The sequence below is a fragment of the Taudactylus pleione genome, unplaced genomic scaffold (assembly GCF_031769625.1).
Source record: "Taudactylus pleione unplaced genomic scaffold, aTauple2 ptg000274l, whole genome shotgun sequence".
In the NCBI taxonomy this organism is placed as follows: Eukaryota; Metazoa; Chordata; class Amphibia; order Anura; family Myobatrachidae; genus Taudactylus; species Taudactylus pleione.
The window spans coordinates 528,927-813,315 of record NW_028284676.1 but is presented as its reverse complement, the minus strand read 5'-3'; the positions used below and the strand labels follow the sequence as shown (position 1 = coordinate 813,315).

Genomic DNA, 284,389 nt, shown 5'->3' with positions numbered 1-284,389 from the left:
AATAGTTTATAATTCTCTACTCCACGAATCCACCTTCAGTAACGAAAATGATCCGAGTTTTGAACTTGTAATAACTAATTAAGTGACAGTTCTGATCAGGAGCAGTCGGACACCTCTGTATTTAGGACACGAGCGACACCTGGCGGCACAGCCTTGTAACAGCAGCCTGATGCAATAGAAAAAGGAACATAGAAATAACTTACTAATGATGATGATGGGGGGAGAAGTATCAAACCTTGGAGAGAGTGAAAGAACCAACCAGTCAGCTTCTAACTTCCATTTTACAGGCTGTGTTTGAAAAAGATAAAGGAAAATATAGTGGGCGCTTCAACCAAAGCAATATGTAATTCTAAAAGCCACTCACCAGGAAGGGGGTGGCTAACCTCTATACAGCCTATGGAAATTGCAAAACAGACTGGGGGGCCTATTCATCAACACTAAAATAACGTTTTTAAGGACATTTTCCTTAAATAACGTTATTTTGGTATTCATGAACAGACTTAACACAGGAGATATCACAGATCTCTCCTTGCTAAGTTCCCCTGCGTTAATTTCCACACTCCCCATACATTAGTACATTAGTATGGGGATGTGGAAATTATGGTATTCATCAAATTCCGAAAATTATCAATTTTCGGAATTTGATGCAGTTACTATTCGCCACTGTGAGGTGGCGAATAGCAGAATCCACTTACCTGTATCAGTGTGTGCAGGTCCCCCGACGAGTCCCTCCGGCGCTCTGCTCCGTCCTTAGGCTCCGGAGGCTGGTCGGACATGTGTGCTGCCCAGCAGAGCACAAGAAAGTTTAGAAAAAGAAAAAAAAAATTATTTTTCTTTTCTAGTCTGCCATGTGGTCTGCAGGGAAACCACATGACAGACCAGCAGGACGGAGCCGGAGGCTGCTGCGCGGACAGGTAAGTCGGTGGGGGGGGTACACAAACTTAACGCATCTGTAGGCAGTGCTGCGCATGCGCTGGTTTTACAGATGTAACAGCGCATGCGCAGCACTGTTTCCAGATGCGATAAGGTAGTGTAGGCAGGGAAAAGTATCTATTTCCCGAAAAGCTGTCATCGCAAAAATGACAGCTTTTTCGGAATAGATACTTATGGAGAGGTGGAATGATGAATTCCACCTATAATTAGCTAGAACTCCATGCGAGTTCTAAAGCTAATTATCTCCAGAGATTTTTTACGTTTAATGAATAGGCCCCTGGGAGCGCTTAAATATCACAAAGATGTTTAATTAATAAACACTGTACCATACATAATAAATAATAATATATATAAAAAAAGACGCACTGTGGCCACAGGAAAATGAATAAAAAAAATGAATGAAATAATAAAGCAAGCATAGAATAAAAAAAGGGGGGGTGGTCAGTAATAAATGAATAATGCTGCAGAATAAAAAACTGTTCAGTATTCTTGAAAATATATACTCAAATCCTCCAGTCCACATTAGGACATAGACTCCATGCTGTAGGAATGGTAAATACCATAATGTAGAGGACTATATATGGTGAGGTGCCAGCAGACAATTTAAACATAGTGAAAAACATATGGAAGGGACGAAGGGCAGAAGCCAAGAACACTTCCTCTCTGAGATGTATTTAGACTCAGAGTGGGAGGGACAAGGCACTCTGACTTGCCTCCTAGAAATACTGCAGGACAGGATTTCCCATTTTCTAACTTAGATGCTCATCGTTCTGATACAGCCGGCGGCTCACCCACGCCGCACCACGTCCCCTTGACTCCATACGATAGGACCCACGGCAGATATAGGGATCCCTCTCCCAAAGGACACAGGAGGAGGCCACTCCGGAGGTCCACGCTGATATCAGCATTACGGTACTTAGCATTCCTTCAGCATGGAGTCTATGGGCCTGATTCAGAGCCGCTCGTTCGCTCCGAGCGATGTTTGCCCAACTGCTCATGCGTACGGATCGTTATACGCATGCGCGAACCAGTCAGTGCGGTCGAAATTCATGTGCTCGCAAAATAGCGAATGCCTGATAATTTGAGTGACAGAATGAGGCGTATGTGGGTGGTAACAGGGGAAGGTGCTTGAAAACGGGGAGTGAAGATCCGAACGCAGGCGTGCTTGAAGGTCAAAACGGGCGTTTTATGGGTGTGCATAATTAATACAGCAGCGTCATTGACCACGTCACTGGGTTATTTTATAGCCAGAACTGCTCGCAAAATTGTGGTAGGAAAAACCAACCCCAAGAATAGCGAGCAGTTCATACCCTGGTCGATGTACTCGATTAATCTAATAAATAGCGGACATGACGTAGGATGCGAGCGGCCAGGGGGCGTATTTTTTCAAAAAACGACCGCAAGTTTGGTTCGCTCATTCAGACCTAGAGGCGTGAACAGACCGCAAAGAGCGAACGGTTGATTTGAATAGCCACCCCTTTTTTCTGGACGAGCGAGCGCTAATTGCGTCCGGCTCTGAATCAGGCCCTATGTCCTAATGTGGACTGGAGGATTTGAGTATATATTTTCAAGCTACAAAGTTTCACAGTTGTCTCAATTATAGACATTGGGCCTGATTCAGAGCCGGACGCTATTTGCGCTCGCTCGTCAAGAAAATAGGGGTGGCTATTCAAATGAACCGGTCGCTGTTTGCGGTCTGTTCACGCCTCTAGGTCTGAACAAGCGAACAAAAGTTGCGGTCGTTTTTTGGGAAACTACGCCCCCTGGCCGCTTGCATCCTACGTCATGTCCGCTATTTATTAGATTAATCGAGTACATCGAACAGGGTATGAGCTGCTCGCTATTCTTGTGGTTGGTTTTTGCTGCCACAATTTTGCGAGCAGTTCTGGCTTAAAAAAGACCCAGTGACGTTGTCAATGACGCTGATGTTTTAATTATGCACACCCATAAAACGCCCGTTTTGACCTTTAAGCACACCTGCGATCGGATCTCCACTCCCTGTTTTCAAGCACCTTCCCCTGTTACCACCCACATACGCCTCATTCTGTCACTCAAATTATCAGGCATTCGCTATTTTGCGAGCACATGAATTTCGGCCGCACTGACTGGTTCGCGCATGCGTATAACGATCCGTACGCATGCACAGTTGGGCAAACATCGCTCGGAGCGAACGAGCGGCCGCTTACGAGTGGCTCTGAATCAGGCCCTTTATTCCTGCATTATGCTGTTTACAGACGGAGTGAATAAGAAGTCTTTTTGAGGCTCCATTAACTATTTGGATAAACTAAAACGGGCATTTTTATACAGCATTATTCATTTATTACTGACCACCCCCCCTTTTTTTATTCTATGCTTGCTTTATTATTTCATTCATTTTTTTATTCATTTTCCTGTGGCCACAGTGCGTCTTTTTTATATATATTGTTATTTATTATGTTATGTATGGTACAATGTTTATTAATTAAACATCTTTGTGATATTTAAGCGCTCCCAGTCTGTTTTGCAATTTCCATGTGTTTGAAAAATTACAGAAGCATATTGGTTGGTACTTTATCTCTTTCCAAGACTTGATACATCACCCCCTGTATACCGCAGTATCCATTCTCTGGGAGCAACACTGATGATTCACAGCTACTAATAGCCAGCGGCTCCTTGTTGCCTAGAAATAGGAATATTCATTACACTACAAAGCTTCATTTTGGTTTGGTTGTTTAGTGTTAAGGATTGAAAATAATATTTAGTTGTCAATTCAATTAGATGATCACAAAACTCACATACATCACAGAAATGTGCGCACCTGTAAAATGCTAAATGTAATTAGAAATGGTGATTTGTGGGACTCGTGCGACTTATCTGGAATAGATGACTTGTCAGAAATGCATGAAAAAGTGGGTAAATCATCCTGGGCCCCCAAAAAGTGTCAACTTAGATAGCAGGACCATATAGAAGGCTGTTAGTGACCATAAAAAAAACTGTTGGAGGTTCTTATATATAAGGTGTCAAATGACTGATTTGTGCATTTTTAATTTATTTTTTTTTATTTTAGGCAAAAGTGTTTTTCAGCAAATTAAAGTCTCTACAGTATTTTGGGGAATATCCAAAAGTCTGTAAAAAATTTTTTTTTTTATCAAATAAAATATTATTGTGTTACACGTGGCGTTCTGCTGTGCATCATTTCTGCATTTATTCTGGTAGCAAGATTGCAGAAGAGAAACTAAACTGTTGGTAGAAATAGAAAATAGAATCCAATATGATGGCTAGTACACAATACAGACACCAACCATGTTATCTATCTATCTATCTATCTATCTATGACTTCCTGGCCTATATAGAAAACAGACCACAACCTAATGCATAGTAAGCAAAGCAGACTCCATTCCTCCTGATGGCAATTTTCCAATGCAGATACGCTCCTAGTGGCTACTGAACAAATTGGATCCCAATATTAGCAGCTAGTACACAATGGGGCTGATTCAGCAAGGATCGCTATTCTGCTTATACGCAGTTGCTAATATCAGCGGTAAGATGCAAATAATTGCATTCGCATTGTGAACGCAGCACACATAAGGACGCCCACTTCCCCTTGTCTCACACCTGTAATACTCAGCCAAAAAGCAAAACAATCGGTAACATCGAGTACCATCTAACCCATATACACACCCATTCCTTACACAGCAATTGCTAACTTCCAAGTACGCTACGGCAGCTCAAGCTGCGTATGGGTTAGCAGTGGCTAATTTATGCACGCCCATGCAACAGCATTAAAACGCACTGGCACGCCTATGTTCGCCCAACCCCGTCACCACCCCCGTTACCACAAACAGCACTTGTTGTCAATCACTCTGCAATGAGTCTGCACAGCCTCTGCAATCGCGGTCCTGTACGCAATTTCTAGTTCACACACGCGCACCATGATGCATATGCAGTATGCAACAATCTACCAATTGTGTGCATATAAGAAACTGCGTTCCTTGCTGAATCAGGCCCAATGTCGGCTCATACTCCTGCAGTAAACGCCATGATGTTACAGAGATCCTGAAAAGCAGTCTCATCCACTAAGGACCACACAAGTGGTTTCTGCTCTTGGCAGCGCTAATAACAGAGGTATTGTTCAGAGAAGGGATACAAATCATTAGCCTGGCGTTGAATGGTTGCTGGGCTTCCAACATCAACACATGCAATGCTACTACCTATAATATCATAACTATACGGTGGTATAACCATTGATGGTTATACTGTGCTCATGCCCAAAGCACATAAGTTTAGCTACGGACACCACTTCCAGGTGTCCGCCACTGAATTCAAACGGTGAGCCATCGGATGTGCACCTGAAACGGCATCCAATGGCGGGCAACCATCGCAAACCCGCTATTCGAAGGAAAAAATACTTCTATCAAATGGGGAACATCTATGGTTTGCTAAGCATCGGTTTCTAAAGTCCATCTCTACTTTGGGCTATTACACTGGTGAAATAAACTCTGACTTCCAGTAAATTATAACAAAATTTCCAGGGACAAAAACCAGGCACATGGGAGTCCTACCTGCTGGTAAGAGAACTGCCATGGAAATGTTTGTTCTTATAAGTGTTTTACTAGAATTTGTTTGCACCACACTTCCAAGATGAATGTGACCACAGATGATGAGGTATGTGCACAAACTCTGAAAATGCTGCAGCCCATATTTGCCTACTGTCCCAGGTACGGCCTGGAGGCTCCCGAAAACCGTCTGGCGCTCCCACCCGCCCACCTGGAAGAGTGAGCAAGTCTCCCGGCCGGCCGACAGCAGCGATGTCCAGAGACTGTAATAAACAAGTAAAAGAGGTAAGAGGTGCTCCCCATCTGCAGGAAAACAGGGGTCTGATACATGTGATCAGTGATACCAGTGTCTGCAGCACCTTCCAAGCAGACATTTTATTTATTTATTTATTTATTACCAGTTATTTATATAGCGCACACATATTCCGCAGCGCTTTTTACAGAGAATATTTGGCCATTCACATCCATCCCTGCCCCAGTGGAGCTTACAATCTATGGCCCTCATTCAGAGCAGTACGCTCTGAATGAGGGCCGGCCTCCATGAAAATGGAGCGTCCTCCTGGACGCTCGTATAGCTGTGGGTCACCACCCACAGGCTATACGAGCGTGCAGTTTGATGGCCGCGATGGTCTTGACCATCGCGACCATCGAAACTGCGAGCCGGAGCCTGCGGTTGAGGTTTTCAACCGCAAGCTCCGGAGTGATTTTGGCTCTATCAGAGCCAAAATCACTCCCACTGACATCACTAGTGATGTCAGTGGGCCGGCTTCTGACGGGAGGCGTTCCCATGGGAACGCCCCCGTCAGGGAGTCATGCCCCCGGCACGCCTACCAAAGGGGGCGTGCTGTCAATCAACATCGACAGCACGCCCCCTTTGATCGTCGCGTCTGGCGCATGCGCACGACGGAGCTCCCTCCATCGTGCGCATGCCCAGTCCAGAACATCGACCCACTTGCGAGCGGACAGCCGCTCGCGAGTGGGTCTGAATCAGGCCCTATATTCCCTACCACATGCAGGGGTAATTTTTGTTTGTGAGCAGGAATTACACGCTGTGCCTCTTTAGTTGTGATTGATATATCTTGAATTTAACTATATAATGTTATTATCATGTCAAACAAATCTTATTGACTTTTTTGACTGGGTGACTAAGGAAATAGATAAAGGGGGGGGCACAGATATAACTTATCTAGCCTTTAGTAAGGCTTTTGACACTGTTCCACATTGCAGACTGTTAAATAAACTGGAAAGCATGGGATTGGATATAAAGGGTCTGATTCAGACCCGCTCGCAAGTGCAAAGCAAGCGAGTCGATGGTCGCCCACTGCGCATGTGCATACCGGAGGCGGCCCCGGCGTGCGCATGCACGAGCCCCAGTGAGCGACGGCAGCTCCGTCGCTCCTGGGCTCGCAGCAAAACAGGGCGGCTGTCGATGTTAATCGACAGCTCGCCCCATTTTGTAGATGGGTCTGGGGGGTGGCTTGCCAAACGGAGGCATTCCCGAAGGAACGCCTGCCGTTTGGGGGCGGCCCCACTGACATCACGAGTGATGTCAGTGGTGAGCTTCCGGCTCTATTAGAGTCGGAAGCTCACTGGGGCTTGCGGAAGACGAGACCCTACCACAAGGGTCTCGTTGCAAGCCCGATGGTCGAGACCATCGCGACCATCACCTGGCCGGACGCTAAAGCGGCCAGAAGACCAGCTCAAAAAAAAAAATGCCGCCCTGATTCAGAGCGAGCGCTCTTAAAGAGTGTCCGGCTCTGAATCAGGGCCAAAGATAGTTGAATGGATAAGATCATGGTTGCAGGATAGGAAACAGAGGGCCTGATTCAGACCAGCTCGCAAGCGGGTCGATCGTCCCACACTGGGCCCGGCCAGCGACGGGCAATCCATCGCTACGGGTCTCGCACCAAAATGGGGCGGCTGTCTATTTTGATTGACAGCTCGCCCCATTTTGGAGGCAGGCAGGGGGGTGGCTGGCCAAATGGAGGTGTTCCCGAAGGAACGCCTGCCATTTGGGGGCGGCCTCAGTAGTGAGCTTCCGGCTCTATTAGAAAGAGCGTCCGGCTCTGAATCAGGCCCAGAGAGTTGTAGTAAACAGAGTGCAGTCTCAAGATGGAAATGTTACCAGTGGAGTACCTCAGGGATCTGTACTTGGACCAGTGCTTTTTAATATCAATATTTGTGACATTGCAAATGGTATTGAAGGTTGTGCCTTTTTGCAGATGACACAAAGGTATGCAACAGGGTAGACACACCAGGAGGGGTAAAACAAATGATTGATGATCTAGGTAGACTAGAGGAATGGTCAAGAATGTGGCAACTACAGTTTAATGCCCAAAAATGCAAGATCATGCACTTGGCTCGCAAAAATCCAAAGGCTAAATATAGAATTAATGGCACTATACTCAGGGGCGCCGAGAGCGGGGGGGCGGGTACAGATTACCCAGGCCCGGGCTTCCTGAGGTCCTCGGCGGAGCCCGGGTCCGGCGCCGCCTCTCCCCATCCCTCACAGCAGCCCAGCACACAGCGTGCAGCACCGCTTCGCGCCGTTGCAATAATTTTTATATTTTTTTTCCGGGTAGGGGGCGTGGCCACGCCTCCCGCGATTAGGCGCGCCCCCTATTACCAGGCCCGCCGCGGCTCTCAGCGGGCCTGACAATACTTGAAACTACTGAAGAGGAAAGGGATCTAGGAGTCACTATTTCTGGTGACTTAAAGGCAAGCAAACAGTGTAACAAAGCAATGAGGAAGGCAAGTCAGATGTTTGGTTGCATAGGGAGAGGAATCAGTCTTAGAAAGAAAGAAGTGATAATACCACTGTATAGGTCATTGGTACGTCCTCATCTCGAATACTGGACCTCATTCAGAGCCGGACGCTATTTGCGCTCGCTCGTTCAGAAAAAGGGGCTGGCTATTTAAATTGAGCGCTCGCTCTTTGCGGTCTGTTGACGCCTCTATGTCTGAGCGAGCGAACGAAACATGCGCTCGCTATTTTGTAAAGACACCCCCTGGCCATTCGCATCATACGTCATCTCCGCTATTTATTAGATTAATCGAGTACATCGAAAGGCATCTGAACTGCTCGCAGTGCTTGTGGTAGGTTTTACTTCCCGCAATCACTGCGAGCAGCTCAGGCTAAAAGACAACCAAGTGACGTGGTCGATCACACTCCTTTACTAATTATGCATTCCCATTAAACGCCCGTTTTGACCGCTTGGCACGCCTGCGTTCGGATCTCCACTCCCCGTTTTCAAGCACCTTCCCCTGTTACCATCTACAAACGCCTCATTCTGTCACTCAAATTAGCAGGCCCTCGCTGTTTTGCGAGCGCACGATTTCCGACCGCAATGACTGGTTGGCGCATGCGTATTACAACCATACGCATGCGCAGATGTGCGAACATCGCTCGGAGCGAACGAGCGGCCGCTTACGAGCGGCTCTGAATCAGGCCCACTGTGTTCAGTTCTGGAGGCGATGGGGTAAATTTACTAAAGGTCTATTTGGCATTTTGAGTGATTTGAGGTGCGATTTTCATTCGATTTGTATTCAATTTTGCTTTTGGGTATTTACTAAAGGCCAAATCGAATGTAAAATCAAACTTCAAATTGAGGGCCTGATTCAGAGCCAGACGCTCTGAACGAGCGCCCGCTCTGAATCAGGGCGTGTTTTGTTTTTTTTGCGAGGCGGCCTTGTGGACGCTCGCATAGCTGTGGGTTACCACCCACAGCTTATGCAAGCGCCCATGATGATGGTAGCGATGGTCAAGACCATCGCGACCATCGAGCTTGCGATGAGACCCTTGCGGTAGGGTCTCGGTGACCGCAAGCCCTGGAGTGATTTTGGCTCTATCAGAGCCAAAATCACTCCCACTGACATCACTAGTGATGTCAGTGGGGCCGGACCCAGACGGTAGGCGTTCCCATGGGAACGTGTCCGTCTGGGCAGCCACGCCCCCGGCACGCCCACTAAAGGGGGCGTGCTCTCACTCACCATCGACAGCACGCCCTCTTTGGTGCGAGACCCATAACGACGGCTACCCCGTCGTTATTCGGGTCTCGCGCATGCGCACGACGGAGGCGCCTCCGTCGTGTGCATGCGCATTTGGGCAACATCGACCCGCTTGCGAGCGTACAGCGCTCGCGAGCGGGTCTCAATGAGACCCTGAATTTTTTGTCAAATCGACCTCAAATCGACCATCGGAAAAACATTGGTACTTTTAGATAGCCCAACACACAAAACCCTTATTTACTATCATTCGATTTGAAATCGACCTCAATATCAGACTTCAAATCGAACTTCAAATCACCAATAGAATAGACCTGCTTCATGCTTTCGATTTGAGCATGAGCAGGTCAGATTGACACAGATACATGCAGACATCAGTGAGATGCCTGCACGTATCTGACTGTAAAAAGTAATTAAACAGTTAAAAGGTAAAAAAAAATTCACGGTAGGTCCCCCCCCAAAACAGAACCAAGAAAGACATTGTTTTTATACTTCTATTTTTACACAACACTCACACAATCAACCCGCCACCCACTGCCCAGGGGTGGCGGGGATAGCCCCGGGCTATCAGCTTAGGCTAGGGGTGCCCTGGAGAGGAACACCCCTTTTTTGGAGGCGTCTCCAACTCCCCAGGGATCCCTGGCCTGGGCTGACTAGCGGTCAGGGATGATGCTGCGGCTGGGGGGCCCGGTGATAGGGCTCCCCTGGCTATGGCATCAGTCCCCCATTAGAAAGGGTCCAGGGCTGGTTCTGTGATTTACAGGGAGACCCTACGCAAATGTTTCCCTGTAAATCCAGAAGCAGCTCTGCTTCCCATAGCCCTGTGCTGGATGTACTAAGTACAGGGAGACCCTACATCATTTTTTCCCTGTACTTAGTCAACCAGACCGGGATATGAACAGTCTGGGGCTGGTTCTGTTTTTTGGGGGGACTTCACATTTTTTTTATTTTATTTTAACTCTTTAGTCACTTTTTCCAGGCAAATACTTGCAGGCATCTCACTGATGTCTGCATGTATCTGTGTGAGAACGAACTGCTCATGCTGAAAGCGAAAGCATGAAGCAGTTCTATGGTGCCGGGGATTTGCAGTTCGTTTTGAAGTGTGATTTGCCGTTCGATTTGTACATGAACATGCCAAATCAAACAGCAAATCACTGTTCAAACCCGACTCAAATCGAATTTGTTTTTCAAATCGCAAAACAAATCGAATAATAGTAAATGCAGTAAAAAAAACAGTTTTCACAGCATTCGATTTGAGAAGAGCTAAATCACTCCTCAAATCGACCTGCAAATCGACCTTTAGTAAATTTAACCCCTATATCTCCAGAAGGATATTAATACATTATAGACTGTACAAAGAAGGGCAACTAAAATGGTGCAAGGTCTACACCACAAAACGTACCAGGAAAGACTAAAAGATCTTAATATGTATAGTTTGGAGCAGAGAAGGGAAAGGGGGGACATGATAGAAACGTTCAAATATATAAAGGGTTTTAACAAGGTAAAGGAAGGAGACATTCTTCAAAGAAAGAGAAGTGTTAGAACAAGAGGACATGTTCTGACACTGGAGGGTGCTAGGTTCAGGGAAAATTTGAGGAAAAATTACTTCACAGAAAGGGTAGTGGACAAGTGGAATAGCCTCCTATCAGAGGTGGTAGAGGCTAAGACAGTAGAGCAATATAAACATGCATGGGATAGACATAAGGATATCCTTCAGAAGAAGTAAGGATCAATAAGGGTTGAGGTAACAATATGTTTAGAAATGAGGCAGACTAGATGGGCCAAGTGGTTTCTATGTTTCTATTGCACTAGATACACAGTCAGGACTCCCCCAAACAGCCAAACTTTGCCACTCACCCTGTGTTTGGGTCCATGAATCCGCTGGTGTATTCAGATGCAAGATCTCCGGAGATAGTGAGGGAAAATAGTGCTGAGCTTCAAAGGTGAGGAGAGAGCCGGCGTGCACTTCCCAGCAGTTACTCATAGAGTCCTGTGTTATTGTACCTGAAACTTGTCAGGAGCCTGTCCTATCTCTGTGTGTAATGATAGTTTAATACAGTCTTCTGAAGTACAGAGTAAGTAATATTTTATCACTTAGTCACAAGTCAGTAGTTGTCTGACTTCAGTAACTGAGGACCATTAAATGACCCCTCCCTTCCACATGTGATGTGCACAGCCATTCTCACCCCTTATGCAACTAATCATAACTCATATTTATATTTAGTATAATTGACAGATATTGTCACTTTTTCATTAATAGATCTTGCCTGAATAGCTGCCCCAGTATAGGCAGGACTGTTGCTGCCATGAATCCACCTCAATATTTAAGGGGTGCTTAAAACACTAAGGAGCAGTTTTATCAAAGCTTGGAGTGAGTACTAACCAATCAGCTCCTAACTAGGGATGGCCATTGGTGGGCTGCCCATCGATAGTCACTATCGATTGTTCCTATCTGCTTGCCGTTGATGGCACAAAATCATCTACAATGAACCATCAATGGTGTGCACCCCTCGATGGCCACCACTGCTGGGGGGGCATGGCGGGCCGTGGGCTAATCAGAATCGGGGGCGGGGCTAAATTGTGGACTTTCGTAAAGAAGGGAAAAACATCAGTTCCCAGTCTGCCATTGATGGCGGAGAACCATTGGATCTCTTCCAAACATGGTGAAACCATCAAGCATCGGCAGTTAACCATCAGTGGTACTTGACTATCGACGGCCGATGGCCATCCCTACTTAACTGTAATTTTTCAAACACAACCTGCAAAATGACAGTTAAAAGACGGCATGACAGCACACCTAGTGGATGGGGCCGCCAGCTCTGGGAAGTAGAGCATTGCCCGGTGCATCCAAATGCAAACTAGATGATGTCTAGTGTGCCCGACATCGCCGACAACGGGACACGGCGGGGGAGCCGGCATCAGCAAGTGCATATACACGTGCCAATGCCAGGAGAGATGGACCTGCATGCAGGGCCGACGGAGGATGTCGCCAAAGCTGGTCCTAGACATAGGCAACATGGGCAAATACCTAGGGGCGTTCCAAGTCTTGGGCCTGGCGGAGGTTTGGGGCACCTGGATGGCGGCTCTGAGGACAGCAACTAAAATGGGCTCTCGTCCGGTGGAACTAGCGGTGGTACAGCCAGTGCATGGCACCAGGGCAGGGCCCGCCGCTATGAAGCACTGACTCATTATAGTACGCTGGCAGCCGCAGGCCGTAATAAAGAGGGAGAAGGAGGCGGTCCGGCTGGAGGAGGGGGCTACTCCAGTCACCTCTGGTCATTTGCTTTTTTTTTAACCGTCCCCAGCACCAAAAAAGAAAACAGAGAAGAGAAGAGAAACCCTGCCAGCCCAGCACAGCCAAACCAGCCTTGTGACCTGTATGCCTGTCCTGCCTTGCCTGCTTCTGGGAAATTATATATACAGTCAGGTGCACAAATATTCGGACATTGACAGAATTTTCATATTTTGGCCTCTATTCACCACCACAATGGCTTTGAAATGAAACAAACAAGATGTGCTTTAACTGCAGACTTTCAGATTTAATTTGAGGGTAATTACATCCAGATCAGGTGAGCGGTGTAGGAATTACAACGGTTTCTATATGTGCCTCCCACTTTTTAAGGGGCCAAAAGTAATGGGACTATCAACTCAAAAGCTATTTCATGGACAGGTGTGGGCTATTCCCTCGTTATTTCATTATCAATTAAACAGATAAAAGGTCTGAGTTAATTCTAGGTGTGACATTTGCGTTTGGAATCAGTTGCTGTCGACTCTCAATATGAGATCCAAAGAGCTGTCACTATCAGTGAAGCAAGCCATCATTAGGCTGAAAAATGAAAACAAACCCATCAGAGAGATAGCAAAAACATTAGGGGCCTCATTCAGAGGCGGTCGGAGGATGCAAGCGGTCGCTCAGAAACTGGGCGGCCGCTTGCATCCTGACCGACCGCCTCTGTTGCAGTCGTTAGGCTGTGGGTTAACACCCACAGCTCTAACGACCGCTTCGGTGATGGTCGCGATGGCCAGAGACCATCGGGGCTTACGACGAGACCCTAGGGTAGGGTCTCCCTTGTCGTAAGCCCCGGAGAGCTTCTGGCTCTCCCCCAAATGGTAGGCGTTCCCATGGGAACGCCTCCGTTTGGGCTGCCACCCCTCCCGGCCCGCCTTCCAAACGGGGCGAGCTGTCAATCAACATCGACAGCTCGCCCTCTTTGGATCGAGACCCGCTACGACCGGTGCTGTCAGTCGTAGCGGGTCTCACGCATGCGCACGACGGCGCCGTCGTGCGCATGCTCTGTGGGGGGCCATCGACCCGGTCCGAGCGCATCGGCGCTAATGACCGGGTCTGAATGACCCCCAAGGTGTGGCCAAATCAACTGTTTGGAACATTCTTAAAAAGAAAGAACGCATCGGAGAGCTCAGCAACACCAAAAGACCTGGAAGACCATGGAAAACAACTTCCCTCGTGAAGAAAAACCCCTTCACAACAGTTGACCAAATCGAGAACACACTCTAGGGGGCACCAGCTAAAATTTTGCTTAGGTCATCAAATCGGTTAGGGTCGGCACTGGATGTGGCTGACGACATGCGGGAGCGAGCATTGTCAGCGACATAGCGGGTACACATTAGACGATGTGCCTAATATTTTGCTACGATCTGCCGGATTGGACGATTTATCGTATAGCGTGTACCCAGCATAAGGATGCTTTGGGCAGATGTAATAAGACAGCTGCTTGGGGGGGAGTGGCTATTGCAACGCAGAAGTACTGTCAGCCACCAGTAATAAAGCAGGCATTGGCGACTGGCATTTCAGTGCAGCGAACGGTGCTGCAATACAGTTGGACTGTGAGGAAACATAAACAAGTCAGCCAGGGGCATTTCTAGAGAGGAGGGGACCCGTGTGCAGTCTCCGACATAGGCCCCTCCTCTCCGCCCGGAGGCCGGCAGCGCACTGAGCTGTGCGCGGCCAGCGCCTGGAGTTATAGACTCTTGGCACTAGGGTGTGCCCAGAGTCTATAGTGTATGCACAGGGCACCGGGAAAATGGCCGCCGTGGCCACATATAACTGTCCTTCTTCACTGTCTCTCCCAAGTCCCAAGTGAGCCACCGTCCTTTTTTGGTTCTAGAAAAGTCTCCCGCTTCTGTGCTGCACGCAGGGCCAGATTAACATTGGGATGGATGGCATAGGCAAACGCAGGGGGGATTCCGTCTGCCTGGAAACCCCCCTCCCCAGCCCACACCATGACCACAATATAAATAGTAATGTAATAGATTGTTACTAGTGCTGCACGTTCTTCACAGTATCACAAATGAAATAATTAGCACCACCTGTGGATCTTTTAACATGTATCAGTCAGTAATAAACAACCTGTGCACCAACTAGTAGATCTGGAAAACATGCACTATTAGGGATGTGCTGCTATAGAGCACAATATGTATATATATATATATATATATATATATATATATATGTCCAGGGCAGTGCTAAGTTCTTCTGCTGATCCCCCAGACTCCCAGACTTGCTCCCATGCTCTGGAATGGTGCCCACATCTAAAATAAAAGCATTCAGCTCAGGCAGGATGGCCCTACTGCTGCATCTAATGGCTTAATGTGATTGCTGGTCCTCTATATGCTTTAATTATGACACACAATATACTTTATATGATGTATATTAAAGCTGGTTAAGTGCTAATTCTGCCCTCTTCATGGACTGGTCACACTCACTCTAAAATCAAGCATTTGGAAACCCCCCTCTAGAAACCCTGCGTTTGCCACTGGATGGAGCTCCAGCTCCAGGCCTCCACATAAAAGAGAAACCGAAAGATTACATAAGAAAAGAGGTGTTTTAAACCTCTAGGATGGGGGTCGGCATGTATGCAAATGACTTGTTGGTGTTAGCATATGACAAGCAGGGGCGGGTTTGTAACGGGAACATTATATAAAGGACTAGAAGTGTGGGCCAAAGCCTCTTTGTTCCAGATTCTGGTCAGTAACAGAGATTGTACAGTGTATAAGTCTGATTACATTGGTGATTGTTTTCTTTTGTTTTGCTTTATTTCTTATTGTATATCTCTATCCCTGCTGTATTCTCTCTCCCTATTCTGCTGTCATTTCTTTCTTCACAGTTTATTTTTCCTCTTTCTATTTCCTTCACTGATTAAAGCCTGCCCCTGTTGCTGTCCCTGTCCCTCTTGAAGCATGCCCCGTCCTGCCCGCTCTGTTTGGCCATAATGTGAGCAGAGCTCATGCCGCAGCCGTGGAGCGGCCTCAGCGGCGGATGCTGCTCCCGGCGCCGCAGTTGATAGGATGCGGGGCCCACACCAGCGTAGGGGAACGGCCTCTGCCGCGGCGGATTCCGTTCCCGTCGCTGCTATTGCCGGGGATCGGCGTCGCGGGGTGGCCCCTGCCGCGTTTGCGGCGGGTGGTGCCCCCGGAGCCATTGCTGCTAGGCGGCGGAGTTCGCGCCGGTGCCCGGCTTTGCTGAGCCCGGGCCCGGCCATGGCACCTGCTGCGGGGGCAGATAGTTGTGGGCGGGAGCGCGCTGCGTCAGCTGCACGCGGGCACGCTCTTACGTCCCACACCCTGGATATAACCTCCGGTAAAAGGAGGAGGTCCAGGCGGGGAGGTAGGGCAGAGCCCAGTGTTCATAGAGGGTCATCCTTACCTAGGGGCCTCCCCATTCCCCGCTCACAGCGGGGCGACCACCATGTTAGTGAGCAGGGGCGGGGCTTAGTCGAGGGGGCAGCCATTTTACAGACAGTTTGTCCCCAGCTCCTGTTACGGTTAGGACTAGACCAGTGTTGGCTAACCTTGACATTCCAGCTGTTGTGGAACTATATATCCCAGCATGCCCTACCACAGTTTTAGCATGCCCTAATAGCAAAACTGTAGCAGTGCATGCTGGGTTATGTAGTTCCATAACAGCTGGAGTGTCAAGGTTAGCCAAAACTGGACTAGACTATACAGCGCAGATGGACCTGTGACGTCACACCCATGTTACCCGACCTGAAAGAGGGAGGGGCGGGGATGCTAACGGGGGACCAAAAGTGTCCCCTCGCTGCGCTCGCCACAAATATTTATTCCCCCTCTATGCCCTAGTGGATGGTAATGCAGGAGCGGTCCAGCCTCCTGCAGCGGTCACGTGGTGGATACATCACAGAGGTCCTTTCTCCAACTAGGAAATAGCAGAAACCCTCCTGTTACCGAGTCTGGGGCTCAGGGCCCTAGTGCTGGTGGGATGGCGCAGCCCCTGTAGTTTTGGGTATTGTCTCCCTCCCCCCATTGCTGCGCAGCCAGAACCCTCAGCCATTGCGTCTGCCTTAACTCTGGCTGCTGTGTTTGCCCCATTTTTAGCAGCTCCGCCAGCAGTTTCTTTGTCTAGCCAAAATGTCGCGCCTGCTAGCGTTAACCCCGCAAGGGCGCAAGGGAGGTCGGAGGTGGAGCAGTTGGCGCAAGCATTGAGAGCTATTGCCCCTAGCTTGGTCCAGCGAAGTGTAGTCACTACAGCACCCTCCCTTTCGCTGAGTCAGGGTGCTGGTCAGGGCGGTGCAGATATTAGGTGGCCTGCCGCAGAGGCGGCAGCGGGTGTCCTTTCCCCTTTTTTAGATGACGTTGTCGACGGAGGGGAGCTTGTGGACAAGGATGTCGGAGAAAGGCCGTCCGGATTTTGACATCGGAGGGTTCAGGTGGGTCTTTCTCAGACACTAGTTCTTTGACGTCTTCTTTTGCTTCCTCTATCTCTAACGCAGACAGCGCTGGCAGAGCGGGCAAGAGAGCAGCAAAATATGCAAAATTGGAAGCAAGGCGATGCTCGAGGCGTAGGCATAGCACCTCTAAGCATAAGCTGATAGAGAAGGGTTTGGAAGGTTCTGCAGGGGTTCACTGTGACAACAACGCTGTATTGCGAGGTTTAAGGGCAACTTGCCGCAGTAAGATACGCAAGGGAGTCTATGTGGATATTTTTGCTCTTACGGAGAAAACTAAGAAGGCGTTTAAAGCGGCTAGGGCAAAAGGCGGTATAGGTTTGGAAGCGTTCAAGTCTTACAATAATTGGTTGGCCGGTTTTTGCATATTTCTCAGCTTGTTATTTGGAGACGCGTCCAGAGGAGCACCTGAACGTCATTAGGTATCTGCATTTAATTCACAGCATGCAGTTATCCGCAAGGGGCATGGCTTGCAGCGCTTACGACGAAGAATTTCATCGCAAGCAAGATGGCAGACAGGTGATGGATCTAGGCTGGATGGACGTGGAGGTGTGGCTGGAGGTCACACAGCCTTTGCGTCCTGCGTATGAGGGGTACAACGTGAACAAAACTGCTAGTTCGGTTCGTCAGGGCCAACAGCAGGCGTCTGGGGGCAAATGCTTCGCTTTTAATAATTCTACCTGTACGCAGGGACGAAAATTTAGTTTTCATCACCTCTGCTTGCGATGTGGTGGCAACCACCCAGCTGCCAAGTGTTTCAAAGTGGGTGCCCAGCAGCAGCCTGCTCAGCCAGCAAAAGGCGCTAGTGCTAAGTAAAGCTCCATCCCCTGTACGTGTCACAGCGATTGCGAAATGGTTGATTTGGTACCCAGTCCTGCAGGACGCAGAAGTTTTGTTAGAAAGTTTCAGCTTTGGTTTTCGTTTACCTATTTGCAGGGCTAGGAATTTGAGGTCTGCGTTTGAGTTGCCTCACATTCTTAGGGAGAAGGTCTGTGGTGAAGTTAGCTTAGGGCGCATGGCGGGTCCTTTCGCGGAACCTCCCATTAGGGATCTTGTGATTTCCCCGGTGGGCGTGGTTCCCAAGAAGATTCCAGGAAAATACAGGCTCATTCGGCATCTGTCTTATCCACCAGGTCGTCAGTAATGATGCCATACCAGTTGAGAATTCCTCGGTGGTGTACCAGTCGTTTGACGATGCTTTGGACATGGTTAGGTGTTAGGGTCCGGGCACACTGATGGCTAGGATAGATGTTGAGTCAGCTTTTCGCCTACTTCCATTACACCCAGAGTCATTCCGATTTATGGGTTTTTGCTTGGATGACGGATATTACATAGACAAGTGCTTGCCTATGGGATGTTCTGTGTCGTGCGTTTTTGAGCGATTTAGCACTTTTCTACACTGGTGCGTGGAGTTTTCTGGCGGTGGTCATGGGATAGCCCACTATCTCGATGTCTTTCTGTGCGTCGGCCCTTCCGGTTCAGATAGATGTGGTTATTTGTTGTTTTCTTTGCAAGCGCTGTTTTTTCATTTTGGAGTTCCCGTTGCTGCGGAGAAAACTGAGGGCCCTTCCTCTTGCTTGTCATTTCTAGGTATTGAGATCGACACCTCAGCAGGCGCTTGCCACCTTCCTCTCGATAAGGTTGACAAGTTGCGCAATGCCATTGCAGAGTGCGCGGCTTCCAGTAGAATTACCCTGCGGCAGGCGCAATCCCTCCTGGGCCTGTTAAACTTCGCCTGTAAGGTCATACCAATGGACAGAGTTTTTTTGCGTAAGCTGGAAAGGGCCACGGCTGGGGTCACTAAGCCGAGACATTTGCTACATTTATCCACAGAGATTAAGCGGGACCTCTCTTTCTGGGTTTCGTTTCTTCAGGATTTTAATGGCATTCGGTTGTGGATGTCTCCAGCCACTGACAATTTGCGGCTGCAGCTATTCACCAACGCAGCAGGCGCCACGGGGTTCGGTTGCTACCTCGATGGTTCCTGGTGTGTTGGTCGTTGGCCGGAGGAATGGGTGGGAAAGGGTTTGACTAAGGACTTGCTCCTTCTCGAACTTTTTCCCATAATGGCTTCCTTTGAAATCTGGGGGGAACGGTTACGCAATCGCAGCATCATTATCAGGGGCGACAACCTGGGCGTGGTCCATGCAATCAATCGGCAACGCGCGGCTTCCCTGCTGGTTTTGCGTTTGCTAGCGCAGCTGGTGCTCACATGTTTGCGCTGTAACATCATGTTTAAGGCATGACACGTTCCTGGGGTGGAGAATGAGATAGCCTATCCGTTGTCACATTTTCAGTGGCCTAAATTCCAATCTTTGGCCCCTGGTGCTGGCGCTGATGCGGTGCTTTGCCCCTCTTATGTTTGGCAGGTGATCAAGCCGGCATGGGGGGCTTAGCAGAACAGTCTCTAGCCTTCTCCACATTGCGAGCATACCGTCAGGCATGGAATGAACGGGAAAATTATTCCCGTAGCAGCAGGCAGGTAGGTAAGAGTCAGCATCGTTCGATGCTTTCTTTTATTTGGAGTCTCCGATTGGCTGGCATATCCAGGGCTTCTGTTACGCGCTCTTTGGCAGGCATTGCATTTTATTGTAAGTTGAAGGGACAGCCTGACTTTACAAAAAGCGTTCTGATCATGAAGGCTTTGAAGGGTTGGGCACGGGTCTCCCGGCCAGTAGCTGACCGTAGGAAACCTGTGGACGGTCATTTGCTTCCAGCAGTATTAGGGGCAGTTCACGGAATTGCTCTTACCGAGTACGAGGCGGTCCTGATCCAATTGGCGTTTTCAATGGCTTTTCACGGCGCCTTGCGGGTATCAGAGCTGATGGCATCTTCCAAATGGGTTGATGCCACCTTGCTCCTCTTGGATATCTCGGTCAATGTAAGGTCCGTGCTGTGTAGGATACGGCGGTCAAAGACCGTCCAGGCTGGTAAGATTGGTGGATCTCGTCTAAGGACGAACGGATCTGCCCTGTGGCACTAGCTATGTGCTACGCATTATTACGGCCGGATGTCCCTGGTTCATGGCTCATGCATTTGGACAGGACTCCGCTTACCAAATACCAGTTTGGTTAGTTTTGAAGAGGTGTGTATCAGGTTTAGGCCTCCTGCCTCAGGATTTTGGTACACACTTGTTTTGGATCGGAGCCGCAATTTCGGCGGCAGCTGCGGGTTTCTTGGCATCAGCAATTAAGGCCCTGGGATGTTGGTAATCAGATAGTTATAAAAGTTACATTAGACCTAGGCGTTAAGGTCCTTTGTTTAAAATCATGTCACAGTGTGTTCTTGTGACGTTTATATTTTATGCTTGCCGGGTTTTTTGTCATGTCTCATGTACTGTCCTGTCTTGTCTTGTCTGTTACCCCTGTCTGTCCTACTCGGGATTAGCTACTCGCCATTGCTGGCACTGGTCTTGAGGGATTTGACAATTTTTACCTGAACTGACGGATTCAATTTGGCTATTCTCAATCATTTAATTCATAGTCCATCCCTCAGCAGGTTTTTATTTTACCTCTTGCCGAGTTCACCTGTTTTTTCTCAATTTCCCCCCCACCCATTCTTCCCCTTTGTGTCTTTTGTTTGTCTTAGCCACTTTAAATAGTAAAGTCAGCGACCAATAGCAAATTTTTCTTTTTGGCAGATACTCACTTATGTTCTATCAGATCCCACTAATACACCATAACATTTTATTGTTTTATTACAATTACTAATTTTTCTTTACTGCATTCCTCTTGACACGCAGGACATTTGGGTTATAGGCCACTCATATATTTTCTGGGTAGGAGGCAACGGCTTAGGGCGGAGGTCCACTGTTGAATTACGAGTTGATATTGTCAACGATTTGGCGAGGGTGCTATCGGCCTGGCCCTCGTGTAAATTAATTTGGTCTTGCATTATACCTCGACAGGTCTGGCGTGGAGTTAGGAGTTTTCCTGCTATTGATGATGCTAGGAGGAAACTTAACTTTGCAGTAGACAAATTTGTGATGGCCAATTATGGCCGTGTCATTTACCATAAGAACATTCAATTTCGTTTTATTGATTTATATAGGGCTAACGGAGTCCATTAAACAGAGGAGGGTTTGTCATGGTTTATTGGGGATCTTTTTGAGGAGTTGGCGTTATTGGGGTAGTCCTTGGTATGGTGGCGGTGCAACGGTTCTATAAGCAGAACCTTGCTGTGGCGGGAAAGAACGGCAGGTCACCAGTCCGGGTGCAATTATGATTTAAGGGCACTCCCTTCTGTTGACTGGTAGTTGGCTGTACCAACCTAACGGGGGGCAGTATCACCGCCTAAACGGGTGGGAAGTCAAGATAGAGGCTGAGCGTTACCTTTTGTTGATGATATGATTTACATGGTTATGTGTATGCACTCTGGGCGATCTACGCCTGCTATGCCTTTTGTTGTTTGTGTGTGGGCATAGCAGATTTGGCTGATTTCTGGCCGTCCTTTCTTTGCCACCATACATCCTTAAATAAATAAATAATAAATAAATAATAAATTATTATTGCTGTAATAAATCGCCATCAAGTTATGTGCCAAATCCACGTCTCATTGTCTTTATTTTATGTTAGTATGATAAGTGGTTTGCACACATGACACACCTCATCCGATAGAAAGTTTAATAGGCCCATCATCAGCATGATGATGACCAGGCTGCCATAGATTAGAAGAATTAAAATAGTTTTTCTAGTTTTCTAGCAAAATTATGCATTTATTCTATTTTTAAGTATATAGGGAGACATTGGGGCTGATAGTGTAGGCGGTGTACACACACACACACTTGGCACTGACCACACCCACGCAGCACTGGTTACAGCTCCTCCCCTTCTCAGTATAGACCCTTGATCATTTTCAGCTCCAGGCCCATGTGGCCCTTAATCCGGCCCTGGCTGCACGGGTACTATTGCAGGTACTATCAGCCAGTTTGTCGTAGCCACGTGCCTGGTGTGCCAAGATGGTTGTTCGGTGGCAGTTGTTGTCAACAGTGGAGATTACATACATAGAAGCAATGACAGTTGAGCTGACACTCATTGACTGACAATGGGAATAAATTATTTACATTGTTTTAGTGTTCCTTGCACTCTTCCTCCCTCATGCTGGTTGCTGCTCCACTGGGTTAATGATAGACTGATAGGGTGGCACTGACATGGAGGTGCTGTAGCTGACAGCACCACAGACTGTGGCAGCCCTCTCCTCTGCCTGCAAACACATCCAAACTTGATCCACAATAGAGAAGGGTGAGAGCATTCTGGGGGCGGGTGTGTGTATGTGTGTGTGTAGGGGGTGGATTTCAGCAGTGGGGGCATCTTGAGCACCCAGTATCCTTGCACTAATGCTGAGTATCGGTGCACACACTTGCACGTACCAACCTCAACTTACTAACATCATGACACATTCTCACCCTACTTATAAGCGTGTAATGGAATTAATGGCAAGGACATAGACAGATTCAACCATCTTTGCACATCTCTGTTCCCTTTCAGAAAGAAACTCTGGCCTGTGTCTCTCTTTAAACATAGCAGCGTACAGGTCCATAACTAGGGTAGTGCAACCAGTGCCATGGCACAGGGCACCGCAGGGCAGTGGGTGCTGTTCGGGCCTGTCACTTTTCTGTTTATTATCAGTCTCACTTGTAGCTTCCTCTTCCTTTATCCCCAGCATCTCCTGGCCTCTCCTATCTCTTCCCTGGCCGGTCCCTATGAGGCTATGGCCCTTTTTTCGGATGTGCGTCTTATGTCCCTATTTGAAAATAGGGGAGGGGGGCGGCAATGCTCTTTCTGGCACAGGGCACCAAAAAGTCTAGTTACGGCTCTGGCAGCGTAATAGCTTCATCCATGACTGGCCCGTGTTCGTACTACCTTCTCCAAAGAAACAACAGACAACCCTCAGGAGCTACAACCAACAGGGATCAAACCTCCCATCATCGAAAGTCAAAATGGCAGCTCCGTAAGCTTCAATCTATGACACACTCACTACATGGAAAGAAAAGCCTTTATGAGTTCTACATCCTTCACAATAGGAACAAATCTGCCTTACGGAATTAAGGCAGCCAGGTCTATGGTAAATCCATCTCACCTGGATTCATCTGTCTTTAGATAGACCTTCCCTCCCATATTTCCTCATCTAACACAGGTAGTTAAAGCTACCACTTTACTGGATCATACCATGTCGCAATTTAGTATAATCCCTGGATTATTGTCATTTCAGTTACTTAATGTCAATTCTTGTTAAAATTCCTACAATAATTCAAACGAATCTCAACAAACTACGCAATTTCCAATCGTGGCAACTAGCAGGGAGGAGTCAGGAAGAAGCCTCACGGGGACCATCCTAAAACATTCCATAGATATTCACTCATCAAATCTTAGACCTGACAGAGTCATTAGCATGTCATCCCTTATACAGCAGTCCTCCCAAACTCTTTACAAGATGTTAATAACAAGATGTTAGTGTCCTTTCGGAAGACAATGCACTGTTTATGGGTAAATGATCTCATCAGATATCTTTTAAAGACCACCTGTGAAGCCTCCCTGTTATTTATTAGCATTGCAAGGGTGACGTGTCCAGGACAATGATCGCTAGTGAAAAAGGTCTGAAAGAAATTTATAATGACGAAAATATTTTCACACGTTTCTATTCAAAAGTATAGTGATTTGGTGTGATGATGGGCCACGGTGTAATTAAGCACATTATAGGATCTCATATATGTCCTAAATATCTGGCTCGCTCAGCCCTGACTCCACCTGTCTCCTGTAATATCACATATTCTGTATTTTACAATTACTACCTGCTGGAATTGGTGACTGTTTCATACCTATAAACTGATAATTAAATACTTGTGTATTTCACATTTTAGTTTATATATATATTGACATCAAGACTCATGGTTTACACACACACACATATATATATATAATGTATTTATTTATTACCAGTTATTTATATAGTGCATACATATTTCGCAATGCATTACAGTGAATATTTGGCCATTCACATCAGTCCCTATCCCAGTGGAGCTTACAATCTATGGGGGCTATTTACTAAGCATTGAATGGAGATAAAGTGAACAGAGATTCAGGGATCTATTACTAAGCAGTGTAGGGAGACAGAGTGAAAAGTCAGTAGCGCACGCAGGGGGGGGGTTCTGAGTACCCAGAAACCCCCCCTGACCAAACATTTTTTTTTTTCAGAGACAGAGACAGCCTTGTTTCTGCACTATCAGTGGGCCACCCTTGGAGCTGCCCAGCCGCTGCCTGTTCAGCTGTCAGCGCTTCTGAATCAGGTGGCTTCCATACTACCTGGTGCGGAAGTGCTGACAGCTGAACCAGCAGTTGCCGGGCAGTGCGCAGCGATCACCAAAGCCTGGACGGAGGCCATCAGGGATTGACTGAAGGCCCGGACAGAGAGGGGGCCCACTCGCTCCGGCGCTGCCGCTGTCGATCCCCACGCCCACTATGCTGCAATGTCTGGGGTAGGCTGGCTATCGGGCTTGGGCTGGCTGTGTTGAGCAGGGGATGGCTATCTGGGGATAGCTGTGTGAGGCTGAGGCATGCTGGCTGGGGTGGCTACTGTGTCTGGTGCAGGGGCTGCCTGGCTGGGGCAGGGGCTGTCTAGCTGGGGATAGCTGGCTGGGCCTGGGACAGGCTTGCTGAGGTGGCTATCTGGTGCAGGGGCTGTCTGACTGGGGCAGGGTACTGTCTGGCTTGGGCAGGGTACTGTCTGGCTGGACAGGGGCTGTCTGGGACTGGTTGTTTGGGGCTGGGGTTGATGGGGCTAGATATATGGAAACCCCCCCTAAAAATTCTGCGTTTGCCCCTGAAAGTGATAAGAAAGTGATAAGGTGCCAGCCAATCAGCTCCCAACTCTCATCTCACAGGCTGTGTTTGAAAAATGACAGTTAGAAGCTGATTGGCTGGCACAATCAGCTCCCAACTCTCATCTCACAGGCTGTGTTTGAAAAATGACAGTTGGGAGCTGATTGGCTGGCACCTTATCACTTTCTTATCACTTTTCACTCTGTCTCCTAACACTGCTTAGTAAATAGACCCCTCAGTCCCAACCAATCAGCTCCTAACTGTCATTTTTCAAACACAGCCTGTGACATGGCAGTTAGGATCTGATTGGTGGGGACTTTATCTCCACCCAAGGCTTAGTAAATAGAACCGTATATTCCCTATCACATGTACACGCACACACTTACACACTAGTGTTCATATTTTTTTGGGAGCCAATCAGGGCAGGCTCCAGGGCTAGCCGCTCCCTGTGCCAGAAGGGTATGAGCCGCCCTGTAGTCGACTGAAAATGGGGTGTGGCCTAATTACCATAGGCCACGGCCCTAAGTGACGTTATTTGAGGGTCGTGCCTGCATGGTACGCCTCCCATGGAACGTCAGGCTGGGGGCGAGCCCAGCACTCCATCACTAGCTGGGCGTCCTCCAACCCTCTCCCAGCACTGAATGGATGCCACACCCATGCTCGCAGCATCCATTCAGCTACTTCGGGATCCGGCATCGCCGCATCTGGGGGTGCCCGACCTCCCGACCAGACCACCGACGGGACACTTCGACCCACGGGTGGAACAGCGGGACAGTGCTGTACCGCTGAAATCAGGATGTTGGTAGGAGTGCGCCCTCTATTTGGTGGCGTCCCTTTTCGACCGCACTGGTCGAAAACACCCCAAGAGTCGACCCTGGAGCCAATTAACCTACCAGTGTATTTTTGGATTATGGAAGGAAACTAAAGCACCCGGAGGAAACCCACACAAGCAGGGGGAGAATATTATAGCAACTCCACACAGGGCCATGGTGGGATAATGGACCTCATTCAGAGTCGGTCGTTGCGGCCGCACGGTCGTACACCACCGATGTTCGCTAAACTGCGCATGCGTAAAATTCCAATGCGCGTGCTCAAACTAGCTATTACGATCAGAAATTGCTCTCTCCTTCAACTTGGCCAGGTCGTTAGTTTGAGTGACAGGATGAGGCGTTTGTGGGTGGTAACAGGGGAAGGTGCTTGTGAACGGGGGAGTGGAGAGCCGAACGCAGGCGTGCCTGACTATGCAAACGGCGTTTTATGGGAGTGCATAAGTAACTAAGTAGAGTCATGGCACATGTGACATGGGAGGTTTTTACACTGACTTGATCGTAGTGCTTAAGAGAGGGTATGGTCAACCTTAAGGTCTACGAACAGCTCCGATGGTTCCCGATGGTCTCGATTAATCCTTATATGCCCAGAGATGACATGTAATGGGAATGAGAAGGGGGCACATTTTTAGTCTTACGGCCGCATCCTCCCCTCTCTCGTCCAGCTAACGATCCCATCTTAACGACGCAACTTCCGAGTGCTTCATTTGCATATCCTGACTCTTTTACCTTACGACCGTGCGGCCGCAATGACCGACTCTGAATGAGGTCCTATATCTCTTTACTGACAATTATCCTGTTTTGCCATCACTTGTGTATAATAATGGAAATTATACCTTTTAATTGACTTGTGTGCTGGAGGAATACAGGCTGGTAAGCGAGGGAGACTATATGAAGGCAGGTTGTATCTATAGGAGGCGCTGTATGTTGCTATAAAAATGATTCCTAATGTAAAACATCTCAGGGTCAGTATGTATTTATAGGATATTATGATTTATCTACACGATACACATAGATGAAATGCTCTCACCGTATGTAGAGGCTTCTACCTGAATCTACATTTTACTGAATACAAAACAAAATCCACTCCACAACAACATTATCAATACACCAAGCATGTATAGTGTCATTTGAGGAAAGGCTATAGTTAAATCTGTTTGTATTCTTTCTCAGATGATATCAAATATTTTGATGTACACAAAAATCTAGACTTAGATCATTAAAAATTAAATAATAATGAGACTATAATTTATATTGTATGCGAGTATATTTACATACACCCAAGTAATGTTTACTTAAGAATATCCAGAGTCTGCACAATTCAGCTTTTTTCCCTAAAGAATATTTTGTGATCTACAACAGTTAACCCCATACACTCCCCACCCCATATATCCGAGGTTCCCAAACGCGGTCCTCAAGGCTCCCCAACATTTCAGGTTTTAGAGTATCCATTCCTTGGTCGAGCACAGGTGGTTAAATTAAATTGACTGAGGTACTTATTAAGCCACCTGTGCTCAGCCATGGATAACTCTAAAACCTGAACTCTTAGGGAGCCTTGAGGACCGTGTTTGGGAACCTCTGCCATATATAATTGTCTGTACATACCTTTCCCAAGAGTTTATATACTTCATACTCTCTGTTTTTGTGTAATTCTTGGGGGAGAAAGATGAAGAAACTTCTAAAACAGATAGTTTGTAGTGAATCAGACGTCCGTCTCCGCTGAGGCTCTCACATGATGATGAGTACCTGAAGATGTAGGCTTTTCTAATGAGTGATGTGCGTGTAGATCCTTCTTAAACCTGTCATCTGCTTCCCCTATAAAATCTGTCAGTAACCATTTTGTCATGTAATAAAACTGACACTTTTTATGTACTGTAGATCCACCCAACAAATCTTATGTAATGAATCTCATACCATCTATCTATCTATCTATCTATCTATCTATCTATCTATCTATCTATCTTACTGTATATCTATCTATCATCTATCTATCATATTGTATATCTATTATCTATCTATCTATCTATCTATCTATCTATCATACTGTATATCTATTATCTATCTATCGCCGATGCGCTCGCAAGAGGTCGATGTAGAGACCCTGTGCACGCACAGCGGCCGCACTGCACGTGCGCAAGCCCCGGAGCAAGAGAGAAATTCTCTCACTCCGGGGCTTACTACAAAAGGGGCGGCTGTCGATGGTGATCGACAGCTCGCATCGTTTTGTAGATGGGGCGGGGGGGTGGCTTGCCAAATGGTGGCGTTCCCGATGGAAAGCCTGCCATTTGAGGGCGGCCCCACTGACATCACTCGTGATGTCAGTGGTGAGCTTCCGACTCTAATAGAGCTGAAAGCTCACTGGGGCTTGCGGCAGACGAGACCCTACCACAAGGGTCTCGTCGCAAGCCCCGATGGTCGGGATGGTCTTGACCATCCCGACCATCAACCTGGCCGCTCGCTAAAGCTGTGGGTGGTCACCCACAGCCTAGCGAGCGGCCAGGAGGCCGGGCCAGAAAATAGATGCGGTCGCCCTCATTCAGAGCAAGCGCTCGCATTTTGCGAGTGCCTCTGAATGAGGTCCCCAGAGTCATAAACAGTCAAGCCATGCAGGTCTGGTTGCGGTACATTATTTATATTAGGGGTGTGCAACGGCCACTTTTCGTGTTTTGTGTTTTGGTTTTGGATCTGGATCTTTCTTCTTGTTTTGGATCTGGATTGGTTTTGCCAAAACCACCCTTCCGTGTTCTGGGTTTTGTGTTTTAGATCTGTATTTTTTTTTTAAAAAGCATAAAAACAGCTAAAATCACAGAATTTGTGGGTTTTTCTGCTCCTATGCTAGTCTATTCTGAACACCTCACAATAGTGTTTTTATGTCCAAAAGGTTGCACCGAGGTAGCTGGATGACTATGCTAAGCGACACGAGTGGGCAGCACAAACACGTGGCCCATTTAGGAGTGACACTGCAGTGGCAGACAGGATGGCAGTTTGAAAAACTAGGCCCCAAACAGTACATAATGCAAAGCAAAAAAAGAGGTGCAAGATGGAATTGTCCTTGGGCCCTCCCGCCCACCCTTTTGTTGTATAAACAGTACATGCACACTTTAACAAACCAATCATTTCAGCGACAGGGTCTGCCACACGACTGAAATGATTGGTTTGTTTAGGCCCCCACAAAACAAGCTGGCAACTAATCTGTCCCTGCACAAACTGGCTCTACGGAGGCAAGATGTCATCCTCCTCATCCACCGATTCCTCACCCTCTTCAGTGTTGTGTACATCCTCTTCACCACCACAGGTCCCTCTGTACGTTCTGGAGGCTGGTCTCCCTGGAAGAGTTGATTATTCATTTTTATGACCATCATCTTCTCCACATTTTGTGGAAGCAACCTCCTACGCCTTTCGCTGACAAGGTTCCCGGCTGCACTAAACACTCTTGGAGTACACACTGGAGGGGGGGCAACTCAGGTAAAATAGAGCCAGTTTGTACAGGGGCCTCCAAATTGCCTCTTTTTCCTGCCAGTACAGGTACGGACTGTCTGACATCCCTACTTGGATGCTGTCACCAATGTAATCCTCCACCATTCTGTCAGTGGTGACAGTATCATATGCAGTGACAGTAGACATGTCAGAAATTGTTGGCACGTCCTTCAGTCCGGACCAGATGTCCAAACCGGCCCTTGACTTATGACACAGGCGCGCGCATGGTGCTGCTCCTTTGTTGATGCACGTACAGTGCACACAATTCACAAACACAGAAGAAAATGTTTTATTTTTGTTGGAGTGCACACTTTGGGGGTTACACCACCCTTTAACAGACAGACGCACGCTTGGCGCTGCTGCTTTGAGGATGCAGGTGCGGCTACAGCCCACACAATTCACAAAGACAGAAAAAAATCTTTTTTTATTTTTTGTGGAGCGCACTTTGGGGGTTACACCACCCTTTAACAGACAGACACACGCTTGGCGCTGCTACTTTGAGGATGCAGGTGCGGCTACTGCGCATACATTTCACACACAAGCACAGAAAAAAAAGAATTGTTTCTTTTTTGTGGAGCGGACTTTGGGGGTTACACCACCCTTTAACAGACTTATGGGACACAGGCGCATGCTTGGCGCTGCTCCTTTGTTGATGCACGTGCAGCCACAGTGCACACAATTCACAAACACAGAAAATAATTCTTTATTTTGTTTGGAGTGCACTTTGGGGGTTACAGCACTCTTTAACAGATGAGCCAGCTGGCCCTTTACTTATGAAACAGGCGCACGCTTGGCGCTACTTTGTTGATGCACGTGCGGCTACTGCGCACACAATTCACAAACACAGAAAATAATTTTTTATTTTGTTTGGAGTGCACTTTGGGGGCTACAGCACCCTTTAACGGTCAAGCCAGCTGGCCCTTTACTTATGACACGGGCGCACGCTTGGCGCTACTTTGTTGATGCACGTGCGGCTACTGCGCACACAATTCACAAACACAGGAAAAAAAAATTTTTTTTTGGAGTGCACTTTGGGGGAGCACCCCTGCACAGATCACCCCCTGGACAACACTACAGCATCCATCTAGGACTACAGCCTTTAAGGGACACTGCACAACACAGTCCAGCCAGCCCCTATAGACTTTGGAGTGGACACAGCCCCTATGGACAACTGACTGCACAACACAGCCCAGCCAGCCCCTATGACAGCAGCACAACACAGCCCAGCCAGCCCCTATGGACAACAGCAGCACAACACAGCCAAGCCAGCCCCTATGGACAACAGCACAACACAGCCCAGCCAGCCCTAGCTCCCACCCTCCCTCTTCACTGTCCACAGCCAGAGTGAGAAATGGCGCAGACGCGGGGACCTTTTATGTAATCCAAAACCCGCGAGATCCGGAAGGCAGGATGATGACGTTTTGCCTCGATTTCAGATCCGAGTCAGGCGGGAAAAGTCGAGCCTGACTCGGATACGACTCGGATCGGGGGGGTTCGGATTTCAGAAATCCGAACCCGCTCATCCCTAGTTGCGGCATTTGCATAAAGTCGCAGAGTATGTAGCGCCATTTGCTTCTGCATCAACACTACTGAATCAGAGCCTCTGTCTGACTCCCAACGAGACGTCATTTTTATTTATTTACTTTTTCCATGGAAACTTTTTACATCATTGTATCTACATATGGGCAGCTTTCACAGGGGGATAATATGTCTGACAGGTGGAGACTGAGGGTTAGGGTCACACTTATTATTGGGATCAGTGGTCACATGACCAGAGAACTGCATTTGTATACACTGTAATCAGGGGCGTAGAGAGCCACGCCGGGCCCCGGTAATGGGGGGGCGTGGCCTAATTTCACGAGGCGTGGCCACGCCCCCTTGAAAATAAAACAAACTTTTGCAGCGCCGGGGAGGGGGCGCTGTGAGCCCCTCAGCCCGGCGCAAAGCCAGTGGGGGGCGTGATCAGTGTGATCGCTCCCCCCTTCAGGCATAGGAGATTGCTGTGGCTGCTACTTAGCAGCCGCAAGCAATCTCCCACTGCAGTCCAGCACACGCTGTGTGCTGGGCTGCTGCAGAGGGAGGGAGGGAGGAAGTGAGGGGGGGGGCGGCGCCAGACCCGGGCCCCTGCCGGGCCCCTCTGGAAGCCCGGGCCCGGGTAAACTGTACCCGCTCCCCCCCCGTCTCGGCGCCCCTGACTGTAATCACAAGAAGCCGCAGCCTCAGGCAGCCAGCAGAGCAGGCACAGCCTCACAATGACTCACTCCCATGAGGCTGCTGGTCAGAGGATCATGTGATGAGCTCCTACAATCAAAGCTCAGCACATACTCCTCTGACCCCTCTGCAGAGTCTCATGGGAATTACCCAGTAAAGCAGTGTAGAATGGGCATCGGCGTGTCTTCCATCCATGGTTACCATTGATGGTGATGGTGGCACAAACCACCGTTGATAAGTAACTATTCTGTGAAATGCCATTGATGGTTTTACCATCGGTGATTATGAGCATGCTCAGAAGAGAGGCTGGTGCTGCAGCTTCCTTACAAGAGCCAGGGGGCGGGGCCTAGGTGTGACTGACAGCTGAGCATGTCAGGGAGGTGGGACCATCACATTCCAGGAACACAACACATAGGGGCGTATTCAATTAGCGTCAAAAAGCACTTTTGGCAAAAACGTTTTGACGGTGACATCATGTCGCCAGCAGAAACTTATCCCCGTATTCAATTGTGGTGACTTTTCGCCGATGCGGAAACTCAATGCAATGAACTCAGCTAAAAAGTTTTGCCTATGAATAGCATTCGACAAAAAGTGCAGAATTGATGTTTTGGGGTGCTAAGGGGGGGAACCACCCTACACCCTTAGGACAGGTCCCAAAAGGTAAACTGCGTCAAAAACATCCTTAAACTTAAAAGAACTTAAAAAACTTAAAAGAACACCTCAAAAAATTACTTTGAAAAAGGCGGCGAAAAAGTACAAAGTTGGGGTACAAATTTAAAAACTAGCGAAATAGACTTTGGCGAGATCTGCAAGTATGGGGGAGGGGTTTTTTGATTGCTGGTCCTTGCTAAAGGTGTGTTTTTCATGTTTTTTTAAATCCTCACTTTAGTGATTTTTAACCATGCTAGCACCCATTTTCATGTACCCCAAATTTGCTGGGACTAGTTATTTTCACCAAAAACCTGCTAAATGCTATTCTTCACGACTTGTGCAAAGATGCTAATTAGCAGCTAATGAGAGCATTTAAGTACCCCTAATAGCTTCAGCAGGGCTATTCAGGGGCATCTACCATGATCCCCAATGTTAGTGCATCTTTTGGGGGGTGTCAGGCTGATTTCCCCAAATCCGACAGTACTTTTTGCCTGTTTGCGTTTCGCCGGGTGCCGTTTTCGACGATTTCTGATTGAATATGGGGATAAGCGGGGACGAGCGCGATACTTTGTCGCATAGAAAACCAGTGATGTCAGCTAAAAGTCCGGAATGCGAAGAGTACGGGACTTTTCACGTCTAATTGAATATGCCCCTGTGGGTTATATGTAGTAAAGTACAGGTTTTCGGAAGTGGAGATGTTGCCCATAGCAACCAATCAGATTCTAGGTTTTATCTTCTCGAAGGTGCTAGATAAATAAGTAGATTGGTTGCTATGGGTAACATCTCCACTTCTAAAAACCTGCACTTTAGTAAATATACCCCTGTGTGTAAGAGCCGGGGGCTGTGCATGGCTGCTGGCTGAGAGCTCAGCAGCCCTCTGTAAATGGCAGAAAAATAAAATATCAGGCCTGCAGCTACCATCGATGGCAGGAAACCATTTGGCTCTCCAAAATCGATCGTAAAAGTATTTGACATCGGCCATAGACCGTCGATTGCTTAGAATTATAGATGGAGGCTGCCCTGCAGTTTTAATTTTGTAAAGTTATTTTGGTAATGAGAGAGGCTGATATTAAACCTTCTATCGGATGAGGTGTTGTCATGTGTGCAAACCACTTATCATACTAACATAAAATAAAGACACTGAGACGTGGATTTGGCAGATAACTTGGTGGCGATTTATTGGAGCAATAATAATTATTATTTATTTAAGGATGTATGGTGGCAAAGAAAGGACGGCCAGAAATCAGCCAGATCTGCTATGCCCACACACAAACAACAAAAGGCATAGCAGGCGTAGATCGCCCAGAGTGCATACACATAACCATGTAACTCATATCATCAACAAAAGGTAACGCTCACCCCCATCTTGACTTCCCACCCGTTTAGGTGGTGATACTGCCCCCCGTTAGGTTGGTACAGCCAACTACCAGTCAACGAAGGGAGCGCCCTTAAATCATAATTGCACCCGGACTGGCGACCTGCCGTTCTTTCCCGCCACCCAAAACCAAACCCACAACATACCAAAATTTATAGGGGAGGGAGGGTGGGGAATCTGGAACAAAGAGGCTTTGGCCCACACTTTTATCCCACTATATAATGTTCCTGTTACAAACCCGCCCCTGCTTGCCATAGGCTAACTCCCACAAGTAATTTGCATACATGCCTGCCCCCATCCTAGAGGTTTAAAACACCTCTTTTCTTATGCAATCTTTCGGTTTCTCTAAACCTTCTATCGGATGAGGTGTTGTCATGTGTGCAAACCACTTATCATACTAACATAAAATAAAGACACTGAGACGTGGATTTGGCAGATAACTTGATGGCGATTTATTGGAGCAATAATAATTATTATTTATTTAAGGATGTATGGTGGCAAAGAAAGGACGGCCAGAAATCAGCCAGATCTGCTATGCCCACACACAAACAACAAAAGGCATAGCAGGCGTAGATCGCCCAGAGTGCATACACATAACCATGTAACTCATATCATCAACAAAAGGTAACGCTCACCCCCATCTTGACTTCCCACCCGTTTAGGTGGTGATACTGCCCCCCGTTAGGTTGGTACAGCCAACTACCAGTCAACGAAGGGAGCGCCCTTAAATCATAATTGCACCCGGACTGGCGACCTGCCGTTCTTTCCCGCCACAGCAAGGTTCTGCTTATAGAACCGCCGCACCGCCACCATACCAAGTACTACCCCAATAACGCCAACTCCTCAAAAAGATCCCCAATAAACAATGACAAACCCTCCTCTGTTAAATGAACTCCATCAGGTCTATACATATAACTAAATCGAAATTGAATGTTCTTATGGTAAATGAAACGGCCATAATTGGCCATCACAAATTTGGCAACTGCGAAATTAAGTTTCTTCCTAGCTTCGTCATTAGCAGGAAAACTCCTAACCCCACTCCAGACCTGTCGAGGTACAATGCAAGACCAAATTAATTTACACAAGGGCCAGGCCGATAGCACCCTCGCCAAATCGTTGACAATATCAACTCGTAATTCTACAGTGGACCTTTGCCCTAAGTCGTTGCCTCCTAAATAAGCCACCAAAATACGTGGCCTACCAAAAAGCCTTGCATACTCTAACAGTTTAGGACAAAAGGAATGCCATCTCATACCTCTGGAACCTATCCAACGGACCCTAGCTGAATATTCAAAAATTGGAGCTTGATCTGAACTCAAACCTAGCAGCCCAGAAAATATATGAGTGGCCTATAACCCAAATGTCCTGCGTGTCAAAGAGCAATCCTAAAGGTGGAGGAAAGCAGTAAATAAAAAATTAGTAATTGTCATAAAACAATAAAATTTTATGGTGTATTAGTGGGATCTGATAGAACATAAGTGAGTATCTGCCAAAAAGAAAAATTTTCTACTGGTCGCCGACTTTACTATTTGAAGTGGCTGAGACAAACAGAAGACACAAAGGGGAAGAATGGGTGGGGAATTGGGAAAAAACAGGTGAACTCGGCAAGAGGTAAAATAAAAACCTGCTGAGGGATGGACTATGGCCTAATTAAATGATTGAGAATAGCCGAATTGAATCCGTCAGTTCAGGTAAAAATTGTAAAATCCCTCAAGACTCCCATTGCCAGCAATGGCGAGTAGCTAATCCCGAGTAGGACGGACAGGGGTAACAGACAAGACAGGACAGTACATGAGACAAGACAAAAACCAGGCAAGCATAAAATATAAACGTAACCGGAACAGACTGTGAAATGACTTTAAAACAAAGGGCCTTCACGCCTAGGTCGAATGTAGCCTTTATAACTATCCGATTTCCAACGTCCTAGGTCCTTAATTTCTGATGCCGAGAAACCCGCAGCTGCCGCCGAAGTTGCGGCTTCGATCAGAAACGAGTGTGTACCAAAATCTTGAGGCGGGAGGCCTAAAACTGATACACACCTCTTCAAAAACCAACCAAACTGGTATTTGGTAAGCGGAGTCCTGTCCATATGCATGAGTCATGAACCAGGAACATCCGGCCGCAATAACTCATACCGCATAGCTAGTGCCACGGGGCAGATCTGTTCGTACCTAGATGGACCCAACGAGATCCACCTACCCCTACCAGTCTGGTCGGTCTTTGACCGCCGAATCCTACAGAGAACAGACCTCTCACTGACCAGGATATCCGAGAGGAGCATGGTGGCATCAACCCATTTGGATGATGCCACCAGCTCCGATACCCTCAAGGTGCCGTGAAAAGCCTCTGAAAACACCACTTGAATCAGGACCGCCTCATACGCAGTAAGAGCCACTCCGAGAACCGCCCCTAATACTGCCGGAAGCAGATGAGCGTCCACAGGTCTCCTACGGTCAGCTACTGGCCGGGAGACCCGTGCCCAACCCTTTAAAGCCTTCACAATCAGAAAACTTTTAGTAAAGTCAGGTTGGCCCTTCAATTTACAATAAAATGCAATGCCCCCCAAAGAGCGCGCAACAGAAGCCCTGGATCTGCCAGCCAAATGGAGACTCCAAATAAAAGAAAGCATCGAACGATGCTGACTCTTACCTGCCTGTTTGCTGCTACGGGAATAATCTTCCCATTCATTCCATGCCTGCCGATATGCTCGTAAACGTGGAGGGGGCTAAAGACTGTTCTGCTAAGCCCTCCATGCCGGCTCGATCACCTGCCAAACATAAGAGGGGCAAAGCACAACGTCAGCACCAGGGGCCACAGATCGGGACCTAGCCCACTGGAAACGTGATAACGCATCGTCTATCTCATTCTCCACCCCAGGAACGTGTCTTGCCTTAAACATGATGTTACAGCGCAAACATGTGAGCACAGCTGCGCTAGCAAGCGCAAAACCAGCAGGGAAGCCGCATGTTGCTGATTGTATCGCATGGACCACGCCCAGGTTGTCACACCTGATAATGATGCTGCGATTGCGTAACCATTCCCCCCAGATTTCCAAGGAAACCATTATGGGAAAGAGTTTGAGAAGGAGTAAGTCCTTAGTCAAACCCTTTCCCACCCATTCTTCCAGCCAACGGCCAACGCACCAGGAGCCATCAAGGTAACATCCGAACCCTGTGGTGTCTGCTGCGTCGGTGAACAGCTGCAAATTGTCAGCGGCTGGAGACATCCACAACCGATTGCCATTAAAAACCCCAAAGAAACGAGACCCAGACAGAGAGGTCCTGCTAAATCTCTGAGGATAAACGTAGCAAATGTCTCGGTTAGTGACACCAGCCGTGGCCCTTTCCAATTTACGTGAAAAAGCTCTGCCCATTGGAATTACTTTACAGGCCCAGGAGGGATTGCGCCTGCCGCAGGGTAATTCTACTGGAAGCCGTGCATTCCGCTATGGCATTACGCAACTTGACAGGCTTATCGAGAGGAATGCGACAAGAACCCGCCGAGGTACAGATCTCGATACCCAGGAATGACAAGGGGAAGGGCCCTCCGTTTTGTCCGCAGCAACGGGAACTCCAAATGAGAAAACAGCGCTCGTAAAGAAAACAAAAGATAACTGCATCTGCCTGAACCGGAAGGGCCGACACACAGAAAGTCATCGAGATAGTGGGCTATTCCATGACTACCGCAAAAATTAAATAAATAAATTCCACGCACCAGTGTAGGAAGGTGCTAAAATGCTCGAAAAACGCACAGGACACAGAACACCCCATAGGCAAGCATTTGTCTATGCAATATCCGTTGTCCAAGCTAAAAACCCATAAACTGGAATGACTCTGGGTGCAAAGGAAGTAGACGAAAAGCTGACTCAACATCTATCTTAGCCATCAGTGCGCCCGGACCATAACACCTAATGACGTCCAAAGCATTGTCAAAAGACTGGTACACCACCGAGGAAACCTCAACTGGTATGGCATAATTTACTGACGAGCCTGGCGAATAAGACAGATGTTGCATGAGCCTGTATTTTCCTGGAATTTTCTTGGGAACCACTCCCACCGGGGAATTCACAAGATCCCTAATGGGGGTTCTGCAAAAGGCCCTGCAATGCGCCTGACGCTAACCTCGCCAGCCACTTTTTCCCTAAGAATGTGAGGCAATTCAAAGGCAGACTTCAAATTTCTAGGCGAATATGTGTCGACATCCCTGCAAATAGGTAAACGAAAACCAAAACTGAAGCCTTTTAACGAAAATTCTGCGTCCTGCAGAACCGGGTACCAACTCAACCATTTTGCTATCGCTGTGACACGGACAGGGGATGGAACTTTACTTAGCACTTGTGCCTTTTGCTGGCTGTGCAGGCTGCTGCTGGGCACCCCCCTTGAAACACTTGGCAACTGGGTGATTGCCACCACATCGCAAGCAGAGGTGACGAAAACGACATTTTCGTCCCTGCGTACAGGTGGAATTATTAAAGGCGAAGCATTTTCCCCAGACGCCTGCTGTTAGCCCTGACGAACTGAACTAGCTGCTTTGCTCGCGTTGTACCCCTCATAGGCAGGACGCGAAGGCTGCGTGACCTCCAGCAATGTATATTTGTCGAAGTAGGAGCATAGCTGAGAATGGAGCTTCCCGGTGATAGCTGCTTGGGGCAGTGATTGCAATAATAAGCTGTGCACCCTGTAGAAATTCACTGTAGCACATGTATTCTGTCTATTTTGTAAGTTAAATGCTCAGAATACAGTATATAATACAATCTCCTCTATTGACTGATAATATGATTCAAAGGAGATAAAAGCTAGATCTAAGGTGCCATACATAAATAAAGCAGTGTCAAAGCCATTACCCCTTACTGTCAGATAACGCATCACTAAAGCATTCTATTCCCCCAATGATACCTCAATGCCCAGCATAATACTGACACTGTTTGCTGCAACTGTTTTCTACCATTAAGAGGGCATAATCAGCACAGACCAGCTATAAAATACATCATACGAATGTACTGAATGATATAATTCTGGCATATACAGGACCAGCAAACACAGTAAGCAATTATATGTAGAAGTAGAGCCATCCTGTCTGAGCTGAATCTTTTTATTTCATGTGCAGGCTCCTTTACAGATCATATGAGCAAGTTGGGGAATCTGGGAGAGGGCAGAAAAAGAAACCATGCACTGTCCTGGACATAGATGCACAGATTGGTCCCCCTATGTACTGGATGGTGTATTATCCAGTATTAATAATTGATCCAATAGGTGATCCATATCAGTGCACCCCGTACAGTGCATGTTTTCCAGATCTAGTTGGTGCACAACAATATTCATTACTGGCTTTTTTACTTTTTCTACTGGCTGACACATTTAAAAGATCAACAGGGACTGTAGTGCTAGTTATTTCATTTGTGACACTGAGGGGATCCTAAAAAACATGCAACTTTAGTATTATATGCTATTTCTATTGTAGTCATCATGGTGTGGGCTGAGGGGGGGTTCAGGCAAGGCACTCATAAACCCCTCCTGCATTTGCCTATGGTGCTGGCCACTGCAGCCACAAAGATGATATTGACCAGGGGCATTAAGGACTGAAGGGAAGCACCCCTCCCCCGCACTGGCACACCTTCCACAAAGCTGCTGCAGCAGCCTGAGGGGGGATAGAACTATCAATAGGGGAACCACACCTGCAGCTCCTAATAACATGGGGACATTGTGGAGCCAGGGACCAGGGTCTGGGGAGGCTCATTACTAGGCAGGACATAGCTACACCCACCCCCAGCAGAACAAGAAATCAGAAAAGACAGTGATTGAGGACAGAAAGGAAAAGTAAAAGCAATGATATGAAGTAAATGAAAAGAGACTAAATACAATAAGGAAAAGGAGGAGAGAAGAGGAGAAGAAGGAGAAGCACTAAGAGAGTTTTATTAAGGAAAATGACAACTGACAAAATGCACTTCCCTGTCCTGGAGGAATCTGGAACAAAGAGGCTTTGGCCCACACTTTTATCCCACTATATAATGTTCCTGTTACAAACCCGCCCCTGCTTGCCATAGGCTAACTCCCACAAGTAATTTGCATACATGCCTGCCCCCATCCTAGAGGTTTAAAACACCTCTTTTCTTATGCAATCTTTCGGTTTCTCTTGTGGTGGTGGTCTTGGCAATGGTCCAGAAATGGACGGAAATGTAGACATGCATATGACATTTTATGCTGAGGTGAGAAGATTTGTTGAGCAGCCTATGAGATTGGATGCACTAAATAGGGTGGAAATAAATGTTCAATCTGCTTTTCTACATTGGATGGTGAGTGTCCATATCTCTGATTTATTATGGACTCCCAGATACTGTATGATGGGGTTTCTCAGCATGCACCCCCTGAAGTTAGATATAGTACATTACTGTAAGCTGCTTTTGAAAAAAAAAAATAATAATAATAAATGATCATTATTATTACCAAAGGTAGTTCTACCAGATAACTTTTAACTAATAAGCAACTCGTTTATTACTTTGGTGCTGTTTCCCTTTAAAAAAAAAGTCTACTGTATGTATTATGATGTCACAGTGTGTGATGTCATTAATGCTACTTAAACTCCCTCCCAGACAAAGGCCACTGATTTGCAATGGAGCAGATGCAGTGGATAGTATTATTGAGCCTTTGTGGTGAGTACTCTAACAACCTTTAGCACTAACATTATTTTATGTGTATATATAGAATATTGTGGACTTTTATTAGAATGACATGTCTTTAGTACTGTATTACTCTGTTTAGATATTTTTATTTTTATTGCATGTTTATTGTGGATTACTGGATTAATCCACCTGAGACCTTGTGAGGCTTAAGGGAAGTCTAATATCTTTTATTTTATATCTGAGGGTTTAGCACCGAAAGCAGCGTCCATTCTCCCTAGTTGGCGCACAGCTGTATTCATTACTGGCTGACACATTTTTTATATATATATATATTAGAGTGTGTGTGTAAGAATATAGGTTATACTTATATTAAATTATATATAACTTTTATTTCTTCCCTTAAAATTAAGTTTGGACTCCCTGCTTTACTATTACATGTACTTCCGCCTGTGAATGACCCAGGTACGGGGTGTAACATGCTGTCTTTGTATTTACAGTCCTTGCGAATCTTTCTCGGCTAAATTGCCAAATTCCTGTAGAAGACGAAGCTGATAGTGTAAGTATTTTCTTTATTCACTTATAACAATTAATGGTTTTATAGTGTGTGGTTCAAAATATTCATAGAATTCATGTAACAGGCTACATAGAAACTATTTTAGCCATCAGTGTTCATGTACATTATTATTATTATTATTATTATTATTATTATTATTATTATTATTACTGTATCTCAGTGATTCCCAAACTTTCCTGAATAACAGCGCCCTACAGTATCAGCATTTTATCCAGAGCACCCCTAGGCCAAAAGTTTCTTAATGAGAAACTCAGCATAAATAATAATTAAATTAAGTAAATTGTGACCCCTCAGCCTGGTGCAAATCCAGTGGGGCAGCGTGATCAGTGTGATCGCTCCCCCCCACAGGCTGAGGAGTGAGCAATCTCCCACTGCAGCCCAGCACACAGCAGCGTGATCAGTGTGATCGCTCCCCCCACAGGCTGAGGAGTGAGCAATCTCCCACTGCAGCCCAGCACACAGCAGCGTGATCAATGTGATCGCTGCCCCCCACAGGCTGAGGAGTGAGCAATCTCCCACTGCAGCCCAGCACACAGCAGCGTGATCAGTGTGATCGCTCCCCCCCACAGGCTGAGGAGTGAACAATCTCCCACTGCAGCCCAGCACACAGCAGCGTGATCAGTGTGATCGCTCCCCCCACAGGCTGAGGAGTGAGCAATCTCCCACTGCAGCCCAGCACACAGCAGCGTGATCAGTGTGATCGCTCCCCCCACAGGCTGAGGAGTGAGCAATCTCCCACTGCAGCCCAGCACACAGCAGCGTGATCAGTGTGATCGCTGCCCCCCACAGGCTGAGGAGTGAGCAATCTCCCACTGCAGCCCAGCACACAGCAGCGTGATCAGTGTGATCGCTGCCCCCCACAGGCTGAGGAGTGAGCAATCTCCCACTGCAGCCCAGCACACAGCAGCGTGATCAGTGTGATCGCTGCCCCCCACAGGCTGAGGAGTGAGCAATCTCCCACTGCAGCCCAGCACACAGCAGCGGGTGCTGGGCTGCTGACAGGTAAGGGGGGGGAGGAGGGTTGGCACCAGACCCGGGCCCCCGCCGGGCTCCTCCAGCAAGCCCGGGCCTAGGTAATTAGTACCCGCCCCTCCCCTCTCTGCGCCCCTGTTGGTTGTTCTTCCACCCTGGATAGGCACAAGCCCCAAAGTTATTATTCTGATCCCCTTCGTATCCGTTGTCACTAGTTACTGTACAGCAGGTACCAGGACTGTGGGGGAAGATGTGCCAGAGCAGACACACTGAAGTGATTGGATGGGTAAAATGTGAACCAGGGAACTGTATCATGAAGTACAATTGAGTAAAGCAGAGTTTCCCAAACTCAGCCATTGCAGTCCAGGTTTTAAGGATATCCATGCTTGAGCCAAGATGGTTAAATCAAATTGACAGCTGCTATTAAAGTCACCTGTGCTCAAGAAAACCTGGACTGTAATGGTGGAATTTGGGAAACTGTGGAGTGTGTGCAGCAGAAGACGGTTATCAGCAGTACCCAGTGCAGCATACAGTATATATACTGGAGGATGAGTATGGGGAAGTGACCATAAGGGATACATTTACTAAGTAGCGGTTTTACAAGACCAATAACTTTTGTTGGTTCTCCCTGACATTTAGTGAAACACTGATTTTATTTTCATAAATAATCTATATATCTCCGATTTCTCCCAGAATTTTCTGTAACGTGGTGGGAGAACTATAGCGCTTACCTTTTCTTCTAACTTCATCAGAGACTTCAGGCACTAAAAAAACACACACCCATATAAGCGGCACAGACTGAGCCTCTCAGCTCCCTGACACAGAATGGGTGACATTCCCAATGCGAGCCTATGTTATACATGGCCAGCCAATCACACTGCCGGTCTATAAATGGACTGTCACGTGACACTTAGGGGGTGATTCAGCACTGGACGGAATTGCAAAGCTTGCTATTATATTAATGCAGCAGGAGGCGTCTTGCCTCCTGCATGCATTAATGATCCGAGCTGCATCCACTGATGCAGCATCAGATCATCTGTGTGATCCTGGTCCGGCTGAGTGACCATGGGGTCAAGCAGGCCGGCCATCGCAGATGTCTAAAAGAGGCCAGGGCAGATGCCTCTTACCTCCCCCCACCCTAACGGTGGTGACACGCCTCCGATTAGGAAGGTGGAGACCTTCGCCACCCCAAAACGGAAGCAGACTGTCGCATGTGTTGCTTTTGTGAAAGTAACGGTGCATGCGCAGCACTGATTACAGCTGCGGTAAGTTAGTGTAGAGAGGGAAAAGAATCTATTTCCCGAAAAGCTGTCATCGCAAAAATGATATATTTTCGGAATAGATAGTTATGGAGAGAAGGAATGATGAATTCCTCCGGTAATCAGGTAGAACTCCATGCGAGCTCTAAACCTAATTACCTCCAGAGAATGTTTAGTAATTATGAATAGGCCCCTTTGTCTGAGCTGCTTAATGTGGGTTTTCTATATATATTTTTTTAGTGAATGCCCTCTGATCAAGGGCCTGATTCAGTACAGATCGCAACTGCGATTGCAATGACGATTACACACGTAGTCTCACTGAAACGGTATGCAAAATCACTGCGATTGCTATGCCGTCGCAGCACAACATAAGGACGCCCAACTTACCTTACACACATCCGTAATACTTCGCAAGACTGTGAAACCATTGGTAACATTGAGTACAATCGCAGCCTCACGCAAACTTGCACAAGCTCTGACCTTACTCAGAAACTGCGAACCTTCCGGTACTCAGTGAGTGCAGCGGCATACCTCCCCGCGGTGTCACCCAGGGCGGGGAAGGACGCTGTGCACACGGAGCAGCCACGCGTTGCTAAAAGGGGCATGGCCACACGGGTAGGGGCATGACCTCGCAGGCCAAGGGCGTGGCCTCCTGGCCCGAACACCTGTGCCAATTACTTGGGACAGAGTAGGAGGCACCTATGTGCAGTGCTGGCCAGCTCCCTCAGTGTCAGGAGCTGAGTGCTGCACTTAATGCTACAGTACAGCATCCAGCTCCTGTCAGTGAGGGATAGTCTGCACCTTGGTGTCACCCTTGGCGGGTGACACCCAGGTGCTGACCACACCCCTTTGTGACGCCACTGATTGAGCGCTCAGGCCACGTATGGCATCGCAGTGGATACCCCCCTGTCAATACCCCTAATCGGTACTTCCTGTCAATCACGCTGTGATGGGTCTGAGTAATCACTGCGATCGCAGTCGCGATTACAGTGGAGTGTTCGTGCACTGCGATGCATGCGCAGTACACAACAATTGTCCGATTGTGTGCGTAATTGCAGTTGCAATCCTTGCTGAATCAGGCACCAAGTTATATTATGTATTCTTTTCACTCATTCTGCATATATAGATATATATTTTATTTTAAGACCGCATGGGATGGGGGGTGGTTGGTTATTTACTACAATGGGAAGTAGTCAGTATCCTGGTGTGCGGGATGCAGACAGTCAAAATACCGGCACCAAAATCCTGACAGCGTTGGGATCTCGGCACCAGAATTCCAACCCGGCATCCTGAAGGTAGGTATCTGATGTTAGGAGAAAGGTTAGGCACTAAAGGGGAGGGTCAGGTTTAGGGTGCGATGAGGTGGAGATTAGGGTTAGGCACCGGGGAGGGAGGGAGGGAGGGTTAGGGTGCGATGAGGTGGAGGTTAGGGTTAGGCACCGGGGAGGGAGGCATAGGGTGCTATGAGGTGGAGGTTAGGGATAGGCACCAGGGAGGGAGGGATAGGGTGCTGGGAGGTGGAGGTTAGGGTTAGGCACCGGGGAGGGAGGGGGAGTGGTAATAGTCAAACTTACCGTTCGTCCTTATGGGTATCGAGATTCTGACTGTTGGGATGCTGCTGTTGGTATTCTGCCCAGCGACATCCCGACCGCCAGGATCTCATACCCAACCCAAACAAAACTTATCCGGCACTCCACCTGTGCAAAGGGGAAGGGGGGGGGGGGCGCAGGCAGAAGTTTTGCCTAGGCTGTAGAAGCCTTGCACCGGCCCTACCCTTTCCCATTATATCTTATATAAATAGCAGTATTTATTCACTATACACAACATTTTACTGTTACTATGAATGTATCAGTGCAAGTGATGATTATTATGCAGATTTGCCTCGTGAGTCATGACATCATGACCAATTTGTAACTATAAAGCTGTCTCATTGTTTAATACTTATGTTTTTTTATTTATGTAGCTTGACCCAATACCACCAGGAATTAAAGTTGTCAGCAACAGTGGAGAGGTCACCGACCTCAGGAGTGGAGAGGTCATCGCTCCCAGCGGCAGAATGAGAGAGGACCTCGTCCCCAGCCGCAGTAGGGTAGAGACCATCTTCCCCAATAGTAAAACAGAGGAGACCAAAACCCCCAGCACCATCAAGGGAGAGGCCATAGCCCATGGCAGCAACATGGGAGAGGTCAGGGCTCCAGGCTTTAGCATGGGAGAGGCCACCATCCCCAGCAAAAGTTTGGTAGAAGCCTACACCCTCAGTAGCAGCTTGGGTGAGGCCAACATACCCAGCACCAACTTGGGAGAGGCCAGGACCCACACTACCAACTTGGGAGAGGCGAACTCCCCCAGCACAGTAGAGGCCTATACCCCCAGTACCAGCAAGGGAGAGGCCAATGCCCCCAGCATATGGGAGAGCATACCCCGCAGCACCAGCACAGAGGAGGCCAGCACCAACATGGAAAACTCAAGAGAGGCTAGTACTCCCAACACCAATAGGGAAGACAGTGCCAGTGAAGAGGCAAGTGGAGTTGACTTCACCAGTGGAGTGACCACCATCGACAAAACAAGTAAGACCACAAGGGTAGATTTAGGTCAGATATTGGAGGGGGGAAACAGGAGATGCAGCTAAAACTGATAGACGGGAAGGTAAAAGAAAAAATTAATAAGGCAGATAATGTCCCCTGCTCCATAATTCCTCTCTTTTTCTTTTTCAGCAACCACACCTCTTCCTTCTGCCCTGTACATTTGGCTGGTGGTGCTATCTGTAGTCACCGTCTTCCATTCCATTTTAATTTGTTGTATAGTGGCATTTTATTGCACCAAAAGAAAACATCTGAAAAGCCCTGACATTGAACAGGGGGGATATAATGCCGTCATCCCCCCATAACCATCAGAGAGGCCTGGAACCCCAGCATCATCAGAACAACAAGGGCCTCCAGCAACATCAGGCCATGGCTCCCAACACCTTGGAAAAGCTAGGGCCCTCAGCACCATCAGAAAAATAAGGGCATCCAGCAACATAAGGCCGTGGCTAGGAGAGGCCAGCACCAACATGGGAGAGGCCAGCTCCCCCAGCACCAACATGGGAGAGGCCAGCTCCCCCAGCACCAACATGGGAGAGGCCAGCGCCCCCAGCACCAACATGGGAGAGGCCAGCTCCCCCAGCACCAACATGGGAGAGGCCAGCACCAACATGGGAGAGGCCAGCTCCCCCAGCACCAACAGGGGAGAGGCCAGCTCCCCCGAGCACCAACATAGGAGAGGCCAGCTCCCCCAGCACCAATATGGGAGAAGCCAGCTCCCCCAGCACCAACATGGGAGAGGCCAGCTCCCCCAGCACCAACATGGGAGAGGCCAGCTCCCCCAGCACCAACATGGGAGAGGCCACCACCAACATGGGAGAGGCCAGCTCCCCCAGCACCAACATGGGAGAGGCCAGCTCCCCCAGCACCAATATGGGAGAGGCCAGCTCCCCCAGCACCAACATGGGAGAGCCCAGCGCCCCCAGCACCAACATGGGAGAGCCCAGCGCCCCCAGCACCAACATGGGAGAGGCCAGCGCCCCCAGCACCAACATGGGAGAGGCCAGCGCCCCCAGCACCAACATGGGAGAGGCCAGCGCCCCCAGCACCAACATGGGAGAGGCCAGCGCCCCCAGCACCAACATGGGAGAGGCCAGCGCCCCCAGCACCAACATGGGAGAGGCCAGCGCCCCCAGCACCAGATGAGAGATTATACCCAGTAGATGACTGCAACAGCAGAGAGGCCAGCATAGGAAAACAACATCAACACTACAATTGCTGTAAGACTACTCTCTGATTTTTAGGGTTTGATTTATACAAACGTCCTCCATCTAGCCTTCATATGTGGGTGGCGGCGCTGTGCTCAGTAGCTCTCAGTGATGTCATTTTAATCTGTGGTTTAATTCCTTTCTGACAGAAACAACAACACACACCAGGTGACAGTCCTGATGTCACAAACCATGCTAGTGACCTCCGGCTGAGACCCTTGCATCTCCCAATGCGCTTATGTCATTGCGCATTGCTGAGTCGCCGGTCGTCCCTGTCAGTGGAATCCAGAGTGGGGCCTATGCCTGAAGGTGGTTTCCTGCATCCCTGCTGTTGCCTAGGTGTCCCAGCCACACTTCCTGCACTTCAGTGTGTCAGACCTCCGAATCATGGGTGCAGCCATCTTGGATCAAGTCAGGTGGTCCAGATACATCCAGTCAGCAGCACTCTCCAGTTGCTCCAGCCAATCATCATCTGACCAGGGGTGTAAAAGCCCTTCCCTGACTCTGTTTCATTGTACAATAGTGCTCTTTGCTACAGCAAGACCTATGTTCCTGAGCGCAACTGGTTTCCTTTCCAGTTTGCCTGCCTCAAGTTCCTGTATACTCTAGTCGGGAGTACTCCTGCTCACAGTCCAGCACACTCCATCCCGGAGTTCTATTCAAAGTGCTTCACCCAATCCAGCACACTCCATCCGGGAGCCCTATTTAAGTGCTCATCCTATCCAGCGTACTCCGTCCTGGAGTCTGACTCAAGTTCATATACCAATTCTGCATACTCCAGGAGTTATATTCAACTACCCTCCAGTATTGTTATCCTTCTTCAAGTTCTACAGTATTCAATTCTACAGTTCCTCGCCACAGTACCCCCTGAACCTCAGACACTTTTATTTTTTGTTTACAGTGACTATAATTACCATCTCACTTATAGGGCTCTATTTATTAACATTATTTTGACTAAAATAAAGTGAAAAGGGTGTTTTCACACCCTTTTCACATTGTTTTAGTATCACCTATAGTTATTACAGGGCAATTGGAGTAAAATTCGACTCCAACCCCTAAATATCACTTATTTTTAGTAAGCAGATCGCATTTCCCATAATTGTAATGGGAAATGTGATCCGACGAGAGTTACTAAAAAAAATAAATTGTGAAAAAATACCAGGGAAAGCCCTGTGATAATAACGCCACCCCGGTTACCAGACTCCTGCTCCGCTCTAATGGGGAGAGCAGAGCCAGGAGTCGGTCCCAGTAGTCAGCTGTGTGGTCTAAACAGACCGCAAGCTGATTACTGTAAAAAAAAAAAATTGACTTACCTGACTCCAGGGAATGGTGATCGGGGCTCCGGGTGATGTCCTCCCTCCGATCAGCTGGTCTCCCATAGTGCACTGCTGCCCGTCATCAGGTGATCGGGTCCCAGTGCAGATCACCTGACCAGAGGCATGGAGAACATCACCGGAGGCCCGGATCATGCAAGTAAGTGTAATTAAGGGGGAGGGGGGGTCCGCGATCGCGGGGGCAGGGCTTAGCGCCGGGGGGGTAGCAGCGGTGACCGGTCGGCGCATGCGTGGGCACTTATCACAGTATTTTTGCAAAAAATGCAGTGACTAAGACTCCGAAGGGGATTCGCAGGGACAGAGCTTTATCGCAAGCTCTGTCCCTGCAAGGGATTTGTAGTAAATCCCTGTGATATTGCCTGAATTCACAATGCGAATTCAGTCGTTAATATCACACTACAATCAATATGCAAATTGTAGTAAATAGAGCCTTTAGTCCTCATTTTACTGTATGCAAAGGAATTACATTAAACCATCTAAATTCCAACTATCTCCTGGTCCTGGTGTCTCTGCATCTCAACCCAGTTCGGGTCCACCCCTTCCAATACCTCCAGCCGTGACAGCCGATATGGAACAAGTGGAAAACCATGCCTGTGCTGCAGGTCGGATTGTGCTCTGCTCTAGGATTACCCTCACACTTTTTACCTAAATAAAGCTGATTCAGTCCAGTAAAAAAAAAAATTGTATTGGTGTGTGCTTTATCGGTAGTGTCTGGGGTCTTGTGTTAGGTTTTCTTTTATACATGTTCTTCCAGAATATACAGATGATCAAGTAATCATGTTACTAAATATTAATATTTACTAAAGCCAGAGTATTACTGAGCTAAGAAATACATTTGTCAGCTATTTTTACTGAATAACCATCATCTGACATTAGAGGTAACGTGTGTAACATCCTGTAACTGAGAGGTAATATGTGTAACGTGCTCTGTGTAACATCCTGTTACTGAGAGGTAATATGTGTAACATGCTCTGTGTGACGTCCTGTTACTGAGAGGTAATGTGTGTAACGTGCTCTGTGTGACATCCTGTTACTGAGAGGTAATGTGTGTAACATGCTCTGTGTAACGTCCTGTTACTGAGAGGTAATGTATGTAACATGCTCTGTGTGACATCCTGTTACTGAGAGGTAATATGTGTGATGTGCTCTGTGTGACATCCTGTTACTGAGAGATAATGTGTGTAACATGCTCTGTGTGACATCCTGTTACTGAGAGGTAATATGTGTGATGTGCTGTGTGTGACATCCTGTTACTGAGAGGTAATGTGTGTAACATGCTCTGTGTGACGTCCTGTTACTGAGAGGTAATGTGTGTAACATGCTCTGTGTGACATCCTGTTACTGAGAGGTAATGTATGTAACATGCTCTGTGTGACGTCCTGTTACTGAGAGGTATTGTGTGTAACGTGCTCTGTGTGACATCCTGTTACTGAGAGGTAATGTGTGTAACGTGCTCTGTGTGACATCCTGTTACTGAGAGTTAATGTGTGTAACGTGCCTGATTCAGACCCGCTCGCAAGCGGGTCGATGTTGCCCAAGTGAGCACAACGGAGGCGGCTCCATCATGCGCCTGCGCGAGACCTGAATAACGACGGCCAAGCCGTCATTATGGGCCTCGCACCAAAGGGGTGTGCTGTCGATGGTGATTGACAGCATGCCCCCTTTGTTGGGCGTGCCGGGGGCGTGACTGCCCAGACGGAGGTGTTCCCATGGGAATGCCTACCGTCTGGGGCCGGCCCCACTGACATCACTAGTGATGTCAGTGGGAGTGCTTTTGGCTCTGATAGAGCCAAAATCACTCCTGGGCTTGCGGCAGCGAGACCCTACCGCAGGGTCTCGTCGCAAGCCCGATGGTCGCGATGGTCTTGACCACCGCGACCATCTTTTTGGCCGCTCGCATAAGCTGTGGGTGGTCACCCACAGCTATGCGAGCGGCCAGGAGGCCGCTCCAATATTAGGTAGGAGGGCCCTGATTCAGAGCGAGCGCTCTTGTCAGAGCATCCGGCTCTGAATCAGGCCCTATGTGCCAGCTTTCACTGTTACTCGTCTTACACTGCTTTGTGTTATTACTATCTCTGACTATGTGCCAGCTTTCACTGTTACTTGTCTTACCCTGCTTTGTGTTATTACTATCTCTGATGACTATGTGCCAGCTGTCACTGCTACTTGTCTTACCCTGCTTTGTGTTATTACTATCTCTGATGACTATGTGCCAGCTTTCACTGTTACTCGTCTTACACTGCTTTGTGTTTTTGCTCTCAGACTACTGTAGGTGATAATGAAAAGCTAGAACCCTAAGCTGTGCCTGGTGCAAGGTTAGCAATGGTAATATCTTGCCTGCAGTGCTCCAACATACTATAACAGTAGATTGTAAAGGGGGAAACAACAAATGTATTCCCTGTACTTTATATTTGTATGTAATTACATTAGATGTGGAACTTGCAACTGTCAAATTCATTAATAGCAGTGTCTGGACAGTTATCTCTTATGTCTATGACAATGCATTACATTGTTATATTGTGCACAAATAGGGACATACGGGTCTATTTACTAAGCCTTCAGTGGAGATAAAGAAGACAGAGAAAGTACTAGCCAATCAGCTCCTAGCTGTCATTTTTCAAACACAGCCTGCGACATGGCAGTTAGGAGCTGATTGGCCGATACTTTATCTCTATTCACTTTATCTCCATCCAAGGCTTAGTAAATAGACCACATAATTAGAGTTTTCTTAATGCTCCCTGTGCCATGTCCGCTAGCATAGGAATCACCTACAGGACACTGAGCACCCGCTCTGCCCAACCTAACCCTGTGCACACCTCCATTCCCTGCGTTGGTTTATTGTAACGGGTCAAATACATTTTCAATGATTTTTCGCATTCAGAGCTGATATATTTACTGGTGATACTTTTATTTTATTATCCTATGTACATGTCTGTCAACAGAGTCTATAATTATTTTACAACACATAGTTTACTAAAATTCGCACTGGTTGGTATGGAGAGAATTTTATGGTTGAGGCAGATTTGTGCCGAAGGTCATCACAAAACCACAGATCTCAGCTGCTTCCCAACATTATTGCAACCTCTGGCACAAACCTAAATAAGGACAAAGTCATATTAATTACAGATGGGCAGATGCTACCACAATTTCCAACCATGGTGATTCTGCTTCTTCTCCAACCATTTGTGCTTCTATGAGGACCGTCTTGTCCAGAGTCAATGGCTCTTGGCCAGTGTCGGATTAGGGCATGAAGCAGAGCCATAACTAGACCTTTTGGTGCCCTGTGCAAGAGAGCATTGGCGAAGGGCCCACCGGGGAATGCAGTAGCAGAGGCTCGTGTTTAAGGATTGTGGTCAATCTCAATCAGGGGTCTGTTGGGATCAATACATTTTATCGGCAAAAGGGCGAATGTTGGTGTAGTTCCATAGAGACCAACCAAACCCCCAAGTTGATCCATGGTCCTGCTCTAGCAGATAACTGATCTCTAATAAACTAACAATGTATAATTGAAGTACATAGTCTGGAACATGACCCCAAGAGGATGTGGTGGGTCCTACCAGGGATTTCCCCTGTAATCCTGTGGTCCAGTCAGACCCTGCTCTTGGCCACAGGGCAAGGCATCAGGCAATTTAAAACAATAATCTACTAAGCAACACTGGCTCTTGGGCTGCTGTGACCGTGTGTATCATTAGCCGGTCTATCCTTTCTTCTATAGCGGTAAAACACCCACCCTACACCTACTACAACTGTGAATATGACAAAAGCGATTACTGACACTATTAATGATAACCAGTGGTTTCTTGGTTGCATCAGCATGGCGGTAGCTGGTGCCTGTAATGGGCAAAGCCAAGTTGCGTCCCTGTAGTTAGTGAGCAGTAGTACAGCTTGGGGGGTACAGCATGTGGATGTGAACTCAATGCGATCATATTCTCCATCAGGTCCATGCGAGGTTGACCCTGAACCATTGAGAATCTGGACTAATTTTATCCCATCAGCGTCTGACAGCAGGAGGAGGGCACTCCAGGGGTGATCTTGGCACAGCCCGGGCAGGAGAGACTCAGGGCAAGAGCCAGCATAAGAGGGAAGAGTGCAGACAGGAGGAGACTTGGGAGTCACCTGGGAATAAAACGTATAGAAAGACGGTAAAGGGGTCACTATAAAAAAAAGCAGTGTAAGCGGTCATCATTTTCTATTTATAATTATTTTAAATTCCAAATGGACAATAGTTGCGCTCATCATATATTCATATTTTACAGGTATTATAAGTATAACAAACCCAAACATATAAATATTATGTATTCCAGTATTTATATCAATTTTGTCTATATCCTAAAATAGATGGACTACAAGAATGTGAATGGGTGAAATAAGTTAACACTAGTATAGTTTGGTCCAATATCGCCATCTTTGGGTCAAAATCGGTACTGCAGCAGCTACGTTTTTATCTTTCTAGATAGAATTTGCTCACACAGAGCCTGGTGTGTTTTGTCGACAACCAAAATATTGACAGTCATTTCAAAGACACTAATGTCACCATGGTCAAAAGGTCAACATTTACTATGTCGACCTGGACAAAATGTTGATGTGTTCAAAATGTGGACAGTCAAAATGTTGACTGGGACATAATGTGGACGCACCAATTTTAAGACTAATACTAACCATAAAATTTCTAGTGTCGACATTTCGGCTGTGTCTATACTTCATATGTTGACATTTAACCGTTGACATTTACTGTGTTGACATCTTGGCAACATTTTGCAGGTATCGACATTTTAACCATGTGTCACAAGGCAGGAAGAAACACATCCAGTAGCGGTAAAACAGTGAACCATTTAATCACTGCAGCTCAGCAGACACTTCACAGCAAACATCAAGTCAGGTTTGCCACTCTGGCTTACAGACAGCATACACAATATCTGTGGACCATCCAGGTCCTGGCACCCTAATGCTAACCACCACTCCCGGCCTATCGCCTGGCCAGCTTGTCTGGCATTAGGAGCACTGTGCTTTGCTTCCAGCGAAGCCTTAAACCCAGCTCGCAGGTGGTGCTGATTGCTTGGTTGGGAATCCCAGCACACTGCAAAACCTGGACTGGACAACCAGCCTACACCCAGGTAATCAAGTGTTGCCTCTGTCTTGTGGCACCGTGGCCTCCCTGCCACATATAACATTATGACATTCAATATTAAAGTGTCGACATTGTAATTGTCAGCACCCTGACTGCATCTCTCCCACATAAAATGTGAACTTAGGGGGTGATTAAGCTTGGACAATATTGCTATCGCAGCTGCTAACATGGTAGCAGCTGCGATAGCACTGTTATGGTAATGTAGCAGGAGGCATCACGCCTCCTGTATGCATTACTGATCCGAGCTATGTCTGGGGATGCAGCATCTGATCATCTAAATGATCCTCTGCCGGCTAAGTGATGATGGGTCACTTAACTTGGCGATCGCAGTTGCTCAAAAGAAGCCAGAAAATCTCCATCAGCAGCCTCTTTCCTCCCCCCAGCGGTGGGAACACACCTCCATTTTGAGAAATGGAGGCCGTTGTACCCCTTCCCCTCCCAGAAACAGCAGCAGATTGGCAATCACTGACAACCTGCCACTGCTGTGCGTATGGGACCAAAGACCCACACTGCACATGCACAGTATGGGTCCTGCGCTGGCGCAAAGCAGTTACAATCGGAGATGTACGCTAACCATCAGGTTAGTGTACATCTATAAATCAATCAGGTGGACTCTCCCTTGAAATCTTCTGTGTCTACACTAATATAAATAAAGCCATGTAGTAATGTAGTAATAAGAGAGCGCAGGGCCTGATTCAAACCCGGACGCTATTTGCGGCAGCTCGTTGGCTAAAAGGGTCCGGCAATTTAAATCATGCGCTCGCACTGCGTCGCGTAAAGCCGCCCACTAAGTAATAGCGAGCGGCCGCACTATGCACTGGAACCTGTATAAAGACGCCCATTTGCAATTCGCAACACACGTCATCTCCGGCAGTTGTAGGATTAATCAGGAACATCGAGAGCCATCGGAGCGGCTCGCAGCGCTTGTGGTAGCTTTTTCCCACCAACATTGCGAGCAGTTCAGGCTAAAATACAACCCAGTCACATGTGTAATGATGCTACTTTGCTAATTATGCACTCCCATTAAACGCCGTTCTGATGGTCGGGCACGCCTGCGTTCGCACATCCACACCCCCGTTTACAAGCACCTTCCCCTGTTACCACCCACAAAGGCACTATCTGTCACTCAAAATAGCGGCCCGACTGCGGGCGACGGGCGAGCACTTTCCCATTGCACTGACTGTTTCGTGCACGCACATTGCGAATCATACGCATGCGCAGATTGCGAAAAATCACTCAATGTAAACAAGTGCAGCATAGCGTCCGGGTCTGAATCAGGCCCACAGTACATAGAGCTGCATTACCAAAAATGTGTCACGTACATCTTCTTGTGTTAGTAAGCAGTTAGGAAAATGTTACTTTATGTAACAGAATAATGGCTGTGTATAGCACAGATATGTATAAAGAAATGCTAGGACACAGGATACTATAGCTGCTATTATATAATAAAATGACTAATCACATAGAGCAGCCATTACTGACCTCTCTGCTTCCAATAACCACTAGTGAGAGGTGGCTGGAACATGGTGGAACATTATTGTCACAGTCTTCAGCCTTTACCAGAACTGTGACTATCATATTGTTCTTAGAGTGATCAGGAACCTGGATCTCCACCTTCTTTACCCGTGTCTCACCGGGGCCCATCTGTACCCTACATGGGGAGGCACAGGAGGTGTCACTGTAAGTGATGCAGTAAGTGGAGAAGGGATGTAGGTGGAGTAACAGAAACGTGGGGGGCGGTGGTAGAGGGACAAAGAGCCAGATGAATGTGATGGGAAAGATGGACATTGGGTACAGACGGGGGCAGAGGGTTCCACTGCTTTCCTGGGCACTAAAGGGAGCCGTGCAGGTCTGAGAACGGGCCCCAGACAGGTCATTATAAATAAATTGGCCCATTGCAGTGGTTCCTCCTGCTCACCTGAATGCAGTGGAGGCCTCGCTAATGTCATCACTGACGGTGACAGAATAACAGTGAGAGGCTCCAACATTTGTGATCTTCAATGAAACCGGATGCAGGGTTCCTGGTGTCAGAGGCGAATCGCTGGAGATCTGCAAAACATTAATGTAATATCACACCTACTGTAAGGGGATAAATGTGGAGACAAAAATGGAACATAAATATAGCGGAAAAGTAGCAAAGGGGTAAAATACACAGTAGATTCCTAATTTAATGTAAATATACCGTGCATTTAATAACGTTGCTGCCTTCTGTGCTTTTCTGGCATGTATTTATATTATCAGACAGATATCTCCAAAAAGTGCCCGCTGGACACAGTGTCAGATCAGAGTGGTTGTCAAAGTGACCTCGGGGTATAGGGTTATATACACAACACATTTTATTCTATGGACCTTTATCACCACTCTGTATAAGGGACACACCTACAAATAACAAATAAGACTAAACATTTGTGGGCAATATAACGACTAATGAGGAAAGATGTCCTCCGCGTCATACAGCGATATGAATGAATCTTCTGTAAGTTATATTTTCATCCTGATCTCCTCAATATGCAGCGCTGAATAATATGAATGTGTTTTTACTATATACAGCGGGTAAAATAAGTATTGAACACAACAAAATTTTTCTCAGTAAATATATATGTAATGGGGCTATTGCAATGAAATGTTCACCAACTGTCAGCAACAACCCATGCAATCCACACATGCAAATAAATCAAACCATAGATGTCCATAAAATAAGTTATGTGTAATAATGTGAAATGACACAGGGAAAAAGTATTGAACACATGAAGAAAGGGAGGTGCAAAAAGGCATGGAAAGCCAAGACACCAGCTGAAATATATCAGTAATTAGAAAGCAATCTTGCCCCTTGTCAGTGCAAATTCATATAAGCTGGTTCAGTCCCAACTGATGACCTATAAAAAGGTGTCTCATTACCAAGGTGTCACACAAGAAAGATCTCATGATGGGTAAAAGGAAAGAGCTCTCTCAAGACCTTCGCAACCTTATTGATGAAAAACATACTGATGGCATTGGTTACAGAAGGATTTCTAAGCCTCTGAGTGTTTCAGTGAGCACTGTTGGGACCATAATCTGGAAGTGGAAAGAACATCATTTCACCATAAACCGGCCACGACCAGGTGCTCTTCGCAACATTTCGTACACAGGAATTAAAATAATTATCAGAAGAGTTGTCCAAGAGCCAAGGACCACTGGTTGGAGAGCTTCAGAAAGACCTGGAATTAGCAGGTACAATTGTTTTAAAGAAAACAATAAGCAATGCACTCAACCACCATGACCTATATTCACACTCACCACGCAAGACTCCATTGCTGAAGAAAAAGCATTTTGAAGCTCATTTAAAGTTTGCTGTACAACATTTGGACAAGCCTGTGAAATACCTAGAGAATATAGGGCCTGATTCAGACCCACTCGCGAGCGGCTGTCCGCTCGCAAGTGGGTCGATGTTATGGATTGAGCATGCGCACGACGGAGGGAGCTCCGTCGTGCGCATGCGCCAGACGCGACGAGCGAAGGAAAGTCCTTCGCTCGTTGTGTCCGATCAAAGGGGGCGTGCTGTCAATGTTGATTGACAGCACGCCCCCTTTGGTGGGCGTACCGGGGGCGTGCCTCCCTGACGGGGGCGTTCCCACGGGAACGCCTCCCGTCAGAAGCCGGCCCACTGACATCACTAGTGATGTCAGTGGGAGTGATTTTGGCTCTGATAGAGCCAAAATCACTCCGGAGCTTGCGGTTGAAAACCTCAACCGCAGGCTCCGGCTCGCAAATTCGATGGTCGCGATGGTCTCGACCATCGCGACCATCACAATGCACGCTCGTATAGCCTGTGGGTGGTGACCCACAGCTATACGAGCGTCCAGGAGGACGCTCCATGAAAATGGAGGCCGGCCCTCATTCAGAGCGTGCGCTCTGCTCAGAGCGTACGGCTCTGAATGAGGGCCATAGTCTGGTAAGATGAGACCAAAATTGAACTCTTTGGATGCCATAATACACACCATAATTGGAGGAGAAATGGCACATCATCCCCAAAACACCATACCAACAGTGAAGTTTGGATGTGGGAACATCATGGTGTGGGGCTGTTTTTCAGCACACGGTACTGGCATACTTCATATTGTTGAAGGAAGGATGAATTGAAAAATGTACAGAGACATTCTTGATAAAAATCTGCTGCCATCTACCAGGATGCTGAAGATGAAACGAGGGTGGACATTTCAGCAAGACAATGATCCCAAACACACAGCCAAGGACACTCTCAATTGGTTTCAGAGAAAGAAAATAAAGCTGCTAGAATGGCCCAGCCAATCACCTGACTTGAATCCAATTGAGAATCTATGGAAAGAACTAAAGATCAGAGTCCATAGAAGAGATCCACGGAACATTCAAGATTTGGAGACTGTGTGGAAGAATGGGTCAAAATCACACCTGAGCAATGTATGTGACTAGTTTCTCTATACAGGATGCATCTTGAAGCTGTCATTACCAACAAAGGCTTTTGCACGAAGAATTAAAGAAAATTCAGTAAGCGTTTCACATTATTACACATAAATTAAGTTATGGACATATATGGTTTGATCTCTTCGCATGGGTTGTTGCTGACATTCGGTGAAAATTTCATTACAATAGTCCCATTACATATATATTTACTGAGAAAAATGTTGTTGTGTTCAATACTTATTTTACCCTCCGTACGTGTGTGTTTGTATGTGAGTGTATATATATATATATATATATATCCTCCTGACGAAAATGTTGATTCATTGAAACTTTGACCACATGAGTAAAATCCTTCTTGCATATTGAATCCTCTGAGTGCCGCCCTTTTTGTATCATATATTTTTTACAATGATAATAATAATAGGATAACCTGTGTTAAGCTGGGTACACAGTATGCAAACTGTCTTACGATATATCGTTCTGATGCAGATCAGAACGATATAACATGCAGGTCGTATAGTACTTACCCCGATCCCAGATGGGACGATGCAATGAACGATGCCATGTTACAAAATGTAGCATGGAACAAAATATTGTGCACTTGTACTTAATATCGTGTAGTGTGTACAACTGGTGTGATATATCATTCCAATGGTGTCTTGCTGTCTACTAGCGCATGCAGGGGGGGTTTCTGAGTACCCAGAAACCCCCCTGACCAACCAAATTTTTTTTTTATAGCACATGCTCTGTGAGCATCCTTATCTACAGGAAACACCTCATCGTGATCATCATCAGTGACCGTATTCTATTGCTGCAGGCAACAGGATTGCACTATTTGAGGACTTCTGTGATCAAAACCAGAAAATCACTACTTTGGTGACTGCCTAATGGAATATTAGGAAAAGATGAATAAAAAGCAGCTGGACTACAGTACACACAGGACACAAGTAGCACAAGGTGGGACAGAAGAGGACCCTAAGCTCACCTCCAACATGCATTCGGACGTTTTCAGCTGCTGTGGAGCCTTACGTTTAATCCCCTGTCCCTTCCCATCCTGACCTCTCACACCGACACTGAATTCCCCCATGGGGATATGCCCGACCTGTGCCACTAGGAGCCCCGGTCTGATTGGCTGCTTCCAGTTGCACTGTCCGCGTTTCCCCATTGGCTGTGGATAAGCTGGCATGGCTTAGGTTGGCAGATTCTGGGAGACCGATAACATCCACTACCAGGATTGCAGAGACTCCTGGGGATGACAAAGAGATAGGATGGCATCAGCGGGAGTGTATCACACACAAACTACACAACGAATGCATAACCAGGCTGTGGGCACCAGTAATAGCCCTCTTACCCTCTAAACTGCCATGGTTGAATACATGGCTTATTTTAATGCCGATGAAGGCCCCAGATCATTATGGGCATTTCATCCTTTATGACCAAAGTCTCGCCACAATATCCAGAAAAGTTGAATGCAAAAACAGGGTGTGACCATTTACGTCCTTATTAGGAAACACTGTTACAGTATTCCCGGCACTTTTAATAGTCACTGGTTACATACTGTACCTACTTCTTATAATCAGGATAAATGACACCATTGCCCCAATACACCCAACTCCTAATCAGCGAACCATCCCCAATTCTCCACAACCCATCACATTTTTGTATACAGATGCACCCAGTGGTGTCCCTACCTGATCTGACACCCGATGTGGGGATGTTGTTAGTGCGAGCTGCAAAGCTGTGCGCCTGCAAAAAAGGAGCAGGGCCTCACAAGTAGAGGGCAGGGCATCGCAGGTAGGGGGCGGGGCATCGCAGGTAGGGGGCGGGGCATCGTGGGTGAACCCTCGTCTTGTCACTCCAGGGATCCCGGAGGTCAGGAGCCGAGTGCTGCACGTAATGCTACAGTGCAGCACCCGGCTCCTGTCACTGAGGAGTTTGCAGTTTGGTGTCACCCCTCGCAGGTGACACCCGGGTGCAGCACGCACCCCCCTTGTGACGTCACTGAATGCACCAAAAATACTTAAACTTGTGTTCATGTTCCGTAAGAAGAGAAACCGAAAGATTGCATAAGAAAAGAGGTGTTTTAAACCTCTAGGATGGGGGCAGGCATGTATGCAAATTACTTGTGGGAGTTAGCCTATGGCAAGCAGGGGCGGGTTTGTAACAGGAACATTATATAGTGGGATAAAAGTGTGGGCCAAAGCCTCTTTGTTCCAGATTCCTCCAGGACAGGGAAGTGCATTTTGTCAGTTGTCATTTTCCTTAATAAAACTCTCTTAGTGCTTCTCCTTCTTCTCTTCTTCTCTCCTCCTTTTCCTTATTGTATTTAGTCTCTTTTCATTTACTTCATATCATTGCTTTTCCTTTTCCTTTCTGTCCTCAATCACTGTCTTTTCTGATTTCTTGTTCTGCTGGGGGTGGGTGTAGCTATGTCCTGCCTAGTAATGAGCCTCCCCAGACCCTGGTCCCTGGCTCCACAGTGTCCCCATGTTATTAGGAGCTGCAGGTGTGGTTCCCCTATTGATAGTTCTACCCCCCCTCAGGCTGCTGCAGCAGCTTTGTGGAAGGTGTGCCAGTGTGGGGGAGGGGTGCTTCCCTTCAGTCCTTAATGCCCCTGGTCAATATCATCTTTGTGGCTGCAGTGGCCAGCACCATAGGCAAATGCAGGAGGGGTTTATGAGTGCCTTGCCTGAACCCCCCCTCAGCACACACCATGATGACTACAATAGAAATAGCATATAATACTAAAGTTGCATGTTTTTTAGGATCCCCTCAGTGTCACAAATGAAATAACTAGCACTACAGTCCCTGTTGATCTTTTAAATGTGTCAGCCAGTAGAAAAAGTTAAAAAGCCAGTAATGAATATTGTTGTGCACCAACTAGATCTGGAAAACATGCACTGTACGGGGTGCACTGATATGGATCACCTATTGGATCAATTATTAATACTGGATAATACACCATCCAGTACATAAGGGGACCAATCTGTGCATCTATGTCCAGGACAGTGCATGGTTTCTTTTTCTGCCCTCTTCCAGATTCCCCAACTTGCTCATATGATCTGTAAAGGAGCCTGCACATGAAATAAAAAGATTCAGCTCAGACAGGATGGCTCTACTTCTACATATAATCGCTTACTGTGTTTGCTGGTCCTGTATATGCCAGAATTATATCATTCAGTACATTCGTATGATGTATTTTATAGCTGGTCTGTGCTGATTATGCCCTCTTAATGGTAGAAAACAGTTGCAGCAAACAGTGTCAGTATTATGCTGGGCATTGAGGTATCATTGGGGGAATAGAATGCTTTAGTGATGCGTTATCTGACAGTAAGGGGTAATGGCTTTGACACTGCTTTATTTATGTATGGCACCTTAGATCTAGCTTTTATCTCCTTTGAATCATATTATCAGTCAATAGAGGAGATTGTATTATATACTGTATTCTGAGCATTTAACTTACAAAATAGACAGAATACATGTGCTACAGTGAATTTCTACAGGGTGCACAGCTTATTTTTGCAATCACTGCCCCAAGCAGCTATCACCGGGAAGCTCCATTCTCAGCTATGCTCCTACTTCGACAAATATACATTGCTGGAGGTCACGCAGCCTTCGCGTCCTGCCTATGAGGGGTACAACGCGAGCAAAGCAGCTAGTTCAGTTCGTCAGGGCTAACAGCAGGCGTCTGGGGAAAATGCTTCACCTTTAATAATTCCACCTGTACGCAGGGACGAAAATGTCATTTTCGTCACCTCTGCTTGCGATGTGGTGGCAATCACCCAGTTGCCAAGTGTTTCAAGGGGGGTGCCCAGCAGCAGCCTGCACAGCCAGCAAAAGGCACAAGTGCTAAGTAAAGTTCCATCCCCTGTCCGTGTCACAGCGATAGCAAAATGGTTGAGTTGGTACCCGGTTCTGCAGGACGCAGAATTTTCGTTAAAAGGCTTCAGTTTTGGTTTTCGTTTACCTATTTGCAGGGATGTCGACACATATTCGCCTAGAAATTTGAAGTCTGCCTTTGAATTGCCTCACATTCTTAGGGAAAAAGTGGCTGGCGAGGTTAGCGTCAGGCGCATTGCAGGGCCTTTTGCAGAACCCCCATTAGGGATCTTGTGAATTCCCCGGTGGGAGTGGTTCCCAAGAAAATTCCAGGAAAATACAGGCTCATGCAACATCTGTCTTATCCGCCAGGCTCGTCAGTAAATTTTGCCATACCAGTTGAGGTTTCCTCGGTGGTGTACCAGTCTTTTGACGATGCTTTGGATGTCATTAGGTGTTATGGTCCGGGCGCACTGATGGCTAAGATAGATGTTGAGTCAGCTTTTCGTCTACTTCCTTTGCACCCAGAGTCATTCCAGTTTATGGGTTTTTAGCTTGGACAACGGATATTGCATAGACAAATGCTTGCCTATGGGGTGTTCTGTGTCCTGTGCGTTTTTCGAGCATTTTAGCACCTTCCTACACTGGTGCGCGGAATTTATTTATTTAATTTTTGCGGTAGTCATGGAATAGCCCACTATCTCGATGACTTTCTGTGTGTCGGCCCTTCCGGTTCAGGCAGATGCAGTTATCTTTTGTTTTCTTTACGAGCGCTGTTTTTTCATTTGGAGTTACCGTTGCTGCGGACAAAACGGAGGGCCCTTCCCCTTGTCATTCCTGGGTATCGAGATCTGTACCTCAGCGGGTTCTTGTCGCATTCCTCTCGATAAGCCTGTCAAGTTGCGTAATGCCATAGCGGAATGCACGGCTTCCAGTAGAATTACCCTGCGGCAGGCGCAATCCCTCCTGGGCCTGTAAAGTAATTCCAATGGGCAGAGCTTTTTCACGTAAATTGGAAAGGGCCACGGCTGGTGTCACTAACCGAGACATTTGCTACGTTTATCCTCAGAGATTAAGCAGGACCTCTCTGTCTGGGTCTCGTTTCTTCGGGATTTTAATGGCGTTCGGTTGTGGATGTCTCCAGCCGCTGACAATTTGCAGCTGCAGCTGTTCACCAACGCAGCAGGCACCACAGGGTTCGGATGTTACCTTGATGGCTCCTGGTGCGTTGGCCGTTGGCTGGAAGAATGGGTGGGAAAGGGTTTGACTAAGGACTTACTCCTTCTCAAACTCTTTCCCATAATGGTTTCCTTGGAAATCTGGGGGGAATGGTTACGCAATCGCAGCATCATTATCAGGTGTGACAACCTGGGCGTGGTCCATGCGATACAATCAGCAACATGCGGCTTCCCTGCTGGTTTTGCGCTTGCTAGCGCAGCTGTGCTCACATGTTTGCGCTGTAACATCATGTTTAAGGCAAGACATGTTCCTGGGGTGGAGAATGAGATAGACGATGCGTTATCACGTTTCCAGTGGGCTAGGTCCCGATCTGTGGCCCCTGGTGCTGACGTTGTGCTTTGCCCCTCTTATGTTTGGCAGGTGATCGAGCCGGCATGGAGGGCTTAGCAGAACAGTCTTTAGCCCCCTCCACGTTGCGAGCATATCGGCAGGCATGGAATGAATGGGAAGATTATTCCCGTAGCAGCAAACAGGCAGGTAAGAGTCAGCATCGTTCGATGCTTTCTTTTATTTGGAGTCTCCATTTGGCTGGCAGATCCAGGGCTTCTGTTGCGCGCTCTTTGGGGGGCATTGCATTTTATTGTAAATTGAAGGGCCAACCTGACTTTACTAAAAGTTTTCTGATTGTGAAGGCTTTAAAGGGTTGGGCACGGGTCTCCCGGCCAGTAGCTGACCTTAGGAGACCTGTGGACGCTCATCTGCTTCCGGCAGTATTAGGGGCGGTTCTCGGAGTGGCTCTTACTGCGTATGAGGCGGTCCTGATTCAAGTGGTGTTTTCAGAGGCTTTTCACGGCACCTTGAGGGTATCGGAGCTGGTGGCATCATCCAAATGGGTTGATGCCGCCATGCTCCTCTCGGATATCCTGGTCAGTGAGAGGTCTGTTCTCTGTAGGATTCGGTGGTCAAAGACCGACCAGACTGGTAGGGGTGGGTGGATCTCGTTGGGTCCATCTAGGTACGAACAGATCTGCCCCGTGGCACTAGCTATGCGGTATGAGTTATTGCGGCCGGATGTTCCTGGTTCATGACTCATGCATATGGGATACCAGTTTGGTTGGTTTTTGAAGAGGTGTGTATCAGTTTTAGGCCTCCCGCCTCAAGATTTTGGTACACACTCGTTTCTGATCGGAGCCGCAACTTCGGCGGCAGCTGCGGGTTTCTCGGCATCAGAAATTAAGGCCCTAGGACGTTGGAAATCGGATAGTTATAAAGGTTACATTCGACCTAGGCGTGAAGGCCCTTTGTTTTAAAGTCATTTCACAGTCTGTTCCGGTTACGTTTATATTTTATGCTTGCCTGGTTTTTGTCTTGTCTCATGTACTGCCCTGTCTTGTCTGTTACCCCTGTCCGTCCTACTCGGGATTAGCTACTCGCCATTGCTGGCAATGGGAGTCTTGAGGGATTTTACAATTTTTACCTGAACTGACGGATTCAATTCGGCTATTCTCAATCATTTAATTAGGCCATAGTCCATCCCTCAGCAGGTTTTTATTTTACCTCTTGCCGAGTTCACCTGTTTTTTCCCAATTCCCCCCCACCCATTCTTCCCCTTTGTGTCTTCTGTTTGTCTCAGCCACTTCAAATAGTAAAGTCGGCGACCAATAGAAAATTTTTCTTTTTGGCAGATACTCACTTATGTTCTATCAGATCCCACTAATACACCATAAAATTTTATTGTTTTATGACAATTACTAATTTTTTATTTACTGCTTTCCTCCACCTTTAGGATTGCTCTTTGACACGCAGGAAATTTGGGTTATAGGCCACTCATATATTTTCTGGGCTGCTAGGTTTGAGTTCAGATCAAGCTCCAATTTTTGAATATTCAGCTAGGGTCCGTTGCATAGGTTCCAGAGGTATGAGATGGCATTCCTTTTGTCCTAAACTGTTAGAGTATGCAAGGCTTTTTGGTAGGCCACGTATTTTGGTGGCTTATTTAGGAGGCAAGAGGTCCACTGTAGAATTACGAGTTGATATTGTCAACGATTTGGCGAGGGTGCTATCAGCCTGGCCCTTGTGTAAATTAATTTGGTCTTGCATTGTACCTCGACAGGTCTGGCGTGGGGTTAGGAGTTTTCCTGCTAATGACGAAGCTAGGAAGAAACTTAATTTCGCAGTTGCCAAATTTGTGATGGCCAATTATGGCCGTTTCATTTACCATAAGAACATTCAATTTCGATTTAGTTATATGTATAGACCTGATGGAGTTCATTTAACAGAGGAGGGTTGGTCATTGTTTATTGGGGATCTTTTTGAGGAGTTGGCGTTATTGGGGTAGTACTTGGTATGGTGGCGGTACAGCGGTTCTATAAGCAGAACCATGCTGTGGCGGGAAAGAACGGCAGGTCGCCAGTCCGGGTGCAATTATGATTTAAGGGCGCTCCCTTCGTTGACTGGTAGTTGGCTGTACCAACCTAACGGGGGGCAGTATCACCACCTAAACGGGTGGGAAGTCAAGATGGGGGTGAGCGTTACCTTTTGTTGATGATATGAGTTACATGGTTATGTGTATGCACTCTGGGCGATCTACGCCTGCTATGCCTTTTGTTGTTTGTGTGTGGGCATAGCAGATCTGGCTGATTTCTGGCCGTCCTTTCTTTGCCACCATACATCCTTAAATAAATAATAATTATTATTGCTCCAATAAATCGCCATCAAGTTATCTGCCAAATCCACGTCTCAGTGTCTTTATTTTATGTTAGTATGATAAGTGGTTTGCACACATGACAACACCTCATCCGATAGAAGGTTTAGAGAAACCGAAAGATTGCATAAGAAAAGAGGTGTTTTAAACCTCTAGGATGGGGGCAGGCATGTATGCAAATTACTTGTGGGAGTTAGCCTATGGCAAGCAGGGGCGGGTTTGTAACAGGAACATTATATAGTGGGATAAAAGTGTGGGCCAAAGCCTCTTTGTTCCAGATTCCCCACCCTCCCTCCCCTATAAATTTTGGTATGTTGTGGGTTTGGTTTTGGGTGGCGGGAAAGAACGGCAGGTCGCCAGTCCGGGTGCAATTATGATTTAAGGGCGCTCCCTTCGTTGACTGGTAGTTGGCTGTACCAACCTAACGGGGGGCAGTATCACCACCTAAACGGGTGGGAAGTCAAGATGGGGGTGAGCGTTACCTTTTGTTGATGATATGAGTTACATGGTTATGTGTATGCACTCTGGGCGATCTACGCCTGCTATGCCTTTTGTTGTTTGTGTGTGGGCATAGCAGATCTGGCTGATTTCTGGCCGTCCTTTCTTTGCCACCATACATCCTTAAATAAATAATAATTATTATTGCTCCAATAAATCGCCATCAAGTTATCTGCCAAATCCACGTCTCAGTGTCTTTATTTTATGTTAGTATGATAAGTGGTTTGCACACATGACAACACCTCATCCGATAGAAGGTTTAGTTTGTTTTAACTGCAGAGAGCACTGCACCTCCATTTCTCATTTCATTTGATAAGTGTTTAAGGTGCATTTGCCACCCGTGGAATGCAGCACAGGGCAATGCACAAGTAACCCCTGTGGAGGTATACAGTACCCTTATAGTAATCATACTAGTAGCAGTCAAAATATAGTAACTTTATATATATATATAAACATTTATTGACATAGAGCCAGCATATTCCATTGCACTGTACAAATAGAGCAGGGAGCAGTAAGGCAGGACTTCAGGATGGCTGGAGCAGGGTATGGGACCTAACAATCTGCCAGCATAGAATGACATGATGAAAGCTCCACCCTGTGAAGCTACAGGAACCATGTTGCACCGTCAATTGGCTGTTTTGCTGAATGTCCACAGCTGTGCTCTGTACTCTGGATAGAATTGTGTCTGTTTTCACAGCCTATGCTATTGTGTGCACACTCTCAGCACAGAGTACACTGATGACGCCATGCAGAAGAGCAAACAATGGGGGAGATGTATGAAGCTGTGGAAAGTGATAAAGTGCAGAGTGATAAACGACCAACCAATCCGCTCCCACCTGTCATTTTTCAAACACAGCCTGTAACATGACAGTTGTGAGCTGATTGGTTGGTCGTTTACCACTCTGCACTTTATCACTTTCCAGAGCTTCATACATCTGCCCCATTGACACTTGCATGTCACATATTCTCTGTACATACAATTCTTAATTCACGATCAGTGATCCTGTTCCTGGTGGCAGACCCCCCACCAAAAAAATTCTGCATACTTTTGTAAAGCAAGCTAAGTGCATTGTAATGGATATGAAAATAGAAATCACTTAATTTCTACAAAAGTAGGTGAGAATCTCCTACTTACCTTCCAGCTCGATCTGTCCCACTGTCCCCATACAGTGGCATGGGGACCTAATTAATCAAGCTTAGAAAATACTAAAGTTTCGTAGCTTGACAGCAGGATCCTTTACCACGCAACCCGCGCTCCTTTCTATGGGAAGTAGAAACGGGGTTGTGAAGAGGGATCCGATCGTATCCCTCTGACACTGTTTGGCTCCTTCAGTTGTAGGCAAGATCTTTGTGTGCATGTGTGAACCCCAGTTCAGACATACGCTCTAGCAGCACCCAATAAGTAACATGATGAATAGACCCCCTATGTGAGCATAACTTGTGTTTTGCAGTGGTTTATTCATTTGAAAATATCATATTTAGAGTAGCTTTCAGCTTGGTCCCACCAGTTTTATCTACAGGACTGTTAAAACATAAGTATCCCTACTTAAAACACTCTGGAGTCAGTTTTAGGGCTTGTAATGAAGAGAAATTTGGACAACAGGTATTCAAGGGGCTTTAAAAAAACACAACCAAATGTTGCATGGGGTGAGGTCTGCTGAAGAGGGCGGCCAAGATATCTGAAATGATCTGCTATTGAGAATGATGTTCCTCAAATGGAAACTGTTGATGAGCACAATGGAGGACACATTGAGCAATTGTAATGTTATTCAACTGATTTGTGTTTCAACAGTGCCACCTGTTGACAAAATTTGTAGTTAATATATTTGTTTATATATATACCTTGCTCCAATAGGTTGTGTATCCTGTGGAAGGGGTCACCGTACCCCGAAACGTTGATCATAATAAATACAATGTTTCTTCACTCATTTTGAAAAGTCTCCGGAGTGCCGCCATTATTGGATTTTATACATTGGGGAAGCATACTCCCGGAGGAGGGCACCCGGAGCAAGGTAAAGGTCCATAGAGACCAGTGGAGTGCCGGACTATTTTGTGTTGAGATTATATATATATATATATATATATATATAAAGAAAAACAATCCTCCGGCACTCCTCCACACTGTGTCTCCAGACACGAGGTCAATTCTTGCTCCGGTGCCCTCCTTAGGAGGACAGCACCCCCAATGCACACTGCACCAAAAACGTAGGCGGCACTCAGAGACTAGTAAACAATGTCACCCCCTCGGCAGAGGGACTTTAATAGGTCGTCGTTTCGGGGTCCTCCGCCCTGTTGTCCTGAGGAAGGGGCGGAGGACCCCGAAACGTCGACCTATTAAAGTCCCTCTGCCGAGGGGGTGACATTGTTTACTAGTCTCTGAGTGCCGCCTACGTTTTTGGTGCAGTATATATATATATATATATATATATATATATGGTTAGTGCATCTTCTGAAGTATCTGCTGTCCAAATGACTCTTCATTACATGTTTGGAGAGAGACATGGGGAGGGAGAGAGAGACACGGGAGAGAGTTATTGGGGAGGGAAAGAGAGGGACATGACGGAGGGAAAGAGAGGGACATTGGGACATGGGGGAGGGAGACAGACATGAGGAGGGAGAAAGAGATAGGGGGAGAGACACAGGAGAGGGAGAAAGAGATGGGGTAGGGAGAGAAAGATAGAGACACGGGGAGGGAGGGAGAGACACGGGGGATGGCGAAAAACACTCAAGGGAGGGAGAGAGAGAAAAAGAGAGAGATGGGGGAGATATAAAGTGAAACACAGGGAGGAATAAAGAGACACATGGAGGTAGAGAGAGAGACACCACACACACAGGGGAGGGGAAAGACAGATATGGGAGAGGGATAGAGAGAGAGATGGGGGAGATATAAAGAGACACATGGAGGTAGAGAGAGAGAGACCACACACACAGGGGAGGGGAAAGACAGATATGGGAGAGGGATAGAGAGAGAGAGAGATGGAAAGGTGGGGAGAGAGAAGAGATCAGAAAAAAATAAATCACTATAGTACCAGGAACAATAGCTAGCAACCTTGTGAGTTAAGGATCCAAAATACTAGTGTACGTATATATATATATATAAAGAAACATTTAAATTGCCTGTGTGCATGTAGAATAAAGGAGGAAAAGTACAGACTACACATAGTGACTTCAGAGATAGAAGTAATTGTGCTTTAGGGGTTAAGGAACTGACTTATGTATACTAACAAAGCGCTTATTTGTTAGGCAAAATTCTTTAGAACATTGGTGTGACCGTGACAAAGCTTTCTGCATTTCCTCTGCATACTGGGAAGAGATGTCGGATTATCTCTCTGTACTACTATTCTTTGTGCTTGGAGGTGAGTAATGCCACAAGTACAATATAAATATTCCCTTACAGCTCGGAACTTGGGACTAGTACATTCAAAGGATAATTCAATCTAAAACGGAAAATCTGCTTTTAGATAAAATATTACAAGTAAAATCCAACCCCCAATATTTACCCAGCTGGTGTCCAGCCATTATATGGTCCATGGGGTCCCCATGCCAGGTACACAGGAGCAGGGATAGTACTACAATGATTGACATGCTCTTCTGTACATGCTGCCTTTTAAATGCTGAACCCCATGTTAGTCATTTTTTGAGGATATGATATTCTATCTAGAACTGAATGTTCCATTTTGGTTGGAATTCTCCTTTAAATGCTCGATAATCAAATGTATATCATTTTCTTATTGCTTTGTCTAACAGGCAGTCTCTTATCTCAATAGGGGATAATGTGACATCATTTGGGCGGGTGGAAATGTCAGGATGGTCCGGAAATAAACTGGAACAGGGGAGACGCAGACAAGCCTAAAACTTGCTCATAGGATGATGATACTAAGTAATAAAAAAATATTATCACAAGAAGACAAGCAAATATTTTTTTTACATACATCTTAAAACACACACATATATATATATATATATATATATATACCGGTATATATATTTCTTTGTTTCTTTTCTCTGGTAGTAGCCTGGATTGGAGATACAGAAGGCAGCTGATCTGGCCGGGGCCGGATGCTTCAAGGCATTAGTCCCTGGCCCTTTGCTGCATAATGATGTAAATTGCTGGTCTAAGAAGAGGGGGAGGGGCCACAATTGTCATAGAACCGCTTCATATAGGCCGAGCACACTCAATATGGACTCATGATTCCTTCCATTATCTCCCCGCCCCCCTCCCCCTAGTTCACTATAAAGTGGGCGGAATATGGAATGCGCGCCTACCCTTCCAGACGTCCAGAGGACTACCCACAAATTTGTGAGTCTCCCAGACGTTCCTGGAGAACAGGAAAACATGATGCTGTGTGTCTGTGCTGACATGCTGAATAAACGTATTTACACTATGTTTAAGAATTACTCCTGGAGATCCATATTCCTTTTGCAATTTCTCCTTACACTATATGTATAGACTGTAGTGGAGATTTTTATATAAGTACTGTATATCAAATATTATATTTTCAACAAGTGGCCCATGTAACTGTGTTTATTTGTAACTATAATTTATTGAGTTGTAGGCAGTACTAGGATGCAGCTATATGTAATATAAAGGAATGTCGATAAATAATGTGACATGTAATGGTTTCTGGACCTGTTTAGTATGTAAAAACTTAAAAAAAAATTCAGGTTAGGATCCAAAGGTGGTAAATATATTTATAACGGTTACTGGGACAATCACGGGCCTTGTGACAGCTACTGAACAATTAAATATCTGTCACATCTGGCCGTTCCCAACATAGCTCCTGGCAATGATTGGGTACGTTATTCTTTGCCTCCAACATCACATTTCCAGTCATTAAAATGTTTGAAATGTCCATACAGTATGTATTAATGCATAAAGTGTGCATACATGTGATATGTATTTATATTTTATATTGTTTCATTTGCAGCTGTACATTATGAAGAAAGTGTGGTATCTGCAGGTAAGTAGGGATCGGTGTCATGTGTCTGTTGCTCTGTGGTGTACTGACTTTATCTGAGTCATGAAGAAACAAGAAAAATGTCCGCACAGACCACTCTATAGAAGATTATCCTTCCCTTATTCCATATGAATAATCATAAATTCAATACGTAACTATTTTGGATGGAGGTGCTCCCAGGAATATAATATAACCATAAAATGAACAAAAGAAGCAAAGTATTCCTATATCGGGGCACTCACGGATTAATCGTGATGTACTCAAGTGACCAAACAATTAATAAAACATAACTTTTATTACGTCCTTAAATAATAAAAAAACAAAAGCGAAATATATTACTGAATATATAAAATAAGTGTTCTCTAGTAATAATTATTGTGTGGTAATCTTATAAATGTGCTATGTAACCACTATGGGCATATTCATTCCACACAATATAGTTTAATGTAGAATATCTCACCAGTAAACGTCTCGTACCATGATTGAAACCTATGTGAAATGGATATTGGTGATTTACTGAAGAGACTGGTGCCAGACAGCACTCAATCAATTCACTATAATCCAATTACCTCAATATATGATTGTTCTATTATTAGAGCTCTACACTCTCACAATCTTCTGGTATAGCCACAGTCTCCTAATATACCACAGTGCTATATTGTGGCACCTAAAGGGTGTTAGAGTAATTTAAGCTGTGATACACAAGAGTAAATTGATTTAATAGCTTAACTCACAACACAGTAATATTGTCCGTTTAGATTCTCTCATGAATATTCACTGTTCTTATTACTGAGCTCTGCACCTCCGTAGTCTATTAGAACATAAACAGTGTCCTGATCAGCTGCTCTATTTGGCAGTTCTTTACTTGCAACATAGTAGCATATTACGTTCTGTCTACTTAATGAATATTCACTGCTCTCATTAGGGAGCTTTTACACCTCCGTGATCTGTTTGTATTTAAGCTGTCTCCTAACCCACCGCTCTATCTAGCGGCTAATGATTATCTAATAAATATTCACTGCTCTCATTAATGAGCTCTGCACCTCCGTAATGTATTAGAACATGAACAGTGTTTTGCTGCTTAATCTAGTAGTTCTTTACTGGCAACATAGTAACATATTACGTTCTGGTTATTGTGTCAATATTCACTGCTCTCATTAGGGAGCTCTAGATTTCCGTGATGTGTTAGTACTTAATGAATAATCACTGCTCTCATTAGGGAGCTTTTACACCTCCGTGATTTGTTAGTACTCGAGCCGTCTCCTAGCCCACCGCTCTGTCTAGCGGCTAATAATTATCTCATGAATATTCACTGCTCTCATTACTGAGCTCTATACCTCCGTAGTCTATTAGAACAGGAACAGGTGGGTAAGGAGACTGTTCGTGTACTAACATATCACGGAAGTCTTAAGCTCCCTAATGAGAGCAGTGAATATTCATATGGTGGCCAGAACGTAATATTTTACAATATTGCCAGTAAAGAACTGCTAGATTTAGTAGCAGATCAGGACACTGTTCCTGTTCTAATAGACTACGGAGGTATAGAGCTCAGTAATGAGAGCAGTGAATATTCATGAGATAATTATTAGCCGCTAGACAGAGCGGTGGGCTAGGAGACGGCTCGAGTACTAACAAATCACGGAGGTGTAAAAGCTCCCTAATGAGAGCAGTGATTATTCATTAAGTACTAACACATCACGGAAATCTAGAGCTCCCTAATGAGAGCAGTGAATATTGACACAATAACCAGAACGTAATATGTTACTATGTTGCCAGTAAAGAACTACTAGATTAAGCAGCAAAACACTGTTCATGTTCTAATACATTACGGAGGTGCAGAGCTCATTAATGAGAGCAGTGAATATTTATTAGATAATCATTAGCCGCTAGATAGAGCGGTGGGTTAGGAGACAGCTTAAATACAAACAGATCACGGAGGTGTAAAAGCTCCCTAATGAGAGCAGTGAATATTCATTAAGTAGACAGAACGTAATATGCTACTATGTTGCAAGTAAAGAACTGCCAGATAGAGCAGCTGATCAGGACACTGTTTATGTTCTAATAGACTACGGAGGTGCAGAGCTCAGTAATAAGAACAGTGAATATTCATGAGAGAATCTAAACGGACAATATTACTGTGTTGTGAGTTAAGCTATTAAATCAATTTACTCTTGTGTATCACAGCTTAAATTACTCTAACACCCTTTAGGTGCCACAATATAGCACTGTGGTATATTAGGAGACTGTGGCTATACCAGAAGATTGTGAGAGTGTAGAGCTCTAATAATAGAACAATCATATATTGAGGTAATTGGATTATAGTGAATTGATTGAGTGCTGTCTGGCACCAGTCTCTTCAGTAAATCACCAATATCCATTTCACATAGGTTTCAATCATGGTACGAGACGTTTACTGGTGAGATATTCTACATTAAACTATATTGTGTGGAATGAATATGCCCATAGTGGTTACATAGCACATTTATAAGATTACCACACAATAATTATTACTAGAGAACACTTATTTTATATATTCAGTAATATATTTCGCTTTTGTTTTTTTATTATTTAAGGACGTAATAAAAGTTATGTTTTATTAATTGTTTGGTCACTTGAGTACATCACGATTAATCCGTGAGTGCCCCGATATAGGAATACTTTGCTTCTTTTGTTCATTTTATGTTTATCTGAGTCATATCATACAGTATTTCACACATATATACATAGCATGTTCTGTATAGAAAACCCTTCTAATACACTTACCATACGGAATGACCAGTAGTATCATGAATCTTGGGTGGCTCTCCCGGACTCCTGACAGTAGGCTAGGCTCCTGCAAGCCCCACACTTCAGCCCAACTTGGCGTCTTGATGATACGCTACACACTGTGGGTGGGATGTACTAAGCATTGCATCCACAATGGCATACATACCACCCATTATAGGGTACATACCGACGATAATAGCGCCGTTATGTACCTAGAAAATCGCCAAGGGCAACTCTTCTAATAAGAACTGTCCTTTGCGAAAAGGGGTCTTCCGGGTCTATGATCCAGAAGTCCCTCTGGCTGGGAGCTGGGAGGGATACGATTGAATCCCTCTCAGGGGTGTCCCAAAAAGAAGCCCATAGGCCTCTATTGGGTAACGCCATCTAAAGATGGCATTACCCACCAGGACGAAGCCCCGTTTTCGCATTTGGGTGCTTAGTACATCAAATGCGCTTTGCGTTTGGGTGCTTAGTACATCTGAGAAATGTGGTAAAACCCCCCAAAACTGATTTTTTTTGGGGGTTTACAGACTTTCTGCCCTTTGTATATCCCGCCCTGTATCACATCATCATGGCCACCACACTCCCTGATTTACAGTGACGGGAATCTAGTCTTTGTACAGCCGAGTAGGGGTCACAATGACACGATCACAACACCACGACCCCCACATTCCACACTCCGGACTGCCCCCTCCCGGAGGGGACAGCCAGCAAGTCGGCAACTATGATGCCTTGTATTATTGAACAGTCCTGTACCATCTAAACTACTGTATATCTGTGTATGGCTGATATACATTCTTCCTTAGGAGTCTTCCAGATAGAGTCATGTCGCACAAGTGGATGAGGTTCACAGATGAGTGGTAATGGTGCTCGCTGCCTGTGGCGAAACCCTTAAAATGACTGGATAGAGATATACAGCTAATGTTATGTGAGGCCTAGAAATTACACTAAGATAATCCCCATGTCGGCTCTCTCTTGTAGCTGTGAATGTGGCCTTGAGGGGCCTTGCCTTGCAGTCCAGCTCTGTTCCAGGCCAAGGGGAAGCTCATCTAGCAATAGATGGCAACATCAACCCTGACTACTTCAGTGGGTCCTGCAGCCAAACTACTAGCGAGTACCAGCCGTGGTGGACTGTGGACCTGAGACGTGGCTATATGATTGCCATGGTTATGATTACCAGCCAGATCAACAGTCTGAGCACTCAGGTGCCCTGGGCAGAGGTCCATGTAGGAGAGAGCATGGTGGGCGGTGGAGTCTATAACCCAAGGTAAGCAGGAGCAGGGAACAACTGAATGGTATGGTTTATAGCTGAAGAGTTGAAAGGATTGAGGTGTTAAGGCTAATGGACACCTGAAGAAATAGATATTGTTTCTGGAAGATGATAGGTAGAAGCTGACTGGTTGCTATGGGTGACGTCTCTACTTGTCCACTCTTGAGGAGGTTTGATACATTTCCGTGGTCTCTAATACAGATTCCAACCTTTGTGTTTTACAGCTGTTCTATCATCCCCTCTATATTTCCGGGTACAACGGTTCCAGTTTCATGCGGGGGACTCATTGGGCGTTATGTCACCGTGGTCATACCAAACCGCATAGATACACTGACTTTGTGTGAGGTTCAGGTGACAGTCATCAACGTCCCAGGTATACGTGTACAGGGACACGACATGCATGAAGATCTGCAGTAAAATGCATATAAAGTACTTTCCCATTAGATAGAGTGTGTGATGGCTATCAGCGACAATTGCTTTCACTTCTGAAAAGAACTAAGATATATTATGCTAAATACAAGAACGATAACATAAATGATGTGGTATTTTACAATGTGCATCATGAGGCTGATCTACAGGGAACCGAGGGCAGGTTAGTTCTAAGAATTAAAAACACAGTATATAATATATATATATATATATATATACTGTATATGGTCATAGTACATACGGTACATTTTTTGCAATAGGTTGGAAAAAAAATAATTTGAATACGATGGGAAATGATCTTCTGACTGGCCTGATTCTGCCAGGTGGATCCCTTTGTACGGACGCAAACAGCACGATTTTTAATACAGCGCACACGCAGATGAAGATTTAAGCATTTTTAGCATACGTCCGTCCCACAGAACTTGGCCAGGACTGTCTTTCTGTGAAATTGGGCGTTTTGGGATGGGAACTGGGCAGCGACAATTCCAGTGCACAGAACACCCCGATTTGTGGGAACGTAATGGGCGAGTATCTAATGCACCTATGTATGGAGCTGGCTCTAGTGCCGATATCAACGATGACAGCTGCGGCAGCCGGTGTGAAAGGAATGGGCGGCACAGGTTTCAACTTACAGAAGCTTAAACCCCCACATTAGTATAAGGGTGTTAATCTGGTTTCCGCAGCCTACGGCAACTCTATAGCCACTTTGCCTGCGACTCACAGTCACATTACAAAATATAGTTTGGGACATTATAATAGTCAATTTGTAGAATTTTTTTTTAAATCTAAAAATCTTCCCTAATTGCTGGGGAGCACAATAGACAATACTTGAAAGTATCAAACAAACATAAAGGGGATTATTTTATTATAGTCATACATTTAAATATAATCTACACCACCTGATCTAACTCATGTTTCCCAGTTGTAGACAGTCTACCAAGTCGGCAAGTGCCTGATATAGTTGGTGCGAAGTACAACAATAACCTATATCAATCCGTCCCACAGATCGTCAGCTTGGAATAATGCTTCAACTCGTCTCAAATTCTGCAAATCTTTTACAATACGCCGATATCATGATGCTGCAGGTGAGTCACCCTATCCCACACATCAGTGCTTCCTCATCTCTCCCACATGTATGGGGACACATAAATAATTACGTTTATCTCACCTAAAACAGATCCAGAAGGAATTAAAGACCAAAATGAGAACACTAGCCTGGGGGACTGACAACGTCCTGCAGAGAGGTTAGTATCAGGACACCAGCCTGGGGGATTGACAACATCCTGTAGAGAGGTTAGTATCAAGACACTAGCTTGGGGGACTGACAACGTCCTGCAGAGAGGTTAGTATCAGGACACTAGGCTGGGGGATTGACAACAGCCTGTAGAGAGGTTAGTATCAGGACACGAGCCTGGGGGACTGACAACGTCATACAGAGAGGTTAGAATCAGGACACTAGCCTGGGGGACTGACAACGTCCTGCAGAGAGGTTAGTATCAGGACACTAGCCTGGGGGACTGACAACGTCCTGTAGAGAGGTTAGTATCAGGACACCAGCCTGGGGGACTGACAACGTCATACAGAGAGGTTAGAATCAGGACTCTAGGCTGGGGAACTGACAAAGTCCTGCAGAGAGGTTAGTATCAAGACACTAGCCTGGGGGACTGACAACATCCTGCAGAGAGGTTAGTATCAGGACACCAGCCTGGGGGACTGACAACGTCCTGTAGAGAGGTTAATATCAGGACACTAGCCTGGGGGGCTGACAACGTCCTGTAGAGAGGTTAGTATCAGGACACTAGCCTGGGGGACTGACAACGTCCTGCAGAGAGGTTAGTATCAGGACACTAGCCTGGGGGACTGACAACTGCCTGTAGAGAGGTTAGTATCAGGACACCAGCCTGGGGGACTGACAACGTCATACAGAGAGGTTAGTATCAGGACACTAGCCTGGGGAACTGACAAAGTCCTGCAGAGAGGTTAGTATCAAGACACTAGCCTGGGGGGCTGACAACGTCCTGCAGAGAGGTTAGTATCAGGACACTAGCCTGAGGGGCTGACAACGTCCTGCAGAGAGGTTAGTATCAGGACACTAGGCTGGGGAACTGACAACGTCCTGCAGAGAGGTATCAGGACACCAGGCTGGGGGACTGACAACGTCCTGTAGAGAGGTTAGTATCAGGACACTAGCCTGGGGGACTGACAACGTCCTGCAGAGAGGTTAGTATCAGGACACTAGCCTGGGGGACTGATAACATCGTGCAGAGAGGTTAGTATCAGTACACTAGCCTGGGGGACTGATAACATCGTGCAGAGAGGTTAGTATCAGGACACTAGCCTGGGGGACTGATAACATCGTGCAGAGAGGTTAGTATCAGTACACTAGCCTGGGGGACTGACAACGTCCTGCAGAGAGGTTAGTATCAGGACACTAGCCTGGGGGCTGACAACGTCCTGCAGAGAGGTTAGTATCAGGACACTAGCCTGGGGGACTGATAACATCGTACAGAGAGGTTAGTATCAGGACACTAGCCTGGGGGACTGATAACATCGTGCAGAGAGGTTAGTATCAGTACACTAGCCTGGGGGACTGATAACATCGTACAGAGAGGTTAGTATCAGGACACTAGCCTGGGGGACTGATAACATCGTGCAGAGAGGTTAGTATCAGTACACTAGCCTGGGGGACTGATAACATCGTACAGAGAGGTTAGTATCAGGACACTAGCCTGGGGGACTGATAACATCCTGCAGAGAGGTATCAGGACACTAGCCTGGGGGACTGATAACATCCTGCAGAGAGGTATCAGGACACTAGCCTGGGGGACTGATAACATCGTGCAGAGAGGTTAGTATCAGTACACTAGCCTGGGGGACTGACAACGTCCTGCAGAGAGGTTAGTATCAGGACACTAGCCTGGGGGCTGACAACGTCCTGCAGAGAGGTTAGTATCAGGACACTAGCCTGGGGGACTGATAACATCGTACAGAGAGGTTAGTATCAGGACACTAGCCTGGGGGACTGATAACATCGTGCAGAGAGGTTAGTATCAGTACACTAGCCTGGGGGACTGATAACATCGTACAGAGAGGTTAGTATCAGGACACTAGCCTGGGGGACTGATAACATCGTGCAGAGAGGTTAGTATCAGTACACTAGCCTGGGGGACTGATAACATCGTACAGAGAGGTTAGTATCAGGACACTAGCCTGGGGGACTGATAACATCCTGCAGAGAGGTATCAGGACACTAGCCTGGGGGACTGATAACATCCTGCAGAGAGGTATCAGGACACTAGCCTGGGGGACTGATAACATCCTGCAGAGAGGTATCAGGACACTAGCCTGGGGGACTGATAACATCCTGCAGAGAGATATCAGGACACTAGGCTGGGGGACTGATAACATCCTGCAGAGAGGTATCAGGACACTAGCCTGGGGGACTGATTACATCCTGCAGAGAGGTATCAGGACACTAGCCTGGGGGACTGATTACATCCTGCAGAGAGATATCAGGACACTAGGCTGGGGGACTGATAACATCCTGCAGAGAGGTTAGTATCAGTACACTAGCCTGGGGGACTGATAACATCGTACAGAGAGGTTAGTATCAGGACACTAGCCTGGGGGACTGATAACATCCTGCAGAGAGGTATCAGGACACTAGCCTGGGGGACTGATAACATCCTGCAGAGAGGTATCAGGACACTAGCCTGGGGGACTGATTACATCCTGCAGAGAGATATCAGGACACTAGGCTGGGGGACTGATAACATCCTGCAGAGAGGTATCAGGACACTAGCCTGGGGAACTGACAACGTATGCAGAGAGGTTACTAACCTGGTCACTGTGAAGGCCAGATAGCTCAGGCCTGATGGGTATGGAAACCAGCAGTAATAGACCTGTAGCACGTACCTGTAACAGTTCTACAGATTGATGACCCTTTACAAACAAGCTTCAGACACTTATAAGAATATAAATGATTGAAGGATATATTGTATTTGTCCATGCAACCCTGATGAATAGATGATTTACAGCATAAATTCTCAACTTTTTTTTTCATGATTAACATATTCTGGCCCTGATTCAGAGCCGGTCGCTCTGACAGAGCGTTCGCTCTGAATCAGGGCCGTTTTTTTTTTTTTTTTTTAGAACGGCCTCCTGGCCGCTCGCATAGCTGTGGGTGACCACCCACAGCTATAGCGAGCAGCCAGGAAGATGGTCGCAATGGTCAAGACCATCGGGCTTGCGACGAGACCCTTGTGGTAGGGTCTCGTTGCCGCAAGCCCCAGAGAGATTTCGTCTCTAACAGAGCCGAAATCTCTCCCACTGACACCACTCGTGATGGCAGTGGGGCCGGCCCCAAATGGAGGCGTTCACATTGGAGACGCCTCCCGTTTGGGCAGCCACTCCCCCAGCCCGCCCACCAAAGGGGGCGTGCTGTCACTCAACATCAACAGCACGCCCCCTTTGGTACGAGACCCGGAGCACGGATTGCCCGTCGCTTGCGACCGGGTCTGAATCAGGCCCTCTGTTCCACCTTGCTATGGGCCTGATTCAGCAAGGAACACAAAGGAGAGAACGCACGATGCGAGAATATGCTAATCAATGCATACGCACGGAGACCGCAGCACAAGATGCAGACGCCCAGCCCCATATTAAGCCGCACATCTCCCTTTACTCACAGCCTGATCATTACGCAAGATAGCGTAAACATCGGTAACATCGAGAACCATCAGACCCATACGGACAATAGTGGTTGACCTGACCTGCCACAGGATTTTGGCCGCTTCCTGTGTACAGCTTACGGTATGGCTGCGTATGTCGCCGCACTGCCTTAACTATGCACGCCCCTATAACGGCGTCCCAACACACAGGTATGCCTGCGTTTGCCTGACCACCCCCCGTCACCACCCACAAATGGCACTTCCTGTCAATCAATATCGGAAGGGTCTGCGTACACTAACCCGATCGCACTGGCTAGTTCGCGCATACGCAGTGTGATGCATAGGAATGCACAGTGCGAAAACATCCGCCAAGTGCGTGCGTTCTCTCCTTTGCGTTCCTTGCTGAATCAGGCCCTATATTCCTTCCCTTGTACATTGTGTGTTCTGATGAATTAAGGATATATACATTTATATCTACTCTATACATTAGGGACGGGATGTACTAAATGGGAAAATGCTGTAAATCCCGAAAAATGCATTTTCGGGGGTTTTACCGCTTACCCCATATGTACAAAGCATCGGCATGCATTGTCCCAGTGGATAACGTCATCTTCAGGTGGCGTTACCCAATAAAAGTCTATGGGCTTCTTTCCGGGACGCTCCCACTGAGAGGGATCCAATCACCCCCTGCATGCGCAGAAAGACGCCAGAGGGATTTCTGGTTGTTAAACCCGGAAATCCCTCTGTCTGCGGGCATCACAAAGGACAGCTCTTATTGGGGGAGCTGTCCTTTGTGATGTACATGGCAATTCTAGGTACATACCACAGTAATCGACCGCGTAATGTACCCGAACAGAGGTGGGATGTACCACGTCGCAGATGCGATGCTTTGTACATCCCGCCCTAGGTGAGGATAATTTTACATGTTATATTGCCACTAGTGCCAATACTGATTTCAGGATGAAGATTAGAGTTTTATGGTCCTATACGGCTAGTCAAGGGTCACCCACGTTTTTTACTGCTTCTGATTGACCACAGGCCAGATTAACAATGGAGAGGATGGAGCTAAAGCTCCAGGCCTCCACATAAAAATAGGCCCATTATCATGACAGCATGACGATGGCTAGCCACCAGGTTGGCTATAGATCATAAGTATTAAAATTGCATTTCTATTTTCCTCACAAAATGGTGCAAGTTTTATACTTTTACATATTTAGGGAGACAGTGGGGTTGATAGTGTAGGGGGCGTACATGCCCACATGGCACTGGCCACACCCACACAGCACTGGCCACTCCCACATAGTACTGATCATACCCCTTCCACTTGTCATAATAGGACTTTGAACATTTTCAGCCCCAGGCCATTTGGCCCTTAATCCGGCCCTCGGTTGACGATATGGAGGTATAATATCAGTATTGTGAGGATTTGGTGCCCTTTAGTGAGTAGGTTCTGTGTAAAATTGCAGTCCCAGAGGTGAATGTTGGATATTCACAGATAACTGGTATGTACAGCGGTATTCAGCTGACAAGTAGGGACTTAAGCTGTCGACAACAGTAAACTCCCCAAAACATCTCTGTTAAAACTGGAGTCTCAACCAGGGAGCAAATTCAGGAATTTAGGCTGAATCGTAGGAAATTTAATAAATAATGGGCGGGTCCAGTGCACCTCAGCGAAACCCGCACGCGTGTGCCAATATGCTGGATCGAACCGGTAATTGTCCTCAGCCGTTAGCCCTCTTTGGTTCTTCCTCTTATGGCAATATGTGTCATATAGGATTTTGTGTAAATGGACCTCACACACTTTGCTTCCATCTACATTCCCCCCCCCCCTCATCAATGTATGTAACAGCAATTATCAGCTACGGAATCATTCAATAACCATCACGACAGGTGTCAGCTGACCTAGTTGCAGCTTATCGCACCTTGAGATCGGCCAGTGTAATACAGTTCAAATATTTCAGTGAGAGGAAGCGCCTAATCTGTGCTACACGACTGATTTATATAACTATTATCTTTTTTGTTTGGTTTCTATTACTAAATACATAACATGTTAGAGGAAGTGCACGTGATCCATATGCGGGAGCCATGCACACATGCATCATGATCCTCTACTGTATATGATATAGGGTTCACTACGACAAAGCTAAGAGATGTGTAGATGGTTACTCGAAAAATGCCATTGACTTCAATGGAGGTCTGGCCGATTACTATGCATGGAGATTCCTATTGGTGACACCCTGGCCTAGAGCTCAAATCAACGGCTATAGGCGTGGACACCCAATTGTTACGTGTCTGACCAATATGGCTGGAGAGCAGCCAGTTACACTCATATATATATATATATATATATATATATATATATATATATATACAGTGCTCGAAGTGGGGCGGTATACGGCGGTATGATATACCACCACTTCGTTTTTTGCCACATTAAACAAGGTACCAGCATTGGGATCGTATATGGGATCCCAATGCTGGAACAGCAGCGGCATTGCATGGAGATGTGTCCCGCTGGGGACACATCTCGATGACGGCGCTGGGATGGAGGCAGCCAGGAGCTACACTGACATCAATTAGCTCCAGCCGCCAGCCTATCCTGGTTCGCGGATTAAAAGAAGGGGCGGCCACAAGCCAATCATGGCTCGCGGCCCGCCAGCCAATGAGAAGCTGCCAAGTGGCAGCTTCTCATTGGCTGCCAGCCAGCGCCGGCTTTAAAATGCCGCTCTGTCTGCGGAAACATCTCCCTCCACTCGGTTGGGAGCCGCCGAGTGCTGTTCCTTAGATGGCGTCAGCGCGCAGCTCAGATAGGTAAGCCTGATCTTCAATCCCCCAGCGTGACATAAGGCTGCAGGGACAGTGCAATGTGGGGTGAGTACGTGCACTACTTACCGCTCACTGCCGACACATGGAGGGGGGAGGGGGGGTTGAAGATTGAAAGTTCCATACCCCCACCTCCAAATTTCCACTTCAAGCACTGTATATATATATATATATATATATATATATATATATGTATGACAAATATCATGTTCCTCTCTCCGCAGATAACCAGACCTGCCTCGCTTTGAAGACATCATAATCCACTCTACTATAACAAGTTCAAGTTACTTGTTCTATTTAAATTTTAGCACTTATCTCTCGAGCCCCATGTGACATTCCTCCCCCATACACTAAAAAGACATCAAGGCCTATTGTGAGTCGCACTCAGCGGCATCTGTGTCCGTCCTTTGCTGGTCGCTCATCTGCTACTTTATACTAATATTGCTACAAGCCCTTCCCTTGTGTACAGCGTGCGTCTGACTGTGCAAGGACTGAGACGCCTGCTTTGAGCATCTTTTGACGCACTCCCAAATGCCTGATGGAAACGTGCATCAGCCCATGTTTGGCGCAGATTCTCCGTTGCTGCACAGCCTTCAGTGTGAGCTATTGTACGTCTAACAGCTCTAATTCTCTTTAGGGACACGCCCACGCCTCTCCCATAAGATGGTACCTATCCGTGCAGCCACCTCATCACCAGCCAGAAACGCCCAATACATTTTCAAGACAACTTCTGAGAGCATGCACCTCAAAACGCAACCACGCAAAAGTAATATATATATATATTTTAATTTACTACAGGCTCATTGATGCCACCAGAGCTATTCAATTAGTCCTGAAGGCAACCCCGAAAAGAAATCCCCATTAAAGAGCGTGTTTACGGGTGCCGCGACCCTTTTTTCACATATGTCCGTGAACTTATCACAGATTCTATGTGTTAACGCATTCATTTAATGAGCGTTAAAAAGGACTCGGGTGAAAAAGGGTCTGCAATTGAGTAGCCCCATGCATAAAGGCCAGAGACTAACACACTTTTCACCCCATTAAATTAACAGGGCTAATCGAATTTGGCCCTAAGGCCGGGTACACATCAGAACGATGCGTTTCCCACCCGATGAAGTGACCGACATTGTGGTCCGCTGTACACACTGAATGATATAGCGCGTGATCGACCGATATTTATCGTTCAGTGGCCGCATCGAGAAGCATGGGGTCATACACAATATCTTCTGATTGACCGTGCAGCACAGCCAACCAGATGCGATATACCACCCACGGGAGCAGGCAATTGGGCATACACACTGTCATTCCAATCGTGCAGATATTACTCTAGTGCACAGGTTCTCAAACTTGCTCCTCATGACCCCAAACAGTGCATGTTTTCCAGGTTTCCTCATAATGTAGATTCACCAGTGATATAATTAGCTCCACCTGTGGCTGCTTTAAAATGTGCCAGCAAGTAATGAATACACCTGTGCACCAGCTGGGTGACCTCTGTGGGGTCCTGAGAACAGAGTTTAAGAAACTCTGCTCTAGAGTGTACCCAGCTTGAGAATCAACCCCAGTGAATGTACATCTTCTGTTGAGGCAGTCAGAAAGTGTTCCTACAGGTCAACATAAATCTACATTTACCCCAACACCATAGACAACATTTTGAAATCTTTAATTTTCTTTTGTAGCAAATTTTCAAAACCTTATAAGAGGTTACTGGAGGGGGGGGATAAAGGTCAGCCTACATGTAAGTCAGTACTCCCTTTAACAGGAAGAATGTTGTGCAGGCCATGGAGCAACTATGCCAGCGAGCAGCCACCCCTACGCCTTCAGGCAGGCCAAATGTATTTGGATTCTGTAACATAAATGACATCTCTTTTTACATGATTTATTCAACCTAGAAGAGTATGGCATAACCAAAATAATAAATATGCAGCCTTTCACTAAGCAGTTGTTTTGTATGTATACATTATTGCTTTCATGTATCCTGTTACTCAGCATTGTGTGTACCTATAGGGGATACCCGTGTATCACCAAGTCATTTTATATGCTATATGTCATCACATGAAAATGTCATATCCTCCAGCCCAAGTACGGACTTACTATAGGTCCTTAGCGCTCAGCCTGCGATATATGATTCACAAAGGGGTAGATCATATAGATTTAATGGGTACTTCAGCCTACTGCATTCTAAAATAAATAGAAAACTAATAATGGGGTACATATATACAAAGGGATGACAGTATACATATTTATAGATCAGGGGCTTTGAATTAATTTACCTACTATGGGGAACTTCAAGCAAAAGCGAGTTGAGAGAAAATATAACCAAATAGGAGAATGTTTGTTTTACATAAAGAAAAGAAAACTTTAACTCTTAAAGCATTGTATATTACCTGAGGGCCTTTTCTTCACAGCATAAAGTTATGGATTGCTATACAGTTATATGTATACACAGATTGGCATCACAGACCAGTCATATGCTGGGTCACATCAATCTCCCCCAGCTCAGCCCCATCCTCCTCTCCCATGGTATCGCAGGTCTACACCCCCAGTTACTTTGGCATAGTCCACGTCCAGTCCGTCCTATCTCCCTAGTAGGGAGAGCAGCTGGGGTGTGGGCCCAGGCTTCCACTGCACGTGTGTTATAGAGACAGGACAGCCTTACCCATTGTCATTATATATATATATATATATATATATTAGTGTGTGTGTGTGTAATATATAAATAAATATATATATATATATATATATATAATTTATTTATATATTACACACACACACTAATATATATATATATATATATATATATATATATATATATAGACACCTAGTGCCATCAGTGCAAAAGTACTTTTTATTTTTTAGCCCAGTTACCCCATGAAGAAGCATTATCCGCTCATTAGGTCTACATTGTCTAGGTAGACAATGGAAGATAGACAGACAGTATGTCGACATGCAAATGGTCAACACTATTTTTTTTTTTTTTTTAGACCTAGTCTAAGGGCGTGGTTTTTTTTTTTTTTTCTCTCCAGGCCGCACGCAAAGCTGCGGGTGACCACGCACAGCTTGTGCGAGCAGCCTGAAGTCCGTCTCGATTTATCGCGACCATCGGGCTTGCGACGAGACCCTGTGGTAGGGTCTCGGCTCCCGCAAGTCCGAGTGGACTTCCTGCTCTAATAGAGCAGGAAGTCCACTACTGACATCACTAGTGATGTCAGTAGGTCCGCCCTCAAACGCAAGGTTGTTCCTTTACGAAGGCCTGCGTTTGCCTAACCACCCCCCCCCTCCCCGCCTACAAAACGGAGCGAGCTGTCACTCACCCTCGACAGGCGCTCTGTCTTGTAGCGAGCCCCGCAACGACTGAAGCACAGTCGCTCTTCGGGGTATGCGCAGACCATAAACATCGAGCAGCTCTGAATGAGGCCCCAAGTCCGTTGCGAAACAGCTTTGGCCGATTTTTTTTTTTTTCAGTATTCGTTGCAATTCAACAAAACAGCTTAATGAGACAGCAATGATCAATTTGATGTACAACATTTGCCACCATACAATCTGTAGTTGAAATGCTACAATGCAGCGGCCTAGCATTTTCTTGCACCAAGTTCCATTGCATTTCATCTGCAACTTTGCATGTGTCTAAAAATAATTTCAGGCATCTGGTACAGATTGAGTGGTGTCTCGCTGCGTCTGCTTTGCAAATAAGACACAAAGTTAAAGAAAAAGTTACTACTCTACACTACTCAGAGAGGTTCACTGCCTCCAGGTGTCTCACTCCACATGGCGTATTGAGGCTAGGTTTAAGAGGACACAATTGAAATAAGTCACTATGTAAAGAGCTCATCAGTCAGATCAATGTAAAGGTGCCCACACATATAGCGATATTTTACACGATCTGGCCGATTCCGACACATTGCAATGACAGATCGTGTAAAATGTGAGGAAATCGTGAGTCCCCACTCACGATGCGCGTCCCCGCTGGTCGTACATCGCATCTTCAGATCTGCCGTGTAGTAGGGAAGATCTGACAATCTAGGACGCGATGCACTGTAAAAAGTCTGACTGCAGGGGAGATCGTTTGAAGATTGGACACCAAATCGTGTGGAGATCGTGTGCAGAGCTGCCGGGGAGAGTTTCAAGGGAAATCGTACACATCGGCTGATCGTGGGCAGATCGGTATGTGTGTGGGCACCTTTAGGAACAAGCCGTAAATTACAACTCCTGCTTTACAGCAAGGATAGATAAATAGGCTCATTGAGACCTCAAAAGGGTTTTTATTTATAAACATAAAAACAGAACCTAAATAGATGCGGGTGTTTCCTTCCCAACTCAGAAAAAAACCAAACATAATTAATCATTGTTAACAGCACAGAAAATGTTCCTTTTAACAAAATAATTCTTACAATTCTCCACCCTACAGGCGTTCCCGCTGACAGGAGAATGTATTTTCTATACAAAAATCACTTCAGGTCAGAGGTTCCCAAACGCAATCCTCAAGGCTCCCCAACAGTTCAGGTTTTAGAGATATCCATGGTTAAGCACAGGTGAATTAATTAGTACCTCAGTCAATTTGATTTAACCACCTGTACTCAGCCATGGATATCTCTAAAACCTGAACGGTTTGGGAGCCGTGAGGACCGTGTTTGGGAACCTCTGCTCCAAGTTAATTTAGGAGCACTTGGCACGTACATAGCAAGTGAAACAAGACTGCATTCAGGAGAAGGCAGCAACTCACATACTAGGAACACATGACATCACCAATGAGACAAATGCATGGGAATGGGTTTGTAAACCCCCACCAAATAAATACAGCAACTGTTTGGACGAATTCAGAATGGAAATAAGAACATGGAAAGCAGAAACAGGTATCGATGTGCACAGCCACTGTAATCTGCTGTCAGGGAACAGGCCCTGTGGACCATTGTCCCAAGCGGTACCGGATAATAGGATACCGTACCAAATGGTACAGATTACTGTCCATGGACAAGTAGGCTCACACAGCAATACTTGTGCACAAGCCTGTATTATACAGAATGACAGAGCATGTCATATGTAGATTGAATAAAATACATATTTGGAGCCTGCAGGTGTCACTGTTACTCAAATAGTTTAAAAAAAAAACAAAAACTTGCAGAACATAAAAGGGTGTTAGACTGTAAAACAGATGATAGACTTTTAAAGGATGCATCTTCCACTGAAGAGACGGTTGTTTTATTCAGCGGGATAAGCAGTAGAATTTTTATTTTTAGTAGTCCAAGTGCCTGGCCAAAATGCACCCGCCAGGTAAGGGGAATCAGGTGCGTATGCTGCGCAGTCAGACTTCCTCCAGCACGGACGGGGTCACTGCTTCTGCTGAACGGCCTCCTTTCTTGCTGCATCTTGTAGCAACTGAGTGTCCACTTCATCAGCAGGAAGCTGGACATAGCGGACCACAGAGCCACGGATGAAGCAGTTCTTCACAGACAGCTGGGGATAACATCAGTACAGAATTAGGCCACTGCATGGCGACTACAGCAGTGAGCTCAGTAAGAGCAATGATCATACACATTGTCTATGGGAACAGCACAGAGAACACTACATTCTCCTGTCCCACAATTCTGCTGCCAGGGCATTATCCTCCCCTCATCCATCTACTTCATTCCCCACATCCAGCACCTCTCCCAATCATACTGCTTACACTTTCAGAACATCTCCAGGATCAGACTCTCACCGTGGATACCATTAAGGCCCTTCTAGAATATCCTGCGAGTTGCAGGAACTGGCGCAATTGCAGCAATTTAGCACTAAAGCAGCAATCATTTAAATGGCAAAACCAGGGTGGTCACCAGAACCAGTTCAGATTCCAGAGGGTCACTGGGTATTACATAAGGGCCAAAGACTCATCCACTCACGTGTCATCTCACTGCACTTCTATCCATCCCGAATGCCACCACCTCTCTTATTTGCCGCTATTGTTGTTATGCATCAGTCACTCACTCAGGCACTGCCTCCTTAAGCTGGGTACACATTTGTCAATATATCACTTGTTCTACCAACAAGCAATATATTGCGAGTGCATCGGGAGGGGGCGCTTGTACACCCGATATGTCTGAACCACATTTTTCAAAAAACCATCAGGTTGGCCGTGCAACACAATGCTGATTAATCTGAAAGATATACAGTGCATCCGGAAAGTATTCACAACACTTCACTTTTTCCACAAAGTTATGTTACAGCCTTATTCCAAATATGGAATAAATTCATTTTTGTCCTCAAAATTCTACACACAATACCCCATAATGACAACATGTAAAATGTTTTTTTGCGATTTGTTCCAATTTAAAAAAAAAAAAAAAAAAAAGAAATAACATGTACATAAGTATTCACAGTCTTTGCTCAATACGTTGTTGATGCACCTTTGGCAGCAATAACAGCCTCAAGTCTTTTTGACTATGATGCCACAAGCTTGGCACATCTATCTTTGGGCAGTTTTGCCCATTCCTCTTTGCAGCACCTCTCAAGCGCCATCAGGTTGGATGGTAAGCGTCAGTGCACAGCCATTTTCAGATCTCGCCAAAGATGTTCAATTGGATTCAAGTCTGGGCCACTCAAGGACATTCACAGAGTTGTCCTGAAGCCACTCCTTTAATATCTTGACTGTGTGCTTAGGGTAGTTGGCCTAGTGATGAGCGGTGCCTGGTTTCTTCCAAACATAACGCCTGGCATTCACGTCGAAGAGTTCAATCTTTGTCTCTCATGGTCTGAGAGTCCTTCAGGTGCCTTTTGGCAAACTCCAGGCGGGCTGCCATGTGCTTTTTACTAAGGAGGAGCTTCCGTCTGGCCACTCTACCATACTGGCCTGATTGGTGGTTTGCTGCAGAGATAGTTGTCCTTCTGGAAGGTTATCCTCTCTCCACAGAGGAATGCTGTAGCTCTGACAGAGTGACAGGCAGGTTCTTGGTCACCTCCCTGATTAGGGCCCTTCTCCCCCGATTGCTCAGTTTAGATGGCTGGCCAACTCTAGGAAGAGTCCTGGTGTTTCCAACTTCTTCCATATACAGATGATGGAGGCCACTGTGCTCATTGGGGACCTTCAAAGCAACAGATATTTTTCTGTACCCCTCCCCAGATTTGTGCCTTGACAATCCCCTCTCGAAGGTCTACAGACAATTCCTTGGACCTCATGCTTGTTTTGTACTTGGACATGCAGTGTCAAGTGTGGGACCTTACACACACACACACGTGTATGCCTTTCAAAATCACGTCCATTCAACTGAATTTACCACACGAGTGGACGCCAATTAAGCTGTAGGAACATCTCAAGGATGATTAGTGTAAACAGCATGCACCTGAGCTCAATTTTGAGCTTCATGGCAAAGGCCATGAATACTAATGTACATGTGATTTCTTTGTTTTTTTTATTTTTATTAAAATTTAAAAAAATTCTCAAAAAAAAAAAAAAAAAAAAAAAAAACTTTACACGTTGTCATTATGGGGTATTGTGTGTAGAATTTTGAGGACAAAAATTTAATTATTCCATTTTGGCATAAGGCCGTAACATAACAAAATGTGGAAAAAGTGAAGCGCTGTGAATACTTTCCGGATGCACTGTACTAATGCATTTGGCAACCCACCGACCGCCCGTACACTTGCTACAGGGAATGCCGACACGGGCATCTCAACTGGGCAGGCATATTTGAGCACCTGCCCAGCTGTCATGTCAGGCCAGACATATCAAGCGATCAATACACAATTACCAATCGTCCACTCTGACAGCAGATCAGTCTGCTGACTGATCTGTTGTCTTATGCTGGGCATACACTATACAATTATCTGTCAGATATCTGTCCAATCTGGCTGGTTGGAATGAAAATCTGGTAATGTATGGGAGCAAATGTCATACATCAAAATGGTTTTAACCAATTTGAACAATTGTTTTTTTGTCCGTTTTCCAGTGTTTAAGATCATATGATCAACTGCCATTGCTCCCGTACATTACCAGGTTTTCATTCCAATCAGCCAGATTGGACAGATAATTGTATAGTGTATGCCCAGCATTAGTGTGTACCCAGCATTACATAATTCAGTTTAAATTACTCACCCTTGCCTATAAAGCCCTCAAGTCCCTGCTCTCTGTCCATTCTGCAGCATGGCATCATTAGAGTCATCCCTGTTGGCTCTGCAGTAGGACCGAAGGGGGATGTCGCCAATGACCCGTGGGAGCACTAATATCATGGGTACACACTAGACGATGTACCCATGATAGGTCACTCCGATCCACGGGATCAGGCGGCATCGTCTAGTGTGTACCCACCTTCGGTCCCCATGAGCAGGGTCCTCTTTCATCCTCCTCCTCCCACTGTCCACATCACCAGCAGCTCCTGGGCTCAAGATTAAATCTGTTCTCTATTCTCTCCGCTCACTTCTCCTATTGTCTCTTCAAGTGTCACGGGGAGATCCATCAAACTTAATAAAGAGAACAGGTGGGGAACTTGTTCATAGCAAGCAATCCACTTCAAACTATCATTTTATAGTGTGTACTGGATAAATGACAACTAGAGGCAGATTGGCTGCCTACTTAGTAGGTTCGATACATTACTATTACCCCCCCCCCCCTCCACATAGCGAGATGCTCTACACCACAGGTTCTCAAACTCAGTCCTCAGGACCCCAAACAGTGCAGGTTTTCCAGGTCTCCTCACAAAATGGCAAAATAAATAATTGGCTCCACCTGTGAATTTTTTAAAATGTGTCAGTGAGTAGTGAACGCACCTATAAAATGTGACCTGTGCGGGATCCTAAGGACAGAGTTTGAGAACCACTGCTGTACACCACCTGGTATCCTGCCGTTTGTTATGCTATTCTGAGCTTTTTTGAAATTCTGTAACGTGTTATAACTGTACGGTTTGGCTGTATGCTCTCTGTATGGCACCTTATATACGTGATGGAGGAAAACTACAGCAAGACTCACCATGTGCGGATACTTCTCTGGGTCAGTTACACTGATGTCTGTCAGTTTGATGTTTAGATACTAACAAGAGATGCAGAGAGAATTTAATTACCAATGAGGTCATATCATACCCAACAGCCCAAAACTGAGGAAAATGATCATTTACAATTCCAGTGCGGAAGCAACATTTGGGAGAGGAATTCATCACTCATCTATTTGTCCTTACTACAAGACAATAATTACCAAATTAGTAAAGCGATCACAGATGACGTGAACTTACCTGATCAACAGAGTGCAACGTACCACAGATACTGCAAGAAAGCACAACTACCATTACCAACAGTGACACAGAAAAGAGCTTATCATTCGTACATACATGGCGGATGGAAGGAACTACATGGAATATAGAAGCTAGGATAGGGATTGCTTTCTGAGGATGGATCCGTAAAGTGTGTCTGGAGCTACAGTGCATTTATCAATAGTTATAGTTGTGTAAACGTGATAGGACACAAAACGGACATTGGTCACATACAGTACAGAGGTCTTTGTTAGTGGTACTCACCTCAAATCATTCTTTAGCTCCACTACGACATCCTTCCCCACTAGTGACTTGAAGAAGGAGTAGAAGAGCTGCAGAACCAGGATGGAACAGTCAGTCAGAGAGATCTTCCCACAATCCCCATTACATAGGAAGTTACAGAACATACCCCAGACATTCCAAGTTACTCACTACTCAGATGTTAAGGCCCTCATACATCAGCAATTGATTGCAGCAATCATGCAATTTGCAATTGATTGAAAAAGGGAAAGATTTTTATACACAATCAATTGCAGAACTGCCACAATCGATTGAAAAATAGAAAGATGTTTATACACAATCGATTGTGGCAGTTCTGCAATCGATTGAAAAAGGAAAAGATTTTTATACACAATCAATTGCAAATTGCACGATTGCTGCAATCAATTGCTGATGTATGGGGGCCTTTACATGCAAAATACAAACCGGTCAATAAATTCAAACAGTTGTTGCTCATTAAGGGGTCTATTTACTAAGCAGTGTTAGAAGACAAGAGTGAAAAGTGATAAGGTGCCAGCCAATCAGCTCCCAACTGTCATTTTTCAAACACAGCCTGTGAGATGACAGTTAGGAGCTGATTGGCTGGCACCTTATCACTTTTCACTCTTTCCTAACACGGCTTAGTAAATAGACCCCTAAGTAACCTATAATACAGCAACACAATCTACAGATGACTTATGGGACCAAGTTTTGCCTTGTGGATACATAGCCTATGTAAACTGTTTCTACATCGATACCAGCTATCCAAAGAAGGGTGTAACACTACTTAAAGCATTTGAACAATGTGGGCATTATAACTTTCTGGTAAAGCACGTTTAAAGTTCTAATGACCACACGGATAAAATGCATCAGGTAATGTTACAACCGTGTCGGGATAATGATGCCAGCGCTCTCGTGTCAACATACTGACTACATGCATTGCCGTGCACCCCAAAAAGAAAACTTGCAATGCCAGGGCTACCATAATAGGCCGATACGTGCACAGTCAAGAATTTCATTTCACCCATTGTGTAACTATATATAACTGAGGAAGACTTGGTGCATTGTACTGTAGACACTTGCCACCTCATTCACAATATAAAACCTCCGTTCTAGGGCACCACAGCTGTAGTTTCCCTTCTAGCAGGGTGACAATAGCCCCTTCCCCATCCTCTGTTTGGCTTTCCCCGCAGGAGCAGCTGCCGGTCCACACGGGACCAACACTGAGCCACCCAACACAGCTACAGTACATGGCCAGGATCAGGAAACCTGTGGTTGCTCCCCAGCTAAAGTGGGACTACAACTCCCGGCATGCTATGCGAGCCCACCGCTATAGAGCGTTAACTATAAGCCTATGTGATATGCTGTTACTTGTAGTCCCCACAGCAGCAAGCGCAATGCACATGATGCCTACCCAAGCTCACAGCCAGCATCAGGACGCCACGCTCTACAATCAGAAAAGCCCTGCAGCCACCTACCATGGCACCGGTAGTCCTAGACGGTCAGAGAGCGATGTGATGACCGCAAACAGTATCGGACAACCGCTTCACGACTTCGTGCTCAATTTCAATGCCGGTCGCAAACTCTCGCGAGAAGTCGTTAGCCAATCGCGTGGTCTGTTCTGGAAGGAAATGCAGCAGCTGCCGCGCATTGTGTAACATGTCGGCCATTTTGATGAAGACCAAGTGCTGGCCAGTTACAGCTATTACCAGTTGCTGGAGAGTAGGAGTCTCACAGTATGGAACACAATATAGCGGCCACAGACCAGGCATCCATCAACGGCCTCACATACAGCTACTACAGCACAGCTCCTTACCACTGAGCAGATCACCGGCTGCAAATCCACTTCCTCTGCCTGACATACAGCTACTATCTGCAGCACAGCTGCTAGATCCCCTTCAGTTTCTGTACTCTGACAGCTACTTACCACTGAGCAGATCACCGGCTACAGCAACTGTCTGAGCCAGCAGAGGAACCTTCCAGCCCATCTACTGCACAACAAGACTCCCCTGACACTGACCAGCACACGCTTCCTGAGCATCTTATAATGGCACCTACACAGGGGAAGCTTTTGGCATTGACTTGGGCACCACCTACTCCTGTGTGGGCATTTTCCAGCATGGCAAGGTGGAGATCATTGCTAATGACCAGGGAAACCACACCACCCTCAGCTACGTGGCCTTCACTGACACTGAGAGACTGATCGGAGATGCTGCCAAGAACCAGGTGGCGCTCAACCCCCAGAACACAGTGTTTGATGCCAAGCGGCTGAGTGGAAGGAAGTTCAGTGATCCTGTAGTACAGTCTGACATGAAGCACTGGCCCTTCCAAGTGGTGAGTGATGGGGGAAAACCCAAGGTGAAAGTGGAATATAAAGGAGAGAAGACTTTCTTTCCTGAGGAGATCTCCTCTATGGTGCTGCTGAAGATGAAGGAGACCGCTGAGGCTTACCTGGGCCATCCAGTTACCAATGCCGTCATCACTGTGCCAGACTACTTCAATGACTCTCAGCGACAGGCCACCAAGGATGCTCGTATAATTGCTGGACTCAATGTACTGAGAATAATCAATGAGCCAACTGCAGCAGCCATCGCATATGGCCTGGACAAGGGAGCTTGTGGGGAGCATAACATCCTTATCTTTGACCTGGGAGGGGGCACCTTCGATGTCTCCATCCCCACCATTGATGATGAGATTTTTTAAGTAAAAGCTACTGCGGGTAACACTCATCTGGATTGTGAAGTCTTTGATAATCATACGGTTAAATATTTTGTGGAGGACTTCAAACGTAAGCATAAAAAGGACATAAGCCAAAATAAAAGGGCCCTGCAAAGGTTGAGCCTGTGAGAGAGCTAAACGTACTCTGTCCTCTAGCACCCAGGCAAGCATTGAAATTGACTCCCTATATGAGGGCATTGATTTCTACACCTCCATCACAAGAGCCCGCTTTGAGGAACTGTGCTCTGACCTCTTCCGTGGTACACTGGAGCCTGTTGAGAAGGCTCAGAGGGACTCCAAGCTAGACAAATCACAAATACATGAGATTTTCCTAGTGAGTGGTTCCACACGTATCCCCAAGGTGCAAAATCTGCTGCAGGACTTCTTTAATGGGCGAGAGCTGAACAAGAGCATCAATCCAGATGAAGCTGTGGCCTATGGTGCTGCTGTCCAGGCTGCTTTCTTAATGGGAGACAAGTCTGAGAATGTGCAGGACCTTCTCCTATTAGATGTGGCTCCTCTCTCCTTGGGCTTGGAGACAGCTGGAGGGGTCATGACTGTCCTCATCAAACGTAACACAACCATCCCTACCAAGCAGACTCAGATTTTCACCATCTACTCTGACAACCAGCCTGGTATCCTCATTCAGGTGTATGAGGGTGAGAGAGCCATGACCAAAGACAACAACTTACTGGGTAAATTTGACCTGAGTGGAATCCCTCCTGCTACCAGAGGTGTGCCGCCGATTGAGGTGACATTTGACATAGATGCTAATGGAATACTCCATGTGTCAGCTGTGGACAAGAGCTCTGGCAAACAGAATAAGATTACTATTACAAAGGTTGGCTGAGCAAAGAGGACATTGAGAAGATATATTTTATTGATGTTTTCTGAGAGACGGTAAAATATTAAATTGTTAGTGTGCAAAAAAGAAAGAACAGTGTATTAAAAATATCTATAAAAGATTCTTCCAGCTATTGTTCTTTTATTCTGAACCTCAAGTATTTCACTAAATGAAAAAGCTATATTGCTTATACCCTGTGAGAACTGTGCCTGTGATTGCTACATTTGTATCTTTGTCCAGTGAATTTACTGTGATCGTTATTTTGTTACTAATTTCACACTGCAATATGTCAGTACTAATGCAGCCCATACACGGTGCGATATGCACCATGTATGACGACGGCCGATCCGAAGCCCGACATATCGGGCGGTCCCCACACACGGAGCAAAGTGGTGGCCGACTGCCCGATATGCCAGCACCTCTCTCCCTCACCCGCATAGCACAACATGGGGTTGTACATCGCATCCCCAGGTCGAGTGGCTTTTCCATAAGATCTGGGGATACGATGTACGACCCCACGGGAGCGCGCTCGGGACAATATCATGCCCATACACGGTGCGATGTAGCAGCTATATAGTGCCAACACGTCGGATCAGCTACTATATCCCACCGTGTATGGCCAGCTTGAGTATTAGATGAGATGTATATGGTTATTATTGTAAATGGTAACCTTAATGTCTGATGTCAATAATCTAAATCAAACACGGTCTATACGTGTTAAGGGATATATTCCCAAAACAATAGATGATTATGCACCATACATAGATCTCACTACACCGTGCCCCGGACACTGATCATAAGCACTACTATCCCTCTGTGTATGCATCGAGAGAGTATCGTCTTATCACTTTCCAATGAGGCTATCTTCTATTTCCAGCCCGCTATTAAGTCTATCCGGGCCGTGGCCGTGTCTATTAATTGCAGCGGTTACCGGGAGACTCCTACTATGCTCTCCCTGCTTTGGGGTGACTAGTCAGGGTTGTGGATATCCATATTAGTTGCACTTGCAGTGGTAGGCATATATTTATGTCATCATCACACTGGACAGATTAGACATCATTTAAATCATCATGCACAGTAAGGTTCTTTAAAATGAACAGTAGCCGTACTGAAGCCGACGGCTGTTTCACCACCGGCTTTCTCAAGACTATCGGATATCTACACCACTGACTATATAGTAACCCCAGAGCGGGGAGAGCATAGTGGGAATCTCCCGGTAACTGCAGCAATCAATAGACAAGGCCCGGATAGACTTAATAGCGGGCTGGCAATTGATGATGATACGCAGAGAGAAAAAGTTGCTACCAAAAACTCACTGGGGTCTTATGCCTTCAACACAAAGAGCATGGTGGAAGATGAAGCTATAAAAGGGAAGATCAGTGAGGAGGATAAGAGGACCATATCTGAGAAGTGTAAGGAGCCCATTTCCTGGCTGGAAAACAACTATCTTGCTGAAAAAGATGAGTATGCCCATCAAAAGAAGGAGCTGGAGAAGGTGTGTCAGCCCATTATAACCAAGCTGTACCAGGGAGGTATGCCAGAGGGTGGTATGCCCGGCTCCAGCTGTGGTGCACAGGCCAGACAAGATAACAGCTCAGGGCCCACCATTGAGGCCCACCATTGATTTACAGTAACGGTACAGCTGTGATGGACACAGACTTGCTGCAAAGCTGTTTGCCTGTGCTGGATATTTACTGACCGATTCATCACCCATGGACTGCAAAGCTACATACTTGATAATTAGGCTTATCGCAAGAAGTGTCAATATGGAAACACTGGAAATGTTATTTAATCTGTACAGTTTTCTTTTTCAGTGTGACTGTTTTTGAAATGATTGAATAGGCTCATAGTGTATTTTTAATTGTTTTCTACTTTAATAAATGTATTTATTTTTAAATTGGTCTTTTGTAATTTATTAGAAAGTATTAACATTCCTCTCTATACTATAAGAGGTGCTCACAGTAGCTCTATAAGCTGAATCAAATATTCTGTCAATATAGGGAAATATGGTAGTTTATGAAATTTAATTAATTTTTAACTCTAAATTTCAAACAGTGAGAATAGTTTAAACATTCATGTTAAATATTAATAATGTTTGGCTCTATAGTTAACCCAGGCCTATCTAAAGTGAACCCCCCCCCCCTCCAAAAAAAAAGATACTTTGATCAAACAGACACTAGATGTCATATCCCATTAAGGGATACATTTTTGTAAATGGAGTGAGATAAAATGAAGATATTACTCGTAGCAACCAATCTGCTTCTGTCATTTTTCTAGCACAGCCTGTAAAATGTTAGAAGCTGATTGGTAGCTTTGGGCAACTTCTCTACTTTATATGTCTTCAAGATGTGATAAATCTCCCCCAAAGTGCTTATAAAATATATATTCGCTGTAAAAATAGTAATTATTTTCTTTACGACAAAACATTTTATTTGGTAATAAATACATTATTGTGAATAACTTACAAGAACAACTAACTCATTGGTTATACTGTCACATGGACCCAAACCGTGAGATAATACAGATATTTCATTCAACTATATATAATATGTTCTATATAAAATCTTAGGTGGTAGACTACTGTATAGGTTCTATTTTATTCCCACATGCTACAGTCGGCCCCTGCTCTCACCATTCCATATCCCACTATCAGGGGCCCCAGGCTAAGACCATATCCTCCTTACGGTCTTAACAGCCGATTGTGTCCTTCATTTTCAGGGTGACTGATGCGGTAATGGTGAGAACGGCCAAATGTTTATGTTTGAATAATGTTAATGGTGGCAAAATCACACAGCAGCCACCAGCTCCATAATTATATTGAGCTCAGGGGACTATACTACACTGTTCAACATTAAAAAAAAAATAATGTGGGCAACAATAAGTCAAACCCCCTGCCCTCCCCTAACCTATAGGCCAGCATAAGAGGGACACACCCCAAGCATTTATCCCATACTTGCTGTCTCTCCTGGAATGGCTGGGAGGCTCCCGAAAATCAAGTGTAAAGTATACCAATAAAAAAAGAAACAAGTTTTATGGCTTTTATTACATTTCTTACACTTCCTGTACAGTATATGTGGTATAATATAATGTAATATGGTAATTGCTACTGCAGGACCTTTGCAGTACTATTAGACTATTAATAGTAGTAATGTTATCAATTCTGTTGGAAAATAGGGTTGTTAATTCTGATCAATTTCCTAGCACTATGCATAGGGTGCAGGAAAACCTTACACCAGCCCTGTTCCCGGCCAATCTATACACTGACTCACAAAAATATGAGAATTGATCTGTCCTTTGCCACAATGTATCACACAGACTTTGTACAAAAACTATGTTTTTTTTATGGTTGCTAGATCATAGGCTTAAAGATACAGAACCTCCCCTAAGCATATGGTATTCTGGGCCATCAAGGGCTCTGATGGCCCCAGGTACTGGAGATGGTGGGGCCAAATCTAGAAGGTGTGGCTACACCCCCCTAAATAAAAAAAAACCTAAGAAACTACTGGGGCGGCTTCAGGGGGGGCTCAAGTTCATACCAGGAGCCTGGAGGAGAGATAGTTGTTGGTGCCCCCCTCTGCTTGCATGCGTTACCAACACTCCAGTCCCAGCAGCACTCTCACACACTTCCACAAAGCCACATTCACTACCAACACCCCAGCAGCGCTGAGCCACAATATCTCCTCCCCCTGCATTCATTTCCAACACCCCAGCAGCACCAATGCACACACTCTTTTTTTCCCCTGCATTCACTTCCAACACCCCAGCAGCACCTTGTCACAGACGCTCCTCCTACTGCATTCACTGCCAACACCTCAGCAGCATCCAGTCACACACACCCTTTCCCCCTGCATTCAATACTAACAGGCCCCAGACACACAGTCTCTTCACTGCCAACACCCCAGCAGAACCCACACACTCTCCCTCCCTGCTTTCACTGCCATGCCAACACTGCAGCAGCAACCAGACATACACTCCTACCCTAATTAACTACCAATACCCCAGCACACCAATACTAGGTTTTTCCGTTCTTGCTATTTGCTGGTCCCACAGCAACAGCAGAGGAAGCAGGTCCTGCATGTGTAAGGGGTCATGCACTCCAGCCTTTGTCATGCCCCTTTTATGTACATTGGTGTGGTTCCTTGCTGGAGATCCATCCCTAGAGCCCCAACTCCAGGGTGGGGGCTGTGGGAGAGGGAGGACCGTGGAACATGCCCCCAAGGCTCCCTACGTATTCCTGTGCATAAAACATCCATGTCTGCATCTTTTGCCGCAATTGTGTCTGAGACTTTGGGCTCCATCCAATTAGGAGCGAAATACTTGCAACTCAAGTACGCCGTACTTACGGTACCGCCAGACTCACACATTTTTGTTCACAGTCCTGTAGGGATGCTAACAAAGCTGTCCAAGTCCGGGTTGATATCGGGCCACAAGGGGGTCTAATTGTATGCCATTATAACAGCAGCTAAAGCCACTACAAAGCCAAAGCCATTCCCTGGTGTTTATCTATGTACCTGAATTTGCAAGGACTGAGATTCCCACTTTGAGTGTCATAGATGCTGAAATATACTGCTTGGTGCGGCTTTAGACACAGCCATCAGACGCACTATCGAGCTATGGCAGGTGCATATTATGTCTCTGAATATGGCCTCCATAGTGAACAAATCTATGTCTCCGTACGCAATCACTAAGAGCAACATGCCCGCAACACTCCCATAAGATGCAGCATATCCGTGCGTCTTAATAGCCCCCCCCCATTACCTCCCAGGACTCAGATGCATGCGCAGACAAAAAAACACATTGCTCCTATGCATCCAACATCACCGCTGTGCCCTACTAAGAATTAGGCCCAATATATTTTTTTATATCATGTATTTTGCATTTGGGTTCCATACAGGAAGTCAACAATAATTTGTTCGACACCAGAAGGCAGAAAGCCGATATGGAAGAAGGTCAAAATGACAAAAAATCTACAGTACAGAAGGTCGACAGGTTGAAAAGGTCGACAAAGAAGTGGTCGACATGTTTTTTTTTTCAATTTTATGGGTTAGGTTTAGGATCAGTCACTTACCGGGTTTAGACACTAGAAGGGACAGTTGGGGTTATGCACCAAGGGGAGGATTAGGGTAAAGTTAAATGCGAAAAAGGCCAATATGTCGAACATTTTGATGTCGACCTTTTGAACATGCCAACCTTCTGTACAGTCTAAAGGTGGCCATACACGGTGAGATTCAAAAGTTGGTCAGATCAGTTGTACGATTTCCCTTGAAAATTCTTCCCTTCAGATACAGGACGATTTGTATTTAAAATGCAACTATTTCACATAAGACCATACGATTTGATCAATCACATCACATAATGTGTGTCAATTAGAAACTGCCCAAATCGTGTGATCAATCGTCCCGTTTATGGCCAGCAGAACTTTAGTCACTGTGACCTTTTTTCCATGTCGACCAAATTATTGTCGACATTTCTATTATTGACCTTTTGTATCACACCCTTGCATTAAGAAGGAAGGGGCATGATGTTCACTGAAATATACACTACATATAGATTTTCTGCAGCAGTAACTTATTCTAAAAAGACCCAATATGCTGAGCTAGCGAAACTTGTGCAGTTTTAGGGAGAAATGTAATAGACTGCAACTTGCAGGCATCGGCAGCTCCCCGAAACTCTGCCCATTATTTTAAAGGGGCAATCATTTAAAAGGCAAAACCAACCTCAGCTCTGCAAAGGGGGGCTATTTCCTACTCAGCAGCTGACTTTGCCCAATCGGGCCCCTTCAAGAAGCCTGTGCCAGGGTAATCAGCACCAGAACGCTCTCAGCACCTCCACTTTTCCTATTTAGAAGCTTTTACAAATTTGCCCCACTCTGCTCTAAAACTGTAACACAGGCTAATCAACGGCGTGCACACTAGTGATAGGAGGGACAATATCGATGTCACCAATGTTTTAAACATTGGTCACAAAACATTGATGCCATTCAGCTATTCGTGCCATTAATGTTGTCTTTCAATGACCCATTGCTACTGAGGCATTAGAAGCAGAAGCATGAGCAGAGGGAGGAGGCTGTCTGAGTACACCCGCAGGATCCACTTACTCCTGGAATAGGGAATGGGAAAATGGAAACAGACCCCACAGTGGTACTGAATGATTGAGGGAGAGAGGCAATAAGCAGTGGCGTAACTAGGGTATTTGGAGCCCAGGGCAAATTTGAAAAGGGAGCCCCCCCCTCTAACATCCCGAGATGTGCGCGGGCGTGGTCACTTAAAAATGGGGCGTGTCAACATGACACACCCCTTTATTTTCACGTGGAACATTCCTATCCATATGCACCTTAACCCCAGTAGTACCCCTTATACAGTACCCCCAGTATGCAGTTGTGGTCCCTCTTATGTAGGCCCATAGTAGTGCCCCTTATACATTATCCCCAGTAGTGGTCCCCCTTATACAGTCCCCAATTAGTTCCCCTTACTCAGTACCCCCAGTAGTGGCCCCCCCAAATGCAGTGCCCCACGTAGTGTTCCCCCTTATGCAGTGCCCCCAGTAGCAGTCCCCACAATGCAGTGTGCCCAGTAGCGGTATCCCCTTATGCAGTGCCCTTTATATGGTGCCCCCAGTAGTAGTCCCCCCCCCTATGCAGTGCCCTTTATATAATGCCCCCAGCAGTAGTCCCCCCCAATGCAGTTTTCCCAGTAGTGGTCCCCTTATGCAGGCACCCTGTAGTGATCCCCCCTATCCAGTGCCCCCTGTAGTGGCCCTTCCTATTATTGCCCCCAGTAGTGGTCCCCCGAGTGTAGTGCCTCTTGTAGTAGGCGCCTTTTATAATGCCCCCAGTGGTAGTTCCCCCCAAGTAGTAGTCCCCAGTAGAGTAAGTCCTCCAAATGGCGCCCCCAGTAGTAGCCACCCCTCCCCCAGTAGAGGTCCCCCCAGTAGTAGCCACCCCTCCCCCAGTAGAGGTCCCCCCAGTAGTAGCCACCCCCCTTCCCTGTTGTGCAGATAGGTTTAAAAAAAATAATATATATATATATATATATATATATAAAAATATACTTACCTGAACCTCTGCTCCTGGTCCTGCTCGCGACGCCGCTCCCGCCCGGGCTGGCGCGCTCAGCATTATGGGACAGACATCATGATGTCAGTCCCATTACCCACTGCAGGAGCCGGACTATCTGACTCTCATTGGCTGCTGTTTAACACATGCATCGGCGCCAGCGCTGGCGGCGATGCGTGTGTTATGCACAGCCTGAGCCCGCCTCCTGGCGCTATTTTGCAAGCGCTCAGGGGGAGGGAACGGGCTCAGGCGTGCAGCACAGGACAGGCGCTGGAAGCCTAGCGCCGGTCCTGTGTAAATGTGTAGCGCTGACCGCACTCATTGCGGTCAGCGCTACACTGGCTAACTAGGGCGGGCCGGTACCGTGGCCGGCGGCGCCCCCTCCGCGCCGCCGGTCCAACGGCGCCCAGGGCACGCACCCCGCTCGCCCTGCCCTAGTTACGCCACTGGCAATAAGCATGCTGGAGATCAGCCTAGCAATACTGTAGCTTCATAAATGTTACAATCTGCAGATGGCGTTAACCGCTGGAAACTATCAGATGTTAAGACCTGAAGGAGGATAAGGGCTTAGGCTGGTGAAGGGATGTGGGACTGGGAGAGCAAGGGCTGACTGTAGCCATGTGGGAATTCTCCTTCTTCATAATAACCATCCTATAAGGCTTTCCTGTCCTTTCACCCTCAGCCCTTTTGCAATCTGATTGTGTCTTATGAATTATAGAGGAAATATGCTCACGGAGCAGAGCAAGTGCTTGTACAAGACCTGGAGGCCATTACTTCAGCATCGCTTTTAAATATACGGAGATTATTAAGCTCTCCATTATTACAAAATCTACTGTATAGGTTGGAAAGTGTGGATTGAAATCCGGTGAGAACTTTATGTCTTTTAGACAGACTGTCATATATGTGGTCTCTATTGGAATATTTATTTTTTATATATGCAGTGATTTATAGAAATCGGGGGGTTTCTTATACATGCAACTAGACTAGTCTGTATAGACTTCTGCAGAAGGAGTTTTTTTATGTTTTATTGTAACATTCTTATATTCGAATTATATTTTATAAAGAACAATTTTTTTGTTATTTTTGGTGTCTTGTATTTATTTTCTGCCATGTTCAGTAATTGCTAATTCCATACTATTGACATTAGCACAACACCAGTATCATTTTTGTGTTTGTGTTCTCTATTTGGGTGTACACAGACCCATAGGTGTATGCAGCTGTCTTGATTAATAATATAATTATTTAGCTTTTATTAGCGCCAGCCTGATCATTTCTTGTTGTTTGTAAATTTACTAAGTGTCAGACTCGTAGACCGCCTGTAAAAAAACAATATTATTAAGTATTTATTACCATTATCTCTGCATTCACCACCACCAGGTGTACAGAAAATAAATTCCAGGAGTGGTTGGAGGACCCCATTTTTGGGGGGGCTCCTGACTTTCCAGCAATTCCAGTCCTTGGCTGAACAGTTTGGGCTGGTTAATGTGATGGCAGGGGGACCACACACTTTGTATCTCACTGCTATAGAATTATCCCCCCCCCCCTCCCTCCCGGCTGGTTCAGCCTGGTGCTGGTTATTGGAAAATAGCCCCATTAACAATTGTGCAAAAGTCCATGTAAGTGTGAATGTAAACTATATATAACTAGCTTTTGTCACCAGTGTTGCCAGAGGCTTTACATTTCCGCTCTTTTCCCTCCTGTGTCTCCCTTTTCCTGTGTCTGCCCCTCACAGTTCTGCCTGCCCCCTGAGACTCTTTCACTCCTGCTCCACATTACCCCTCAGTTACTTTCTCTCCCACCCGTTGTTGTCCCAATCTCCTTCTCTCCTACCCCTTGTCGCCCCAGTCTCCTTCTCTGCTGCCCCTTGTTACCCTCAGTTTCTTTCTCTCCTGCCCCTAGTTGCTCTTCAGTCTCTTTTTCTCCTGCCATTTGTTGCAGCTCAGCCTCTCTCTCTCCTGCCCATTGTTACCCTCAGTCTTTTTCTCACCTGTCTCTGGCGTGAAAAAGTGATCACCCTAGCAGATCTCTATGTTATTAAATAATAAAATACATTTGACTAAGACATGCTTTTGGTAGATCCTTCATTGGTTTAGCTCACACACAGTGAATACAAAGGCCTACTGTACTATCTCAGACAGCAACCAGGACCAAAGCCAACAATGGTTTAAGACATGTCAGGTTCTAGGTTACCCACAGCTACCACCTGTCATCACCTGCTTAGTGCTGTAGATACTTTTAGGTCCATTGTCCCAGCACTGGAGATCAAACTCTGGCTCCCAGACCTCAATGGGAGGTTCTTCTCATCTTGGCTGCGCCTTAGACTATAAGATATCTTTTTAATTACTGTACCAATTGGCGCCGGCAAGACTCCTCCCAGCAAAATTATTTACAATAATATGGGTAAAATGAGACATATGTTTTAGCACATGCAGATGTCCCCCATCCCCATCGGAATTCCAATATAAGGCTGCTCTAAAAAATGCATTACAACAATAGGGCTCAATGAAAGCAGCCATGGGACCCACTAGTTTCACTTTGGAGATGCTGCAGAGGCTGGGCGGGTGGAGAGAGACAGTAAGAAGTTTGGTAGATGGTGATCCAGAAGGATACGTTAGGCCAGAAAGTCTGGCTGACGTACTGGTGCTCCCCATCTTTATATGGTTGTGGAGTAGAAGTGTCACCCTCCCCAACTCAATATTTTTTTGGAGGGGACATTTACTGCTTAGTAACTTAAGGAGAATGACGTATTCTAAGTACAAATGAGGATAATGGCTTAGGCTGCGTCACCCCATACTGGGTTGCAGGGGTGTGCTATGTATGGCCGGCGGTTCAATTCCCGACAGCGGCTGCCTGACAAAGGAGGAAATCCCGATTGTCCTAAAGGTAAGTATTTACTAACCTAACCGTCCTTAGAGGTGCCTAACCCTAACCCCCCCTTCCCCGCTGCCTAAACCTAAGTCCCCCGGGAGGGTGCCTAGCCCTAACCTCCCCCCGGGGGTGCCTAACCCTAACCCTCCCTCCCCCTAGCCTAACCCTAACCTCCCGGGGGGGTGCCTAACCCAAAGTCCCCCCCGGGAGACCTAAACCTAACCCTCCCCCTCCCACGGCTGTCCGCTGCGGCGCCCGGCATCCACTCCATCGGGATGTCAGGCGCTGGTCTCACGACGTCAGGCAAATGACAGGCGTCTAGATTTAGACGCCTGTCATTCGTTCCTAGTCGGGATAAAGCCGTCTGGAAGCCGGCTGTCGGCATTTAGCCCGTCGGCTTCCAGACTACATCCCAGTTGCAGGATAGGAGCGTGCAGACTTAGTTAATAACGACTTATTTTTATAATTTTATTGTTGGGCAGGGCACATGTAGTGTAGCCCACAAAACTCAATGTAATTGTAACATTGGAGTGGTGTCTGCAGTGTATTTCTAACACAAATGAAATAAAACATTAAGAAAAATATTACCATTTTCACCATTCCAAAGTTTCTCTCTGTTTATTTGCTCTAGTAACCTTGCTGGGTGATGCACAGCGGGAGAACAGGCGGACATCAGTCACTGTGCTAATCAGGGAAACTGAAGGCAATGATGGAGAATACAGGCACAGTCTGGGGCAGTGACATTCAATGAGGTCATTAGCTGAGGAGGCACACATGGAGATTGGTCTGAGTACCTCATTTAGAGGCGGTCGTTAAATGCAAGCGGTCGCACAGAATCAGGATGGCCACTTGCATCCTGAATGGCCGCCTCCTTGTCGATCGTTAGCCACCCACAGCTTAACGACCGACCAGGTTGATGGTTGCGATGGTGATCACCATCGCAACCATCGGGGCTTACGACCAGACCCTAGGGTAGGGTCTGGGCACTTGTAAGCCCCAGGGAGCTTTCTGCTCTGATGGAGCAGGAAGCTCCCCACTGACATCACTGATGATGTCAGTTTGGTTGCCCACAAAACGGTAGGTGTTCGTAAAGGAACGCCTCCATTTTGGAAACCACCCCCCCGGCCCACCTACCAAACAGGGGCAACTGTCGATCAACATCGACAGCCGCCCCTTTGGTAACGAGCTCCAGTCTCTCTGTCGCTCTGGGGCTTGCGCACGCGCAGTGCGACCACTGCGCGTGCGCAGGCCAAACCATCAAGTCGGTTCTCGACCGACTCTGAATGAGGTCCTGAGTGCTGTGAGCCTGTCTCACCCCCTACTCACTGTAACTCTCCAGTGTCAATTGATTCTCCTATATGATTCACCGTGTCTTCTCTTGCTGCTGCTACTACCAACCTCGAAACACTGCAGGGCACTTCCTGGTCACATGACACTCTCCTAGCTCCAATCTCTAAACATTGCAGTGCACTTACTGGTCTCATGACACATCCAAGGTGTCCATCAGTGCTCAAGGCATGCCCCCCCCCCATACTCAGAGGCATGCCTCTATTAGCTATCTTTCTGTGCAGCTTACTGCCCATAGTGTGGCCCCGCATCAAGCAGTGTCTGAGTATACAGAAGAGATGCTGAGCTGTTCCTGCCCCATCACTCGTCTCCCTGCAATCCCGGGAGCTCCACAAAGCTGGTAAGTGTTAACTATAGAAATTATTACAATAAACAAAGAAGATGTTTACAAGTTATAAATATCTTCTTTGTACTATTTTAATCATTTTGATATCAAATCTCAGGAGTATGAAAGGGGAGGCTCTGCCTCCCCCGACTGCACATCCCTGGTGTGGGGCCCCTGGTGATGGGTAGTGACTGGAGCAGGGGCTAATTGTAGTCACATGCAAACTCTGTTTCTTCTTCCTTTGAGGCCTTCCCACCACTTCACTCTCAGACCTGATTGTTTTGTGGATTACAGTGGACACTATAGGACTCAACCAACCGACTGTATACTGTAAGTGTGACCATGACAGCAGATATCTGATTGTGTTCTATGATTTTCAGTGGAAATTCTACCAAAATGCACTGTTAGTAAATGAGGCCCATTCTGAGTGGCATGGTGGCGGTACACCTGTCAAACCGTAACGCAGGTGTCCTAAGGCGAGCTCAGGGAGGACAGAAGCCTCCCATGGAGCAGAAGGGCAAACTCTCTAGCACTATAACCAGGGTCATTGATATAGCATCAGGGAGCAAGTACTGAAGGGGCCATAGCCAGATCTAGGGGGGTGCCTATGCCCTCTCCAGAAACAAACAAAGGAAACTATTATGCACAGTGTCGGGAAGCAGAACCACAAAGAAGGACATCTTAATGGTGACCATCGACAGGTTTGCCATCGATGGGCAATGGTTTTATACCATCAGACTGAAACCATTAATGGTGAGCCATCGATGACTTATGTTCTATAAGGTACAGTTTGCACCTGCAGATGAGCAAAACGCAATTTTGTTTCACCATTGGCCTCAAACATTTATATTATACTATCGGTGGCTGGCCATTGATGGTGAAAACACTCATAATTGATAGTTGAAAAACCAATGATGGTCATCAACCCTAGGAGATCTGTATCCCTCAGCAACTAACCTGTGCCCCCTACCCAGACCCTCCAACAACCTGAATGCAGATAATTTTTACCTGCCCCTCTCCCCCTTTCTCATCACCCCTGACTGTAACACGGATAGCCAGACATTCCTAATCCCATGTAATAGTGCGACTGCATGTGTCAAATACTGCCCCTGGTGCACAGCATGAACACAGCACTGACAGTTATTTCACACTTTTAAACTAGAGCCTGTGTGCAGTAGTCTGTGAGCCTAAGCTTGTATGTATAGCACAGTACACATTATTGTATGAAATATCTGCAACATCTACTCCATCTAGTGGCTGTTTGATAAAAGTGTGGTTAGTGCACATTCTACTACTGGGGAAGTCCTGGGTTAACTAGAGAGCCAAGAACAATCTCATAGAATATTAATAATATTTACCATGAATGGCGTAGATGCCTAGTTTTTACTATTCTCAGTTTCCACACTGTTAATAGTATTTGAATCATTTCGGACTCTATACTTCATGATTACCACATTTCCAATTACATCACATTCAATTTATTAAACTACTGTAAAGCACTTAGAGAATATTTATACTAATTTCTAATACCCTATAAAAGACCAGTTTTCTAAAAAGATAATTTTATTACAGTAGAAAAAAATGACAAATACAGTTTGTAACATTTTTAGAATGTAATAGTTTTATCAAGAATCACAATGAAACAGGAAACTGTACAGATTAACTAACATTTCTAATGTGTCCTTGCAAACACTTCTAGCGATAAATCTAATTATCAAGTATGTAGCTTTGCAGTCCATTGGTGATGCATCAGTCAGTAAATACGCAATACAGGTAAACAGCTTTGCAGCAAGTCTGTGTCCATCACAGCTGTACCGTCACTGTAAATCAGAGATATTAATCTACCTCCTCAATGGTGGGCCCTGAACTGTTACCATGTCTGGCCTGTGCACCACAGCTGGAGCCGGGCATACCACCCTCTGGCATACCTCCCTGGTACAGCTTGGTTATAATGGGCTGACACACCTTCTCCAGCTCCTTCTGCTGATGGGCATACTCATCTTTCTCAGCAAGTTGATTGTTTTCCAGCCAGGAAATTGTCTCCTTACACTTCTCGGATATGGTCCTCTTATCCTCCTCACTGATCTTTCCTTTTATAGCTTCATCTTCCACCATGCTCTTTATGTTGAAGGTATAAGACTCCAGTGAGTTTTTGGCAGCAACTTTTTCTCTCTGTGCATCATCGTCAGCTTTGTACCTCTCTGCCTCCTGCAACATCTTCTCAATGTCCTCTTTGCTCAGCCGACCTTTGTCATTTGTAATTGTAATCTTATTCTGTTTACCAGAGCTCTTGTCCACAGCTAACACATTGAGTATTCCATTAGCATCTATGTCAAAGGTCACCTCAACCTGGGGCACACCTCTGGGAGCAGGAGGGATTCCACTCAGGTCAAATTTACCCAGTAAGTTGTTGTCTTTGGTCATGGCTCTCTCACCCTCATACACCTGAATGAGGACACCAGGCTGGTTGTCAGAGTAGGTGGTGAAAATCTGAGTCTGCTTGGTAGGGATGGTTGTGTTACGTTTGATGAGGACAGTCATGACCCCTCCAGCTGTCTCCAAGCCCAAGGAGAGAGGAGCCACATCTAATAGGAGAAGGTCCTGCACATTCTCAGACTTGTCTCCCATTAGGATAGCAGCCTGGACAGCAGCACCATAGGCCACAGCTTCATCTGGATTGATGCTCTTGTTCAGCTCTCGCCCATTAAAGAAGTCCTGCAGCAGCTTTTGCACCTTGGGGATACGTGTGGAACCACCCACTAGGACAATCTCATGTATTTGTGATTTGTCTAGCTTGGAGTCCCTCAGAGCCTTCTCAACAGGCTCCAGTGTACCACGGAAGAGGTCAGAGCACAGTTCCTCAAAGCGGGCTCTTGTGATGGAGGTGTAGAAATCAATGCCCTCATATAGGGAGTCAATTTCAATGCTTGCCTGGGTGCTAGAGGACAGAGTACGTTTAGCTCTCTCACAGGCTGTCCTCAACCTTCGCAGGGCTCTTTTATTTTGACTGATGTCCTTCTTATGCTTCCGTTTGAATTCCTCCACAAAATGATTAACCATACGATTATCAAAGTCTTCACCACCCAGATGAGTGTCACCCGCAGTAGCTTTTACTTCAAAGATCCCATCATCAATGGTGAGGATGGAGACATCGAAGGTGCCCCCTCCCAGGTCAAAGATGAGGATGTTACGCTCCCCGCGAGATCCCTTGTCCAGGCCATATGCAATGGCTGCTGCTGTTGGCTCATTGATGATTCTCAGTACATTGAGTCCAGCAATTATACCAGCATCCTTGGTGGCCTGTCGCTGAGAGTCATTGAAGTAGGCTGGCACAGTGATGACGGCATTGGTAACTGGATGGCCCAGGTAAGCCTCAGCGGTCTCCTTCATCTTCAGCAGCACCATAGAGGAGATCTCCTCAGGAAAGAAAGTCTTCTCCTCTCCTTTATATTCCACTTTCATCTTGGGCTTTCCCCCATCACTCACCACTTGGAAGGGCCAGTGCTTCATGTCAGACTGCACTACAGGATCACTGAACTTCCTTCCAATCAGCCGCTTGGCATCAAACACTGTGTTCTGGGGGTTGAGAGCCACCTGGTTCTTGGCAGCATCTCCGATCAGTCTCTCGGTGTCAGTGAAGGCCACGTAGCTGGGGGTGGTACGATTTCCTTGGTCATTAGCAATGATCTCCACCTTGCCATGCTGGAAAATGCCTACACAGGAGTAGGTGGTGCCCAGGTCAATGCCAATAGCTGCCCCTGTAGGTGCCATTATAAGAAGCGCCCAGGAAGCGTGTGCCGGACAGTGTCAGGGGAGTCTTGTGGTGCAGTAGCCGGGCTTGATGGTTCCTCTGCTGGCTGAGACAGTTGCAGTAGCCGGAGAGCTGCTCAGTGGTAGGGAGCTGTGCTGTAGTAGCTGTATGTCAGGCAGGTCCTGTAGCCGGTGAGCTGCTCAGTGGTAGGGAGCTGTGCTGTAGTAGCTGTATGTCAGGCAGGTCCTGTAGCCGGTGAGCTGCTCAGTGGTAGGGAGCTGTGCTGTAGTAGCTGTATGTCAGGCAGGTCCTGTAGCCGGTGAGCTGCTCAGTGGTAGGGAGCTGTGCTGTAGTAGCTGTATGTCAGACAGTTGCTGGATGCCTGGTCTGTGGCCGCTCTGCTGCGCTGCTCAGTACTGTGAGATCCCTGCTCTCCAGCAGCTGGTAATAGCAGTAACTGCCTTACCGGGGCACACAGCCACATATATATACATGACAGGCGCTGGCACGTCACATCCCTCACAGCCAATCAGAGCGCGGTCCTCACTATGCTCCCTGCGTCGCTTAGCAACTGTCCCGAACTTTCCCGAGTTTTCTCCGCTGACCAGCCAATCACCGAGCAGCTTTAGGACAGAACATTCGCGAGGTTTCCAGCGTTCTAAAAACATCCAATCAGCGGCGGCCGCTGTCAGTGATGTCAGAGCTCAGAGAGAAGTTTCCCGATGTTTCTCCAAAGACATATCTGTCAGTCAGAATCAGTCAGCCAATCAGCGCGAGAGGGGGCGTGGCGTATGTCACCTTTGGAAGCGGCTGTGCTTTCCTTCTGCACTATCGTGACTCCTCCAGACTGTTCCAGACAATGACTAACCCTATGTTAGACTGTTCCAGTCCATGGTCGACTCTATCCTAGACCGAAATCATTTCTAAGCTAACATAACTTAAACATGACTTGCACTGATTGTGTATTAGTGTTCTTAAAGACAGATCTCTTATTTTGATTACAGAAAATTGTCAGACTATATACTGTAGTATGGAACATGTGGATTCACCCTTTTGGTGTCTGTTGTACGAAACAGTATATTATTATCTGAACAGAAATAATAAACTAGATTATTTTCTTTTATCTATCTATATGAGGATGGTACTAACCTATACTCTGCAAAGAAAAACTAAACAAGATCTAGAGCAGAACCTAAATAATCTTTTGGTACATTCATATTTGCAGGACTTCATATATGTTAAGCTGGGTACACAATAGACCACAGGTTCTCAAACTTGGTCCTCTGGACCCCAAACAGTGCATGTTTTCCAGGTCTCACAAAATCACAAGTGAAATAATTATCTCCATTTTTGGATCTTTTAAAATGTGTCAGTGAGTAATGAATACACCTGTGCACCTGCTGGGTGACCTGGAAAACGTGAACTGTGTGGGGTCCTGAGGAGCGAGTTTGAGAAACACTGTACTAGACGATGTGTGGGGTTGGGTATGGGATCCCGGCCGTCAAAATCTCGACCTCGGCATCCCGACAGGGCTAGGATACCGACACCTGTTAGTAGGCATCCTAACACACACAGACCCCCCCCCCCCTCTCCATACTCCTAACCCTCCCTCCCCAGTGCACAAGTGTCGAGATTCTAAACTCTGGCATTCCATGTGCCGTGATATTGACCGTATCCCGATGTGTGTACCCAGCGGCGGCAAATGTAATATATATCAGGCTGTCCGTACACACTGCACGATCTGGTGTATAACCGATATATCGCCGCCCGCTGCATCCAGAATCATGGTGTCGTCCGCCAGGATCTTTAGATTGGTTTGCACTGCGGGCCGATCTGAAGATATGATGCATGGGAGAGCACAATAGTGCGTACTGTCTAGTGTGTACCCACTGTGCTAACACCATTGCTGTGAGCATCTTTATGTTAGCACTTTATAACATTGGTCTTTACACTTTTGTTGTTTCATGTTGCATTTAGCAATATAGGTGGCTCTTATTTAATGTCATTGTAGCTGACATCATAGGAGTGCAATAAAGTGCTTTGTAAATGTTTTCCATGCTATACCATTGGGGTAAAGCATTGCATCAATGCCTATATAACAGTCACAGACGCCTATGCAAATACCATTAGCTCTTTTAAAAAGGTCTCATTAATATTTCTTATGCATGAGACAAATTGCAGAAAAAAAAATACTCGTCCTGCCTCTGCGGTTGCTGTAGATTTGTTCCTTTTGCACTTTAACATCCCAGGAGGTGTTTGCAAGTAGCTGGACCTGGGAGAAGTTAGTGTGACAACTGTTCTATGCTTTACCATGTTATAAGTAAGGAATGCAGGTGTTCATTGTGTTGTTGTGACAGAAGCCAGATCTGTATGGGGTTGTTGTCCAACTTATGGGTATTGATTTACGGTTTGGGAGGTTTGTTGAGCGTTTTATAAACCACTGAAGATTAGGCAGCGATTTCTGTGAGTAGCGGTGACAGGGCCTGATTCACAGATGGACGCAGTGCTGATAATTACGCAGTTGAGCCATTATCAGTAAAATGCGTATGTGTGTGTCTAGGACGCACTGCTCATGCGTCAAGGTACATTACCAACGGCGGTCGCAGCGACTACTTTCCTGCAGTGTGATTGTCTGGGAGCATTTGAAGGAGGTAACGAGGGAGTGGCAGCAAACCGCAGGCGTATCACGACCATTGTCGGGGCATGTCACAGACTGTGAAAGACTGTGACTGCGATCCCGTACACAGAAATCATGGCTTCGGCGTCTCGGTTCCTGCAGCCATGTTGCGTGACCATAGTGTTACTGAGAAGCCCGATTATTGTAGGATATACCACCGATGCTGTCTTTGGGCCTGATACAGCTGTGAACGCAATGCTAATATTTACGAGGTGAGCGATTAACGGTCGGCTACACATGCGTCGCGGTCACAGTGTGCACACGCCAAGGTACCTTGTGATGCTGCTCGGGGGGGAGTTTTACTCACATACAGGGACTGTTTTGGGGGGGCGATTACAGAGAGTGGCGGCAAAAAGGCGGGCATGTCGTGAGCATTTTCGGGTCGTGTGTCTGTCTACATCTGCGATCCTGGTCGCAGAAAATATGGCGCTCAGTTCCCTCGGCCATCCTGTGCGACCATAGGGTTACTCGGTTGATTTTCGAAGGAACTGCGACCGTCATCACTGCGTATTTGTAAGCAGTTGCTTGGATCTGAGAAGCTGCCAGTGGGCGATTTCCAGGCATCTACAGCATTAGCATATATTTGCACAGCAGCTGCGGACAGGATCGCAGCTGTGTTTGCATTAGCGGCAACATCTGACTCAAGTCCTTTGTAAGCAGACGCTTGGATTTGCGAAGCTGCCAATGGGCGTCTAAGTACAAATTTAGGCGTTTGCAATATTTGCACATTTTTGCACATCCATTGCTCACACAGACGCAGCAGCAGTAACAGTACTCACACAGACGCAGCAACAGTAACATTACTCACACAGACGCAGCAGCAGTAACATTAGTGTCAGTCTCAGTATCAGACCCACAGTACACTAAGCGGGCATTGTGCAATTGGCATCTGGTTAAGCCCAGAGCAGCCCAAACACTGCAGGCAAGAGAGAGATCTGCCTGTTACTACATCATGTTTAATATTTAGGGCCCCCATTTGCTAACGAGTTTTATCACCAAAACGAGTGATACATTTCACTGTGTATGATAAATGGTGCTCCAGCCAATGAGCTCCCAACTGTCATTTTTCTAACAGTTGACAGTTGGGAGCTGATTGGCTGGAGCACCATTTATCATACACAGTGAAATGTATCACTCGTTTTGGTGATAAAACTCATTAGAAAATGGGAACCCTAATATGTAAGATTCAAATACCTACTTATATCAGCTAATGACAAAAATGTATAGATTACATTTATGTTTCAAATGTACCCTAGAGTTGGTGACAATTACATAGTAACACTCTATAGTTTAGGTAGTTAGTTGTGTGATATTTGTGTGACTGTGTATGTTAGGGATGTGTTAGTTGTGTGACTGTGTATATCAGAGATGTGTTATCTGTGTGACTGTGTATATCAGAGATGTGTTATTTGTGTGACTGTATATATCAGGAACATCTAATTTGTGTGACTGTGTATATCAGGGATGTGATATTTGTGTGACTGTGTATATCAGGGATGTGATATTTGTGTGACTGTGTATATCAGGGATGTGATATTTGTGTGACTGTGTATATCCGGGATGTGATATTTGTGTGACTGTGTATATCAGGAATGTCTTATTTGTGTGACTGTGTATATCAGGGATGTGTTATATGTGTGACTGTGTATATCAGGAACGGCTTATTTGTGTGACTGTATATATCAGGAACGTCTAATTTGTGTGACTGTATATCAGGGATGCGATATTTGTGTGACTGTGTATATCAGAGATGTGTTATCATTCCATGTCCATCCCTACCTTACAGTCATGGTCGGACTAGCCCACAGGGGTACAGGGGAAATCCCCGGTGGGCCCCACTGCCTCTGGGCCCCAATCCCTTCTCCAATGTCAGGTTCTAGACCTTGCACTCATACGTATTATACATTGCTACTCTATTAGAGAGTCAGTTACCTGGTAGAGCAAAAACATGGATGAACATGGGTGCTTGGTTTGTTTCCCTAGAAACTACACCAAGATCTGCCCTCCTGCCAATCAAATTTAGCGGTTGGGTTAACATGCTTCACAGACTTTTGACAGTCTGCAGTACGCCATAAACCTCCAGGCATATTGGCAGGCATTGGCAGCAGACTGCCCATATCAATAGCAGTGGGCAAGCCACCAAAACCCAGAAACTCGTATTGGATAGGAACTGCAGTGTGGTGGATAGACTGGGAGAAGAGAACCACAAAAGATGACCATCTGGAGTCCAAACATTGTGGACAGCATCGCTGCTTCACCTGTAAGAGAGCCACTTGTCACACGTCCGCAATCAGATCTCTACATACCCTGCGCCAGCTTTATGACTACCTAATGTACTGTATTATGTTACTATTGTTACATGTCAATCATATTGTGGAATTTGCAGCCTGATTGCATTGTGTTTTTGTTGTTAGCACTTCATGGCTCGTGGATTTCCCACTGTTCATCACCCAGTTGCTTCTGTTTTTGCCATTCACTACCATAGTAAGAAGCTTTTCTTGGTAGCATACAGGAATCGATCTCAATAATCTGATTGTTATTAGGTCAACACATGCCCATTCATTTACTCACAGTTATTATAAATACTGTATATACACCCACGTACACACTAACACTCTGTGGCCACTTTAACAGGTACAACTGTGCACCTCTTTGTTGATGCACATTTTAATCCTCCTGGTCTCCCTGCAGCATTTCATACCCTGTGCTATGGGATTCTAATAGAGCGCCTCAAAGCTTTCTGTAGAATGCATGGCACGGTCCTTAGCTGCTTCAAATTGTTTCTCACCAGCAGGTCACACTGAGTGTCTTCAGGAGTATACTCACCCTATCCGGCGTCACTGACATGTGGAGTTCCACAGGCTTCTATCCCATCTCCCATGTAATTAGCAGTATATATGCTGTTACTGGGTGAAATAATCAGATGCCACAGCCTGGTCTACCATTGCTATATAGATGACAATTGTACATGTCATATGCTCTATGTACAGTTCCAATCTTAAATGTCTGTCTAGCTGAGCTCCAGGAGTGGATGAGTGCCATTTGGCTGAGACTGAATCCTGATAAAACAGAAGTTCTAGTGATACGAGCTCACAGTCAAAGAACAAGCTGCAGCTGAGACATCCAAGTGGGCTTACACCATGGTTGCCGACTTTCTGGTTGCCCCTTCTGGGAGGGAGCAGCCAGATCGGCATGACAGGGGGCGTTGCCGGCAAAAGGGGGCAGGCCGGACAGATGACTGTCATTTGTGGGCATGGGTGGAGCCACGCAATCGCATTATTTGGCCCCGCCCCCACTACACAATGCCGGTATTACAGACTTTGTTAAGCAGGTGGCGGGCCCGAAATGACGCAATTCAGCGGGAATCGTGTCACATGAACCCCCCTCGCTGCTGCGGGGGCTTCTCAGGTGATTGAGGGAGGGGGGTTCGGCGGCCGCCTGGAGGCTTGCCTGCCTTCCCGGGGGGCCGGGAGCGACACCCAATTTTTGGGAAGCTCCCAGATGAATCGGGAGGGTAGGCAAGTATGGCTGACACTTAGGGGTTCGGAATTGCAAAATTGATCAAGGGCTGGAGTCTTGGTGTTGTCCTGGATTGTGACTTGAAACTTAAATGTCAGGGGTGAGATGTAATAGGGTCCGAGTTTAATAAATATGTGAGTATAGAGCTATATCCGCACATTTTCAGAACTCACCCTATGTAATAGGAGAGTATTGAATGTTATTTTACAGGTTGATGCAAGTGGACGTGAATGGTTACAGGGATTATAGGTGAGTATGCATGAATGTGAGTGTGCATGTATGTTTAAATAAAATGTTACTGTCACAGTATGTGTGTCTTGTGGTTATTTTAATATTTTCTTTTGCCGGTGAACTAGAGGTATCAGCGGGACCTTAATGCCCCACATGCTGGTACTTGTGGTTCTCAAAGTACCAGCATGGGGGAGGCTTACTGGGACCTCTAGTTCTCCTGTAAAATACATTATTATTCATCTAATTTTTACACAATCAACCCAGCACCCACCGGCCAGGGGTGCCGTGGATAGCCCCGGGCTATCAGCCCAGGCCTGGGGTGCTCTAGAGAGGGGGAGCCCCTTTATTAGGAGGGTCCCCAACTCCCTAGGGATCCCTGGCCTGGGCTGACTAGAGGTCAGGTGTCAATTGTTTGGCTGGGGGACCTGGTGAAAGGGTTCCCCGGCTGTGGCATTACACCCCCACTAGAAAGAGTCGAGTGCTGGTTACAGAGAATACGGGGGATCCCTACTAATTTTGTCCCCAGGTGTCAGCCATGATCAAACCTTCACTCATTCATCTGAAGAAAGTAGTAAGAATCAAGCACTTGATTGCCTTAGAAGATCTTCCTAAAACAGTACACGCTTCTGTATTATCAAGCTTGGTCTCCCAGCATAATGCACAAAATGCAACAGCCAATCTGTTAACCAGTCCCATTCTTGCCACATAAAGACCATTTTCTTTTCCCTTCCCTGCCTACATGTAAGGTGAAGGACTATTAGTACCCAGACTCTCCCATACTTCATTTGGGGCTCGATCTTTTAGCATTAACTACCTGGAACTCAGGGCCTGATTCAGAGACGGACGCTCTGAAAGAGCGGTCACTCTGAATCAGGGCGTTTCTTTTTGTGCGGCCTCCTGGCCGCTCGTATAGCTGTGGGTGACCACCCACAGCTATTGCGAGCGGCCAGGATAATGGTCGCGATGGTAAAGACCATTGCGACCATCAGGGCTTGTGGTAGTGTCTCGTCGCAAGCCTAATAGAGCCGGAAGCTCTCCCACTGACATCACTGGTGATGTCAGTGGGGCCGCCCACAAACGGCAGGCGTTCGCATGGGAACGCCTCCATTTGTGAAGCCACCCCCCCCGCCACGCCTACAAAACGGGGCGAGCTGTCGATCAACATCAACAGCCGCCCCTTTTGTAGTGAGCCACAGAGCAAGAGAATTTCTCTCTCGCTTCGGGGCTTGCGAACGCACAGTGCGGCCGCTGCGCGTGCGCAGAGAACACCATCGACCCGCTCGCGAGGGCTCAAGCGCTTGCGAGCGGGTCTGAATCAGGCCTTCAATGCCTCACAGTTAGAGGCTTCCACTCTAGAAACATTCAAAAACAGACGGAAGACTTACCTGTTACTCAGGCATTTCATGAATGCTCTCTTTATTTTCTTAAACAACAAAAACAACAAAAACAACTAATTCTTTTTTGCAGTCTGTTAATACTTACATTTATTTTGTATTGTGATTTTTTTCATCTGCAACTATAAAAGCATTATGAGTCCTATTGGAAGAAAAGAGCTATATAGCCTAAATAAAACTATTATTATTTGGCCACAGTCTATCCATCTTGAAATGGCCACTTCCAGCAGAATAGCGCACCCTTACCCATACTTGCCTATTCTCCTGAAAATCGGTTGCTGCTCCGACACCCCGCAAGAGGCAAGTTTCCCGCATCGTCTGCCGCCCCCCGTGACCCCCCGATACTGCATGTAAAAGTGGGTGGTTCGGGTGATGATGACGCGATTCACGCTAATCGCGTCATCGTAACCCCGCCCCCTGTTTTGTAATGCCGGTAATATCGGCATTATAAAGCACGGGGCGGGGCCGCGATGATGTAAATGCACGGACACGCCCCCGCTCCGCCCATTACAGCCGCCTGCACCCTCCCTATTGGACCGACCTGGCAGCCCCCTCCCGGAAGGGGCTGCCAGAAAGTCGGTATGTATGACCCATACCATGGGCCTAATTCAGAGTTGTACTCTATATGCCGATGTTTTTGCAACTGGAGCAATTTTTTTGCCACTGCGCATGCATCTGAGTCACACTGCGCATTATCTGAGTCACACTGCGCATGGGCCTGAGTCACACTGCGCATGCGTCTGAGTCACATTACGCATGGGCCTGTCACACTACGCATGGGCCTGAGTCACACTGCGCATGCGTCTGAGTCACACTCCGCATTCGTCTGAGTCACACTGCGCATGCCTCTGAGTCACACTGCGCATTCCTATGAGTCACACTGCGCATTCGTCTGAGTCACACTGCGCATGCCTATGAGTCACACTGCGCATGCCTATGAGTCACACTGCGCATGCCTATGAGTGACACTGCGTATGCCTATGAGTCACACTGCGCATTCGTCTGAGTCACACTGCGCACGGGCCTGAGTCACACTGCGCATTATCTGAGTCACACTGCGCATGCCTCCGAGTCACACTGAGCATGCCTATGAGTCACACTGAGCATGCCTATGAGTCACACTGCGCATGCCTCTGAGTCACACTGCGCATGCCTCTGAGTCACATTGCGCATGCCTATGAGTCACACTGCGCATTCGTCTGAGTCACACTGCGCATGCCTATGAGTGACACTGCGTATGCCTATGAGTCACACTGCGCACGGGCCTGAGTCACACTGCGCATTATCTGAGTCACACTGCGCATGCCTCCGAGTCACACTGAGCATGCCTATGAGTCACACTGAGCATGCCTATGAGTCACACTGCGCATGCCTATGAGTCACACTGCGCATGCCTCTGAGTCACACTGCGCATGCCTATGAGTCACACTGCGCACGGGCCTGAGTCACACTGCGCATTATCTGAGTCACACTGCGCATGCCTCCGAGTCACACTGAGCATGCCTATGAGTCACACTGAGCATGCCTATGAGTCACACTGCGCATGCCTCTGAGTCACATTGCGCATGCCTATGAGTTACACTGCGCATTCGTCTGAGTCACACTGCGCATGCCTATGAGTCACACTGCGCACGGGCCTGAGTCACACTGCGCATTATCTGAGTCATACTGCGCATAACTCCGAGTCACACTGAGCATGCCTATGAGTCACACTGAGCATGCCTATGAGTCACACTGCGCATGCCTCTGAGTCACACTGCGCATGCCTCTGAGTCACACTGCGCATGGGTCTGAGTCACACTGCGCATTATCTGAGTCACACTGCGCATGCCTCCGAGTCACACTATAAGGTGCGTACACACTGGGTGATTAAAGTGGGCGACTGAATGATAACGATATCGTTATCGTTAAGTTGTTCACTTTGTCGTCCATTTTTTCACATAAACGATGAACGATAACAACGAGCAGCCAAATGCGCATTCCCACAGTTCGTTCGTCTTTATCGTTCATCTGGCAAACATGCAGGCCAACCTGACGATATTGTCAGGTTGCTGCATGTTGGGGAATGGGGGGAGAGAGCCCGGCACTGAACGATATTGTTAATGATATCGTTCAGCGGCTGTGCTCAATGTCATGAACGACACTGAGCACACCCTGCCGGGGACACACTAGATGATATCGCTCAGGGAACATATCGTCTAGTGTGTGTGCTCCTTAGGTCCTTGTCTACGTGCTGCCAAACTGACTCCCGTGTACTGAACTGTGATAACCTCCAGTGCCCATGTATTCTGCTCAAGCCACTGTCTGCTGTATTGCACCTACTAACTCCTGCTAACCTCTACTGACCAGCCTGGCTCAATCCTTATATGTTGTGCCACACTATTCACTCCTATGTACTGTACCGGTTATGGTGATGTAATTCTCATCATTACAGACCCGCCACCAACGTGCAATCTTACCAATCGCACTATTTGCCACATGGGGCAGGGCTTCGATAATGCCATTCACATCATCAGGCCCTGCCCATCAATGCCACAAATAACCTTATTACTTAAACCTCCAGGAAACTCTTCTAATCACTGATATCTAAGAACAGGATAAACATCTGACTACAGCTAATAATATTTATATATATATATATATATATATATACCATCAACTGAAGTGTATCTAGGCAGAGGTCTGTGTACGCTCACTGACATCACCGCCTTACTGCCCTGTTTTCTGGTAGTCACAGCCCATAGCCTGAAGTCTCTGCACACAGACACACAGCCCCCTCCCACGCACTTTCTCCATTCATAAAGAAATATCAGTGCGCAGAGTCTGTGATACACACACATCTCAACAGGACTCCACAGAGAGACCAACAGCAACACACAGAGAGAGGGGAGACCTAGGCTGGCACAGAAGGAGGTCAATAGGATTAGGAGGATGAGTGTATGATGTGTTGAGGGCAGTAAACAATAATGGGCCAGTGATACAATGACAACAGATTAGGGAAAAGAGACAATAGTCACATAGAAAAAGTGTCATTTTTGTGTAACGGTTGTTTGTGCTCAGTTGTTTTTGTTCTTACTAGTGAGCTGCAGTGTACATGATCTCTGCACACAGTACATCAGCCTGTATATTTACTGTGCGAACATCTGTAGTATTACAGCCAACAATTAGTTACCTGAGTTTATACAATGAACTTTACAGAGTTGCAGTTATAGTGCATGCAAATACATAAATATATATATATATATATATATACATCTAGTGCAGCTGCATCATATGCAAATCGTATTGAAGTCTAGTCATTTGTCATTGGCTTGTGGATGAACTAGATTACTGTTGCATGTTCCTGAATAGATCCTATAATTGTGCCATTTGTTTTATGGATGAAGGTTTCAAACAGAAAAATAAGTAGTATTGTTGCCTACGGTAGCTGTGATATATTAGTGTCAATGTGAGTATCTTGTTGTGTTACTGAGAGCTGTATCGGTGACTGTGGATAGCACTGGACCAGTACAATAAAGTACTGTGTATTGATCTCATTGCTGCACCAAATTAGTGTTACAACCGAGTGGTCATCTTAATGTGCCAGAATGATGGTCCCCGGACTTCACATAATTCTCCTTCTTGTGGCCCCAGCAGGTAAGGCTGTGCTTTCTCTTGTGTTGGGTGGGGATATTTGCAGTACCTGTTTGCTGTCTCTTTTCACAACATCCAACCCCCCTTCCCAATCCTCTGACCTCACTCTCAATTTCCTGTATGCAGACTTCGATGCTGTTGCCATAGAGACACACAGATCTAATTTCCAGTCCATGTCTCTCTTGCACATGTATTATTATATTACTTTCCTATATTATGTTGTACATTAACATGGGATGTATAGTGGTGGGCTAGCACCATGGAAACCAGTAATGTTCCACACTTAGCGATCCAGTTGCCGCTAAACTACATCTACCAAGATGCCAGCAACAGATTTCTGAAAGAGTACAAGGGTGTCTTGCTACTTTACCCAATCCTGGCCTGACTTCATGCAACATCGCATCCCTTATATCCAAGAACTTTTTTTTGGTGTATACATGTCATAGTGTTGTAGTATGCGAGGAGACCGCCACTTCTGCTGTGTGTACTGAACCTGAGCTGACTACATGTCATGGTGTAGTAGTGTGTGAGGGGGAGACTGGCACTGCTGCTGTCTGTACTGTACCTGTGCTGTGTATACATGTCATGGTGTAGTAGTGTGTGAGAGGAGACTGGCACTGCTGCTGTGTGTACTGAACCTGAGCTGTGTATACATGTCATGGTGTAGTAGTGTGTGAGGAGACTGGCACTGCTGCTGTGTGTACTGAACCTGAGCTGTGTATACATGTCATGGTGTAGTAGTGTGTGAGGAGACTGGCACTGCTGCTGTGTGTACTGAACCTGAGCTGTGTATACATGTAATGGTGTAGTAGTGTGTGAGGGGGAGACTGGCACTGCTGCTGTCTGTACTGTACCTGTGTCGTATACATGTTATGGTGTAGTAGTGTGTGAGGAGGAGACTGACACTGCTGCTGTCTGTACTGTACCTGTGCTGTGTATACATGTCATGGTGTAGTAGTGTGTGAGGGGGAGAAAGGCACTGCTGCTGTCTGTACTGTACCTGTGCTGTGTATACATGTCATGGTGTAGTAGTGTGTGAGGGGGAGACTGGCACTGCTGCTGTCTGTACTGTACCTGTGTCGTATACATGTTATCGTGTAGTAGTGTGTGAGGAGGAGACTGACACTGCTGCTGTCTGTACTGTACCTGTGCTGTGTATACATGTCATGGTGTAGTAGTGTGTGAGGGGGAGACTGGCACTGCTGCTGTCTGTACTGTACCTGTGTCGTATACATGTTATGGTGTAGTAGTGTGTGAGGAGGAGACTGACACTGCTGCTGTCTGTACTGTACCTGTGCTGTGTATACATGTCATGGTGTAGTAGTGTGTGAGGGGGAGACTGGCACTGCTGCTGTCTGTACTGTACCTGTGCTGTGTATACATGTCATGGTGTAGTAGTGTGTGAGGGGGAGACTGGCACTGCTGCTGTCTGTACTGTACCTGTGTCGTATACATGTTATGGTGTAGTAGTGTGTGAGGAGGAGACTGACACTGCTGCTGTCTGTACTGTACCTGTGCTGTGTATACATGTCATGGTGTAGTAGTGTGTGAGGGGGAGACTGGCACTGCTGCTGTCTGTACTGTACCTGTGTCGTATACATGTTATGGTGTAGTAGTGTGTGAGGAGGAGACTGACACTGCTGCTGTCTGTAATGTACCTGTGCTGTGTATACATGTCATGGTGTAGTAGTGTGTGAGGAGAAGACTGGCACTGCTGCTGTTTGTAGTGTACCTGTGCTATGTATACATGTCATGGAGTAGTAGTGTGTGAGGAGGAGACTTGCACTGCTGCTGTCTGTACTATGCCTGTGCTGTGTATACATGTCATGGTGTAGTAGTGTGTGAGGAGGAGACTGGCACTGCTGCTGTCTGTACTGTACCTGTGTATACATGTCATGGTGTAGTAGTGTGTGAGGAGGAGACTGGCACTGCTGCTGTCTGTACTGTACCTGTGCTGTGTATACATGTCATGGTGTAGTAGTGTGTGAGGAGGAGACTGGCACTGCTGCTGTCTGTACTGTACCTGTGTATACATGTCATGGTGTAGTAGTGTGTGAGGAGGAGACTGGCACTGCTGCTGTCTGTACTGTACCTGTGCTGTGTATACATGTCATGGTGTAGTAGTGTGTGAGGAGGAGACTGGCACTGCTGCTGTCTGTACTGTACCTGTGCTGTGTATACATGTCATGGTGTAGTAGTGTGTGAGGAGAAGACTGGCACTGCTGCGGTTTGTAGTGTACCTGTGCTGTGTATACATGTCATGGTGTAGTAGTGTGTGAGGGGGAGACTGGCACTGCTGCTGTCTGTACTATACCTGTGCTGTGTATACATGTAATGGTGTAGTAGTGTGTAAGGGGGAGACTGGCACTGCTGCTGTCTGTACTGTACCTGTGCTGTGTATACATGTCATGGTGTAGTAGTGTGTGAGGAGACTGACACTGCTGCTGTCTGTACTGTACCTGTGCTGTGTATACATGCCATGGTGTAGTAGTGTGAGGAGGAGACCGCCACTGCTGCTGTCTGTACTGTACCTGTGCTGTGTATACATGTCATGGTGTAGTAGTGTGTGAGGAGGAGACTGGCACTGCTGCTGTCTGTACTGTACCTGTGCTGTGTATACATGTCATGGTGTAGTAGTGTGTGAGGGGGAGACTGGCACTGCTGCTGTTTGTAGTGTACCTGTGCTGTGTATACATGTCATGGTGTAGTAGTGTGTGAGGGGGAGACTGGCACTGCTGCTGTTTGTAGTGTACCTGTGCTGTGTATACATGTCATGGTGTAGTAGTGTGAGGAGGAGACTGGCACTGCTGCTGTCTGTACTGTACCTGTGCTGTGTATACATGTCATGGTGTAGTAGTGTGTGAGGATGAGACTGGCACTGCTGCTGTCTGTACTGTACCTGTGCTGTGTATACATGTCATGGTGTAGTAGTGTGTGAGGAGGAGACTGGCATTGCTGCTCTCTGTACTGTACCTGTGCTTTGTATACATGTCATGGTGCAGTAGTGTGTGAGGAGGAGACTGGCACTGCTGCTGTCTGTACTGTACCTGTGCTGTGTATACATGTCATGGTGTAGTAGTGTGTGAGGAGGAGACTGGCATTGCTGCTGTCTGTACTGTACCTGTGTCGTATACATGTTATGGTGTAGTAGTGTGTGAGGAGGAGACTGACACTGCTGCTGTCTGTAATGTACCTGTGCTGTGTATATATGTCATGGTGCAGTAGTGTGTGAGGAGGAGACTGGCACTGCTGCTGTCTGTACTGTACCTGTGCTGTGTATACATGTCATGGTGTAGTAGTGTGTGAGGGGGAGACTGGCACTGCTGCTGTCTGTACTGTACCTGTGCTGTGTATACATGTCATGGTGTAGTAGTGTGTAAGGGGGAGACTGGCACTGCTGCTGTCTATACTGTACCTGTGTCGTATACATGTTATGGTGTAGTAGTGTGTGAGGAGACTGACACTGCTGCTGTCTGTACTGTACCAGTGCTGTGTATACATGTCATGGTGTAGTAGTGTGTGAGGGGGAGACTGGCACTGCTGCTGTCTGTACTGTACCTGTGTCGTATACATGTTATGGTGTAGTAGTGTGTGAGGAGGAGACTGACACTGCTGCTGTCTGTACTGTACCTGTGCTGTGTATACATGTCATGGTGTAGTAGTGTGTGAGGGGGAGACTGGCACTGCTGCTGTCTGTACTGTACCTGTGCTGTGTATAGATGTCATGGTGTAGTAGTGTGTGAGGGGGAGACTGGCACTGCTGCTGTCTGTACTGTACCTGTGTCGTATACATGTTATGGTGTAGTAGTGTGTGAGGAGGAGACTGACACTGCTGCTGTCTGTACTGTACCTGTGCTGTGTATACATGTCATGGTGTAGTAGTGTGTGAGGGGGAGACTGGCACTGCTGCTGTCTGTACTGTACCTGTGTCGTATACATGTTATGGTGTAGTAGTGTGTGAGGAGGAGACTGACACTGCTGCTGTCTGTACTGTACCTGTGCTGTGTATACATGTCATGGTGTAGTAGTGTGTGAGGAGGAGACTGGTACTGCTGCTGTCTGTACTGTACCTGGTGTAGTAGTGTGTGAGGAGAAGACTGGCACTGCTGCTGTTTGTAGTGTACCTGTGCTGTGTATACATGTCATGGTGTAGTAGTGTGTGAGGAGGAGACTTGCACTGCTGCTGTCTGTACTATACCTGTGCTGTGTATACATGTCATGGTGTAGTAGTGTGTGAGGAGGAGACTGGCACTGCTGCTGTCTGTACTGTACCTGTGTATACATGTCATGGTGTAGTAGTGTGTGAGGAGGAGACTGGCACTGCTGCTGTCTGTACTGTACCTGTGCTGTGTATACATGTCATGGTGTAGTAGTGTGTGAGGAGGAGACTGGCACTGCTGCTGTCTGTACTGTACCTGTGCTGTGTATACATGTCATGGTGTAGTAGTGTGTGAGGAGGAGACTGGCACTGCTGCTGTCTGTACTGTACCTGTGTATACATGTCATGGTGTAGTAGTGTGTGAGGAGGAGACTGGCACTGCTGCTGTCTGTACTGTACCTGTGCTGTGTATACATGTCATGGTGTAGTAGTGTGTGAGGAGGAGACTGGCACTGCTGCGGTTTGTAGTGTACCTGTGCTGTGTATACATGTCATGGTGTAGTAGTGTGTGAGGGGGAGACTGGCACTGCTGCTGTCTGTACTGTACCAGTGCTGTGTATACATGTCATGGTGTAGTAGTGTGTAAGGGGGAGACTGGCACTGCTGCTGTCTGTACTGTACCTGTGCTGTGTATACATGCCATGGTGTAGTAGTGTGAGGAGGAGACCGCCACTGCTGCTGTCTGTACTGTACCTGTGCTGTGTATACATGTCATGGTGTAGTAGTGTGTGAGGAGGAGACCGGCACTGCTGCTGTCTGTACTGTACCTGTGCTGTGTATACATGTCATGGTGTAGTAGTGTGTGAGGAGGAGACTGGCACTGCTGCTGTCTGTACTGTACCTGTGCTGTGTATACATGTCATGGTGTAGTAGTGTGTGAGGGGGAGACCGGCACTGCTGCTGTGTGTAGTGTACCTGTGCTGTGTATACATGTCATGGTGTAGTAGTGTGAGGAGGAGACTGGCACTGCTGCTGTGTGTAGTGTACCTGTGCTGTGTATACATGTCATGGTGTAGTAGTGTGTGAGGAGGAGACTGGCACTGCTGCTGTCTGTACTGTACCTGTGCTGTGTATACATGTCATGGTGTAGTAGTGTGTGAGGAGGAGACTGGCACTGCTGCTGTCTGTACTGTACCTGTGCTGTGTATACATGTCATGGTGTAGTAGTGTGTGAGGAGGAGACTGGCACTGCTGCTGTCTGTACTGTACCTGTGCTGTGTATACATGTCATGGTGTAGTAGTGTGTGAGGAGACTGGCACTGCTGCTGTCTGTACCGTACCTGTGCTGTGTATACATGTCATGGTGTAGTAGTGTGTGAGGAGACTGGCACTGCTGCTGTCTGTACCGTACCTGTGCTGTGTATACATGTCATGGTGTAGTAGTGTGTGAGGAGGAGACTGGCACTGCTGCTGTCTGTACCGTACCTGTCCTGTGTATACATATCATGGTGTAGTAGTGTGTGAGGGGGAGACTGGCACTGCTGCTGTCTGTACCGTACCTGTGCTGTGTATACATGTATGGTGTAGTAGTGTGTGAGGGGGAGACTGGCACTGCTGCTGTCTGTACCGTATCTGTGCTGTGTATACATGTCATGGTGTAGTAGTGTGTGAGGAGGAGACTGGCACTGCTGCTGTCTGTACCGTACCTGTGCTGTGTATACATGTCATGGTGTAGTAGTGTGTGAGGAGGAGACTGGCACTGCTGCTGTGTGTACCGTACCTGTGCTGTGTATACATATCATGGTGTAGTAGTGTGTGAGGAGGAGACTGGCACTGCTGCTGTGTGTACCGTACCTGTGCTGTGTATACATATCATAGTGTAGTAGTGTGTGAGGGGGAGACTGGCACTGCTGCTGTCAGTACCGTACCTGTGCTGTGTATACATGTCATGGTGTAGTAGTGTGTGAGGAGGAGACTGGCACTGCTGCTGTCTGTACCGTACCTGTGCTGTGTATACATGTCATGGTGTAGTAGTGTGTGAGGAGGAGACTGGCACTGCTGCTGTCTGTACCGTACCTGTGCTGTGTATACATGACATGGTGTAGTAGTGTGTGAGGGGGAGACTGGCACTGCTGCTGTGTGTACCGTACCTGTGCTGTGTATACATGTCATGGTGTAGTAGTGTGTGAGGAGGAGACTGGCACTGCTGCTGTGTGTACTGTACCTGTGCTGTGTATACATGTCATGGTGTAGTAGTGTGTGAGGGGGAGACTGGCACTGCTGCTGTCTGTACTGTACCGGTGCTGTGTATACATGTCATGGTGTAGTAGTGTGTGAGGGGGAGACTGGCACTGCTGCTGTCTGTACTGTACCGGTGCTGTGTATACATGTCATGGTGTAGTAGTGTGTGAGGATGAGACTGGCACTGCTGCTGTGTGTACTGTACCTGTGCTGTGTATACATGTCATGGTGTAGTAGTGTGTGAGTAGGAGACTGGCACTGCTGCTGTCTGTACTGTACCTGTGCAGTGTATACATGTCATGGTGTAGTAGTGTGTGAGGAGGAGACTGGCACTGCTGCTGTCTGTACTGTACGTGTGCTCTGTATACATGTCATGGTGTAGTAGTGTGTGAGTAGGAGACTGGCACTGCTGTCTGTACTGTACCTGTGCTGTGTATACATGTCATGGTGTAGTAGTGTGTGAGGAGGAGACTGGCACTGCTGCTGTATGTACTGTACCTGTGCTGTGTATACATGTCATGGTGTAGTAGTGTGTGAGGGGAGACTGGCACTGCTGCTGTCTGTACTGTACCTGTGCTGTGTATACATATCATGGTGTAGTAGTGTGTGAGGAGGAGACTGGCACTGCTGCTGTCTGTACTGTACCTGTGCTGTGTATACATGTCATGGTGTAGTAGTGTGTGAGGGGGAGACTGGCACTGCTGCTGTCTGTACTGTACCTGTGCTGTGTATACATGACATGGTGTAGTAGTGTGTGAGGAGGAGACTGGCACTGCTGCTGTGTGTACTGTACCTGTGCTGTGTATACATGTCATGGTGTAGTAGTGTGTGAGGGGGAGACTGGCACTGCTGCTGTCTGTACTGTACCTGTGCTGTGTATACATGTCATGGTGTAGTAGTGTGTGAGGAGACTGGCACTGCTGCTGTCTGTACTGTACCTGTGCTGTGTGTAGATGTCATGGTGTAGTAGTGTGTGAGGAGGAGACTGGCACTGCTGCTGTCTGTACTGTACCTGTGCTGTGTATACATGTCATGGTGTAGTAGTGTGTGAGGAGGAGACTGACACTGCTGCTGTCTGTACTGTACCTGTGCTGTGTATACATGTCATGGTGTAGTAGTGTGTGAGGAGACTGGCACTGCTGCTGTCTGTACTGTACCTGTGCTGTGTATACATGTCATGGTGTAGTAGTGTGTGAGGAGGAGACTGGCACTGCTGCTGTCTGTACCGTACCTGTGCTGTGTATACATGTCATGGTGTAGTAGTGTGTGAGGAGGAGACTGGCCCTGCTGCTGTGTGTACCGTACCTGTGCTGTGTATACATATCATGGTGTAGTAGTGTGTGAGGAGGAGACTGGCACTGCTGCTGTGTGTACCGTACCTGTGCTGTGTATACATATCATGGTGTAGTAGTGTGTGAGGGGGAGACTGGCACTGCTGCTGTCAGTACCGTACCTGTGCTGTGTATACATGTCATGGTGTAGTAGTGTGTGAGGAGGAGACTGGCACTGCTGCTGTCTGTACCGTACCTGTGCTGTGTATACATGTCATGGTGTAGTAGTGTGTGAGGAGGAGACTGGCACTGCTGCTGTCTGTACCGTACCTGTGCTGTGTATACATGACATGGTGTAGTAGTGTGTGAGGGGGAGACTGGCACTGCTGCTGTGTGTACTGTACCTGTGCTGTGTATACATGTCATGGTGTAGTAGTGTGTGAGGAGGAGACTGGCACTGCTGCTGTGTGTACTGTACCTGTGCTGTGTATACATGTCATGGTGTAGTAGTGTGTGAGGGGGAGACTGGCACTGCTGCTGTCTGTACTGTACCGGTGCTGTGTATACATGTCATGGTGTAGTAGTGTGTGAGGGGGAGACTGGCACTGCTGCTGTCTGTACTGTACCGGTGCTGTGTATACATGTCATGGTGTAGTAGTGTGTGAGGATGAGACTGGCACTGCTGCTGTGTGTACTGTACCTGTGCTGTGTATACATGTCATGGTGTAGTAGTGTGTGAGTAGGAGACTGGCACTGCTGCTGTCTGTATTGTACCTGTGCAGTGTATACATGTCATGGTGTAGTAGTGTGTGAGGAGGAGACTGGCACTGCTGCTGTCTGTACTGTACGTGTGCTGTGTATACATGTCATGGTGTAGTAGTGTGTGAGTAGGAGACTGGCACTGCTGTCTGTACTGTACCTGTGCTGTGTATACATGTCATGGTGTAGTAGTGTGTGAGGAGGAGACTGGCACTGCTGCTGTATGTACTGTACCTGTGCTGTGTATACATGTCATGGTGTAGTAGTGTGTGAGGGGAGACTGGCACTGCTGCTGTCTGTACTGTACCTGTGCTGTGTATACATATCATGGTGTAGTAGTGTGTGAGGAGGAGACTGGCACTGCTGCTGTCTGTACTGTACCTGTGCTGTGTATACATGTCATGGTGTAGTAGTGTGTGAGGGGGAGACTGGCACTGCTGCTGTCTGTACTGTACCTGTGCTGTGTATACATGTCATGGTGTAGTAGTGTGTGAGGGGGAGACTGGCACTGCTGCTGTCTGTACTGTACCTCTGCTGTGTATACATGACATGGTGTAGTAGTGTGTGAGGAGGAGACTGGCACTGCTGCTGTGTGTACTGTACCTGTGCTGTGTATACATGTCATGGTGTAGTAGTGTGTGAGGGGGAGACTGGCACTGCTGCTGTCTGTACTGTACCTGTGCTGTGTATACATGTCATGGTGTAGTAGTGTGTGAGGAGACTGGCACTGCTGCTGTCTGTACTGTACCTGTGCTGTGTGTAGATGTCATGGTGTAGTAGTGTGTGAGGAGGAGACTGGCACTGCTGCTGTCTGTACTGTACCTGTGCTGTGTATACATGTCATGGTGTAGTAGTGTGTGAGGAGGAGACTGACACTGCTGCTGTCTGTACTGTACCTGTGCTGTGTATACATGTCATGGTGTAGTAGTGTGTGAGGAGACTGGCACTGCTGCTGTCTGTACTGTACCTGTGCTGTGTATACATGTCATGGTGTAGTAGTGTGTGAGGAGGAGACTGGCACTGCTGCTGTCTGTACTGTACCTGTGCTGTGTATACATGTCATGGTGTAGTAATGTGTGAGGAGGAGACTGGCACTGCTGCTGTCTGTACTGTACCTGTGCTGTGTATACATGTCATGGTGTAGTAGTGTGTGAGGAGGAGACTGGCACTGCTGCTGTATGTACTGTACCTGTGCTGTGTATACATGTCATGGTGTAGTAGTGTGTGAGGGGAGACTGGCACTGCTGCTGTCTGTACTGTACCTGTGCTGTGTATACATATCATGGTGTAGTAGTGTGTGAGGAGGAGACTGGCACTGCTGCTGTCTGTACTGTACCTGTGCTGTGTATACATGTCATGGTGTAGTAGTGTGTGAGGGGGAGACTGGCACTGCTGCTGTCTGTACTGTACCTGTGCTGTGTATACATGTCATGGTGTAGTAGTGTGTGAGGGGGAGACTGGCACTGCTGCTGTCTGTACTGTACCTGTGCTGTGTATACATGACATGGTGTAGTAGTGTGTGAGGAGGAGACTGGCACTGCTGCTGTGTGTACTGTACCTGTGCTGTGTATACATGTCATGGTGTAGTAGTGTGTGAGGGGGAGACTGGCACTGCTGCTGTCTGTACTGTACCTGTGCTGTGTATACATGTCATGGTGTAGTAGTGTGTGAGGAGACTGGCACTGCTGCTGTCTGTACTGTACCTGTGCTGTGTGTAGATGCCATGGTGTAGTAGTGTGTGAGGAGGAGACTGGCACTGCTGCTGTCTGTACTGTACCTGTGCTGTGTATACATGTCATGGTGTAGTAGTGTGTGAGGAGGAGACTGACACTGCTGCTGTCTGTACTGTACCTGTGCTGTGTATACATGTCATGGTGTAGTAGTGTGTGAGGAGACTGGCACTGCTGTCTGTACTGTACCTGTGCTGTGTATACATGTCATGGTGTAGTAGTGTGTGCGGGGAGACTGGCACTGCTGCTGTCTGTACTGTACCTGTGCTGTGTATACATATCATGGTGTAGTAGTGTGTGAGGAGGAGACTGGCACTGCTGCTGTCTGTACTGTACCTGTGCTGTGTATACATGTCATGGTGCAGTATTGTGTGAGGGGGAGACTGGCACTGCTGCTGTCTGTACTGTACCTGTGCTGTGTATACATGTCATGGTGTAGTAGTGTGTGAGGGGGAGACTGGCACTGCTGCTGTCTGTACTGTACCTGTGCTGTGTATACATGACATGGTGTAGTAGTGTGTGAGGAGGAGACTGGCACTGCTGCTGTGTGTACTGTACCTGTGCTGTGTATACATGTCATGGTGTAGTAGTGTGTGAGGGGGAGACTGGCACTGCTGCTGTCTGTACTGTACCTGTGCTGTGTATACATGTCATGGTGTAGTAGTGTGTGAGGAGACTGGCACTGCTGCTGTCTGTACTGTACCTGTGCTGTGTATACATGTCATGGTGTAGTAGTGTGTGAGGAGGAGACTGGCACTGCTGCTGTCTGTACTGTACCTGTGCTGTGTATACATGTCATGGTGTAGTAGTGTGTGAGGAGACTGGCACTGCTGCTGTCTGTACTGTACCTGTGCTGTGTGTAGATGTCATGGTGTAGTAGTGTGTGAGGAGGAGACTGGCACTGCTGCTGTCTGTACTGTATGTGTGCTGTGTATACATGTCATGGTGTAGTAGTGTGTGAGGGGAGACTGGCACTGCTGCTGTCTGTACTGTACCTGTGCTGTGTATACATATCATGGTGTAGTAGTGTGTGAGGAGGAGACTGGCACTGCTGCTGTCTGTACTGTACCTGTGCTGTGTATACATGTCATGGTGTAGTAGTGTGTGAGGGGGAGACTGGCACTGCTGCTGTCTGTACTGTACCTGTGCTGTGTATACATGTCATGGTGTAGTAGTGTGTGAGGGGGAGACTGGCACTGCTGCTGTCTGTACTGTACCTGTGCTGTGTATACATGACATGGTGTAGTAGTGTGTGAGGAGGAGACTGGCACTGCTGCTGTGTGTACTGTACCTGTGCTGTGTATACATGTCATGGTGTAGTAGTGTGTGAGGGGGAGACTGGCACTGCTGCTGTCTGTACTGTACCTGTGCTGTGTATACATGTCATGGTGTAGTAGTGTGTGAGGAGACTGGCACTGCTGCTGTCTGTACTGTACCTGTGCTGTGTATACATGTCATGGTGTAGTAGTGTGTGAGGAGGAGACTGGCACTGCTGCTGTCTGTACTGTACCTGTGCTGTGTATACATGTCATGGTGTAGTAGTGTGTGAGGAGGAGACTGGCACTGCTGCTGTCTGTACTGTACCTGTGCTGTGTATACATGTCATGGTGTAGTAATGTGTGAGGAGGAGACTGGCACTGCTGCTGTCTGTACTGTACCTGTGCTGTGTATACATGTCATGGTGTAGTAGTGTGTGAGGAGGAGACTGGCACTGCTGCTGTATGTACTGTACCTTTGCTGTGTATACATGTCATGGTGTAGTAGTGTGTGAGGGGAGACTGGCACTGCTGCTGTCTGTACTGTACCTGTGCTGTGTATACATATCATGGTGTAGTAGTGTGTGAGGAGGAGACTGGCACTGCTGCTGTCTGTACTGTACCTGTGCTGTGTATACATGTCATGGTGTAGTAGTGTGTGAGGGGGAGACTGGCACTGCTGCTGTCTGTACTGTACCTGTGCTGTGTATACATGTCATGGTGTAGTAGTGTGTGAGGGGGAGACTGGCACTGCTGCTGTCTGTACTGTACCTGTGCTGTGTATACATGACATGGTGTAGTAGTGTGTGAGGAGGAGACTGGCACTGCTGCTGTGTGTACTGTACCTGTGCTGTGTATACATGTCATGGTGTAGTGGTGTGTGATGGGGAGACTGGCACTGCTGCTGTCTGTACTGTACCTGTGCTGTGTATACATGTCATGGTGTAGTAGTGTGTGAGGAGACTGGCACTGCTGCTGTCTGTACTGTACCTGTGCTGTGTGTAGATGTCATGGTGTAGTAGTGTGTGAGGAGGAGACTGGCACTGCTGCTGTCTGTACTGTACCTGTGCTGTGTATACATGTCATGGTGTAGTAGTGTGTGAGGAGGAGACTGACACTGCTGCTGTCTGTACTGTACCTGTGCTGTGTATACATGTCATGGTGTAGTAGTGTGTGAGGAGACTGGCACTGCTGCTGTCTGTACTGTACCTGTGCTGTGTATACATGTCATGGTGTAGTAGTGTGTGAGGAGGAGACTGACACTGCTGCTGTCTGTACTGTACCTGTGCTGTGTATACATGTCATGGTGTAGTAGTGTGTGAGTATGAGACTGGCACTGCTGTCTGTACTGTACCTGTGCTGTGTATACATGTCATGGTGTAGTAGTGTGTGCGGGGAGACTGGCACTGCTGCTGTCTGTACTGTACCTGTGCTGTGTATACATATCATGGTGTAGTAGTGTGTGAGGAGGAGACTGGCACTGCTGCTGTCTGTACTGTACCTGTGCTGTGTATACATGTCATGGTGTAGTATTGTGTGAGGGGGAGACTGGCACTGCTGCTGTCTGTACTGTACCTGTGCTGTGTATACATGTCATGGTGTAGTAGTGTGTGAGGGGGAGACTGGCACTGCTGCTGTCTGTACTGTACCTGTGCTGTGTATACATGACATGGTGTAGTAGTGTGTGAGGAGGAGACTGGCACTGCTGCTGTGTGTACTGTACCTGTGCTGTGTATACATGTCATGGTGTAGTAGTGTGTGAGGGGGAGACTGGCACTGCTGCTGTCTGTACTGTACCTGTGCTGTGTATACATGTCATGGTGTAGTAGTGTGTGAGGAGACTGGCACTGCTGCTGTCTGTACTGTACCTGTGCTGTGTGTAGATGTCATGGTGTAGTAGTGTGTGAGGAGGAGACTGGCACTGCTGCTGTCTGTACTGTATGTGTGCTGTGTATACATGTCATGGTGTAGTAGTGTGTGAGGAGGAGACTGGCACTGCTGCTGTCTGTACTGTACCTGTGCTGTGTATACATGTCATGGTGTAGTAGTGTGTGAGGAGGAGACTGGCACTGCTGCTGTCTGTACTGTACCTGTGCTGTGTATAGATGTCATGGTGTAGTAGTTTGTAAGGAGGAGGAACTGTTCTGTACCTATACAGTACATTATCATTACTGTCTCCTTGCAGTAGACAGTCGTTGTCCAACCTTTCTGGATTGTGTTATGAAAAGGAGAGAAAGGTGTGTTTCAGACAGTGATACATGTGGTCCCTGCAGACCCCAATATGAAGAAACAAAGTCTGGCAAATGCATCCTACAAGGTATTGTCAAGTGAGTGTGGGAACTAAATAATCATGGTTATGAAGAGTGTATTATTGCTGAATACTAGTGGAGTATTGGCTTGTTGACCATTTTCTTAACCCAATATATACAGACAGATAAAAATCCCTTACAGAAAGGAAGGCATAATCTTTTCAGTGCCACGGACAGCACTGTATTATGTAGAAACCATAATGTAATTTCTTTCTGTCTGCCAATATGGTGTCTCTGGGCCTGATTCAGTAAGTAATGCAGTTGCATATACGCACACAATCGGTCAATCAATACGCACTGCGCATGCATCGCGCGTGCCAGACGCGTACACAGACCCATGGCAGAGTGATTGACAGGAAGTGCAGTTTGTGGCTGGTGACTGGAGGGGGGGGAAGACACTGTGCGAACGCAGGCGTGCCAGTTCATCTCAACGCCGTTGCATGGGTCGCGCATAAATTATCCACTGCGATACCGGAAGCCTCCTGAGTACTCCTAGCATGAGCACAAGTTAGCAATTCCCGAATCAGGTCTGGGCTTGCTTAACTGTGCGCATGGATCCGATGTTACCGATTGTTTCGCTATGTTGCCCTAGTATACGGAGGTAAGGGGAAGTGGGCGTCCTTATGTCAGGCTGCGTACGCAAAGTGAATGCAAACATTTAAACAGCACTGCTGATATTAGCAACTGCGGTGCGTTGCTATACACAGAATTGCGTTCCTTACTGAATCAGGCCCTCTGTCACAGTGCAGCCCTTACAGCTGGTACACTACCCCAATACCACACTGGAGTAACACAATGCCCAAAAGTCCTGCGCCGTCATCGGTTGTAGTTTTGGCTCCTTTTGATTTAAGACTATACAGATAATACTCAGAATGCTGCGCAATAAAAACAAAAAATGCAGCTAAAAATCACATTAAAAAAGTGTGTTTACCCTAAACACTTAGAACAATAGCATAAAACAAATGGATCTTATGTAATAGCAGCATTCTCTTTATTAACACATTCAACCAGAGTGAAACACCCAGGTGAAATAGAATGATAAGTGCCCTTTTTACCAGCCCATAAAACAAATTACAGTAATCACCAAGTAAGTTCTTCAATATAAGTACAGTAGGAGTCCAACAAATCAGAAGTCACCCTCGATTGTTCTTCAATCCCATCATTTGAAATAGTACACTCCATACCTGTTATTACATAACATCCATTTGTTTGATGCTCCTTGAGTCACTACACCACCAGACTCTGATTCCGCCAACTCTCTGTAGAATGTGACATTTTGGGAGTAAATTTCGATTGAGGTCTATTGTATTGTTGCTCTCCATTTTTTTTTTTTACTTAAAGGGCGAGATGCAGTTTCCTGGAAAAAAAGATTGTCATAACTTTTTTATTTGATCACTGTAGTAGCTGGGTGATGTTCAGCTGCTACAGCAAAACATTTCCAGAACGGTAAGGGTTAGTTATTGCACTGGCATCTTCAAGGTAGGGATGGCCATCGACAATCGATAGTTGCTAACCATCAATAGTTTTTCACCGCTGGTCGATTGTTTTTCCATCAGTGGCAGAGGTCAGATGGTTATCTTTTCTTGATACATGTCACACTAAGCTTAGCCCCACCTCCTTCACTGATTGGGCCTCCACAGTCACTTGTCCCACAGTAGAATTGCCTATTGGTTGTGCAAACCATCAATGCGTTCCATAAATGGGTTCCTGCCATCATTATAAAGTAGTGATGGCACCATCGAGGAAGACCATTGATGGTGAACCCTTCGATGGCCATCCCTACTTTAAGGAACAGCCAGTCCAAAAGGAGCCCCCAAAAGCTCAGAGTATTTGACAAGCACAGGTAGAAACAGCTATTGGAAAAATGTCATTCCTGGTGACAGGTTTTGATAATAAGGGGTATATTTACTAGAGTGCAGGCTTTTAGAATGGAGTTGTTGCCCATAGCAACCAATCACATCCTAGCTATTATCTTCTAGAACATGCCTGGCCAACCTGTGGCTCTCCAGCTGTTGTGAAACTACAAGTCCCAGCATGCCTTGCCAGTTTTGATATTAGGGAATGCCAAAACTCTGGCAAGGCATGCTGGGTCTTGTAGTTTCTCAACAGCTGGAGAGTCACAGGTTGGCCAGGTCTGTTCTAGAAGGTGCTAGATAAATGAGAAGTAGAATCTGTTTGGTTGCGATGGGCAACAACTCTACTTCTAAAAATCCACTCTTCAGCTAATATACCCCTAAGCGTAGAGTACAGCATGTTATTTTCACCTTCTGCTCTTGACCCAGACAGAACATCAACGTTCAGAGGGCCGGATTCAATGATTGACTTAATCCAAGAGCATAGGATGAACAAAGATCACAGGATAAACCGCACAAGTGCAGGTATGTAAGTGTCTCCTCTCCATTCTCTGTCATTATGAAGAGATGTCACTAGAACAGTCTAATTTCCACTGTCCCCAACGTGGTCTGATGTCTCTCTGTAAGAAGCAGTCTCCTCTCCGTTCACCTGTCAAATCATAACAGGGCCAGACGGATTTACCCACCGTGTGCCCAGGCCCAAAAACGGTTCTCTGCGTCACATAACTGCCTTGTCTTCCACAAAAGTCAGCACTTTAATCTCAAAGCATTTCCTCTGCAGCTTCTACCACGGCCAGTACTGCCGCCTCACCACTCGTCACATCAGTTGGGTTTCACCACAACGCCACATTGGCAGGACCTCCAACACCGCTCGCTCCAACCTCTGCATCCCAGATGAAAGAGACTAAAATGGGCAGGAGGGGGAAATCGGAGATCAACCAGACAATGTCGCTAAGTAATAATTTACTTATACAATATATTCTGCCAATTCTATTGGCCTGATTCAGCAGTGGACGGAATTGCAAAGCAGCACCCAAGCAGCTTTGCAATTATGTTAATGCAGCAGGAGCCATGCCTCCTGCATGTATTAACGATCTGAGCCATGTTCATGGATGCAGCATCGGATCATGTGCGCGATCCTTGGCTGGCTAAGTGACCATGGGGTCACGCAGGCCAGCCATCGCAGGTGAGAGGCCAGGAAAGCTGTTTGCCGCTGGAGATCCTGGTCTCTTCCCTACCCCCCCAACGAAGGCGACACACCTCAGTTTTGTGAAACAGAGGCCATCGCTTCTGCCTCCCCCCCACCCCGCAAATGGCAGCAGACTGTCAATCACTGACAGTCCGCTGCTGCCACTCTGCGTACAAGCAAGCAGGTCCTGTTCTGCACATGTGCAGAATAGGTAATGCACAAGGGGGAATCTGCATTCAGCGGTGCTCTGCTGAATGAGGGCCTCTGTTCAAATAATTGTGTTTAAATTTAGTTTGTTGGACATATAAAATAAATGAATTTCTGTTGATGACAAATGTATTATTCATGAGTTCTGCATATGTAAAGTTTTAAGAGGATGCCTAGATGTGTCACTACAGCTAGCACTTTGCCCATCTGTAACATCTCCACAGACTGCAACCTGTTGACTACACACCAGTAGCACCAACAGGGGAAGTTAGAAAAAATACCTGGGCTTCACATGTGGGCCCAGTTAAAGAGGATTATCGTGATGGCTGATAGGGCTCATGTCACTTGTCTCAACCCCTGATCCATGGCAAGCTTCCAAGACAGATTATAGGTAAGAGGGGAAAAAAATTAAGGCAGGCAACTGCTTGTACCAATGGCTTAGTACTGGTCCACATGGCCACGGCCCCTGAGACTATGCGTGCAGCCTGGTGAGGGGAAAGACCTTTTCCATCTAGGCCTATGCTTCTTCTCAAATTGAGGCAGCCATTTTGGACACAAAACAAATCTTCATGACACTGTAGCCTACTTGTAATACTAGATTGTGTGATGACTTGGGGTAATTAGCTTGGTAGAGTGTCAGTGGTGCAGTTTTAGGTGCTTTAATCAGGGGCCACACATAGCTTTTCAAGTTATAAATAAAAGTACTTTACGGTCAGAGCCGGTCCTAGCCAGTTTGCTGCCCTAGGCAAGTTGTTGGGTGGTGCCCCCTAGCACCATTGCTAGTACCGCCTCTGACCCAGCACCTCTCTCCCAGCACAGCACCCATCAACCAGCAGTACAGATAACAGCAGCAGCCAGCTGCATCCAACACCCCTCACCCATTGCAATCCTCATCCACAGAGAACTAGACATTTTAGTGTGACAGCAAGAGCATTGGCGCCCCCACCCCCGTTTGTCTCCCTGTAGACAGGCCCAGGCTACTGGACACTCCAGTGGCAATTTTTGTTACTGCCCGCTGCCACTGCTCCCCAGTCCAGCTGCTTCCGGCTGTATGAGCTGCCGCCCGATCAGAGCTGAGCTGAGAGCTCCGATCGCATTTGGACAGCAAGAGCAGAGGTGCATCGGACTGTCCTGGTCCCATCATTGCCCACTGTCAAGCTGACTTAGCCCAAGGCTTGGAATGCATGCCCCTAGGCATTTGCCTAATTTGTCTATGTCTAGGGCCAGCTCTGTTTACGGTCCGCATATAAAGGAAAATAACAAATGCCTAGCCACCATTCAGGCCACCGACTCACTTCTTCGCTCCTGACTAACCTTGGGCAGCTTGTCTGCATAAAAAGTTCTAATGGTGGGTACACACTGGGCGATATTACTGAGCGACTGCATGATTACGACATCGTAATCGTGCAATCGCTCAGTAATCGTGCACCTTTATGTTGGAAACGACCAGCGATGCGCACTCCCGCTGGTCATTTCCGACATTGTCCATCGCCTGAACATGCAGCACAATCTGACGATGTCGTCAGGTTGCTGCATGTTCGGGAATGGGGGAAGAGAGCCCGGTGCTGAACGATATCGTTCAGCGGCTGTGCTCAATGTCATGAACGACATTGAGCACAGCCTGCCGGGGACACACTACACGATATCGCTCAGGGAGCATATCGTGTAGTGTGTACGCACCTTAAGTCTCTCTCTGCTTCCTGCAGAGTAACACTGGGATAGTTAGCCTGGCCTCTGGCTTCTCAATGGTCAGCTATGCTGCTTCTTCTAGCAGGTTCCGGCCTGGTCTTTAGTGGCTGGCTGCCTCACAGTTGCAGTCTAACACAGTCTTTTAGAGGTTTTAGGGTTCTACCTACCTCCTGTAGGTCTGAACCCTGGCTTCCTAGCCACCAGTGGCTTCCCAGCACACACTGGTCTCCAATTGCAGTCCCACCTGGACTGTCTGACTGGTCTGCCTCAGTCCTCCCAGGACTGAATCCACTGGGCAGCAATTAGGCATCTTCCCACAATCCTTTTCTTCTCTGTGTGGGCAGATCTCTCCTGCCCCACACAGAATCTGCTGCTCACCAGCACCATCTCTGGTGATACTGTCACAATTGTAAATGTATGAACTGTCCTCTATCAAATATCAGGGCAATTAAGTAAAACTAACTGTAGACACTTCTCTTTTTAGAGGGGGATGCAAATGGTGGGTATTTATCCAAAATAAGGGGTCTATTTACTAAGCTGTGTTAGGAGACAGAGTGAAAAGTAAAAAGAAAGTGATAAGGTACCAGCCAATCAGCTCCCAACTGTCATCTCACAGGCTGTGTTTGAAAAATGACAGTTGGGAGCTGATTGGCTGGCACCTTATCACTTTCTTATCACTTTTCACTCTGTCTCCTAACACTGCTTAGTAAATAGACCCCTAAGTGCTTACTCTTCCTCCATATAAGCTCCTTGTTCCTTACTCCAATCTTCACTCCTGTACCCAGCCTGAAATCTATCATGTACATTTCTTAATTTTACACCCTTGAGGGACAGCCTCAACTGTACTCTAGAGCATGGTGGGGGGAAAGGGTGTTGACAGGTCACGGTTTTTAAGGATTTCTGTCTGTGGATGCAGGTGGGATAACTACTGAACCAAAAACATACATTAACTCACCAGTGCATAATTGCAGAAATCCTGAAAGCATGACCTGTTGGTGGTACTTGAGGACTAGGGTTGAGAACCCGTTTTAAACCAGTTTGTCCCAACCTCAGACCTCAAGGCGGAATCAGTATGAATGACTGCTAGATTACAGCCCGGCGGTTCAAATCCCGATGGAAGCAGCCCAATGATTCTAAATCCCGACAGTGCAGGTAAGTATACTATCCCTACCCCTCTCCACCCCCCTAATCTTACCTTAGGGGTGCCAAACCCTGTCCCCCCTGGGGTCCCTAAACCTAACTCCCCCATCCCCGGCTAAGTGTATACTTACCCCGGCTGGGCACGATCGGTCCGGCGTCCTCTCAGTGTTCCGGCATCGGGATTAATATAGGCGTCGGTATTTTGACGCCTATGTTAAATCCCTTGTCGGGATTCCTGTGTCGGGATTGAGACAGGCGGCCATGTGGCCGCCAGTCTCATAACTACATCCCCCTCAAGGCACCCTGACAAGTTTTAAGGATATTCACGCTTCAGCACAGATGGTTAAATTAAAATACCTGTGGTAGTAATTAAAGCTAGGTACACAATGTGCAATTATTATTTTTTTGGACCAACAAACGGAGCAATTTTTCTGCAAATCGAAAGCCCAATATCTGAGCTACACAAAACAATTTATTTTTATTTTTTTTATTAGAGGTCACTGATTTTCAGCCACGTCACACTAATTTTGCATATGGCCGCTTAGAAGGAGGATGACTTGGTCACAGGAAAACATAGGAAATATGGGCAGATTATCAGGAAATGCACACACACTGCTCAATAGCAGGAGATTGAGGCCGAGAGTTTCCGTCTCGGCCGACAGATCAGTTAAGTGGAAAAAATAAAACAGTGAGGTCTCCTATATTTTAATCAACCAGCACCAGGCTCAGTGAGCCAGTCCTGGTTATGGAAATACAGGGGACAAAATGAGTAGGGGCCCCCTGTATTTTTCACAGCCAGCACTGGAGTATTTCTAGCAGCGGTGTAATGTCGGCCAAAGCATTTATCACCCCTCACTAGTCATTCTAGGCCGGGGGTCCCCAAGGCCTCCGTAGGAGCTGCCCGCTGACTGAGTGGACAGGCTGTCTATCAAACTTTACCCTATAGACTTCAATGGTGGGAAAGCACCATTGAAGTCTATGGCCCAAATTCAATTAGTTTTGCGTATGCGATAAAGTTTCACATGCCGGACTTTTCACCTATATCGTGTATTTTAGCCGCAGAAACTTATAGTGCGCGTACTCGCTATTTGCCCTATCCAATTCCAAGACGTGAAAACGGAGACACGTGAAGTCAGAATAGGCGAAAAGTGGTGTCAGAATCGGGGAAACCAGCCTGAACCCCCAAAAAAGATGCAGAAACCTTGGGGAACAATGTAGTAGTGCCCAATTAGTCCTAATAAAATTTATTTGGGGTACTTAAGTTCGCGCAATTGCCACTAATTTGCGTCTTTGCACAAGTGGTGAAGAATGGCATAAAGCAGTATTTTTTGGAGAAAATAAGTAGTCCTATCAAAATTGGGGTATCTGAAAATGTGAAAATAGAATGAGCGCTGTTAAAAATGGAATGGACAAACAAACAAACATGAACACCAACACACAATACACACCACTGAACATATAAATGATGTTTAAAGCTGTTTTGAGGATATTAAAAAGCAGGTCCAGGCAAGTAAGCAATGGTGATGCAAAGTCCAAAGCAGACTATCTGTCCCTACCTGTGTCTTTAATCCTGAGCGCTGGAAACGTGTATTTTCCTCTTGCCAGTGCACCGCCGATAGGCGTGCAATGTATTGGAAGGACGGCGGCGGGTGTGTGCAGCAGCACAAAGTGACGTCAGCAAGCCAGCGAGTCAGTCGGCAACAAGTTCCGCTCCTCTGCCTTTACTTAGATAGTGGTGGGCCCAACGCGTTTCATACCTGCCATGATACTTCAAGTGGCAAGAGGAAAATACACGTTGCCAGCGCTCAGGATTAAAGACACAGGTAGGGACAGATAGTCTGCTTTGGACTTTGCATCACCATTGCTTACTTGCCTGGATCAGCTTTTTAATATCCTCAAAAGAGCTTAAACATCATTTATATGTTCAGTGGTGTGTATTGTGTGTTGGTGTTCATGTTTGTTTGTTTGTCCATTCCATTTTTAACATCGCTCATTCTATATGTTAAAATCAATTTTCGTTTATAATTGAGCTGCTTTCTGTTATATTATTACATACTAAGCGCAGTCCATTAAAACCATATATCTGAAAATGTGTGCAAGCATCTTTAAATGTCTCTAAAGTGTAGTTATAAAAAATGCTAAATTCCACCCTCATAAAAGCACCTGCAACCCCCAAACCACTTGACCCCTTCTTACAGCACCCCCAGAACATTATTTCACTAGTTTACAAACTTGTCCCCCCACTTTGTGCTTTTTCACCCCAAACGCAAAGTACTTTTTTGGGGTGTTCCTTTTTCTTTTTAGTGATTTTTTTTAAGCAGTTATCCTTTGGGGGGGCTATTTTAAGGGTTTTCCCCACCTTTGCACCCAAAATAATAAAATGCACTTTTCTCCTGCTATTCAGAGGCAAATCTTTTTCACCTATTACATTGCATTGATTTTCCGCGTACGCGCAAAGCGGATGGAATTGAATACGGAGATAAGTTTCCGACAGACGAAAAGTCGCAATCGGCGATACTTTTTCGAGGTTCTTGGCTTTTCGCTTCTAATTTGAATATGGGCCTATGTTGGGAACCGCTACATTGCACCCTATGATGGGAACTGCAAGGTTCACCTCTATTAACCTTGTGGTTCCCATCATAGAATAAAATGTAGACGTTCCCACCATAGACTTCAATGGCGCTTTACCACCATTGAAGTCTATGGGGGAGAGTTTAATAGACAACCTGCCCGCTCATAGCCAATCAGCAGACAGCTCCTACGGAGGTGCCCGCACCTTGCACGGTGGCTTTTCGAATGACAGGAGTCACCCGGGTCCTACCTTTTGAGAAAGTCACGTGGGCTTGACGAAACATGTTAAGGACTCCACCTACAGGTTTTTACTTACACAGTTGAACCCACTTCCATCTCACTGTTACGAGCCCGGCCGGGTCCCATACAGCTGCTCATAGGACCGCTCTCTGCACAGCCTGAGGACGCTCGGACAAGCGGCCCTGCTCACATAGAGCTTTCATTTAATAAGCGTGAGTTAATACCCGGCAGTTGCCGTGGTTTATGACTGTGGTAAACTAATTTTATACAGTTACTATTTTAAATATATCGTCAACTGGAATATTCCGGGACTTAATATTTATAATGGAGTTCCGTTAATACCTATATCAGCTCCCGTGCATCTATTCAGGATAACCCTGGTTTGTCTCTCCTTCACACAGAGGGCCTGATTCAGAGCCGGACGCTATTTGCGCTCACTCGTTTAGAAAAAGGGGCCGGCTATTTAAATTGAGCGCTCGCTCTTTGCGGTCTGTTGACGCCTCTATGTCTGAGCGAGCGACATATGCGCTCACTATTTTGTAAAGACGCCCCCTGGCCGCTCGCATCCTACGTCATCTCCACTATTTATTTGATTAATCGAGTACATCGAAAGGCATCTGAACTGCTCGCAGTGCTTGTGGTTGGATTTTCCTACCGCAATCATGCGACCAGTTCAGGCTAAGAAACAACCAAGTGACGTGGTCGATGACGCTGCTTTGTTAATTATGCACACCCTTAAAACGCCCGTTTTTACCTTTTGGCATGCCTGCGTTCGGATCTCCACTCCCCGTTTTCAAGCACCTTCCCCTGTTACCACCCACAAACGCCTCATTCTGTCACTCAAATTAGCAGGCATTCGCTATTTTGGGAGCACACTATTTCCGACTGCAATGACTGGTTCGCGCATGCGTATTACAACCCATGCGCAGTTGTGCGAACATCGCTTGGAGTGGCCCTGAATCAGGCCCAGAATTCCATGTTGCAATATATCCTCTTTGAAGTGACCACTATATATTAAGAGGATTACTTTTATATTTTTTTCCTCACGACTGACTATCACTACAGAATCTCAAGGCTGGTTTTTGACACGGTTTTAGTATTGAAATCGATATATTGGGAGCGATTCAATTCAACGCGAGTTGAATAGCGCCGGGAGCTATTCAGTGCGCTATGTGGTCGGAGAACGGCAGTTATCGCGCCTTAACAAGGGTGTTAAGGTGCGTTAACCGGCATTCTCTGACCAAAGTGCCGGGCGCATGGTTGTTAGCGCCGCGCTAAGCAGAACAGCTGTGCGCCCTGCACTTTGGTCGGATTTCTCCTTGCATCCCCAGGGGGTGCGAGAAGAAATCCTTAGCGCGCCCAAACAGCGCGGTGTATTGAATAGCTGCGGGAGCTCCCTCCCATCGCTATTCGACATCGCACTGAATTGAATTCCCCCCCCATTGACTTTCTTACCTTGAGATCTCATATTTAGCAATACACTGGTGGATTTATGTGTTTTTACTATTGTATTTTTTATTTTAGATCAATATAGCAAATATTTATTTTGATACATTTTTTTTTAACTTTGATATTACACATATATTGCATTTCTAGAGTTGGTCTGTGCAGCTCTTATATATTTGTGTTGATTTGTTCGAGTTGAGTTTACAATAATTGGAGCCGTAGCTGATAAATTATAGGAGTGACAGATTGGAGGTTCTTTATCTCAGAAGCCTTGGAAATATATTGCCCTATGTCACCTGGTCTGCTCATTCACACAGAGAAAATATGTGTCAACACACTTCCTCCCCTCCGGCTTTTCACTTTATTTTTTTAACCCCACGGATGCCTACTTGCACTAAAGAGGACGTGCTCTACACTAGGAATAGAGTATGGATTTTTTTTTTTTTTTTTTTTAACAGGTTACGTGGATGCTACATGGAGAAGAGGATGTGAATGGCTAGAGGGTGTGTAGGAGTGTGCTTATTAAAGTTATACCCCTTTTACACCGGAGCTAAAATCCGGGTTATTGCAGGGTTAACCCGGGCAGCTCCCTGGTGTAAAAGGGGAGAGGCTTGGATCGCTGGGTCGAGTGACCCGGCAATCCAACCCAGGTAACTAGCAGGGTTTAATACGGGCGTAGCCCGTGAAACCCTGCTGTGAAAACAGCGCACTCCGCGTCACGATGACCTGGCATGCGCTGCTAGCCGGCCGATTGGTCCGGCTTCAGTGGCGCTTGGAGATTAAGTCATCTCCAAGCGACCACTTTCACTCCGGAAAAGACCCGACTCCGGTGTGTGCGGCGCCGACTCAGGAATATCCAGAGTCAGCGCCGGCAAAATTCAGGGTCTAATCCGGATAGGAACTTTGTTCCAACTCCGGGTCAGACCCAGAATTTAGGTGGAAAAGGTGTATTATACTATCACAGTGTCTCTCTTGTGGTTTTTAGACTATTTCTTTAACAAGAGTACTACAAGTAACATCAGGCCCATAATGCCCAGGCTTGCTGGTACTTGTGGTTCTTCAAGTACCAGCAGAGAAGCCTTGCTGGGACTTTTAGTTTCCCTGTTAAAGACAAGTCAAACAATTTTTCTAAACATTTATTAACCCCACACCCACCGCAACCAGGGGTGTGGGGAACAGCTACAGGCTATTAGCTTGGGCCTGGGGTACCCCCGCTAGAAAGAGTCTGGTGCTGGTTGTGGAAAATACAGGGGACCCCTACTAAAGTTGTCTCGGTATTTCCAAAACCAGGACTGTCTCACTGAGCCTTCTGCTGGTTGATAAAAAAATATAGGGGAACCCTACATCTCCCCCCCCATATTTTCATAACCAAGAAAGGCTTTTATTGGGTGAGGGGCCCCACATCAGTATATTTCCATACATAAGCATTCACTGATCTACAAAAGCTTCTGTATAGCTCGCACCTAATGAAAGTCGCATTACAGTTGCAAGTTTACCGGTTACCAGTTTAACTCACATGAAAGTCAACCTGGGACACTAACTCGCACCCTATTACATTTGCGAGTTTCCGGACAAACTCGCACCTCCACATGTGCGAGAAGGGCTGAGTTTGTCCCACACAAAAATTACATTTGCCCCTTCGTTCCAGAAATGTACTTCGCTCATCTTGGTCCTTGATAGCCGATTGTAAAATGGGCATATACAGTATGTGACAGTAAGGAGAAGCTTGCTAGAATTGTAAAATACAACATGACCAGATCCTATTGCTTCTGCAAATAGATTATTATATGTCCATCTCTGCACGGTGGAGGCTATTGCAGAGGTTGCCATGGTTTTGCTGCATTCAGGCTCTCTAGAGATTACATAATTATTTCATTCTATAGTGGAATTATTCCCAGAACAGAGAAATGGATGTTACCCATACAGAAATAATGGAAGATGCAGCTTCCTGATGGTAATTTTACAGTATTCCATGAGTACTAACCCACAATTAGCTGAGTATCGGTGGGACAGCAGGCTGGTAACAACCTGATAGAGTACACTCTCACTATAATGCACAAGCAGAGTGTGCTGGGAGCAGTAGTGCTCTAGGCACTAGGTAAACCAGTGTAGAATATGCTTGGCCTAGGTCAGTGTTGGCTAACCTTGACACTCCAGCTGCTCTGGAACTACATAACCCAGCATGCACTGCTACAGTTTTGCTATTAGGGCATGCTAAAACTGTGGCAGGGCATGCTGGGATATATAGTTCCACAACAGCTGGAGTGTCAAGGTTAACCAACACTGGCCTAGGTGCACGTGGTGTTAAGTATGTAAGGCAGGTGTTGGTGCTGGTGGCAGTTAGTCCACACGTGGCCCAGTGTAACCAGATCTTAGATTTATTGGATTGGGTAGAACAGCAAGTGGCAAATGACAAAGGGATATAACATGTGTAACAGTGGTATGCAGATTATATATAGGCAGCCCGGAGCTTAGGGTGTTGCTGGGCCTTGTAGTATACCAGGTGTGGTAGTGAAAAATACACTGGGGGATGGTAGCGGTGAGGCCTTGTACTATAACAGTGGTGGTATAGCATACATGCAGTCCAACTATGCGAGTTGGGTCAGTCCATCCTCATGGAACACCAAGTAGTAAAGATCGGCGGAGAGGTATCTCAGGGGTCAGATCTGTCTGGTTGCGCTCCAGCAGGTCCTAAAGCTCAGTCCTACCAGTCAGATCCTGGAGGAAGGGCAGCGCATGACCGCACTGATTCCAACATCCATTACCGACTACAGCCCAGCCTTACCCTTCTAAAGTCGTTAGAGGAACACTGATCACTTGATTGGGGATGAAGTCTGCATCCCGGGTGACGGGATGCCGACTGTCTAAATACCGGCACCAGAATCCCAGCAGCAGTCGTGATCCCGGCTCCAGAATACAGACCGTCGGTATCCCATCTGTATCAGGGGTTAAGCATTAAGAAGGGAGGAGGTGGTGGTGGGGGGGGGGTTAGGTTCAGGCACCACAAACGGAGGGGCTAGCATACTGACCAACAAGAGTCGGTATGTTATCCCTGTCAGGATCCCGGCGTCTGGAATCTGAGCACCAGCATGCCAGCAACCCAAACCATTTTATTGCTATGCATTCCCCGCGTCAACATTCATAATGTCAACATAGTGAAAACATTAGGACTAGGCTTACATTAGATGTTAACATTATGACAGTGTCAACACGTATTCGACAGACCGTATGTCAACATTTCAACTGCCAGCACAACACATGTATCCCATTTTATTAGAGCAGCTGCAGGAGTTTCTCAGTCAACAGTCATTGCTGAATGCCAAGTACACCAGGAGTACTCCTTTTGCTATAACCAGTTTATCTGCTATGGTTCCGTTTGGATACTTTAAATATTTGAATCATTTCATCCTTCACACTGCTGCTATTTTTTTTTTTTTCATCTTCATGTGGATTTTAGGATACTGACTCCAGAGCAGAAACAAAACCAATACTCTCATTCACACGTGTGCAGCACAGTCACCATACAGGAAAGCGAACCCAGTTTTCACGTGTTATTGACAAAAACCTTTCGCCGATGACATCATTTTTGCCTGTTTTGATTTTACTCCATATTCAATTTGGAAGACTTTCCGCCTATGAATAGCAGGTGGAAGATGTGCAGAATTGGGGTTTTGGGGTGCAACGTTGCAGGAATCCCCATGCAGCCTTCAGACAGTCCCCAAAAGGTAAACTGTCAAAAAATTAAAACAACTTAAGGACACCCCCAAAAAATCCCTTTGAATTTGGGGGCAAAAAAAATGTTGGGGGGACAGATAAAAACTAGCAAACTTGACTCTAGGGGGGTCCCCAAGTATGCCCCAGATGTTTTTTTTCATTGCAGGGGCTTGCGGCAGGTGGATTTCTCAAAATTTTTTCCACTTCACTTTAGCAACTTTAAAATATGCTGACCCCCATTTTCAAGTACCCCAAATTTGCTGGGATAAGTTATTTTCTGCAAAAAACAAACAAAACACCAGAATACTATTCTGCACCACTTATACAAAAACGCTATTTAGCAGCTATTGAGCCAGTTTAAAAACACCTAATACCTTCAGCAAGCCAAATCGGGGGGTACCATAGTGAACCCCCATGTCAGAGCATCTTTTGGGGGGGTGTCAGGCTGATTTCCCCAAATCTGACAGGACATTCCACCTATTCAAGTTTCGCAGGGTGGCGTTTTCGCATATTTCCATATTGAATATGAGGTAAAGCAGGCACGGCCGCGATACTTTTCCGCTTACAAAAGACGCGATGTAGGTGAAAAGTCTGGGAGGCGGAAAAGTTTCGCGGATCCGCTCGAATTGAATACGGTTCTTAGTTTCACTTTTTGTTTAATCCATATTTACAGAGATCAGTTTATCATCTGCGCAAATTCAAGTCCTATAAAAGGAAACACAAGGCTTAGACACGATTGGCTGGTAAAGCAAAACACATGCAGGGATGGGAGCTGCAGTTATCACAGCCAGTGCCGACAATAGGAACCATTTATCACACTAATAATTGGACAGACTAACAAATTACTCATGTGTCTATTTACCAAGTCTTAGATGGAGATAAAGTACCAGCCAAACAGCTCCTAACTTTTTTTTTTTTTCAAACATCCTGTGATATGGCCATTATGAGCTGATTGGCTGGTACTCTCTCTATTCACTTTATCTCCATCCAGGGCTTAGTAAATAGACCCCTCCGTGCCTGATGGCCCAATGATAAGCCAAACTGGATTAGTGTAGTTGATACTTAGGGGTACATTTACTAAAGTGAGTTTTTAGAAGTGGAGATGTTGCCCATAGCAACAAGATCCTACTGAACATTTAAATAGCACCTTCTAGAAGAGAATAGCTAGAATCTGATTGGTTGCTACCAAATATAAAAAAAATATACTACAGAGATAATTGGTTCCTCCTTTAAAAGCTGTCACATTTGTTGTGAACGCAACTTGCAGGAAAGGAACACGCATGTATACAAACCATCAGCCTTTTACAACTTTACATGGTGTAAACAATCAACAGCCTCTAATCAAATATAAATAAATTAGAAACAAACCGGCTGCAGTTTAAATTTATTTCTTGTATACATCAATTCATATATTGTGATGCTGTGTTCTGTTTAAGCCCTGATTGTCATCTGCAGCCTGACCGCTTTGTCTGGGATCCTGGTAGCAGCTCTCTGCTGGTACAGGTAAGTCACCGAGAGACAAACACTGCACCACAGGTGTACTGTTAGGGTCACACAGCAGAAACTATTGCAGGAGCTGATCAGAATGTATTTTACTCCATGGCTAAAGAGGAGAGCACATTTTACATCTGGGAATAGGAAATGATATCACCCGATTATTAAAAATGGAGAGGGGACACGACACTATAGCAAAATAATAAAGGGGGTACAGAAGATTAATGCAGCTATAAAGGAGATTCCTCCCCTGCATAATTAGTAGCCTATATGGAGGGACACATAATTTGAGGAGTACATTTATATAAACACTAGATGCAATATAGCCTTGCATCCCTCCCCCACCCCATTTATTAGCAGTATAATAGCCTGACACCTATGCTTTTTTTGGTGTACTTTACATGTTTAGATCTATAGATGATCAGTGACTTGTGATGTAGCCCTGACCTCTTCAGGTGAACTTGGGCTGAGTTGTTCTCATTGACTATTTAAATCGGATATCCTGGACAAGTCATCACCCTTCACTGTTAGGAATCCGCTAAATAGGATAAATGGCGATTTAAATATATAAAGTTTTACAGATTAGACCACTTTCCCCAAATTCTATAAATCAGTGCGGGGGCTGCTTAGACAGCAGCTATAGGGAGTTACGTGGATTTGTATCATGAGATGCACCAAAAAGGGTCTCTGGCTTAGCAAAATTGTCTGCTAGAACATTACCTTGTCAGACATAAGAGCTTAGTCCGTTACTTACATATGGACCAGTAGGGAATCATTCAGGAAGCCGATGGACGGCCTCCCGACCGTATAATGGCGGCAAGGGTTACATGACAGGTGTCAAAATCCCGTTGCCTGCCATTTTCCCTACGCCGCGAGCCCAAAACCTGGCTTACCGATTGAAGCCGGGTACGAACGACTGGGGGTGGGGGGTTGGGTTTGGATTTGTCCAAAACGTTGAGTATAAACACTAAAGGCACCAAAACCAAATAAACCCAGAAAAAATAAAATAAAATGCTCCTTAAGAGATCACTGCAATACTCCGCTACAACAAGATTACATAAATATATTATGTAATAAGCATATATTATAGTCCGTGCATTATTTATTTAAATTCGATGCAGATCTATTTTCTGTAGTTACAGTCGTTAAAGTGGCTTAATCCACGCACATAATGTACTTTCTAAAACAAAGCCAGGCAGATGCAAGTAGTGCATGGCGGGACTTGTAGTACCACAACAGAAGAGACATTTGTTTTATACTGGGCTATAATAACCTAACAACTTGTTTATGACTGTGCAGTAGAATTCGGGGTATTGAAGGCCTCCAGTTACTGTGAAACTACCCATCCCAGCATTCCCTGCCAATTTTAGCATGCCCTAATAGCAAAACGGTGGCAGGGCATGCTGTGATAAGTAGTTCCACAGCAGCTGAAGGTCGGCACGTTGAGCATCCCCCACAGTAGATCATTACATCCAGGACACTTAGGTCTGAACCAGATAGCATTTGGCCACATATCTGATGTTTCTATGCTCGTCTAGGTTGCAAAAAGAGGTGCGGCTGGCACAGGAGATGGCATATAAAGCATACAAGGGCAGCAGGCAGCACCCCTGCCAGAGGGTAAGTCACAGGCCAGGCCATGGTGCACGCAGGTAACTGCACACAGCGCAGGGCATGAAAGAGGGAGGGAAAAGTTATAATTTACATAAAGTCAAAACTTATAAAAGACACATGGGTCTCATTTATCAATGAGTATTATCATTCACAACGAGCCATGAAACTCGTTGCGTATGTTAATTGTGCTCCAGCCAATCAGTTCCCAGCTGTCATCTGTTTGAAAAATGACAGTTAGGAGCCGATTAGCTGGAACATCATTTATCATATACCACTTGCTGCGAGTGATAGAACTCATTGATCAATGAGGCCCACAGGATGTAGTGTGGGCAGGAAAGGTTACACACAGATCATTCTAACAACTGGTTTCTCCATCTCTCTTCTCCCCCAGCAGTCTGCAGATGATATGTCACAATACATGCAGCACTACAACAGCCAGAAGAAGCACTTCCAGGCCCAGGAGAGGTGAGCAACATGGGCAGAAATAACACTACACTCACACCCTTTATTCCTTGTTAAACTCATCTTTGCACTAGTGGGTGGTCTACACAACCATTCACATTTTTAGGATCCCATAGGCCAAGAGGTGTTTGTTCTACAATGAATCATTCTAATTCTTGCCCCCATAACCCTCACTAGCTGCAGGAAGCCTTGCCAGCAGCTGTCCACCGACTCAGAGGCCGACCTAGAGGAGTTCGCCATCTACGAGTGTCCTGGGCTAGCACCGGTGAGTTTACACAGCAAACCACACATTTTAATAGAGTGTAGATTGGAATTGGTGGCTCGCTTTAAAGTCTACTTGTAACTGTCCCTCTTCTCCACAGACGGGCGAGATGGAAGTCCACAACCCTTTGTTCGATCCATCGAGGACCAGTCAGTAATGTGGCGTGGAACCTGAAACATGTGTATATTATAAGCTACATTTATAAAGCATATATCTGCAAGTATTCCATCGGCTTGGTGTACACTTAAGTTATAGTATAGTGATTCTACTTAGATGTTCTTGGGTATAGAAAGAAGTATAATCACACTGAACATACCCACACGATGATGCATCTGGATTAGTTTACCAACATTTGAGTTTAGGCCTTTGTGAATGCACAATAGCTTCAGTGCCAATTTCCTCACAGAAGCCCAATAGGTAGTACTGTCGCTCTGTGAGATCTGTATTCCATATAAAGTGTGTTCATTTGAGTCAGAATGCAGCATGGAAGTACTGATCACCCCATATTTATGAAATTCCCATGGCCGGTCGGGGCACTGCAGGGTGAACACAGGATGGGCATACACACATTTTGCCCCTCACATCTCCAACGCTGACCTAAAACGTTTGCGTGCAAAGTCCAGTCAGCTCCTGTCACTTTACAGGCTATAGGGGCGATTTAATTGTTTTTTTACCCATGATAATTAATGGTTGCCCAGGGTTGCAATTGTTCTGGATGCCCATCATTACAGTCTTCATGCCCTATTAGACCGGGTTTAGCCATGTAAAATGGCTAAACTCGTCCTGGTTAGGGACAGCCAAACTGCAGTTAAGGCGCCCTAACCACGGGTTTATTGCACATTTTTGCTCACACCCTCCTTAGGGTGCGAGCAGACATGCCAACACCTATCACGCCCATACGGAGCAAAAATGTAACTGCTCCATCGGGCACCTTACAAAAAAATAAAATGCAGCAGTTTTTGAAAAAAAGGAGAGTTATGGTAAAAACTTACCCTTGTTAACTCGCTTTCATCGAAGTCCATAGAGTCCACAGGAAGACAATGTGGTGTACGTGAGACTTGTTTATACCAGGATGATCCGGTCCTTGCCCCTATACCCCACCGACAGCCTGAAGGCAACTCCGTTTTGTTAACAAGCCCAAGGCAGGAGATGAGAGAAAGAAGACTGGTACACTGAGGAATCACACTCTTACACAGAGAAAGAAACAAGTAACCAAGAGAAGACACCCATAGAAGCCAGGTGCATCAGGGCGGGTGCTCTGTGGACCCTATGGACTTCAAAAGAAAGGTAACAAGGTAAGTTTTACCATAACACTCCTTTTCTTTTTCAGTCCATAGGGCTCCAGAGACAATGGGGATGTCCCAAAGCAGTTTCCTGATGGAACTAATACGGTCCACGTAGATCTTCAGAGAACAGACCACATCCAAAGAGGCCTCACCTGCCGAGAGGTCTGGTGATTGATAGGCCGGAACCACAATTTCCTCATTAAGATGGAAATGAGACCACCTTGGGCAGGAAGCCAGGGAGCGTTCGAAGAACAGCCCTGTCCAGATGAAAAATTAGAAATGGGGAGTGACAAGAAAGCGCCCCTAAATCAGATACCCTACGGGCAGATGCTATAGCCAGAAGAAAAAAAGTCTTCGCAGTGAGCCATTTGATATCTACTGAATACAGGGGTTCGAATGGGAATTTCCTGAAGTGCGTGGAGAACCACTGACAAATCCCAGAGAGCCACAGAAGGGACAAAGGGAGGTTGTATAAGTAAAACATATATGGAGTAAAAGAACCAGCGCTCAAAGCTCACAAAAATCACAATAATAAAATAAAACTGATATAATGGATGAGGATAGACTGTTGACAATTATAAATCCAGATACATTTAAAGGAAAATATAAACAAGTAATATACTAAAAAAAAAAAAAAAACACTAAACATAGTGCATCAATAAGTTCACATTTAGATATTAAATAGAAAAGAACCAGTTGAAATGCAGATCTTGCAAATACTAGCAATTCCCAAGTTGTATGTACTGGGATAGGGCCTCCCTCCTTAGTGTCCAAAGGATAATAATAAGCAGCGTTAGAGATTACCAGTCTGTGGGATGTGCTCCAAAAGTTCCTTTTGGCATCCTTGGTGCCATTCATAAGGTGTAGTGATATGGAAACAGAAAGGTTCCTAATAGTGCCACAATCCTTGTCAGCGAGGTTGTATGAAAAGTCCAAAGTACATCCAGTGAGCTAGAGAATTTGCAGGAATAGCACTTTCAAAGTTTCACTGGTGTATTATCCCCAAGCTTCCTCATGAGGGGGGAGGATAATATACCTCCTGAGGAAGCTGACGGATAATAGACCAGCGAAACTCATTGAGTGAGGGCTTTGTAATTGGCTCGGGGTTCAAGGAAGTTGATTGGTAAGATCGCCTCGGCTGGAGACCAGCGTCTTTGGAAGGAGTGCTGGCCGATCACTGCGCCCCACCCGAGGAGGCTTGCGTCCGTGGTGAGGAGTGGCCAGTCTGGGATCCAAAAGGGGCAACCCTTGTTTAGGTGGGACGTCTGTTCCACCTGGAGAGGATCAGGTTTGTAGGGGCCTGGAGTGAAACTGAGCGAACTCTACCATGTCGAAAGTGGACACCATGGATCCCAAGGTCTGCATTGCAGAGTGAATTGATACTCAGCAACTGTGGAGTAATCTGCGCACTCAGTGCTGTAATAGAGATTTTGTTTGCTGTCAGGAAGATGTTCTGAGCCAGAGAGTCCAGGAAGGCTCCCAGATGTACCATTCTGTGAGAAGGGGTCAGGGAAGAAGTTTTCCAGTTGATCAGCCAACCGTGCGTTTATAGAAAGGCAATGGTTACTTATAGATGGCGGTGAAGAATTTCTGGGGAGCTTGGCAAGAGCAAGAAATCGTCCAAGTATGGGAGCAGTCTTATCCCCTGACGAGAAAGATAGGCCGCCATAACTGCCATGAATTTGGTAAAGACCTGAGGATCTGTAGAAAGCCCAAAAGGCAGTGCTTGAAATTAGTAATGTTGCTGTAAGACAGCAAACCAGAGATACTGCTGATGAGAAGGTGCTATAGGCACATGTAGGCAACAGTCCTGAATGCCCAGAGACACCATAAAGTCCCCAGGCTCCATAGCCAGGACAATAGAGCGTGGGTTCTGCCGCGTCTATTTGAATAGATATTCCAGCTCTTGCAAGTGCAGGTATATTCAATTTAGAGGTGGTCTCCTACCCTCCCAAAGGGTGAGTCAGAGAGGTCTGCGTCTTCTGCCTCCCCAGATGATAACTCAGAATCTGATAGCTGGGTGGGCTGGGAAGAAAACAGCACGCTTAGATTTATTAGGCAAGGGTTTCTCCTTTTGCAGCATTTGTTGAAAGGCTGTAGAGGTTTCCACCAGACTCTGCACTGAGGTAGAAAGTACATCTACCCATGGGGGAGGCAAAGGTTTCGCAGGGAGTACCTGCTGTGGCCATCCCATAGGGGAAGCTACCACAGGGACCGCAATTTTTGCCAACATCTGTGAAAAAAGCCCGGGGGTGTCCTGAGAAGAGGATGCAGGGGCTGATGGGCCAGGCGCCATATAACAAGAGGCACATAGACCATCTTGAATGAGATCCTCTTAAGCCAAGTCTGCTAAACAGGACTTGCAAGACACCAGAGTGAAAACAGCAGGCTGCTCGTTATTCTGGTCTTTGCTAGACATAGCTGCAAGGATAATGTAGCACACAATCTGGTGCAGTGAGCAACCCAGATATAAGTACAATAGGGCACAGTGTAGTGCGCAACACAGATATACAGTAAGTGATAGCCCTCACAAATAATGGTAGATGTGAGGTACAATGAAGCCCCTATACCTCAACAGTCCAAAGTTATAATGAAAGAAAGGTATAAGCTGACAGTTGAGAACAATAGACAGCAGTGGTAGCACAAGTCACATACAATACAGAGCATACAATATAACTGCAGTGGGCACTAAATTCAACTACACAGACCGCAGTGGCTGGTAGGAAATAGCGCTATATAACCTGACTCCTGGGAGAGGTACACAAGTAGACTGGACCCAGTGTTCCCGGAGACCTGAGGCTGTTGCGGAAAATGGCTAACCTGAGTCTGAGGGGGTGGAGGGTGAGTAGCAGCTCAGGGGCGGCAAGGCCGCAGTGGAATGGTGCCCTGAGCTAGGGGAGGGGCTGCAGGGAGAGGGTCTGCTTCTTTCCCAACAGCCACCAGGTCCCAAGCCTTAGATGTCCCCTGTGCCAGTATAGGCTATAACCTGGTAGTCTAGAGGCGTCCTGGACATACCGGTGTCCACACCAGCATCTTTGGTCTGTCTCCTGAGAACGGAGGTAAGACTGCGCATAGACACAGGGACCCGCCTTACCTGTCTCCTTGAGTCCCGGCTGCAGTCTGACGTCTGAGGAGCCCTGCCGAGACTACCTAGCTGAGGGCTGAAATAGAAGTGCAGACGTCCAGAGGACTGTCTAGCGCTGCTTGCTCTGTATGAATATGAAAGTCAATCAGAACAGTGAGGCTTTATTTTTATAACGGTGCTCCTGCTGGACACCAATGAAACTGAGCAGACTTCTGGCTGTGGGCAGGGTTTAGGAGGGGCAGGAGGATAAGGATCGGCGCATCCTGGCATAGAAAAAAAAAAAAAGCTTTGCTGTTGGTGTCCAGTCCTACAAGTACCACCTACACCCCATTGTCTCCCTGGGGAGCCCTATGAACCCTGAAGAAGACAGATGCTGAATAGATTGGTACTTTATCTCGCTCTCGTCATAACAATGAGCAAAAATTGTGGCTTGTTGGCAAAAGTTCAAGTCTTTGTTGTCCAACTTACCCTGAACATGGCAACTGAAGGGAATATAACAGCTTCTGGATTATGTGATGGAAGTAAATTAAAAATAGATCGAAACCAGGCTTGAGAACCATTTACGCAATTTTATGATGTCAATTGTTCATCACAAGGAAAAAAAAAAAAAACTAAATGACTAGATTTTGTCTTATCAGGGCGTTCCAATCCTTTAGTGATGGGTGACAGGCAGCACCCTGGCCACACCTCCAGCTCCATTTCCCACTGAGATTTATCCACAGCATTTCTGAGGGGCTCTCCCACTGCCTCCCTCCACGGCAGAGAGCAGCCGCTAGGTTTTCTGATCAGTTAAGGAACTTTTAGGCAGTGCCGTAAAAAAAATAAAAAAATAAAATAGACAGCGGTGGATACTAACTGGTACCCTGAGCACAGGGCATGCTGCAAAGTCTGAATGTGTATAGTAACAAATGGGGCACATTGAGAAAACTAGGAGATCAGAGTTGCATGTGGATAAAATATGGTGAAGATGGCATTATGAAAAGCAAGCTGCTGATGTGGAGGAACAGGAGGCACGGAGGCATTTTATTCATTAAGGGAAGGGGGAAGTAGTAGGAGGGAGAAGACAAATATAAGAGATGGGTAGTGTGCGTTTAGCAGTATAGTTTTAACCCTGATTCAGTAAGTTATGGACAATATTCACGTGGTTGGGTACAGCGCTCTGGGTCTTCTATGTAGTGTTCCTAGCTGCACCACATGTAGAGGGATCCTGATCTCCATTGTATTATATAAAGAAGATATTGTGGTGTGCTCTGAGGCACTTAATTTGATTAATCTTTGTGTATGTTCTGATAAGGCTCCTTTATTGGCAATTATACGCATAGTCCCCGCTTTCAATCTGTAGGCAGGGTGTTCTTATATGGTCCATATGGGTTCCCAGCACGGAATCAGTATGAATTACCACCGGACGCCTGTCATTTAACCCTCGCCGGGATAAAGCTATCGGGAAGCCAGCCATCGGGATTACGTCCACCGGTTTCCCGACTGCATACCCCAGCACTGACTACATTTGTAAAACAGAGGGGGGAGGGGGGGGGGCCTTGGACTGCACACCCTAATTTTCAAAATAGGAGATGCTGCGACTTGTAGTACAATGCAGGTGCCTGCATTCTAAGAACAATGATAGACAATAAAAATCCTGATAAACTCTACAATTAACATGGTGTAGAAGTGAGGTTCTTCGTACACGTTTGGCCGAAAATATTTGCCCATCCACCTAGTCAAGGTGAAACCCATAAGATGGGTCCCTAACATCCCTAATATTAACACTATACAAATTGGATTTGTCGCGCTCTATAAACCCCTTTATGTGAGGGCTATAGCCTGCACTGATGTAAGGATATCGTATGTTGAAAATATATATAGCAGAAAAATTATTCCGACAAAATAAATCTGATAAAGAAGAAATGTCGTGAAATGTTCAATCGGTCTTTACTAAAGGAATATCAAAATGGTATGACAAAGCACAGAACATGAAAATGGTTAAGTATTAATATTGAATACACATGTGACGATGGGAGCAGGCTCTCCACATCAAAATGAGTTGCCAAAAGAAAACAAAATGCAGCAATAAGATAAACGACAGCCGTCGGAGTGGATATGAAAGTTAGCAGGCAATTGGGAGTAGTAACAGGTATCACTATAACAAGTGTTCTCCTGTGTTTATATATATATATATATCTCATTGATGTGTCTTACACTGTGCTAAGGCACTTGGGGTTTGTGCAGTCTGTAGGCAAATAAATGTCAGTCAATGCTCTCTAAGGTGACAAGAGGTAGTTATGGTGTTAATGGTTGCGGGTCCCGCTGTAGAAAGTGTGCGGTTCCTGGGGGTGGATTCTTCCTGGGGTAGGAGTACGGAACTCCGGAGGGTGTGAGGCTGGTCAGTCCCCTGGCTTGCGTCAGCCGTACCTAATCCAAGCGGCAGCGAAGGTCCGAATGAACGGGCCGCACGCTGCCGGCACTGAAGGGGTTGACTGGTGAGGAGATATGACGGCAGTGGCTCGTGTGAGCAACAGATGCCGCAACCTCCTCCAACGGTGGGGCTTAACGGATCCTGCTCTACCCCTCGCCGGCTGTGTTGATAGAAGTCCTCTGTTGCTTGCGATGTGTAGCTTCCGGATGGAGCTCGTGCCGGAGTTTGAATAGGCTGGGTATCGTGGCTGTTTGCTGCAATCGCTCAATAAAGGACCTTAGGTTCTGATGAGTAGTAGGTAGGGTGAGTGCAACTGGGCAATGCGTTTCGACCCTCTGTGGGGCTTTTTCAAACCAGTGTATCCGGAAGCTACACACTGCAAGCCACAGAGGACCTTCTACCAACATAGCCAGCGAGGCGTAGAGCAGGATCCATTGAGCCCCAAGGAAGTCAGCCCCACCATTGAAGAAGGTTGCGGCATCTGTTGCTCACACGAGCCACTGCCGTCATACCTCCTCCCCAGGCAGGCGCAGTCAACCCCTTCAGTGCCGGCAGCGCGTGGCCCGTTCATTCGGACCCACGCTGACGCTCGGTTTCAGTACAGCCGACGCAAGCCAGGGGACTGACCATCCTCACACCCTCCGGAGTCCCGTACTCCTACCCCAGGAAGAATCCACCCCCGGGAACCGCACACTTTCTCCAGCGGGACGCTGCTCCCATTAACACCATAACTACCTCTCGTCACCATAGAGAGCATTGACTGACATTTGTTATTTGCCTACAGACTGCACAAACCCCAAGTACCTTAGCACAGTGAAAGACACATCTATGAGATATATATACACATACACAGGAGAACACTTGTTATAGTGATACCTGTTACTACTCCCAATTGCCTGCTAACTTTCATATCCACTCCGACGGCTGTCGTTTATCTTATTGCTGCATTTTGTTTTCTTTTGGCAACTCATTTTGATGTGGAGAGCCTGCTCCCATCGTCACATGTGTATTCAATATTAATACTTAACCATTTTCATGTTCTGTGCTTTGTCATACCATTTTGATATTCCTTTAGTAAAGACAGATTGAACATTTCACAACATTTCTTCTTTATCAGATTTATTTTGTCGGAATCATTTTTCTGCTACATATATTTTCAACATACGATATCCCTACATCAGTGCAGGCTATAGCCCTCACATAAAGGGGTTTATAGAGCACGTTAAATCCATTTTGTATAGTGTTTATCAAATAGGAGGCCTGATACCCCTCCACCTCTAACGCTGCCCCCCGCACAACCAGCCCATAGCGCAGTATACCCCCTATTTTTTCTATCCCTAATATTAACACATTACGTTAAATTTATCCAGGACTTACCTGTAATAGTGCCCATTCTAACATGTAGATAGAAATGCAGAAAAGACATTTGTAAAACGTCAGTGCTGGGAATCTATATGGACCATATTTTAAGAACATCCTGCCTACAGATTGAAAGTCGGGACTATACATACAAAGATCATATTAAGTGCCTCAGAGCACACCACAATATTTTCTTTATATAATAGTAAGTTACAGACAGCCTAAATCTCCACACAAACACCAATATAAACAGAAGGATCCCAAAGAGGTTATCCAATGTACTAAATTATGCTCAAAACAAACCTCACTTAAATAAGATCAAGCATAGTACTCATCACTGCCAGGTGAGTGCTGAAAAATAAACATTGTTAACAATTTAATGGTGGCTTAAGGTGGCCATATACGGCACGATATAGATGCTATATCGTGCCGTGTATGGGCATGATATCGTACCAGATATCGTGCTGTGCGCTCCCGTGGGGTCGTACATCGCATCCCCAGGTCTTCCTGCAAAACCATCTGACCTGGGATGCGATGTACGATCCCATTCAAATGGTGGAGGGAGGAGCAGTCGTATCGTGCGGTCTGCGGGCACCGCACGAATGCCGGCAGTGACAGCACGATCCGTCTGCGAACGGATCGGCAGTCACACTACACGCCAGCATTAGATGCACCATGCACAAAGATTATCCATGTCATCAAGTCGTTACCAGGTTATAAAACCTCACAACCGTTGTGTTTGCCCACATATGCGCAGCCAAACAAACGTGCTTCCAGTGGACTTTATTCAGTTATGTATGATCTGAAGATTACAAATACAGTGGGAGAAAATGAAAAAAAAAAAAAAAAAAAACCTATATATTTTCACAATGCTTATTCATTTATACTTAATTTTACGATTTATCATAGAACTTGGTGCATATATAGAAGGAAGTTATAACTGCAGTGCCGGCAAGACATGGTGCTTAACGCTCTAGCGCACGGATTCTCAAACTGTCCTCAGGACCCCAAACAGTGTACGTTTTCCAGGTCTCCTCACAGAATCATAAGTGATAGTTTGCTCCACCTGTGGATCTTTTAAAAATGTGTCAGTGAGTAATGAATACACCTGTGCATTTGCAGGATGACCTGCAAAACGTGACCCGTTTGGGGTCCTGAGGACCAAGTTTGAGAACCACTGCTCTTACAGCAACTAATTAGAGCAATTTCTATAGGCCAGCGGTTCTCAAACTCGGTCCTCAGGACCTCACACAGGTCACCCAGCAGGTGCACAGGTGTAGTCATTACTCACTGACATTATAAGACATCCACTGAGTGTTGCCAATTATATCACTTGTGATTCTGTGAGGAGACCTGGAAAACATGCACTGTTTGGGGTCCTGAGAACAGAGTTTGAGCACCTGTGCTATAGGCATATAGTCCATACCTCCTGCAAAGTGAGCCTGCACCTCCTGAACAATCTGGAGGGAATTTTGTGGGATATGCTAGTACGTAGCCTATGCATTTAATATGAACTATCAGTAGCCAGTAGGCTTGGGAATCTCTCTCCAGTATTCAAATGGCTGCCTGTACCACCTGTAAACCAGAGGTGCTTTTTAAAAAACTCCAAATGCCTGTAGATACTGGTTTGTTAATGCTACATTGTCCCTAGCCCTGCACAAAATCTTGTAAATTTTTCAGAAGGACGACAATTGGGTTAGATTTCTATTATTCTCTTAAATGAACTGTAAAAATATATATTTGCCCCCTAAAAAAAAAATAAAAACATCAAGAGCCCAGATTAGAGTAGAGTAAAGATTAGAAATTATTTGTTGCAGCTTTGTCCAACAGTTGAAGTTCTGTACATATGTAAGATGAAACACAGAAGAAGATTCCTGAACTCACGCAAGGCAACGGGTTAAATAATGAAGGGAATTGAAAGGTACAGTAACGTTCCGGCAGTGCTTGTTTAAAACCCGTGTAGACACATTTGACAGCCCTTCGTCTAAAGCATTAAATGGTTGTAATGTGCTTCAGGCTACAGCTGAGAGGGGCTGAATCGCTTGATAAATGTGTTTTTAGAAAAAAAAAAGGATGAAGAGATGGGTAAAGAAACGGAAGTTGACAGTAGTCACAGGCCTGGTCACGTGCAGCCGCAGTGGAAGTCTGTGTCCTGCAGGGAGGTCAGGCTGCGCCCAATGCACAAGACATGGTACCAGGAATCACAGCGATCGCACTGCACCCAGCTGACCGTGTCTTCCTGTGGGAGGCAGCAAGATCGATAGGCACACGGTTCCGCGCTTGACACGGTCTGGGAAACCACCAAAGGAGGAGCAGGGTTCTTTCTGGGACGACCACGAGGTTTCCTGTCGAGTGTAAAAAAATAAATTAAAAAAAAATGATACAAAAATGCAAATCAAGAGCTTATACACCATACAAGCTATATAGGCCAAAAAACCAAAACATTGTGGCATAAGAGAAGAGAATCATGATGGCTACATAGCTGTTAAAATAGGCAACGTTTAGGCAAATAATATGAGATATGGTAAGAACTTACCCTTGTTATCTCTATTTCTACGAAGTCCATAGGGTTCCACAGGATACCTTGGGGTATAGGTGTGACGTCAGTCGCAGGGCACCAAAGAGTTAAGCTTTCAGCCTCCCAGGATGCACTAGGTCCCCCTCCTATACCCCGCCCCCGGGCCAAGGCACCTCAGTTAGTTACCAAGCCATAGGCCGGAGTAGGAGAAGGAAGAGAGAGAACAAAGATCTGGACACATACAAGAATCACATTCTCACCAGAGGGAGACGGAAAACCGGTGACCAGAGCAAAGCCCATCTGCAGCACAGGTGCGACAGGGCGGGAGTCCTGTGGAACCCTATGGACTTCGTAGAAATAGAGATAACAAGGGTAAGTTCTTACCATATCTCATATTTTCTACTTCAGGGTCCATAGGGTATCCACAGGATACCTTGGGGATGTCCCAAAGCAGTATCCTTTAAGGGTGGGGACGCTCCTGTGCAGAAAGGAGAATCCGCCGCCCGAAGGAAGCATCCTGAGAGGCGAAGGTGTCAAACCTGTAGTACCTCACGAAGGTATGGACAGAAGACCACGTAGCAGCCTTGCAGATCTGAACTGCCGAGGCACCACGTCGAGCTGCCCACGAAGGACCCACAGACCTAGTGGAATGAGCCTTCAGAGAAGGAGGGACCGGTAGGCCTTCATGAAGATAAGCTTCAGAAATAGCCATACGGATCCAGGCTGCCAAAGTTTGCTTTGAAGCAGGCCAACCCTTTTTACGGAAGCCATAGAGGACAAACAAAGCGTCAGACTTCCTAAACGAAGAAGTGCGGTCAACATAAGTCCTTAAGGCCCGCACAACATCCAAAGAGGCCTCACCCACGGAAAGACCCGGTGAGTTAAAGGCCGGAACAACTATTTCCTCGTTAACATGAAACTGGGAAACAACTTTGGGAAGAAACTCGGGCAGAGTGCGGAGTACTGCCCTGTTCCCATAAAAAACCAAGAAAGGGGGTCTACAAGAAAGAGCCCCTAACTCAGAAACACGTCTGGCCGAAGCAATGGCCAGAAGCAAAACAGTCTTAGCTGTTAGCCATTTAAGATCCACTGAGCCCAGTGGTTCAAACGGCGGTCCTTGGAGAGCCCTCAGGACCACAGCCAAATCCCAAGGCGCCACAGGTGGAACAAAGGGCGGCTGAATGCGGAGAACACCCTGCATAAAGGTGCGCACATCCAGGATTGTAGCAATCCTACGGTGAAACCAGACAGATAGGGCCGAAACCTGTACCTTCAAAGAAGCAAGGCGAAGCCCATGATCTAGTCCCGCTTGCAGGAAGGCGAGAATCCGAGACAGACGAAACTCCCGGTTGACACCACTGGAAGAACGTATGCCACACGCGATGGTATATCCTCGCGGAAGACGGTTTCCGAGCTCGTAACATGGTACGCACCACAGAGCTGGAAAACCCCCGGGACCTCAGCATGGCCGTCTCAACAGCCACGCCGTCAAAGACAGCCGAGTCAGGTCCGGGTGAAGGCAAGGACCCCGAGACAGAAGGTCCGGTCGTAGCGGCAACCGCAGAGGACTGTCCACGGACAGACCCTGAAGGTTGAGAACCAGTGCCGTCTGGGCCACGCGGGAGCTATCAACAGGAGCGTCCCACCTTCCTGTTTGAATTTCCGGATTACCCGTGGAAGAAGGGAGACCGGAGGGAACAGGTATGCGAACCGGAACGTCCACCGGACGGACAGAGCATCCACCAGAGACGCCCCTTCGTCTCTTGTGCGAGACCCGTACACCGGCAACTTGTTGTTGTGCCGGGACGCCATGAGGTCGATTTCTGGAAGACCCCACCTGTCCACCAGTAGTTGAAAAACGTCCGGGTGCAGGGACCATTCCCCCGGATGAACGTCCTGGCGACTTAGAAAGTCCGCCTCCCAATTTAGCACTCCCGGGATGAAGACCGCTGATATGGCCGGAAGATTGCGCTCCGCCCAAACCAGGATCCGAGAGACCTCTACGAGAGCCGCCCGACTGCGAGTTCCTCCTTGCCTGTTTATGTAGGCCACGGTGGAAGCGTTGCACCGGGCGACCCTGGAGAAACCGCTGTGCCTGCTGGAGAGCATTGAAGACCGCACGGAGTTCCAAGATATTTATTGGAAGCTCCGCTTCTGTCGGCGTCCACCTGCCCTGGAACAAGTGTGGACCCGAAACTGCTCCCCAGCCCCGAAGACTGGCGTCCGTTGTCAACAGGACCCAATTTGGAACCCAGAACGGACGTCCCTTGTTGAGGTGGGTCGTCTGTAACCACCACGCAAGGGACAGGCGAACCTCCGGGGTGAGCACAATCGTCTGGGACTTCAGAGACTGAGGCAGCCCGTTCCACTTGGACAGGATCAGGTGCTGCAGAGGTCTGGAGTGAAACTGGGCGTATTCCACCATGTCGAACACCGACACCATGGAGCCCAGTAACCTCATCGCCGAGTGTAAGGACACCCGGCGGCTGTGCAGGCAACTGCGCACCCTTGACTGTAAAGCAGAGATCTTGTCCTCCGTCACGAAGATCCTTTGCTGTCCCGAGTCCAATAAGGCTTCAAGATGCAGAATCCTCCGAGACGGGATTAGAGTGGACTTCTGCCAGTTGATTAGCCAGCCGTGCCGTTGCAGCAGTGCAATGGTCAGGTCCAAGTGGCGTAACAGGAGCTCTGGAGATCCTGCCACCAATAACAGGTCGTCCAAATACGGTAACATGCGGACTCCCTGCAGCCGCAGAGAAGCCGCCATGACCGCCATCACCTTGGTGAAAACACGTGGTGCTGTTGCCAGGCCAAAAGGTAACGCCCGAAACTGGAAGTGGTCGCTGCTGATTGCAAACCTGAGGAACTGTTGATGGCGCCAAAGAATAGGGACATGCAGGTAAGCGTCCTGTATGTCCAATGACACCAAGTAGTCCCCAGGTTCCAGCGCCAGAATGATGGACCGTAGGGTCTCCATCCGAAACTTCGGGACCCGCAAAGACTTGTTGAGTGCTTTGAGGTTGAGAATCGGACGATATGACCCATTGGGTTTCTGTACCAAAAATAGATTTGAATAGAAACCCTGGCCCCTCTGGGAGAATGGAACCGCCACTATAACTCCAGCCTGGAGCATAGTGTGCAATACCTTCCGCAGCTCCGTAGCCTTGTTCCGGTCTGATGGGAGACCCGTGGTGAAGAAGCGAGCCGGGGGTCTGTGCCGGAAGGAGAGGGCGTATCCGTGGGAAACCACCTCCAGAACCCAAGTGTCTGTCGTAGTGGTCGACCAACACTGGGCGAACTGTAGCAGGCGGCCTCCCACCCTGGGATCCCCCAAAGGGAGGCCCGGACCGTCAGGCCGCAGGCTTGTCATCTGGCTTGGGGGCCGGACATCTGGTACTCCATGCCTGCTTCCGGGGCTTGACCGATTTCTTAGGGCCAGCCTGTCGAGGAAACGACTGTGGTTTGGGCCTGCCCTGGGCCCTAGATGACCGAAAGGACGATGGTCCCGAACCAGAAGGAGCAGCGGCCGACGGGAGACAAGCAGATTTGGCTGCCGCCAGCGTGGCCACAATCTTATCCAGATCCGGACCGAAGAGAACTTCTCCGGTAAACGGCAACGCTTCCAGACCTTTCTTGGAATCTGCGTCCGCCTTCCAGGATCGCAGCCACAAGGTGCGACGAGCAGCTACCGCTGCTGAAGAAATTCTAGACACCAGAGTACTAATGTCTAGAGCCGCCTCGTTGATGTAGGTGGCCGAATCACGGAGATTGCCAATCAACTCCGCCTGTTCGGCCGGACAGTCGGATTCAAAAGAAGCCTCTAATGAATCCGCCCAGCGCTCCATCGCTCTGGCAACCCAGCAAATGGCCATAGCCGGCCGTGCTGCCCCGCCTGCAAGGGAATAAGCGGACTTCAGGCAGATTTCTACCTTGCGGTCCGTAGCATCCTTAAGGGAGGACATGGATGGCATCGGCAATGTGGCACTACGGACAAGACGGGTCACGTGAGAATCCACCTGTGGAGGGGATTCCCACTTAGCAAAATAATTATCCGCGAACGGATAAGCTACCGCCAGGCGTCTCTGCGGCTGGTATCTTTTGCCAGGTTGTTTCCACGCTTCCTCTAAATGGTCCACCAACTGACCCGAAAGAGGAAAGACTGTGGCATCGCCCTTCACATCTTTGAAAAAGGCATACTTAGATTTAGCCGCTGGGGGAACTTCGTCCTCAATCACCAAGGCTGTGCGGACCGCCCGAATAAGTCCAGGAATATATACTTTGGACTTAGCATGGAGAGGTTCCTGATCGTAAGGATCCAGAATCTCCCCATCATCAGACGTCCCTTCGTCATCCTCATAAGGAGCGGACAGAGACGCCACCGGCCTTTTATGAGGCCGCATCACAGACTCCCCTTGCAACACATCCGACAAGTGCTGTACAGAACTCGTCAGGGAGTTAACCCACGCTGGCTCCTGAGAACCCGGGAGCGGGGAAATAGGGAGACTGTGGGGTACCACCAATTGTCGTGGGAACCCCTGCACGGGTGACGACACCACAGACTGCTGGGACAAACCCATCGGAGTAAACGCGGGCTGCGGAGCTAACTGGCCCACTAAAGCTGTTAACGCCTGAGCGAAACAAGCCCAGGGCGGCTCCTGTACCGGTGCTGTAACCGTAATAGGCCGCGCCATGGACAAACACTGCCGGCAAAGGCCCTCCGCGCTACCCTCCCCCTCCGCTAACGGTACTTTGCACGTGGTACACTGTAGCCGGAGGGGAAAATCACTTTCAGACATGATGGCACCACGTATGTGACCTCTCTCACCAATTAAGTATTAAATAGGCGAGAGACCACCCTGCAGCACCGCAGCGCAAGGGCTTTAGCAGAAGAACAGGGACAGTAATAAAGCTGACAGTTTAGAGAAGAAAAGTTACAGGCAGCGCTAGCACAGTCACATACAATGCAGAGAAATAACAATTCCTGCACTAACAGCGCTGATTACTCAACTACACAGACACAGGGCCTGGTAGGACACAGCGCTGCATACACAGACCTGAGCCACAGCGGAGGAGAGGTATGCGGGGGGACCCAGACCACGATGCTTCCGTCCAGCGCTTCCAGCAGCGTTCACCATGCGTTCTGGAGAAGATGGCCGCCGAGGAGCAGAGAGGAGGCTGGCCTGGGGGAGGAGCGCTGCCACAGGACCAGTCGGCAGCATGCAGAGAGGGCTGTGTGCAGCGGGGGAGGCGCCGGCTGTGAGACAGGGAAGGCGCGCTCCCCTGGCATGCATTTAACCCCTGGGACGCCGCAGCGCTACCGCTCTGCTGCGGTCCGCTGTCCCAGGGGGTAGTGGAAGCGCAGGTTGGTCGCCTGGCTCCACGCTGCAGCCAGTCCCCAGGGAGCCCCCTGCCTGGGGACTTAGGACCATGTGATCAGCGGGGACCCTCCGCGGGACCCCGCTGCTTACCTCTGTCCCCCTTGAATCCGGCCATGGTCCGGAGCATCTGGGGTCACCGCTAGCTGTGACCCCAGACGCCCACCAGCATCCCCGGATCAGTACCGGCGTTCTGGTACCGGCGGGGTGTAGGGAAGACAGCATGGACGTCAGGACTGACTGTCCATGCTGTTCATGCAGATGTGCAGCCACAGCTGCATGAAGAAAAAGCTTCAGGGGCTCTTCTAGCCCCCACTCCAACAGGTGCACCCGACTCCGGCCGGGCACCAAACTAAACTGAGGTGCCTTGGCCCGGGGGCGGGGTATAGGAGGGGGACCTAGTGCATCCTGGGAGGCTGAAAGCTTAACTCTTTGATGCCCTGCGACTGACGTCACACCTATACCCCAAGGTATCCTGTGGATACCCTATGGACCCTGAAGTAGAAAAACCCTTACCTGCCCAATTCCATCTGTTGTGCAGCTCTATGTTCATCTTCTTTCCGCCTCAACCTCTTTCTTTTCCTTTTCCCTTCTTCCTCCTCCTCCTGCCTCTCCTCCTCATCTTCCTCCAGTTCACAGAGAACCTTGTGCTGAGCCTTCCTGCGACTGCTCCTCCTCTCCAGGCCTGTACGGGAAGGTAATGGAAGGTCCGGGGTTGGCGGTTTGGACAATTCCACGGTTCCCCCCACCAGCCCACCACTGTGCATCCTTTCACGTTTCATCTTGCTAATGCTACCGATGGAGTTCAGGATGACCGTGGCCCCAGTTGTGTAGTGAGGAGGTCCTCCACGTTCCCTGCCCAGGCTTTGCGTGCCCAGCACGGGGGTGAAGCAGGGAAATGTGTTCCGAACACGCGGTGAGGTGATGGCAGAGAAGTCCAGCGGTCGCACGCGAACACGCTGGAATAGGAAGTAGGTGTCAGAAGGAGGGGAGGGTGAAGAGGTTCTTTCTTGGAAGCGAAGAAGGTCTCCGTCAGCTAACTCCAACTGCTGACCTCGTTGTAGATGGACATCATTGATGTAAATGCCTGTTGGGGGAAACAAATTAGTTCTTACATTTATCCGCCATTGGGTACGCAATCTGACAGATAAAAACAGCTAAGTTATTGCATTAATGAGTCAGCATACAGAAAGAGAAAGCACGTAGAACAGAAATAAGGATATGTAAAAAGCCAAAATTAACTTGAAAAATGGAACATCAACAAGGCAACAGAAAACAGATATGTATCAGTGTCCCACTGGGATGTATAGGGCTCATATCCAAGTTAAAGCCACTGTCCTATTTTGTATGTTCCATAACATTTCCCTAGTGACAGATATATACTCGAGTATAAGCCGACCCGAATATAAGCCGAGGTACCTACTTTTACCACAAAAAACTGGGAAAACTTATTGACTCGAGTATAAGCCTAGTGTGGGAAATGGCAGCAGCTGGCAGTGCCCCCAGTAGTAATTCCCCCTGGTTGTGCCCCCAGTAGTAATCCCTCCTGGTAGTACCCACAGTAGTAATCCCCCACTGGTAGTGCCCCCTGTAGTAATCCCCCACTGGTAGTGCCCCCTGTAGTAATCCCCCCATGGTAGTGCCCCCTGTAGTAATCCCCCTTTTAGTGCCCCCTGTAGTAATCCCCCACTGGTAGTGCCCCCTGTAGTAATCCCCCACTGGTAGTGCCCCCTGTAGTAATCCCCCACTGGTAGTGCCCCCTGTAGTAATCCCCCACTGGTAGTGCCCCCTGTAGTAATCCCCCCTTTTAGTGCCCCCTGTAGTAATCCCCCACTGGTAGTGCCCCCTGTAGTAATCCCCCACTGGTAGTGCCCCCTGTAGTAATCCCCCCCTGGTAGTGCCCCCTGTAGTAATCCCCCCCTGGTAGTGCCCCCTGTAGTAATCCCCCCCTGGTAGTGCCCCCTGTAGTAATCCCCCCCTGGTAGTGCCCCCTGTAGTAATCCCCCACTGGTAGTGCCCCCTGTAGTAATCCCCCCCTGGTAGTGCCCCCTGTAGTAATCCCCCCCTGGTAGTGCCCCCTGTAGTAATCCCCCCCTGGTAGTGCCCCCTGTAGTAATCCCCCCCGTTTCCCCAGTGGTAATCCCCCCTTTTAGTGCCCCCTGTAGTAATCGCCCCCTGTAGTAATCGCCCACTGGTAGTGCCCCCTGTAGTAATCCCCCCCTGGTAGTTCCCCCAGTGGTAATCCCCCCTTTTAGTGCCCCCTGTAGTAATCCCCCCCTGGTAGTGCCCCCTGTAGTAATCCCCCCCCGTTTCCCCAGTGGTAATCCCCCCTTTTAGTGCCCCCTGTAGTAATCGCCCCCTGGTAGTGCCCCCTGTCGTCATGACGACGTGTCTCCCATCACCCACTGCGGGAGCCGGACGATGGCTCCAGCACTGGGAGCAGCAGCAGCAGCCGCTGAGAGTCTGAGACTCTCAGTGGCTGCTGATTACACCAAACACGCAGCTGCCGGCTCCGGCGGCTGTGTGTAGCGCTGACAGAACTCCGTCCGGTCAGCGCTGCAATTGACTCGAGCATAAGCCGAGGGGGTACTTTTTCAGCACATTTTTTGTGCTGAAAAACTCGGCTTATACTCGAGTATATACGGTATGTATAATTAAGCCAAGTATCCACTAGCAGATATTAATGAGCAATTGCGCGATTATGACATCGTAATCATGCAATCGCTCATTAATGGGGAATGAAAATGTCAAAAACGACCACAAACGACCAGCGTTGCAAGGCTCCCGCTTGTCGTTTGACATCAATCATCGCCTGAATATGCTGATCAATCTGCCGATAACAGATTGACCATATGTTCAGGAATGAGATAGGGTGCCTACACTGAATGACATATCGTTCAGTCGAGACACTGCAAGGGATTACTGCATTGTACGATTACAATGTTGTAATAGTACTGACGTTCCTCCATCTGCTAGTGCAGTGTTGGCTAACCTTGACACTCCAGCTGTTGTGGAACTATATATCCCAGCATGCCCTGCCAGTTTTAGCATGCCCTAATAGCAAAACTGTAGCAGTGCATGCTGGGTTATGTAGTTCCATAACAGCTGGAGTGTCAAGGTTAGCCAACACTGTGCTAGTGGATATGCACCTTTATTGCACTTATTTCAATACCTTTTGTAACAATGTCAATCTGTTATAGATTGTGAAGAGATTTATTCCGGGACCTGCCTCCCCCTGCCTTTCTCACATTTATTTGTGGGTAACAAAAAGTGCCAATGAAAATCTCACACATACGATACAAAGTACCATTTTAGATAAATAAAATATTTTAAAGAATGATTTAAAAGACCTACAGGGACAACTAAAACCACAGTCCCATATTTCCTTACATAAACGAACTACTAGACCGCCTGATGCTTTGATGACGTATAAAGAGAACTGAAAGGGACTGATTAGGGATGGCCATTGAAGATTTAAAACCATCGATGGTCTATGGCCGATGTTGAATACTTTTACAATCTATGGCGGAGAACCAGATGGTTTCCCGCCAGCAATGGGCCACATTTTTTTTTTTTTTTTTTTAAATAGTCTACAGATTGCTGCTAGATTTTCAGCCAGCAGCCCTGCCATGCCCCTAGCTTTTTCACACCTTGTGTTGTGCCATAAATGAGATGGCCCACATCCCTGACAGGCTCACCTGTCAAGTCACAGCTCAGCCCCGCCTCTTACACAGAAGCAGCATCGCCAGCCGCCGGGCATGCCGGCTCAGTTTTGCGCACGCGTGAAAACACCATTGATGGTACCACATAGAATAGTTACCCAACACCAACAGTCTGTATCACCATCAACGGTAACCATCGATGGAGGCCACACCAATGGCCATCCCTAGGACAAAAACATTAAAAAGACAAGAAGCAAAAGGGCATTTCTGATTGACAGAGGAGCAAAAAGAAAATGATAGAGAATAGCTGGATTTTATTTGACTCAAGAGGAATCCAGGATGGACAAGTTTAGATCAAAACATGACGGATAGGACACCTCTAAAGAAAGATGTAGATAAGTGGAGAGAAAAATGCCGACATTAAAGAGTAAAATAAACCATGAAAAACAATGGGTGAATGGACACCCCCCCACACAAAAAAAACAGCCCACCAAGATGGTAAATGTGACAAAAGGACAGACAAATTAGATAGTTGGAGTAGATAGAAACCCAGAGAAATCAGCAGATTAATGAACAGGAGAAGAGGTGTGACCGATAGACCAGTGAGGTACCACTAAAGGAGGGATGAAGGGACAGTAATAAATGTACTGACAGCTCCGGGAGGGTAAAGGGGATGAATGGACAAGTGTAGAACTGCAAAATAAATGGATGGATGAATGGATGGCTTAAGTGCAAAAAAAAAAAAACCCCCACAGAAGAGACTGAAAACATGTGAAACCCCAGGACATAAAAAAAGGAAAAGTAGTCAAAAGTGAATAATAGAAAATTGAGAATCCAGTGTGAATGAAAATTGATGGACAAGAGATGGAACGGAAGAATAAAAGGTAAAGATTAAAGAAAGGATAATGCCGCGTATACACTACACGACTAATGAACGATTACATTGTTATCGTTCATTATACTTTGCGGTGGATATTGTGCCCACACTTGAACGATGTGTCGTTCAGTACCGGCACTCTCCCTCATCCCCGAACATGCGCAAGCTGACAATATCGTCAGGTTGGACAGTAGGTTCAGGCGATGACAAAGACCAGCGGGAACGCGCATCGCTGGTAGTTGTTGGCAAATCCGCAGCACCATTGAACGATATCGTTAATTTATATCGTGTAGTGGATACGCAGCTTAAGACAAGAGTAGAAGTGAAAAAAATAAACAAGATGAGGGGAACAAAGACCTAATGAAATAATGAGCGGAGTTGACACGGAAGTGAAAATTATAAAAAGAAAACTGAAGAGAAGACAATCGGAGACTTCTGCTGGGTACACACTGACATATTGGCCGATCAATTGATGGGCCAATATATCTGGTGCCCGTCAGCCAGTGTGTACCAGCGATATGTCTGAACGATGTCGTTCAGACATATCGCCTCGGCTTTTCTGCACAGCCGATGGACAGATATATTTGTCCATGCAGATCTATCCGTCCGCCAGCAAGTGTGTACCCACCTATAGGGTTTATTTACTGAAGTGAGATTTTTTTAGAAATTGAGATGTTGCCCATAACAACCAGTTCCTACTGAACATTTAAATTGCGCTTTCTAGAACAGGGGTCAGGGAACTTTACCTTTTACTCCAAAAAGTATTTGGATACTCCGACGTTACCCCCTTGATTTGAAAAGAAGGAAATCATATAGTAGTGCCCCCATATATTGCCCCTGTAGTGCCGCTTATACAAAAGCACAAAACACTTAGCCTTAATCCCCGCTCCTGCATCAGTCGCCGTCCATCCGCACCTCAAAACTATGGGAGAGACGTCATGACTTCTCTCCCATAGTGCGCATGGAGAGAGGAGGAAGCTGGAGGTCAGAAGAGAACTCCAGCCTCCGGCTAACGCGGCACTGCAGGGAATGAGCCGGGCACCCGCTGGTAATTACATCTCAGCGGGCGTCCGGCTTAGAGCCTCCCGGCGGCACAGCCAGGCATTCCAACGATTCATATGCATGCCCGGCTGTCCATCCATTACCCCCAGGAATTTCATTTTTACCCCATGTGGGGTAATTTACCCCTGTTCTAGAAGAGAATAGCTAGAATCTATTTGATTGCTATGGGCAACAGACCCAATTTGAAAAACTTGTATTCAGTAAATCTACCCCTTACCAAGGGTGGACAACCAAGTTAACGAAAAAAAGAACTAAAATAAATTTTCACAGACAAAACCCCCCCAAAAAACTATATATACACACAAGATATATAATAATAAATGGACAAAGACAGTGATATATAGGACATTAAAATATTCACCATAATTGGAGCAACTCTCCAAGTTGACCCGCCAGTCTCCACTGGGCTCTCGCTCAGCATGGATCTGCGCATGGACTAGAGGTTTCCCAGGTAAGAGAACATCACATAGGTCGTGCCGGGCTCCTAGCCGATAAATACACCGTGGAGAGTCTGGCAGGAAGGTATACAGGTCTTGAGGGGGTGCATTCTGCGAGTTGGCAAGTGCTCCAAGCTCTGAGCCCATCCGGAGCAGCTGGAAGCAGGGCTGCACCTGGGTCAGGGAAACCTCTGACCCTACCATGGCAGCTAGTTTTCACTGCAAGGAAACTACTTACCCACTAAGCCAGCTGCCTTACTCAATGCTACCCACTAAGCCAGTTGACTTACTCAATCTTACCCACTAAGCCAACTACTTTGTCAATTTTACCCAGTCAACAAATTATGCACCAATAGTACCCACTGGGCCAGCTGTCATGACAACCCAGCACTCTTACCCACTAGGCCAGCTGTCTTTCACTTAGACCCTACACATAAGGAGGCTGTAGGTGGCTGCCTACGAACCATTACCTAGTTGAAGTTCAGGTTAAATCAAAAATACTTAAAAGCATATGGAGACCTTTCACTGTCACCACTGTTAGGAGAACCCAGAATGTGGGACTGGGGGATGGCAGCTAGAACTGCTTACGCCAAAGATCTACCAAACCCACTCCCCCCCAGAGCGGTATAAGCCTCCCTCCCGATAGCAATGGCTTCCACCTTCTTGTACTTCACCCGGGGGGGAGGGAGCCACCGGCGGTGAAGGCACGGTGTTCACTGCCAGGCGCCCGGAGTAGTCCGGCGGCGGCGGGAAATCAGAAGGAAGGAAGCGCGCCTTTGAAATTTGGCGGGTTTTTCCGGTCTGAGCCACGCCCATAGGAAACAATCCCGCCCATTACCCCATATCTTCTCAGGCCAGAGAGCGGCTGCAAGTGAAGCTCACTGCAGCGTGATTGGGTGGACGGATCACGCCTTTCTCTGGTAGCCGACGACGAAGGGGGAGGGGTTAAGCCCAAAAATCCCTGTGACTGGCAGCTGCGCTGACTCCTCAGGAAGACAGCTCGCACTAGTTTCTGCTGACACGTTCTCTACAATAAACTTTATCGACATTCGCAAATCATGACAGAGCCCCAACGTTACTAGGCATAGTTTGGTTGCTAAAGGAGGGGAAATCATGGCGGACATGTCAGTTGTGGTTCCCGGCACTAGAACCCGCCTGTGTTCTACCTAGAGGAGCGAAGTAACACACAGCTGGTGCTGGAGGGGAGATGGAAGGTGAGAAACGGGTTATTCCTATTGTGCTATATGATACAGGGACACACTGAGTATTCCTATTGTGCTATATGATACAGGGACACACTGAGTATTCCTATTGTGCTGTATGACACAGGGACACACTGAGTATTCCTATTGTGCTGTATGACAGGGACACACTGAGTATTCCTATTGTGCTATATGACACGGGGACACACTGAGTATTCCTATTGTGCTGTATGACAGGGACACACTGAGTATTCCTATTGTGCTATATGATACAGGGACACACTGAGTATTCCTATTGTGCTATATGACACAGGGACACACTGAGTATTCCTATTGCTGCTGTATGACAGGGACACACTGAGTATTCCTATTGTGCTGTATGACACAGGGACGCACTGAGTATTCCTATTGTGCTGTATGACACAGGGACACACTGAGTATTCCTATTGCTGCTGTATGACAGGGACACACTGAGTATTCCTATTGTGCTATATGACACAGGGACACACTGAGTATTCCTATTGTGCTATATGACACGGGGACACACTGAGTATTCCTATTGTGCTGTATGACACAGGGACACACTGAGTATTCCTATTGTGCTGTATGACAGGGACACACTGAGTATTCCTATTGTGCTGTATGACACGGGGACACACTGAGTATTCCTATTGTGCTATATGATACAGGGACACACTGAGTATTCCTGTTGCTGCTATATGACACAGGGACACACTGAGTATTCCTATTGTGCTATATGACACAGGGACACACTGAGTATTCCTATTGCTGCTGTATGACAGGGACACACTGAGTATTCCTATTGTGCTGTATGACACAGGGACGCACTGAGTATTCCTATTGTGCTGTATGACACAGGGACACACTGAGTATTCCTATTGCTGCTGTATGACAGGGACACACTGAGTATTCCTATTGTGCTATATGACACAGGGACACACTGAGTATTCCTATTGTGCTATATGACACGGGGACACACTGAGTATTCCTATTGTGCTGTATGACACAGGGACACACTGAGTATTCCTATTGTGCTGTATGACACGGGGACACACTGAGTATTCCTATTGTGCTATATGACACGGGGACACACTGAGTATTCCTATTGTGCTATATGACACAGGGACACACTGAGTATTCCTATTGTGCTATATGACACAGGGACACACTGAGTATTCCTATTGCTGCTGTATGACAGGGACACACTGAGTATTCCTATTGTGCTGTATGACACAGGGACGCACTGAGTATTCCTATTGTGCTGTATGACACAGGGACACACTGAGTATTCCTATTGTGCTATATGACACAGGGACACACTGAGTATTCCTATTGCTGCTGTATGACAGGGACACACTGAGTATTCCTATTGTGCTGTATGACACGGGGACACACTGAGTATTCCTATTGTGCTATATGACACAGGGACACACTGAGTATTCCTATTGTGCTATATGACACGGGGACACACTGAGTATTCCTATTGTGCTGTATGACACAGGGACACACTGAGTATTCCTATTGTGCTGTATGACACGGGGACACACTGAGTATTCCTATTGTGCTATATGACACAGGGACACACTGAGTATTCCTATTGTGCTATATGACACGGGGACACACTGAGTATTCCTATTGTGCTGTATGACACAGGGACACACTGAGTATTCCTATTGTGCTGTATGACACAGGGACACACTGAGTATTCCTATTGTGCTGTATGACACGGGGACACACTGAGTATTCCTATTGTGCTGTATGACAGGGACACACTGAGTATTCCTATTGTGCTGTATGACACAGGGACACACTGAGTATTCCTATTGTGCTATATGACACGGGGACACACTGAGTATTCCTATTGTGCTATATGACACAGGGACACACTGAGTATTCCTATTGTGCTATATGACACAGGGACACACTGAGTATTCCTATTGTGCTGTATGACAGGGACACACTGAGTATTCCTATTGTGCTGTATGACACGGGGACACACTGAGTATTCCTATTGTGCTATATGATACAGGGACACACTGAGTATTCCTGTTGCTGCTATATGACACAGGGACACACTGAGTATTCCTATTGTGCTATATGACACAGGGACACACTGAGTATTCCTATTGCTGCTGTATGACAGGGACACACTGAGTATTCCTATTGTGCTATATGACACAGGGACACACTGAGTATTCCTATTGTGCTATATGACACAGGGACACACTGAGTATTCCTATTGTGCTGTATGACAGGGACACACTGAGTATTCCTATTGTGCTGTATGACAGGGACACACTGAGTATTCCTATTGTGCTGTATGACACAGGGACACACTGAGTATTCCTATTGTGCTGTATGACACGGGGACACACTGAGTATTCCTATTGTGCTATATGACACAGGGACACACTGAGTATTCCTATTGTGCTATATGACACAGGGACACACTGAGTATTCCTATTGCTGCTGTATGACAGGGACACACTGAGTATTCCTATTGTGCTGTATGACACAGGGACACACTGAGTATTCCTATTGTGCTGTATGACAGGGACACACTGAGTATTCCTATTGTGCTATATGATACAGGGACACACTGAGTATTCCTGTTGCTGCTATATGACACAGGGACACACTGAGTATTCCTATTGTGCTATATGACACAGGGACACACTGAGTATTCCTATTGCTGCTGTATGACAGGGACACACTGAGTATTCCTATTGTGCTGTATGACACAGGGACGCACTGAGTATTCCTATTGTGCTGTATGACACAGGGACACACTGAGTATTCCTATTGTGCTATATGACACAGGGACACACTGAGTATTCCTATTGCTGCTGTATGACAGGGACACACTGAGTATTCCTATTGTGCTGTATGACACGGGGACACACTGAGTATTCCTATTGTGCTATATGACACAGGGACACACTGAGTATTCCTATTGTGCTATATGACACGGGGACACACTGAGTATTCCTATTGTGCTGTATGACACAGGGACACACTGAGTATTCCTATTGTGCTGTATGACAGGGACACACTGAGTATTCCTATTGTGCTGTATGACACAGGGACACACTGAGTATTCCTATTGTGCTGTATGACACGGGGACACACTGAGTATTCCTATTGTGCTATATGACACGGGGACACACTGAGTATTCCTATTGTGCTATATGACACGGGGACACACTGAGTATTCCTATTGTGCTATATGACACGGGGACACACTGAGTATTCCTATTGTGCTATATGACACAGGGACACACTGAGTATTCCTATTGTGCTATATGACACAGGGACACACTGAGTATTCCTATTGTGCTGTATGACACAGGGACACACTGAGTATTCCTATTGTGCTGTATGACACAGGGACACACTGAGTATTCCTATTGCTGCTGTATGACACAGGGACACACTGAGTATTCCTATTGCTGCTGTATGACAGGGACACACTGTGTATTCCTATTGTGCTGTATGACACAGGGACACACTGAGTATTCCTATTGTGCTGTATGACACAGGGACACACTGAGTATTCCTATTGTGCTGTATGACACAGGGACGCACTGAGTATTCCTATTGCTGCTGTATGACAGGGACACACTGTGTATTCCTATTGTGCTGTATGACACAGGGACACACTGAGTATTCCTATTGCTGCTGTATGACAGGGACACACTGAGTATTCCTATTGTGCTGTATGACACAGGGACGCACTGAGTATTCCTATTGCTGCTGTATGACAGGGACACACTGCGTATTCCAATTGTGCTGCAGTGTTCTCCCCAGGCTGTTTTTTGCGGGTGCACCACCCGGCACTTTGGGAGCCTGTAAGTGGGGACAGTGGCCCTGATTCAGAACCGGACCCTCTGACTGAGCGCTCGCTCTGAATCAGGGCTGGCCCTCTGGTTTTTTAGAGCGGTCTCCTGGCCGCTCGCATAGCTGTAGCGAGCGGCCAGGAAGATGGTCGCGATGGTCAAGACCATCGCGACCATCGGGCTTGCGACGAGACCCTTATGGTAGGGTCTCGTTGCCGCAAGCCCTAGAGTGCTTTCGGCTCTATCAGAGCCGAAAGCACTTCCACTGACATCACTTGTGATGTCAGTGGGGCCGGCCCCAGACGGTAGGCGTTCCCATGGGAACGCCTCCGTCTGGGCAGCCACGCCCCCGGGCCGCCCACCAAAGGGGGCGTGCTGTCACTCAACATCGACAGCACGCCCCCTTTGGTACGAGACCCGGAGCGACGGCTTGCCCGTCGCTATCCGGGTCTCGCGCATGCGCACGACGGAGCCGGCTCCGTCATGCGCACTGGGCCAACATCGACCCGCTTGCGAGTGCTCAGCGCTCGCGAGCGGGTCTGAATCAGGCCCAGTATCTGGGAGCTGTATAAAGAGGAACAGATCCTACAGACTTTGCAGCTTTTTCATAATCAGAAGACTGGGCCTCTAATAAGAAGGAGAATTTATATATAAAATGTTATTTCAAGTTTAAATCATTATAAGGTCAGGGTTTAAAACATTTTATTATTGCGAAGGCCCCCACCCGGCTACTTCTTGATGCCACCCAGCTGGAGAAAAAATTTCTGGGGAGAACTCTGTGCTGTATGACACAGGGACACACTGAGTATTCCTATTGTGCTATATGACAGAGACACTGAGATTTTTGCACATTTAATTTTAAATGTATATACATGTTGGAACTACACCAATAATATGCTAATAGAGATGTTATACTGCACTGTGCCTACAGCAATATAACACCTGTGCAAGAAATAAATATTTCTTCTTCAGGGTCCATAGGCTCCACAGGGAGACTTTGGGGTATAGATGGATCTGGATCCACGGGCACTATGCAGTTAAAAGCTTTAGCTCCCAGGATGCACTGGGTCCATCCTCCTCTATACCCTGCCTCCGAGCCACAGGCACCTCAGTCTAAGTTGGTACCCAGCCGAAGTCGGGATAACTGTTTACGTAGGTGGGGCTGATTAGTAGCCCCTAAGCTGATTTTTCTTTTATGAGGTTGTAGTTTACTTTTACTGTAGACCAGTGATTCCCAACCTCGGTCCTCAAGGCACACTAACAGTCCTGGTTTTAGTGATATCCATGATTGTGCACAGATGGTTAAATTAATATAACTGAGGTACTAATTAAGTCACTTGTGCTCAAATATGGCTATCCCTAAAACCTGGACTGTTAGTGTGCCTTGAGGACTGTGGTCGGGAATCCCTGCTGTAGACTCTTCAGAGCGGGCAGCGTCGGACTGTCCTTTGGACATCCGCGCTGCCGCTTCGTCACCCCACCAGCGCCGCGGCACCAGTGCAGATCTGGGGATCTCGGCGGGACCCCAGTCTGTGCTAGCCGGACTCTGTAGGCTCCCAGGACTGCTGCCGGATCTACAGGGACAGGTAAGATCGCGGATCACCGCTTGAGGTGATCTGCATATACCTCAGTCTGTTGCCTCCGGTCTCTGGGGACAGACCGGAGGTGCTGGCAGTGGCGGCGGGCCACCTATACCCTGCGCGTCCACTAGACCACCAGGGACTTGTGTTCGGCAGCGGGAGCCGGCATCCCGGGGGTTAATAGGCGGCCAGGGGAGGCAGCCTTCCCAGTTTAGCGGCTCCTCAGCTCAGCACACCTTTCTGCTCGGGTCTGGCTTTGCTGAGCTGCTCTCCTCCTACGGCCACACCCCCTCTGAGGTCTCCAGCCGCCATCTTCTCCTGATTGCATCGCAGATATCGCTGGCAGCGTGCGGACTGATCCCCCTGTATACCTCTCCCCTGGGGTCAGTGTATACAGCGCTATAGCCCTCCCAGACACTGAATCTGGACAGGTTGATTGTAGTGCCAAGGTGCAGTAAGTACTCCTTCTGCATTGTATGTGACTTATGCTAGTGCTGACTGTGTCTTTTTTCTGATTCTGTCAGTCTTTACCTACCCCTTTCCTTTTCTCACAGCCCTGACAGGTGTGTGTAGGGAGGTTTCTTTGATCTCACATATATAAACTCAAGTATTTGTGAGGTCTGTCACATACGGTTGTGTGCTCCACGGTGCCATATTGTTGGACCAGTGTGTTGCATACTTGTGGGTACCTAGTTTGGCGCTTCCAGATTTCCTATATATATATATATGTGTGTGTGTGTGTGTGTGTGTGTGTGTGTATAGATATAGATATATATATATATATATTAGGGGTGTGCACCGGACACTTTTCGTGTTTTGTGTTTTGGTTTTGGATCTGGATCTTTCTTCGTGTTTTGGATCTGGATTGGTTTTGCCAAAACCACCCTTCCGTGTTTTGGGTTCTGGGTTTTGTGTTTTGGATCTGGATTTTTTCTTAAAAAATAAAAAAAAAACGCTAAAATCACATAAATGGGCCTTTTTTTGTTCCTACGCTATTAATAACCCCAATAACATTAATTTCCACTCATTTCCACTCTATTCTGAACACCTCACACCTCACAATATTGTTTTTAGGCCAAAAGGTTGTACCGAGGAAGCTGGATGACTATGCTAAGCGACACAAGGGGGCGGCACAAACACGTGGCCCATCTAGGAGTGGCACTGCAGTGGCAGACAGGAAGCCAATCAGCGTTATGGTGCCCATTTGCATGTAGCACGAACCCGGGAGATCCGTGCTACATGCATCTGTGTGATTGGCACAGAGCAATGACAGGTCCGTGAGACCCGTCTGTGCTGCTGTGGTAAAAAAAAAAAAAAAAAACCTGTGTAAAAAAAGAAAAAAATGGCGTGCACCCCCCCAAAAAAGAGCAACCAGCCCCGGGCATTAGTAACCCAGTGCTGGGTGTGCTTAAATACAGGGGACAAACGACGTAGGGGTCCCCTGTACTTAAGCACAACCAGCACCGGGCTAGTCAGAACCAGCGCTGGTTGCCAAAATACGGGGGACAAACGACGTAGGGGTCCCCTGTATTCTGCGCAACCAGCTCTGGGCTCTGATCCGGTCCTGGTTCTGGAAATATAGGGGACAAAAAATGAGTAGGGTTCCCCTGTATGTTCCAGAACCAGCACTGGACTTTTTCTAGCGGGGGGCTGATGCCACAGCCAGGGGAGCCCTTTCACCGGGCCCCCCAGCCGCAGCATCAACCCTGACCGCTAGTCAGCCCAGGCCGGGGATCCCTGGAGAGCTGGGGACCCCCCCAATAAAGGGGTCACCCTCTCCAGGGCACCCCAGGCCCAGGCTGATAGCCCGGGGCTATCCCCGCCACCCCTGGTGGCGGTGGGTGGCGGGTTGATTGTGTGGTGTGGTGTAAATAAAGAATATCAAACATTGTCTTTACAAGTAGAACTGCAAGTCCCAGCTAGCCTGCCCCGCATGCTGGTACTTGGAGAACCACAAGTACCAGCATGCAGGGCATTAAGGGCCCACTAGTACCTGTAGTTCACCTGTAAAAAAAATGTTTAAAAAAACACAGGACACACACACCGTGACAGTATAAGTTTATTAAACATACATACACACACACACATGTACACATACTCACCTATGTAACCTGTAGCATCGGTCCACTTGTCCGGTAAAGTATCCCTAGGGGACCTGTGAAAAAAAACATACTCACCATCTCCTATGCGAGGTTCTGTCCTCTTCGTTCCAAAGTAGGCATCCCCGGACTTGGCAAAAAAAAAAAACGAAAACGCGATCCACGAACTTAGTACCGTTCTATAGAACGGTACTTCCCGAATGAGAGCTTAGCGGCGGGGTATCACCATGGAAACCCCGCTGCTAAGCGTTCATTGGCTGAGAGAGGTCATCTCCCGTCTCTCAGCCAATGAACGGCTCCCTCCATTGTAGTCAATGGTGGGAACCGCAGGGTAAACTTTAATAACCTTGCGGCTCCCAGCATTGACTACAATGGAGGGAGCCGTTCATTGGCTGAGAGACGGGAGATGGCCTCTCTCAGCCAATGAACGCTTAGCAGCGGGGTTTCCATGGTGATACCCCGCCGCTAAGCTCTCATTCGGGAAGTACCGTTCTATAGAACGGTACTAAGTTCGTGGATCGCGTTTTCGTTTTTTTTTTTTTGCCAAGTCCGGGGATGCCTACTTTGGAACGAAGAGGACAGAACCTCGCATAGGAGATGGTGAGTATGTTTTTTTTCACAGGTCCCCTATGGATACTTTACCGGACAAGTGGACCGATGCTACAGGGTTACATAGGTGAGTATGTGTACATGTGTGTGTGTGTGTGTGTGTGTGTATGTATGTTTAATAAACTTATACTGTCACGGTGTGTGTGTCCTGTGTTTTTTTTAAACATTTTTTTACAGGTGAACTACAGGTACTAGTGGGCCCTTAATGCCCTGCATGCTGGTACTTGTGGTTCTCCAAGTACCAGCATGCGGGGCAGGCTTGCTGGGACTTGCAGTTCTACTTGTAAAGACAATGTTTGATATTCTTTATTTACACCACACCACACAATCAACCCGCCACCCACCGCCACCAGGGGTGGCGGGGATAGCCCCGGGCTATCAGCCTGGGCCTGGGGTGCCCTGGAGAGGGTGACCCCTTTATTGGGGGGGTCCCCAGCTCTCCAGGGATCCCCGGCCTGGGCTGACTAGCGGTCAGGGCTGATGCTGCGGCTGGGGGGCCCGGTGAAAGGGCTCCCCTGGCTGTGGCATCAGCCCCCCGCTAGAAAAAGTCCAGTGCTGGTTCTGGAACATACAGGGGAACCCTACTCATTTTTTTCCCCTGTATTTCCAGAACCAGGACCGGATCAGAGCCCAGAGCTGGTTGCGCAGAATACGGGGGACCCCTACGTCGTTTGTCCCCCGTATTTTGGCAACCAGCTCTGGTTCTGACTAGCCCGGTGCTGGTTGTGTTTAAGTACAGGGGACCCCTATGTCGTTTGTCCCCTGTATTTAAGCACACCCAGCACTGGGTCACTAATGCCCCGGGGCTGGTTGCTCTTTTTTTGGGGGGGGGGCACGCCATTTTTTTCTCTTTTTACACAGGTTTTTTTTTTTTTATTTACCACAGCAGCACAGACGGGTCTCACGGACCCGTTAGTGCTCTGTGTCAATGACACAGATGCAAGTAGCACGGATCTCCTGGTCCGTGCGTGCATCTGTGTCATTGAAATACACAGCAGCACAGACGGGTCTCACTGACCCATCTGTGCTCTGTGTCACTGTCAATCACACAGATGCATGTAGCACGGATCTCACGAGTCCGTGCTACATGCAAATGAGCACCATAATGCTGATTGGCTGAGAGCCGTGACAGACGGCTCTGTCAGCCAATCAGCACTTTGCCCATTAAAGGCAAAGGCATTTTTTTTTAAATGGCCGCTCGAGGCAAAACCTCGAGATCCGACAGCAGATCTCGAGGTTTTGCCTCGGGAGAGGGATCCGGGGCAGACAGGGAGATCCGAGCTTGGGCTCGGATCGCCCCGGATCCCCGAAGTTCGGGTGGGTTCGGTTCTCAGGGAACCGAACCCGCTCATCCCTAATATATATCATGTCTCACAAGGAGGTCGAGCGCTCCGCTGCACCCACTCTGCTCTCCTGCAGGCGCTGCGCTGCAGGGGTTGGAATGGTGGACTTATCTTAGGATGGGCTATGTGTGAGATGCTATTAGTTGCCTGGTCCCTCAAACCCCCCCAACAATGGGACAGAACCCTCCGTGGGCGTTTTTTTATAGGGTGCTGGCCTCCATTGTGGATCGCCTGGCAGTCCTGGCCATTTTTCCCCATATGGGGTTACCCCAACCATCCATCCTCCCCTCTCAGGGTATCTCGCAATTATTGCAGTCTACTCCTGGGTCTCAGACTATTACTCCCTAACAGGGGTTACCGCTCTATATGCAGTCTCCTCCTGTACCTCAACGGTCTGTCATTCCCTTTCAGGGACTTCCGCAAGCTGGACAACCACTTTATGTGGTTGTGTTTTCTAGTTCAGTCCAGAGTCTGGCAGCTTCGTCTACAGCTTTTCAGACCATGCTATGGAGTGAAAAACCTCAGAGGGCATCTAAACGCCCTGTTATGTCATCCCAGTCTACGCAACTTTCAGACACGGACGTGTCATCGGATGTTGGGGAAATGCCTGAGGGGTCTGATATGGATTCCCCTGTCCGGGAGGTGAAACCTAAATCAACTATTAATGTGCCAGCGTTGGTAAGGGCGGTTCGATCCATACTTGATATAGAGGATGACTTTCCTGCCCCTAAATCCAAATACCCTGATTTTAAACAGGCAAGAGTGGCTTCGGAAGTTTTCCCTCTCTCTGACCAGCTGACATACCACTTGGCGGAGGCCTAGTAAGAGGTATCAACCGCAAAGCGTTTGGCCTCAAGTTATCCGTTCCCTGCAGGTCATTGGAAAAAGTGGGAATCGCCACCTGCAGTAGATTCTCATGTTACTCGCCTAATCAAGAGTGCTACACTGCCTATGCCTTCCATTTCGTCCCTGAAGGATTCCACGGACAGGAAGGTGGACATGTGCCTGAAATCAATTTATTCTGTCTCAGGAGCTGTGGCCTGTCCGTCCATGGCTATCTCATGGGTGGCCAAGGCTGTTGAGAGCTGGGCCAATATGCTAGAAGATACGTTCCCTGAGGAGTCTCCTGAGGCTCAAAGATCTTTAGTGGGCCACATGAGAGATGCAGCCGCCTATATTGGTGAGGCGGCTTTGGATGCCAGATTACTGACCTCCAGAGTCTCGTCCGCAGCCATGTCTGCTCGTCGCTCTTTGTGGATGCCGATTCCAAAAAGTGCCTGGAGGCCTTGCCCTTCAATGGGGAGATATTGTTTGGCCCAGACCTGGACAAAATTGTAGACACCCTGGCGAAATCTATGTCAGCTTTTCTGCCATCTCCATCTGCACCTTCAAAGGCTAGAACCTTTTCCTTTCGGTCCTTTCGTTCTCAAGGAAAGCCCAAAGGACAGTCTTTCCCTAGACAATCAGCGGCCAAGTCGACCTCTAAGCCTAAGAAACAGGCCTGGAGCGCCAGACGCCCTACTTCCAAGACGGAGAATAAACCCTCAGCCTGATGGGATGGGTCTCCCTCTGGGGGATCCCAGAGTGGGTGGCTGACTTCTTTAGTTCGCCCACTACTGGTGCCACACCACCAAGGATGCTTGGGTAAAAGAAGTGGTCTCTCAAGGGTCCACCTTCTCTTTTGTCACAGACCTCCCCACCAGTTCTTCTGCACGAGCCCTCCTCTGAATGAAAGACCAAGGCCTTGCACATTCAGGAAGCCATATAGAGTCCTTGCTGAAAGCTGGGGTAATTGTTCCAGTTCCGCTTTCTCAGCGTGGGACTGGTTACTACTCTATTCTGTTTCTGGTTCAAAAACCCAATGGGTCTCATCGGCCTATCCTCAACCTAAAATCTCTGAACAAGTTCCTCAGAGTGCCCAGATTCAGGATGGAAACTTTGCAATCCATCATTCTGGCTATGGAACCTGGGGATTACATGGTATCACTGGGCATTCAGGACGCATACCTACATGTTCCTATAGCGCCTTCCCACCAGCAGTATTTGCGGTTTGCTATACTGCAGCAACACTTCCAGTTTCAGGCGGTGCCCTTTGGCCTCTCCACGGCTCCAAGGGTATTTACCAAAATTATGGCTGTCATGGCTGCCCATTTGCGGAGTCAGGGTATACGACTTTTCCCGTATCTCGACGACCTCCTCTTGCAGGCAAACTCTCTGGAGGTACTTCTACAGCATCTGCACCTGACGATCGCTTGTTTGCAAGTGCACGGGTCGCTGATAAACTGGAAAAAGTCCTCCCTAATTCCCTCAGAGGATGGTTCATTTGGGAGCCCTTCTGGATTCTCATCAGCAGAGGATTTCTAACCCCAGAAAAGATCTCTCTGCAACTGCGGGTACGCAGTTGCCTGAGCAGCTGCCGGTTCACTCGGGAATGCGGGTTCTAGGATGCATGGTGTCCACATTCGACATGGTGGATTATGCCCAGTTCCATTCTAGGCTCTTGCAGGGGCTGGTCCTAACGGGTTACCGCACCGGATAAGGACTCAGATGCTGGTGCTGTCTCCGGAGGTACGCCTGTCTCTGTCTTGGTGGCTTCAGACAACTCATCTCACCAAGGGTCGCCCCTTTTGGATCCCGGACTGGGTTCTTCTGACAACAGATGCCAGTCTCCGGGGTTGGGGCGCAGTGACATGTCTGCACACGATTCAGGGCTGTTGGACGGCGGACAAAGCAATTCTCCCGATCAACATTCTGGAACTTCGGGCCGTGTACAGGGCCTTCCAGTTATCAAGACAAGTTCTTCAGGGAAAAGCCGTGCAGGTTCAGTTCTGACAACGCCACCACGGTGGAGTACATCAACCATCAAGGGGGCACTTGAAGTCGAGCAGCGATGACAGAGGTGCAACACATCCTGTCTTGGGCAGAGTGCCACCTCCCGGCCATTTCGGCAGTGTTCATGTCAGGAGTCCGCAATTGGGAAGCGGACTTCCTCAGCCGTCACGACGTGCATCCAGGGGAATGGTCTCTTCACCAAGAGGTGTTTCAACTCCTTGTGGACAAATGGGGCCTCCCAGAGGTGGACCTCATGGCCTCCCGTCACAATCACAAGCTGCCTGTGTACGGGTCCAGAACAAGAGATGCCGAGCAAGCTTGGTGGATGCTCTGTTGGTGAAGTGGACCTTCCAGTTTGGGTATCGGTTTCCTCCAATATCCCTGCTTCCTCGAGTTCTTCGGAAATTCAAGCAGGACGGTGGCACGATCCTGCTGGTGGCTCCGGCTTGGCTTCGAGGTCTCTCCATCGACACTCCGTTCCTGCTGCTTCAACGTCCAGACCTGTTGTCTCAGGGTCCTTGCCTTTACCCGGATCTGGATTGTCTGTCTTTGCTGGCGTGGCTCTTGAGACATCCATCTTAAGGTCCAAGGGCTTCTCTAGCTCCGTCATCCGCACGATGCTTCGGGCACGCAAGACTGCCTCAGCCAGAATCTATAACAGAGTGTGGCATACCTATTTTCAGTGGTGTAGCTTAAGAAATTACGACCCTCGGGTGTTTCGTATTTCTAGGATTTTGCCATTCCTTCAGGCTGGTTTGTACCTCGGCCTAAGCCTGGCCTCGTTAAAAGTGCATGCATCTGCACTGTCTGGGTGGTTCCAGCGACGGATAGCTCCGCTTCCGGATATCCGCACCTTTTTCCAAGGTGTCCTCTGGATTCAGCCTCCCTTGTTCCCCTAGTGGCGCCTTGTGATTTGGCGGTTGTTCTTCAGGCCCTCTAGGGTCTTCCTTTTGAACCGCTTGATTTAGTGGAGCTCAAGTCGCTTTTTCTCCTGGCGATTGCTTCGGCCAGGAGGGTATCAGAATTGGGGGCGCTCTCCTGTCATCCTCCCTTTCTGGTATTTCACCAGGACAGGGCTGTGCTTCGCACTCGCCCTGGGTTTCTACCTAAAGTGGTTTCTAATTTCCACATTAATCAGGAAATTATTGTACCGCTCTTTCAGTCACCAGACCTCTCGGGTGGTGAGGCCTCATTGGATGTGGTCCATGCTCTCAGGATTTATGTGGACCAGACCAGTTCCCTTCGGAATCCTTATTTGTACTCTTTGGATTTCACAAGAGGGAATGGCCAGCCAACAAACAAACTGGCTAGATGGCTTCGTATGACTATCTCAGAGGCTTACACACAGGCAGGCCTGCCTGTTCCGGCTTCTGTTAAAGCTCATCTACTCGGTCTGTAGGCCCCTCGTGGGCAGCTCGCCGTGGCGCCTCGGCTGTTCAGCTGTGTTATTCGGCCACGTGGTCTTCCATCCAGACCTTTCTGAGGTTTTATGCTTTTGACACCTTTGCCTCTCAGGATGCTTCCTTTGGGCGCCAAATTCTCCTCTCAGTGCAGGAGCATCCCCACCCTTAAATGACTGCTTTGGGACATCCCCAAGGTCTCCCTGTGGAGCCTATGGACCCTGAAGAAGAAAATGAGAGCTATGGTAAGAACTTATCTTTGTTATCTCTCTTTCCTCGAAGTCCATAGGGTCCACGGGGCACACGCACCTGGCTTCATATGGGCTGTGTTACTGGTCACCGGTTTTCCATCTCCCTTTCTGTGAGTGTTCCAGTCTTCCTTCTCTCTTTTTTTTGGCTACTTAACTGAGGTGCCTATGGCTCGGGGCGGGATATAGAGGAGGATGGACCCAGTGCATCCTGGTAGCTAAAGCTTTTAACTGCGTTGTGCAGGTGGATCCAGATCCAGCTATACCCCAAGGTCTCCCTATGGACTTCGAAGAAAGAGATATAACAAAGGTAAGTTCTTACCATATCTCTCATTATTTATTATGTTTCCTCCTTTATTAGTAGAGTAATATATTTAATTGGAACTGTGTAAATGATTTGGTAATAAACAAAAAATTCCCCTTTGTGTTATGCACCTATATTATGGCATGGAGCAGTGATTTATACAGCAACCATACGTAAGGATGGACAGGTGGGCAGAATGCCTCTACTGTGTGATAGGCACCAGTTTGCTACATCAACAATAACACCGTTTTGATTTGAGGATTAGGACATCTGAATGATCCAGATGTGTTGTATGTCCACATACAGTACAATGAAAGGGTTTGTGCTTTTGCTGTAGAAATTGTCCAGCGATGGCAGCGTTCAGTACTTTTTCATTAATTTCAAAGCTCTTTAGCTCCATCTGGGGGCCTTATTCAGCAGTGCACGCTGAACTCTGATTCCCAAAACGGAGGATTGTCGCCTCCGTTGGTGGAGGGGAGGGAAGAGGCCAGGGTCTCCCATCGGGTGACAGAGATTTCCTGGCCACTTTGTTGTATCAGTGGCGGCCGGCTTGCGTGACCCCATGGGTCTCTCAGCCAGCCAATGTTATCGCAGATTATCCTATGCTGCGTCCTTGGACGCAGTTCGCATAAGTAAAGCATGCAGGAGGCATAACTCTTCCTGCTGCATTACCATAATTGCAAGGACGGAATTGCTAAGCTGCTTGCGTGCATACATCATATATCTATAGCTTGCATGCATACATCATATATCTATAGCTTGCATGCATACATCATATATCTATAGCTTGCATGCATACATCATATATCTATAGCCTGCGTGCCTACATCATATATCTATAGCTTGCGTGCCTACATCATATATCTATAGCCTGCGTGCCTACATCATATATCTATAGCCTGCGTGCCTACATCATATATCTATAGCCTGCGTGCCTACATCATATATCTATAGCCTGCGTGCCTACATCATATATCTATAGCCTGCGTGCCTACATCATATATCTATAGCCTGCGTGCCTACATCATATATCTATAGCCTGCGTGCCTACATCATATATCTATAGCCTGCGTGCCTACATCATATATCTATAGCCTGCGTGTATACCACATATATCTATAGCCTGCGTGTATACCACATATATCTATAGCCTGCGTGTATACCACATATATCTATAGCCTGCGTGTATACCACATATATCTATAGCCTGAGTGCATACATCATATTTCTACTTCAGGGTCCATAGGGTATCCACAGGATACCTTGGGGTATAGGTGTGACGTCAGTCGCAGGGCACCAAAGAGTTAAGCTTTCAGCCTCCCAGGATGCACTAGGTCCCCCTCCTATACCCCGCCCCCAGGCCAAGGCACCTCAGTTTAGTTTGGTGCCCGGCCGGAGTCGGGTGCACCTGTTGGAGTGGGGGCTAGAAGAGCCCCTGAAGCTTATTCTTCATGCAGCTGTGGCTGCACAACTGGATGAACAGCATGGACAGTCAGTCCTGACGTCCATGCTGTCTTCCCTACACCCCGCCGGTACCAGAACGCCGGTACTGATCCGGGGATGCTGGTGGGCGTCTGGGGTCACAGCTAGCGGTGACCCCAGATGCTCCGGACCATGGCCGGATTCAAGGGGGACAGAGGTAAGCAGCGGGGTCCCGCGGTGGGTCCCCGCTGATCACATGGTCCTAAGTCCCCAGGCAGGGGGCTCCCTGGGGACTGGCTGCAGCGTGGAGCCAGGCGACCAACCTGCGCTTCCACTACCCCCTGGGACAGCGGACCGCAGCAGAGCGGTAGCGCTGCGGCGTCCCAGGGGTTAAATGCATGCCAGGGGAGCGCGCCTTCCCTGTCTCACAGCCGGCGCCTCCCCCGCTGCACACAGCCCTCTCTGCACTGTGCTGACTGGTCCTGTGTCAGCGCTCCTCCCCCAGGCCAGCTTCTCTCTGCTCCTCGGCGGCCATCTTCTCTGCAACGCATGGTGAACGCTGCTGGAAGTCTGGAAGGAAGCATCGTGGTCTGGGTCCCCCCGCATACCTCTCCTCCGCTGTGGCTCAGGTCTGTGTATGCAGCGCTGTGTCCTACCAGGCCCTGTGTCTGTGTAGTTGAGTGATCAGCGCTGTTAGTGCAGGAATTGTTATTTCTCTGCATTGTATGTGACTGTGCTAGCGCTGCCTGTAACTATTCTTCACTAAACTGTCAGCTTTATTACTGTCCCTGTTCTTTCTGCTAAAGCCCTTGCGGTGCGGTGCTGCAGGGTGGTCTCTCGCCTATTTAATACTTAATTGGTGAGAGAGGTCACATACGTGGTGCCATCATGTCTGAAAGTGATTTTCCCCTCCGGCTACAGTGTACCACGTGCAAAGTACCGTTAGCGGAGGGGGAGGGTAGCGCGGAGGGCCTTTGCCGGCAGTGTTGTCCATGGCGCGGCCTATTACGGTTACAGCACCGGTACAGGAGCCGCCCTGGGCTTGTTTCGCTCAGGCGTTAACAGCTTTAGTGGGCCAGTTAGCTCCGCAGCCCGCGTTTACTCCGATGGGTTTGTCCCAGCAGTCTGTGGTGTCGTCACCCATGCAGGGGTTCCCACGACAATTGGTGGTACCCCACAGTCTCCCTATTTCCCCGCTCCCGGGTTCTCAGGAGCCAGCGTGGGTTAACTCCCTGACGAGTTCTTTACAGCACTTGTCGGATGTATTGCAAGGGGAGTCTGTGATGCGGCCTCATAAAAGGCCGGTGGCGTCTCTGTCCGCTCCTTATGAGGATGACGAAGGGACGTCTGATGATGGGGAGATTCTGGATCCTTACGATCAGGAACCTTTCCATACTAAGGACGCTGATGCTAAGTCCAAAGTATATATTCCTGGACTTATTCGGGCGGTCCGCACAGCCTTGGTGATTGAGGACGAAGTTCCCCCAGCGGCTAAATCTAAGTATGCCTTTTTCAAAGATGTGAAGGGCGATGCCACAGTCTTTCCTCTTTCGGGTCAGTTGGTGGACCATTTAGAGGAGGCGTGGAAACAACCTGGCAAAAGATACCAGCCGCAGAGACGCCTGGCGGTGGCTTATCCGTTCGCGGATAATTATTTTGCTAAGTGTGAATCCCCTCCACAGGTGGATTCTCACGTGACCCGTCTTGTCCGTAGTGCCACATTGCCGATGCCATCCATGTCCTCCCTTAAGGATGCTACGGACCGCAAGGTAGAAATCTGCCTGAAGTCCGCTTATTCCCTTGCAGGGGGGGCAGCACGGCCGGCTATGGCCATTTGCTGGGTTGCCAGAGCGATGGAGCGCTGGGCGGATTCATTAGAGGCTTCTTTTGAATCCGACTGTCCGGCCGAACAAGCGGAGTTGATTGGCAATCTCCGTGATTCGGCCACCTACATCAACGAGGCGGCTCTAGACATTAGTACTCTGGTGTCTAGAATTTCTTCAGCAGCGGTAGCTGCTCGTCGCACCTTGTGGCTGCGATCCTGGAAGGCGGACGCAGATCCAAGAAAGGTCTGGAAGCGTTGCCGTTTACCGGAGAAGTTCTCTTCGGTCCGGATCTGGATAAGATTGTGGCCACGCTGGCGGCAGCCAAATCTGCTTGTCTCCCGTCGGCCGCTGCTCCTTCTGGTTCTGGACCATCGTCCTTTCGGTCATCTAGGGCCCAGGGCAGGCCCAAACCACAGTCGTTTCCTCGACAGGCTGGCCCTAAGAAATCGGGCAAGCCCCGGAAACAGGCATGGAGTACCAGACGTCCGGCCCCCAAGCCAGATGACAAGCCTGCGGCCTGACGGTCCGGGTCTCCCCTTGGGGGATCCCAGGGTGGGAGGCCGCCTGCTGCAGTTCTCCCGGTGTTGGTCGTTCACTACGACAGACACTTGGGTTCTGGAGGTGGTCTCTCACGGGTACGCCCTCTCCTTCCGGCACAGACCCCCGGCTCGATTCTTCACCACGGGTCTACCATCAGACCGGAACAAGGCTACGGAGCTGCGGAAGGTATTGCACACTATGCTCCAGGCTGGAGTTATAGTGCCTGTTCCATTCTCCCAGAGGGGCCAGGGTTTCTATTCAAATCTATTTTTGGTACAGAAACCCAATGGGTCATATCGTCCGATTCTCAACCTCAAAGCACTCAACAAGTCTTTGTGGGTCCCGAAGTTTCGGATGGAGACCCTACGGTCCATCATTCTGGCGCTGGAACCTGGGGACTACATGGTGTCATTGGACATACAGGACGCTATGGCGGTCATGGCGGCTTCTCTGCGGCTGCAAGGAGTCCGCATGTTGCCGTACTTGGACGACCTGTTATTGGTGGCAGGATCTCCAGAGCTCCTGTTACACCACTTGGACCTGACCATTGCACTGCTGCAACGGCACGGCTGGCTAATTAACTGGCAGAAGTCCACTCTAATCCCGTCTCGGAGGATTCTGCATCTTGGAGCCTTATTGGACTCGGGACAGCAAAGGATCTTCGTGACGGAGGACAAGATCTCTGCTTTACAGTCAAGGGTGCGCAGTTGTCTGCACAGCCGCCGGGTGTCCTTACACTCGGCGATGAGGTTACTGGGCTCCATGGTGTCGGTGTTCGACATGGTGGAATACGCCCAGTTTCACTCTAGACCTCTGCAGCACCTGATCCTGTCCAAGTGGAACGGGCTGCCTCAGTCTCTGAAGTTCCAGACGATTGTGCTCACCCCGGAGGTTCGCCTGTCCCTTGCGTGGTGGTTAAAGATGACCCACCTCAACAAGGGACGTCCGTTCTGGGTTCCAAATTGGGTCCTGTTGACAACGGACGCCAGTCTTCGAGGCTGGGGAGCAGTTTCGGGTCCACACTTGTTCCAGGGCAGGTGGACACCGACAGAAGCGGAGCTTCCAATAAATATCTTGGAACTCCGTGCGGTCTTCAATGCTCTCCTGCAGGCACAGCGGTTTCTCCAGGGTCACCCGGTGCAGGTCCAGTCGGACAATGCTACCACCGTGGCCTACATAAACAGGCAAGGAGGAACTCGCAGTCGGGCGGCTCTCGTAGAGGTCTCTCGGATCCTGGTTTGGGCGGAGCGCAATCTTCCGGCCATATCAGCGGTCTTCATCCCGGGAGTGCTAAATTGGGAGGCGGACTTTCTAAGTCGCCAGGACGTTCATCCAGGGGAATGGTCCCTGCACCCGGACGTTTTTCAACTACTGGTGGACAGGTGGGGTCTTCCAGAAATCGACCTCATGGCGTCCCGGCACAACAACAAGTTGCCGGTGTACGGGTCTCGCACAAGAGACGAAGGGGCGTCTCTGGTGGATGCTCTGTCCGTCCGGTGGACGTTCAGGTTCGCATACCTGTTCCCTCCGGTCTCCCTTCTTCCACGGGTAATCCGGAAATTCAAACAGGAAGGAGGGACGCTCCTGTTGATAGCTCCCGCGTGGCCCAGACGGCACTGGTTCTCAGACCTTCAGGGTCTGTCCGTGGACAGTCCTCTGCGGTTGCCGCTACGACCGGACCTTCTGTCTCAGGGTCCTTGTCTTCACCCGGACCTGACTCGGCTGTCTTTGGCGGCGTGGCTGTTGAGACGGCCATGCTGAGGTCCTGGGGGTTTGCCAGCTCTATGCTGTGTACCATGTTACGAGCTCGGAAACCGTCTTCCGCGAGGATATACCATCGCGTGTGGCATACGTTCTTCCAGTGGTGTCGACCGAGAGGTTATGCACCGCGGGAGTTTCGTCTGTCTCGGATTCTCGCCTTCCTGCAAGCGGGACTAGATCATGGGCTTCGCCTTGCTTCTTTGAAGGTACAGGTTTCGGCCCTATCTGTCTGGTTTCACCGTAGGATTGCTACAATCCCGGATGTGCGCACCTTTATGCAAGGTGTTCTCCGTATTCAGCCGCCCTTTGTTCCACCTGTGGCGCCTTGGGATTTGGCTGTGGTCCTGAGGACTCTCCAAGGACCGCCGTTTGAACCACTGGGCTCAGTGGATATTAAATGGCTAACAGCTAAGACTGTTTTCCTTCTGGCCGTTGCTTCAGCCAGACGTGTTTCTGAGTTAGGGGCTCTTTCTTGTAGACCCCCTTTCTTGGTTTTTTTCATGGGAACAGGGCAGTGCTCCGCACTCGGCCCGAGTTTCTCCCCAAAGTTGTTTCCCAGTTTCAGGTTAACGAGGAAATAGTTGTTCCGGCCTTTAACTCACCGGGTCTTTCCGTGGGTGAGGCCTCTTTGGATGTTGTGCGGGCCTTAAGGACTTATGTGGACCGCACTTCTTTGTTTAGGAAGTCGGACGCTTTGTTGTCCTCTATGGCTTCTGTAAAAAGGGTTGGCCTGCTTCAAAGCAAACTTTGGCAGCCTGGATCCGTATGGCTATTTCTGAAGCTTATCTTCATGAAGGCCTACCGGTCCCTCCTTCTCTGAAGGCTCATTCCACTAGGTCTGTGGGTCCTTCGTGGGCAGCTTGACGTGGTGCCTCGGCAGTTCAGATCTGCAAGGCTGCTACGTGGTCTTCTGTCCATACCTTCGTGAGGTATTACAGGTTTGACACCTTCGCCTCTCAGGATGCTTCCTTCGGGCGGCGGATTCTCCTTTCTGCACAGGAGCGTCCCCACCCTTAAAGGATACTGCTTTGGGACATCCCCAAGGTATCCTGTGGATACCCTATGGACCCTGAAGTAGAAAATATGAGATATGGTAAGAACTTACCCTTGTTATCTCTATTTCTACGAAGTCCATAGGGTTCCACAGGACTCCCGCCCTGTCGCACCTGTGCTGCAGATGGGCTTTGCTCTGGTCACCGGTTTTCCGTCTCCCTCTGGTGAGAATGTGATTCTTGTATGTGTCCAGATCTTTGTTCTCTCTCTTCCTTCTCCTCCTCCGGCCTATGGCTTGGTAACTAACTGAGGTGCCTTGGCCTGGGGGCGGGGTATAGGAGGGGGACCTAGTGCATCCTGGGAGGCTGAAAGCTTAACTCTTTGGTGCCCTGCGACTGACGTCACACCTATACCCCAAGGTATCCTGTGGAACCCTATGGACTTCGTAGAAATAGAGATAACAAGGGTAAGTTCTTACCATATCTCATATTATCTATAGCCTGCGTGTATACATCATATATCTATAACTTGCGTGCGGCTTTGCAGTTCCGTCCTGTGCTGAATCAGGCCCCTGTGTACAAATAGGAAACACAATGAGACATTGGGGAGAAGAGGACCATAGCAACCAATCAGATTTGAAGTAGAATTTATCAATTGCATTCTATAAAATGTTAGGTAGAAGCTGATAAGTTGCTATGGGAAACATCTCCACTGGCCTACTTCACTCTTTTCACTGATACATCTAAATTGTGCCTGATGCTGATTTGGATGTAGAATTGACGCTTTTAAAAGCCATAGAAAATAGCGCATTTGCACCTGTATCCTGAGGTGAACGTTTCGTAAGATGGACCCAGTTCTGCATTGGTGGCATATGCGTCTGTTATTTACATGCCATGTGCCTCAGATACACATAGACCCAGTCAGGTAATAAGCACAAGAAAAGTTTATCATTTGTTAGTGAAAAAAGCATTTTGTTTAATATGAATAAAAATCCTTTATGATAAAGCAGATCTAATATTTATTTCTTACGTACATACACAAAAACAGACAAATCTCAGGTGCACAACTCCAAATTATTGATAATATATAAATGCAATAAAATTTTGCAATCAATAGAGGTTTTTAGCATAATCTTGACCAAGGTTATGGGCCTACTCACCATATCCAGGTAACCTCTGTAGGGTAGGTCCCTAACATAATAGGATTCAAATCCAGAGCGCAGGACACCCCCAAACTAGCCCAGCTAAGCCGCCCCAGGGCACCGCCATAGTAAGAAAAATGCAGTGTAAAAGAAATAGTTAAGAGCAGCCACAGCTGCATATAAAGAATGAAAATACAAAAGTGAAGTACATGTATAATAAACAAACAGTGAAGGGTTAAAATGTGTTATAAAAGAAAAATGTTTTATAATGCGGTGCCCTGAAACAGATCAACCAAAGCAATCCAGGGGGACCCACGCCCCAAAAATGAACCAAAGTTGCACTACAGTATATTACTTGTAGGACTTCTCTAGAATTGTGCCTAATACCAGTGTGCATATACATTACAAGTCTCCATGCTATATATATATATATATATATATATATATATATAATATACACACACACACACACACACACACACACACACACACATATATTCAGGGTGTGCAGTCCAGGAATCTCTCCCATATACTTTCTTACGTACATATAAAGGCTATGATTTTTTTTTATTTTTTTTTAAGTATGCCCACAAAAATCATATAATATAGGCACAATCATTGAAAACAGCACCTATGGAATGCAGAGGAGACTCCACAATCAGCCAATCAGAATGAGCTAGTTAGTGCTGTCACCGTCATCAACGTGTATTTTCCTCAGACACCTGCAAGTAATACGGCTGCTGACAAGTGTATTTGTGTGTCTGTGCAGGTCTGCATCTGCTTGAAGCTTCACTTTAATTGGTCCATGTAAGACAACCCCATTCCTCTCCCGCCTCACCTCTACAGTCCCAAGCAGGCTCAAGCGTCATACGTGTGCGTGTGTTTGCACATAGCTTTAGGTTTGATCCCCTAACAGAATACAGCCTATTAGATGTACGAATGTGCTTATTGTGTTCTGTGTAAACTCCTAACAGGCTCACTAATAATCACTTACTTCACTCTCCCATATACAAACACTCCTCTCTTCAGGAATGTGGTACATTCCGTACAGCAGCCATTTTCTCCAGCAGAAACATTGTGGGGGCCATTACATAACAAACTGCATTTAAAACATGAAAATTAAATGATTTGAGGTTTTATTTTTTTTTTTGTTAATTTTGAACAAAAAGTTGCAGAATGTTGACTAAATATACAGTATTATCTCTCTAGATACCAACTGTGATTTTATCCCTGGACCAGTAGCTGGAAAAGTAGACTTAAAATAAGTATAATTCCCTCATAGAGATCAGATTAGGCCTTGTCTATGGTTTGCAAGCAGGATCCTGTGTTATGTACTTCAGGCTTCTCCTGTTCTGATTTAGTATAGTATTTTTTCTATAGGGCTTTGTGTGTGTGTTTTTGTTTTTTTATATATAGATTTTATGAAAAAAAATAAAATAAATCACAATTAAATAAAATACACAATAATTGAACGTGCACTGCTTTATTAATAAGACAAGCCGACAAAATACAGTTTTTGATGAATTTACCCCCTCTAGGAATGCTGCAGATTTCAGGAACACTGGGCCTGATTCAGAAGATGGATTCTAATGCGATTTTCACGCCGATCGAACGATTGTTTGCCATCGCGCATGTGTATAAGCCGCACTGCACGTGCGCAGCGATCGCATTGTGATTACAGACGCACAGAGGATTCCATCACAAAGTGACAGGCTGTCAGCGTTTGGGGGTGGTAACGGGGAGTGGTCAGAAAATACGCAGGCGTGACGACTGTTTAAACGCCGTCACATGGGTGTGCATAAATTAGCCACTGCGAGTGCATACGCACCTCTGCGTGTATGAAGAGCTCCCAAGGCTGCGGCAGCTCAGACCTGCCGCAAGGCCAAGATAGCCTCCGATGTTGCGGTGATGTTACCGATATTTACGCAGGTATACGTTGTCGCTCGCAGGTAAGAAGGCATCAGTGGGTGTCCTTATGCTCGGGTGATCTTTGCTAACAGCATATCTTCGCTGCTGCGTTGCTTATGACATTACAACTGCAATTGCATTAGCGTCCATCTCTAAATCGGGTTCTCTGTGCGGGAAATGCACCAAGGACCAAGGAGTTGGGAGAGTTTTGTCACCACACTGTACCATGCTGAGGAAGATGTCGCTGCTTTAGAAATAAAAGCTAATACTTTCAATATTATCTATTTCAGTATACTAACGAGTGATGGAGAAGAGAGCATTAAATCCGCCATCTGTGTTCCTCGCTCCCAAGGGAGTGGGTAAGTGCCTTGAGCAATGACTGGTCACTGTGCCTAACACTGAACTCCCTGTTGACCCTGTGGCTTCGTCTCCTTTAGCTTTCATTACTGATGGAGGTGGGTGCAGCAGGTAATCTGCTTATTTTACATGCACTACAGGCTATTGGGCAGAGAGGGCTGACTGGTGGCCACGTTCTCGGTAGCCTCCAACAGTTAAGCAGCCTCCCGAGGCCCAACTCGCAGGCGGGGAAGTGTCTCTTCACCTCATGCATGCCATGTGTCCATATTAGACGGCAGATAAGAACCACTTGGCCCATCTAGTCTGCCCCTTTTCATGTATCCTTTAGGCAACTTCAACCCTATTTGCTCCTTACGTCTCTCTTAAGGACATTCTTATGCCTATCCTAAGCGTGTTTAAATTGTTCCACCGTTTTAGCTTCAGCCACATCTGATTGACACCTGCCAAGTACATGAAAAAATGCATCCATACTATAAAGTAAAAAGCATATATGGCGTCTACTTAGACTTCCGTGACAAAGAAAATAAACCTGAGAAAGGAACCCTGGGGCCTTAAATTCTTATGGAAATAAAACCTCCTTGGGGCCTTCTAAAAATATGTAATATAAATTCCTGCCTACATTTGCTGTACACAGCAACTCCTTTATAGACTTTCATGGTTCTAGTCATTGATTTCACACATTTCTCTTATCTATATTTTACATCAGTGGTTCTCAACCTTCAAGTTTTCCCAGCAGGTCATGTTTTGAGGATTTCTGTCTGCGGAAGCAGGTGGGATAATTACTAACCCAGCAAGATACAGATTAACTCACCTGTGCATGTTTAAAGAAATCCACAAAACATGACCTGTAGGGGATTACTGGATTTGACAACCCCTGTTTTACATCATTGTTCTGTTTCCTTTTTTCATTTGGTGCCTCCCCTACCTGTACATTAACGCGTACCCGTTCTCCCATCCAGGTCACAGCGGGCTGATCCCTCCATCTCACTTTGAAACTCGTCGGCAGACGTCAGCTCCGCTCCTTCCTGTGCCACCCCCGGCATCACCAGCTGATTCTGAGCCCTGGGAAGAGCTGGCAAAAGAGCTGGCAAAGCTGAAACAGGAGAACGAGGAGCTAAAAAAGAGACCAGACAGAGGGGATAAAGCTGGAGCCAGGTATCCATAACATTGGCTCACATGCAGACATGCCACTTACCCCCTGTAGATTTGTCCTGTGCTGAAGCTGGCGATTGACAGACACCATTCCGTCTTGTTTTTAGTATCCAATAAGTCCAATGTCTGCACCAAGTGCCTGATTCAGAGCCGCTCGTAAGCGGCCGCTCGTTCGCTCCGAGCGATGTTCGCACATCTGCGCATGCGTATGGGTCGTAATGCGCATGCGCCAACCAGTCAGTGCGGTCGGAAATCATGTGCTCGCAAAATAGCGAGTGCCTGCTAATTTGAGTGACAGGATGAGGCGTTTGTGGGTGGTAACAGGGGAAGGTGCTTGAAAACGGGGAGTGAAGATCCGAACGCAAGCATGCCAAAAGGTCAAAACGGGCGTTTTAAGGGTGTGCATAATTAACAAAGCAGCGTCATCGACCACGTCACTTGGTTGTCGTTTAGCCTGAACTGCTCGCATGATTGCAGTAGGAAAATGCTACCACAAGAATAGCGAGCAGTTCAGACGCCTTTCGATGTACTCGATTAATCAAATAAATAGCGGAGATGACGTATGATGCGAACGGCCAAGGGGCGTCTTTACAAAATAGCGAGCGCATGTTTCAGACATAGAGGCGTCAACAGACTGCAAAGAGCGAGCGCTCAATTTAAATAACCAGCCCCTTTTTCTGAACGAGCGAGCGCAAATAGGGTCCGGCTCTGAATGAGGTCCCAAGTTCAACTCTTATTGCATTCCATTGCCTGCAACTTTTTCCAGTTGCATTTGAATATAAAACTTTATTCTTATGTAGATACAGCCAAACAGCTTAATTGTATTGCCTTAACATGTTATATGTTAAAATTTAGGCTAACATTCATTATTTTTCTTTGCCTTTAGCTGAAGTCCCAGAGTTTGACCCTCTATCATTGTTTCAGACACTGACGACCAGTTTTCATAGATCTAGTTAAATACATTTTTACAGGAATGATCAGTAACATCGCCGTCCGGGTTTTCAAAGAATGATTGAGGGAACCATGGCCCTCATTCAGAGCCGCTCGTTAGCGGCAGTACGCTCGTTCCGAGCGATGTTTGCACATCTGCGCATGCGTACGGTTTTTAGTACGCATGCGCGAACCAGTCAGTGCGAACAAAAATCGTTTGTACGCTATATAGCGAGTGCCTGCTATTTTGAGTGACAGAATGAGGCGTATGTGGGTGGTAACAGGGGAAGGTGCTTGAAAATGGGGAGTGGAGATCCGAACGCAGGCGTGCTTAAAGGTCAAAACGGGCGTATTATGGGTGTGCATAATTAATACAGCAGCGTCATTGACCACGTCACTGGGTTATTTTATAGCCAGAACTGCTCGCAAATTTGTGGTAGCAAACACCAACCACAAGAATAGCGAGCAGTTCATACGCTGGTCGATGTACTCGATTAATCTAATAAATAGCGGACATGACTATGGTGCGAGCGGCCAGGGGGCGTTTTTAACAAATAAACGAGCGTATGTTTTGCTCGCTCGTTCAGACTTAGAGGTGTGAACAGACTGCAATTTGCGAACGGATCATTTGAATAGCCACCCCTTGTTTTTGAACGAACGACCGCAAATAGCGAACGGCTCTGAATGAGGGCCCATGTCCCTGCTAAAGCCGGGAAACGCTTGTAGCTCCTCGATCGCCAAGTAAACAGCCCTAGCATACTGCCTGGCATATGTTCTTATCCTATACTCTCTTTCTGGAAACAATTTTCAGTGCCTGAACTACCATTGGGCATCTCCAGTCTACTTTACCCTTAGTATGCCAGAGTAAAGTTTGGCTTGGAATAACGGTATTTCCAATGAAAAGGGGGTACCATAGATGACTGCAGTGTTGCCTCTGTGCCTATATGTAGATATTCCTGTCCATGTGCTGATATTTACTGCAGGTCTCTGGATCGTCGTCATCCTCCTGACGTTGCACCGTCTGAGTCTCGTGCCTTGGAAATTATTGCCCATCAGATGCGTGAAATGCAGAAACTAGAACGGGCAGTAGCTGACGCCCAGGATAAAGAGGAGGAACTGCGCAGGCTGGCACAGGAAGTACAGGCATTGAAGCTGGTTGTCACCAAGGCTGGACAGACAGAGGAGAGAAGGAAATTAGAGGAGGAGAGGAGAAGACAGGCTGAGGAGACCGCTGAACAGCAACGGCTGGAGGAGGCAGGTGACGGGGAGACTGGATATGTGTCTGCTGTATGTTGTGTGCACTTTCCTGCACAGTACACTGTATACTGTAGGTGTACTAGCTTGTGTGAATGCACATTTATTGTTCATTTTCCTGCTGTTAAGTTTTGTGATTTATTTTTTTTCTTTTTCATCAATCTCTATGGTGCACATGTAATGGCAGACTCTGACGTTTTTCTTGTACAGTTTAAAATGAAGAAAGCAATCAACTGATTGGTGCCTTATGGCGTTTTTGCTCAACTACCTGTGCACATTTTGGCCCTCATTCAGAGGCGGTCGCAAGAAGCGATCGCTCTCTCTGAATGAGGGCGGCCGCTTCATTTTTGAAGTGCGGCCTCCTGGTCGTTAGTTAAGCTGTGGGTTACCACCCACAGCTTAACGTCCGACCAGGTTGATGATCGCGATGGTGATCACCATCGCGACCATCGGGGCTTGCGACGAGACCCTAAGGTTGGGTCTCGGCAGCCGCAAGCCCCAGGAGCTTCCTGCTCTGATCGAGCAGGAAGCTCCCCATTGACATCACTGATGATGTCAGTGTGGCCGCCCACAAAACGGTAGGCGTTCCTTAAGGAACGCCTCCATTTTGGAAACCACCCCCCCCGCCCGTCTACAAAACGGGGTGAGCTGTCGATCAACATCGACAGCCGCCCCTTTTGTAGCGAGCTCCGGAGCGAGAGAGTTTCGGCCGCTGCGCATGCGTAGGGCTACCCATCGACCCAGTTGCGAGCACATCGGTGCTTGCGACCGGGTCTGAATGAGACCCTTTGTCCCCAGTTAGGAACAGAACAGGGAATATAAGTCTTTTTATCTAATTTCAGCTCCGATTATTGTCAGAGAGTCACAGGATGGAGTTGGATAGCGTAAGGAGCAAAGAGCAAATCCTGGAAATGGAGCTACGGGAAGTACAGGAGCAGAGAAGGCAGGAAGTGACGAGTCTGACAGAGGAGCTTCAAACAGCCAATCACAAGAGGGAAACTGCGGAGACACAACTGAGGTATGATGCATGTAGCCCAGGCTGTCTCAGGTTCTCCTATTTTTTTTTATATGATAGTTTTTTTGCAATAGGAGCCCAGACATATATAGATTGTGGGGTTTTTACTCCGTAACAGATAGGCCGGCAGGCTTTCCGCAGGAAAAGTCAGTCTAAAGACATATGTAGTAAATCAGTCAGGCTGGGTTGTTATTAGCAGGGTAAGAAGGGTAAGAGCTCTCAGGGATTTTTGGGCCATATGCAGGTCAGAGTAACAGAAAAACAACATATACAGCTCCCCTGGGCATCAACCAAACAAAGTGAACAACTTTTAAAAGGGGTCCTGTCCTCAGGTGAAGCCCGGAGCAACCAACTCCTTGCCTTCAGCACATTGGACAGCATCCTGGGGGAAATAAGCCTGCCCTCCCAGACTTTACCAGACACACACATATATATATATATATATATATATATATATATATATATATATATATATATCAAAGGATGGGATAGTTGTAGATAATGTTTTACTTAGTTTTTACAATTTAAAAACTTAATTTTGCTATGTTTGATTTTCAAGATGTCGGTAATATACTATGAATTCTATAAAGGTTACAATAATGTTTAGCTTGTGTAATATGTAGTATCAGAAATAGGCCTTTGTGGGGCACCAGCACTCCAATGGGCTTGCATTGCTAACAGTAGCTTATCAGGGTGGCTATGCGGTGAGGGTGATATATTTCCTAAGCACAGCAGACCTCGGAGCTGATTGAATTACACATGAGATGCCATCAGAAGCTCGCTTTGTGCCTTCATCAGGCAGTTATGGTAGGCTCATTCTGCTCGCATGTAGGTTGTGAGGAGAATCAGTCTTCAATGACATAACATGCAGAGCATCTACGACTGATTGAATCAACCCTTCATGTCAGTAACCCAGAAAGAAGACCGAAGGTAAAGATTTTGCAATAAAATTTTCTTCAGGGTCCACAGTGCTCCACAGGGAGACATTGGGGGGTGTAGGTGGGACCTGGAGGACCGGACACCAACAGCAAAGCTTTTCAATTCCAGAATGCTCCGATCCTTGCCCCTATACACCTGGGGCACTTCAGTTTTGTTGGTGTCCGGCAGGAACTGGATCACCATTATAACAGGAGGCTACATTAAGAAGACCAAACTTTTATTTTATGATTTAATTTATTTTCTATTTTTACTATAACGGGCGAGCAGCACCAGACTGTTCTCCAGATGTCTGTGTTGCACCCCATCACTCCTCCCCGGCGCCGTGACACCAAGCCTGTGCTAGGTACTCCCAGCGGGGCTCCGAGGGGGACTAGCTAGCAGGCTCTCCAGACCCTAGACTGCAGCCTGGAATTCAGGGAACAGGTAAGGCGGAACCCTGTCCACGGGGACACTCATTTTTGCACAATCTTATCTCTGGTCTCAGGAGACAGACCGGAGGCGCTGATGTGGACACTGGTGCGCCCACAACTCCACTAGACCACTTGGGCATATAATACACTGACGCAGGGCATATGTAGAGGCCAGGGGACCCGGTGGTAAACGTCAACAAAAGGAGAAGGCGCTCTCCCTGCAGCCCCTCCCCTAGTCCAGGGCACCATTCCACTGCGGTCTTGGTGTTCCCTGGGCTGCTCCTCCCCCACCTTCCTCCCCCTCAGAGACGCGCGGCAGCCATTTTATGCAAGCAAGTCTCCGGTAACACTGGGTCCAGTCTCCCTGTATACCTCTCCCGCGGGCCAGGTCATACAGCGCTGTATCCCACCAGCCACTTTGGTCTGTGTAGTTGATTTTAGTGCCCATTGCAGACATGTAATGTTTTTCTGCGTTTGTATGTGACTTATACCTTTCCCTTTATTCTACTATACCCTGACATACTAAGGTATGGGGGGTTCATTGTACCTCACATCTCCTATATGTTTGTGACGGCTATCACATATTATATAGCGCGGTTGCACACTACTCTGTGCTCTGTGCCATATTATACATACCGCAGGGTGTTCACTGCACTGTATCATACTGTGTATTTTATTATTCTTGTGGTTATGTCTGGCAGAAGAAAGAATAACAAGCAGCCTTATGCTGCTGATCCTACTCTGTTGTCCTGTAAGTCCTGCTCAGCGGGCTTAGCCTCAGAGGACCTCATTCAGGATGGTCTTTGTACTAATTGTTACACAGCCCCAGGCCCCACAGCCCCAGTGTCTCTCCCTCAGGACCCACACTGGGCTGCTCTTTTCACAGATGCTGGCAAAACTTGCGGACCACGTAGCCGTCCCTGTGGTAGCCTCCCCTGTGGGATGGCCGCAGCAGGTACTCCCTGCAAATCTTTTGCCTCCCCATAGGTAGACGTACTGTCTACCTCAGTACAGAGTTTGGCTAATACCTCTACGGTTTTTCAGCAAATGCTGCAAAAAGAAAAGACTTTACCTACTAAACCTACTAAACGTGCTGGGTTATCTTCCCAGTCCACATATCTGATTCTGATATATCATCTGGGGAGGCAGAAGACGCAGACCTCTCTGGATGGCAAAAGCCATTGAGAGTTGGACAGAAGCCCTAGAAGAGACATTTCCCCCTGCTTCGAGGGAACAGCTATCCTACATATCTTACATTAGAGATGCAGCCTTCTACTTAGGTGAAGCAACTATATATAAACGGCTCTACTGGCCTCCAGGATATCTGCCACTTCAGTAGTGGCCGCCGTATTGTTTGGCTACGTTCCTGGAAAGCAGATTCACACTCAAACGGGCTCTGGAGTCTCTGCTTTATTCAGGAGACATCCTATTTGGTCCAGCTTCCAAGACGGCGTTCCTCCCCTCTGCATATAATACAAAGCCTCGGACGTCATCCTTTCGCCCTTAAGGAAAAGCCAAGGGTCAGTCCTTTCCACGACAGCATACATCAGCCAAGTTTCTAAGCCTAGGGCCAAACAGGCCTGGGCTACTAGACGTCCACCTGCCAAGTCTGAGGGCAAGACTACAGCCTGATGGGGCGGGCCTCTCCCTGGGGGCTCCCAGGGTGGGAGGCCGACTTCAATTCGCCCAGGTTTGGCATCAAACCACGTCAGATGCCTGGGTAAGGGAAGTGGTCTCTCACGGATACGCTCTCTCATTCCTGAGGCGACCCCCCCCAGCAGTTCTTTTGCACAGGATCTCCATCGGACCCAACCAAGGCCCTGCTGCTCCAAAAAAAAAAAAGCCATTCACTCTTTACTGAATTCAGGAGTAATAATTCGGGTCCTCTCCTCACAACGGGACAAGAGCTATTATTCTACCCTTTTCTTAGTTCAGAAGCCCAATGGGTCTCATCAGCCTATCCTCAACCTCAAAACAAGTTTATCAGGGTGCCCAGGTTTTGTATGGAAACCCTCCGTTCCATTATCATAGCTATGGATCCTGGAGATTTTATGGTTTCAGGATGCTTACCTACATGTACCTATAGCGCCTTCTCATCAACAATATCTTCGGTTTGCTTTACTACAACAACATTACCAATTTCAGGCTCTGCCGTTTGGCCTTTCAACGCCCCCCCGGGTCTTTACCAAGATAATGGCAGTTATGGCGGCCTCTCTTCGTCGTCAAGGGATCAGACTGCTCCCATACTTAGACGAGCTCTCTTGCTGTTGGCCAGCTCCCCAGAGACTCTTCACCGCCATCTACAGGTAACGATTGCCTTTCTTCAAATGCACAGTTGGCTGATCAACTGGAAAAAATCTTCCTTAACACCCTTTCAAAGGATGGTACATTTGGGAGCCCTCCTGGACTCTCGAGTTCAGAGAATCTTCCGAACGGCGGACAAGATATTTGAGCAATGCAGCACAGACTATGCAGACTGCTCCACAATCGCGAGTGTCAATTCACTCTGCAATGTAGGCCAAGTTGGTTTCTCGCTTCCACCTGAATGAGGAAATTGTGCTTCCGACATTTAATTCACCAGACCTCTCGGCAGGTGAGGCCTCGTTGGATGTGGTCCGTGCTTTGAAGTGATGGCCAGCTAACAAACAGACTCTGGCCAGATGGATGCGCATGACTATCTCACAGGCTTACACGCAGACTGGCCTTCCTTTGCCGGCTTCATTATCTGCTCATTCTACTCGCTCTGTGGGTCCCTCGTGGGCAGCCCGCGTGGCGCCTCAGCTGAACAGCTATGCAAGGCAGCCACCTGGTCTTCTGTCCACACCTTTCTTAGATTTTATGCCTTTGATACATTTGCCAAAGGATATCGTGGGACATCGCTCACAGATTAATATTGTTGGCTGAATCACTAGCTGCTATATTTTATAGGAGTCCTCCCGTTTTCCTAATCGTAAAGTTATTTAGTTTATTAGGGGGCGGGGGAGGGGGAAGTTGAAGGGATATAATATAGAGATATGGACGGGTACACTTAGGAAAAAAGGGGGGGTTGGGGAAAAGCGCTCTGTGATAGCCAGTGTAAGTTAATTTGCTAATGGGGATACTCTTTCTATTAGTGTCTGTTATTTATTAATGATTGTGTGAATATTATATTATTAGTTTCTTGTGTAATAACTGGTTGACAGTCCAGGTAGGCAATAACTGTAGGCTGATGCTTCTGATAAATATGTTATGGATAGTGAGCCACTATATAGATGCTTATAGTCCTATATTGAAATGTCTGGTGGGCAAAAACTTTTGGCTGAGTCTTCAGTGATTAAGATAATTATGTGAAGTCTGTGTATTGTTGTTGTCTTAGTTTCTGGTAGGCACAAACTTTAGGCAGGTTGTTCTTATAATTTGAGGATGCCCCAATCTGATGCTTGAGTCACCTCAGTACCTCCAGGTTCTCTTATGGTATCTTACAGTAATAAGGGTATTAGTGTTGCCCCAGTTGTGTTACCTCAGAATAAATGAGAGCGTAGTATCAGGTGGGTGGACAACAATGTTGCAGCTGGTAAGTATGTATGAATGTACTTACCCAGATTGCTGCTGGTCCTGTTCCTCCTGCAGAGTAGTGCTGGCTCAGGATGGCTGAGGTGCAAGTGAGAGGGCTGGGGTGTATATATTTAGGCTGTAAACCGCTAATTAAAATATACTGTATTTATTCTATTACTTTTACAATTAGGTATTGAAGTATAAAAGCAAAAAACAATAGTCCAGTGTCCGTATAAATGGACCCAACACGCTTCTTCCCTTACCGGGACTTTTTCAAGGGCAAAGTGTAAGCTTGTTTGTTACCTTTGGATAAGACATATCAATTGAACCTCCAATATCATATTTATATGCCCCAATATCCAGTCTCTTCTACATAGAGGGGATAAGAGAACCTGGAGGTACTGAGGTGACTCAAGCATCAGATTGGGGCATCCTGAAATTATAAGAACAACCTGCCTAAAGTTTGTGCCTACCAGAAACTAAGACAACAACAATACACAGACTTCACATAATTATCTTAATCATTGAAGACTCAGCCAAAAGTTTTTGCCCACCAGACATTTCAATATAGACTATAAGCACCTATATAGTGGCTCACTATCCATAACATATTTATCAGAAGCATCAGCCTACAGTTATTGCCTACCTGGACTGTCAACCAGTTATTACACAAGAAGCTAATAATATAATATAATCACACAATCATTAATAAATAACAAACACTAATAGAAAGAGTATCCCCATTAGCAAATTAACTTACACTGGCTATCACAGAGCGCTTTTCCCCAACCCCCCTTTTTTCCTAAGTGTACCCGTCCATATCGCTATTTGATACATTTGCCTCTCAGGATGCTTCCTTCGGACGTAGGGTTCTCCTACGCCCTTGAACAGCTGCTTTGGGACATCCCCTTTGTCACCCTGTGGAGCTCTATGGACCCTGAAGAAGAAAAGGAGAGTTATGGTAAAGCTTACTTTGGTTAACTCTCTTTCTTCGAAGTCCATAGGGTCCACAGGGCACCTGCCCTGACGCTCCTAGCTTCTATGGGTTTCTTCTCCTGGTCACTTGTTTCCTTCTCTGTGTGAGAGTGTGATTCCTAAGTGTACCAGTCTTCTTTCTCTCCTATCCTGCTCCTGCCTTGGGCTTGTTAACAAAACTGAAGTGTCCTCAGGCTATGGGCGGGGTATAGGGGGAAGGACCGAAGTATCCTGGGATTGAAAAGCTTTGCTGTTGGTGTCCGGTCCTCCAGTTCCCACCTACACCCCCAATGTCTCCCTGTGGACCCTATGGACTTCGAAGAAAGAGAGTTAACCAAGGTAAGTTATACCATAACTCTCCTTTTCTACTTCAGGGTCCATAGGGGTCCACAGGGTTGACCTTGGGGTATAGCTGGATCTGGATCCACGGGCACCACGCAGTTAAAGCTTTAGCTGCTCCCAGGATGCACTTGGGTCCATCCTCCTCTATACTCCGTCCCTGAGCCATATAAACTTTTTCATTTATTTAAAAAAAAAAAAGAGCCTGTTAGGTTTTTTTTACTTTTGACTTGGCTCTGTAGCGGCAGCGAAGGGCTGTCTGTGCAGACGCCCACGCTGCCGCTCTTCTTCCCCGCTGGCGCCACAACGCCAGTATCACACTGGGGATCGCGGCGGGAGGCCAGAGTCCGTACTAGCCGGACTCTGGGTACCTCCCTGGACTGCTGCCGGAGACACCGGGGATAAGGTAAGCCGCGAGTCGCCGATTAGCGGCGGCTCGCGGGTCTTGCCAGAATATGCAGTCCTTTGCCCCCGGTTCTAGGGGACAGACCGGGGGCCGCTAGCGGTGGCGGCGGGCTCCCCCTCTAATGAGGAATACCCCGTCAGTCCACTAGACCACCAGGGTTAATTCTTGGCAAGCAGGATGCCGGCAACCTGGGGGTTAATATGCTAGCCAGGGGACGAAGCCTTCCCTGTCTAGCGGCTCCTCCCCTCAGCTCAGCGCGCCTTTCAGCTCGTAGTCTGGCGGCGCTGAGCTGCAGATACTCGCCCACTCCTCCTCTGAGGTCGCCAGCAGCCATTTTCTCTGTGGCAGCGCAGATCTTCAGGGAGCACGCGGACCGGTCCCCCTGTGTACCTCTCCCCTGATCAAGGACAGCGTACACAGCACTATAGCCCTCCCAGACACTGAATCTGGGCAGGTTGATTGTAGTGGAAAGGTGCAGTGAGGATATCTTCTCTGCATGGTATGTGACTTTTGCTAGTGCTGCCTGTCTGTGACTTATTTCTACTTACTGTCGGCTTATACCTATCCCTTTCCTTCTCCTGCAGGCCCTACAGGTGTGTGGGGGAGGGGTGTTTCTACAGACCTCACCTATATAAATCACTTATTTTGGAGGTCCGTCACAAACAGTTGTGTGCTACACAGTACCATATTGTGGGCTGTTGTTCAGCACACTGGTGAGTGCGCTTGATTCGGCTCTGTTGCCAGATATATTTCTTTGTAAAATATATGTTGTCATGTCGGACGAGGAGATTGAGCACTCCGTGGCTCCGGTGTTGGTCTCCTGTGGACGCTGTTCTGCAGGAGTGGATAAGGAGGTTTTGTCACGGGATGGCCTGTGTAGTCGGTGCCAGGTGATTCCTGGCCCCTCACAACCTCCTATAGCGCAGGAGCCACCATGGGCGATGTTTTCTCAGGTGCTGGCGTCTATTGCAGACCGTCTGTCGGTACCGACTGCGGTTCCTGCTAGGGCGTTGTCCCAGCCGGCCGTCCCCCATTCCCCGGGTGTTCCGCACTTATTGCGCAGCCCCCCAGGGTCTCAGTCTGTTGGTCCTTATGCGGGGTTGCCTATGTATGTACAGGCTTCCCCGATGACGCAGCAGTCTGTGGTGCCTTTCCAGGCCCCTCTGGCGGCTCCTCCACCCTGGGTGGATGTGCTCTCCAGCTCCGTACAAAATTTGGCGGCCGCGTCTTCGGCTTTTCAGTCTATGTTGCAGACTGACATGCCTTCCAGGGCATCAAAACGCCCACTAATGGCGCAGGTGGCACAAGTATCGGACTCGGAGGGGTCCTCAGATGATGGGGAGGTGCATGACGACACGGACTCGGACACATCGGTCCAGGAAGTGGATACCAAATCGTCCATTAATGTACGAGCACTGGTTAGGGCGGTGCGTGCCATTCTCTTGATAGAGGATGAGGCCCCAGCTCCAAAGTCGAAGTATCCTAGTTTTAAAAAAACTAAGGTGGTTTCTGCGGTGTTTCCCCTGTCTGATCAGTTGACGGATCGTATGGCGGTGGCTTGGCAGGCGCCCAGTAAGAGATTCCTTCCTCAGAAGCGGTTGGCTTCTAATTACCCCTTTCCTGAGGCACATGGTAAGAAATGGGAAACTCCACCGGCGGTGGATTCTCACGTCACCCGTTTAATACGGAGCGCTACTTTGCCATTGCCGTCTATATCATCGCTGAAGGATCCCACGGACAGGAAAGTGGAGACTTGCTTGAAGTCTATTTACTCCCTCTCAGGTGCAGTGGCCCGACCGTCCATGGCCATCTCCTGGGTGGCCAAGGCCATTGAGGGATGGGCCAACGCCTTGGAGGATACCTTTCCGGACGACGCTCCGGATGTCCAGAGGACGTTGTTGGGACAGATGAGGGACGCTGCTTCCTACATCGGAGAAGCCTCTTTGGATGCTAGTCTGCTGACTTCTCGGGTATCGGCTGCAGCGGTGTCTGCCCGCCGATCCTTATGGCTGAGGTCCTGGAGAGCGGACTCGGATTCAAAGAAGGGCCTGGAGGCCTTGCCTTTCAATGGAGAACTGCTGTTTGGTCCGGACTTGGACAAAATAGTGGATACTCTGGCTAAATCTAAATCTGCCTTCCTCCCTTCGGCTTCTGCACCTACCAAGGTACGGAGCTCTGCCTTTCGGTCCTTTCGGGTTCAGGGCAAGGCCAAAGGTCAGTCCTTCCCGAGGCAGTCGGCGACCAAGGCCGCTTTTAAGCCCAAGAAGCAGGCCTGGAGTGCCAGGTGCCCTTCTTCCAAACAGGAAGATAAACCTTCTGCCTGATGGGACGGGCCTCCCTCTGGGGGACCCCAGAGTGGGAGGCCGACTTCTTCTATTTGCCCAGTGCTGGCACAATACCACCACGGATGCCTGGGTTCGAGAAGTGGTCTCCCAGGGGTACGCCCTGTCTTTTCGGCACAGACCGCCCCACCAGTTTTTCTGCACGAGTCCTTCTCAGGACAAGACCAAGACTTTACAGATTCAGGAAGCTATAGAGTCCTTGCTGAAAGTAGGGGTCATTGTTCCCGTTCCTCAATTACAACGAGGGACGGGGTACTATTCTTCTCTGTTTCTGGTGCAGAAACCCAATGGTTCTCATCGCCCTATCCTCAACTTGAAGTCTCTGAACAAATTCCTCAGGGTTCCCAAGTTCAGGATGGAAACGTTACGTTCCATCATTCTGGTGATGGAGCCTGGGGATTACATGGTGTCCCTGGATATCCAGGACGCCTACCTCCATGTTCCGATAGCACCTTCGCACCAGCGGTATCTGAGGTTCGCTATCCTTCAACACCACTATCAGTTCCGGGCGCTACCCTTTGACCTCTCCACGGCACCGAGGGTATTCACGAAGATTATGGCAGTCATGGCCGCACATCTTCGTAACCAGAATGTACGGCTGCTGCCGTATCTGGACGACCTCCTGTTGCTGGCGAGCTCCCCGGAGGTACTGCTTCAGCATCTCCACCTGACGATCGCTTGCCTACAAGCGCACAGGTGGCTGATAAATTGGAAAAGGTCCTCCCTGATTCCATCTCAGCGGATGGTTCATTTGGGAGCCCTGCTGGATTCTCGTCAGCAAAGGATCTTCCTGACCCCGGAGAAGGTCTCCTCCCTACAGCTGCGGATACACAGTTGTCTGAGCAGTTGCCGCCTGTCGGTCCATTCGGCTATGAGAGTTCTGGGCTCCATGGTGTCGACATTCGACATGGTGGAATTTGCCCAGTTCCATTCCCGGCCCCTGCAGGGGCTGATTCTATCAGAATGGAACGGGTTACCTCACCGGATCCGCTCTCAGATGCTGGTGTTGTCCCCGGAGGTTCGGCAGTCTTTGGCTTGGTGGCTTCAGACAGCTCTTCTGGTCGAGGGGTGCCCCTTTTGGGTCCCGGACTGGGTCCTGCTCACGACGGATGCCAGTCTCCGGGGGTTGGGGGGCAGTGACCGGCTCGTTGTCACTTCAGGGTCGTTGGTCTGCGGAGGAAGCACTTCTTCCCATCAACATTCTGGAACTGCGGGCAGTATACAGGGCCCTGCAGTCCTCCGGCGCCGCTCTTCACGGAAGGGCGGTTCAGGTGCAGTCCGACAACGCCACCACGGTGGCATATATCAACCACCAAGGAGGAACTCGCAGTCGGGCAGCGATGTCGGAGGTGTCTCACATCCTTGCTTGGGCGGAGTGTCACATTCCAGCGATCTCTGCAGTCTTCATTCCCGGAGTCCTCAATTGGTAGGCGGACTTCCTCAGCCGTCACGACGTGCATCCCGGGGAATGGTTGCTTCACCCAGAGGTGTTTCAGCTACTCGTGGACAGGGGGCTGCCGGAGCTGGACTTGATGGCCTCCCGTCACAATCACAAGTTGCCCGTTTACAGGTCAAGGACAAGAGACGCAGGCGCCTGTCTGGTAGACGCACTGTCGGTGAAATGGACGTTTCACCTGGCGTATCTGTTTCCTCTGATATCCCTCCTTCCTCGGGTCCTGCGGAAATTCAAGCAGGACGGCGGCACGCTCGTGCTGGTAGCGCCGGCGTGGCCCAGACGTCCTTGGTACTCTGATCTGAGGTGCCTCTCCATCGACGCTCCGTACCTTCTTCCTCAGCGTCGGGACCTGTTGTCTCAAGGGCCCTGCCTTTACCCGGATCTGGGTCGGCTGTCTTTGACGGCGTGGCCCTTGAGACAGCAGTCTTGAGGTCTAGGGGTTTCTCCAGTTCGGTCATTGGTACCATGCTTAGGGCACGCAAGCCTGCTTCCGCACGGATTTACCACAGGGTGTGGCGCACTTACTTTCAGTGGTGTGAATCCAGAAACTATGATCCTCAGGTGTTCCGGGTTTCCAGAATCTTGGAGTTCCTTCAATCGGGTTTGGACCTTGGCTTACGCCTTGCCTCTCTGAAGGTTCTTGTGTCTGCTTTGTCCGTGTGGTTTCAACGACGGATTGCCACACTGCCAGATGTTCACACCTTTTTCCAGGGTGTTCTCAGGATCCAGGCTCCCTTCGTGCCTCCTGTGGCTCCTTGGGACTTGGCGGTGGTGCTACGGGTCTTGCAGGGTCCTCTTTTTGAGCCTCTTGAGTCAGTGGACCTCAAGTGGCTGACGTTTAAGACCGTTTTTCTCTTGGCAATTGCTTCTGCCAGGAGGGTGTCAGAATTGGGGGCGCTTTCCTGTCGCCCTCCTTTTCTGATTTTTCACCAGGACAGAGCGGTGCTCCGCACTCGTCCTGAGTTTTTGCCCAAAGTGGTCTCGAAGTTCCACATTAATCAGGAACTTGTTGTGCCAGCTTTTCAGTCTCCTGATCTTTCAGCTGGTGAGGCTTCCTTAGATGTAGTCCGGGCGCTTAGAATCTATGTGGACTGGACTGATTCGGTTAGGAAGTCTGATTCATTATTTGTCCTCTTCGGTTTTCACAAGAGGGGTTGGCCTGCCAACAAACAAATGTTAGCCCGTTGGCTTCGTTCCGTTATTTGTGAGGCTTATGCACAGGAAGGTTTCCCTGTGCCAGCCTCTGTTAAGGCTCATTCCACTCGTTCTGTGGGTCCCTCTTGGGCTGCTAGACGTGGCGCCTCTGCTGTTCAGTTGTGTAAGGCGGCCACTTGGTCTTCGATTCAAACGTTTTTGAGGTTCTATGCGTTTGACACCTTCGCCTCTCAGGATGCATCCTTCGGGCGACGGGTGCTCCTTTCAGCACAGGAGCGTCCCCATCCTTAGTTGAACTGCTTTGGGACATCCCCAAGGTCAACCCTGTGGACCCCCTATGGACCCTGAAGTAGAAAACAAGAGATATGGTAAGAATTTACCTTTGTTATCTCTGTTTCTACGAAGTCCATAGGGTTCACAGGGCGCCCGCCCTGACGCACCTGGCTTCAAATGGGCTGTGTGGCTGGTCACTGGTTTTCCGTCTCCCATTTCTGTGAGTATGGTTTCTTGTGTGTTCCAGTCTTCCTTCTCTCTGTTTGGTCTCCTCCTCTGGCCTTAGCTGCTTACCAACTGAGGTGCCTGTGGCTCGGGGGTGGGAGCAGCTAAAGCTTTAACTGCGTGGTGCCCGTGGATCCAGATCCAGCTATACCCCAAGGTCAACCCTGTGGACCCTATGGACTTCGTAGAAACAGAGATAACAAAGGTAAGTTCTTACCATATCTCTTGTTTTTTATACCACATTGGACGTGCTGAGAACTTGTTACACAGGGTCTAACCTCTGTAACTGAGTTGGTGTGAAATACTACTGACTCAATAACATAGAAATACCAGTGATCGCGCTGAGCAAATAAAATTTGGGACCCCTCACAAAAAAAAATGGGGTCCTACTTCACCGTTCCTGGGTCCCATCCCAATCTATGCTTTTGAGCACCCATATGCTTCCCCACATCACATCAGACCACTCCACATTGCTTACACATACACTGCTTATAAAAACAGCTTGAGGCAGGCAGCAGTTGGGTTAGTGCTGGTGGTGAGGCAGGGCTCATTTGGGGCAGTGCTGGTGGTTGAGGCAGGCAGCAGTTGGTGTAGTGCTGGTGGTTGAGGCAGGCAGCAGTTGGGGTAGTGCCGGTGGTTGACACAGGCAGCAGTTGGGGTAAAGGGGGGTGTAGGCTGTGCTAGGGAGGGGGTAAGGGCAGGCATTACTGTGCTGGCGGTGTGAGGGGGTAAGGGCAGGCATTACTGTGCAGTAGGGAGGGGGTAAGGGCAGGCATTACTGTGCTGGCAGTAGGGAGGGGGTGGGTAAAGGCAGCTAGCAGTTTAGGCAATCAATATATAGTAAAATGGAGTGGAATTTGTGCTGGCGCTCCCAGATATACGGCTTATACATTTACACGTTAATTCCCTGACACCAGAAATACACAATGATAAAAATAAAAGGGAGAAAACGTTCTTTGGCGCTTCTGGTAGTCCCACACAGAATATAAAAATATTTATTAAAATAAAACTTAACCTATTAGGAATCGTATCATCCAAAAGGTCTAATTCACATGGATAAGACCACTTTTTCTTACTTAGTTTGTTGTATTAATCTGCCGTGACCACACCAGTGTTCTCTCTTTTTTTGGGGGGGGCTATAAACAACAAATGAATAAAGATTTTTACCCAAAAGAAAAGAAAAAATATATATGGTGCAGAACGTTCCAAACATGTCATGGTATTTATTCATAAAAAAATCTTATATATGTAAAAATGATGAGCTACATAAAACAAATAATGCAGTAACACTTGTAATATACAGAGTACAGATAATTGTGCGGAACCGTTCAGTGATCGCTTCTGTAAAAGGAGCGAAGAAGTGCACTCAAATGTGAGAGTACCGGAATCTCTGTGGGGCAGTACTAGGTGTAGAGAAGGGATAAGGGCAGGCAGCAGTTGGGACAGTACTGGGAGAAAGGGGGGGGGGGGGCAGGCAGTACTGTAGGTAGGGAGGGGTAAGGGAGATTAGCAGATTTCTTTTTCAACAGCTTCCCCCACCTCCTTTGGCCTGTTTTGCAGCACTGCCAGCACATTACACACACCATTTTCTCCCCCGTTTGTATAATCATTGGTAGCAGGTATCAGTTTTGATCATGTTACTATCGGGCTCGGTGTCATGCACACTGCGATATAAGGCCGATTGCCCAGTAGTGCTGCCGATATTGCAACTAATGGACCCAGACGCCTTAGTGGAATGCTTGATAGCATAGAATGTGATGGCTGTACTCCTCAGTTCTTAGAGTAGGATGTAGCAAATTTACAGTGCTTTCCCCATTCAGTAGTAACAGACAAGCGATTAAGGACAATTTCCACTTAATGATAATTACACAATTGATGTGGGAACCATTTACAGTACGTCATTTAATAACTAAAAGCTATACAATAAGCCTGAACCTGGAGGGATCTCTTGGTTTTCTATTACTGTAGTTCTTCTTTCCATTGGTATTACTGGGTACAGAATACAGAGGACATGACTCCTGTAAGACTACATTGTCCTCTGTCACCTCTAGTCAATCCCATGTGGAGCTAGAACGCCAGAACTCCCTGGTGCAGCAACTGAGGACATACATCGGAGAGCTTGTTCCAGATAATCGTCACGTGGCAGAACAAAAGATGGAGATGACGGAACTCAAGAACACAATACAGGTTAGCCTTGCCATAGATTATATTTATATAATATGATGTTAATATGTTGTATTTACACCTGTGTGTATATGTAGATCCTGGAGAAGGAGCGTGATGCTCTGCAGACCTCTATGTCTCTCCTTCAGACCCGCCTGTTGTCCCTTACACACATTTTGTCGCTGCAGGAAAGTGATCTGTGTAAAAAGACAGTAAGTACAATTTGAGTTGAATTTTGCAGCTGTTTCTTTTATCATTCTATGGGGTCAATCCTATTCCATACGAAGGGTGTGATGTGCCGTTGCAACAGCGTTAAAACGCCGTCAACGGACCCTTTGCAGCCCGACTCGCCCCTATGGGGCTGCGAGCAAAATTAGGCATGTCCGGGCTGCCGTAAAGTGCGGCCACTGCCACGATGACTCACACTGGCGAGATCATCGCACGGAATAGGATTGACCCGTATAAGTCCTAACGTACCTGAAACATCTTCTGTAGGATCTAATTTCTAATGTATGTTCTGCTCAGTCCTGATTCTGGCCCTGATTCAGAGCCGGACGCTCTGACAGAGCGCTCGCTCTGAATCAGGGCCGTCCTTCATTTTTAGAGCAGCCTCCCGGCCGCTCGTATAGCTGTGGGTGACCACCCACAGCTATAGCGAGCGGCCTGGAAGATGGTCGCGATGGTCAAGACCATCGTGACCATCGGGCTTGCGACGAGACCCTTGTGGTAGGGTCTCGTTGCCGCAAGCCCTGGAGTGCTTTTGGCTCTATCAGAGTGATGAGAGCACTCCCACTGGCATTACTTGTGATGTCAGTGGGGCCGGCACCAGACGCCTCCGTCTGGGCAGCCACGCCCCTGAGCCGCCCACCAAAGGGGGCGTGCTGTCACTCAACATCGACAGCACGCCCCCTTTGTAGCGAGACCCGGAGCGACGGCTTGCCCGTCGCTATCCGGGTCTCGCGCATGCGCACGACGGAGCAGCCTCCGTCATGCGCACTGGGCCAACATCGACCCGCTTACGAGCGCTCAGCTCTCGCGAGCGGGTCTGAATTAGGCCCTCTGTCTCGTTTGGGCTAATTCAGAATACTCCTATCTCCATCACTCTCCAAATTTTGACTAATAAACTTTAAAAACCTGTAAACATTCCAATTGAGAGATGCTCCCTGGCCTAGGGCACCCACTCGGACGGGCAGAAGACCCAGATGCTGCTAAAACGGTGGAGGGAGAAAGTTTTCAGTTTGATGGTGCAGCTGAAATCAGAAGCAATCAACAAGGAGAGCGATGAACGGAAGATACAAGAGCAGGTCGGCATTGGGGATACTAGGGTGCTCACATGAAATCATTGGGATTGTTAGTGTATGTTGTTTTGTTTTTTGTTAAGTGTCTTAATCACTGGAAATATTTTTTTTCCTTGCACAAACTAGATTTGTTCCCTGGAAAATGCTCTGCAAGAGAGTAATCAACAGTTGGCCCTCTACTCGCATACCATGCAGGACCGCACGGCCGAATTAGAAATGGAGCGGGTCCAAAATAAGGTGAGTAAGCCGTGCATGGAGCCGCTGCTGTACTGGTATGTACTGTAGTTTCTGTAATACACTTAGTAACCACAAGGGGGAGCTCAGAGATATACGCCACCTTGGTCTGCAGTGTTGGACTCTGTGTGTCTGTGTTCTGTTAATCTTCTTATAGTGAACACAATGTCTCTGTAGTGTTTGCAGGACAAGCTGGGCGCTGCACTTGCTACATCTTCACATCTTTCCAGCAAAACCGAAAAAGCAGAACACACTGCACTACAGCTAAAGCAAATAATTGAAAGGTACCAGTCTTCCTCTGTCTCCATTAATGATGAGAGTGCATTAACTACACTGTGAATACTCACACATCACTTGATATATAATAAAAGAATGGAGAAAAAAAAAAGGATCATTTAGAAAAGACAAACAACGCAGAGCCATGCTGCCTCTTTTCTTGTACAAGTCATTTGCTGCAGAGTTTCTGAATCGGTCTGTCCAATCACCGGCATCGGCAGAACTATTACATTAATGCTTCAGGTTGTGAACTCTGAAGCATTACTGGGACTGTAGATAACCTGTACGGGCGAGATCACCTTCATTACAGGAACCCTGCCATCTGTTGGAGAAATAATCAATAGAAATGTGAGAACTATGGGCCTGATTCAGAGCCGCTCGTAAGCGGCCGCTCGTTCGCTCTGAGCGATGTTCGCACAACTGCGCATGCGTATTGGTCGTAATGCGCAAACCAGTCATTGCGGTTGGAAATCGTGCGCTCGCAAAACAGCGAGGGGCTGCTAATTTGATTGACGGAATGTACAGTTTGTGGGTGATAACAGGGGAAGGTGCTTGAAAACGGGGGAGTGGAGATCCGAACGCAGGCGTGCCAAACGGTCAAAAGGGAGTTTAATGGGAGTGCATGATTAGTAAAGGAGCGTCATCGACCACGTCACTTGGTTGTCTTTTAGCCTGAACTGCTCGCAGTGATAGCGGTAAGAAAAACCTACCACAAGCACTGCGAGCAGTTCAGATGCCTTTCGATGTACCCGATTAATCTAATAAATAGCGGAGATGACGTGTGATGCGAACGGCATCTTTACATAATGGCGAGCGCATTTTTTGCTCGCTCAGACATAGAGGCGTCAACAAACCACAAAGAGCGAGCGCTCAATTTAAATAGCCGTCCGCAAATAGCGTCCGGCTCTGAATCAGGCCCTATGTTCATAATATGGAAGTGCATGAGCCCTTAAACCTGTAATTCTGTATGGTTGCTTAGTACTCCGGTGATGCTGATGTCACCGGGCTTCCCATAGGTTTGGGGAATACTTTGATAGAGGTAGTCCAGTTCTGATCTCGCCAAACACAGTCACTGTATGTAAGCTGCTATGAGATCCAGGTGACACTAGATCCACCAATGTTTGTATGCGGGGGTAATCCATCAGGCCTTTCTCTCACTGCTAATGGTCTCCTTTAAAGTAAGTAATAGTATTCTGGTAGGATGGCTTCAGAAGCGTTAAGGTCAGCGTTAAGCGATAAGGTATTATCTAACAAACATGTTATAATCCGCTCCCAGTATTGCGCGGTATAGGGTATTGAGGTATTGACTGTGGTTAAGCCGTGTGTGTATGTATATACACTGCTCAAAAAAATACAGGGAACACTTAAACAACACAATGTAACTCCAAGTCATTCACACTTCTGTGAAATCAAACTTTCCACTTAAGCTGGCCACACATCTAAAGATTATCTGTCCAACTAGCCAACTAGTAGATTGGTTGGAATGAAAATCTGGTAAGGAATACAATCAGCAACTTGCTCCCAGACGCTGAAAAATGGACCAAAACTGTTGTATAAACAAATAGTTTAAATCAAACATTTAACAAACTTGTCTGATTACCATTTTCATCTGTTTTCTGGCATTTAGGAGTAAATTTCTGATCATCATTTACTCCCATTCCTTACCAGATTTTCATTCCAACCAATCAACAAGTTGGCTGGTTGGATGTAAGTTGTTCTAGTGTGTGGCCAGCTTTAGGAAGCAACATTGATTGACAATCAATTTCACATGCTGTTGTGCAAATGGAATAGACAACAGGTGGAAATTATAGGCAATTAGCAAGACATCCCCAATAAAGGAGTGGTTCTGCAGGTGGTGACCACAGACCACTTCTCAGTTCCTATGCTTTTTGGCTGATGTTTTGGTCACTTTTGAATGCTGGTGGTGCTTTCACTCTAGTGGTAGCACGAGACGGAGTCTACAACCCACACAAGTGGCTCAGGTAGTGCAACTCACCCAGGATGGCACATCAATGGGAGCTGTGGCAAGAAGGTTTGCTGTGTCTGTCAGCGTAGGAGGCACTACCAAGAGACAGGCCAGTACATCAGGAGACATGGTGGAGGCCGTAGGAGGGCAACAACCCAGCAGCAGGACCGCTACCTCCGCCTTTGTGCAAGGAGGAACAGGAGGAGCTCTGCCAGAGCCCTGCAAAATGACCTCCAGCAGGCCACAAATGTGCATGTGTCTGCTCAAACAGTCAGAAACAGACTCCATGAGGGTGGTATGAGGGCCCGACGTCCACAGGTGGGGGTTGTGCTCACAGCCCAACACCGTGCAGGACGTTTGGCATTTGCCAGAGAACACCAAGATTGTCAAATTCGCCACTGGCGCCCTGAAAGCAGGTTCACACTGAGCACATGTGACAGATGTGACCGAGTCTGGAGACGTCAAGGAGAACGTTCTGCTGCCTGCAACATCCTCCAGCATGACCGGTTTGGCAGTGGGTCAGTAATGGTGTGGGGTGGCATTTCTTTGGGGGGCCGCACAGCCCTCCATGTGCTCGCTTTAGGTAGCCTGACTGCCATTAGGTACCGAGATGAGATCCTCAGACCCCTTGTGAGACCATATGCTGGTGCGGTTGGCCCTGGGTTCCTCCTAATGCAAGACAATGCTAGACCTCATGTGGCTCGAGTGTGTGAGCAGTTCCTGCAAGACGAAGGCATTGATGCTATGGACTGGCCCGCCCGTTCCCCAGACCTGAATTCAATTGAGCACATCTGGGACGTCATGTCTCGCTCCATCCACCAACGCCACGTTGCACCACAGACTGTCCAGGAGTTGGCAGATGCTTTAGTCCAGGTCTGGGAGGGGATCCCTCAGGAGTCCATCCGCCACCTCATCAGGAGCATGCCCAGGCGTTGTAGGGAGGCCATACAGGCACGTGGAGGCCACACACACTACTGAGCCTCAGTTTGACTTGTTTTAAGGACATTACATCAAAGTTGGAGCAGCCTGTAGTGTGTTTTTCCACTTTAATTTTGAGTGTGGCTCCAAAACCAGACCTCCATGGGTTAATAAATTTGATTTCCAATCATAATTTTTGTGTGATTTTGGTGTCAGCACATTCAACTGTGTAAAGAACTAAGTATTTAATAAGAATATTTCATTCATTCAGATCTAGGATGTGTTATTTTAGTCTTCCCTTTATTTTTTTGAGCAGTGTGTGTATATACATATGTGTGTATGTATATATATATGTATATATATAATATATATATATATATATATATAATATAATATAATTTACTACTACTTCCAGCTTTGTGCAGGTGCTGTCCACACAGGAAACGTCCCTTCGGGGTGCTCTGCAGCGCCTGGTGACACTGGGCCAGAGGGTCTCATTTGCGGCCAAGAGGGTGGACACTATACAGGGTAAGAGTGGTAATAATTATGTTATTGATAGATTGTGACAGTATTGATCTCAATTAACTCTTTATCTTGATTTATTTCCACTTATAGGGAGGTTATAGTGAAAATAATGGGTCTAACGTCCTAAGATAAACGAGTCAGGTGGAAAATGTCAGTGTCTGTTCTGCAGCTTAGTGTAAGCCTCTGAGTGACCTCTCCCTGCAGTGTGCAGAACCCAATCACAGATCAGTGACCTCTCCCTGCAGTGTGCAGAACCCAATCACAGATCAGTGACCTCTCCCTGCAGTGTGCAGAACCCAATCACAGATCAGCGACCTCTGCAGTGTGCAGAACCCAATCGCAGATCAGTGACCTCTCCCTGCAGTGTGCAGAACCCAATCACAGATCAGTGACCTCTGCAGTGTGCAGAGCCCAATCACAGATCAGTGACCTCTCCCTGCAGTGTGCAGAACCCAATCACAGATCAGTGACCTCTCTCTGCAGTGTGCAGAACCCAATCACAGATCAGTGACCTCTCTCTGCAGTGTGCAGAACCCAATCACAGATCAGTGACCTCTCTCTGCAGTGTGCAGAACCCAATCACAGATCAGTGACCTCTCCCTGCAGTGTGCAGAACCCAATCACAGATCAGTGACCTCTCCCTGCAGTGTGCAGAACCCAATCACAGATTAGCGACCTCTCCCTGCAGTGTGCAGAACCCAATCACAGATCAGTGACCTCTCCCTGCAGTGTGCAGAACCCAATCACAGATCAGTGACCTCTCCCTGCAGTGTGCAGAACCCAATCGCAGATCAGTGACCTCTGTTGCAGCGTAATGATTGCTGTGTTTGTTTGACGTATGGTTACAGGCTGCATGTAACTGCACTGCGTCGTTCATTGTATCATCCCATCTGCTGTGCAGGACAGCAGATGGGACGATGTGATGAACATCAGTGAACGACTGATCGATCGCTTTACACACTATACGACGCGTCCGATATATTGTTCTGAGCTGCGTCGGAACGATATATAATACGATACATCGTATAGTGTGTATTCCTTGTGTGGGAATGGGCAGCTTTACTCATTATACCATTATTTCCTTGTGGTTTCTCTCATTTGTACCTCGGTCAGATCTGTCCCTTACCAGTATCGCCCAGTTGTACTCCTCTATCAGTATGTTCTGTATGTCAGTGCATGTGCAGTGTGCGTTTCCTCGCGCTGTGTGGCATCACCATGATTTCTCTGTACATTTCGCCTGCCAGGTTTGGTAGCACAAAGACTTGCTCTGGTGAAGCTGGCAAAGGAGGAGCGAGCCAGCAATACAGTGGCAAAAGCTGATATGTAAGTAGACATAGTATAGAGAGAGAGTTCATTAACCCTGTGTTGTGTCCGTGTGGGGAAAAGACAACTGCGAGAGAATGTTCTATTCCAAATAGGATACACGACGGGGCCACTATGCATAGATTTATCTGGGACATACAAAGTGGTGTGCGCTCATTGTACAGATGTGTCCTCACTTACTGGGCGTCCATACGGCACGAAATACCCGTCGAGACTAAGACGCTACGGGAGGTGTAGCGTACCTTACCTTTCTTTGAATTTTGCATCTTATATGCATCGCAGACGCAACAACACCCCACCCACAGTGTACTGGAGACGCCAGGCTGCAACTTTAACCGCACAGGAATTGGTTTTACACATGTACAATGTCACAGATGAAGCACAACAAAACCTGGTGGGAGGAAAAGCTGCGTCCGCTCGCATTGAAGCCCTTTTTACACAAATTCAGACTCTGGGCCTGATTCAGACCCACTTGCGAGCGGCTGTCCGCTCGCAAGTGGGTCGATGTTCTGCACTGAGCATGCGCACGATGGAGGGAGCTCCGTCGTGCGCATGCGCCAGACGCGACGAGCGAAGGACTCTCCTTCGCTCGTTGTGTCTGATCAAAGGGGGCGTGCTGTCGATGTTGATTGACAGCACGCCCCCTTTGGTGGGCGTGCCTCCCTGCCGGGGGCGTTCCTAAGGGAACGCCTACCGTCAGAAGCCGGCCCACTGACATCACTAGTGATGTCAGTGGGAGTGATTTTGGCTCTGATAGAGCCAAAATCACTCCGGGCCTTGCGGTTGAAAACCTCAACCGCAGGCTCCGGCTCGCAGTTTCGATGGTCAAGACCATCGCGGCCATCAAACTGCACGCTCGTATAGGCTGTGGGTGGTGACCCACAGCTATACGAGCGTCCAGGAGGACGCTCCATAGTTATGGAGGACGGCCCTCATTCAGAGCGTGCGGTCTGCTCAGAGCGTACGGCTCTGAATGAGGGCCTCTGTACATCAGTACATGTACACATGTACTAATGTCGCACACCCAATTGAGCAGTGTACGATAGCAATGTCATTTTCTTTTCACGTTCCATAGGGGGCACAGGCAGAGGCCATGGGTATATGGTGGAGCAGGAGGAGCCTGGACACAAACTAGTTAAGCTTTTTTTCCCAGCAGCCCTGGCTCCTCCCCCCGATACCCCGCCCCCAGTTGAGTTTGGTGTACTGCAGGAGCAATGCACATGTTTAGAGACTGCTCAGAAGTCTATGCTTCTTTTCTTAAGATAAAATTAGTTCATTTTTATTTATTTTATCAGTGGATAGCGCTTGGCGTCCCATAGGACACCCATACTGCCGCTCCACCGGCCCCCTGCGCCGTTGGCCGCAGCACTGGCGAGCGGGTCAGTGACTTTGGCTGGTCCCCAGCACACACCAGGGACCCGCAGCCGGATGCCGGGGGAGGAGCACGAACGGTGCTCAGAGGTAAGAGCGGCTCCCTGCAAAGCATTGAATGTTTCTGTGTTCAGGTATTTGTGTTTAGGAGTACAGTTTATTTCTCACCTGTTCTCTAATTTTCTTCTGTCTGCCTTCATTCTTCTGACAGCTTAGTAAATCCCTCGTCTGTACAGCCCTGCTTATTGTGGGGTGAGGTCACATGCATTGCAACGCTCCCCCTTTTATTGCACACAGTAGTTTACCTAGATGGTGTGTGGGGACTGCCCTGAATTGCGGTACCAGGTTTTCCATGGGCAAAGCACCCAGGGATGGGTATCTGCAGGACTTGTACCTCTGTACTTTCTCCTCAGACTCCGTAGCACAATGGGCTCAGTGTTCACAGATTCGCAGCCAGGGTGTCAGTCAGCCAGGACTTCCACCAGGAAAAAGCTTGGACTACCTCTCTCATAGGTAAAATTACAGTTGCCTCCTTCAATTCTCTACCTGCTGCGGACCGGGCATAATGAGCTACCTCCTCAGTGGATGCTCACATGGCCCGTCTACCCTTCCTAGTCCAAGTACGGCATCCCTTGGGATCCGACGGACAGGACGTCGGAACTTCCCTCAATAGGGACTTATATACTGTAGACTCTTTCTCGCGTCCAGCCCTGACTTCTGCTTAGGTAGCTAAAGCTGTTGGAGGTTGGACAGATGCTCTTCAGGAGAGCCTCAGCTCAGGTTCTCATAGGAACAAGCTATTGACTTCAGGTGAGAACATCAGAGGGTGGCCTCTTATATAGGAGAGGCCACAATAGATTCTGGCACTGGATCGGGGGGATTTCTGGACCTCCTTGGATTTTCAGGATGCCTATTTGCAGGTTCCTATCCTACCCAGTCACCAGAGTTTCCTCTGGCTTGCGGTCAGAGCGGAGCATTTTAATTTTCAAGCATTGCTATTTGGTCTTTCCATGGCCCCTTTTGAGGAAAGTCATGGCAGCTCATTGTCGCCGCAGGGGCTTCAGGTTTCTACCCTATCTAAACAGACTTCTGATCCTTGCCAGGTCTCCGGATGGTAATGGCGACAGCCCGACAGGACAGAATGCCGACAGCGCAGGTAAGTTAGTCTAACCCTCCCTCCCCATCCTCCCACCCCCCCCCCCCCCCCGTCAGGATTATGACAGGCGTCGGTATCTTGACGCCTGTCATAACTCCTTAGCCGGCGTTCTGGCGTCGGGGTTGTGACCGTCCCCGGTCATATAACTACATCCCCTCCGGATGTTCTCAAGGTACATCAGTCTCTCGATAGATCTCCAGTCCCATGGACAGCTCATCAATGGGATGAATTCCTTCTGGACTCCGTCGCAGGAGACATACCATCTTGGGGACCTTGCTAGGTTCTAGTCATCACTCAGTGTCAATACACTCTTGCATTCAGATCCTGAGCTCACTTGCCCCCACCATTGTCTTGGCGGAGTATGCCTTTCACTCCCAGCCTCTTTAGGTGCCTCGGCTGAGCAGCCTTGTAGAGCGGCCCTATTGTCCTCAGCCCATACTTTCTTCCGGTTTTGTTAATTTGACACCTTCACTACCGCAGATGCAGTTTTTAGCCGAAGAGGTCCTCAGTGCAGCTCCGGCACATCCCCTCCCGTAATGGGGATAGCTTTGGGACATCCCATGGTCTCTGCCCGTGTCCCCTATGGAACTTGAAGAAGTTAAGAGGACTTATGTCTTACCTGGTTACAGTCCTTTTCTTCGAACTCCATAGGGGTCAGAGGCTGCCTACCCTGACGTACCGGGCTGGCAGGGTTTTTTTTACTCTACTTCCTGTCCTCCTTTAACATTTTTGGGTGTTTGGACCAGTGTGTAGGTCAGTCTTCCTCCTTCTCTTCCTCGCTCTTGCCTTGGGCTTGCTAACTTAACTGGCCTGCCTGAGGCTGGGGGCGGGGTATAGGGGGGGAGGGAGCCGGGGCTGCTTGGAGAAGAAGCTTAATTAGTTGGTGCTCAGACTTCTCCTGCTCCTTCCTATAACCATAGTCTAAGACTGTGTCCCCTATGGAGTTCTCAGAACAGGACTTAACTAGGTAAGACATATGTCCTCTTTTGTTTCTGCTATGTGTTTGAATTATGCTAATAAGATGCACATTTTCAACTAAAGAGACACACGTGCGGGACCTGGCGTGCGAGGGGGTTTTAGGCGTGACTGATGAAAACGTAAAAAAAGGGCACATCTGTATGTGCTCTGTGACAGTGGCTAAAGTGGTGTCAGACCAGCGCTATCTGTACCCAACACTTAGGTCCCTCAGGAACCCATTGACCCTCTACTTACACCTGCATGCTGTATGAAGTGCAAACACTGGCTTCCTAGTCTTACACCGCTCAGAGTGCAGCTTACATGAACCTTTAAACTCGTACGTTCCCCCACAGCTGCCGTCCATCATATGAGGATCTGGAGTCTGAGATAAAGCTCCTAAATGAGGAGAGAGACCGTCTGAGTGCAGAGCTGAAGCGCGGCGTTCTAATTATTGAGGGAAAAGTGACAGAGACCAGAGAAAGATGTAAGTAAGACATTGGTGTATAGAACTTTCTAATCCCTCCAGGTGCTGATTCCACGCTTTGTTCTATCCGTCGGTCCGTCCATGTCTGATACTCACACTCTGTCCCTCTGTTTAGTGGAAGCAGAAATAGAGGAATGTCATCAAACCAAGTCTCTTCTGCGCCATTCTCTCCACGAGACAGAGGAGAGGGAGAGAGTCCAGAGAGAACAGGTGGCAGAGCTAGAGCAGAGATTGCAGGAGGCCTGTGAGACCACCACACAGCTGAAAGAGCAACTGAATGGCCAGAAGGGGGACTATGAGAGAGGTACTAATACAGAGAAGCCTTATGTAAGACACGCTACCCATAAATAGTTTAGTAATAAGCGATCTCTTCCATGCACAGATTTCAGGGCTAGAAGAGCGTAAGCTATTATCACTGTAAACTTGTAACCGCTTCTGAGGTATGTCATCGTTAGCAGATTAATTTGTAAGTGCAGGTCCATGTTAGTGGGTCAGCTATGCTTATGTAAAGTAATAGCAGAGAGGCTCCATGTACAGGCATGTGTTGTGTGCTGTGTGTAGCCCAGGTATAGCTGCATTACTGAGGTCTCTGGTTTTGAGGCCTGCGGTGTGGGCCATGTGCAATAACTGTTCAGGAATAGGAGTGAAGTTTTCGGTAAAGACTGTTGGTACGGCATCGGTGAATGTAAGTACAGCAATAGGAGAATGTCCTATCGTACATGTTGATGGTATAGGGAAAGCTATCCATTAGGCCAGTACAAGAAAATACAGATAGGCCTTAGAGAGAGTGTGATGTCAGCTATGTTAGGTGAGGGGCCTCCAGTACATCCTTGTAGTGTGATGCCAGCTACCAGTCTGTACACACCAGTATGTCCATGCATGGCCAATATAGACTGGTGAAGTGGAGTCGGCTGTATGTAAGGTATGTACAGGAATAGCAGAGAAGTTTCCAGTACAGGCTGGCAGTGAGGTGTCAGCTATGTGTAAGGCCTGTACAGGAATAGTAGAGGAGCTTCCATTGCACACTGCCATGTGAAGTCAACTATGTGTAAGGTATTAGGTTTGGTCTCCGCTATGTGGGCCTGATTCATTACGGATCGCAGCTGCGATTACGCACGCTGAACCACAGCGAAAATATGCTAACATTTGCAATCGCAATGCCGTCGCAGCACAATATAAGGACGCCCACTCCTCCTTACTGACATCCGTAATACCTTGCAAGTCTACGAAACAATCAGTAACATTGCGTACCATCGGCGCCTCACACACAATTACAACAGGTCTGACCATGCTCAGAATCTGCTAATCTCATCGCACGCAGTGAAAGCTCAAACTGCGTATGCCATTGCAGTGGCTATTTTATGTACTCCCCTGTAACTGTTTTCAAACGCACTGACATTCCTGCGTTAGTCCCTGACCCCCCCCCCCAACAGCACCGAACGGTCTGTACTTATCAGTCATTCTGTGATGTGTCTGTGTGATCGCAGTGGCGCCTTTTGCGCACTGTGATGCATGCGCAGTACGCAACAATCAGCCGTCTGCGTGCGTAATCGCAATAGCAATCCTTGCTGAATCAGGCCCTGTATGCACACAGGACAGGATAGCACGAAAGTCTTAAGTACAGCTTAGTGTTCACGCTAGCCTTTTTTTCAGCAGGGTGCCGCGCCCTGCCCATTTTGTAAATAAAGAAATGGGCCCTCCCTTAATTGAACGCCCCACTAGCATCCGGACAAAAGCTTTCATTGTAGTAGGTGACAAGCTGTCACTGGAAGACTCTGAGGCAGTGGACATCAGTGGTTGCTGCTCAGATTAAACTGTTCTTGTGCTGGGTCCTCACCTATGTAGTTAGCCTGGCCGTAGTGAAGCCAGTACACAGGGAGTCACTTGAGTAGATCCCTGTACATGAACACTAATGCCCAGATGCTCTAATCACACACCCAGTACCCCTATACACACTCCTCAGAGACCACGTGTACGTACTGGTCTCTCTCATATTTATACTTGTTGCTACCGGCCAATGGGCTCTTTAATAATGTGAATAAGGGGCACTACTGTGGAGCATAAAGTGTAAGGGGCATTGCTGTGGTATAATGTGAATAAGGGGCACTACTGTGGGGCATAATGTGAGTAAGGGGTACTACTAGGGCATAATGTGAGTAAGGGGCACTACTGTGTGACATAATGTGAGTAAGATGCACTACTGTGTGGCATAATGTGAATAAGGGGAACCACAGTGTGGATTAATGTGAATAAGGGGCACTACTGTAGCATAATGTGAATAAGGGGCACTACTGTGGCATAATGTGAATTGTGGGCATTACTGTGCGGTGTAATGTGAATAAGGGGCACTACTGTGTGGGGTAATGTGGGTGCAATATTGTGTGGCATGTCAATTTTGGGCATTGTGTGGTATAATGTGAATTGGAGACATATTACAGTACATATAATGTAACATTGATTGTATGAATGTAATATTACTGATGTGTGTGTATATATAACTGTCTACATCAGTTTTAATAATACATCCAATAATTTTTGCCCTCAAAATGTGTGCTCCTCAGTGGTCAGCACCCTGCCCAAATAAATCCTAGAGTGAATACGACAGCTGTATATTGCCCATCTATATGTAATAACAGTACAGGAATAGCACGGGTTCCAGTTTTGTGTTGTTTTTTCAGAGTTGCAAAGTAAAGTGAGTGACGTGGAGGAGAAGACAACTCAGCGCCTGGCTCAGATGGAGAAGCATCTTCATGAGGCAAGAAGAGAACACACTAAAGCGGGTAATTCTGCCACACGGCATATACTATACACAATGTACTGTCATGGCTTGCACCATGTACATAAATAAGCCGTGCATTCTGCTGTGATAACCAAAGTTGACTCTTAGGTGGTAATCACTGTGCTCACCACATTATCCCCACTCAGTTGTGGCCCTTCGGCAGACTGAGCGCCAGGTGCAGCGAGAGAAGACACGGAGCCAGGAAACCATGCGCACGCTAGAAGATGCCTCTCGTTTGCGAGAAGAGCAGCTGAGCCTGCAGCTACGGGAGGCAGACAGGGACAAAAACCTTATGATTGTGAGTCTGTTGGTTAAACACGATTTCCGTATCCTGCAAACAGCTACACCAGCGCCATCATTTCTCGATCTCACTTTAATTAAAATGTAATAATTTATTCTGAGAACATAATATAATACTATGACAGCTTGCATCTAAATATAAATGTATCCAGATAATTATTTCTCATTTATTCTAGTTATCATTAAGCTGCTTGGTGAAATGTTGATACAGCATATACAGTCTGTTCAGATTTAATGCTGATAATCATTGTATACTACTCGCCCAGCTTCCGCTTAGTTTAATTTTCCCTTTCCTAGAAATCACAGCCACCCCACTACATTACCTGCGTTGATATCACGCCTCGGACTGTATCCTCCTTTTCCATCTTACAGATGTGTCCACATCTATCCTCCATGCGTTACAAGTCACGCCACACAACACGGGAGCTCCATGTGGCTCAGTAGCGCTGAGCGTCTTTTTGTGCGACTTTTTACCTTCAAATGCGTCTTATTCACACAGTGATGTGAATAGCTAGCACAGGCAGCTTCTACTGATTAAAATGATACACAGCATGCCTATGTTCTCTGTGTATCTATGGGTGTATCTGACATGTGAAATGCTATGTTACAGTGTCAGCGACTGTAACACTGTAACGTAGCATTTCGCATGCAGATACACCCGCAGACGTCCAGAGATCATAGGCATGCTGTATATCATTTTAATCAGCAGAAGCGGCTTCTGCTAGCTATTCACGGTGTGAATAAGACGCATTTGAAAGTTAAACGTCGCACAAAAAGACGCTCGGCGCTACCTAGTCACGCCACGGCATAGCGCAATTAGAAGGGCTGGTTAACGCGCAACAAGGCTAGATGTATGAGGACACATCTGTATATTGTAAAGTGCTAGCGTGTTCCATAGACGTAAATTAGCTTTAGATTTAATACTATACAAATCTGAGACCTCTACACTTCTAGGCCACACTCCGGCAGGAGGGACTATTGGTCACATACCAGAAGAACCGGGTTGCTGCCGTCCAGCCGGCAAACGCCAACTCTGAGACGGGACACAGACCTGGTGACGCCGCGGGATCTGGTTGCACTCCTGGGCTTAAAGGTAAACTAGGGTTTTTTTTATTTTTTTATATTTTTTTTTTGGTGAGTAGATTTAAACAGAGGCAAGGCCTCCTTATGGGATGCAGTCAGGAAGCCGACGGTCGAAATGCCGACCGCCGGTTTTCCGACTGTCAATTCCCGGCAAGGGTCTAATGATAGGTGTCGAAATCCCGACGCCTATCATTATCCCTACATCGGGAGCCCGACGCCTGGCATACCGAACAAAGGTAAGCCGGGCAGCGGGTGCGGCAGCCGCGGAGAAGGCGGGGGAGGGTTAGGTACGGGGCTCCCCCCCGGGATTGTTAGTTACGCTAGGGGAGGGGGGGGGGGTTAGTCTTAAGCACTAAGGGGGGTTAGGCACTAGGAGGGGAGGTGTAGGGTTAGTTTTACTTGCCTTAATCCCCTCTCGGGATCTTCACTCCTGCTGGTCTTTCAGCGTCGGGATTTGAACCGCCAGCCATTCATACTGATTCCCTCCTTATAAACCCCCCTGAAGTTCCCAAAGCTCGGAGACCCGCACAGCTGCCCAGACAACATTACTTTGTGCCTGATCTTCTTTAGTGAATATTGATAACAAACCAGCAATTTGTCGCCTTTGGTAATGATAGTTTATTGTTGATCATTCTTATTTTATTTGTAGAATCTATCTCCAGCATGCTGGCCAATCTGCAAAGCCTCGGAGCCACGTTACTCAGTGATGAGGAGGAAGAGGAGCTCAAACACTAGAGGGCAGACAGTGTGACAAGTATAGTGTGTTGTACTGGTGGTTATATAGTGGAAGATGTGTAGGATATAGAGTCTCAGAGCGATATATACCTAGCTTGCTGCCTCTTTGAAACATTGATGTTATCAGACTAGCAAACTCCAGATTCTATAGAATACTAATATGTCATTATATTATTAATGTCAGCAGGAGACTTGGCGTATTTAAAGCCTGCTGTGATATTTGGAACACCCAACATCAGGTTGCAGGGTCATACTATGTGGCAATAATTTGTTCTCAGGCAGTGGTCCACGTAGTTTAAATACTATACTGTTTGTGTTTATATACAGAGTTATAATGGACAGGAGTTGCCTTTTGTAAATAAGGTTATGTAGATAAATATTTTTATTTTTGTAAGACCAGAACATTGATGTATTGTCACTGAATTATTAAACATCCTTTTGCCTATTCCACGAGTCACATGTGCCATTTTTTCTTAATTATTTTTTTTACACTTCCCTCTAATCTGCATGGGCTGAGGTCCAGAAAATGTAGCCTACACAATGTCTAGGTTCTCTGTGTATGAGTGCTAAGCCTCATTCCTAGCTGCGTGCCTTGGGCTGGACTCTTCCCTTGACAAGCAGACAGCATGGAGTAATACCCTAAAACAGAGGTACTCAATCAAAAAACGCCCAGATCATTCAGGGGATACAATTTTTCATGTCTGATATTGAAGTTGACATTCTCCGGTGTAACTCAATGCTTGGAATTTCTGGGGGAAAAAAGGAGACTTTTATGTCTTACCTAGTTAAGTCCTTTCCTTTGAACTCCATAGGGCACACAGCCTTAGACCACGGGTATAGGGTGGAGCAGGAGTCTGGGCACCAACTAGTTAAACTTCTTCTCCCAGCAGCCCCGGCTCTCCCCCCCCCCCCCCCCCTATACCCCGCTCCCTCCAGTTCAGTTTGGTGCCCTGCAGGAGCAAGGCACATGTGCAGACTGCTCTGCAGTCTATACTTATTTTCTTAAGTTTTAATTTATTTTATCTTATGTTTCTACTACGGGTTCCTTAGGGTCCACAGGTGACCTTGGGTGTATAGGTGATGACGTAGGCATCGGGCACCATGCAGTTAATTTATTTCCCCCAGGATGCACTGGTCCCCCTCCATACCCCGCCTCCCAGCCAGGGCATTACTCAGTTTAGTGTGGTGCAGGGGGGCTATCAGAAGAGCCCCTGAAGATTGAACATTTCTGCTGACTGGAGCCAGCGGAATTGAGTGGATGGCCCTGACAGTCCAGCGGAAGTCAGGACCGCCGCTCTTACACCCCCCCCCCCCGGATCCGCGCCCCAGCACAGAGCCGTGAGTCTCTGCAGGGAGCGGCGTGTCCCTGCTAGCGGGACATGCCAGCTCCCAGGGCTGCAGCGGCGGGGGGCGGGAGGTTAGAGGAATACTGCACGCGGTTTCCATGGAACCGCCGCAGGGCAGTCTGTTAGCGCCGGGTAGGGGACGCCCGGCGCCGGTCAGCAGTGGCGCTTGGCCCCCCATACCCCGGTGTCCACTAGTCCACCAGGGACAAGTAAACCGCCGGGCTCTGGTGGAGGAAGGGCCCCGCGTCCCCGGCGGTTCACAGCCTGACCTGGGGAGATGGCACGCCTGCACAGCAGCTGGCCCCTTCCCCCCACAGCGCTCCTTTGCTCCACTCTCAGGCCATGCTGAAGTGGACTCCTCCCACAGGCACCACCCCCCAACAAGCGTTTGGTGGCCATTTTCAGCTCCCAGGCAGCGGTGAGTGGCTGGTGTCCTGTGTCCTCCTACATACTTTGATTCCCGGGTCTGGTGTGTAGGTGCAGCCTTCATTAACCCTTTTTGGTTTTGAAGTTGATTTGCAGCACTTTTTAACCCCTTTCGATCTTCAATGACTTTAAGGTTGATTTAAAGTGCCAGGTAGTGCAGAGTTTTTCCTCCTGCATTTTGTGACTGTTTGCTAGCATCTGAATGTGTCTGCTTTACTGTCTACTAAAAATATTGCTATACACTATTTTTCTATTTAATTCTGATTTGCTGTCCAGGTATATATATATATATATTTGCCTGTACCCCTATTTAATCACACATATATATATATATGTGCTCAATGCTATTGTCAGGACTGAATTCACAGGTCCAGGTATCTATTTGGTGAATATATGGTCCCATAGATATACTATCAAAAATTAGTATCATCTTGTCCAGAGAAACTAGCCTTTTTGCTCTGTATAGACCTTTTAAGGTCTTGAATTCCAGAATATTTGGAGTCTGGATCTCAGAATATTTCCATTTACCTGTTTGGTGAGGCGTTATGCCTATGTGTTAAAACTACCCCTGAGGAAGCCCTTTTAGGGCGAAACGCGTTGGGTACAGTTTTTTTGGGCACGTTTGTTTATGGGTCCCCAAAATTGGTGAACCAAAGAGTATAAAGGTGGGGAAACCCCTTTTTTTATATATAAAAAATATTTGTAAAACAATAAGTTGTGCTTCATTGTTGATGTAATGATGAATATCCTATAAAAAAATTTTTTTTACCAGAAAAAGATTTTATATTGGAATAAATATACTCATGCCCATATGAATGGTTGATTTATTATATTTTGGGTGTTCTTCCCTTGGTGCGAGGGTTCATTTTTAGCAAAATGTCATCCACGGAAGAATTTCTTCCAGACAAAGGTTACAGCGTGGAATTACACTATTTCAGAGAGGACAACAAGATTTCTGGGTCATCTTCGTATCCTCCTCTACTAAAAGATTGAATCACCAAAAATAGACTGAGACTATTTAATTTTTGTATATCATTAGCGCCCTTTCTCATACTTTCGGTATATATATATATATCTATCCTTTCTCCATGTCCAGCGGTGAGGATAATACCTGGGTCCCTCTTCGGTCTTTGGGGCTGCGCAAGAACCCCCGTGGGCGTGCTTTGCTCAGGCACTGCAGACGCTTATGGTTTGCATGACTGTGCCCCCTGTGATCCCCCAAGTGGGGTCTTCACAGCATCCGCTGGTTCTGGCTCCTATACCACAGATCCAGTTGGCACCGCAGGTGGTTAATGTACCACAGGGGTCTCAGGTCAACCTGTCTGCGGGCTCTGACCCTGACTCACTATCTAGAACCCCTAGGGTGCTGTCAAAAAGGCCGTCTGTGTCTCCTCACCATCCCTATGTGGACGAGGATGACAGGTCGTCCGAGGATGATGGGCTGCTTCCAGAGTCTGACTCGGAACTATCCCTAGGGATGAGCAGCACAAGTCCAGTGTTTACATTTCGGGCCTGGTCCGAGCAGTAAAAGAGGTGTTGGTCATTGAGGAGGAAGATGCCCCTCCGGTTGTTAAATCTAAAAACCCCTTGTTTAAGAGGGTTAAAAGTTCTACAGCCATTTTCCCTCAGATCAGTTAGTGGATCATCTGGAGGAGGCGTGGAAGGCTGCGGCGAGGCGGTTCCAGCCGCAAAAGCGTCTGGTCAATGCATACCCCTTTCCTGAGGAGTACTTCAAGAAATGGGTTTCACCTCCTGTAGTGGGCTTCCATGTAACACGCTTAGAGCCGTATTCAATTTGAGCCGAGCCGTGTTAACTTAACGCCGACTTTGCCTGTTTTGTAGGTGTTAAAGTATAGCGCGCGTGCACGCTTTACCCCGTATTCAATTTCAAAGTACACGTAAACGGCACCCGGCGATACTGTAACAAGCGGAAAGTACTGTCATTTTGGGGGAAATCAGCCTATCACCCCCCAAATGATGCTCTGACATGGGGGTTCACTATGGTACCCCCCGATTTGGCTTGCTTGAAGGTATTTGGTGTTTTTGAACGGGCTCAATGCTGCTAAATAGCGTTTTTCTATACCTGATGCAGAATAGTATTTAGGAGTATTTTTTCCAGAAAATAACTTATCCCAGCAAATTTGGGGTACTTGAAAATGGTGGTCAGCATATTTAAATTTGAAAAAGTGAAGTTGAAAAAATCGTGAAAAATCACCTGTCGCAAACACCTGCAATCAAAAAAATACACCTGAGGCATACTTGGGGACCCCCCCGGAGTCAAGTTCGCTAGTTTTTAACTTTGTACCCCAACATTATTTTTTTTTCGCCCCCCTTTTTCAAAGTCAATTTTTGGGGTGTCCTTAAGGTTTTTTTTTTTTTAAATTGACACATTACCTTTGGGGAGACTGTCTGAAGGCTGCACAGCGGTTCCCGAAACATTGCACCCCAAAACCCCAATTCTGCACTTTTTTCTGCGTGCCATTCATAGGCGATACTTTACCACCTATAACATTGCATAGGCGGAAAGTCTTTCAAATTGAATACGGGGTAAAACCAAAACAGGCGATAATGACGTCATCGGCGGTAACTTAACGCAGATCCGGACTTAACGCTTCAAATTGAATACGGGCCTTAGTCGGAAGTGCGACCTTACCTATGCCTTCCATTGCATCCTTAAAGGACTCAACTAACCGGAAGGTGGAAAACTGCCTAAAGTCCATAAACACAGCACTTGGATGTCAACAATAAATAACAAATAAGTAGTCCTGAACTCAGGTGTTTAATAAAAATATATAAATCATACCTATATATAAAAATTGGAGTATTCCATCAATGAACAACCAGATTCAGCATGCAGTAGCAAAAAACACAATGTAACCACAATAAATATAGAGCCAAAAAGAAAGATCACTATAAGCTGGAGTCCGGAACCTTTGCCCTCCAAATCAGAGGTCTCCTATTAGGCTTAGTGAATCAAAAATAAGAACCGGATCCTAGGTTCCTATGGTGAAGTGAATAATATTGGCTGTGAAATAGCGGTGATAGTTCCAGTTAGAAAATGACTGATATTAAGCTCACCCTCTGTTGGGAATCCCGCGGCATAGGTAGAGCTGGAAATTGAATGATGCAGGCTAGTGGGGACCCCAAGCGGGGAAGCCTGACTATCTGTATGAAGGAGTTCAGCGTGCAGCCAGGGAACTCCGGCGGGATGTCCGACTCACACAGCAAGTGAGTATGATGACATATGAGACCATGTGATCAATACTGCTCAGACAAGACATCCAACTCAGGATGTGCGCACCTTTTTACAAGGTGTGCTGCGGATTCAGCCACCCTTTGTGCCTCCGGTGGAGCCTTGGGATTTGGCGGTTGTCCTTCGAGTCTTGACTTCGTACTCGCCCTGGTTTCCTTCCTAAGGTGGTGACAAGTTTCCACATTAATGAGGAAATTGTGGTTCCGGCTTTTCTTGGGCCGGGTCTTTCAGCAGGTGAGGCCTCTTTGGATGTGGTGCGAGCCCTCAGAATTTATGTGGACCGTACTCTGTCATACAGAAAGCCAAAAGCCAGACTCCCTCTCTGTCCTTTTTGGGTTCCATAAAAGGGGTTGGCCTGCCACAAAGCAGACTTTGGCACGATGGCTTTGTCTATTTCGGAGGTTACTCTAGGAAGAGCCTTCCAGCTCCGCCTTCTGTATCTGCTCATTCTACGAGGTCTGTGGGCCCTTCGTGGGCAGCTCAGCATGGTGGCTATACAGCTTTGTAAGGCGGCCACCTGGTCTTCAGTCCAGACCTTTTGTGAGGTATTATTCATTTGATACCTTCGCCTCTTAGGATTCTTCCTTTGGGCGGCGGGTCCTCCTTTCTGTACAGGAGCGTACCCACCCATAAGGGAAACTGCATTGGGACATCCCCAAGGTCACCTGTGGACCCTAAGGAACCCGTAGTAGACAAGAGGAGATATGGTAAGAACTTACCTTTTGTTATCTCCCTTTCTACGAGGTACTTGGGGTCCACAGGGCACCCGCCCTTGCGCCCTGTACAGTAACTAGGGTGTTGTCTGGTCTACAGTCTGTCTCTTTCCTAGCGAGAATGTGATTCTTGTATGTTCCAGACTTCCTTCTCTCACAGTACTCTCCTCCGGCCTCTGGCTTGCTACTAAACTGAGTAATCGCCTGGCTGGGAGGTGAGGTATGGAGGGGGACCAGCGCATCCTGGTGGAAAGAAATGAACTGCATGGTGCCCGATGCCTACGTCATCATCTATACCCCCAAGGTCACCTGTGGACCCTAAGGACCTCGTAGAAAGGAAGATGATAAAGGTAAGTTCTTGCCATATCTCCTCTTTATTTTTTTACTATGAGTAGGCAGCTGGTCCCCCAGCACACTATGGGGCCCGTAGCCGGACGTCGGGGAAGGAACCACGGACGGTGCTCAAAGGTAAGAGCGGCTTCCTGCAGTTGCTGTTACCGCCGCCGGTGTGGGAGATCACTGGCGGTGCTGACAGCAGTCGCCCAGGCCACCTGGTGCCTCCGCTAGACCACAGGCAATGGGGCGCTTCATTAGAAGCAGCCATTGCCCTGGGGGACCTAGTTCAGATAGGGGGAGGTAGGCTTTCCCCATTCAGCCCCTCCTCCGCTCCCTCACTGCGATAGCCATGCATAAGGCAGGCTAGTTAAGTTAACAAGCCCAAGGCAGGAGCGAGGAAGAGAAGAAGAAAAACCAACCTACATATACTGGTCAAACACCCCGAAACGCAAAAGGAGGACTGGAAACAGTAAAGAAAACCCTGCCAGCCCTGTGCGTCAGGGTGGGCGACCTGTGCCACTATGGAGTTCGAAGAAAAGGACTTAACCAGGTAAGACATAAGTCTCATTTTCTTCTTCACACATCTATAGGGGACACAAACTTAGGCAATGGGACATCCCAAAGCTATCCCATTACAGGAGGGGATGCGCCGGAGCTTCGCTGAGAACCCCTTCGGCCAAAAGCCTCTTCCGCAGCAGCAAAAGGTGTCAAATGAACTGAACCGAAATAAAGTATGGGCGGAGGACCATAGAGGCTCTCCACAAAGCTGCTCAGCCAACACACCTCAAGCGAGCCACCTGAGAAGCACAATCCGGTGAAAAACGACTGAACAGAAAGGACTGCCATCGCTGAAGCGTGACAAAAAATCAATTCCCGTGTGGAATCTGGCCAGTCCCAAATACGTAGAGGACAAAAAGGGTTCCGTCCCATGGGGAACCAAAGTCCTAACCACAAAGACTTGGAAGGCCGGCACCCGGTCCTGGAAGTACTGCAGTCCCAGGTCAATGCATGGAGTGGACAGAGCAAGCTCTTCTTCCATCTCCCCGTTCGAAAAATCCATTCAATATACGGCCCCCAGATAGGGGGCAAATCAGATATAAAACTGATGAGAACAGATACTACACTGGATCTTAGCTAAAGGCTAAGAAGCTATAGAAACTGAGGGACTACTGTAGGAAGGTAGCCTAAGCAAATTCAAAGAACAGCCTCGGGAGTGACAGGACAACGCACCCAGAGAAACACTCGCCAGGAGCAGGAAAGCTGTGTCATCCATGTAAGCCAGCAAATGTTAGCAGAGTCAAAGGGCAACGACTGAAGAGTTCGAAGCACCAAAGACAAAGTCCAAGGAGGCGAGAAACAACACCGTCAAAGGAGAACACCTGTAATCTGCAGAGGACAGAAAGTGTGGAAACCTGCAACTTCCAAGAAGAGAGGTGGAGGGACAATCCAGCCCCACCTGCGGAAGGGAGAGGACCCAAGAGAGGAAAACCCTCTGGGAATAAAATTCCAGTCATAAAACCAAGCAAATTAAATCTGCCCAAACAGTGACAAAGTCTTGCAGAGGAGAACTTACGGGCAAACAGCATAGTACGAATGACCAACTTGGAAAACTCTGAAGTGCTCAAGACAGAGTCAAGAACAACAAGACGGGCCAGATTCATATAGAAGCACGGGCCCGGAGACAGAAGATCCGGCCACAAGGAGGATACAGCAGAGCGTTGATAGAGGATCTGCGTACCAACTCACCAAGGCCCATAGGAGACAAACAGGATTACACTCCCATCGCAGCCCGTGGGATTCACGGAACCCTGGTATGGGAGCAGTACCTCTGTAGTCTGTGTTCGTGCCAAGATGCCAACAAGGCGATGTCTGACTACCATTAGCGAAGAACTAGGATCCGAAAGGCATCTGGACAAAGCCCCATTTTGCCTGGGTAGATGCCCAGGTGGCTGAGGAAGCTCTCTTCCCCAACCCGGATTTTGGTAAGTAAGACCACCGACGGAGCCGGAAGTTGAAACACTGCCCAAATGAGAACGTGTCTCTCCTGATGGCGTATTCAGGCGATGCCAGTCATGTTATCGGATTGAATCTGGACCGGACCATGCTGTAGGAGCGTAATGGGATTGAAATGCTGGCGGCTGTTTAGCCTCCAGTTCAAATCCCGACAGCGTCTGGCCGAAGGGAGGAAAGCGCCACAGTGGCAGGTAAGTTATCTAACCCTCCCCTCTCACCCCCTAACCCTCCCTCAGAGGTGCCTAATCCTAACCTCCCCCTGGTGCCCAACCCTCCCCACAGCGGTGCCTAAACCTAACCCCCCTCCCTGCGCCTAACCCTCCCCGGGGGGTGACTAACCCTAAGTCACCCCTCCCCGGGTTCCCCTTACCCTTCCTCCTGCGGCTAACAGGATGGGTGCCCCGGACTTACCTTGTTAGGGCCCACATTGTCCTGGATTCCGGCATCGGGATTCTGATAGGCGTTGGTATCTCGATGTCTGTCATATATCCCTAGCCGGCATTCTGCCGTAGGAGCAGCGAGCCAGGCAGAGAGCTCTGAAGATTGTTCGGAGATAAACAAAGTTATATGGCACCCGGCTCACGGAAATTGTTCACTGACCCTGGAAGGTTGGACCCCGTGTGGAATCCCTAAGAGGACAACCCCTGTCTAAGTGGGACGTCTGACCCACAAGAGGAAGAGTCAAACCTCTCAGGACTGTACCATCCTCCATCTGAAGAGGCCGGGAGTGAAACTGGGCATACTCCGCCATGACGAATGTGGAGACAAACGAGCCCAGGATCTGGATGTAAGAGTGTATTGACACTCAGCGATGACTAAAAACCTTGTGAATCTTGGCCTATAGGTCCCAAGGTTTTCTGGTAATAGGAAGACCCACTGTACCTTGTAATCCAGCAAGGCCTCTAGATGATACATCTTCTGCGACGGAGTCCAGGTGCAATACATCCCAAAGATGAGCTTTCCGAGGGACTGGAGAGACCGATGTGTTCCTTGAGAACATCCGGAGATCGGGCAAGGATCAGAAGCTTGTTTAGGGAAGATAGAAATCTGATACCCTGAAGTCAAGGACACCAGTAGCTATTGTTGCCTCTCCTATATAATAGGCCACTCTCTGATGTTCTCACCTGATGCAGCTCTTTCCAACTAAGCTGAGGCTCTCCTGAAGAGCATCTGTCCAACCTCCAAAGACTTTAACTACATAAGCAGGAGTCAGGGCTGGATAGTGTCTGCAGAATAGAAGTCCCTATTTGAGAGAAGTTCCATTGTCCTGTCCGTCGGATCCAAAGCAATGCCGAATCTGGACTAGGAAGGGTAGTGTTCTTGACTAGACAGGCCATGTGAGCATCCACAGAGGAGGAGGCTAATTATGCCCGGTCCATGGCAGCTAGAGAATTGAAGGAAGCAGTGTGCTTAGAAGGGGAGGTGCCTATTAGGAGGAGCACTCCATAGAAGGTCCACACGCTGCACAAAAGATGGGAATTCTGCAGAAACCGTCTACCGAAGCTTGAAAACCGAAGCACTAGCCTGAATATAGCCTACTGCACCTGGTATTCCCAGGCATCTAACCAAGGCCTGTCCCTGTTTAGCTTCCGAGATCAGACAAAATTGGGCATATTCTGGGAGGTGTGGCCGTAGGCCTTGACAAAGCAACTTTGAAGCGACAAATAGCTTTTATCCCGATAGACCGGGCGTCTACATCTAGCTGCGGTAAGGGATAGACTAAGGTCTCGCCTGAAATATCAGACATAGTATCCCAGTAAGCTGAGGAACTTCAGATTACCAGACATGGATGCAGCATTATCTAGCCTGTTGCCTGAAGTGCGGTTCCTGTCCAGCCTCTGCCGGTAAGATGCGGACACCTACACTTAAAGCGAGAAGGGCTGCATCCATGGCTCCTAGGGCAGAATGCTATAAGGTACCCAGCTAGGGATATTAATAGGGGGGGCGGGCCCTGGGGTTGCCAGTCTGTGTGACGGACATACTCTTGACACTGCAGAGGATGTTCAACTGCAACCTTATCCATAAGAGAGGTAGTCCAGGCCGGATCCAGGTGGAAGTCGTGGCTGACGGACACTCTGGCTGCGAATCTCAAAACGCCGGATACAGAGCACCTCGTGGTACGGAGCCTGAGGAGAAAGTAATGAGGTACAAGTCCTGCAGTTACACAACCGTGAAGCACCCCCATCCCTGGGTGCTTTTCCCTTGGAAAACCTGTTAAGCAATCCAGGGCACTCCACACACACCAGTTAGGTAAACTACCGTGTACAATAAAAGGGATGAGTGGAATGAATGTGACCTCACCCCACAATAAGCGTGGCTTTACAGGCGAGGGATTTACTAAACTGTCAGAAGAAAATTTGGAAATAAAATGTACTCCTGAACACAAAAACATGCACACAGAAACATTCAATGCTATATAAATGGGCAGTTAATGCTCAACAATCCAAACCCCACTCAGCAGGAAGGAGCTGAGGGCCTGATTCAGAACCGGACACTAAGAGCGCTCGCTCTGAATCAGAGCGTTTTTTTTTTTTTTGCGGCCTCCTGGCCGCTCGCTAATCTGTGGGTGACCACCCACAGCTTTTGCAAGCAGCCAGGTAATGGCGACCATCGCGGCTTGCGACGAGACCCTTGTGGTAGGGTCTCGTCCGTCGCAAGCCCCAGAGAGCTTCCTGCTCTAACAGAGCAGGAAGCTCTCTACTGACATCACTGGTGATGTCAGTGGTGCCTCCCACAAATGGCAGGCGTTCCTTGGGGAATGCCTCTGTTTGTGTAGCCACCCCGCCTACAAAACAGGGCGAGCTGTCGATCAACATCGACATCCGCCCCTTTTGTAGTGAGTCCCGGAGCGAGAGAATTTCTCTCTCGCACCGGGGCTTGCACATGCATGCGTGCGCAGTACCCCACCATCGGCCCTTAGTGTATAACCTGACCACAGAGGAATAGGTATACAGGGAGACAGGAGCCCTTTACTGCTTTCCAGAGACTGACTGAAGCAGGCACCGTTTAAAATGGCCGCTCAGTGTCTCAGTTGGGGGGGGGGGGAGAGGAGGGAGAATCCCTAAAGCATGGCTGTTGTAGTGCGGGAGTACCCCAAGGGAGCAGGGGAGGGGCTGAATGGGGAAAGCCTACCTCTGCCTAGCTGAACTAGATCCCCAGGGCAATGGCTGCTTCTAATGAAGCGCCCCATTGCCTGTGGTCTAGCGGAGGCGCCAGGCGGCCTGGGCGACCGCTGTCGGCACCGCAGGAGGTCTCCAACACCGGCGGTAACAGCCGCTGCAGCAAGGCTCCCTGTAAGCAGGGAACCACTCTTACCTTACTAGCACTATCCGTGCCCCCTTCCCCGAAGTCCGGCTGCGGCAGTGGGCCCTGGAGAGTGCTAGGGGACCGCGGCCGCCCACTCATAGTAAAAAATAGATAAAATAAATTTAAATTAAAGAAAATAAGTATAGACTGCAGAGTCTCTACATGTGCCTAGCTCCTGCAGGGCACCAAACTGAACTGGGGGGGGGGGAAGAAGTTTAACTAGTCGGTGCCTGGACGACTCCTGCTCCACCCTATACCCATGGTCTAAGCCTGTGTGCCCTATGGAAGTGTGAAGAAGAAATTCCCTCCAGTGATTAAAATAAATATTTCCTTACTTAGTATATGACCTTGTGAAAATGATAACATGAAAGGACAGAAGTCATACTCCACTCTGTATCTGATAATAGGTAGCTCCGCCTTCAGGTGTCAAGACTTGGACCTACATTACTTACATATTAAAATATAATGTTTAAAGCCAATACTTCCATAAGGTCCCTGTCTATGCTCTCTTTTTTTGGGGGGTGAAACTTTAGGTGATAAACAAGGACACTCTGAGTGACGCCTGTGTTGCTTTTGCCGCTGCTGTGTCTATGACTTTATGTTAAATATTGGTATCAACCCGTTACCTGGTGTACCTCCTGGCCATCTGAATGTGCAAGGACTGGAATGCCCACTTTGTGCATCTTTAGACACTACAATCCCACTCAATGCGTATTGAGAGGCAACCAACGGACACGCCACCGAAACGTGCCCATGTCCCATGCTAGGCGCAGAATCTCCATCAGACTATGCCCTCCAATGTAGGCAGTTAAGCGCCTGACTTCGCAACTAGTTCTGCGACGCACCTATAAGACGGTGCATCTCCATGCATCGGAGTAGCCACCTCTCAGGAACAGTACATTTCTAAGGCCGTGCGTCTCAGTCGGACATGCGGCTGTACGCTCACACCGTGGGGTGCATGCGAGGCGCTAATTTTTATCAACTTAGACGCATGTGCAGCTGAAAAACATTGGCCAATCACGTGAATGTCTGCATTGCGTCTCATTTAGAATCAGACCCCATGAGTGTTCCCTCTAACATCAGAAGAAATGCAATTGGGTTAATTCCTACTTTGCAAGACTGCCATTAGTTTTACAGGTAAAGAATAATGTGACTCCTCCTTGTAGCCCCAGGCTGCCTCACAGCAGCACAGCCCAAAAGGATACCCATTAATGGGGCAATGTAATTGGGTCAGAGTTTACTCTTAAATCTGGCAGCAAAGATGTAAGTAAAATGTGCCTGGCACCTTATTACACTCCCCTCCACAATAAGAGTCATGAAAAAGAAGTCATCCTGACTACTGCCTAGGATCCTGGTGCCCATAATATTCTTTCAGTGACTCTAGTCCAAAACCTACAAATTCCAAAATCAGGGTTTTCCCTAATGGTGCAGGTTTCTGCCCTTTCTGTGACCCTGCTTCCTGAATTTAGGCCATGTTAGACTTTTTTTTATGTTCTTATATGCGTTGGATCTGAAACTGATTTTAAAGATCTCACAAGGGTTCTCGTTTTGAGGTACATTTCCTGTGTTTTCTTTGCTTTTTTTTACCTGAAAATTTAACCGCTTTTCTATAATACTCCTTTTGTCCTCATCTTGGTAATTAGAAGCAGGCAGTACTTTACTCCTTTGATGTGGTGCTTTGATGTGTCCTGTTGTCCAGGACACCTGGTAGATAAAGCTTCAGGATGTTTTTGAACATTTCTTTGTCGGAAGCGACTCACTATTTTATATCCATCGATCACCAAGATGCTTATTTCCACATTGTTATTATGGCTTAACATCAGGTGGTCATCACTTTCAGTTAATGTGTGTCCTATATTAACTGTCCACTTCTCCATGGTCCTTCACCAAGGTGCTGGTAGTTATGGCCACTCTCATTTCTGCTAAGGCACATTTTGCGTTCAACTGAGCATAAGGCCCACAGTATCAGAGTAAAATTCAACATCTTGCATAGTAACTTCAGTCTCAGCAAATGGTGCCCGAAAGGGATTTTCTCAGTCTCTTATTAATGTTCTAATCCACTATAGGAATTCTTCTTTTGGCAGAGTGGAATATGCAAGACCTTCAAGTGAACGTACGCGGTGGAATCCTAGATGCCATCTCATGATGTTTTCCAACAAGCAGATAGTGGCTGCTTTCATAACTGCCAAAATGGCACAAGACGCAGGGCCTATTATGTTGTTGGTGGAAAAAAAAAATTGATATCCCTCTTTGTATTGCACATGGCAGAAATAGATGACAAGATGATAGTCATTATCAAGACCATCCGTGAAATTGGAACTTGCATAAAGTGTTTTTTAAACTACAAGTACAGAAGTGTGAGCTCTCTCAAATAGACCTGATGGTGACATTTTAGTACACCAGGGTACTATTCCTGTAACAATGACCCCAGAGCAGAGAATAGATGCCCTGTGGATGCCATTGAACTTTCAGCTAGGGTATGTGTTCTCTCATTGTCCTTGCTCCTTTGAAGATGGTCTTGCCGACTATGGTTTGGGAAATGTTTCAAGAACAGCCTTGGCCTCTGCCAACCCTGTCATATCTTCTGCACCAGGGGCCTATTCTGTGGGGAATGAGCGGTCACTGCTAAGATGCATGGGAGATTCTGTAACCAAGGTACTTTTTGAATCCAAACAACAAAACCGTTCCTCTACTTACTGTAGGATTGGGAAGAAAAGGGCCTTGATCTCACTACCCTGAAAGCTCAGGTGTCTGTTTTTCTGGACACCTGCCTGGCATCTGCGAAAATGAGATATATGGTAATAACTTACCTTTGTTATCTCTCTTTCTTCAAAGTCCATAGGGTCCACAGGGTTGACTTTGGGGTATAGCTAGATCTGGATCCATGGGCACTACGCAGTTAAAGCTTTAGCTTCCAGGATGCACTGGGTCCATCCTCCTCTATACCCTGCCCCACAGGCACCTCAGTTGGTAAGTAGCCAAGGCCGGAGGAGGAACAACAGAGAGAAGAAAGACTGGAACACACAAGAACCATACTCACAGAAAGGGAGACGGAAAACCGGTGACCAGCCACACAGCCCATATGAAGCCAGGTGCATCAAGGCAGGCGTCCTGTGGACCCTTTGTAAAGAGAGATAAAGGTAAGTTCTTACCATATCTCTCATTTTCTTCTTCAGGGTCCATAGGGGGTCCACAGGGTTGACCTTGGGGATGCCTCAAAGCAGTCCAATTAAGGGCAGGGATGCTCCTGTGCTGAAAGGAGAATCCGGCGCCCAAAGGAAGCATCCTGAGAGGCGAAGGTGTCATCAAAGGCATAGAACCTTAGAAAGGTCTGGATGGAAGACCACGTGGCCGCCTTACACAGCTGTACAGCCGATGCGCCACGGCCAGCTGCCCACGAGGGACCTACAGACCGAGAAGAATGAGCCTTTACAGAGGCCGGAACAGGCAAACTCTCCTGAGTATAAGCCTCACAAACTACTAAACGAAGCCAACGGGCCAAAGTTTGTATGTCGGCCGGCCAACCCCTCTTGTGAAAACCAGAGAGGATGAACAAAGAATCCGACTTCCGAACAGAACTAGTTCGGTCCACATAAAGTCTGAGAGCATGGACCACATCCACGGAAGCCTCACCTGCTGAAAAGTCAGGTGACTGAAAGGCAGGCACAACAATTTCCTGATTAATGTGAAACTTAGAAACCACTTTAGGCGGAAAACCAGGACGAGTGCAAAGCACCGCCCTGTCCTGGTGAAAGATCAGAAAGGGAGGACGACAGGAAAGTGCCCCCAATTCTGACACCCTCCTGGCTGAAGCAATCGCCAGGAGAAAAAGAGTCTTAGTAGTCAACCGCTGAAGGTCCACGGACTCAAGGGGTTCGAATGGAGGGCCCGAAGAACCACCGCCAAATCCCAAGGAGCCACTGGGGGCACAAAGGGAGGTTGAATCCTCAGAGTACCCTGGAAAAAGGTACGGACATCTGGTAGCGGAGCTATCCTATGCTGGAACCACATAGTGCGGAGACATGAACCTTTAAAGAAGCCAGGCGTAAGCCGAGGTCCAAACCAGACTGAAGGAACGCCAAAATCCTAGAAACTCTAAACACCTGAGGATCGTAATTTATTGTATCACACCATTGAAAATAGGTAAGCCACACTCTGTGGTAAATCCTGGCAGAGGCAGGCTTATGAGCCCGAAGCATCGTGCCAATGACCGAGCTAGAGAAAGCCCTTGGACCTTAAGATGTATGTCTCAAGAGCCATGCCGTCAAAGACAGATGACCCAGGTCCGGATAAAGGCAGGGACCTTGAGGCAACAGGTACGGACGTTGAGGCAGAAGGAACGAAGTGTCGATGGATAGACTCCGAAGATCGGAGTACCAAGGATGTCTGGGCTAAGCTGGAGCCACTAGTAGAAGTGTGCCGCCGTCCTGCTTTAATTTCTGAAGAACCTGAGGAAGTAGGGATATCGAAGGGTCCATCTGACCAACAGAGCGTCCACTAAGCTTACTTCGGCATCTCTTGTCCTGGACCCGTACCCGGGCAACTTGTGATTGTGATGGGAGGCCACGAGGTCCACCTCCGGCAGGCCCCATTTTTTCACAAGGAGTTGAAACACCTCTGGGTGAAGCGACCATTCCCCAGGATGCACGTCGTGGCGGCTGAGGAAGTCCGCCTCTCAATTGAGGACTCCTGGAATGAATACTGCTGAGATGGCTGGAAGGTGGCACTCCGCCCAAGACAGGATGCGTGACACCTCTGTCATTACTGCTTGACTGCGAGTGCCCCCTTGACGGTTGATGTACGCCACCGTGGTGGCATTGTCGAACTTAACCTGCAAGGCTCTTCCCTGAAGAACGTGACCTTGCAACGGGAAGGCTCTGTATATGGCCCAAAGTTCCAGAATGTTGATCAGGAGAATGCTTTTTCTGCTGTTCAACGGCCCTGAAGTGAGAGTGAACCTGTCACTGCACCCCAACCCCGGAGACTAGCATTTGTTGTCAGAAGAACCCAGTACAGAATCCAAAAGGGGCGACCTTCGGTGAGATGAGATGTTTGAAGCCACCAAGATAGAGACAGAAGCACCTCCGGAGACCACATCAGCATCTGAGTCCTGATCCGGTGTGGTAACCCGTTCCATTTGGGTACAATCAGCTCCTGCAGGGGCCTGGAATGGAACTGGGCATATTCCTCCATGTTGAATGCCGACACCATGTATCCCAGAACCCACTTTGCCGAGTGAACAGACACTCTGCAACTGTTCATGCAACTGTGCACCCACAGTTGCAAGGAGATCTTCTCAGGAGTTAGAAAGATTCTCTGCTGCTGAGAATCCAGAAGGGCTCCCAAATGGACCATCCTGTGTGAGGGAATTAGAGAGGATTTTTTCCAATTTATCAGCCACCCGTGCGCTTGCAGACAAGCGATCGTCAGGTGTAGATGACTTAGAAGTACCTCTGGAGAACTCGCCAGCAACAGGTCGTCGAGATACGGCCGAAGCCGTTTACCCTTGATCCGAAGATAGGCAGCCATGACTGCCATAATCTATCCTTTGGCCTCTCCTTGGGGCCGTGGAGAGGCCAAAGGGTAGAGCCTGAAACTGGAAGTGGTGCTGCCGTATAGCAAACCGCAGATACCGCTGGTGTGAAGGTGCTATAGGAACATGAAGGTATGCGTCTGGCTGTCCAGGGAAACTATGTAGTCCCCAGGTTCCATAGCCAGAAAGATGGAACGCAGTTTCCATCCTGAATTTGGGCACTCTGAGGAAATTGTTCAAAGACTTCAGGTTTTTTTTTTTATTATTTTTATCATTTATTTATATGGCGCCACAAGTGTTCCGCAGCGCCATACAAAGTACATAAACAAATTGTAGACAAGCGACTTACAGAACAATACAATACAGGACCAGAACATGGATAATATATATTGCTACATTAGTGACCATAACACCCAGATAAGCAACAGCGTGTTAGGTGCCCTAGTGGTAAGGAGTAGATGAATCTAAAGTAGGGAGAAGCACAAGAGGGGAGAGGGACCTGCTCGTAAGAGCTTACTTTCTAAAATAGGCCGTTGAGACCTATTGGGCTTCTGAACCATAAACAGAGTAGAGTAGTAACCCCTCCCGTGCCGAGAAAGCGGGACTGAAACAATAACCCCTGCTTTCAGCAAGGACTCTATGGCTTCCTGAATCTGCAAGGCCTTGGCTTCGTCCGAAGGACTCGTGCAGAAAAAACTGTTGAGGAGGGCTGTGACGAAAGGAGAGGACGTTCTCCTGAGAGACCCTTTTCTCGTACCCAAGTATCCATGGTGGTATTGCACCAACACTGGGCGAATTGAAGAAGTTGGCCTCCCACTCTGGGATCCCCCAGAGGGAGGCCCGTCCCATCAGGCAGAGGGTTTATCCACTGGCTTGGAAGCAGGGCACCTAGCACTCCAAGCTTGTTTCTTAGGTTTAGGGGCTGCCTTGGCGGCCGCTTGCCTGCGGAAGGACTGACTCTTGGATTTCCCCTGAGTATGAGAGGACCAAAATTCAGAGGTCCTAGTCTTGGAAGGCGCAGCTGCTGAAGGCAGAAAAGCAGACTTATGGTGGCCATACACGTCAGATTCAAAAGTTGGTAAGATGAGTTGTACGATTTCCCTTGAAATTATTCCCTTAAGATCCTGGACGATTTGTTTTGAAAATGCAACAATTTCACAGAAGACTTAACACAAGATTGCAAATCATACACGATAGGTTGAGGTCTCTCTGCAAAACCATCTGATCTGCGATCCAACTAGACGACGGCGGGGACGCGCATCGGGGTCGCAGAAGACTCAAAATACAACTATTTTCATAAGATTGGTCTGTCCAACCTGTAAAACTGCCCAAATCATGTGATCAATCGTCCCATGTATGGCCAGCATTAGACTCCACCAGGGTGTCTACAATTTTGTCCAAGTCTGGACCAAACAATAACTCTTCATTGAAGGGCAAGGCCTCCAGGCCTTTCTTGGAATCCACATCCGCCCTCCAAGAGCGTAACCACAAAGAGTGGCGAGTAGACACAGCTGCGGCCAAGACCCTGGAGGTCAGCAGACTGGCATCCAAAACCGCTTCGCCAATATAGGCAGTGACATCTCTCATCTGACCCACTAAAGTTTTCTGGACCTCAGCAGCTTCCACAGTAATGATATCCTCCAGCACATTGGCCCTGCTCTCAATGGCTTAGCTACCCAGGAGATAGCCATAGACGCACGGGCCACAGCCCCCGAGAGAGAATAGATCGACTTCAAACAAGTCTCCTCTTTCCTGTCCGTGGAATCCTTTAGGGGGAGATGGAAGGCAAAGGCAGCGTAGCACTCTTGATTAAGCGAGTAACATGAGAATCCACCACAGTTAGGGATTCCCACTTCTTGCAATGACCTGCAGGAAATGGGTAACTAGATGCTAAACGTTGACTGCCATGCCTCCGCCATATGGTCAGTCAACTGATCAGCTAGAGGAAAAACTGCTGAATTCACCTTTGCCTGTTTGAAATTCGGGTATTTTGATTTAGGGGCTGGGGCGTCATCCTGTCAAGAATGGATCGCACCGCCCTTACCAATTCTGGTACATTAATAGAAGACTTGGTTTCCACCTCCCGGACAGGGGAATCTGAGTCAGAGTCCTCAGGTAATTCCCCGTCATCCGAGGATGCCTCCGAGTCTGAGAGCTGCGTAGACTGGGACGACATCACGGGGCGCTTAGACGCCCTTTGGGGCTTATCACTCCTCAGCATAGATTGGAAAGCTGAAGATGAAGCCGCCAAACTCTGGACCAAAGTAGAAAACACATCCACCCAGGGCGGCTGACCCCCCGTGTAAGTCCCTGAATAGGGACGACCGACTGTTGAGTCACCGGAGGAGGCTGCATAAATAGCGGCAAACCCATATAGGTATTAACAGATTAAGACCCAGCGGAAGACTGCAACAATTGCGGGATACCCTGCCATGGAAGAATAGCAGTTTGTGGTAACCCCATCTGGGGGAGAACTGCCGGGACCGCCAGGCAATCCATTATGGAGGCCAATACCTGGGAAAAAAAACGCCCAAGGAGGGTCCTGTCCCATCATTGGGGGGGTTGGAGGGGCCAGGCAACTGAAAGCACCTCACACATAGCCCATCATGTGATAAATTCTCCTTAAAAACCCCTGCAACGCAGCGCCTGCAGGAGATAAAGGTGGGAGCAGCAGAGCGGTCAGACATTGGCTAAGACAAAATATAAATATAGATATATAAATATGAGGAAGCACAAAAGCTGGTAAACCCACAAGCATGTAACACACCGGTCCACAGATATGGCACCGTGTAGCAAGCAACTGTATGTGACAAACCTCACAAATACTTGAATTTATATAAGTGAGGTTACAGAGCAACCCTTCCCACACACACCTGTTAGTGCTATAGGAGAAAGAAAGGGACAGGCAAAGACTGACAGTTATTAGAAAAAAGACTCAGACAGTCAGCATTTGCAAAAGTCACATACAATGCAGAAGTAATACTCACTGCACCTTTACACTACAACCTACCCAGATTCAGTGTCTGGGAGGGCTATAGTGCTGTATACACTGTCCTTCAGGGGAGAGGTATACAGGGGTACCGGTCCACAATAAGCCCAGGAGATCAGCGCTGCCACTTCAGAAAAAAAGATGGCTGCTGGAGACCTCAGAGGGGTAAGCTAAACAGGGAAGGCTGCCTCCCCTGGCCGGCTATTAACCCCCGGGATGCCGGCTCCCGCTTGCCGCATATATTCCCTTGTGGTCTAGTGGACGCGCGGGGTATGCCTCCAGAGAGGGGGGGGGGGCCGCGGCCACTGCCAGCACCTCCGGTCTGTCCCCAGAGACTGCATAATACACACGTGGGTCACCGCAACCTGCGATCTTACCTGCTCCCCGTCGCTCCGGCAGCAGTCTAGGGATCCTCCAGAGCCAGGCTGGCACAGACTCTGGGGTCCCGCCGTGATCCCCAGATCTGTACTGGCGTCGCGGCAGGGTGTAGGAGCGGAAGCTTGGACGTCCAATGCTGCTGCTCTGAAGAGTCCTTAAAAAAAAAAAAAATTGAACAAAAACTCAAATAAAAGCTTAGAGCTTTAATCAGCTCCCCTGCGCAAAACGGTGACCCGACTCCAGCCGGGCACCAACTGACACTGAGGTGCCTGTGGCTCGGGGGCGGGATATAGAGGAGGATGGACCCAGTGCATCCTGGGAGCTAAAGCTTTAACTGCATGGTGCCCGTGGATCCAGATCCAGCTATACCCCAAGGTCAACCATGTGGACCCTGAAGAAGAACAAGAGATATGGTAAGAACTTACCTTTGTTATCTCTGTTTCTACGAAGTCCACAGGGTTGACCTTGGGGTATAGCTGGATCTGGATCCACGGGCACCACGCAGTTAAAGCTTTAGCTGCTCCCAGGATGCTCTTGGGTCCATCCTCCTCTATACCCCACCCCCGAGCCACAGGCACCTCAGTTGGTAAGCAGCCCAGGCCGGAGGAGGAGACTAAACAGAGAGAAGAAAGACTGGAACACACAAGAAAACCATACTCACAGAAAAGGGAGATGGAAAACCGGTGAACAGCAACACAGCCCTTTTGAAGCCAGGTGCGTCAGGGTGGGCGCCCTATAAGATCAGGGGACTGAAAAGCTGGCACCACCAGTTCCTGATTGATGTGGAACTTAGAGACAACTTTAGGCAAAAACTCAGGATGAGTGCGAAGCACTGGTCTGTCCTGGTGAAAAATTAAGAAGGGGGGACTACAGGAAAGTGCCCCCAACTCGCCTACCCTCCTGGCCGAAGCAATTGCCAGGAGAAACACAGTCTTAAGTGTTAACCACTTGAGGTCAACCGACTCAAGAGGTTCAAAAGGAGGTCCCTGCAGGACCTGAAGAACCACCGCCAAGTCCCACGGAGCCACTGGAGGCACAAAGGGAGGCTGGAGTCTAAGAACACCCTGGAAAAAGGTGTGAACGTCAGGCAGTGTTTCAATTCTACGTTAGAACCACACAGACAGAGCCGATACATGAACCTTCAAGGAAGCAAGACGTAAGCCCAGGTCAAGACCTGACTGCAGAAATGCCAAAATCCTAGAAATTCTGAACACCTGAGGATCAAAGTTTCTGGACTCACACCACTGAAAGTAAGTGTGCCACACTCTGTGGTAAATCCATGCAGAGGCAGGTTTACGCGCCCTCAGCATGGTACTGATGACAGAGCTTGAAAAGCCCCGGGACCTTAAGACGGCTGTCTCAAGAGCCACGCCGTCAAAGACAGCCGACCCAGATCTGGGTAAAGGCAAGGCCCCTGAGACAGCAGGTCCCGACGCTGAGGCAGAAGGAACGGGGCATCTACGGACAAGCTCCTGAGATCGGAGTACCAAGGACGTCTGGGCCACGCTGGAGCCACCAGCAGAAACGTGCCCCCGTCCTGTCTGATTTTTCTTAGTACCCGAGGTAGCAGGGAGATCAGAGGGAACAGGTACGCTAGGTGAAATGTCCATTTCACCGACAGCACGTCCACCAGGCTTGCGCCTGCGTCCCTTGTCCTTGAGCCGTACACGGGTAACTTGTAATTGTGAAGGGAAGTTGAAACACCTCTGGGTGAAGCAACCATTCCCCGGGATGCACGTCGTGACGGCTGAGGAAGTCTGCCTCCCAATTGAGGACTCCCGGGATGAAGACTGCCGAGATTGCTGGAAGGTGGCACTCCGCCCAAGCCAGGATCTGAGACACCTCCGACATCGCAGCTCGACTGCGAGTTCCTCCCTGGTGATTGATGTACGCCACCGTGCTGGCGTTGTCAGATTGCACCTGAACTGCCCTTCCGTGAAGAGCGGTGCCTGACGACAGCAGAGCCCTGTACACAGCCCGCAGTTCCAGCATGTTTATGGGAAGAACTGCTTCCTACGCAGACCAACGGCCCTGAAGAAACAACGAGCCGGTCACTGCCCCCCAACCCCGGAGACTGGCATCTGTTGTGAGCAGAACCCAGTCCGGGATCCAAAAGGGGCGACCCTCGATGAGATGAGCTGGCTGAAGCCACCAAGCTAGAGACTGGCGCACTTCCGAGGACAAGACCAGCGTCTGGGATCGGATCCGGTGCGGTAACCCGTTCCATTCCGATAGAATCTGCCCCTGCAGGGGCCTGGAATCGAACTGGGCAAATTCCACCATGTCGAATGCCGACACCATGGACCCTAGGACTCTCATGGCCGAGTGTACCGACACCCTGGCACTGCTCAGGCAACTGTGTATCCGCAGTTGTAGGGAGGACACCTTTTCCGGAGTCAGGAAAATCCTTTGCTGACGAGAATCCAGAAGGGCTCCCAAATTAACCATCCGTTGTGATGGGATCAGAGATGACTTCTTCCAATTTATCAACCACCCGTGTGCCTGAAGACAAGCAATGGTCAGGTGGAGATGTCGAAGAAGTACCTCCGGGGAGCTCGCCATACAGAAGAAGATCGTCCAGATACGGCAGCAGCCGTATACCCTGGCCCCGAAGGTGGGTGGCCAAAATTGCAATCACCTTGGTGAACACCCTCGGAGCCGTGGAAAGGCCAAAAGGCAACGCCCGAAACTGGTAGTGATGTTGCAGGATAGCAAACCTCAGATACCGCTGGTGTTCCGGTGCTATGGGAACGTGGAGATAGGCGTCCTGAATATCCAGGGAGACCATGTAATCACCGGGTTCCATCGCCAGAATGATGGAACATAACGTAACTTGGGAACCCTGAGGTATTTGTTCAGAGACTTCAAATTCAGGGTAGGGCGATGAGAACCATTGGGCTTCTGTACCAGAAACAGAGTAGAATAGTACCCCATCCCGCGTTGAGACTGTGGAACAGGAACAATGACCCCTGCTTGTAGCAAGGATTGTATAGCCACCTGAATCTGGGAAGCTTTGGTCTTGTCCAGAGAAGGACTCGTGCAAAAAAACAGGTGGGGCGGCCTGACCCGAAAAGACAGGGCGTACCCGAGAGACTACTTCTTGAACCCAGGCATCCGTGGTGGTATTGTGCCAAAACTGGGCGAATTGGAGAAGTCGGCCTCCCACTCTGAGGTCCCCCAGAGGGAGGCCCGTCCCATCAGGCAGCAGGTTTATCCTGTTTGGAAGAAGGGCGCAGAGCACTCCAGGCTTGCTTCTTGGGTTTAGAGGTGGTCTTAGCCGTCGACTGCCTCGGGAAGGACTGACCTTTTGCATTACCCTGAACCCAAAAAGAACGAAAGGCCGAGCTCCGGACCTTGGCAGGCATTGCTGCTGAAGGGAGGAAAGCTGACTTGGATTTAGCCAGGGTATCCACTATTTTGTCCAAGTCCGGACCAAATAGCAATTCTCCATTGAAAGGTAAGGCCTCTCTTTGAATCAGAGTCCGCTCTCCAGGACCTCAGCCATAAGGATCGGCGGGCAGACACTGCTGCAGCCGATACTCGAGAGGTCAGCAGACTAGCATCCAAAGAGGCTTCTCCAATGTAGGAAGCAACGTCTCTCATCTGTCCTAACAACGCCCTCTGGACATCCGGAGCATCGTCCGGAAAGGTATCCTCTAATGCGTTGGCCCAACCCTCAGTGGCCTTGGTCACCCAGGAGATGGCCATGGACGGTTGGGCCACTGCCCCTGAGAGGGAGTAATTGGACTTTAAGCAAGTCTCAATTTTTCTGTCTGTGGGATCCTTCAGCGAGGATATAGACGGTAATGGCAAAGTAGCGCTCCTTATTAAACGGGTGACATGGGAATCCACCGCCGGTGGAGTTTCCCATTTTTTACAATGTGCCTCAGGAAAAGGGTAATTAGAAGCCAACCGCATCTGTGGCAGGAATCTCTTACTGGGCGCCTGCCAAGCCACCGGCATATGATCCGTCAACTGATCAGACAGGGGAAACACCGCAGAAGCCACCTTAGTTTTTTTTAAACTAGGATACTTCGACTTAGGAGCTGGTGCCTCATCCTCTATTAGGAGAATGGCTCGCACCGCCCTAACCAGTGCTCGCACATTAATGGACAACTTGGTATCTACCTCCTGGACCAATGTGTCCGAGTCAGTGTCATCATGAACCTCCCCATCATCTGAGGACCCCTCGGAGTCCGATAAATGCGCCGCCTGCGCCATTAGTGTGCGTTTTGATGCCCTAGAAGGCATGTCATTCTGCAACATTGACTGAAAAGCCGAAGACGCGGCCGCCAAATTTTGTACTGAGTTGGAGAGCACATCCACCCAGGGTGGAGGAGCTGCCACAGAGGCCTGGAAGGGCACCACAGACTGCTGCGTCACAGGGGAAGCCTGTATATACACAGGTAACCCCGCATAAGGACCAACAGATTGAGACCCGGGGGAGCTCCGCAATAATTGCGGGACACCCGGGGAATGAGGGACGGCCGGCTGAGGCAACGCCCTAGTAGGGACAGCAGTCGGGACCGACAGACGGTCCGTAATAGGCACCAGCACCTGAGAATACATCGCCCATGCTGGTTCCTGCGTCATAGGAGGTTTTGAGGGGCCAGGAACCACCTGGCACAGTCTACACAGGCCATCCTGTGACAAATCCTCCCTATCCACTCCTGCAGAACAGCATCCGCAGGAGACCAACACCGGAGCCACGGAGTGCTCAATCTCCTCGTCCGACATGACAAAATATATTATATAAATAAATATATCTGGCAAGAGAGCAGAATCAAGCGCACTCATCAGTGTGCTGAACAACAGCCCACAATATGGTACTGTGTAGGACACAACTGTATGTGACGGACCTCACAAATACGTGATTTATATAGGTGAGGTCTGTAGAAACGCCCCTCCCCCACACACCTGAAGGGCTTGTAGGAGAAGTAAAGGGATAGGTATAAGCTGACAGTAAGTAGAAATAAGCACAGACAGGCAGCACTAGCAAAAGTCACATACCATGCAGAGAAGATATACTCACTGCACCTTTCCACTACAATCAATCTCCCAGATGTAGTTTCTGGGAGGGCTATAGCGCTGTGTACACTGTCCTTGATCGGGGGAGAGGTACACAGGGGGACCGGTCCGCGTGCTCCCTGAGAGATCTGCGCTGCCACAGAGAAAATGGCCCCCAGAGGAGGAGGAGTAACTGCAGCTCAGCGACGCCAGACTACGTGCTGAAAGGCGCGCTGAGCTGAGGAGCCACTAAACAGGTAGGGCTTCCTCCCCTGGCTAGCTATTAACCCCCGGGTTGCCGGCATCCCGCTTGCCGCTAAATAACCCTGGTGGTCTAGTGGACTGACGGGGTATTCCTCCGATGGAGGGGGAGCCCGCCGCCACCGCTAGCAGCCCCCGATCTGTCCCCTAGAACCGGGGGCAAAGGACTGCAATTATAGTTAGACCCGCGGCTTTCCTTCTCCCCGGCGACTCCGGCAGCAGTCCAGGGAGGTCCCCAGAGTCCGGCTAGTATGAACTCTGGCCTCCCGCAGCGATCCCCAGTGCGATACTGGCGTCGCGGGGCCAGCGGGGAGTAAGAGAGACAGCGTGGGCGTCTGTACAGACAGCCCTTCGCTGCCACACTGAAGAGCCCGTTAAAAATAAAAACTAACAGGCTCTTTTTTTTTTTATTAAATTAAAAAGCTTTGGGGGCTGCTCCTGCCGGGCACCAACTCAAACTGAGGTGCCTGTGGCTCGGGGAAGGGGTATAGAGGAGGATGGACCCAAGAGCATCCTGGGAGCAGCTAAAGCTTTAACTGCGTGGTGCCCGTGGATCCAGATCCAGCTATACCCCAAGGTCAACCCTGTGGACCCCCTATGGACCCTGAAGTAGAAAAACTATTTTTCAAGCAGTAAACAGATTTAGACCTTACATCACAGGGTATGTTTACAATCCGTTGGGTTTTCAAAGCTGCTCCTGCTGCTGAACATCGCCTTTGACCGATGGATTTCATTGCCTTGCTAGTAAATATGCCCCTGTTCTAACACTTTGACCAATCGAAGCGCAGACATTTATCGCATTGGGAATTGCTGACACTGCAGATCCCATAGGGTCAAAATTGGCAGCAAAGCTGACGCTTAATAAATTTTGCTTGTTATTTTATTATGGGACCTCATCAAAGGCTCGCTGATCCTAACATACTCCTACAGGATCATTTGAGAATGCCATTACGCAGGCTTATAATTCCAACATGTCATTATGCAGGCTTAGAAGAGGAATGGACGTGAGATTCCTGAGATAATAAGAGCGCATTCAGCATGGGCGATGGGGACACACAGGGATCAGGCCTCAGCAGACTATCTATCCAAAGCAGCAGGGTGGTCAGCAAGGACTAATTTGCTGTCCCACCATTGCAGAAGACAGTTCTGTGGGACACAATGGGTATCCGTCCTCACCGTTTCCTTCGCCACTCCTATATTGATAAGAAAGGAAACTACCCTCTATTAGCAGCAGATATAGACAGGTAGAAACATTTAGCACATATAGGAGGCCTGGAAAGACAATGGCGGTGCTTCGAATGGACTGATTAGCTAAATTTAGCAGACCAGGTGGTTGAAACAAATTAACCTAGGTGCTAATTAAGTCACCTGTGCTCAAGCATAGTTATCCTTAAAAGCTGGTCTCTAATGGCGGAGTTTGAGGAACCTCTGATCTAGAACCTTTCTGCATAATGTTTATATCACTTTTGTGTCTTTATGAGAACACAAAAAAAAAAAAAATAGATTAAATATGATGTATGTACTAAAGCTAGTATTTATACAATATCTTTTTCTACGATGATCCCAGAAGTACCTATTTGTACTCCCAGTAACAATTTTCTGGCTGTGTATTTTTTCAAATGCTGTGAGATCACAGCATTGTGTCTAATAGTTGTAGCAATAAACTACAACGCCCATCAGCCGGCACATGCATCCACACACCTACTGCATTGGGAGCCACTTGTTTAGAAGCAGACATAATGGTGTGTGAAGTTGTTTTACACCTATATTTTGGGCCGCAGCTGGAGAAAGCATGTTCGATAACTAAACCATAAAAAAACAAACCAACCAACCACAAAGCAAAAAATACTGTGCGTTTATTATATACACAAAGTCTCCACTCTATATACAGGCATAGTGTTAACCCTGTGCTTAGGATCCAGGGATATTAACTGCGCACTGTGCTGGCAATGTATCTACAATTATATAAACTCAGCCTCAAATTAGCATCAATAGGTTTGGAAATTCTGGAGTGTTAGCGTCCACTGCCTGGTGGGTCATACAAAGCAAAAAAAAAAAAGGAGCAATTAATCAGTGAGAGCAACAGCATTTAATTATGTAGTGAGAGCAAGGAAGACATTACTCAACAAGCTGATAGCAGTCTAAAAGCTAACCCGATATCGCAGCATCTGGCCCCAAAATGAGCGCATTACACTACTACTAGTGACAGCAGGCCCCAAATCTACTACTACTAACTTAGTTAGACCTGCTGATACTATTGCTACATTGTATCTCTGCAGTATGTCGATCCATATTTATGTCAAGCAAGAAATATGTTGCTGTAAATACAGTCCCACGGTTTATGCACTTTAATTACATTGAACAATAGGTTTAACGTGTCATCAGATGTAATAGTGTATGTTTGGGTGGGGGGTGGGGTAAGGGTTTCCTTATAAAAACTAGAAAACAAACTCTAAAATTATCATTACTACTAAAACTATTGAAAATAATAATTTAGGTGAAATTGTAATTAATTGGGGTGGTATGTGTCACGTATGTACATCCTGTGTAATGTACTGATATTAATTTATGGGAAGATACATCCTGTAACTTGGGGGGGCCAACAGATTTGCTGTATACTAAACACGGATGCTGTGATCCTTAATAAGAAAAGAGACGGGTAATTGTGTATAAATGCTTCATATCTACAATGCTACGCGCAAAAATCTGCTCATTAAAACAAGCTCATGAGTATCCTATGCAATACATCGATCTCTGTACAGGCTCAGCGCCTACGCTTAGCCGGGGTGGGTGCAGTACTCTCCCGTGCAGGGCTCAGCAGATAGGCGGTGGGATTTACTTCCTGCCGCAAGATCCCACTCAGAATAAACTCTGCTGTAGTGACCGGAACAGTGGATGGTGTCGACTTGCAGCGAGCGGCGTCTTCAGGACACGACACAATGACGCACTTCTCCTAGAAATAAGAAAAGTAGTGGATTTAAAAAAAACAAAAACCATTAACCGTTGTCTGGAAAGCTCTCTCTCAGCACAAAGGCCACCTAAGTCACAACCAAATGTATTCCTGTATTAATGGTCGATTTATTACCTTGAATGTCCGAGGCATTTTTGGAAGGAATGTTGCCCCACTGCAGCGGATAATGTCCTTCATATGCTCAGGCTCAGGCTTGACATTAGAGGTGATGTGAATATCATAGCCCTACAAAGACAAATCATTCGGAGGTGACTGTCCTGATAGTATTAAAACGGTTTTCTAATAAGCCCATCAAACCCCCTGGATGACACAGGCCAGAAGAGAGGGGTTGGGTATTTCCCTATATGATTACCCCTCATACAGGGAAATACAGAGAGGAGACTCTATGGATGTGCCCCCCTAAATTCCCCATCCCCACGGTGACACCAGACAGTAGAGCAAATGGATGTATCCAGAGACTGCGTATAGGGTAATATAGACAGGAGAATCTATAAATGTACGGGAGAAGCTACGGCTGTACCAAGACTCCATATACAGGCTGACACATACGTCTGTAACTCCCAAAGCAGAAAGACACAGGGGGTCAGACAATCCATCTTTACAGTCATCTTACACAAATAAAATAGCAACGTGGGGTCTGTACCTCAAGGAGCGGTCTTCTCTTAGCTTTCTGCAGTGACTCTGCTAACACAAAATTGAAGATTTTCTCTTGTTCTTTATCATTGACCAGAAATCCAGTGGGGGACAAAAAGCACCCGCTCTTCTTACACTGTGTGGAAAGTTGTGGGTGAGTCAATGCAAAAATAAATAATACATTAAACAAGTAGAATGTGGACAGTGACATAGAGAGACTTAAACGAGAACCAAAATGTAGTATTGGATGGAGTTCAACAAATCAATATACAAAATTAATTATTCTTACCAGCTATGCCCAGTGCACATGAATGGCAAGCTCAATTGGGTTGGCACTTATACCAGCTTTGCCTGGTTGAGTAAGGTGGGTGGTTAGAGGCAGCAGAGAGGAACCACTACAGGACCCAAGTTACATATACAGTTTGAGAGGATTTCATTATTTATTTCAGCCCACTGAACTCCACAACCAATACTAAACTGGGAGAGGTGAGAAGCGGGGCTGGGACAGGTAGGAAAGTGTGTACAGAGGGCCTGATTCAGACACGGTCGCAAGCGCTGAGCGCTCGCAACCGGGTCGATGGTGGCCCAGAGCGCATGCGCACGACGGAGCTGGCTCTGTCGTGCGCATGCGCGAGACCTGGATAGCGACGGGCAATCCGTCGCTCCAGGTCTCGTACCAAAGGGGGCGTGCTGTCGATGTTGAGTGACAGCATGCCCCCTTTGGTGGGCGGGCTGGGGGAGTGGCTGCCCAAACAGAGGCGTTCCCATGTGAACGCCTCCGTTTGGGGCTGGCCCCAGTGACATCACGAGTGATGTCAGTGGGAGAGATTTCGGCTCTGTTAGAGCCGAAATCTCTCTGGGGCTTGCGGCAACGAGACCCTACCACAAAGGTCTCGTCGCAAGCCCGATGGTCTTCACCATCGCGACCATCTTCCTGGCCGCTCGCTATAGCTGTGGGTGGTCACCCACAGCTATGCGAGCGGCCAGGAGGCCGTTCTAAAAAAGGAAAAAAGAACGGCCCTGATTCAGAGCAAGCGCTCTGTCAGAGCGTCCGGCTCTGAATCAGGGCCAGGGTTTGGAGAGATGGAAAATGGTGCAGATAGGGTTATATGTGATTGGGGGCAAAGGATAACAAATTTGCACCTTATCTATCCAGTCCAACGTGACAATGGGAATGCCCCTTGCAAGAGCACAGAGAAATTTTACGGTTCTTCTGACACGGTCGGTGACCAGGTGAGTGCAGTCAAACACAGAGTCTGCAATGTCTCCTCCCAGTGAGCGGATTATCCCCTCGCCCACCGCATCCACCACACCGGTGAACAGAACCTGAGGGAGAAAGTGAAGTATGACCTATGAGATGGAAGGAGTGTGGCAGAACTTACACGATGTATTAAAACATATGGTGAGAAACTAAATAGGTGGAGAAAAAAGGCTGAGGTGGAGAAGAGACTAGAAGAAAGAAGATGAAGAAAATAAGTAACGTCTGTCCTGAAAGCCAAGGATAGTTCTTATAGAGAAAGTGTGAGAGTGAAACCTGACCTTAGGAGCTGATCCTGAATGAGGAACAAATGGACTAGTGGCTCCAGCTGAAGTAGACATTCTGTTGGTGCGCCGTGGGGTACGGACCTCTGGCGGGTTGCTTGAGGCCGAACTTCGCCTTTGTCGACTGTTCCGAGATGGGGAAGGGTCAGGAGGGGAGATTTTCTGGGAAAGAAGTTATGAGACCGGTTATAAAGTCCTGTTCGCTGCTTTCCTGTTTAGTGAATGATTTGCTCTCACCAATTTACACTGTAGAGAATAAGGCATGAAGGTCATCTGACTAAATATAGCTTTAATGCACGTTATTTTATAATATGGCTTCTCAACCAGTGATATATATACCACTAACAGTAAAGAAAATGGTAAACAACAACTCTGGATCAACCTCAAAAGAATAGGATAACTTTAATCAGTTGTATGATAGACACACTTCTTTTAAGAATTTAGTCTGTGGATACCAGTAGTGTACTGCAGGTTTACCTTTCCTAGAGCAGGACAAATTTTGGTTTGAGTCACGATGTCTCCAGGTTTCCCACTCCTGCAGATCAAAACTATACTGCAGCTTCTGAGATCTTCCCGTAGCAGCCTTACATAGAGTGGTCCCCACAATGCCATATCCACTAACCTTTCCATCAGCATTTCCGGTCTGCGTGTTGCTCGCTTCTGCTACTAATTTTCGAGGCCGGCCTCTTCTACTTGGCGTCCTTTCTTCCTCTACTACTTCTTTCTGTTCTACTGCCTCATCTGACTTTTTCCTCTTGACTTCCACTTCTGCTTTTGATGGTTGCCCTCTCTTCCTTGCTGCAACTGGTGTGGAAACCTGAGGCACATCTTCCTTAGTTGCCGTTCTTCTGCTTTTTCCAGCACTCAGCCTGGAGTTTTCCTCATGTACAGACAACTCCACTTCTGGGCGCTTCCCTGATCCCTCACCAAGCTCCTCCTTTCTCTCTCTCTGCGCCTCTTCAGTTTTCTCTGTCAATGTTTTTCTCCTTGATCGTGAGGATGATCTTTCAGTCTTGGTGTCAACTTCAGCCTGCTGCTTGCTTTCAGTTTTCTTATCATCTTTGGCATTTTTCCTAGTTCTGAGAGTGGTCTTTTGATCAACTGGATCTGCTTTCTGGGTCTCTGCAATGGTCTCCTCTTCCTTTCGTTCAGTCTTTAACTCTTCCTTGGAGCCCTTTCTAGTTTTTACAGATATTTTGTTTTGGGCTTCATCCAATCTTGTAATATCTTCCTCTGCAGAATTTTTCTTAGTTCTTCTAGAAACTGTTTCTTTTACAGATGCTCTTTTTTCCACACTCTCCTGCTCTCTACATTCTCTTTTTGCCCTTCTTGTTTGAGTTTCACTCATTGTTGGTTCTTCCTTGTTTCCAATATCGTTTTCGGTTATCTGCTCATCTTTCCAATTTTTTCGTGTCCTCCTCTGTTTTCTAGCCGGGTCACCCTCCTCAGTTTTCTCAACATCTGTCACTTCTTCATGTTTTGCTGCTTCCACCTTAGAATGTCTTGTTGTACTCCTTGCCATTTTGTTCCTGACTGGACTATCCTCAGAGTTTCCTTGGATTTCTTTTTCTTCAACTTTCTTCTCAACACCTCTTAAACTCATACTCCTCTTAGATGTCACTTTCACAGCTTGTTGCAGTTTTTCAGATTCCTCTTTGATATCTTCTTTCAAATTCCTCCTGAGTCTCCTTGGTTTCTCATTTTCAGGACTGAAGTCAGCGGGAAAGACTTGGACCTCCTCGTTTTGTACTGTTATGCTGGCTGTGGTGTCTTCACCCTTTTCTTTCTTCTGCTCCACAGACTCTACAGATACATCATCAGATGTTCGAGTTTTTCTCTTTCCTAGACCCTCCTCCACTTTTTGTGTCTTTTTTATTCTTGAAGTTGGCCTTTTTACATCATCTTTTTTCATAAACACCTCCTCGTTTTGTACTGTTATGCTGGCTGTGGTGTCTTCACCCTTTTCTTTCTTCTTATCCACAGACTCTGCAGATACAACATCAGATGTTCGAGTTTTTCTCTTTCCTAGACCCTCCTCCACTTTTTGTGTCTTTAGTATTCTTGAAGTTGCCCTTTTTACATCATCTTTTTTCATAAACACCTCCTTGTTTTGTACTGTTATGCTGGCTGTGGTGTCTTCACCCTTTTCTTTCTTCTGCTCCACAGACTCTGCAGATACATCATCAGATGTTCGAGTTATTCTCTTTCCTAGACCCTCCTCCACTTTTTGTGTCTTTTTTATTCTTGAAGTTGGCCTTTTTACATTATCTTTTTTCAGAAACACCTCCGATTTCTGGTCATCAATGCTTTCATCTTCCATTTTATCGCCATTATCCCTGGATTCTTCTTCAACTGTATTAGATTTTTTTATCTTTGTAGCAGCACATGTTTTGGTTGTAACACGCTTCTTATTTGAAAGATCACAGATGGACTCAGACACCATTTGGGCAGAACTTCCATCCGAAACCATAAGCTCCTTGCTTTCAATAATATCCGCAGAGGACTTCCCTTCATTACCTTTCTGCTCTGCAAAAGCAGAGATAAGATCTTTGTCATTTTCACTCTCTTCATTGGGCTGATCCTCCGTCTTTTCTAACACATGCTTGACCACATTATCTTTCTTGTCATCTTCTGATGTTTGACTTTTGATAATTCCAGCAGGATTTATTGGTAGGTTCCCAGGGGAATAAATATCCCTACTCTCCTCAGTGGTAGGGCCAGACTGTTCTTCATGGTTATCTTCCAGTTCTTTTTTGGTCACCTTAGCAAGGCTCTTACCAGTCAGTTGCTTCTTCTTAACCCTCTCATTAATCCCCGATGTTGACGGTTCAACATCAGAGGCCATTTTGTCTGTCCTCTTTCGAGTAGCTGTCGACACACCCTCATCCCTTGTTTGAATTTTGTCCTCTACATCTTCTACTCCTTTTCTTCTTGCTCCTCTATTTATTCCTCCTTTCTCTGCTGGCAGTTCTTCTGTTGTCTTAGTTCCAGATTGCTTTGGCTCTCCTGCACCGAGTTCAGATAGAGTCTCAGGTAGGGAATCAGGCACATCAAGATCCTCTTCTGGGTGGTCAGTAATTTCAGATGCACTCTGCAGGGCAAACAAAGAATGTAAATGACAATAAAAGTAATACTTTTTGCTGATTTTAAATAGATTAGACTAAAACAAAACCTGACAACACTAATGATAGACACAAACAGGCCTTTGCTGGTGTACTGTAATGTGGAGTTTCGATATCAAAGTGCTAGCTCAGTTTTGGAAACCCACATTCCTTACAGCATTTTGGTGGGGTTCAAACCACTTAGCCCTGGCCAATACTTTAACTCAGCCATTGGACCTCTGCATTTTACAGCTAGGACTGGAGCTCTCAGTGTGGCTCGAGGCCTGGAGAGGACAAACTGGGATGGAGCTGTGCAAAAAAAAAAAAAACAGTAACTGACTGGGCATGAGCCAATTTACTCACATACACCACCCCACTACATACCTACCATCCTAGCAGACCGAATTCATGGGATGGTTCAGTCATCCATTGCAGATCACTTTATCCAGCATACTGAATTCAAATAACCATGGGTGTCCAAAGAAAACAATGTGCCTAATAAATTTTGGACCACCCTTTTAAACTACTATCATCATTTACCAACCTTTGCAGACTCCACTCTTTTTTTGCTTCTGCTCAGACCTACAACACAGGAGATAAACGTATGAAAATGAGGTGTGTGCTTTCCACGTCTGCAAAAATATATTATAAGGCCTATGAAAGAAGTTTGTAATTTGTGATCAATTAAAATGGGCATGTATACAAAAAAGACTAAATACAACTGAGCAGTAGTATTCCCTAAAGCAGGGGTGGGGAACCTTTTTTCTGCGGAGGGCCATTTTGATATACATAACATTATTCACGGGCCCGGTGCAGACCACGTCCACTCAGTGTGATGCCACACAGGGGCAGGGTCATAATCGCCGGTGATTAAAGCAATGCCCAGAGCATCCTGATGTTCCGGGGAGCTGTAAGGACAGCGTTGTGACCGTCTGAAGCATCCTAAGGACCCTCCAGGCGGCACTGCTGCATGGATTCTGGCTGCAGGGTGCCATTCTAGGCACCCTGCTAGCCAGATAATGCTAGCAGAAAATAGCTCCGAGGGCCAGACCAAATGATTCTGCGGGCCTTATACGGCCCCCGGGCCTGTGGTTCCCCATCCCTGCCCTAAAGGGTGCCTATTACCATCACACACTGGAGACGTACATTTTTGGGGATGAAAGGGTTTTGTGCCTCCTCATGTTACTAGTTCATAATGAATCGACAGCCAACATTGTCTATTTTGTGTAGGAAAGTTTTGTAGAAGAATAGAGTATGTGTATAAGCACATAGCACAGACACATTGTATAGTAAAACAATATGTAACTTAAAGGAACACATCAGATAATGAGCTTATTCTTGAACTAGTCAGTGTCAGAAATGCTGCTCTTCAGTGTTAAGGCTTTCTTAAAATATTGTTACCTAGATTGGCTATTTCATGCAATAAATGTGGAGCAACAACACCGTAACCCTTATTTATGTTTTCTCGAACACTTCTGCTAAGCATTTAAGCTCTACCTATGTGTTATCTTATAAGATTTATGTTCAAATAATAAACAATGTTGTCAAGGAGCTATTGAGCTGGTATCTAAACAAAACAACAGAAAAAAAAGAAAAAAACTCATATTAAAGGGAACATATATCTACATGGAATCTCAATAACTCGCTAAATTTATTCTTGGCATCTGCTGCTCTTTTTGAACCATAAATTTATTAAACGTTATTTCCAATCGTGAACACTAACCCCTTCTTGAAGGCAGTTTCCCTTGATCTTTGTTAGAAGTTTTCTTGGCTTCCTCCTCTTTGGCTGGGACACTCAGACTGCTGCAAGGCACTGTGTTATCAGTTTCTGTGACCACATTTAAGTTGGAGGGCTGAGTGTCATCCTTTCCTGCGCTTTGTACAAGTGAATGGCAAATTTGGGTGGTGTTATTATCTGGGACACACTGACTGTGTGCTTGAGTGGCCTGATCATCCGTGGTTTGTGTATCTAGGCTGCATGGTTGTGAGGTTCTGTTGTCTGTTGGTGGCACCGCTGAGATACCAGGCTCCATGTCATCTTCCTCTGCAGCTGGCACATCTGGGCAATTAACTTCTGCTGGATGTTGTTGTAAGGCTGGGATAGGTAGGGTGTAAGGCTGTGTGGCTTCAAGCTCCACTGATGATACTTGCTCATTTTCCTTTGTTGCATCCTCTTCTTTATCGTGGTCTTTCAGATCAGTGGGAGCTCCATCAAGCTGGATACCCCGTGCCCAAACAGAAGATGGAACATCTCGTTTAAGGTGGAACCAAGAACCTGTCTCTTCAGGAGCTCTAGATGACAAGTATTGGGAAACAGGTTGAGTATCCTCTTGGGATACTGGTCCACATGGTAAATGCTGATCCTCCTTTCCTGATTCTTCCACACTATTGGCAGGTTGTGTTGTCTCTTGGTCATTTACACTATCATTCCCTATTTCAGGGGTCTCTAGGACAGGCAATTCTGCATTAGAGCAATATGGCTGAGTTTCAGCTATGGCATTTTCATCAATCTCCTCCTCAGATGTATCCACTAAAATAAATAAAGTCAAAGACAAAAAATATTTACAATAAATGACAATACAACTATATACCAACTGACACATGAACACACTTAATTCAGGGGTGGAAATCTGATTGCCAACTATGGAAAACAAAATGTTAAACTAATTGTAGCCATTAAAAAAAGAAAAAAACAGAAGGGGCGTGGCCTGGAGTAGCTAGGAGAAAGAAGCATTTTGCCAGCTCTCCTGCATATATCCTTCAATTATCCTGTTTTTTCTGGTTGTTTCTCCCCCAAACTGGATATTCCAGTGTGTTACCTTTTCCAGACTAACTGGGCTCTGAGGTTTAAGTTTGCACACAGTTTATTTCCAGGAGTTTGCAGCGGCCAGGTCCTCTCTCACTGGGGTCTGCTTTTCCTGTCTACAGCTCCCGGGGCTGACTCCTGTTATTATACTTACCTGTGGACTCTACCCTGGTGCCTGTGTCCTGCGGGATCTGGTGTGCGTCTCCTGCCGGCTCTTATCTGTATCGGTTGGGGAGTATTGGACGTGGACGTCAGCCATCTTGTCTTCTTGGGCAGTGGCTGCGAGTCTCCCTGTGCACCAACATCTCTGCTGCTACGGCTGATCTGCCCTGTTGTTCCTGGCTTCAGTGGTCATCTGAGGATTTCCCCTTTATACCCGCTGCCTGCTACTGTACCTCCCAGTTGTCGATCTCCTTGTGGCTCTGTGCTGGTAAGCCCAGGTGGTGTGCTAGCCGCTATCATCTTGCTACCAATTTTCCTCTTGGCTGCTGCTCAGGTTATCCTGCATTGCTGAGACTATTATACAGGTGGCTACGTACCTCTAAGATGGCTGGCTCTATGCAGCAAATTACCCAGGCTATTAATGCCCTTACTTTAGGGCTGCTTACCAAGCTTGAGGATGTGATGATCGTGTCTGTGAGTTCTGCAGCTGCTGTTCTCATGTCTCCTGCAACAGTGCAATATTTGGAAGTATCCTGTCCGAGGTCTGTGTTTACCTCTGATTTTGATGCCCTCTCAGCTTATGGATGTCTCAAATTTGATGAGGTTTTTACAGAGATCCGTTCCTCACTTCCAACATACAAATTAAAGTTCCGGGACTTATCCTTAAAGTACTCCATGACCCTTTTTATTTACTCTCCTATGGCAGAAAGTTTACAGAATTTATTGCTTCCATGCTCCATAGTGTGTCCTTGGGGAGATGGAGACGGGACTATTTCTATCATTTTAGAAGAAGCTGAGGCCTGGCCAGAGTAAGAATAATATTTTGAAATCTAATATTTTGTTCTAAGGTCTTTGGATATTTTCTTTTTGTTTATTATTATTTATCCAGTATTTTGAATTACTTAATTACTCTGCTTATTTGTTTTTCATATATATAAGTATAATGCTACGTATTTTATATGGAAGAAACACAATTCCTTTAAGATGTGGGAGAGCTGGGCAGAACCTAGCTTAGAGTCTATTGCTCTCATCAGACACATGGGTTTCTGTTATCCTGTATTTCTGTGGATGGAGGGGGGTTAGGTAATTAGTGTAGAATGGGGAAGGGAATTAGGGATCCAGGTATACCTAGGTTGGGGGCTTATGGGGTGGGTTGTTTAGGTCGATTTCTTTTCATTTCTTTTTTTTTTGTGTGTAGTTTTGATATCCGGTCAGATCTGGGAGATTTCCCTCTTTTTTGTTCTCTTATATTTGACACTCTATAATGTTACGTATGCAATCAATATATCTAGAAGTGGTTAGTTTCTTTGTATGTATATCCTGTTTTAGATATAATGGCAGTCGCTTGTGTAACATGTTTAATATAGTCTGTGTATTGTGTCTGTTTATTCACATCTGCTGTTATATATGCAATTTTATATTATTGTATTGTTTTATTTATTTTCAAAATCAATAAAAATGTATTGCATTAAAAAAAACAAAAAAAAACAAACATGTCTCAGAGACTTCTAAAGAAAAAAACAAAACAAAATCCATAAAGGAAATGGTTCATTACCTTTTTACTGCCACAAAATCAGAGTGGCAATTTTTTTTTTTTTTTACACTTACTAGAATGACTATTGAGCATGTGTCCTCCATCTTGGGTAATGGGATTCGTGAGGAAATAACAGCTAAGGGAAGACACATTTTTCATAAGTAGAATGAGACACTATGGGGCAGATTCAATCAGCCAGGAGCAGCTGCCGATACGGCATGCGGCGGGATTTGTGGGATGTGTCTTTCTAGCTGATTTCTGCTCGCAACCTATGGAATTGGTAGCAGAAATCAGGCTTCCATAATTGCACCTATGCCGGCAGCGCGCGTCTCAAGCTGGGTACACACTTGCTCGACCAGGCCACCCAGAGATGCGATGTAACGATTTATCGCATTGGCGTACACACTGTGCGATCCGCTATACGATAGTGCAATATATCTGTACATCGTCTATGGCCCTGTGCCGTCTGATGTGCAGCACATCTGAAGTAAGTATGCAGGATACACACTATTCAAAGGTTGTTCCATCCATTGTTCCTCTGTGATCATGTCTGTGCATATAATAATATTCTTAGGAATGCATCAAACCTTTAGTTAGGCTTGTAAAACTATGGGGTCTATTCAGACCCGGACGCTAAGCCGCGCTCTCTCGCAGCCGTCAGGGGCCGGGTATGCAAATTCCGCAATCGCACTGTCTGGCTTAAGGACACCCTCTATGTCTTAAGAGAGCGACGGCAAAGTGAGCGTACGCCGGTGTAATGACGCCCACTTTTCTTTCTTAGCACATGTCATCTCCAGGAAGTGTATGATTAATCAGTAACATCGAGAGCCATCGGAGCTGCACGCAGCGCTTGTGGTAGACCCTACCCTGCCGCAAGCACTGCGATCACTGCAGGCTGAAATACAACCAAGTGACGTGTACAATGACGCCTCCATGCTAATTATGGACGCTTATTAAACACCGTTTTGACGCCCAGACACGCCTGTGTTCGCAGCATAACTCTCCCATTCACAAGCACCTTCCCCTGTTACCACCCACAAACGGCACTCTCTGTCACTCATAGAAGCGCTCAGTCTTTGTGCTATTATGAGCACACGATTCCCGTCCGCTATGACTGGCATGCACACTGCGACTTATACGCATGCGCAGACGGGAGACTATCGGTCATAGCGTGGGATCGCAGCTTAGCGTCCGGGTCTGAATCAGCCCCTGTGTTCTATGATGCCTGTTGAAGGGACTTACTCTGAAATGCTTAGCAGGAACACAGATTGTGGTTAACCTTATCCTATTGCTTTGGTAAGCAATACCTATCCACACAAATGACACAACAGCATTAAGATGTACTTACATGTCACTGCGGAAATCTGCAACACGCTTATTGGGTCAGCAGGACCTGTATAGAAACAATGAGAAAAACAAAGAAAATAACTTATAACATAACTAAAAACTACTGCAGAGCCGGAGGAACACGTGTGACATGTATCAACCAGCTTAAATGTGCTCACTTACGTTTAAATGGATCTGGCTCTGCCCATGTAGAACTGAATATGTAGGCTTGGGTAGATTCCTCTTCATCTAAGCAGCAAAAAGGGAAGGATTCTGTATCTTAATATCAAGTTCAGTTGTTTAAATGCTTAAAATGCTAAATTTAAATGTTATTTAGCTTTAATTGACAACTAAAGCAAAACATGAGATTCTACAAATACCTGGTAAATCTGGCTCTGGTTCTTGTGGTTCCAGGTAACACTGTGTGGCCATAATTTCATAATTATTATCTGAAATACAGTGTAAAAATTTTATTTATATAATGCCAGACACATAAGGAGTGGACATCCGTCACAATTCAAACACTGCACTTTTCTTACTGGTCGAACCCTTTTAAAAAACAGGCCAAGCGGGTGTCGATGACACTCTGGGACTCATTCAGAGGCGGTTGCAAGAAGCGATCGCTCTCTCTCTCGGCCGTTTCTTTTTTTTAGTGAGGCCTCCTGGTCGCTAGCTAAGCTGTGGGTTACCACCCACAGCTTAGCGACCGACCAGGGTGATGGTCGCGATGGTCAAGACCATCGCAACCATCGGGGCTTGCGACGAGACCCTAAGGTTGGGTCTCGGCAACCGCAAGCCCCAGAGAGCTTCCTGCTCTGATCGAGCAGGAAACTCCCCACTGACGTCAGTGCGGCCGCCCACAAAACAGTAGACGTTCCTTAAGGAACGTCTCAGTTTGTGAAACCACCCCCCCGCCCCGCCTACAAAACGGGCCGAGCTGTCAATCAATATCGACAGCCGGCCCATTTGTAATGAGCTCCGGAGTGAGAGTTTCTCTCTCGCTCCGGGCTTGCGCACGCGCAGTGCGGCCGCTGCGCATGCGCAGGACCAAAACATTGACCTGGTTGCGAAACTCAGCGCTTGCGACCGGGTCTGAATGAGGTCCTCTATGTGATCTGCCCATTCATACATACAGAAAGGGGAGGAGCGTGACACTCAGTCTGCTTTAAACAGGCTGAGCAGTAAGACGAAAGAATAGTTTGACTGTCACATCCACTGCATTTGCAAATGTATTACATTTTTTATAGCACCTCATTGAACTTGAAACGATCTTTCAAAACACAGAAAAAAACCTCACTTACTTTCAGTGCCGGTTTCCTGAGTCTCTTCTTCATCCTTGCTGTTTTCTGCAGGAACGTTGGCAGTTTCCAGTTTTGATACTTCAGGCCGAACAGCAGTCTCACTGCCTGAAGATACAGGAGCTTGCCCTTTTTGGTGGACCTCCATACCTCCTCCTTCACAAACACTGCCACTATCTTCATCTGCTTGTGTTTTCTCTAATGCCAGGACAGGAGGTCCATCATCTTCTACATCTGTATCACTATCCATGTGCAATGCAGCAGCTTCTTTATTGGTGACATCCATTTCATTCTTCTCGCTATCACTTTGTGCCGTTTCTTCAGCTGCTGGAACGGGCAATGCATCCTCATCATCCACGTCCGTGTCATCGTCCGTGTGTAAAACGCTAGCTTCTATATTTGCAACACTTATTTTTTCCTTTTCGCTATAACTTTTTGCAGTCCTAACCATTTGTTGATCATCTATGTGGACTTGAGATGTTGGCCTATTTCCCACGGCAGCACTTGACGCTCCTGGTATAGGATTGTCTTCATCCACATCAGTATCGCTGTCTAAGTTGAAGGCATCTTTGGTTTCTTGAGTATCCATTCTTGATGTTCCGGTGACTTGCTGCCCTTTTGTCAAGTCTGTGCTGGAATTATCAGCATCTTCGTCCACATCGGTATCACTGTCTAGCTGTAATCCCTTTTTTGTTTCTTTTACAGTTGCAGTTGTCATCCACTCATCTTTCTTCACTTCTGTTTTGGATAAGTCAACATCGTCCTCCACATCTGTATCACTGTCCAAATGGAACCCATCTTTCTTCTCTTCATCGATACCCCTGGAGTCCTGCTCAATGTCCTTCACAACTGGTTTTGTCATGCCTGCGGTATTTTCAACATCCGAATCATTATCAACATTGCTGGTTTCTGTGGTCATTGCAGTTCTATTATCTTCATCCGTCCTTGTGCTCATTTCAGCATTTTCACTCTTCGACTTTAAAGTCTTAAGTTCATCCTCAACATCTGCGTCACTGTCCGGGTTAACGTCCAATGTATCACTTTTCTTTTGATCTATATTTGTATCCTTGTCAGCTTCATCATCTGTATCACTGTTTATGTTTATTTGATGGGTCTCTGTAGTCTCCAAATCAGCTTCTGAAGCTGCCGCGTCATTCTCACTATCTGTGTTGAATACTGCACCAACCATGCCCAAAGTTCTGCCATTGTTCTGCTCTCCCCCCTCATCGGTTTTGATTTCAAGTGTCTCTACTTTTATTATACCCAACTGAGAGGTGGTGGTGTCTTCCTCATCTACATCTGTATCACTGTCCAAACAAAAGTCAACTTCTTTCATTTTTAAGTCTGCGTCCACGAGTTTTAAATCATTTTCTTCAATAGTGACATTGCTGTCTGGATTGATTTCTGAGGAGACCCTCTGCTCTATATCTCTTCTTGAAGCAGCATCTTCATCTTCCCCAACACAAGGATTGTTGGTTTGTTTGTTAATTGTTTCGTGCTTTAAAGTCTTTTCACATTCATGTTCAAAAAGTTTATCACTGTTCAGGTTTGAAAGTTCCTTCAACTTGGTGTCTGATGTATCTGAAACTAAGACTCTCTCAACACGTCCATCACCATCCGATAGGCTGCCATCCGACATGGCCTTTGTCTTCTGTTCTCCCTCCTGGTCATCCTTAATGTCAGACGCATCTGCTGACAACAATGTGAATTTTATTTCTCCATCTGTCCGTATATCAGGCTTTTTTTCCTCGTCATCTACTGGTTTAAGCTTCCTGCCTTCATCTTTGGTCTGATCTTCAAGAGATGGAGGGATCAAAATATTCAGTGAGGAGGGTGTGAAATTAGTTGTCCTTGTAGGAGTCTCATGAGTGTCTGTGTCGCTATCACAACGCAGATTGAGAGATGGGAAACGAGATTCAGAGGTAGATGTATCATTTTCCTCATCACTAAGAAGAAACAAGAAAAGTCACAATATAATTCCCTTAAATGTATCAACTTGTAGGACATATAACTAACATTTGTCTATGCCACAGTTACATTATACACTTACCGACATAGCATATACACTAGAATAAAGAAGTTTCAATCTTACCTTTCAGGCACAATGGTGTCTGTAATAGGAGAGAACATGGTCCCATGATCTGTGGTCTTGTGGCTGCCTCTGAAGGATCCCAGACCTGTAGGAAAATCCAGTAGGGACTGTTAGATGGCCCATTCCATGGTATAAAACTGGTATTAATTTGGTTAATACTTTGGTCCACCAGACCTGTATCAGTCACCAATGCCACAAAATGTGACATGCTAGGTCCTTCCTTACATCCTGTGGACCTTTACCTAAGCCCCCCACCCCCCCCAAAAAGTTGCCTCCTAGCAGGGGTATATACACTTACCAGCTGTTCTGGTTGGGCAGTGCTCTCGTGAATAAGCCCCTACTCTCTCCCCACTCTGACTCTTCAGTCATAAGGGTTGGTACGTACAAAATACAAGCTGGTCTGCAGTACCGCATGTGCGTTTATTCGCTGAGAATGTGGAGCGCAAATTCATGCAAGATATGCTATCAAACTGGGGTATATTCAACTCTACATTTGCCCCATTGTATATAAACTTTTATAGGTTGTCCCAACAATATTCTATATCTTATATCGTCTCTGCGCTAAACATAGCCTGGATTGGCATGTACAAGCTTGTGCCAATTGCCAAATGAAAGCCAAGTTGTTATGTGCTATTACTAAAATGTAGAACTCCCCATGTTAGTATTTGCAACCACCTTACCTTCTCCTCCTTCACTAGCCTTCTTCTGCACCTCGGCCTCGTCATCCTCATCTCCAGAGTCCCTCGCCAGTACAGCCCCACGTACCATCCTGCGTATGGCAACACCGGGAGTCTTCTCAATTGCCAAAGCTCCCTGAGTTCCCGGCACGAGGACAGAGTCATCCTCACTCTCTTCAAGAATGGATGCCTCCTCTACTTTCTTCTGTATGGTGTAGCGACACGCCACATCAGCAAACATTAAGAAGTCGCCGTTGGACAGGGCGTAATGTACATTCGGTGCGAGGGCCGCTTTGCTGCGGCGTGTCTTGTTTAGGCTGCCATTGTCACAAATAGTGTGGCAGTCTGCTTTCACCTCCAGGATGGCATGTTTCTTGGACACGGACTGTGCGGGCAGGGTGATATCACAGCTGGCATGTCGGCCAATGAGATTCTGGCCGAGGTGGATGGGGAAGTCTGAGTAATAATAGAGTAAATTGGAGAATTACGGAACATTGATAAAGGGAAGATGCCAAAAAAGAAAAGATAAGCAACTGTGTAATGATTCAGGAGTGAAGTTAAGAGAACAGATGGTTCGAGTGGCGTCTAACTTACCCTGTGCCGGACCATGAATCCCAGCAAACATATGAAGATTTCCAACTGGCCTAAGTCTATCCACGGGAGTCACTTCCCCGTCATCATCATCAGACTGCAGGCGCTGTGTGTCATCCATCCTATAAAATACATGTTACAGGCTGGTCAGACTCTAGCAGACAGGTAGTGAAGGTGCCCAAAGGCTGAATAATGGAAACTAACTTCTGGGAGTAAATGGTTTATATTATTTTTTATCTCAAATAGTTTATATTAGAGAGAAAATATTCAATAAAGATAAAAAACATCAATAAGCAGGAGTTTACAATAATAATAGCAAGAATATTGCATAGTTTGTGATATTATACAATAAGATAAAATAAAATAAGATAAATTAAAATGAGACAGGATAAAATAAAATACAAAAAAATAAAAACAATACAATACAAAGAAAAACAAAAAAAATAAAAAAAATAAATAACATAGGGCACGGTTCAATTAAACGCAAAGTGAATAGCGCCGGGAATGAGCTCCCAGACCTATTCAATTATGCGAGGTTAGGTCGGGGGAAGGCTCGTTCTCGCGCCTTAAACAGGGTGTTTAGGCGCGAGAACGGGCATTCTCCAGCTAATCTTCCCGGCGTGATAGGCAGAAAACAGCATCGCGCCTGGACTTTTGTCGGATTTCTGCTCGCATCCCCGGAGGGATGCGAGAAGAAATCCTTAGTTGGGCTTAGCAGCGTGAATGAATTGAATAGCTCCGGGAGCCGATTCCCGGCGCTATACACTAATAGAATCGTGCCCATATACACACATCTATTACTGAGAGAATATATAAAGTCATCCATGATATCACATAAATGGTTTATATTTTAAAAGGGTTACATATCCAATGTTTGCTTATGAAAGTTTGTAGACTTTACTCAATGGCCTTTAACCCCATCCACACACAGCCTAAAGTAAAAACAAAAAAATACCATTAACAATTCCACGTTTTTTTTTTTTTTTTTTTTTTCTTTCCACGGAAATACTGCTGCTGCATAATTTGAGAGAGGTAAAAAAATGGGCTTATTGCCTAAACACATATGTACTCGATTGCAGTAAATAACTTGCGGACATGCTAGTAGTGCATGTATCAATATTTGCACACACACGCACAAGAATGTATGTAAAATGTACAAATATGATTGGTGAGCAGTGATGTCATTAGTCACATGACTGATTTTAAACTCTTCTGTGGTGGAGCGCATAACGGTGAGCAAGGGCAGTAAACAGATACGAGGCTCAAACTGGGATGGCGTACAGTGGAAAGAACAATATCACGTCAAAGACATTCCTCTCTTTAGTTAAGCACTACTGTCGTGAGGGAAAATTGGGACTATTTTTATCACATATGTCACCGCCACACGAGTTCAGGTTTTCATTATTTTTGATAGGACTGCCCTTACCTGCTCCCACGTCTACGGCTCTGTAAACAACCTTTGCAGTTTCATTTGGGTTATTTGATCAAGCGGCAAGGTTGCCTGTTCATGTGTGTGAATAGGCCGAAGCGGCTGCAAGGCAATTTACTACAGTATTTACATTTATATCAGGTACCAAAGAGTTAGGATCTGATTGAACCATGTGGATCAACGCGAAGAACGACATTTGCTGAAAGTGATCAATATAATCCCATGGCACCTTTCACTGTTTGTATGATAATTTCACAACACCGAATGTATTACAGCACTGCAGATGGTGCCGGCTAGCTGGCTGGTATGTGCTGTGCTTTGGAAGCAAACAATAAACCCTTGGCATGAGTAGACTTTGCAAAACTGCAGTATGGGGGGGGTGAGGCGGGATTGGATTGGAGAGAACAGTCCTAAGAAACTGGGAAAACAAAACAGCTGACATATGTGGTCCTGTATGTGGTTACTTATACATAGTCCTAGCCCATACAACCCCCCTACACACACCATCCCCCCTTCCCACCATCATAACACTTGCTGAGAATTGCACCCAACATGTATAGTAATAAAGTTGTACTGAGCAGGAATCTCCATCTGAAACTGCTATAGGCCCCATAACAACCACTTGTAGATGTGTTATATGTTTATGTATATGCATTAATCACACAGCCCTTCCCCCTCATGCTCTAGTACCCTCCTACTACTTTGTCTAGTGCTCCTCTGGCCTGTGCAGTTACTAACAGGGGTCCAGAGCTGCAGTGCCCACACTCACACACACGTCATGCGGCCTATAGCACATTACATACACATATATGTACACAGAGACAGTATATACATATGCATACATGTTCACACCTCACTTCCTGCCTCTCTCCCGCTGCTCCAAGGCACGCAGCAACTGGGCCCCGCCCAGCATTTGTGCAGCGAGCTTGTGATTGGGCAAAGCCTGTGTCATTCACGCCTGCAGCAGCCTCGGAATCCTTCGGAAACCAGTGACGTCACGGTGGTGGGCGTAAACGGAGGCGCCCGATTGGCTGCTGTTCCGCTACTTCGCAATAATGAGTTACAAAAGTTTTAAACACTAGAGGAATAAATAATCTGTTTTCGGTGACCTCGTTATCGGTGTCCATTTTGTTGAAATGGAGGATTGTAATTAATTGGTCTTCGCGCAAATGGCTGCCGTCCTAAGGCTTTTCTTTTTTTTTTTTTTCATGTCAGTTGATGTTGGTTAAACGGCAAAACTGCCCTGTAGAGGGTGTGTAGGTCTTTGTGCATGCAGGCTGTAGGCCAAAAGACAACACAATAAATGGTTCCGTTTAATGTTGTTGATCCTTTGTGTTGTGTGGAATGGCTGCTGCTGCTAGCAGGGCCCTGGCACTGGGCTAGCTAGATTAACAATAAAGCGGATGGGATAGTTGGCGTTGCCAATAGAAGCCTATGAGCCTCTTTTTACAAAAAGCTCTCCCAATGTAAGCCGGGGCTAGCTCATACGTTAATAAACGCCACTATGCATGCAATTAGTGGCGGGATGTATTGCATGCAATATGTGATGCATGATACATTCCACCCTTAGGATATTTGCTACTACTACCAAGATCTGCACCAGCGGCGGCTCTTCTGCTCCACGGGAGGTTTCTGTCCTCCCTGACCTCGCCTTAGGACACCTGCGTTACAGTTTCACAGGTGTACCGCCCCAGTCAAACTCCCCACCTGCCACTGTTTAAGTAAATGCGAAGGGTGCGAGTTGCCGTTGCAACGACGTTAAAACGCCGGCAACAGACCGGCACCTTGCACCCTTCGTGGCCCGCTCCGAGCCCGAATTTGCTGAATTTTGCTCAGAGCCCTATGGGGCTGCGAGCACTTTTAAACTAATTCGGGCTGCCGTAAAGTGCGACTCATTGCGGCTAATTGGATTGACCCCATATTCCGGTAGACGCACTGGTGTAGACCATCTAGGATTGCCTGTTTGTGTTATTCTTATTATTCGTTTTATTGTATTTGAAGCTGTGGCCGACAGTCAATGTGCACTACAAGTTATACGGCAGTACACTATGGTTTTTCATCTTTCTGCACATGTGATGAAATGGCATTACTTGGTGGAATAAAGGCGTGTATCCACTTGTGGACAATGAAGGACTGAACGATATCGTTCGGTCGTTCGTTATACTGTGCAGTGCCCACACTGAACGATATGTCGTTCAGTGCAGGCACCCTCCCTCATCCCCGAACATGCTCAACCTGACGATATCGTCTGGTTGACCGTCATGTTCCAGCGATGCCGACAATGACCAGCGGGACCGCGTATCGCAGGTCGTTGCCGACATTTTTCTGCACGATTAATGAGCGATTTAACGATAACGATGTTGTAATCGTTCAATCGCTCGTTTTTCTTATCAAATGGATATGCGCCTTAAGAGTATAAGAAACGTACAGATAGATCTGGAGGATTAAAAAGATTTGTGATGAGCATCTATTAAGCTTGTTTTCAGTAAGGAACCACAGTAGGGTAGGTTGTATTTCATGAAGGAATCTGCCATATCCCCAGATCACCCTCTAATACTCCATAGGCGAAATCAGAGATCTGGTAATGGGTGGTCCCAGTTTTAGGATATTATGTTCATAAATTCTAGAGTTGCATGGGGCATGGTGCCTGTCCGTGAAAAGGGAACTTTCGTGCACGCCGTAGGCGTTCTCTGAGAAAGGGGGACGTGGCCACGCAAACAAGGGGCATGTTTTTTTTATATACCGCAGCGCTTTACAGAGAATATTACTCAGTGGAGTTTACCATCTATTTCTTCTTCAGGATCCACAGGGGAGACAATGGGGTGGGACTTGGAGGATCGGACACCAACAGCAAAGCTTTTGAATCCCAGGATGCTCCAGTCCTTTCCCCTATACCCCACCCACAGCCTGAGGGCAACTCAGTTTCGTTGGTGTCTGGCAGGAGCTCAATCATCGTTTTAACGGGGCTGCCATTAAGCAGCCCAAGCTTTTTTTTATGATTTTATTTTATTTTCATTTATTCTACTAATGAGCAACAGCACGAAACAGTCCTTGGTATACACATACATCTTTGCTGCTCAC

The 284,389-nt window shown here is 47.4% G+C and overlaps 7 protein-coding genes, 1 non-coding gene and 1 pseudogene across 11 annotated transcripts; 4 read left to right on the top strand and 5 right to left on the bottom strand.

The window, feature by feature from the left end:
- Positions 1–69,120: 69,120 nt before the first annotated feature.
- Positions 69,121–84,663, top strand: LOC148513661 (fucolectin-like). The gene is made up of 7 exons (XM_088481547.1): positions 69,121–69,185; positions 70,758–70,790; positions 74,535–74,820; positions 75,048–75,196; positions 76,258–76,337; positions 76,430–76,496; positions 82,967–84,663. The coding sequence occupies exons 1-7, from the start codon at positions 69,143–69,145 to the stop codon at positions 82,999–83,001; spliced, it is 693 nt and encodes a 230-aa protein (XP_088337673.1). The 5' UTR covers positions 69,121–69,142; the 3' UTR covers positions 83,002–84,663.
- A 2,318-nt stretch (positions 84,664–86,981) lies between these two features.
- On the bottom strand, positions 86,982–93,813 carry LSM2 (LSM2 homolog, U6 small nuclear RNA and mRNA degradation associated). Its single transcript, XM_088481546.1, has 5 exons — positions 93,691–93,813; positions 92,219–92,286; positions 91,937–91,967; positions 91,678–91,737; positions 86,982–88,193 (listed from the first exon to the last, which is right to left on the bottom strand). The coding sequence occupies exons 1-5, from the start codon at positions 93,691–93,693 to the stop codon at positions 88,068–88,070; spliced, it is 288 nt and encodes a 95-aa protein (XP_088337672.1). The 5' UTR covers positions 93,694–93,813; the 3' UTR covers positions 86,982–88,067.
- LOC148513659 (heat shock 70 kDa protein-like) lies at positions 93,730–97,615 on the top strand (annotated as a pseudogene).
- An 11,298-nt stretch (positions 97,616–108,913) lies between these two features.
- LOC148513658 (heat shock 70 kDa protein) lies at positions 108,914–111,584 on the bottom strand. Its single transcript, XM_088481544.1, has one exon. The coding sequence runs from the start codon at positions 111,137–111,139 to the stop codon at positions 109,205–109,207; it is 1,935 nt and encodes a 644-aa protein (XP_088337670.1). The 5' UTR covers positions 111,140–111,584; the 3' UTR covers positions 108,914–109,204.
- Positions 111,585–121,777: 10,193 nt separating this feature from the next.
- Positions 121,778–154,339, top strand: LOC148513657 (neural proliferation differentiation and control protein 1-like). Of its 3 annotated transcripts, none has more exons than XM_088481490.1 (9): positions 121,778–122,576; positions 136,115–136,246; positions 138,521–138,616; positions 138,873–139,046; positions 151,724–151,790; positions 153,320–153,398; positions 153,787–153,857; positions 154,032–154,119; positions 154,217–154,339. In XM_088481490.1, the coding sequence occupies exons 1-9, from the start codon at positions 122,528–122,530 to the stop codon at positions 154,271–154,273; spliced, it is 813 nt and encodes a 270-aa protein (XP_088337616.1). In that variant the 5' UTR covers positions 121,778–122,527; the 3' UTR covers positions 154,274–154,339. The 3 variants fall into 3 exon arrangements, with proteins under 3 accessions (XP_088337616.1, XP_088337615.1, XP_088337619.1); XM_088481489.1 differs by having other exon boundaries at positions 153,784–153,857; XM_088481493.1 differs by lacking the exon at positions 121,778–122,576 and having other exon boundaries at positions 136,136–136,256; positions 153,784–153,857.
- A 7,609-nt stretch (positions 154,340–161,948) lies between these two features.
- On the bottom strand, positions 161,949–177,012 carry TCF19 (transcription factor 19). The gene is made up of 3 exons (XM_088481488.1): positions 176,115–177,012; positions 170,669–171,239; positions 161,949–164,604 (listed from the first exon to the last, which is right to left on the bottom strand). The coding sequence occupies exons 1-3, from the start codon at positions 176,392–176,394 to the stop codon at positions 164,382–164,384; spliced, it is 1,074 nt and encodes a 357-aa protein (XP_088337614.1). The 5' UTR covers positions 176,395–177,012; the 3' UTR covers positions 161,949–164,381.
- Positions 177,013–177,061: 49 nt separating this feature from the next.
- Positions 177,062–236,030, top strand: CCHCR1 (coiled-coil alpha-helical rod protein 1). The gene is made up of 18 exons (XM_088481487.1): positions 177,062–177,404; positions 201,546–201,614; positions 202,572–202,767; positions 204,678–204,948; positions 205,791–205,966; positions 220,069–220,204; positions 220,279–220,392; positions 221,353–221,484; positions 221,605–221,715; positions 221,890–221,996; positions 225,288–225,400; positions 226,642–226,720; positions 230,558–230,688; positions 230,804–230,992; positions 233,367–233,468; positions 233,614–233,765; positions 234,722–234,860; positions 235,500–236,030. The coding sequence occupies exons 2-18, from the start codon at positions 201,560–201,562 to the stop codon at positions 235,583–235,585; spliced, it is 2,289 nt and encodes a 762-aa protein (XP_088337613.1). The 5' UTR covers positions 177,062–177,404; positions 201,546–201,559; the 3' UTR covers positions 235,586–236,030.
- A 6,591-nt stretch (positions 236,031–242,621) lies between these two features.
- LOC148513654 (U2 spliceosomal RNA) lies at positions 242,622–242,812 on the bottom strand. Its single transcript, XR_015880158.1, has one exon. It is a non-coding gene; the product is annotated as a U2 spliceosomal RNA (small nuclear RNA).
- Positions 242,813–262,982: 20,170 nt separating this feature from the next.
- Positions 262,983–282,249, bottom strand: MDC1 (mediator of DNA damage checkpoint 1). Of its 2 annotated transcripts, none has more exons than XM_088481486.1 (16): positions 282,161–282,249; positions 279,883–280,001; positions 279,292–279,744; positions 278,612–278,696; positions 276,523–278,465; positions 275,602–275,670; positions 275,405–275,470; positions 275,244–275,288; positions 271,117–271,923; positions 269,938–269,975; positions 266,915–269,383; positions 266,290–266,454; positions 265,894–266,076; positions 264,761–264,886; positions 264,232–264,342; positions 262,983–264,099 (listed from the first exon to the last, which is right to left on the bottom strand). In XM_088481486.1, exons 2-16 carry the CDS (start codon positions 279,998–280,000, stop codon positions 263,911–263,913), a joined length of 6,867 nt encoding a protein of 2,288 aa, XP_088337612.1. In that variant the 5' UTR covers position 280,001; positions 282,161–282,249; the 3' UTR covers positions 262,983–263,910. The 2 variants fall into 2 exon arrangements, with proteins under 2 accessions (XP_088337612.1, XP_088337611.1); XM_088481485.1 differs by having other exon boundaries at positions 282,151–282,182.
- Between the last annotated feature and the right edge of the window lie 2,140 nt (positions 282,250–284,389).

Bases quoted from the DNA above. Each gene is read 5' to 3' on its own strand.
- LOC148513661 (XM_088481547.1), top strand. From the start codon at position 69,143: ATGTCGGATTATCTCTCTGTACTACTATTCTTTGTGCTTGGAG. The intron at 69,186-70,757 runs GTGAGTAATGCC...TTTCATTTGCAG, and splicing joins ACTATTCTTTGTGCTTGGAG to CTGTACATTATGAAGAAAGT. The intron at 74,821-75,047 runs GTAAGCAGGAGC...TGTGTTTTACAG, and splicing joins GGTGGAGTCTATAACCCAAG to CTGTTCTATCATCCCCTCTA.
- LSM2 (XM_088481546.1), bottom strand. The intron at 91,738-91,936 runs GTAAGTTCACGT...ATCTCTTGTTAG, and splicing joins CGTTGCACTCTGTTGATCAG to TATCTAAACATCAAACTGAC. The intron at 88,194-91,677 runs GTGAGTCTTGCT...TGTTATCCCCAG, and splicing joins CAGAGAAGTATCCGCACATG to CTGTCTGTGAAGAACTGCTT.
- LOC148513658 (XM_088481544.1), bottom strand. From the start codon at position 111,139: ATGGCACCTACAGGGGCAGCTATTGGCATTGACCTGGGCACCACCTAC.
- LOC148513657 (XM_088481489.1), top strand. From the start codon at position 122,528: ATGATGGTCCCCGGACTTCACATAATTCTCCTTCTTGTGGCCCCAGCA. The intron at 122,577-136,114 runs GTAAGGCTGTGC...GTCTCCTTGCAG, and splicing joins CCTTCTTGTGGCCCCAGCAG to TAGACAGTCGTTGTCCAACC. The intron at 154,120-154,216 runs GTGAGTTTACAC...TCTTCTCCACAG, and splicing joins AGTGTCCTGGGCTAGCACCG to ACGGGCGAGATGGAAGTCCA.
- TCF19 (XM_088481488.1), bottom strand. From the start codon at position 176,394: ATGGTAGGGTCAGAGGTTTCCCTGACCCAGGTGCAGCCCTGCTTCCAG. The intron at 171,240-176,114 runs GTGAATATTTTA...TTCCCCCAACAG, and splicing joins GGAGAGTTGCTCCAATTATG to GCATTTACATCAATGATGTC. The intron at 164,605-170,668 runs GTAAGGGTTTTT...TACACTCGACAG, and splicing joins CAACAGATGGAATTGGGCAG to GAAACCTCGTGGTCGTCCCA.
- CCHCR1 (XM_088481487.1), top strand. From the start codon at position 201,560: ATGGAGAAGAGAGCATTAAATCCGCCATCTGTGTTCCTCGCTCCCAAG. The intron at 233,766-234,721 runs GTGAGTCTGTTG...CTACACTTCTAG, and splicing joins GGGACAAAAACCTTATGATT to GCCACACTCCGGCAGGAGGG. The intron at 234,861-235,499 runs GTAAACTAGGGT...TTTTATTTGTAG, and splicing joins TTGCACTCCTGGGCTTAAAG to AATCTATCTCCAGCATGCTG.
- MDC1 (XM_088481485.1), bottom strand. The intron at 271,924-275,243 runs GTAAGTACATCT...TATTTATTTTAG, and splicing joins GCAGATTTCCGCAGTGACAT to TGGATACATCTGAGGAGGAG. The intron at 266,455-266,914 runs GTTAGTGGATAT...CTTCTTTCCCAG, and splicing joins CCGGAAATGCTGATGGAAAG to AAAATCTCCCCTCCTGACCC.